Here is a 286,201-nt window from a genome sequence, read left to right as displayed (position 1 = left end):
AAACAGATGGACCATGAGATGACTTCAAAACCCTTGAAGTGTGAGTCCTGGCTGGTGTGGCTCAGTAGACTGAGTGCTGGTCTGCAACCAAAAGGTCACCAGGTCAATCCCCAGTCAGGGCACATGCCTGGATTGTGGGCCAGGTCCCCAGTTGGCGGTGCACAAGAGGCAACCACATGTTGATGTTTCTCTCCCTCTTTCTCCCTCCCTTCCCTTCATTCTAGAAATAAATAATATCTTTTTTAATTTTTATTTTTATTTAATTCTTTTAAAAAATATTTTCTTTATTTATCTTTAGAGAGCAAGGGAAGGAGAGAAGGAGAGAAACATCAATGTATGGTTGCCTCTCATGAGTCCCCTGCTGGGAACTGGCCTGCAACCCAGGCACGTGCCTTGACTGGGAATCGAACCGCGATTGTATGGTTTGCAGACCCGCGCTCAATCCACTGACCTACACCAGCCAGGGCTTTTATTTAATTCTTGTTCAAGTACAGTTTTCTGTCTTATATTCCCAGCCCTGCCCCTCCCCCCAGAAATAAATATCTTTTTTTTAAAAGAGAAAAACTATTGAAGCTTGGTTTCACAGTGATTATTATACTATTCTCTCTACTTTTATGCACATCTGTAATTTTCTACAACGAAAAGTTTTTTAAATAACACTTAGACCCCACGATCGATCGGCATTTGGTGACACGGCACAGGGCGTGATGCTCCTCTGAGCTGCCCAGGCCTCTGGCTCTGGCCTCTGGGGCTTCCGTGCCTTGAGAACATGATGGGGGAGCCCCCGGCTGCTTCCTCCTTTCCAACAGCTCCCTGCCACAAGTCAGACCTCACTTTCTACAGCTACGTCCCCTTGGGGACTTGGACAGAGGCAGAGCCGGCACAACAGCAGGAAGAGCAGCCCTCTCTGGATCCCAGCACAAGGCAGTAGTGGAGACGCACTCAGTCTTCTGAGGCAGAACCCCCACTGTCCTTCCTCCCCGGACCACCCTGGCTCAGAGCTGGAAACTAAGAGCTTTCCCACCCCCTGCTGAATTTCACCTCTCACCATGCTAGGGCTTGGAAAGAACTCTATGACCACAAAGCAGCATCCGCTGTAGCCGGAGGGAGTGCCTATTGCCTTTCTGTCTCCATTAGGTGCCAGAATGGGAAAGGGGATGAGGGGAGAAGGAGGAAGTTGTGAGAAGGACAGGCCATACAAGAACCAACCACCCAAGCCCACACTCCAGCCCAGCCCAGCCAGGGGCCTAGGCCTTGCCCACCCCACCTTGAGCAAACAGCTGGCACCTCCCAGGCCAGTCCCTCCCTTAGCACTTCCTGGTGCTCCTGACAACAGAGCTCATGGGAGAGGGAGCAGACTGAGGGTGAATGGGATGGAGAGTTCAGAAGGGAAAGGAGAGGATTACGGGGTATCTGGAGAAGTCCCTGGGAAATGAGGAACAGATGGGGAGAGTGCCCGGCCTTGCACATTCCCGAGCTAAGGCTATAACTGAGTAAAGGAAAGAGAGGAGAGAGAGCAAGGGAGAAAGAAAGCAACAGTAAGGTGTGAGGAGAGATAGATGGAGCAGGAGGGTAGAGGCCCCCAGGAACATGTAACCCGAGTGACTGCCCACCCTGCTCAGCAGCCCATGCCCCCAGGGTCCCCCAGCCCTTCCCAGCACAGTTGCTCAGAGGGAGTTCCCTGCCCCTGTGGGCCCAGGACGGGTATCAGGCACCAGCTCGCAGACCGGCCTCCTGGCCCAGCGGGTCCCTTTCCTACCTCCTAGCAGCCTGCTCCTGGAAGAGAAACTAGCAGACCGATCCACCTGCCACCCAAGGGGCTGAGTGCCAGAAAGGAGGCTCCGCCTCAGACCAAGTGGCCAATCAAGGGAGCCAGCAGGAGCCTGCCCAGAGCCCACCCTTTTGGGGGCACAGTGCTGAAGGGGACACAAGGTTAACTTAGTATTCATACCAGGTGCCTGTTCCACATTCATGAACATGCTGGGTGGCCACAAGGTGACAGCCTCCCACCTCTTAATACTCACTGACCTTCAGGGGCCACAGGGCCAGGCCCAGATTCCCTCATAGCCAACCTACACCAAACCCAGGGCGGGCAGGCATCACCCTCCCCCGTAGGCATGGAGCAAGCGGGCCAAGAAGTGCCTTGCTAACAGTAGAGGAGCCTCGTGACTGATCCCAGGGCCCTTCCGACTCTGAAACTCAAATCCTGGCTCTGCCACTGGCTGTGTGACCTAAGGTAAGCCACTACCTCATGGCCTCTGCTATCAAGTGGCCAGGATCCTGTCCCCCTCGGCCTGCACCCCCAGAGCCATGGGAGCGAGCACAGAAGGAAAAATGCTCAGGGCGCGCAGGAGAAGTGACACCCTATAAATGTGAGGTGTTACTGTAAATGAGAAGAGTGCCACACCTGGGAAGGAGGAGGCAGGTTTCTGTCAGGCTTGGCAAGGCCATCTGAATAAGGAAAAGGCAAAGGAAAACCAAGCCAGAGAACAAGGCGCCCAGGCCCTGCGCACCCTGCCCAGGAGCTCCATGGTTCCTGACTGCAGGGTGGGGGTGGGGAGATGAAAAATGCTTCGAGAGTGCTCACTTCTGCAGCTCGTATACCAAAACTGGGACGACACAGGGAAGATCTGCATGGCCCCTGAGCAAGGACGACAGGCAAATTTGTGAAAAACGCTTCAAGAAAGAGCAAAGAAGAAGGGGACAGAGGGATGAGCAGGGAGGAATGCTCTGGCCTAGGACTTGTCTGGTGTGGGTCCGTGGGGTCTCTCCAACCACCCAGGGCTTGGCCCAAAGTGGGTGGCTATGAGGGGCAGGCAAGTCACACCCGGAGGCTCCTTCTCCTCACCCCCCCACCCTGGGAGGAAGCTGTAGCTGCAGGAACTTCATGAGGAATTAGGCCTGCAACCTAGGACTATAAGGCCTCCTCTCAGAATAATAATATTCATAACAATCTCTGCATAACTTTTTATACACACTCACTATTTTCACTGTAGCTTCACAAATCCACAGGAGGGAAGCCTCGTGTTCGATCCCAGGTCCTCAGCTGATTCACAGCTGGCGCTCTGAGGGGGACTCTCCATCAGAAGTGATGCATCTCAGGGAAGCGGCTCACACCCTGGCACAGCCCAGGCCTTGCTTGGTGCTTAGGGAGGCGGTGAGCCTGAATGCCCAGGCCTATCCCATTCTCCAGGAGGAATCTCCTTGGTGCTGCTCTCCTGTGCTCTGTGGAGTGCACCCTGCCCAGCCACCTTGACCAGGAGTCAGCGACCATTTACAGACCAAGCAAATTCAGGGGCCTCAAGGGTCAAAGGCAGGTTGTTCTATGGCAAGCCCAGGGTTTTACCGGCAATCCATTCCCTTAAAAAATCAAGTGTCTTACTCCTGCTAGACAAGGACATCTTGATCAGCCTATTTAAAATCATAAGGTTCCTCTGAGGAGGTCCAGCCTTGGGCTATTTATCCCCAGGCCTTGAACACAAAAGGCCAAGAGTAATATGATGTTGACTATGGCAGGGATGGGGAAGGAAGATAATCCTCATCTCCAGAACCTTCCCTGGGGACAGGCCTAGGCTGGGGTGAAGCCTGCGGTGTGGACTAGACGTGCCTTAGTCCAGGTGCCCCAAGAAGCTCCCCTGAGGCAAACCATTGCACAGGGCAATGAGGCAAAGGCCACAGCTAATACAACCCCCATCTCAGGGGAAGGAGCCAGGTAGGGCCAGCGGCAACAAGGTGAAGTCGAAGCAAAGCCCTCTTTCGGCATGTTCAGTGAAATCTTAAATTTTTGTGACTCAAAGTCCCTGACCATCCAAACAACTTTTCTAACAAGATCGCGACAGGAGGAAGGCTCTGGGCCTGCCATTCTGGGCTTGACCAGACCGCCGTCTGGGAAATGGGCAGACACTTTGCCACTGGACTTTCTCCTTCCCTTTGGCCTCCCAAGGGTTAACCTGCAGACAACCACCCACTCCAGCCCCCATCCCCAGCCAGGCCAGTAAAGCAGGATGGATGGGACAGTTGGTGGGGAGGTGTTTAGCTTGGCCCCAGACCAACACTACAGACAGCTCCACTCAGGGCACAGACACCCCACCTGGACCCCTTGGACCAGGCCACTACCTCCCTCCCCCACCGGTGAAAGGTTGTAGAGAAGACCTCCCTTGGGTGAGGGGAGGCAGAGGCTGTCTTCCGGGATTACAGAGCAATCTGAAGGAGGACCTCTGTCTCCCGTTCGTCTTCGAAGCGGCAGCAGGCGGCTCCATCCTCCTCTGCCCTCTGCCGGAGCAGCAGAAGGAAGGCAAGGAGACACCCGGACAACAGCAGGCAGCCTGCAGCTGCAGGGACAGCCGTGTAGAGACAAAAGTAACCTTGGGAGATGGCTGACAGACAAGGAGTCTGTCATTTCTTCCCCCCCCTTTTCTGTCTGGGTGGTCGGGGCTTCATCCCCAGGGGGAACAGGGAAGGGCCAGCTGTTCTGCGCCATGAAATGGGGATGAAGGTGCCTATGTGACAGGGGCCTATCTGTACCCCCCTTTCAACCCCTCCCCCCATAGCCACTGTTCTACCACAGTCCTCTGTCACCTTGTCTCAACTACTTTGAGCCAGTAAATAGTTCTGCCAGGTCACCTTTAAGAGGTGCCTCTAACGTGTTCCAGAGCAAAAGCCCCTGCATGTGGGAGTGGCCCATGTGAACCCTTCTAGAGGCAAGAGGCTTTTTACGGGGTGCTATACCCCTTAGATCTGATATTCTATGCTCTGATCCTAAACCTCCTGCCTCCAGTCACCCACTTAACTTTATCCTAAGACTTGGATTCCCAACCTCACCCCCTGAGCCCCCAAAATAGCTCTAACTGTGTCACCAGAAGCCCCTCCCCCCGCCATTACCAGAAAATCTCTCCTGTCTGATGTAGATGTTAGACCATAAATTAAATGTGAGACAGCAACCCCAGTCCCACTGCCCTGGAGGTGAAAGGGCACCTCTGAAAGTGGTCTCCCTGTTCTCTGCAGATGGCAATTCGCTCCTGCCCTGGCTCACAGACCCTTGGGGCATCTCCACTGCCTGCAGGATACAGGCTAAATTTCTTAGTTCAAAATGCAAGACCTTATATAACCTAGCCCCGATTTGTGGATCCAATACAATCTTCTCTTACCATCCTACAACTAAAAGCATGAATATCCTGTAAATGTGACAAGTCTCTGGGATTCAGTGAAAGGAGTGATCACTTCTGGCTGAGGCTATCAGGCCAGACTCCATGGAAGCTGTGGGGGCAGGGGAGGGGGAGGAGTATTATCCCCAATCATGCACTGGTCAGCTTGCATGCTACTCTGCCCTCCTCCTCCCTCCATCACCCCACCACAAGCTTGTCAACATTAAAAACATATACAGTGGTGGGAAACGTGGGTTTACAGTTAGCTGTTCACATGGAAAAAGACATGCGGGTTATGACAATTACCATAGCTTGAGTAGCTCTGTTTTACATACTCACAACTGTAAACCTACTTCAGCCCACTCCTGTATTTGCAAATCCACATGGACACTAGAAATGCTTTAACGCAATTGAAGATCTGTCAAAATCCAGAATCACAAAAGCCAGTCGCTGCCTGTGGGGAGCCCCCTGCACATGCTGGGATGGCTTTCGTCTGGCCTGGCCAGAGCCCTGCACTTTACCAACAACCCTCACTGAAAGAAAAGAAGGGCCTGAAGGCATGGAGAAAAGAATTTTAAGAAACTCTGGTCTGTCTGGATTCCTAGACTTCTCTCTTTGGACCTTTGGAGGGAAGGGTATGAGAAGAGTTAAGGAAAAAAATGTCCAATCGCCTCTGCCTTCCGTGACTCTGGCAACTCAATGCTATTTATCAGTGGCCAGGCAAGGGAGTAGGAGATGGAGCTGAGCTTGGAATGAAGGGACAGAGACCAGACCAGACTAGTGGACGCCTAGACTAGCTCGCTCCTCCCTTCCTGGGCAGAGTCTTGAGCCAGAAAATGATGTGGCCAGAGCCAGAGCATTAAGAGGGAAGGACCTCAGGGAAGGAAAGACATAAATCATCACCATTCCCAGCTCCACCAAGGACCCTCCCTCACAATACTGCAGTCTCCTTTCTGGTCCACATCGTAACTCACCCAGCAAGGCGTCACCACTGCAGAATCATCCCCAAATGGGGGTCCTTGTATGTGACGAGACAGAGAGACCAAAATGAATTAGAGCCAAGGGGTAAAGAGGGCACACGAATGTGAAGATGAGGAAAAGAAAGAGAACGCATGAGCTCTTGTTGACATTAATTTTCAAAGAGCAAACAAAAGCAGTGCCTGTGGGAGGGCAGACTCCTGAGGCTCAGCTTCAGGGGAAGTGCCTGGGTGACTGGAGACCCAGCTGTCTGCACTGTGATTACGAAGAAGGTGGGAGGTCGCATGGGAAATGACTGCCCATGTGCCCCAAGGGGAGGGGCAAGGGACTCGGAAGCACAGTGCCAGAGTAATTATGTGTGTGTCAGTGAACAACGCACACACTACAAGACAGTGACAACTACAACTACTTTATGCCAACTACATCAGTAGCCATAAAGCCATCCCAAGGCATAGAGTGCTTGTCAGACCCCGGAGAACAAGAAGTCATGTCATCACAGACAACATGACATGAGTGCATCCTCTACACCAATACTGGACATTTGGCATGTCTTATTTCCCTTCATCCAAACAACCCTATGAGCTAAGTGTTATCCTCCCCATTTTACAGAGGAAGAAACTGAGGTTCCAGGAGGTTAAGTGTATAGAAGGAGACATTCACCCTAGGTTCCCAAAGACCCAAGTTTAAATCATGACTCTACAATTTTCTGTGTGATCCAACAATGTCACCCTGAACACAGCACTTCACATCTCTGAACCTCAGCTTCAACATCTGTAAAACAGAGATACAACTAAGCACTTCCCAGGTTATTGTGAAAAGTAAATAAGATTGTTTCTATAAAGCTCCTAGCTAGTGCTGGTAAGTGCACACAGTAAATGTCCAGTAAATGTCAGTCCTCTTCTCTGCCCCCAACTCATTGAGATGACTTATTCATTCATTCATTCAATAGACAGTGGCATGTCCAATGTATGAAAGGGGGGCAGGGAATGGGACTGATGGAAGTCCTTTTCCATGCCAGGCACCTTACGCGGTCTTTAGGGTAGAGCATGGAGATTAACAAGAGGGACAGGACAGAATCCCTGCCTTCAAGCAGGAGTTGACAGCACAGTGAGCCAAACCCATTAAACAACTGGGTGCTGTGATGTGTGATAAGAGCTGTGTAAGACAAGGGCAAAGATATAGGGCCTTGGGAGTTTAGGAGGGTGAAGGAGGGAGGTTGTAAGAAGAAGATGACTCCTGTGGGCCCATCAGGGAAGCTTCTGAGAAGAGATCTCATGACTTCTGAGCTGTGGGAATGGGCAGGATTTGGAGTGGAAATGGAGGGACAGAGTCTCTTATATGGTTTTTCCTAAGGAGATGCTGATAGGATTCATAGGCTACAAATCAACACAGACTTTCTGCCCTGGCTGGTGTGGCTCAGTGGATTGAGTGCTGGCCTGTGAACCAAAAGGTTGCTAGTTCAAATTCCAGTCAGGTTACCTGCTTGGGTTGTGGGCCAGGTCCCCATCCCCAATAGGGGGCACATGAGAGGCAACCACACCTTGATGTCTCTTTCCCTCTCTTTCTCCCTCCCTTCCCCTCTCTCGAAAAATAAATTAATTAAATTTTAAAAAATACAGACTTCTTATCTTCAAGAGTGAAGGATCAAACATGCCTGCAAGTTCTTTGCAACTTCTACCATTGAGAGGTGGAGTCTATTCTCCATCTCCTCTGTATCTGGGTGGACCTATGATTCCGTTTGACCAATGGAACGTAAAAGAATGATGTCATATGACTTCTGTGGCTAGGATATAAGAAACCGTGAAGTTTCCACTTGGGTCTCTTGGCCTACTCTCTCGAGACACCCCCTATAGGAACGAACCGCCACCCTGAGTGGGATCCAGGTCATATGGAGAGGCCACAGGGAGGTGCTCGAGTTGACAGCCCGGCTGAACTTCTAGATGACAGCCATGTGAGGACCCACCTTGGCCATCTGGCCCAGTACAGCCTGCAGATAACTGCAAGGGCAGGGGACAGCCAAGCCAGCACCCAGCTGAGCTCAGGTAACCCAGAGAACCCTGAAAGATAGAAGCACATTTTTAAGAAGATTTTATTTGTTTATTTTTACAGAGAGGAAAGGGGAGGGAGAAAGAGAAGGGAAGAAACATCAGTGTGATACCTCCAACTAGGGACCTGGCCTGCAACACAGCCATGTGCCCTAACCAGGAATCAAACTGGCAGTCTCTCAGTTGGCAGGCCAGCACTCAATCCACTGAGCCACACCAGCTGGGCAACAACACATTTTTTTCCTAAGTCTCTACATCTTGAGGTGATCTACATGTAGCAAGGTAACCAGAGTACCAAGACTCCACGTCACTAACTTGGCGTGTTTCTAGGGAAGTTGGAGCAAGGATCATACTATTATAGAAATGGACAGGCAAAGAGGTGCAACGAGAAGAAATTATATATTGGGAGAGGCAGAGGGAACCAGTTAAATCCTCCCAGGAGCCTCCAGGCCCCCACTCCCCTCACCTCTTTCCAACATGATGCCAAATCAATACAACTTATCATTCAACTCACCCCCTGGGAAATAACGGGGAGAAAATCAGTAACATGTAAAGATGTTTAAAGCAGAGCTATTCATAATAGCAACAAACTGGAAACAACCCAAATTCCCAGTCATAATAGAAAAGCAATACAGTCATGGAGTAACATGACGGAATTATTTACAGCTATTAAAATGACAAATTTATGGGCCATTGTCATACCTGGAAGTATTTATATAAAATGACATTAAACAAAAAAAAATCATGGCACAGAACAACAGCTACACACTAATTACAACTACACAGAAATACTAACAAAGAAGAGCCCAGGGAATAAGGTACAGAGTACAGTATTTACTTACGCTTTTTTAAAGCAAAGTTAGCCAAGTACTACTTTTTAATAAGGCACAAATTCAAACTCACAAATATTAAAAAGGGGACATGTCTGCCTGCAGATTAGGAGACAATATTTTGGGGAGATGGGAACATACTCAAGGTTGGGGGCGGGAATGGGTTGGGCTGGATGACAGGTACAAGTGAGCAGAAGGGGGCTAGGGCATCTCCTCGGGAGAGTAGCTGAATGTTAGGAAACAAACCCTCGGTGTTTGCTGACACAGTGCAAGAAGGACTCACACAAAAGCCACCCATTATCTTGTAATTATTGTCTCCCTCGTGCCTGCAATTAACGGCTGTCTGAGAGGCGGCTGCCGGGTAACTAAATGTGTGCCAGCATTAGAGTCAATCAGCCAGCTGAAGCGCCAATTAACAAGCCCACTGCAGAGACACTCCCAGCACCCAGCAGCAACGGGGAGGGGTGGGGGAGGGGACAGGACAAGATAATGCAGATCTTGAGTACACTCCTACTCCAAAAGCAGAAAGAGATGCTCAAAGCAACATCCATCCTAAGCCAGAAGCCAATCATGCCCGAAATGAGCCAGCAGGGCATACAGGTGCTTTGACCCCCCAGCGCCAAGCCAGAGGGCTCCATAGTCACTCACGGGTTGGCCAACAAGGTTCCTGGAGTTCCTGCAGCCGGGCCTGAAGCAGCCCTCAACCAATGGGAGCTGATGAAGGCAAAGACAAGGCCCAGAGGTGCTGTCGCCTCCTGAGACACAGGGGAAAGAAACAGAGGGCAGAGAGGAACCAGGCAGGGAGCCATCTCTGCTGACCTACACTGAAACCGACTTATGCTGGCCTTGGGCTGTTTTTCTTAGGCAGCAAGCTCAGACACACAGAAAGGAGCCAGTGTCAGAGAATCCAAGATGGTTATTCAGTCCTGAGGAAAAGGGTAGGAGAGCAAGCAGCTGACAGGAGGCATCCACAAGGGCGCCCTGTGGTCCTGCGTGGCCCGCCCAGTGTACGCCACTGTGCTACACCAGTCAGCCAGGCACTCCCTCTGACTCGGAGAGGGCCAGTCAGCCCGCAGGGGTCAGGGGCCCAGACACACTCATTTCTTTAATGTCCCCCAGGGGATGCCAATGACTACTCCACGTCCTCAGTTACAGATGAGGAAACAGGAGTCCAGCGGGGTGGTGACACCTTGCCAAAGGTGACAAAGGCAGCAGGCAGCAGAGCCAAGCTCCCACCAGCCCATCTGATTATGTTTACAGGGCTGCATGAACCAACGAGTGAGCCTCCCGTGGTGCCCGGCGGGGGTCTGTTCTTGATCCCGCTGTGTCCGTGTCTTCATCCATGATTTTCATAAGGACTCAAAAGACAAGGCCACCAGATTTGCTGCTGACAGAGCCAGAGCTGGGAGAGATGGCTACATACACACAGAATCAGGACCAAATTCTGAAATAGTAGCCTAACGTTAACAAGATGAAATACGCCATAAACGTAAAACCCTGCATTTAACATTTAAAAGATTCCAGTTGTACATATATTCCCAAAGTTTGAGATACGCTCGAAAGCCTGTTACTAATAAAATAGGAAAACACAATCTAGACTTTTTTAGATGTACGAATGTTTTATAAAAACCTCTCCGGTGGCATTCCAAGAGGCACATGGGGAGTGCAGGGAGTTTGCGGTCAGCTAACCCGGAAATAGTGCTACGTCTGTCCCAGGGGCCTGTTTGGTGGGACTGATTTCAGGATCTTGGAAGATGGGGTCCCTCCCCCACAACCTCATTCCTACCCCAAGGTGAACAATGGAGAGTGGCACATCTCACGTGGTAATGTGTATGTGAGCATCCCGGGGGGCCCTTGGTCAAACACAGACTCTGATTTGGTGGTTGTGTAACAGGGCGCAGTCAGGAGGGGGGAGGGCATAAAAAGAGATTTGGAATGGTGTCCAGAACTCAAGGTTTCCAGGAAATATTAAGATGTCCTCCCCCCCCAATACCCCCCCCCACACACACACACACAAGGGACACATGGAGCAGGGCCATTGAGGGCTGTTTTGCATAGCAACAGTTTCACAGCTAACCTCTGGAATGGTCATTTAACCTATCTATGACCTTTAACTGGTGTCATAGATATGTTAAATAGCTGTGGGCATGCTTTGAGCCAAGGAGAAGGGAGTGGCTTCCACCCAGGATGTAACTGGGGGCTGGTCTCCTGAGTTACAGCCCCTGTGTGGGAGCTCGGAGTTGATTCGCTCCACACCATGGGGCCACACCTGCCCAGACTCACTGTGGCAGCCCAGTAAAGCTGGGAGGGTATGGGAGTCCTGGCAGGTGTAACTGATTGTAGGAGGAGTTGGAAATGAGGCTGCAAAGGAGGACTGGCATGGGGATTTAAACGCAGATGCAGCAGCCATTGGGGGAGAGCCATGTGGTTTGGGCAGAGTTAGGACCCCCACTCTTGCCCAGGTAAAAGAGAGCCATGCGGCTTTGCCATAGCAGGGACCCCTGCAGCCAGGTGAAGAGAAAGCCATGAGCTTTTGGCAGAGTGTGGACCCCTGCAGCTCTGGTAGAAGAGGCCCACACGGCTTTGGGATGCTCCCTTTGGCCGCGTGGCCTGGGAAGCAGGAGAGACTTTGACTGAAAAAATGGGTATGAAGAACTCTTGCCAGTGGACCATGAGAAGGTGCCACGCGGCTGTGGAGTAATTAGAGATCCTGCCTGGACGGCGATCCACCGGATGATGGCAGCAACCTGAAACATGGATGTGTGCTTCTTTTCCTGAGATACAGTACCCCGAATTAGGGCAGGGGGAGAAGGAAGCACTGTGGGCATCTGTGGTTATCCTGAAGGACTTTGATAGATTAATGGGGACATGGGGTCACTGCTTTAAGTCTGTATAGCTTTGAATAAACCTTTCCTTTCCTTTTCACAAATCTCTGGCATTGAGAGATGTCTTTCCTCTGGCAGCGGACAGATGAGCCCAGTAGGTATTAGTATACCATTTTGGGGAGGGGCTCCTGTTGTTCTGTAGCAGTTTTTGGCATCCCTTGGTGGGTCAAATATTGCCCCCCTTGGACCTCTGTTCGGTAACAGTTGGGGGTAAGTCCTGAGATTCTGCGTTTCTAACAGGCTCCTTGGTGGTGTGGATGCTGTTGGCCCATGAAAATCAAGGATTGAAAGGCTCTCAAAGGTTTCCCAGTGGAGTTGGAAATTAGGAAGGTCACAGCAGTACTTTCCCAGCTCACTTGATAAACAAGTGCGGAGAAAAGTGAAAGAGATCCCCTGAAGAAGGAAAAAACCCACGGAGCAGGGAATTTTATTTCAGGCCACTGTAGGTCAAGGGATTTTCCAAATAGAACACCAGTCACAAAGCAGCATTATAAAAAGGGCCAGACTGCTTCCACGAACGTACAGGTCTGTTTGGAACCAATGCGAAGGCCTACTCTGGGCCCCCTTAACACTGACCTTCCCTCTGAAGCAGATCACACCTTCTGTGTAAGATACAGGAAATCCAAACCTACTGGCTGTCCATGGGAAAGTGACCTGAGGACTTCAGTACAATGAAAGTGTGATTTGCACACCAGTACACCAGTGATTTGCACACATGGTCTGACATAATAGAAATAGACTGTCACGTAGAGGGCTCCATAGTGCCCCTGAAGAGACCACATCTGGAGTACCGCATTCCTGTCTACACAGCTCAATTGAAGAGGAGATGAGAAGTTAGCATGCCCTGAGTAGGCTTACAGTTGCCAGGCACTGTCCTTAGATTTTTACATGTGTTAATTCATTTCACCCTCTCAACAATCCTATGAGGTAATTACCACCATAACTCATGGTTTAGGATGGGTAAACTGAGGCTTAGAGAGGTTAACCTCTCTAAGGTTAGAGAGGATTATAACCAGAGGCTCAGAGAGGAGCAAGGTGGTGAATGTGAAGGCGGATGCAAACTCGGACAGACGGGCGCCAGAGCCTATATTTTTCCCACTGTGTCATATTGTCTCTTGACACTTGTCAGACTCTTGAAAGGATGACAAACAAGTGAGACCAGGAAGGAACAGCCAGGGTGTCAAACTGGAACCAAAGAGTAAATGGTAGAAGAAGAAAGTGTAAGATCCACGTTGAGGAAAGACAGGAATCCGCATTGTCCACTGATGGTAAAGGCCGCTGACAGAGCTCTGCTCCCAGCCATGGAGGGGTCAGTGGTGCCATCAGGCATGGGTCCAGGACTCTGGAACGGCATCTGCTATAGGAGGGGGGTTGGAAGGAATGAAAGGTTGCTGTCGAGGCTGAGACTCTAGGTCCCTCTCCTGTCTGGGTCTGTCCATCTAGAAACACAAACTCTGACACCAGTACAGAGTTCATGACAAGCCACATTTAGCCTGACTTGCCCACCAGTTCTGGAGTGTGTGGTAGGAAGCGGCAGCAGTGCCCAGACGACAGTTACCCAGGACAGACGCAAACTGAGCCCAAGGAAGGACTGGGGAACTATGCAAATGGGTTTCTGCTGACACCCTTCCCTAACCTGTTATCTCATGAGGTTCTTGTGGGAGGGATAAACTCCTCTAAGCTGGCTGAAACCAGCTCACTTCTCAAAGAAATATGAATAAATACAGTCATCATGACAAATACGTAAGAGATTGTGTCTCCTGTCCCAAACTGCTCAGTGAGCCAGTACCTCGTCAACATTCTCAGAGTGCCCCAGGAGTGAGTGACAAGGCTGCATCTCCAGGGAGAAAGGCATAGATGGGTGGACAAGATGTGATCCAACTCCGCCTTGCAAACCCACCAGCCGGTGCCTGGGAGACAGTGGCCCCAGCTTGAGCTAGGTGGAGAAATACAGCTGACCCTTGAACAACACGGGTTTGAACTGCTCCGGCCAACTATACGCAGATTTGTGTCAGTTGACCCATGTTGGTTAAGGGTCAGCTCCTTCGTCGGGAATCCACAAATGCAGAGGGTACACTGTAGTTATAAGTGGATTTTCAACTGTGCAGGAGTTCAGAGCCCTTAACCTCCACATGGTCAAGAGTCCACTGTAATCTGAAATCTCAGTCCACGAAAGGATCTGGGCTGAGAGCAGCTTCCTATTTTACCCTCTTGTGGGTTGCTCCACCCCCAAGCAGAGTGCCCAGAGAGGGTGGGAAGGTAGGTGTCAAGCACCAGTGATTTTAAGGCATTATGCTATTTACTGTGGGGATACACAAACTAATCATAGAGAAGGACATATGTGCATAAAAATATTTTGCAACTATTTCCAGCTGGCTGTTTCAGCCAATCAAAGGACATTTTAAAAATATAACTTAATAAGCCCTGACTAGTGTGCTTCAGTGGGTTGGGTGTCATCCCACAAACCAAAAGGTCACCAGTTCGATTCCAATCAGGGCACGTGCCTGGTGTGTGGCTGAGTTCCTGGTTGGGGTGGGTCTGAGGGCAACCAATCAGATGTTTCTCTCCCACATTGATGTTTCTCTCCCTCTCTTTCTCCCCCACTTTCCTTCTCTCTAAAAATAAATAAATAAAACATTAAAATATATATATATATATATGTATATATGTATACGTGTGTGTGTGTGTAACTGAATCAGTATAAATGTTGACGACTCGGCCTTGCTCTGACAACACCAGATTTGGAAGATGCTGACCCAGGCCCTGGGTCACCCTCCCTTCAGGGTTTCCCTGCACTAGGAGCCCTCTCTGTGCTCCCCACCCCCGCCTGGTCTGTTTCTCCCCCTCCTCCTGCTTTTGTCACATCTGGGGCCTGCTGCCATGAGGCAGGTCTGCAGGATTTCCACCTTTATTCCCACACAGAACCCACATGCACTCTGCCTTGGGCATAGCCTCACCCACTGCACAGCCCTGAAGAGATGAGGGAGCTGGCTGGGTCACCACACACTAACAGGGACACTCTAGAATCACAGCAGGATAGACATGACTCTTCCTGTCCCTCTCCTCCCACCAGTGTGCTGCTCCCTCCCTTCCCGCAGGTCCCCCCACAAAAGCCACTGGAGCAAACCGTTCCTTCTCCGCTGAGTCCTTTGACCTTAATAGTAAGGGACCAGAGGCACTGGGCAAAGGGCTCCCCCAACTTGCCTGTCACTATGCACACTCACATCTACACACACACACACACTCAGAAAGGAACCATAGTGATAGGGACATCAGGGAAGAGCAAAACACAGGGAAAAGAAGAGACTCAGTTGAGCCCACCCTGCTGGCTGCCACCAGAGGGTCATCTGGGTTAAATGAGGCCATTGGGTTTCTGGACTCACAGAAGACCTGGACTTCAAAAGGAAACCGGGGCTTCCAGAAGATCTACTGCTTTGTTACATAATCCCACGCTGCCCCCTCCTGTGTTGGTGGGCAGAAGGGAGCTATAAGGACTAGAGAGGATTTCTGATTCTCTCCCCCGCCCAGCTCTGCCTCCAAGCCTCTGCCTCAGTGTCTTCGTGGATTTCCTTCTGCATGGCCTGAAGGGACCCCCTGATGAGACCAAGTACAGCTGTGGGCCCTCCCTATGTGCACATGGACATGCAAGTAACACGTGCACACACTCTCACCCCTGCAGAGGAGACTGACTGCATCTACCCACCACCTCTCCCAGGACTCAGGGTCTGAGCATCTGGGGAGAAGAGTCCAGCTGGACAGTCATGATGGACTGCAAATAAGCTGCGACTATTGAGGATGTCAGGAGAAAGCGGAGCCAAATAAACTACCATGTCTTCGTCTTTCCCCCAGCCCCATTTCCATGATCTGCATTCAAATGTGGGCCACATAAGGGGTGAGGAGAGAGCTGGGCAGGAAGCATGAAAACGTCCGTAAATTCTAATTCTGACTCTTCCTCCACCTCCCAATGTGCTCTTGAGTCCATCATCTCAGAAATAGATTCTGCATAGGGAAAAGGGGGTCACCAAAGGTCACCCTGCAGAAGCTGGGGACACGCAGAATACACAGATGTAGAGATATGAGTCCCTACAAAGAGATACTCATCCACTTTCCCCATGTGATCAGTTCTTATTCAAGCATTAGGCACAACCTCCTTGTAGTATCCAAGGGTACCGAACCTCCCTATCAGAAACCCATATTGCCCCATCCTCTGTTCACCCTGCTTCAGATGGAAGCCTACACCCCACTAGATTTCCAGCAGATCTCCATATCACCCACCCACCATCCTGGCCTGATGCACTACAAAGGCACCCAGAGCCTAAAGTCGGGAGCCTGGATGAGATACCTCTAATTGCTCTCATTTTTATGGTTGGAATTGATGTTCAATCGGTGGGTGCTGAGTAAATTAACAGGAAGCCTAGATAGACAAGGAACAGCTGGGCTTGATGGACTGCTCGCCCCACACCCCACCCCCTCCAGGACCACAGGCACGCAAGGCTGCTGGGCAGTGGGGCCCTGTGAACCGAGAGGCGAATACACCCAAACGGAATGGAGCTGCCAGTCAGCTCTAAACACCCCCTTGCTTACTCATGCTTCCGTTTGCCAAGGGCAAAGTCCTTGGTGGGAAGGAAGGGAACTGGCACCAGCCACTGAGCACCCTCACACACGGGAAAGCCAGGTCCTGGGAGACGGAGAAACAGGGTAATTCTCACAGCATGGCTGAAAATGGCACCGGGCAGTATGAACTCCTCCTCATGCTCCTGACTCCAATTCTGGGCCTTATCTTCAATTTATCCCAATAAATATTTATAAGACAGGGATTCTGTGCCCTCCCAATCTTGCCACTCCTCACCTCGCTGCCGCCACCACCACCACCAGTGCGAAGCTCTCCCCCGACTGAACCTTGGCAGGCCTCCTGCTGACTGTCATGTCCAAGCTGGAGGTAGACAGTTAGAAACTGGCCTCTCTGGGGACTGGCTTAAGGCTTTCCTTCAGAAAATCTCCCAGAAGCCTGAGGCACAAGGCACGGCCCCAGGACCCTGACACAGACTCTTCCTTTCCTCACAGCTGTACCCGCCAAGGCTCAGCAACCAGAAAAGCCAGACCATGCTCCCCTTTTATTCCCAGACTTGCGTCTCACAAGGGACCCCCGAGACTGCTTCAGGCCGGGCCCACCTCCCTCAGCTCTCCCTGGCACCCAGCCTCTCTCATCCCTGCAACAATAGTCAGGAGGCGCCAGCTTCGAGGCTCAGCTCCAGGCCCTTGGATTTAGATCCCTGTGGTCCTTCTATAAGAAGAGTCCTTCCATTCCTCTTGCAGCAAGGAAAGACTGGGCAACAGCATCAGCAACAGAGACCCTGGGCAAAGCATGTGACCTGTGAGACTCAGTAACCTCACAGATCGCAGTTGTGAGGGTCCAACCAAGTAACACCACGTGTGGAAGGTGAGAGAAGCCTGAGGAGTTTAGGCTTGGATTTTCTCCCAGTGTCTCTCAAACTGAAGGCTGTGACCCTGCTGGTGGGTGTGAAACCGCGCTGAAGGGTGAAGACTATCTATTTTTTTTAAACAAAAGAGACCAGACTAGTCTGAATGTAACCAGAAGCTGGCAGTAAAGGTAACACACATGTGTTTTCTGGGTTGTGATGGAAAATTTATTCCTACTGGTTGCCGCCAAAAATTTCAGTCAGGCCTTACTATGAACACTTTCTTGCAGATGTTCCTGCCTGACAGACTTGCTTCCCATCCCCGGTAGGCTGGCACGGACATCTCTTGGAATGCTCCCACGGTGTTTTCTACCCCTCCCACCTCCATCCTGCTACAGGGTTGCGCTCAGACCAGGCGGCTCTCCTAGACAGGAGCTGTGCACAGGCTGGGAGGCATCCCCGCAGGAGGAAGCCTGCATGGAGGTGAGAAGGGACCTCCACTGACAGTATCAGGCACTGTCCCAGACGACGCTCTTGGACGTCCATGTTAGCACCTGCAGTTTACAGATGAGGAAACTAGAGCTCTTAAAGAAGGGGCGGGGAACCAGGACTGAGAGCTAGGTTTGGAAGCCCATGGCTTCCCTCCGCTCTGGACCATGCTGCCGGGAGAGAGCCTTCCTGTAGCCCCGGCTCATCTACCAGCATCCCGCGCTGGCCGAGATGACTCACACCACACCAGCACACACGCGTGCGCAGTGGAAACCACGCGGCATCCTTTCCTACCTGCCTTTCTCAGGCCGCCCCAGTCCCGTGAGAGTGAGAGGAGAGGGCTGTGCTGGGGGCATCTGGGATTTGTCTTCCTCTTGGTTCCCCCTGTCCTCCTCTGCCTCTTTTGAGGCTGATTTTTCCCCTCCTTACCACCCCCTCCTCCAATGTCAGCTAACTGGTTACCCAGGCAACCCAGCTGGGAGGCTGCCAGTTACCATGGCAACCCAGCATGGCTGCCAGGCTGTCTTGCCTAGGGAAGGTCAGGGGACCAGCCAGGCAATGGAGCTGCTGCGAAGTTGCCAGCAGGACTGGCCCGGGTGGGGGGAAGGGTGGCCTATGTGCCTGAGGGAATGAAGTTCCTGCTGTCAGGGGGCCACCTCTCAGTTTCGCCTGAGGCAGCCTGGGGCATGAGCCACAAGATGACTTCCCCAGTTTTCTTGTTCAGGCCTGGTCCTTCCAACCTGTTCTAGAATTCCAGTGAGCTCGCCTCAGGTAAATTTTCTCAGCCTAACCCTGAGCCCCCCTCACCCTCCTCCTTCTCTGAGCATATCTGAGAGTTAACACACATGCAGCATGTGTGTGTCTGTGTATGGTGTAGTCTCTTCATGAAATATGTTGGTAATGATAACAAAGAAGAGCTATTATTTTCTAGCTCATATTTCTTACTATGTGCCAAGCACGGTCTAGGTACCTTGTGCGAAGCTCCTCCACTGATCCACACAGTAGACTTATTACCACCAATTTGCAGAGATAGAAACTGGGAATTTGGGAAGTTAAGGCACTCGTTAAGGTCATGTGGGCATTAATTAGCAGAGCTGAGATGAACAGTGGATCAGCTTCTAAAATTCCTTGAGCTCTTGGCTCCTTTCCATCCCCCACCAACCTGGCCTGACTTCAAGGAAACATTGTTAAGCTTTATTGAAAGATTATTCAGTGCCAGATGTTTTATTCATGTTATTTTACTTACCTCTGTGAAGGAGGCTTTAAACTCCTCACGTGGTAGCTTAGGAAACCAACACCCCCCAAAACTCGGCAACCTTTCCGAGCTAATGAGACCCACCTTAAGTAAGGTCTCTTCCTTTGGGAACCCTTTCCTGACTCGGCTGGGAGAGCCTATCACTCTCTTTCCTTGCCCACCAACATATATAGCACAGGTATGTCTCTGTCACAGACAGGACAACTGTTTGCTCGCATGTCTGCTCCCTTACTAGACTGTGAATTTTAAAATTCATTTTTGCAAACGAGTTCCTGCCTGGTATGAGCATACAGTAAATATCTGCCAAAGGAAAGTGGAGGGGCCAGGATTCCAAGTCCCAGTCATCTGATTCTTGATTTCATGTGCTCTCTACCACATTACCCTGACTCATTCATTCATTCACTCATTCATTCAAGTAGCAGTTATCATACAGTTGCTACATGCCTGACTCTGTGCAAAACATCACAAACACAAAGACAAATGGGATCATCTCTTGCCTTGAAGCAGCTCAGTCTCATGAAGGAACAGGCAAGGCTGAGCAGGGTGGGAAATAAACGCACCCCTGCCACTGCCGTCAAAAGCTTCCTCCTGACTGTTTCCCCTGGCCTATTCCCTGCGCCAAACTCTCATTCAGTCAAAGCTGCATATATCCAACCAACATTTATTGAGTACCTCCTACTATGTGCTAATGCCCTCCAATCACCCATGGTTTGGGGGAGGGGGGAAGCATGAGAAGGCAGTGGAAATGAGAATTACTGGACAGTGTGGGAAGTGACTAACAAGGTACAGGGGTCTAGGAACTAGTGCCCAGGGACACTGAGACTATCTGTGTAACTTTAAAGAGCTTTCACATTTGATATAATAAAGCCATCCCATATTGCACTGCTTTATATTCAGACCCACTTCCTACATGACCTCATTTGAACCTCAGTGATGCAGGCAGGGCAGGAATTTTTGCCCTCACTCTAGAGCTGGGGAAACTGAGGCTCAAAAGAGGAAGAACATTGGATTAGAAGGAGGGACCTGGGTTCTAGGGCTCGCTTGTGATTCTAACAAGTCTAACGATCCCCTCATCAGCATACTCCCACCCCACCATCCCACCTCACTGAAAGCCGGTTTTCCTTCCTAGCTATGACCTCTTCAGTGCCCCAGCTGGGCAGCCAAAGCTTCAGCTGAGGCAAGCAGGCTTGCCTACAATTCTTTGGATAGCCCATTGATACTAATGAGAACCCAGGAACCAAGCAATCAGAAAAATAACCTCACCACCAGAGGCTAGGTTGATTTTAATGGGCTAATTGCAATGATTAGACTAATTGAAAAAGCAGATTGGCACCTGCAATCATAGACCCAGGTTCTCAGGTAACGAGGAGTCAGACTGGGTGGACTGGGCACCATCAGCGCTGAGGAGGGACCTCACCTTGGCCGCGGAGGGGCTTCCTAGGCTCTGTAGGAGCACAGCCTCGGCATTGCCACATGTTGATGAGATCAGCACTGACACACCCAGCCCAGCTTCCCGACTTCACACAGCCCTCTACGGAGACTGAATACGTGACCTGGGAGCGTTTAACAGTCACCCTGAATACCATCTGCCCTAAACACATTTCCCCCTAACCCACCGCAGCACCTGTCTGATCTTTGAGTGAAAGTATTGCCTTCTGATATGCCCCGTTCAAATAATAATAACCAACAAACACTTTCTACAAATCACACAGCTGCTAATCTGGACCAGGATTTGAATCCATGTCTTCAAATTCCAGATGAGCAGTCTTTCCACAACCCTGGCAGGCAGCGCGCCACTCTCCGTCGGTAACACCTGCATGCTTGGCACCCTGGAAGGTGCAAAGAGGGCTCACCCAGCCTATTCTCAACTCCTTTTCCTCTCTGCTCTGCATGTGTTCTAAATGTTCCCCAAACAAAGCATGGTCTCTCCTCTCTAAATGTTTTTTTGAGAGGTTGGAGACTGGCCTGCCGATGTCCCCTCACTGAGGTGCTGGCTTCCAGACCTCCTCAGGCCAGAGCTCAGAGCCCGTGCAACCCAGTTCCAACCTTCTTCCTCCTGACCATCCCCTGGGGGATGCCCACGCCCAGTGCCAGTGTCCTCAGGGAACATCCCAACAGGCCAGGAAGGAAGACAGAGAGGAAATGGCTCAGAGAGACCCATCAGAACTGGCTGTCGCAGTGCTTCTTCACCCTGGGCTGGCCCCACTCTCAGCTCAGTTCCTCCTAGTCCAGGGCCCTGGGCCCACCAGCTCCCTCCCTTGAGCCCATGGACACAGGCTGGTCCTGGCTGGGTGGGGGCACCTCAGGCCCACCAGCCATGATGTCAGCCTGGGAGCCAGAGCTGGCTGCCCGGCTCACTGACTTCCTCTGTAATTACTTCATTTACACAGAGCAGGAAGAATCCAACTCAATCCAGGCAGACGTGTTAAAAGTAATTATCTGTGTAATGCGTCCTGCACCATCACCTTCCTGTAAAGAAGGAAAAGAACCCAACCGAGCAAGAGAAAAAAAAGAAAGAAAGAAAAACCCATATTGTCTAGAGCCTGTGCAGCTGCCCAGGATTAATTACACTCTGAGCTAACTCATTTATCACCTTGCCACTGATTGGAAAACCAAGGGCTTTTAATAATTCCTAACGTAGCCCCGCACTCCCTGAGGTGAGGAGACACAGAGCTGCTTGTTTCCTGTAGGAAAGCCCAGGGCAGTGCCAGGCAGCCACCTCAGCCCACCTGCCACCCCCATCTAGAGGTGGCTGGAGCCTCAGGCCTGAGTCTCTGTGGGACCTGCCTCCCACCTCCTCTCCAGCAGCAAGAACTGCTCGCGTGCTGCCCACGCTGAGAGGTAGCTGCAGTGAGGCAGAAGTAATGCTCCTCTAGGGGAACCCGGAAGCCAGGGTTTGGGGGGTCTTAGGACATCTAGAGCACAGACTCGGGTGGAGACAGGCCCACCAGGGCTCCCACCCCACATGTACTGGAGTCTCAGTGGGGTGCACCACCCACACCATCAGACTGAGGGCGAGGCGTCTGTGGGGATGGGGAAGAACTGCCATCCCTGAAGGCTGCAACCCCTTTGGACTTGGACTCTGAGCCAGTTCCCTCCCACCACCTTCCCCACTGCAGCTCAGCCTCCCTGTCCCTGCAACCCCAGATTGGCTCCCTCCATCCTGGCTCTCCCCTCTTACCTTTCCTGGCTTGCCTGTGGTCACAAAGAGCATCTCAAGTAGCCTCTTCTCCCTTTTGGTCCCCAGCCTTTCCTGTCCAACCCCCCTTCTTGCCTCCTATCCCTCTCTGCCAACTCTCCAACCTCACTCCTTCACCCAGGACCTCACACAGGAAGCCTGAGGCCCTTATCCAGCTGCAGCCTGGTCCCACCATTATAAACCTGCTCCCTCAGGCCCCCAGTGCCCACACCAGGCTCCAGCTTCTTCAGGTGCCCCGGACCTGATCTTACACTCCAGAGATCCAACGCCCCCTAGGAGTCCAAGAGGCTCAGGAGATCTGGGCCCCAACCTCTGACCCATAAAACACACACACCCTGAGCCCTACCCACCTAAGTCTGACCCCAGGCCCTCCCTCCATCTTTCCTTCCTTATTGCCATCAACATAGTCCTTCCGGCAAGAATAGAGGCAGGGTGGGGCTGGTCTCTTTGCTCTAGACAGGTTGGGGTCCCCAGCTGGAACCTTGTTAGCTGATGGCCCCGAACTGGCCTCACCTAGGAGGTGCAATTCAATATAATAAATTCAAACCACATCAGCCCTTCCTGGGGATTCTGAGGGTATTGGGGGGCTGGGGAAGGGGACACACAGAGGACTATAATTAGCATCCTCAGAATCCATGATCCCCAAGTAACGCTGCCAAAAATAAAGAAGGGGGAAGGCAGTGGCACCGCGGTGCCAGCAGCCCAGGCTCACAGGGCAGGCGGCTGCCAACCCGACCAGAGCCCAACCTCCCTCCTCCCACCTCGTCTACATGATGCATCAAAACAGACTCACCGGCTTCTGAGGTGCGAGCCCCACGCTGAAAAGCGATTAACTCTCTGGGTCCCAAAGCGCCCCTCCCCCCAGCTCAGGCCAGCTGGGGTCCTCCTCCCCCGCCTCTCAGGGCCCCCTTTGGAAAAGCGGGGCTCTGGATCCTATCTGGTCTAATTAGTCATCTCTCCAGCTGGCGGGGCCCTGATGCGGGGAGAGGATGCTGTCGTGGTGACTGCAGGATCCAGCATCTTTCCCAGGCAGAGGCAGCTGGGCATGCTCCGTGGGCTCCCGAGGGGATTTCAGGGCCACGTGACTCTCCCTCCCCAAGCTGTCACTTAGGATCAGGAGTAAATAGTCCCCCGGAAAGGTTTAACTCCATCGACACCAGCGACAAGCTCCTAACCACCCAGGCTGCCACCCCGGAGAGGATGGGGTACTTCAGCACAGCCCACCCAGCCTTCCACCACGGGGTTGAGGCTGCCCCCAAAGGGAATCTGGGCCACCTTCTGTGCAAGCAGCATTTTCCAGTTCTCCCCAGAGTGCAGGGAGCCAGAAGGTGCCCAGGGGTCTGGCCTCACCAGGCCTGTCTGTGGTAGCCTTCACCTCTGTGGCTGTTCACTCAAGAGATAGGCACATCTCTGGGTGTCAAGGAGACTTGGCCAGGGCCCCAGCGCCCTCACAGCCCTACCCCCACTCCAGCACAATGAATTTAAAGAAATAACATTCAAAGCAGGCAGGAGTCCATTACAAGGTGCTAGACCTTCTAGGTCTTTAACCCAAGTTGGTTTCCAATGACCTTGGGCAAGGATGCTGGTGGAGCTAGGGAGTGTCTGTATTTTGCATTATTGAGGGTCAGGGGCAGAAGGGAGGGTTTCGGACAATAGGATGGCAGCCCTGTTTCTGCTGTAGCCAAGGCCATACCATTAAGAGATTCCCTCTCTCTCTGTGTCTCTCCCACCCTGTTTCCTTTTCTTCACATTTCTGTACATACTAGAAAAGTACCAGGTTCTCTGTGGCAATGGGTAAGACTGAGTTTCATAACCAAATCAGAAAGATGGAAAGAAAACAGAGTTTTCCCTCAGTTCCACCCTGAGACCCAGAAGCTGCAGCCTGAAACACGGGAGCTCCTGGGGTCCCTTCTGAATATAGAGACATTTCACAAAGCAGTGGCTGGAGGAAGGGTATCTACAAGAACCCACCCACATGATTATTCTGTCTTTTAAAAAATATTTATTAGTAGTACAACTTAATTTTTTAATTAAGCCTCTCTTGACGCAAACACAAATACTTATCCTTCTCTGTGGGTCTTTTTTTCAATAGACTGCAAGAGAAACATCGATGTGCTGTTCCACTAACTTCTACCTTCATTGATTGCTCCTCACATGTGCCCCGACTGGGTATCAAAACTGTAACCTTAGGGTATCAGGATGATGATCAACCAACTGAGCTGCCCGGCCAGGGCTCTGCGTGTCTTTTTAGAGTATAAGCATCATTTTTACCAACTGATGATTCTCTTTACAAAAAAACTCTATGATATAACCAGAAATGCAGAATTCTCTTGAAGTCTGAGGTGTGAGGTCTGCCTCTTGAAGTCGAGGCTCCTCCTCAGGAGGAGCCCTGCTTGGGGGGATGTTAAGAGGATCTGCTCTAAACCCCATTCCCCATACCACAGAGAGCTATGAGAAGGACTGTCCTTCCCTCTCTGTGCAGAGAGGGCCAGGCTGGGGTGGGTCCCCTCAGATTACAGCATCATATACCTGCCTGAAGCTGTGGCGGGCAGTGCAATCCCTAGGTACCCCACCCCCAAACACTCCCCCAGCCCAGCTGAGATGCTGGGCTCATCGGCTATAGGAAGGCCACTCAGCAGTAGTGGCAGAGAAGTCCTGGGTGCAGGCCCAGTGCCAGGCAGGGCGGGTTAAGCCCAACCCACCTGCCCTGGCTCTCCAGGATTTGGCAAGGCCACTCTGCACAGGCTGGGGAAGAGCTGGCTTCCGACTGGCAAAGATGGGGGAGGGACTCTGGGGGCGTCTCTGCCTTGAGAAGCCAATGGAGCAAAGCAAGGCAGGGACCAGAGATTACGGCACCCAGGAAGAGAGAGAGAGGGTGGGGAAGGAGTCAAGGACCTCAGCCCCCATCCCACAAAACCCTCAGGCAGCTGGAAAAGCCAGGAGACAGACAGATGGGCCTGCTGGGAGGGTTTCCTCTCTGGCAGACAGCGGGCACAGGCTGCAGACGAGCCCCATGGATCCTCTGAGAGGCCTGAGCCAGAACCATCAAGGCTTCTGGGAGATCTGGGTGGCTCTGGGGACCTGAGAGGCCAAAGGGAGGACTGCAGTGGGGGCCAGTGCCTTCATTCTGAGGAGCAAGGCTGGGGACGCAGCAAGCAGGTCTCAGAGTTCTCACAAGGACGGGTGAAGTGGAGCAGAGAAAGTAGATGCCCACTTTGGCCAGATCTAAATTCTCTCTGTCCTGAGCAGCTGAGCTGGGAAGGGTGTGAAGACTCAGACAAGGAACAAGCATTCCTAAAAACCTACCTCTGTGGTTCTATTTTCTGCCCCAGAATCCACAGCCCCGGTGCTCAGAGGGGGGGGTCCACAACCCCCTCAACACCCCAGTCCTCCTTGCCTCCCAGGCGTCATTGACACTCGCATCATGTGCAGTTGCAGAGGCTGCCACCATGAAGGACCTGTTGCCTGTCGCACATGCCTTGCCCACTCCTCATCCAGGCCATGTGCACATGGATCTCTCCCTCCCAGAACGTGCCGAGTGGGGAGCAGAAAAGGGAGCCCTATGTGATGAATTATCTTTGAGGACCTACCCAGTCCCATCTCCTTCCCGTTGAGGGACTTTGAACGAGTTACTTGACTACTGAGCCTCACTCAGTTTTCATCTGCCAATGAATCCTGTGTCACTCACAGCATTCTCTCCTCATCTGTCTCATTCTTTGTTGGTCATGGTTGTTATCTACCTTTCTGAGGGCAGAGCACGGGCACCGACTGCAGCTTTGCTGTCCTGTGACCTCCCTTCTTTGTCCCATCTGCCCTCTGGAGGCAACAGAACAGCTCTTGGCATCTCCACTGCACTTCCTGGGCACCGCTGCCATGGGGCCCCACAGGTCAGGGTGTCCCACAAGCACCTGGGGAGAGAGCCCTGGCTTTTGCACCCCTGCCTCCTGCAGCCCCCAGGCGGCCACGAGCAAGCAGCTAGGGTGAGCCAGAGGCACTGGTGGAGCAGCTGCCTGTGTTGGCACCTTCTTGGACAAAGCACTCAGACCAGAACAAGGATGAAGTGATAACAGCTGGGGAGGGGGGGCGGTCCTTGGGCTAGAGGAAGTTCGGGGCCAGGTTGGCATGGCCCAAGGAGGCCCTGCACCCACACGGCTGGAGCAGCAGGGGCCCAGGCGCTGCAGAAAGCACCCCTGCCACATCTCCTGCTCCACCAACTTAGGAAAGGCGCCACTGGAGACAGAATTGGCAAGCTCCACCCTGGCTGCTTCCGCAGGAAGAGTGGAAGGAGTCAGGGGCCGGAGACCAGGAATGGGTGTTACGCAGCCAGATGCTTAAGTTTTGAAAGACCCACCGTGGCTGAGATGTGGCAGAGGATGGTCAAGATGGTTTATCAGGTCCGGGAGGGCCCTCCCCATGAAACTGAGGAGAGAAGCCTCGCCACCCCGTCACCTTAGCTGGGCCAATCATGTGTGCTTTGGTGCCCTCTTCTGGATTTATTTGGTACACGCATAAGGCTTGCAATGGGTTTTGCCCACATTTTAACCCTCTGTTTTTTCTCTTCTCCCTGCGCCACCCATTCCTGGTAAATGACAACTTCAAAACCGCAGGCACACTCAGGGAATGACATCAATTGTGGTACCATGAGAATCATCTCCCAAGCAGCATGCAGGAAAGGGCTTATTGACACACAGTTATATTTGTCTGATCCTGGGCAAATGTTAATATTTGTCAATGAAATCTGACTTACTCACACTAGAAGAAAAAATGGCTTTCTGCCCCCGGCTGGTGTGGCTCAGTACATTGAGTGCCAACCAAAGGGTCACTGGTTCAATTAACAGTCAGGGCACATGCCTGGGTTGCAGGCCAGGTCCCCAGTAGGGGGCATGTAAGAAGCAATCATACATTGATGTTTCTCTACCATTTCTCCCTCCCTTCCCCTCTCTCTCCAAAAATAAATCAATACAATTTTTAAAGAAAAATATAGCTTCCCATATGACCTGTATTTCTCACTTTTATTATTATGTTTTGGGATGCATGTCTTGGGTCCTCAGAGTTTGTAACTCACCCACCAACCAAATGCCATAAACCTTTTTAGGGGTTGGTTGTTCAGGGAACTGTGAAAATGAGGAGTGGGCCGTTCACTCATTCAGTCCATCAGTTGGTCAGGGTTTATTGAGCACTGTCCTGCCGGGGCCCAGGACCAGGGATGCTGGAGACAGCCAGGCTGTCTGTGTGAGCACAGCCTGTGAAATTAGGCAGACATGGGGCTAGGTCCCAGCTCTGCTTTCTACAAGCTTTGTGACACTAAACAAGTTATTTACCAAGTCTCAGTTCACTTGCTTAAATAGTTAGGGATGAGAGCGTCTCCCTCATAACGTTGGAGAGAGGATGAAAGGAAATGGTGCAGGAAGGCACTCAGCTCTCAGCGGGTCGACCGCGGCTCTCGGTGTGGGCAGTGACCACCACACGTGGGGACAGACAAGAATGCATAATAGATGGCTGGCTGACATTTTGTCACAACACATGACAACACAACATCATCTCTGCTTCCAGGCTTTACGACCACCCTGTGCTCACCCCTGCCTTTGATGAGTGTTCAGTCTATAACAGTGGGTCTCTACGTGTGGTCCTCGGACCAGCGGCATCAGCATAACCCGAGGACCTGTCATGAAATTCAAATTCTCCGACTCTGAATCAGAAACTCGAGGGGTGCGGCCATGCGATCTGTCCGAACAAGCCCTCCAGGAGATTCTGATGCACACTCAAGTTTGTGAGCCACTGATCTAGGGAAAATGACAGCATGTAAACAAGCAATTACAATACAGGTGGGCTTCCCTGAAGAAGTGGTGTAATGAGCAGAGTCTTGAAGGAAGAGCAAGTGTTCGCAGGTGGACACAAGTCAAGCTAGAGAAGGGATTAGCACTAGCAAAGGCTGGGAGGCACAGAAGGGAGGCAAGTGTTGAGGGGACCATGGCAATTTGGTCTGGCAAACTGGGGAGTGGCGGCGGGGGCACGAGGCTGGAGAAGGAAGGCAGGAGTGCTTTAGTTTACCCTATAACTGAAAGCATGAAAGGTTTTCAATGGAGAACATATGACCAAAGTTGCATTGTAGAAAAGGGCATTCTTGCAGCAGTGTGGCCTGGAGGCAGGAAGGTCAGTCCGGAAGCTGCTGGAATGATCCAGGTGAGAGCCTGGGGGGCATGAGCGCAGGGAGAGGTCAGAGGATGATGAGAAGGGGGTGCACTGAGGGGTATCTAGGAGAACTGACGGACCTTGAGGAGGAGGACCTGAGGCTGTCTCTTGGGGTTCTGCCTTGGGTGGCCCCTCTGATAAAAATGGGACAGGTGTCAGTGATGGGCAGGCCATGAGTTCAGAACTAGACATGCTCTGGACTGGTCACTGAAGCGGTAGTTTTAATTATGCCATGACTCTTTATCTCCCAACAGTTTTCAATACTTTATCCCAGCAAATATTGATTCCCTATCACATGCCAGGAAGGTTCTAGGACAGAGGGGAACACAAAATAGCCAGAATCCGCTCTCAGGGCTGATGTGGCAGTGGTGGGGAACACCAGCAATAAATACATGAACAAAACACTTTCAAGCCGTAGCAGGGGCAGTGAGGGAAAGTAAGAGGCCGTGAGGAGGAGTTGGGGTGATCTTCAGACGAGGTGGTTGGGAAAGGTTCCTCTGAGAAGGTAACACTGAGCTCAATAATAATAAGTAAGAGCCAGATGGGCCGAAATAGGAGGAAAGTGCTCCCTGGCAGAGGGAACAGCAAGTGCGAAGGCCCTGAGGTGGGAATGAACTTGGTGTGATGGAGAAAAAGAAAGGTGAAAATCACCATAACTGGACAGCTTAAGGAAAGGGCCAGGCCATAGCAGGTAGAAGGTGTTTTGTGACCAATGAGGAGAGATGGGACATGTGAAAACACTCAGTCGATGACCTTGAGAACCAAATGCACGTAACTGGATGCTGAGACGGTGTCTTCAAAGAGCAAAGGAGAAATGTTTTAACTGCAGCAGGAAGGATTTGCGCTCAGTTTCAGGGGAAGCTTAGGCCGTGAGAGCCATGTCATATCAGAACAATTTCCAAAACATAATTTGTCACATTTTGTTTCTGTTTTAACCTCAATGGTTAACAGTCAGGCTCATGTAAGTGCTGGCTGGTCTCGAAGTGGGAATGGAAAAGTGACCTCTCATGGTATAGATGGATGAAGATTTCAAAAAAGAGAGGGAGGGGAAGGAAGGGAGAGGGTCCTCCTTCCCCTAGCTGGGAAGGGGCTCCCTCTGGGCAGCCGTCTTCTCTGCCAGCCCTGCAGGATCTGAGGCCAGACCACGTGGGGAGGCCCACAGGCCTGAGCACGCGGAGCCTCACCCACGGAAACAAAGCCAGGATCCAGCCTGGCTGGGAGATGGAGAGACCCAGGCCAAGACATGGGGAAATGAGTCCAATCAGGTAGGTGTGTGACACCCCGGCCCAAAGAGCTGCTTCCGTGGTGACATCGATGGTGGCACCTTTAGCTGCTGAGAGCATGCGCTATCCCAGTCCACAAAGGGGCTTGACCAAACCGCTGAGAAAATCAGAGCATTGGACCCACACCTGCCCCCGTCAGGAGGGCAGTGTCCCCACCCAGAAGAGCAGCAGTAATGGAGCCTGTCACCACCCAACCTGCCTGATGTACACCTGATTCACACCTTCCCTCCAGCTGGCTCACTTCCTGTTGCTCACGGCACCCAGTGCTCTGTCTCCTCCTCTGAACGTTCCTCCTGTGTGTCTAGAACAGCCTCTCTCCTCTGTTCGCCCTCTCCCTCCCACCTCTGCAGCCAAGCCCAATGCTCCACCCACCCCACCCTGCTTTAGAAAACTTCCCACGATCAACACTGGCTCTCCCGGGCCAACAGAAACACACGCAGAGACACACACCTCACATACACACCCAGCTTTATCTGCTGCCGGCTCGGAAGGCTTGACACCTCCTGGCCAGAGACCCCAGCAAGGCCTTCAGAGAAAAACTGGGTGCTCAAACGTCTCCCCTCTCAAGAAGGCATCAGTGACAAGCACAAAAGCAGAACCAATGGGGAGACCAGAAGCAAACTGCACCATACTCACTTAATGAAATACACAGCTCCTTCCTGGGTGGAATCCATCTCCCAGCCCATGGGCAAATCTGTGGGAAAGCAAAGTCATAAAGTCACCCTCTCTCCCTGCTCAGCCCCACAAGCCCAATCTGAACTCAGGAGGGGTGGGAGCCGGGAGAACTAGGAGAATTCAGAGAAGCCAATAGCATTCAAACCCAACATTTTACTCTTTTGGTCTATTATTCTTATCAGGCTCTCTTACTGTTTGTTTCCAGCAAACAGTAAGAGAGATGGTAGTAAATGAAACATGTGCCGTCGATGAGTAGTGACCCAATGAATCTCCACCTCACAGGATTCATTCATTCATTCAACGACTTTGATGAGCAGCTACTCTGGGTGGGGCCCTGCCCCAGCCCCCGGAACGCAGCAGCGAATGCACAGAGGGCGGCCCTGGAGGGTTTCCGGGGCTACCCCTCAGCCTGCTTACATCACAGCCGCAGCAGCTGGAGCCAAAGGTGGGTTGCTTGGCCCAGGCCTCACAGGTCATTAGCTCCAAATTCTGCTGCTGAAGACAAGACACCAGTCCCAGGAAGTCAGACTTTTTAACCAATTTTTAATAGCACTTCTGAAAAAAATTATCCATAGAAATGCTCAGAGCAGAGAATCACAGACCCGCCAAGTGAGCAGGGACCAAATAGCTGAGGAACCCATGGGAGGCTAGGCCCTGCTGGGCAACTCCAGAGCGGAGCGCCTCCACCTTCGAGAGCGCCCTGAGGCCTCTGTCTCATCCTGCCTGCCCTTCCACAACAGCCCCTTACAGCACCCTGTCTCTCCAGCAGACAGGGCTCCTTCACCCTACAGAGGCAAAGGAGAGACCAGAGGGAATCCACTGTAAGAGGTGGGGACAGGCAGGACTCGGGGGGGGATCATTCATTTTGGGGTGCAAGAGGTCCCTGGCTGACATATTAAAAAACAGGTGTGTGGTCTCTTGAAAATCACTGCCACATTTCCAGTCAATCCAAATGCCCACCTTGTGTATGAGGTTTTATAAAATAAAGGTCTGGATCTCTCCAGCTATAGTACCAGCTGGGTTCTGCAAAGTGGAGAGCCCAGTTTTGATATATTCCTTTTACTCAACCCTATTTTTCAAGGTTTATTTCCATAGTTGCTGCTGATGGTAATGCTGCTGCTTCAACACAGGAGAGCAGTCAGCAGGCCCCCCTGCCCCTCCGGAACTTGGTCCATAGAAATAGCAGCACCAGCTACCACTTAACAGGGGTTCCCTTCCTCTAAGCTGCACATCTCACCACTACAAGCACATTCATCTGCACAGCAACATTACTTAATAGGCATCATTCCAAACATTTTTACAGATAAGAAAACTGAGGCCCAGAGAGGTCAATCAACTTGTTTAAGGTCACAGAGGAAGGGTCTGAGCCTGAATGTAAGTCTGGTGCCGGCTCGGAAGGATTGACACCTCCTGGCCAGAGACCCCAGCAAGGCCTTCGGAGGCCTCCAGAGGCTGCCTCCAGAACTCACATTCTTTCCTCTGTGCTGCTCCATGAATGCTACTTGTTCCCCTCTGTCCCTGTGGGAGGACATTCCCATTCAGAAGGGTGTGGGTTGGCAGCCTCCCCAAGTAGAGGGACCCCCATTGGGTCAGAATCATAAAAAATCCTGCTACTGTGATGTGCCTGGGAAGGAGGCCAGTATGGATTATGTGCCCTGCCTTTTCTAGCAACTTCCCTCCACACTGCCCTCTCCGCCTGGGCAACACCAAGGGTACTTATATCCTTGCCCAGGCGGAGTGCCCGCTGAGACAGCTGCCCTCCCAGCAAGCTTCAGGGGCATTTAACCCCTTCCAAGCCTTGGACAACCAGTTGGCTGCAGCCAAAAATGAAGGAATTGGCTCAAGGGCTTTTATTCCTCTTCCAGCCCCACCTAGAGCCCTGATAAGGTGGAGGGACTCAGACAGCAGACAACCGAAACACAAAACACGGAAGAAGGAGACAGCCGTGTCTGGGGTCAGGAGGCCTGCTGTCTGTCAGAAAGACACCTCTGGCTATAGCAGCAGCAGTGGCCTCTGCTGAGAGTGACTCACTCACGTACTTTGTGCCACAGCCTTTTGAGGCCTGTCATCCTACCCCCATTCTACAGAGGAAGAAGCCGAGTCCTGCAAAAATGATTGCTCAAGGCCACACTAACAGAAAGTCGAGTCAGTCTCTCTGCCCCTACGGGCATCTGCACTTAGCTCTGATTCTGCTTCTCTCACTGAGTGGCCCCAAGCCAGGGACTGCCCCTCTGCTCTCCAACTTCCCTACTTTAAAATGAAGGCCTTGGACTCCAGGATCCCTGCCCCCCCCTCTAAAAACACAACGATTCCAGCCTGGAATCCAGAAGAAAGTAGGCTGGGGGCAAGTCAGCAGCTTACCCCAGTGTGCCCAGCAGAGCCGTGGCACCCAGGGGTGACCTGGCCTCTCTGCACCAGGTGCCTGCCCTGCCCTGAGGTAGGTGAAGGGCTGGGAGGCCCATGGGGGAGGGTCTACGGTGGCCTGAAGAGGACAATGGGTTGTTCACTCGAAGTACCCTTCTGATTCTTTGTATCTCCACCCTTCTGTCTGGACTGAAATCCTTGCCTGCACCTGTCCCCCGTTTGCCCCTAGCCTGGGTACTCCCTGAGAGCGAGGAATGGGTCTTCTGCAGAGTAAGCAATCCTTGTGGCCCTGTCCCCTTTCCTTTCGTGTTCCCCTATGTGAAGGAGTTCCTACTTACTTTACATTTAAAATTTTTAATTTTAAAAATTTTTAAATTTTAAATTTTTAAAAATTTTTTAAAATTTTAATTAAATTTTAAAATTCAGTTCCTCAGTCACAGCAACCACACTCCGACTGCTCAGCAGCTACTCGTGGCCGGTGGCGACCGCATTGGAGGCACAGAGTGAGATCGTCCAGTGGCAGCAGTTCTCGTCCCGGGCTGATAAGATGGAGGGGATTTGCTGACTGAGCAGGGGGCGAGACAGGAGTAAAATCCTTGTTCTCAAAGGTCTTTCCCATATACTAATCATAAAGCTGGAGGCTCCGAAAGACCCGACGGTGAGCAATCAGCCCTCCTGTAATATCCCCAGACGGTGGATGTAACGTTCAGCTGAGTCCATCGGTGGAGAAAGAAGAAGCCGCCCTAGTGCTGCCTCAACCCACTGCTTCCTTTTCCACTGAAAGGCGGGGGCAGATGAGCTTCTTACCTGGGCCAGAGCAGTGTCCGCTCTGGATGGGCGATTTCACACCGGGGTGCACCCAGCTGGTTGACTTTTCCTCGTCACTGTAGAAAACCAACGAGCAAGCGTCAGATTCAAGAGAGGCTTCCCTGAGCGGGACCATCTCCAAATTCGCGTCACCACCGACTGTTGGATCCCAGACACAGGAGGCGGGGGCACCCGCATTTCATTCATTCATTCATTCATTCATTCATTCATTCACTCTCACAAAGTGTTTATTGAGCAGGTTCCGAGGATTCAGAGAGGAATAATATCTGATCCCTGACCTCAAAGAAACAAACGTAAAAAGATAGTTGAAAAATACAATGTTGCATGTCAACTGTACCTCCATTTTTAAAAATAAAATAAAAAGGTAGTTACAATATGATATTGCGGGATGTACACTCGCTGTTATATCTGTGCACAGAGAGTGTATACCTCACAGGGGTGAAGCTGAGGAAGGGAGCAACGCGATGGCTTCACGAGAGAGGCAACATCTGAGGTGATGGTGAAGTCACGTGGGTAGGACAGGCAAGGTCCCTTCTTAAGTGGCCGCTACTCAGTGGATCAGAACGGAGGAGGCCGGGGAAACCGGCATTCTAGGGTATCTACAATACTATATTTTTCATTCACAACATTCCCGCACATTAGGAACTTACAGATGACGAACATGAGGTTCAGAGGGGTGAAGTAATTGGCCCAAAGTCACACTGTTGATAGGTGAAGACGCCAGGATTCAGACGCAGATGCATACCTCTAAGACCCGAGTTTTTCTAATGTCTACTCCCAACAGTGCACACTCCCCAGCCGTGCAGGTTTTCTGGGCTCCAGCCTCCAAGGGTAGATGGTCCACTGGTATTGCTCAGCCCTCACCAACGAAGTGACATGGACTTTTCTAGAGCCCTGAAGTACCCAACCTTCTCGGCCAGTCCAAGAAAGAAAGGACTCTCAGATCCCCTGTGTCATCCAGGCTTTGTGGGGTGGGCGGTGGGTAGTCCTTGGGGCCCAGGACAGGACTACACTCCTTGCTTTTAAGATATAATTAATACTTTAATGGATACAACAAACTCCACTAAGAAGGACTCACAAAAATTTTAGTAAAGCAAGATATCTAATAAACTGCACATATTTAAAATGTGCAATTTAAAGTTTTTTTATTTAATTCTTATTCAAGTACAGTTTTCTGTTTTATATTCCCTGCCCTGCCCCCGCAGTGCTCCCCACCTCCCTCCCATTTCCGCCCCCCCACCTTAATTATTGTCCATGTGCCCTTTATACTTGTTCATGTGAGTCCCTCCCCTTTTCCCCTATGATTCTCTCCCCTCTCCCCTCTGGACCCTGTCAGCCTGTTCCGTATTTGAGTGTCATTGGTATATCTCACCTTTAACAGGAATCTAAACAACAAAACAAACAAGCAAGCAAAATTTAAAGTTTTAACATAGTATTTACCCACGAAACTATCACACAAATCCAGAGGTGAATTCCCCTAAACTCTCTTTGCACCCTTTGTAATTCCTCTCTACTCCCCCACCACCACAGCCTTTGCTACCCTCCCCCTCCCCCAACAACAACTAATCTGCTTCCTGTTACTACTGATTAGTCGGCATTTTCCAGAGTTTCGAGAGTGCTGTGTAGTGACTCACACAGACTAGACCTCTTCCCTTCCTCCCGTGTGGTAGCACATGTTAGTAGTTCATCCCATCTCATTACTAAGCCAAAGTCTACTGTGGGAGATACCACGGTGTGTTCATCCACTTGCTTGTTGATAAACATCATGGTTGCTTTCAGTTTGGGGCCATTCCAAATGGAGCTGCTATGAAGACTTGTGTCTGAGTCTTTGTGTGGACACCGCCTTTCTTTTCTCCTGACTGCACTGATTTTTCTCTAGTTGGACACACGCTGCAGGAGGAGGCTTCCCAGCTGAACCTCCCCTCTAATGGGGAGAGCAGAGAAGAAACAAGGTCCCTACTCTGGTGTCCTTGGGGCCCTGGAGACACTGTGTGCCCTGGGAGAGGACCTCTGGGCTGGGCTTTTGTCTGGGAGGCCATGGGAGAGGCACCTGAGGTGGGGGGGAACCCAGCCAGCACAGAACTGTAACGGTAAGTGTGAGGGGGACATTGGTCCTCACACCTCTCCTCATGCCCTAAGACTTTCTGGCCTGATTCCTGTCCTGCTCTCACACCCACAGCTCCCTCAGAGGATGGGCCTATCTCCAGTTTGCCTGGATATCACGAACAATCATGAGGTCACATGTGTGGGCATAGCCCCCCCCCTCTATTTCCTCTTCTCCTTCTCCCTCCCCATGTCAGCCCCTGGTCTAGAACACTGCAGTTGCAGGCTGTCTCCACTCCAGCTTCGGGCTGATGGGGAAACTGTGGAACTGGGAAGACTGATGTCACTGCAAATCCACAGTCCCCAAGCTTGGCTGGGCCCTAAGCACCACCTAGAATCTTCTTCAGGGGCCTCGGTCAGTTGCCATTTGCAGATTGTTCTAAGTTTTCCCACCAACCTCATGTCTCACACCTGCTTCTCCTCCTCAACCCTGCCCCTTCTCAATGAATATCTTGTCTCTTAATTCAAGAAAAAAAGAACACCCCGACTGGTGTTGCTCAGTGGATTTGGCATTGCTTTGTGGACTGAAGGTTGCTGGTTCGATTCCCAGTCAGGGCACACGCCTGGGCTGCAGGCCAGGTTCCTGGTTAGAAGGTGTGCGACAGGCAACCGTGCTCCCTCTGAATGCTGCCTCCCCTCCTGCCTCCTCCGGTCTCGTGCTTCTCTTCCTATTGACCAAAAATCCTTCTAGGAAACCAGTGCCTTCTAGTTGTCCCCAGTTCTTGGCCTCCCACTCCGCAATCCTTGTAACCTGGTTTCTGTTTGTAGCCCTCTCCTAAAACTACTTTCCTAAATGTCATTAAAGAACCTTGCCCGCACCCCCGCCCCAGTTCCTAAATCCAGTAGACACTTTGGACTTTTCCACTGTTGACCCTTGACCCTTCCTTCCTTCCTAACATCCTTCCTCTTCACAGTCTGGGACGGCTCCCTTCGCTGGCCCTGGTGCTGTCGCCCTCTGTGACCCCTGGCCTTCTTCTCCGCCCTCTCTTCCTCTACCCCTTCCTTACAAGCTGGTGCTGCCTGGGTGCCCTCCTGTCTTCCCTCTCCCATACTTCCAGGCGGTCCCACTTCTACACAATGACGCTCAGCATGCTCCAGCCCAGGCCTTCCTCTTCAAACTCTATCCTATTAGACATCAACTCCTGAATATCCTGCAAGGCCCTCAAATTCTATTGTCCTCCCTCTCCGAGCCTGTCTCTCCCTAAAATCTGTTCCTCCTCCCACGCTCCAGATCGCTGTCAGACTGAGTGAGCAGTTCTGAGATGTACCCTCCATTCTTCCTCTTGCCGCTCTTCCCCAGCGTCCAAGCAGTACGTGAATGCTCTCAGTTCCACTCCTAAAGGTTTCTCCCGTCTCTCCCTTCCCTTCTCTTCTGTTCTCGCCACTGAAATTCAGGTCCCCACACCCGTCTCCTGGACTTTGGCAGTTGCTTCCTAACTGCTCTCCACCCCTCAAGTTCCTCCCCTGCCTCCCTCTGGAGCCCTCACATCACCTCCCCTCCTGCAGCTGCTGGGGAGCCTTCCAAAAGGCGGCTCTGTGTCCTTTCTGTTTGCAATCTCCTTTGGGTTCCCTCCACCTACAGAATCAGGTCCAGACCCTCAGCCTGCCACACAAGGCCTCTCCAAAGCCGCCCCCTTCCTACTTCTGTCTCATCTTCTGCAGCCTCCACTCCATCTGCAGAGACCCCCTTGGCATGTCCTGCATAACCTGTGCCCTGGCACCCCTCAGTGCCATCCTTCCCACAAGCCTCTGCTTCAAGGCCCCCTTTACTCTGGTCACTATCCTACAAAAGCAGCCCAAATATTTCCTCCTGGGGAGGCCCTCCCTCAACTTCCCAGGAAACATTAGTTCTCCTTATATTTCTGGAGCACATGCAAATACCTCTAAAATGTATCCTATTTTTTCCTAAGTATTTATTTACATGTTCTTTCTACTCCCTTCAAGGAAAAACCTGTCTTTTTTTAAAGATTTTATTTATTTCTCTTTCGAAGGGAAGGGAAGGAGAGGGAGAGAAATACCAATGTATGGTTGCCTCTTGTGCGTCCCATGCTGGGAACTGGCCTGCAACCTAGGCATGTGCCCTGACTGGGAATTGAACCACGATCCTGTGGTTCGCCGGCCCATATTCAATCCACTGAGCTACACCAGCCAGGCTTTTTTTCTTTTTTTATCTCTAATGACTAGCCCTACGGTAGGCAAACAGTGGATACTCAATAAATGTTTGTGGAATGAATAAGGAAAAGAAGCTGGAAGGCAAAAAAAAGATGGAAAAAAAAAGATGAAAAGAGTCAAATTAATATTTCATTACAATAACTGAGGAACTTGTAGGAATTCAGATTCTAAGGCTTCTGAACCAGAACCCCTGCAGGTAGGGTCAAGATTGGCCTTTTTCATAAATTCCTTGGGTGATTCTTATGGGCAATAAAATCTCACACCATTGACAGAAGGAACTCCAGTTTCAATACTGGGGATGTTCTGTTATTTAAGAATCTAACCCGGGGTCAAGCACTTCAGCGACGTTAATTTCTAAGATGATCTAATTACAGCCTCAATTATGATAATAGTGATAGTTACAGAAGTCACATTTGCCTGCAGCAAATGTGGAAACTGAGAAACACCAAAGAGAAACCATCTGCAAAGGGAGTTGAGCACGGGGAAGGCAATGCACTGCGGTCCGCACCTACTGGGCTCATCTGAGCTCCGATTAACAAGTGGCCTCCTCTCAAATGGGGACGCTCAAGCTCTGAGGCCCTAGCTCTCCCATCTGAAAAGGAGGCCGCTGTGGCCGAGACCCCTTCAGCCCCAGGGCTCTGTGAGTGGCTGTCTGGAGGAAGGAGCACTCATCGCATGTGGGTAACAGTTCCAAGTGCTGTGCTTGTAGACTTGCTCTATATCGGGAGATTTCTCTCCTGGCAAAAGACAACTACAGTAGGAGTGGGCCAAAACAGTGCCAGCAGGGCCACTCTGTTATAACGAGACTATGCCAAGGCCATTTTGGCTTATGAAATTAATATAACAGTGCTAATATATTACTGAGAGCAGCAAAGGCTCCATCTCTCTAAAAAATGCTGAATGTGCTGTGGGTGTTTCTCCTTCCCCTTGACCACAGCCCCATAAGGAAGCAGGAGAGTCCGTGGGCTTGGGAACAGCGGGAACTGGGTGGTAGAGGCAGGGTCTCCTGGAATTTTGTCACTTAGTCCAGGTCGCCCCTTAGGAAGCGGGGGAGTGGGCAAGAAAGAAAGAACTCACTCCTGGCCTTGTGGGTGGACTGCACAGAGCTGCAAGGAAAGAACTGCGGGCTGGGCCCTGGGTCCAGTCATCCTCCTCAGAGCCCCACTTCCCATCTGTGACTGGCAGGGAGGCGGAAGGCCACCACCTACCCTGCCTGGCCCTGCCCTTCAAGACTTCAGGAAGCTGAACCTGTACTGGACTTTGATCCACTGAGGAAAAGGCGGGAGACCCATTCCAACAGGCATGGAGATAAACTTATTAGTCATGCCTGTGGTTCCAGCCACCACTTCCCACTCTCACTGCAGCCAGCCCCCAGCCCCGCCACCTTTCAAGTTGGACAACTTTAAAGAAATGCAAAATAAAAAAACAAACACGACAGACAACATACTTGATGAAGAAGACTCTCCCACCGCGGTCAACTCCATAGGTCCACCGGCCCGGCAAGTCCAGCCAGTCAACATCATCGGCCATCTCGGTGTCCCGCTGCCCCTCGGGCTCTCCAGGCACCCGGGTGCTGAGCTGGCAGGGGCTTCCCACCCGCAGCCCCCACTTTCTGCTCCTCCGAGAAGCAGTGATGGGGCAGGGAGCTGGGTCTGTTGTAGGTGCAGCCCCAGCTGGCGGCGTCCCTCCGGGTCCCTGGTAGTGGCTCCGGCCTCTCCCTGAAGGCAGCTGGCCGACAGCCGTGCAGCAGGGAGCCGGCAAGACTTAACCCTAGCGGGGCCGTGCGTGCTCAGCGCCGCCCAGGCGGAGCCCCGGTGCTATCTACCTCCTGCTCGAGCCGGACTCCTCTTCCGACGCCTGTGAACTTGGGGACTGGAGATCCGCGCGGTTCGAGTTCGGTCGCTGCCGGCCTGGACCGCTCAGGGTAGCGCGCCAGGTCTCCGTCCCTCCAGCTCCCAGCGGCCAGCAGCCTGGCGGCGGAGCGGGGAGCAGGTTGCTGTGTGAGCGAAGAGTATTTCCTCACCGCCCCAGCTCCCAACCCACACTTGAACCTGCGGGGGGTGGGGAGGCGGAGCCAGGGCACCGCCTACAAAGGTAATTCACAGTAAGAATGACCGCAGCCCTCAGGTCTCCAAGTCCAGATGCGGGGCGCGGGGAAACCAGTTTGGCTGAAGCTTTGAACCACGAACTTGACGGACATGTCCAACCACTAAACGGAAAGGGGGACGTGGTCAAACCTGGTTATACTCGGCGGGAGTTTAGTAGAGGAACAAAGGTCAAATTCAGGGAAGGGTGGTGGCAGGGGTGTGAGCAGCGGGAGGCCCTAGGAGACTCCTCTTGCTAAGATGCCAGCCTCGTTAGTCAAGTCAATCCTTACCTTTCTTTCTGAGCACTTCCTCCAAGAAGCCCGCCATGACTGAGTAGAATCAGAGGACTCCTTAGAAAAACACTCAGAAACCAACAGCTTTTATGTGCCTTTCCCCAAACTTTCAGGAGAAGAGGAAAAGGGAAAGAAATAAGCAAACAAAACCAGAGGGAGGCGTGTGTTCTGTGCACAGGACACAGGGTGCAGGCTGCAGTGCTGGTATATCAGAGATGGTGGGGCTGCAGCTCGCAGCTGTCCAGTCACCGGGTCTGTGTCAAAGCTGGGCTCCAGTCGGCTTTCCCAGCTCACACAGGATCTTCCCCTGGGGCTGCAGTTAGGCGCACACTCTTCCGATCTGTGCGTCAGACCCGATGGAATAGACAAGGGGAGAGACACCTGCATTTAGAGGAAACAACGTGTCCCATGGCAGGTGGCAAGTCTCTGCTGAGTGAGCATCGTTACTGGGAGCACCATAAGAGATTGGATCCCTGTTCTACCTGGATAATTCCTACTCACCCCTTCAGGTGTCTGCCCATGTGTAACCTCCTCCAGGAAGCCATTCTTGACTCCACCAAAGACAGATTAATATGTCCATCCTCTATGTGTCAGGCAGCCTTATTAATAACCCTACAGTGGAACTTACCGCCCTGTAAAGCAAACCTTGATTTATTCATCTGTCTCTTTCGCTGAGCTGTGTGCTCCTCCGGGCAGGGCCTCCATCTCATTCACTGGTCTAACACCTACCTGGAGCTCCCAATTCATGTCGGATGAATGACTGGTACTGGCATAGCTGGGTTCAACTCAGTTCCAACCAGTCCTGCACTTTGGGACCTCATTTAGGGTCCTGGTAAATTTCACCATCAACAACATCAGGGTGTGTAGGAAGAGAGCTTTCTGGAAAAAGCAGCAGCCAATGAGCCTTACAGGTATCCCAAATGCTGAACGTTGAGGGTATAATGTGTGCGCATCTGATAGTGAAGCTAGAAGCTGCCTCAGAGAACATCTGGTCCCATCCTCTTATTTAAATATGGGGAATTAAGGAGCAAATAAGAAAAGGTGCTGATTAAGGTCACCGAGCAAGGGTGTGGCAGAGAAGGGTCGGCTCACCAGCGTGCCAGACCAGAGTTCTTTCTATTACATTCTTCTGCCTACAACACTGGAAATTTACTCTGCCAATGGGTAAACAGGCTGATTCCCCCATGGCAGGTGCAAGCTGAGTATGTTCTCCAGATGCAGAAGAGGATCAGAAATTGTAACACCCAACTCTTGTTGCCCTTCCCAGGTCCTTCAGGTTTCTAGTAGAGAAAGCAGAGCCACACCTGAGAATCACGGATGAGTATCTATTCCCTCTAGTTCCTGAACTGGCAAGAGTGAGAGGGCTAAGAGATGACTCCTCACCAGTCTCTTGTCCCTCGTCCCCAGCCTTGTGAAACACCTGTAGGACTAACCCTGCTGATAAAACACAGAGCCACCTGCCCAGCCCCTGTGATATCGGAGGATCTGAATCCAGAATTGCTGCCAAGATGCCTCCAGGGAAAATACCAGCAACCAGTGTGCTCCCAGTCCAACCTGAGCAACCAGTAAGGGCGGCTGCTTGGGCTGAATGTGGGTGGAAATAGGGGACAGACTGACATATATTTGAAAACATGTATTTGACTGCTGTCTTCTTTAAGGAGTAGGAGCTCCTGTTGATTTCTTCACAAGATTTGTGTCTTGTTTACCTCTGATGTAGGCTCGGGTTCCTGCAAACATTGACCTAGTCAAGAAAAAGCCAGTGGTTGAGATTTTGAATGTTTTTACTCATTTGATTAGGAAAAGAAATCAGATTTGAAACTAGCTTTCCGTGGTGTATTCTTGCCGGTAGTTTTTTCCATTCAAGTTCTTGTTTATAAATTATCGCCAATAGTAATACAGTTGGCCCTTGAACAACACAGGGCATAGGGGCACCAGCCTCCTGTGCAGTTGGAAATCCACATATAACTTTTCAATTACAGTTTATATTCAATATTATTTTGTATTAGTTTCAGGTATATGGCATAGAGGTTGGACAATCATATACTTTACTGCATATAACTTTTGACTCCCCAAAACTTAACTATTAATAGCCTACTGTTGACCAGAAGGCTTGCTGATAACATAAACAGTCAATTAACATTTATTTTGTATGCTATAGACATTGTTTTTTTTTCCTGCAGTAAATTTTATTTACCTCTTTAAAAAGCAACTAATCATGTGGATAAAATACATCAGTAGCATTTAGAAATGATTCTCATTCTCTCATACCTTTGAGACCTCGGTCTAGTCACTTAAATGTTACTATGCTTCCAGTTTCGTACCTGTGGTAGGTTGAAACACGGCCTCCCAGAAACTGTCCACATCAAACTCTGAAACCTAAGTATGTGACCTTACTTGGGAAAATGGCTGCAGATGTAACGAAGATAAGGATCTTAATCAGACGATTCAGGATTATTTGGATGGGCCCTAAATTCATTGATAACTATCCCCATAAGAGAAAGGCAGAGGAGTAGTTGAAAGGACAGAGGGGAGGAGGTAATGCAACCACAGAGACAGAGATGAGATTGATGTGGCTACAAGTCAAGGAGTGTTGACAGCCACTAGAAGCTGGAAGAGGCAAAGAAGGAATTCTACCCTGGAGCCCCCAGAGGGAGTATGGCCCTGTCAGCACCTTGAATTCAGACTTCTGGCCTCTAGAATTGTGAGAGAGTAAATGTGCACTGTTTTAGGCCACCCAGTTTGTTGTAAGTTGTTATAGCAGCCATGGGAAATTAATAGAGTACTTATAAGAAAATCAAATTTAATGAGGACTGAAATTAGTATCTGTTATTTTCATTTGTCCGGTATCCAGTCTCCCTTCTTCTGTTATAGCCCCTGGGCTTCCTTCGGACGTCTCTCCTTCTGCCACTGTCAGCCTGTGTGGATTGGACGGGCTGGCTCCATGCCCACCCGAGCTCCACTGGAGAACGGGTCACAGATGAGGCTCATCTGACTCTAGACATAGTGATTGGTTCAGGAAAGGCCATGCGACTCACACCAAATCAATGAGATTCAGTTTTAAGAAGATCCCAGAATTCTTGGGAAGCCTTTTCTCCCCTTGGATGTGAAGTTGGCATGTGTCATTGTGGTGCCGCTGGAGTCTTCGTGTGAGGAGAGCCTACTGGAAGTGAAGCCAGTACAGGAAAAAGTGGCGCCAGAAGATGACATGAGACTGGGTCCGCCTTTTAACTCATGAGCCCTAGGACCCAGCTTGCCAGGAAAGGCTGTATCCCTGGAATTTTAACTTGTAGGTGCTAATAAATACCCTTATTCACTTCAGACAGTTTGACTTGGGTTTCCACCCCTAATAACGGAAAAGTCCTGACCAATAGTGACCAAAGTCAGGTCACATTGTCTTGTGTCCCTGACTGTTTCCTTGGCATAACCAATGCTTCTTTGGGAAAGCCCTTGAGATAACCACCTGCATTTCTAATGACTTGAGAACAGGAACTTGTCTCTTCCAAGGAGACCAAAATTTTAGATCAAGAAAGGGTCTTAGTTCATCTTAGTTCAAAGCCTATATTCTCTTCCTAGAGAATTCTGGGGAACTCAGGCGAAGTACCCAGAGTTTTGGCAATTCCATGGTAGAAAGCTGTATTTCAAGCCATTTGCTTCACTATTTCAATACATTTGGTGAAGGCCTGGCTGGTGTGGCTCAGTGGATTGAGCACTGGCCTGTGAACTGAGGGGTTGCTGGTTCAATTCCTGGTCAAGGCACATGCCTGGGTTGTAGGCCAGGTCCTCAGTTGAAGGTGTGGAAGAGGCAGCTGGTCAATGTTTCACTCCCTCTCTTTCTCATTTCCTTTCCCTCTCTCTAAAAATAAATAAATAAGATCTTTTAAAAAAACTAAAATTTAAATATGTATGTGTGTATATACATATATATGTGTGTGTGCATGTGTGTATTTGATGAAGACACTCACATAGTTACTAGAAGATTAAAACAACAGATTTCTCTAGTCCTTAAAAGAATAACCACAACAGTAATTTTTTGCATGCCAGTGTTTAATAGTTGTGCTCACCTGCAGGCCAGGTCACCAGTCACTGGTGATTTTCTTACAGGAACTAGGAAGCAAAGGAAGAAAAGGCAAGGGACACATCTGATGGGAATAGATATATATAAATATGCAAGAGCCCAGACAAACTAGTTGCTTTATTAAAGTTATGTTTCTAGAAGGGCTAGAGAGAAAAGGTGTTTGTTACAAAAAGTTCTGTACTGGTTCTGATCATTGTTCTTACCAAACCAATTCATACTGTAGAATATGGGGGGGTTCCCTACATCCAGTTGGGTTGAATTGCATTTGTTCCTTGAATTCCATGAGTAACTTCTGTGAGCCAGGTACTCTTCTAGGTATAGGGGATCTGGGAACGAACAAAACAGAAAGCACCTGCTCTAACTGAGTTTACATTTAGTAATACGGGGTCTTAGAGGATGATGACTTTATGGAGTACAATGGAAAGAAGAGAAGGGATAGGATGCTGCCGTGTTGTATTCCATATATTTATATAGGGTGGGCAGAAAAGGCCTCACTGAGAAAAATGACATTTGAATAAAGGCTCTAAGGAAGTAAGAGAGCAAACCATATGGACATTGGGGAAACATGTTTCAGGCAGAGGAAGTAACAAGCACAAAGGCCCTGAGGTAGGAACACTCTTGAGGTGTTTGAGAAACAACAAGGAGACCAGTGTGGCTGAAGCAGAGTGAATGAGGAGAGAACAGTAGGGGATGAGGACAGAGGAAGTGAGGGGGCAGGTCAGTCCAGGTCGTTGTAAGCAGATTTGCTGTCATTCTGAGTGAGATGGGAAACTACTGGAGGGCTGAGGGTAAGAGTGACCTGATCTTCACGACAGCTTTTTCAGAAGCTCATTCTGGCTGCTGTTCAGAATAGGGCAGAAGCAGATTCCCGTTAGAAGGTTATTGCAATAATTCAAGCAAGACGTGATGATGGCTTCATTCATGGTGTTGGGGATTAGAAGCAGTGAGGAGAAATGGTCAAATTATGGGTATCTTTGGAAAGTGTGACTGACAGGATTTACTGACAGATTGCAATTGGGTTGTGAGAGGAAGAGAGGAGTTAGGTTGGTTCGGAGGCATCTGGCCTAAGCCGTGGGAAGGATGGGTTGTCATTGACTGAGATGGGCATAGGCTACAGGGAGAGAAGGCATGTCAGGGGAGAATGGGAAAACACAAGTTCAATTCTGAGCATGTTAAGTTGAGGATGCTTGTGAGACACCCAATTAGGACACAATTGGGAGATAGCTGCATATATAAGACTAGAGTCTATTTCAGGAGTACAGGTATACACACTTGGTGCTTTTCACTGATTAGACAGTATTAAAGCCATGAGACTGGTTGAGATCATAAAGCAAATGAGTGTAGGTAGGGAGGAGGCGGAGATCAAGGGCTGAGAACTAGGACACTCCAACTTTTAGAGGTCAAGTTAATGAGAAGGAACCTGCACAGGAGGCTGAATAATAAGCAGCTAGTGAAGCAGGAGAACAAGAGAAAGTAGTGTCCTGGAAGTAAGCCTCGAGAGTATTCACATCGCGCACAAGGAGCAGGAAAGTGCCAATGGTGCTTGCGCTCTAGAAGGGCTGAGGTTAGGGTGGGTTCGGTCTGAGCAGGAAGCAACTTGTGCTCCCGTGTGAGAGGGTGGGGAGACAGCTCAGGTTATTTTTAAGCTGGTCTGAGACTGAGCCTAGGAAGATGATCATTTTGGCTAATGAGCCCTTGCTCACTGGAGAGAAGTGTGCCTGAAATGTGCTTCCTTCAGCTTCACCTCTCAAAGTCTCTGCTCTGGTTTCTCCTGGGAATGATGCCAGCCCAAGATGGCTGGATGATTTTTCCTGCCAAGACTGTGTCATGGAGCAGGGAACCGGCACTGGCAACTTTCCAGAGGGGGAGGGGAGGAATGAAATTGTCCGTCACCAGCTCAGGGCAAGATGTGGGCTGGGTGGGGCCCAGAGGAATAGCCCGGTAGTCAACCTGGTGATATTTCTCCTCTGGGTCTCTTCTTGAATCTACAACTTGAACAACACTCTTTCTGTGCTGACTTTAATATCCGACCTGGGTTTTTTCTAGAAAATGGCAGCTCATGCTCACTTTGGCATTTCCTGGAACTAACACAGCAAGCACTTTGGTTCAGCTTAGTCCAATACCCTTACATGGCACCGTTAGGCCATCGTATGTAAAAACTCTTTCAGCCTTCAGTTTCTTCCTTCTCATCTTTGTTATCCACCAGCCTACTGATCAGTCTCCTATATTCATCCAAGGCCTGGGCTCCTGGTTTAGCCTTTTCTCTCCATCCCTCAACTCCCTCATTTTGGGTGATTTCAGTGCTAATGTTAATGAACTTAACCGTTATCCTAACCACACAATTCCTTATTATCTTCACCTCCTGGGATATTAACTTCCAATTCAATAAGCTACTTACACCCTCCCTGGCCAGTGGCTTGGTTGATTGGAGCATCATCCCAAACACAAAAATGTTGTGGGTTTGATCCCTAGTCAGGGCACATACCTAGGTTGTGAGTTCAATACTCTGTATGGCAAACATGGGAGGCAACTGATCGATGTGTCTCTCTCCCTCTCTCACTCTCCCTTTCTCTCTCTCTCGCTCTCTCTAATCAATAAAAATATCCTAGGGTGAGGATTAAAAAAAAAGTTACTCACAACCAAGGCCATGCTGTAGACTTTCTCACCACTTAGATTTACTCCAACTTGAGAAACACAAACTCTAATGTCCTTCTTTCTGACCAGTTTTGTCTCTCCAACACCCTCATTCCTCTCTTCCCTCTATGCCTGCTCCTTGCCTTCCTGTAGTACATTTGGCCTTTCCATTTTTTTCTTACTGTAGCAACTAAAGCCTGTTTCATTCCTGCACTATTCGTCCCAAATTCCTAGCCTCTTGTTTCATGCCCTCTCCAGACGATATTCTTGTTCATTTGTCTTCACCTTTATCCACACTGTAAAACTCTATCCAGGATTCATCTCTCCACCTTTTCTGCTCATATGCCCAGAAAAACATCACACAAAGCCACTGGAGGAATTAATCACATCAGTGCTCCATTATTCACACTCTTCTACCTTTCACATGCCTCTCACTGGGTCTATGTTCACTCTTGGCAGCAGACCCCAACAGGATTCCAAAAGAAAGTAAAGGTAGTCAGAAAGGCACGGCTTCAACCTAGAACAACTTCACTTCAATCTCTTTGTGGCCACTGTTGCAACCATCTATATTTCTACCCATCTGTCTCTCTGTTCCTACCCAAAGCTAAATTTTCTACATGTTTCCGCTCTTACAAGTACCCATTCCTTACCAGCTCTTCAGGAAAATTTCTCTGTCAACTATCTCCTCTTCCCTATATTTTTAAGCTTTCTCTCTCCTTTACTTCTTCCCTTCAAGCATATAACTAAGCTCAAGATTTCTACCATAAAGAGGGTAAATGGGGCATAAATGATAATGGAAGAAGGCTTGATTTTGGGTAGTGAACACACAACAAAACATACAGATAATATATTATAGAATTGCACACTAAAAACCTATACTTTTATTAACCAATGTCACCCCAATAAATAAAATAATTTTTAAAGACTTCTACCATAAAAAAAAACATAGCAAAACTCAATCCCATGCTCACCCCCATCCCAACCAACTTATTACCACTCTCTCCTTTCAAGTTTATTTTTTAAATATATTTTATTGATTATGCTATCGCAGTTGTCCCATTTCTCCCCCTTCATTTCCCTCTACCCTGCACACCCTCTCCAACCCACATTCCGCCCTTTAGTTCATGTCCATGGATCATAAGTTCTTTCTACATTTCCCACACTATTCTTGCCCTCCCCCTGTCTACGTTCTACCTACCATCTATGCTACGTATTCTCTGTGCCATTTCCCCCTCTCCCCTCCTCCCACTCCCCTGCTGCTAACCCTCCATGTGATCTTCATTTCTGTGGTTCTCTTCCTGTTCTAGTTGTTTGCTTAGTTTGTTTTTGTCTTTGTTTTAGGTGTGGCTGTTAATAATTATGAGTTTGCTGCCACTTTACTGTTCATGTTTTTTATCTTCTTTTTCTTAGATAAGTCCCTTTAACATTTTATATAATAAGGCCTTGGTGATGATGAACTTCTTTAGTTTGACCTTACCTGAGAAGCACTTTATCTGCCCTTCCATTCTCAATGAAAGCTTTGCAGGATAGAGCAATCTTGGATGTAGGTCCTTGCCTTTCATAACTTGGAATACTTCTCTCCAGCCCCTTCTTGCCTGTAAGGTCTCTTTTGAGAAATCAGCTGACAGTCTGATGGGCACTCCTTTGTAGGTGACTGTCCCTTATCTCTTGCTGCTTCTAGGATTCTCTCCTTCATTTTCATCTTGGCTAATGTAATGATGATGTGCCTTGGTGTGTTCCTTCTTGGGTCCAACTTCTTTGGGACACCCTGAGCTTCCTGGATTTCCTGGAAGTCTATTTCTTTTGCCAGACTGGGGGAGTTCTCCTTTATTATTTGTTCAAATATGTTTTCCACTCATGGCTGTTCCTCTTCTCCTTCTGGTACCCCTATAATTCGGATGTTGGAATGTTTAAAGATATCCTGGAGGTTCCTAAGCCTCTCCTCATTTTTTGGAATTCTTGTTCCTTTATTCTTTTCTGTTTGGCTGTTTCTTTCTTCCTTCCTTCTAGTCCACTCCCTTGATTTGAGTCCCAGTTTTCTTCCCATCACTATTGGTTCCCTGTGCATTTTCCTTTATCTCACTTAGTGTAGCCTTCATTTATTCATCTAATTTGTGACTAAAATCAACCAGTTCAGTGAGCATCCTGATCGCCAGTGCTTTGAACTGTGCATCTGATAGGCTGGCTATCTCTTGGTCACTTAGAAGTATTGGCTCTGGAGCTTTGCACTGTTCTTCTGCTTGAGCCATAATATTTTGGTCTGTTCACACCTGTTACGTATGAGGGGTGAAAGCTTAGGTGTTCACCAGGATGGGTCAACCCAGTCTCTGGCTTGTGACTGGGGGCAGGGTCAGAGAGGGAGCTATGGCGTTTTTTCCACTCTCTTGGATTTTGGTCCTTTCTGCCACTTCCCACAAGCAAATTGGGCCCTTTTTGTTCTGGTTCACGCATGGGTCAGCTTGTGTTTATTCTAGGACCCTGTGAGTCTCCCCAACAAACTCTCCTGTGTGGCTAGAAGCCTCTCCCTTCACCTCAGCCCCCGAAAGTTTGTCTAATCTGTGCTTTTAGGCTTTATTTCCCATCGCTGGAGCCCTGGGTTGTGCAGTCTGTCTCACTGACAGCTTTTAAACCTGCCTAGTTTCTCTGTGCACAATTGTGTGTGTCTGTGGTCAGCCAGCCAGCCGCCTTGCGAGCCCTACTGGGTTTTCGTCTGTGCCTGCTCAGGTCACCAATCACTGCCTCCTCCTGCCAGGACCCCCCTCTGCTGCTGCTGACTCTGCCCCTCTTTCCAGTTCGGATGAATGGCTCATTGTTGTTGGACTTAGGTACAGTTTAGTTTTCTGTCTGTTTGGTTGCATTTTTGTTTCTAAATCTTTGTTGTCTTTAAAATTGGTTGTTCGGGGAGGCACAGTGTTTCCACCTATGCCTCCATCTTGGCTGGAAGTCGAGAAATCTCGTATTAGGTGAACTTTCTGATGCAGTTAATAGTTCTAGCCCTTCCTGCATTGTGTGCCCTCATTTATTTCACCGCTCTATGCCCCCACCATCCTGAAACCCCTATAGCTGACTATGCTGTTGACTGTCCCCTATCAGAACCCTTATCTGTCTGCTTCTTGTTTTTCACTCCTCCTTCCAAGTGTGTCCCAGGAAGGATCCTCATGCTCCTTCCTGGCATCCTGTGCATATGACTGTGTTAGCACCCATTATTGTATGGAATTCACTCTCCTGTCTCCCTGTAGATTGAAACTCCTTAGGACCAGGGAATGCCTTTTAAATCTACTTTTTTGTCTTCATTTTACTCAGCAACATTTGACACAGTTGGATGCTACTCCTTCACGAAGCATTTTTTTCTCTCTAAGCCTTCAGGACACCACATTCCCCCATTTTGTTTTGTTTTTCCCCTCTTCTCTGACTATCCTTCTTGATCTCTAGCGTAACCACTTCTCCTCTGCTTACCCTCAAAATATCAGCATCCCCAGGCTCCACCCTCAGCCTGCTCTGTACTCTACTTGTATAATCTCCCTGGGCCATCTCCCCATCATCTCAAATACCATCTACATGCTGCTGGCTCCCAAATTTCTATCTGAATCTGACCTTTCCCTTGGGCTTCAGATGTGTAATCTAATCGCCTACTCCTTTTCCACACGGGTGTTTAATAGCATCTCAAACTTAATGTGGCCAAAATAGACTGTTTGATTTACACCTTTCTGAGTCCTCCCTATCTCAGCACATAGCATGATCAACAATCACCCCATTGCTTGCCCCAAATCCTAGCAGCAGTGCCACCGACTATCTTTGTTTACCTGGGGCTTGTCCTGGTTCACCTGGGGCTTGTTCTGGTTTTGGCTCTGAAAGCCCATGTCCCAGGAAACTTCTCAGTCTCAGGCAAACTGGAATAGGAGCCACCCTAGATTTCTTTCTATTCCTCATACTACACATCCAATCAGTTGGCTCTCCCTCAAGACATACTCTCTTTCCATCTCCTATGCCACCTTGTCTAAGCCTCCATCATGTCCCACCTAGACCATCTCAATAGCCTCTTCACATGGTTCCCTGCATCCTTGGTTGGCTCACTACATTTTTCACACAATAGCCAGAGGATCTTTTCAAAGAGAAATATGACTATAGCACCCCACATGCCGACCAGTCCAAACCCTCCAAGTACATTTTGAATAAATCCAAATTTCATTCCTGCAGGCTCTGCATGATCTGGCCCTTGCTTCTTCATCCACTGTCTTCCAATAATCTGCTCCCCCTCTTCCTGTCCCCATTTCCCACATCATTTCATGATTCACTCCATCCAGCCATTCAGGTATGAAGTCAAATGCCCCCTCCTCAGTAATGCCCTCCCTAATTGCTGTATCCAAAGTCATTCCCCAAGTTTCTCTCTCTGTTTATTGACTCCCCTATCCAAGATATAATCTCCTTGACAGCCGAGACCTTGGCAGTCTTGTTCATATCTGTGTTCTCAGTGCTTGTCCTGGTGCACCGTAAGTGCTCAGTAAATATTTGCTAAATAAGTGCATACTCAGCGTGCAGTACAGGGCCTCCCACCGCACTCATAAATGATACCGAGTAAACCAATTACTGAGAGTCAGCCCAGCTCTATGCTAGGTACTGGGCTCACCTTCATAACATATGTTTCTTTAGAAGTTTACAGTTTACTGAGAAAGAGATGCATAAATCAAATCTTTAAACTAAATAATCATAATAGTTACAAATATGCCAGGAAGTAAGAAATGTCATATTCTGTTATTTTCTTAAATAAAATGTAATCTGCTCTAGGTCCCCATCCCACTGGGGTGGCAAGAGATTGAATCTCAATTAACTGAGCTCCTCCCTCAACCTCTAGAGTTGTAAGGAGTTCCTGGGAGTCCAAAAGATCCTGGAAGGGCCTTTTACTCTTCAGTTAACCCTGGCCACCTCCTATATGGTCTTGTCTCAAGCCTTCATAGTTCCTTGAAGGGTCAGCTGCTTCTTGGCCAAGCTTGAACTTGAGGTAAAGGATAGCTAGGAAGTTGAGATAGGAATTTTGTAGAGCAAAGTACTGATTCAGGTGACTCATAAGACCTTTCCAAACCTCCATGCCATCTTCAACTCATGCCAAATCTGCTTGTGTTCTGTGAATTCCACGTCCCCTCCCCCTTGGAGCTATCCTGCAAAACCTCCCTTAGGTGGCCCATGTTGCTGCTTCCTGCAGATGGAGAAGATACTAAAATTGTAAGTTATCTGCATAAAGCAGAGTTTTTGTATCTCCCCTCACCAACCTGCTCCTCTTTTAGAATTCCTTGTCTCAATTAATGACATCACCTTCCTTCTTCTCATCAAGGATAGTGAATCTGACTCATTTGTAATATTTTCCTTCATCTAATAAGCCCCTGAGTCCTGCTAACTATTATACCTCCATGATTTCCCCTTTATAGTCTAACCCCCTCTGGTGAGCTCATTACTTCATACCTGCAATTGTACAAGAACGTTCTACTTGACCTCTCTATTCTACTTTCTCCTCAGTTCAATCCACCCTCCAAATGACCCAAGAGCTATTCCAAAAGAACCCATCTGACCATGTTACTCCCTCGATGGCTTGCCACTTTATGTGAATGAAATGGGGCAAATTTCTTTTGCATGGTCTTCAAAGGACTCTATCATTTAGAGTCTACACAGCAAACCTTACCCTCCACTATACTTCTCCGTCCCATAGAATGCATACCCAGCTTGACCAGCCTGTTGGCCCTTTCACCAACACGCTTCCTACATTCTTCCATTTCAACCTTTTCTCTACAGCTATTTTTCTACACTAAATGTCTCTTGTATCCCTACCTTTAACTCCTTTCCTCAACATCCACCCAATTAAGAGTACTTATTTGTCAAAGTCCAATCCTATTGCCATCACATCCATCAATATTTACTGAAAGAAGGAGAGAAGTATTGTAGTTGGAGGCATGGACTCTAGAGCCAGGCAGGGTCCAACTCCCAGTTCCCTGCCAGTCTCCCTGGTTGTGTAATCTCGAGTAGGTTGCGATGCCTTAGGTCCCTTCTCTATAAATTGGGAGATTTATATCACACACATATATCACACAATACACACCATGTGAGTGTTTGATATGATTATGTGCCTAAGACTTTTCAAACATTATCTAATTAAGTCCTCCCAACTACTCTGAGATTATTATTCAAATTTTATATAGATTACTGCTAGGGTTCAAGTAATTTTTGGAGCTTTGATGTGTTCTTTCATTGGGGCCATATTTCTTTGTCTCGGTGTATCTGTTACACAGTAAGGAATAGACCTTAGGTATTTACAAGGGTGGGGCGACCGAGGTCACTGTTGTGGGACTGTATGTGGGGGAGGGATCCAAGAGGGAACAATGCCACTTGCTTGGCTCTCAGCAGGCTTTCAGTCACTTCCTCTGCTACCCACAAGCAAATTGGGCCCTTCTGGTGCTGATTCCTAAGTGGGTGGGTTTGTGTACATTCTAGGACCCGGTGGGTCTCTCCAATGAACTCTCCTGAGAGGCTGGCAGTTTTTCCCACCACAGCAACCCCCACATATTTTTATAGCCAGAGGTTTTGAGGGTTTCTTTTCCCATGCTAGAACCCAGGGTTGTGAGCTCTGTCTCATTCCCCAATTGTTCCTCCCAGTTTATCCAGACACAAATGTGGGACCACTCAGTCTGCCAGCCACTGCCTTGCCACACATCCTCTCTGACCCTGGCTACCCATCTCTGCCCCTCCTACCAATCTGAATGAATGGTTCTTCTTTAACTCCTTGGTTGTCAGACTTCTATACGGTTTGGTTTTCTGGCAGTTCTTATTATTTTGTGTTTTTAAATTTGTTGTTGTCCTTCTTTTGGTTGTGCAAGGAAGTAAAGTGTATCTATCTCTGCCTCTATCTTTGCCAGAAGTCAAGAAAACTATTTTAAATATAAATACAGATATATTAAAAGTAAAATGATGGTCAGACCTCCAGCTATGGTGGCATGAAGAGATCAACAAAAACAAATATAAAACTGGGTAAAAAAATGCAGAAAAGAACCCCACATTTTGGGGCTCTGGAAGTGAACAAAAGGTAGGTGAAAAGAAAATCAGAAGTGTTTATTCCTTTTTATTGTTGTTGATCCTCACCTTAGGATATGTTTATCGACTTTAGGGAAAGAGGAAGGGAGACAGAGAGAAACAGTGGCATGAAAGAGAAACATGGATCAGATGCCTCCCACATGCAGCCTGGCCTAGGATCGAACCCACAACCCAGGTATGTGTCCTGACCAGGAACCAAACCCACAACCTTTTGGCTCCAACTGACTGAGCGACACAGCCAGGGTTTTAGACAAAATTTTGATGAATATAAAGGGAGAGATCAACAATAATACAGTCACAGTAGGGGATTTTAACACCCAACTGACATCAGTGAATAGATCTTCCAGACAGAAAATCAAGAAGAAAACAGAAGTGTTAAATGACACATTAGACCAGATGGATATACTTGGTATTTTGAAAGTATTTCACCCCAAAGTAGCAAAATATATTCTTTTCAAGTGCACATGGAACATTTTCCAGGACAGACCACATTTCAGGCCACAAAACAAGTCTCAATAAATTTAAGAAGATTGAGTCTCTTGGCCCTAGTGCCATCTTCTTAAAAACCTCTGTGCCATAAGAGCCAAGTAGAGGAAGAAGCTAACATGCAGGCTGAAGCACAAAAGGAGAAAATTATACAGAGATCCAAGTAAACTGCTAACTTGTGTAACCATGGAAGCCACAGGAGCAGAAGTAAGGGAAGCCAGAGGACAGGGTCACTGATACAAATGGATGGACTGCATGCTTGCTATCTACAACTTCTTGATGGATCTAAAACATACATTGCCATCTGATCGCCACAGCCACCTCCTTTTGAGAGACCAACCCTGCTCATATGTCTCTTTAGGTCCTTTGTCCTGGACCTTTGACATTCTACTCACAACCCAGCGACTGGGTCGCCCCACCCTGGTGAAAAGCTAAGGCTCTGCCCGTCATATATAACAGGTGCAAACAGACCAAACATTATGACTCCAAAACAGCTCAAAGCCCCAGAGCCTATAATTCTAAGTGACCAAGAAATAGCTAACCTTTCAGATGCACAGTTCAAAACACTAGTGATCAGGATACTCACAGAATTGGTTGGTTTTTGTCACAAATTAGAGGAACATATGAAGGCTAAACTGATTGAAATGAAGGGAAATGCACAGGAAACCAATAGTGATGAAAAGGAAACTGGGACTCAAATCAAGGGAGTGGACCAGAAGGAAGAAAGAAACAGCCAAACAGAAAAGAATAAAGAAACAAGAATTTAAAAAAATGAGGAGAGGCTTAGGAACCTCCAGGACATCTTTAAATGTTCCAACATCTGTNGGGGAAGAGGAACAGCCACGAGTGGAAAACTTATTTGAACAAATAATAAAGGAGAACTTCCCCAGTCTGGCAAAAGAAATAGACTTCCAGGAAATCCAGGAAGCTCAGGAAGTCCCCAAAGAAGTTGGACCCAAGAAGGAACACACCAAGGCACATCATAATTACATTAACCAAGATGAAAATGAAGGAGAGAATTCCAGAAGCAGCAAGAGATAAGGGGTCAGTTACCTACAAAGGAGTGCCCATCAGACTGTCAGCTGATTTCTCAAAAGAGACCTTACAGGCAAGAAGGAGCTGGAAAGAAGTATTCCAAGTCATGAAATCCAAAGACCTACAGCCAAGATTGCTCTATCCAGCAAAGCTTTCCTTTAGAATGGAAGGGCAGATAAAGTGCTTCTCAGATAAGGTCAAGTGCAAGGAGTTCATCATCTCCAAGCCCTTATTACATGAAATGTTAAAGGGACTTATCTAAGAAAAAGAAGATAAAAAATATGAACAGTGAAAGGACAGCAAACTCACAGTTATTAACCACACCTAAAACAAAAGCAAACCAAGAGGACAGCTAGATCAGGAGCAGAACCACAGAAATGGAGAACACATGGAGGGTTAGCAACAGGGCAGTGGGAGGAGGAGAAGGGGGGAGAAGATACAGAAAGTAATTAGCATAGATGGTAGGTAAAAAATAGATAGGGGGGAGGACAAGAATAGTAGGGGGAAAATAGAATCTAAAGAATTTGAGACACGTGGCCATAAACTAAAGGGGGGGGAATGGTGGGGGAGGGGGTGTGCAGGGTGGAGGGGATTGAAGGGGGGGTATAGAACAACTCTAATGGTATAACCAATAAAATATATTTTTAAAAATCCTAATGGCCAGGATACAAATTCAATATGTAAAAATAATTGGAAATTGAATTGAAAAAGTACAATTTACAACAGCATTAAAATTAGGAAATATTTAGCCTTGACTGGCATGGCTCAGTTGGTTGGGCATTATCCCACAAAGTGGGAAGGTCACAAGTTCCATTTCCAGTGAGGGCACATGCCTGAGTTTCAGGCCTGGTCCCCGCTTGGGGTGCATGTGAGAAGCACCTGATTGATGTTTCTATCACATATCATTATTTCTCTCCCTCTTTTTCTTAAAAAATATTCTATTTATCNTGCAAAAATAATTGGAAATTGAATTGAGAAAGTACAATTTACAATAGCATTAAAAATAGGAAATATTTAGCCTTGACTGGCATGGCTCAGTTGGTTGGGCATTATCCCACAAAGTGGGAAGGTCACAAGTTCCATTTCCAGTGAGGGCACATGCCTGAGTTTCAGGCCTGGTCCCCGCTTGGGGTGCATGTGAGAAGCACCTGATTGATGTTTCTATCACATATCATTATTTCTCTCCCTCTTTTTCTTAAAAAATATTCTATTTATCTATTTTTATAGAAAGGGAAGGAAAAAGACAGGGAGAGAATGTGTGGTTGCCTCTCACGTGCCCCCAGCTGGGGACCTGGCCTGCAACCCAGGCACGTGCCCTGACTGGGAATCAAACCAGTGACCCTTTGGTTTGCAGGCCCAGGACTCAGTCCACTAAGCCACATCAGCCAGGGCTCTCTCCCTCTCTTTCTCTCTATATTCCCCCTCTCTAAAATAAATTAATAAAATATTTTTTAAAACTCCAATTATATTTGGATTATAAAAAGTAGCAAATATTTAGGGATAAAGGTAATAAAATATGTGCAAGATTAGTATATTGAAAACTACAAACAATGCTGAGAGAAATTTTAAAAGACCCAAATAAGTAGAGGGATATACTAGATTTATGAATAAGAATACTCAATATTGTTATCATCTTGTCCTAAATCCATCTATGAAGTCAATGTAATCTCATTCAGTAGCTCAGCAGCACTTTTTATTTTTTGTGAAATTAATAAGATGGCTCTAAAATTCAATAGCCCTGACCAGTGTTGTCATTTACATTCTGGGTCAGGACACACGTCTAGGTTGCCACTTTAGTTCCTGGTAAGAGTGAGTACAAATGGCAACCAATAAATATTTCTCTCCCACAATGACGTTTCTTGCCCTCTCTTTCTCCCTCCCTTCCCCACTCTCTAGAAATAAACAAATTCTTTAAAAAATAAATTAACTAAAATTCAAATATCAATGCAAATGCCTAGAATAGCCAAAATAATTTTGAAAAAAAAAGTGACTTCAAGACTTACTATAGTTACAGTAATCAAGTAAATGACTGTGGAATTTATGAAGGACAAAGATACAGAACATGAGGTAGAACAAAGGGTCCAGAAACAGACCCAAATATATGGTCAATTAATTTTTAACAAAGATATCAAGGTTACTATCATAGACTTAAATGTCAATAATTCCTCCAGAAAGAAACAGCAAAAATATCCATGGCCTTGCATTAGGGAAAGGTTTCTGTGATAGGATACAAAAATCATTGATCATAGTAGAAAAAAATTGATAAATTGGGCTTCTGAAAAGTTTTTGAATTTTGCTCTTCAAATGACATTACGAAAACAAAAAGGCAAGTCATAGACTGGGAGAAAATATTTACAAATATATAATATTATCATTTGTATGATAAGGGACCTATATCTATCATATGTTGAAAACCACACACACATGCAAACAATCAACTTGGTTTTAAAAACAGACAAAAAGACTTCCGGCTAAGATGAAGGCATAGCTAGACACACTGTGCCTCCTCACACAACTAAAAGGACAACAACAAATTTAAAAACAAAAAACAAACATAACTGACAGAAAATTGAACTGTATGGAAGTCCGACAACCAAGGAGTTAAAGAAGAAACATTCAGCCCTGGATGGTGTAGCTCAGTGGATTGAGTGCAGGCCTGCGAACCACACGATCACGGTTCGATTCCCAGCCAGGGCACATGCCTGGGTTGCAGGCCAGTTCCCAGCAGGGGACTCATGAGAGGCAACCATACATTGATATTTCTCTCCCTCTCTCCTTCCCTTCCCTTCTAAAGATAAATAAATATTTTTAAAAATTTGGATAAAAAAATAAAGAAGAAACATTCATCCAGACAAGTAAGAGGGGCGGAGATGGGCAGCCTGGTGGAGAGGACTAGCAGCAAGGCAGTGGCTAGAGGATTGGGGAGGGCAAGGCGGTGGCTTGCAGACTGGGCAGTCCCATATTCATATGCAGATAAACCGGGAGAAACCACTGGGGAGGGAGACAGACCACAAAACCCAGGGTTCCAGCAAGGGGAAATAAAGCCTCAAAGCCTTCGACTGAAATACAACTGTGGGAGTTGTGGTGGTGGGAGTTGTGGTGGTGGGAGAAGGCTCACGGGAGAGTTCATTGGGGAGACCCACAGAGTCCTAGAACATACACAAACTCACCCACTGAGGAATCAGTACCAGAAGAGCCCAGTTGATTGTGAGTAGCAGGGGAAGTGACTGAAAACCAGCAGAGAGTGGAGCAAGCAACACTGTTCCCTCTTGGACCCCTCTCCCACATACAGCATCACAACCTGGTGACCTGAGTTGCCCCACCCTGGTGAACACCTAAGGCTCTGCCCCTTGCTATGTAACAGGTGTGCCAAGACAAAAAAAAATGGCCCAAATGAAAGAAGAGATCAAAGCTTCAGAAAAATACAACTAAGCAATGAAGAGATAGCCGACCTGTCAGATGCACAGTTCAAAACTGTGGTAATCAGGATGCTCACAGAATTGGTTGAATATGGTCGCAAATTAGAGGGAAAAATGAAAACTATGCTAAGTGAAACAAAGGAAAATATACAGGGAACCAACAGTGATGGGAAGGAAAACTAGGACTCAAATCAACAGTTTGGAGCAGAAGAAAGAAAGAAACATTCAATCAGAACAGAATGAAGAAACAAGAATTCAAATAAATGAGGAGAAGCTTAGGAACTCCCAGGACATCTTTAAATATTCCAACATCTGAATCACAGGAGTGCCAGAAGGAGAAAAAGGAAGAGCAAGAAATTGAAAACTTATTTGAAAAAATAACAGAGAACATCCCCAATCTGGGAAAGGAAATAGACTTCCAGGAAGTCCAGGAAGCTCAGAGTCCCAAAGAAATTGGACCCAAGTAGGAACACACCAAGGCACATCATAATTACATTAGCCAAGATTGAAGATAAGGAGAGAATCTTAAAAGCAGCATGAGAAAAGACAAAGGAATTCCCATAAGGCTATAAGCTGATTTCTCAAAAGAAACCTCCTGGCTGGCTCGATGGGACAGTAAATTTCTACAGGAGCAAGTATGAAAGACACATGGACGAAAACTAGGGCAGGGTGGAAATGGGAGGGAGGTGGGGAAGGTGGGGTGGGGGGCTGGGCTGGGATGGGAGTAAAAGAGAGAAAACTGTACTTGAACAACAATTAAAATAAATTTTAAAAAATGGGGGGTGGGGGGTGGGGGAGAAACATTGCAGGCCAGAAGGGCCTGGAAAGAAGTATTTCAAGTCATGAAAGGCAAGGACCTACACCCAAGATGACTCTGTCCAGCAAAGCTTTCATTTAGAATGGAAGGGCAGATAAAATGCTTCTCATATAAGGCCAAGTTAAAGGAGTTCATCATTACCAAGGCCTTAGCATATGAAATGTTAAAGGGACTTATCTAAGAAAAAGAAGATCAAAAACATGAACAGCAAAATGACAACAAACTCACAGCTATTAACAAACGAACCTAAAAAACAAAACAAGCCCTGGCTGGTGTGGCTCAGTGGATTGAGTGCCAGTCTGTGAACCAAAAGGTACAGTTCAATTCCCAGTCAGGACACATGCCTGGGTTGCAGGCCAGGTCCCCAGTTGGAGGCATGTGAGAGGCAACCACACATTGATGTTTCTCTCCCTCTCTTTCTCCTTCCCTTCCCCTCTGTCTGAAAATAAACAAATAAAATCTTTAAAAACAAAACTAAGCAAACAACTAGAACAGGAACAGAATCACAGAAATGGAGATCAAGTGGACAATTATCAGCAGGGAGGGGGAGGGCAGGAATAAGGGAAAGGTACAGAGAATAAGTAGCATAAATGGTAAGTAGAAAACAGACAGGGAGAGTTTAAGAATAATATAGGAAAAGGAGAAGCCAAAGAAGTTATATATACGACCCATGGACATGAACTAAAGGCAGGGAATACAGATGGGAGCGGTGTACAGGGTGGAGGGGACAAATGGGGGGAAATGGGACAACTATGATACCATAATCAATAAAATATATATATTTTTAAAAAGACAAAAATCTAAACACATACTATACCAAAATAGGTATTTGCCATTGCAAGTAAGCATACAAAAAGATACTCCATGTCATTAAACATCAAAGAAATGTGAATTTACACCAAAATAAGGTGTCATTACAAACCCACTAGAAAAGCTAAGACTTACAAAACCAAGTGCTGGTAAGGATGTGAGACAGCTGGACCTCTCACACTGCTGCCAACTGGAAGGTCTCTTATGAAGTTAACCATACACTTACCATATGATCCAGCAATCTCACTCCTAAATTTATCCCAAAGTAATGAAAATGTATGTCCACAGAACACTTGTATGCAAATGCTTATAGCAGCTTTCCTCATAACAACCACAAATTGCAAATAAACCAGCTGTCCCTCAACTAGTAAATGGATCAACTGTAGTATAATCATATTTTGGAACACTACTCAGCTGTAAAGAGGGATGGACTACTGACATGCTTAACAGCATCAGTGAATTTCAAAAGCATCACACTAGATTAAAGAAGCCAGACACGAAACAGGTGTCTGTGTATTAGTGTTTGTGTATTTAATGTATGGCCCAGGACAACTCTTCTTCCAGTGTGGCCCTGAGACACCAAAAGGTGGGATACCCTTGAGAGGGAAGATGAACCTGACTGACCAAGGAAGGTGAATATTCCCCAATGACCCTGAGGGATTCTTTGCTGAATGGGAGGGATAAGAAGGGACACTGATTTAATGTAACTTGTCATCCCATTTGACACAACCTGGGAAGTTGATTGCCAGAACATGTACTTGTTTCAACACTTTGACTGCCCAGCAGGACTTTTCTTCTGTAATTCAGTGTTCCTCAAAAAAGATGGCCATCTCTCAGGCAGTACTGGTTTACACCCTTGTAGACCAATACAGCTGTGACTTTTGGTAAGTTGCTCTGGGAAAAAGACTCTTTTCCAAGGTGGATGTCTAGAAAATACAGCAATCAGTAGTAAAATAAAAAATAAATAAATAAACCTCCTCTGTAAATTCCTGAAGGTATTAAAAAAAAGAAAACCCACCTGTTAACCACTGTCATCCTCCCTACTCAGTTAAATCAAGCTGAAATAAAAGGAAAAGTAGCACAATAATGCAGTTGCAAGGTGCCTTGGTCACTGCAGGCACAGGGGGACTGCAGTGTACTCGAACACACAACGGCTTCCATTCTGCTCCCCGGCAAGTGTGTCCAGAACCACCCCTTGGAGCCAATACCAACCGACTGGAGGGCAGTCCCGGTTATCCACCTGGCCTTGGCCACTAGCTCCAAGGGAAAGAGAGAACACCAGCATGAAAACCCAGCCCAATAGTTTTTGAGGCTCTTTATTTCCTTCCAGGCCAGTTACATGTACAGCTGACCATAACCAGACACAGTGATTCTCCACGCCCTGCGTGGTGTGGCACCGTCTCTCTCCTCTCACTGAGAATGACTGCCCTAATGCACAGAAATGCAATACAAAGCTGAATGCTGAGCCAACAGTCCAGTAAAAATAAAGCCCTAACTGGAAAACTTCCAATACACAAAACCCAGCAAATATCCCCATGCCAGACTCTCAGATGTCACCTCCAGTCTCCTAAATCACTATATTCATTGTATTCACTGTTCGAGTTCAAATACAAATATAAATCTTGGTTTTCATATAAGAAACAGCCCCCAATTCTAGGTAGTTAACTATAAGCTAGGATGTTTTCCATCTTGATCATTTATACTGAGAAATGACCTCCAAGCTAAGAACAGCCATTAGGTTAGTAATAGGGATCCACCAGGCGCTCCAAGGTGGTAACACCATCTGGTGGAATTAACAGAGGATCTCTAGAGATCTAAAGCCAATCTTTTATCAAAAGGGAGTGGGACTGAAACCTCTGGTGCAGTGGGAAGAATACTTTTATACTCCAATACAGATTATTAATTACAGGAGAAAAAGTCTCAGCTGATTTGATTACATATTAAATTCATAAATTAACCTGTGCCTTATTAATGACATTCAAATTAATTGATGTGGTATCCCTAGCCAAACTAAAATTTGTAATTACATTCTACAAATTTAGAGCTTATGCAGCTTCTCTCCAAGGACCTTTCAATTCTGTGATTCTACATCATCTATGATAGCGGAACATTTGTTTCTAATCAGACATGGCTGTGTTGATGAAACCTCGGTAAATACCTGTTGACTATCTATGATGTCCCGAGCACAGTTCTAGGCTTTGGGCTCAGAGTAAATAAGACATACAATAAGACACACTCCTGCTCCCTCGGAGTTTGGAGACTGGTGAGAGTGGCAGCAGACAAGAAACAAGTAAAAATGTTAACAAAATGAGGTGAGTGACCATAATTTTAAAAGGAAAATAAAGGGAACTGTGGGGTTGGTGGTTTGGCGGTGAGAGGTCTCTTGGAAGGAATATTTGAGATCCAAAGAGGAGCTAGTCTTCTCATGATGAAAAAATTTTTAAACAACCACTTCAGAACATACATCCAGATGAGCTTTTTTCAAAATTCTTTTGGGACTCCTCTCCGGTTTTTGCTTTCAGAGCCAATGCATGGACTCTGTTAAGAAAAGCAAGTGTGACTCGAAGCAGCATAATTCAGCTTTACTTGGACCCTGAACACCTTTAAAATCTTTCTGATAGTCATTCCAGTCTCAAAGTGTATACATTAACCTAACGTTCTGGCTGGGAAATGTGGGATAAGCTCTGAAGAGATTTAAGAACTCTGCGAGGTCCTTTCTTCTTGATGGAAAGGATCTCTAAGAAACACAAACCTTGGTAACTGGGCTGTTCTTATATTGTGAAGGGCCTCTTCCTTCTTCTAGGTAAGGATCTATAAAATAAAACAGCATTTTATTTTTAATAAAATAAAAAAGAATTCTGCAAAGGCAGGAGGAGACAGTAGGAAAAAGATAATACCGAAATGAGGGGAAGGGTAAAATAAAAGATTAAAAGAACAAAATCTGAAAAATAGCTCCGAAACGTCTTCCCTCATAGCTCAGCTTCCTAGACTTTAGGTTCTCATTAGATCTCTTAGGTACCCTCCCATGGGTCCAGCCACCTACTTTCCTTCCCTCCTTAGATGTAGGCGTCTGCCAATGGTAAAACACTGATGTAACTCAGATGTTACATAGTAACACATACCCCCACCTCTGGGTGTTCTCATTCCACGTGTGAAATTATTTCTCTGAATTCCTTAAGTCAGACCTGTCACTGAAACATTTTAATTGAAAGCTTGTTTGATATACCCTCAAAGTGAACAAGGTTAAAAAGAGATCTCTATTTATCCTATTACACCTACTATAGATCTTGATATCATGCTGCCTCTGTATTTTAAAGCCATAACTGACCCACACAAACTTAGTCTTGCTGGAGCAAATCCAAGGAGAAAAAGTCTGTTTTGTATTGATCACAGAGCATTCAGCTAAGTCTGTAAGTAAAGAATCCTAATTTCCAATGTAGGAAAATTCTAAACACCTCAAAGTTTTTATTTCATATTCAGTTAAATGACAGTATGTCAAAAAACCTTTTTATACATTTAAAAAGAAATTAAGTCTCTTACCTCAAAATGGCACCCTGGGCAGCATAGTAACTTTTAGACAGTACTAAGAATACCTCTATACAACTCTGTATTAGGTACTTTTATAAATGATACTTTTTATGAGAAAAAATTATGTCCATTATTTGCAAAAGGTACACAGAGGATCCAAAGGAAGTGTGAATGAGACCAAATTCTACATGTAACTATTGAAACTTCTTGGGTCAACAATTAAATATTTCCTTTAACTTTCTGTTAAAGTACAAAAAGCACACAGCACAATTTATACATCAGGACAGTCATGTGATAAATCTGGCTTGGTGTGAATATAGCTATTTGCATATATCTCCCTGGTCAGACATCCAAAAATGCTCAAATTAACCCCAAGATGGTAATAAAAGCATAACCTAGGGCTGCCAATTCAATGTGTGCTAAGCGCTAATTATCTGCAACTGTCAGTTTCTTTCCTTCTGGTTCAGAAATATACCTTTAAATTTTCTTCATTAGGAGGAAGATCCACATGCCTTAATCTATTAACAGGCTTGTATGATTCAAATGTCGCTTTTTTTTTCAGGACAAAAAGTGCTTGTTATGATGTTACCATAATTCAAAATTATACAGGGGAGATCATCATAATTTACAAAACCATGGTTATCATTAATAATCACAAAATAAGAGATTTCCCCGCTACTTAGGAAAAACACTATGCTAACACCAGCATGTGAATTTTACTGCTCCTGTAATTACTTTTAATTTTACTGTTTTCTTTGCAGCAGAAGTAGATGGTTGGAATCAATTTTAGAGTCTAATCCCCAGTCTCTGGGGCTTTTCATACTCAAGGAACCAAATTCTCCTTCCTATTACTAAAACATTGTTTGCAATTGTAATATTTACCCCATGGCCATTCCTGCCCTCCAGTCAGTTGAGGTGCACTTTACATGTCACATAGCCTCTGTAAACCACAGAAATATGGCCAGCCCCTCCAAGCTTCCACAAAAATACCTGATTTAAACCTGAAAATCCTGCTCAGTAATTCCAAAACCAATGTAAAGTATTATGAAAATGAAATACAAAGATAAAACAAAATCATATATTTAATAATTGCAAATATATTTATTACATTTTACAGATTAGTTAAGTTATATACAAACAGTTTCACTATAAAATCCCAACAACAACAAATGTTATATTTTACTCACTGGATCTGTAGAAGCCAATTTAGAAGTCTTCTAGTCCGCTAAGTTTACCTTCCTTAAATTATAAAAAAATAAAATCTGATAGTATTGATTTCAAGTTAAAGATGAAGAGGTGCTATTATTAGATTTCAACACTCAAAAAGAGAAATTTTACCTGTCTGTACAAAGGTTTTCATATGCTTCTTTGACACTTAAAGCACCATTGCAAGACTTTAAATGTGTAAATTGTTTGATTAAAATTTACAAGGATTTTCTTTTTAAGATGGTGGAGGTTTAACTTTGTTCTAACAACTAGGATTGGGATAAAACAAAACAAGAGTTGTTCTCCTTCAATCCAACTTACAAATGGTCCCTTCTGTCTCTCTCATCACCCTCTGATCAATTCTTTTAAAGGAGGGTAGTACATGGGAGAATCATTAAACAAGCTGCTGTTCATTTGGTAGCGAGGTTAAGGCTGGAATCCCAAGAGAACAGTTTCCCACAATCCAATTAATGTCAAGATATCCTTAAATAGGGCAGAGGTGCCAGATTTCAGAAACACAAAACACAACCTAAATTTCTGACATAAAATAGTATACTTCATTCTGTTTTTAAAAGAATGCCTTTGCATTTTCAAAAAGCCTTTTCCAAGGCAAATGATGCCTTCGTCCCACCTGACACAGCTGGGGCCTGGAACCAGCCTGCTTCCTAGTGTTTATGCTTTCTCTCTGATTACCTAAAGTGGAGGGCACAAAACACCTTGACTAAGGGCTCTGAAAAAAACGTGACCAACTTCCCTGTTGTTGCACTCTCACTCTGTCTATGTATGTGTGTGCATACACATATAGACACCAGAAGCAGTTCTTAGAGCAAACCAGACAGAAATAATAATCAGGTAGATTACTGAGGTAGTAACTCTGGAAGCCCTTCTGATGAAAAATCGTCCCCACAATGAAACAGCTTAAAAATTAAGAGGTCATTTATTCTACTCATGTTTTCCATTACCTGTGACAGGAGACACATGGACTAAAAGCAGACCACTAAAGGAGCCTAACAGATGCACACCATGTAGAGCTACCTAAATAAGCCAAGCAGTCACTGCAAAAACTTAGATTCAAAAGCCAACTCTGGGCTATAGATACTAAGACTTTATAGTTGTTAAATCTATAGTTCATCCTTTCCTGAAAGTATAGGCCTTGCTTCTCTCATTATTCCTTCTCTCTTTATTGAAATAGAACACAATAAACTTGGATACTTGCTCAAGTCTCTATTTTACATTTCAAACTGGAAAATTCAGAACTGCCCATTTCCAAGTCTATGGTGTCACCCAGACAGGTTTGAAAAGTGACAGTGCTCAGGCTGGACACTAGTAACACTGATTTTCTGCTGAGAGCATATGTAACAAAACCAAATTGCTCTGATGTTCCCTATCTTCTTCCTAGGAAAAGTCTAGGCTTTTAGTTTAAAAAAAAATGCCTATGACATAATTATGACTTTCTGATGTCTTTTACAATTTCCATCTGTTAAGGTACAAAAAAACCCCCCAAAAAACCAGTTAACCAGAAACTACAATAACATACACAGAACCCTCTCCAAAAAAGTCTGTACAGAAATTAAATATATTAGATGTTAAAATGTGGCAAAAAGATACAGCTTTCCCAAAGTAACAGAGTACCACACACAGTTTTGTGGCAACCCTTGGAAGTATCTTAGGTAGAACTTAATCTAAAAATAAAAACCCACCACATATTTTTCAGCCCAAGTTATTCTTCAAAGAAAAATAAAAGTGACACAAGATATATCTTTTATGCTGAGTGAAATAAGCCAGGTGTTGAAGGACAAATACCATATGATCTCACCTTTAACAGGAAGCTAAACAAAACAAACAAGCAAGCAAAATATAACCAAAGACACTGAAATAGAGACCAGGTTGACAGTGACCAGAGGGAAGAGGGGAGGGAATTTCAGGGGAAATAGGGGAGGGATGTAGAGAAACATATATAAAGGATACATGGACAACAACTGAGAAGGGTGGAAATGGAGGGAGGGGGGAGCACAGGGGGTGGGATGGGATGGGAGTAATAGACAGAAAACTGTACTTGAAAAATAATTAAATAAAAAAATATATATAAAATAATAATTAAAAAAGGAAAAAAGATATATCTTAAATTGGTAGCATATATAAGATTATTTTCGGAGCCTTCAGGTAGAAGGGCCAAATCACTGAACTAAGAAAATACAGAGAAAACATAAAAGCTCATTAATCTCAGAATGTTAGAGAGCCAAAAACGAGCCCAAAGTTTTTAAACAGGTACACATAATTTAAATGGAAAATGGGCTTTGAACTCTATATTGTTTCCCAAGGAAGTAAGTTTTGAAAGTGCAAAATTACACCTTAAAAGTTTCCCTCTTCACTTCAATAAACAAACGACATCCAAAAACACATTCAACTAAACAAAACAGGGGAGGATTATAAATCACACTATCTTATCCTTCATTATCAGGGCTCGGCTTCAACCCTGGATGTTTCTGAGTGGGATATGTTGCAAAACAATATTAAACAAGGTTGCTGGATCCAAGATGCCTATCCTCTTAAATAAAGTCGAAGGACAGCTTCCAATTTTTGTTTTAAAAGAAACCTCTAAAGTAGGAGTTAGTGTACGCTAGGGCCAGAGCCTATCAAACCATCTGAACACGGCTGCAAAACATCGAGTCCTTTGAAGCATGTTTTCTGGAGTCTATGAAACATTCTTTCTCTGTGCTCAAATGTCAAGCAATATCCAATAGCGTCTTCTGTTTCTTGAATTCGTTTCTGGAACCTGCATCCATCCCGTGCAAATTCCTCCCATGGTCCTTTTCGATCCTCGTCACCACTTACATAATACTCAGTAACTTCTTCAAGGAATGTTACCTATGAAGACAAAGACTAGTCACTCTTTAAGATCTTACAGTCATCATTGAGGTAATTAACCCTTTCTGCTACTAACTCTTTAGAATATCAGGTCTCAACTATAAAAGGAAGTTAAAAAAAGAATGAATATTGACTAGATGGCATCTGAGTAATAAGCAATGGGCATCTTGTCATCTACTCTCCTCCTTTTTGGTCTTTGATGTCAATAAAATGAATACAGATGAGGAACTGTGATTTTCTTAGTGCTATTAATCCTTACTTTTTAAAAATCCTTAGTGAAATATAATTCTGTGATACTCTTCTTCCAACATAACAAATATTTCCAAACAAAAGACTTCAGAAATATACACCTGGAAGGCAATGCTTTTATTAGGAGACATCAATCAGTTGCCTCTCGCAGGCCCCCAACTGGGTACCTGGTCCACAACCCAGGCGTGTGCCCTTACTGGGAAACTGAACCTAACCTTTCCATCTTTCTGGTTTGCAAGACAACGCCCAACCCATTGAGCCACACCAGTCAAGGCAATATTATTCTTATATTACTTTTGTAATCAGAATACACAAGAGAAATTTACCTGACAAACGAAGTACAGCAAAATTAACATATCTTCAAGGCTACAATACTGTAAGAGACTTGATAGTTAAGCTAAAAATCCTCCTTGTATTCCTCCTCAATATGCTATAACCATGTATGTATTCATGAGAGTGAATATTATCTATACATGATCACATATAATGAGTGACAGTCCCTGTTGTTACTTAATTTCTAACATAGAAGTTTCTTTGTAAGATATTAAATTCAAGAGTAAATAGGTACTTGCTTTTAAACTATGTTCAATAGTTACATCAGCTAATCCCACTGTGGCCTACCATTTTCATTCCCTTTACATCAGGCCAACAAATGCCCCCGAGGACAATTAGTAGGTATGTAAACCTTTACTAGGTATTGCATTCTAGTTGTCACTTATTCATGGTCACTAAAATAAATAATAACAACATTTACATAGTGTTCACCATATCCCAGGCTCTTTTCAAAGCACTTTATAATTTTTATCTCATTTAATCCTGATATCAGCCCTATGGGTACTATCATCATCTCCATTGTAGATAAGGAAACAAATGGAGAAGTTAAATGCCTTCCTCAAAGTACACAGCTTCTATATAGTATAATCAGGATTCAAATCCTGAGTCTGGCTCCACAATCTGTACTATGACTATGTTACGCATTTTAACCTCAGATCTGAGAGCTTCATTATAAGAATTTGGCAGTACGAATTATTCCCAAACACCTACAGAATCGCAAGTAGTCAAAGGCTGTCAAATAATTTGACCATATTTGAGACATGATTTTTTACACAGGTTGCTTCTAGTTCAGTCAATAACCTAGTTGACTCATCCCATTTTTACTCAATGAGTAAGCTAAAATGAGACATACAGCTGGCCTGATGTCCCTGAACAGTAAGAACTACTATTTAAAGGTAAAGGCAACGGATTATAAGTTTTATTTACTCATCTCATTTGATTTATGCAATAACTCATATGGTATTATTATTATTCCCATCAGATAAATGAGTGACTCAAGGCCATGAGAGGTCAGGTTACTCCCCAGGTTTGACTGTAATCCCAAATCTCTTGGACCTGACCACTCAGAGTAGGGAACACAGGTCTCCAGATGTCAAGTGCTCATTCCATTTCCAGATAATTTCTTAGCTATTCATTATGTATGTCATTGTGTTAGTGGTCCCTTACAAAGATAGAGAGAAAGCTCTTTTATGATGATATTTAGATAACTGTAAACTAAAACTTAATTTTTAATATGACTTATTTTGTGTCCACAGGTAAGACATAAGATTACCACATTTAAAGGTATTTTCTACTCCAAGAATAGTTTCACAGCATTAAATCAGACATCTGGAACCAATAGATGAGGGTACTGTCCTCTGGAAACTCCGATATTGCAGAATCTGAGGTCAATAATAATTCATCCACTCCCTCCTCTGTCCAAATAAAGGTACAGAGAACTAAAGAAACTTTGCCTCTATTAATAAGAGATATCCTGTGTGTTTGGGGAGGATTTCTCTCCAATTAATAACTTTAGCTGAATAAACAATGGAGAAAACAAAAAAGCAACTCAAAAGACTGCCAAAACAAAGTTAACCTAAAAATGTGTTGAAAATACTCAATAAAGTTTTAAGATTAGCTTGGAAATTGGAAGCAATTACTTAAGATAAACCATATAAGTTGATCATCATTGTTTTACACGATTATTAAACTGTAGCTGGCTAATGATAACTAGTATTGAATTCTTTTCTTTTGTTCTTTATTCCCCTCCACCCTGTACTCCCCCCACCAAAATTCCCCCACCTTTGTTCATGCCCATGGGTTGTGGTACATCATTCATAAAGAGGCAGTATCTCCTGTATTGTTTTGACCAGCAATTGAAACCATGTACCTGTCACAGAGTTTTTAATACTCAAATTGTTTCCTTTCATGGCAAAAACCAAGTAAATCTGACTTGCTTCCAGGTGCCATCACCCCTCTAGGTTCAAATGGACAGGAATGAAGACACTTACTACGACACCACATTTAACAACATTTTAAGAACCTGTGGCTATACCAGGACCTTCCCAACCTCCAGAGAAAAATTGTATCATGTATACACAGGTTTAATTTTTCTGTTCCTTAAAACTGAGTGAAAAGTTGAAGCTTGTAGACATAGAGCTCAGAGTTGCCAACTCAAACAAAAATGGCACTTTCCTGCTAACATGTGTACACTGGCAATTTCTATTTGGACAGGGACAACACTCTACTTGAGGGGGAAACAGAGGGTCATTTCTCAATCCAAGGATAAGCACTTAAGAAGCTTAGAGGTCTTCTTCAAACATATGCCTCCAGAAAAGCCATGCCACCATATTTAACTGTATCAAACCAGTCTGTACAAATTATCAGGCAAGTTAAAAAACACAAACATAAAAATATACATATACAAAAAAAAAGGAGAAACAAACCTTTTTCCTCTTGATACGTGTGTGTCTTTCTCCAGAAAAAGCCCCTCCCTGTACCACGTCTGGAAATTCACTGTCTCGGCTCCCTAACAGTTGCAACTCACAGGAAAGTAAGGTGTGACACTCAGACATGGCTACAACAGGCTCAGATGGCCTCTTTGAGTCTTGAAAGCCTTTCAGATTTTTCCCTGATGTTTGAAAGGGAGCCTTAAAATTTAAAAGGTTGTAGGGGTCATCCGAATTACAGAAAGAGTTCCACAGTTTGAGACTTTCTGCTTCATCTGCACTAGATTCCCAGTCATCTTCCTCCCCAGAATTATGGTCAGGAGACTCAGGAAGTCGTCCAGTCTGGAGAGAATTCTCTAGGTCAGACCCCTCAGACAAATCCTTCTCTGATTCGGAAGGGTCTGGAGGGACAATTCTGGCAGCAGTCTGAATCGCTGCTGTAAAGTTTTGGGGATTATAAGGATCTACACTGTAGAAAGAGTTCCAAAGGTGAAGCCCTTCAGAGTCTTGTTCAAGGTCTGATTCTGAGAGTGAGCTATCACTATCAAAACCATCATCCTCAGCTTCCTCATTCCAGTCCTCACCTCCTGAATCAGAACTTGTTTCGAGGTCACTGGATGCACCTCCTAAAATGTAATCTATCAGTTTGTTACCACACGCTGGTCTGGCAGAAATGGGAAGATCATTTTCTATGTCTGAAGAGTCAACTACACTTATTTGGTCCTCCCCACGCTCTCCTTCCATAGGTACCTCACAAGATGGACAGCTTTCCAAAGGGCCCTGTTTTTCCAAAGCAAAAGGAACCTCTTGAATCAGGTCTATTTTTTCTTCTGTGGATTCCTGGGCAGTTCCTGGAATGGCTCCAGCTGGGGGAATGCACAATGTCGGACTACCGCTGCAGGGCTTCGGATCCATCCGGAGAAGGTTGTGTTCCTCTTCCAGGCTGTAGTAACCATGATCTTGGTCGGGGGTGGGTAACGCTTGCCCCTTGTTAGCCTGCTGAAGGAATTCGAGCCGTTTCATGCGAATGTGGTGAATTTCTGGCAGGCCTTCTCTAGAAAGAGATGGGCATTCGTGCCAGGAGGAGCTAGTGATCTCTGCATTCAGTGGCTGGGGTTGAGAATGGTCCTCAGGCAGACAGCTGCTTTGTGGGCTTACCGTCTGGAGATCAACTAGCTCGCCACCTCTGATGCCCTTCTGAGAGCTAAGGTCTACCGGAGGATGGCAGTCCTGATAAGAGGGGTTCAGCAAATAGGAGACAGCGCTGAAATTGCTTAAATGCTGAACATTTCGAGGCCAGGAGGAAAGGCTAAGTTTCCGGTCGGAGAACAGCTGGGTGTGAAGGCCACTCGGCAACAGCTCCACTCCTAACAGCTGCTGCTCCAAGAAAAAGGTATGGGCCGCAGAGACCGAGGCCCTTCCCTGGGCTTTCAGTTCCAATTCTGGATCGGAGGATGAGCATTGCCAGTGGAAACTCTCCTCTACCCAGCCCAGAAGACTGGCAGCTGAGTCGGCTGAGGGGTCCAGCGGCAGCGAACTCAGAGGTTTCTGTACCGCGGGGGAGGCCAGTTCCTCCTGAGCCCTCAGGGCTCTCAGGGCGCTGTAGCCTCCAGTGAAATCCAGCCATCTGGTCGGAATTATGCCACCCAAAAGCTGGCTCCAAATCAGCAGTTTCTGAAGAAGGCTGGGAAGCGGCGCGATGAGCTGGGAAAGCAGCTGCATCCAGTAGCTGGTCCTAGCCTCAGGCCGGGTAGAGCAAACTGGTTTGGGGTCCTGGGGTTGCTCTGCAGCAGGAGGTGTGGGGAACCTGCCAGTGCCCGGCGGCGTGGGCCGAAGGAAGAAGAGGAGCCGGAACACAGGACTGGCTCGGGTTGCCGGCCTTCCTCGCGACAGGTCCGCTCCCGACTCCATTGCCCCTGTTCTTGGCAGACTATGGCGTGGTGCACAGACTAGGCAGCTGGACCTCCTACAGGAGCCTGAGGGACCTACACGGTCCCAGCCTCGCCTTGCGGAGGAAGTGGCGCTCCAAGTCGGTGTCCGGGCCAGCAGAAGAGCCAAAGAAGGCAGCGGCTTCGGCTTCGGTCAGCAAAACACAGTCCGGAAAGGCAGGCGGAGAACGTGGCGGCAGCAACGACACCCATCCCGGTGGGGAAGAGGCGCCCTAATCCGCTCGAGGCCTCTCCAACATACAGAGGAGATTTCTCACGGCAGCTGCGTGACTTTCCACCAGAAACAGAACGTTAAAAAGCCCCTCGCTGTGCGCCCAGGAAGAGCTGGAAGGCCGGGCGGGCAACAGGGGCGGACACAAACCCAGTTCAAAATGGCTGCAGGGCCAGCGCCGATGCCGGACAGCGGGCAACCGGATGAGGAACTAGGACACCCCCCGCAACACCACCAGCTAAGCACCACTGAACAGCCTTAACAGAGGCCAGTGGGCGGGCCTTTCCGTCCTCTTCCGGGCGGGCGGTGGCTTCTTGCCTCTGACAGGGTCCCTGTCGGCTTCCTTACTCTCGGTAGACAGGGCTTGCGCGAGGGAGGTTGCATCAGCCAGGCCTGCGTTTTGCGCACGCGTACTCGCTTATCGGTGGACGTCTAGGAGACCCCCCCCAAGGCGGAAGTGAGTGTTTCAGATAACTCCAGAGGTTCTCGGAATCCTTTTAAGGGCACGATACACACCCAAGTGTACACACTTATCTTAGACTTTCATATATCGGGGTTCAGTGCTAAATAGATTATCATCGGAGATGTGAGTTTAATAAGCATTGGACAATGCTGTGTAAATATACCTCTAACTGTTAAAACGTGAATAATCCGGAGTGAATAGTAATAGAAGTGAAAAAAAACAAGTGAAAAATAATCACTTATGTGTGTATTCCTGCCCCCTCGACTTTAGGATTTCTTAATCACTCTTTATCTTTGCCTGGAATGTAGCTTTGAGGCTCTTCAGCGTCCAATCCACATATACCAACCCCTCACCCCCAAGGAAGTGTGAATTTTTGTTTCTCAGGTGGGTCTCTATTCTTCAATGGTGCAAACTGAAATCACAGAGGAGGATAAATAGTCCCCAGAATTGTTTAATCTCTTTAATGCTTCCCAGGAGGCAATGCCTACAAATTATATTTATATCCTGAGCCTCCAGAACTATAGGATACAACATCCAAAGAAGAAACCACAGACGATTATCCTTTGAAAAAAAACTTTGTCTAATAATTTAAGCTGCTATATTTGATTCTCTTGGGAGTTTGGTCTTAGTTAATTTCCTTATTCCTACTAAAACGTTTTAATCAACACCCTTAAAGTCAAGTGACTATTACAGAAGGAGGGTAGCAGTAATGGGCACTAGAGACAGCAGGAAGAGCTTCTAGAAGCCAGGAGAAGCCCTGTTTCTCTTGCTTCATTGGGACTGCTCAGCGAACCACCACTTCTTTCTAGAAAACTAAGAGGTCCTCAATTTCTATGGTTTTACCCATTATACTATTCATATTTCTGAATAATAGTATATTATATTGAAAATATCTCGTTTTCAGTCCTAAGAACTTCAGAAAGATTAGTAGGGATTAGTAGTAGGGGTCAGTTTAGAAATAGAAAAAAAAAAGAAATCCAAATATATACATTAACAACTCAGAAACCTCAGTTTCTTTGATTGAGAAGTGAGGCTAATAATTCCTCCTTCAATGGGTTGGTGATAGAACTAACTTCCTAATACAGAGCCTAGCCTAAATACAGTAGGGGAACAAACGTCAGTTAATATTTGTTATTTATCAGCTAATAATTGTTTTCCATTGCCTACAGCATAAAGACTATGCAGACTCCTACTGTACTCTTCCAGCCTTTTCTCAAGTAACTTCCCTTTATGCATGTTGTATTCTAGGAACATTGAACCTGCTTTATGCCTTACTCATGTTGTTTCTCAGCCAAGAAAGACCTCACCTCCCCTGTTATATACCTATTTGTATTTCATGGTTGAACTCAAATATCGACTCCTTGAAGTCTTTGCTAACCTCCTCAATCAGAATTGTATTATACTCTTTAAAAAAAATTTTTTTAAGATTTTATTTCTTTACCTTTGGAGGGGAAGGGAAGGAGAGAGGGAGAGAGATATCAATATACAGTTGCCTCTCGTGCGTCCCCCGCTGAGAACTGGCCTGCAACCTAGGCATGTGCCCTGACTGGGAATTGATCCAGGATCATCTGGTTTGCAGGCCCACACTCAATCCACTGAGCTACACCAGCCAGGGCTGTATTATACTCTTTTAAAGCATTTAACTCATTATATTATATACTGCATGCTTATTCTCTCCTGCTGGTCTCAGTTCCATAAGGGCTGTGTTCCAATACCTAGCACAGTGGTTCCCAAAGTATAGTCTGGGCACCCTTGAGGATCTAATTTTAAGACCGTTTCAAAGGATTCTCAAGGTCAGAAATATTTTTTTAATAAAAATATTACTTCTGTTAATGTGTTTTGGGTTTATTCTTTTTAAATAAATATTTTTCAGTTCCTCAATTTTGAGTTCTAAAACAGTAGCTACCAGTAGATGTAGTCTACATAAATAAAAATATCTTGGGATTCTCCATAATTTCTAAGAATGTAAAAAGGTCCTAAGATCAAAAAGTTTAGGAACTGTTGACCTAACATGTTGACTGGCACATAATAGGTGCCCAGTAAATGTTGAATAGAAGACTAATAATGCTTTAACATGCTAGCATCTTCCTTATGACCAAGCATTTAGCATTCCATTCTCAACTTTGTCGCTAACACTATTTACATGATCCTGAACAAATTTTATAAAAATTTCTTAAATGGAATTCCCCTTCCTCCAAAACATCTAATTATTGGATACATAATTTTATTTTTTTAAAGGGGAAAAAATCAATGGCTAACACTGTTTGACCTGCCTTAGAGATCCCTAGAGACTCTACCCCACCAAACATACTGGTCCACCCAAACTGCTTTTTCCATATGAATGGCTGGTCTTGCTTGGCTCAAGCTGCACAACTTCCTAAATCCTCTACAACACATAACAGCTGGCCTCAGTGAGCCCCAGGCCTGACACTGGCAGCGTCAGCCTATATTCACAGCTTGGCTTCACCTAGGAATCTCCAAGCCAAGCACAAGTAGCAGCTATCTCAGATTCCTTTAAGGTTCAAAGCAGGGTGGCCCTGGGCAAAACAGGTGGGGACTGACCTTGGCCTGCATAACCAGGGAAACCCCAAGGCCAGTGCACCCAGTGGACAGCTATAGACCACATCAGAGCACCAGCACCCTTCCCCTACACCGCTTATCCTCCACAGAGGGCAGAGGTTGGTGGTAAATGGTCACAGCCAATCCTTGCCCCTGACTGGCCTAAGTAAATCCCTCCCACTGATCTACCAAAAACAACCAAGGCTCAACTACAAGAGGAGGGTGTTCTCAGCCCACATGAAGGGCTCACCTCGAGTACCTAGCTTGAGTGATAACGGAGGCTGTGCCATTGGACCCTACAGGACACCTACTATATTAGGCCACACTATCAAGACCTGGAGTCAAAGCAGCCCTACCTAATACATAGAAACAAACACAAGGAGGCTGCCAAAACAAGGAGACAAAGAAACATGGCCCAAGAAAAAACTCCAGAAAAAAACTAAACAAAATGAGGATAAGCTATCTATTAGATGCAAAGTTCAAAATACTGATTGATTATAAGAATGCTTAGGAACTTAGTGAGGACCTCAACAGCATAAAACAGATCCAGTCAGAAACGAAGGATACACTAATTGAAGTTAAGAACAATTTACAGGGAAACAACCGTAGAGTGGATGAAGCTGAGAATCAAATCAATGATTTGGAACATAAGGAAACAGCCAATCAGAACAAGAATAAAAAAGAATCCAAAAAAATAAGGATATTATAAGCAGCCTCTGGGGCAACTTCAAGTGTTTCAACATTCACATCACAGGGGTGCCAGAAGGAGAAGAGAAAGAGCAAGACACTGGAACCCTATCTGAAAAAAAAAATAGTTTAAGAAAACTTCCCTAATTTGGTGAGGGAAATAGGCATGCAAGTCCAGAAAGCACAGAGAATCCCAATTATGATAGATGCAAAGAGGTCCACTTCAAGACACATCATAATTAAGACACCAAGAGTTAAAGATAAAGAGAGGATTTTTTAAAAACATTTCTTTCTTTTAAATTACTTTTATTTCTCTTTAGAGGGTAAGGGAAGGAGAGAGGGAAAGAAATATCAATGCATGGTTGCCTCTCCTGCGTCGCCTGCTGGGAACTGGCCTGCAACCCAGGCATGTTCCCTGACTGGGAATTGAACCTTGATCCTTTGGTTCACAGACCCACATTCAATACACTGAGCTACACCAGCCAGGGCAAGAGAGAATTTTAAAAGCAGCAAGAGAAGAGAAGTTAGTTACCAGATGCTTGCCAGATAGGAGGGGGTAGTGGGGGAATGGGTGAAGAGGAAAGGAGATTAAGAAGTATAAATAGGTAGTTACAGAATAGGCAAGAGAATGTAAAGTACAGTATAAGAAATGGAGTAACCAAAGGACACACAACCCATGGACAGGAACAAAGGCGGGGGGTGGATTTCCTGAGAGAGTAGGGAGTGCTGGGTGGAGGGGGACAAAGGGGAAAATTCAGGATAACTGTAATAGCCTACTCAATAAAATATAATTTAAAAAATAAAAGGGAAAAATGCAATCAGAAAGTATCGAAAAGCTATAAAAATATGTGACTGCCTTGTCAATCTTGAAATGTAAATAAAGTGTGAGTCAGCCTCCTCTAGCCTGCTATCAACTAGAGGGCAGAGAGGCAGGGCAGCTCTGTACACAAAGATAACATGTTGCTGTGTCTGTGTTCATGCTGGTGAAGCCAAGAAGTCTTTGGACTGGCAAATTGACTGGCACTTTAGCAGATCATTTCAATTTCAGTTACTTACGTTTATTTTTAAAGATTTTAAAAATAAAATCTGGGCTGGGCCTGAGGTAAAAGGTGTATAGTTTTTTACTTCATTTTTCAGCATTAGTACCACCTCCAAAATCTTATTTCCAAGCATTCCATACTCTGGACACCACCTCCTTTCTAACTCACTGCCCTGGTATTGCTTATTCAGTGACTTATTGACCCCAGAAATCTCAAAAACATTACAATCTCAAAACATTACAATCACTGTGATTTGTGATTCATCCTCCTTCACTTCCTTCCTGACTGTAAATTCCATGATCCAGCATTAAAACTACCCCTTTGCAAAGACTCTTCATTCTTTTGCCTTGCTCCTACTCCAACATTCTTCTTTGGCAAGATTCCCACCTTAGTTACACCCAACTATGCAGTTGTCCAGAGCCTATACCCTTGTAGCTACTCAGTGCTGGAGGAAAGCACTCAACTATGCTGACTGACGCACTTCCTGTTTGTGATCACAAATTTCATCAATGCCAGACACTGCTACAGATATCCATATCCACAGTAGCTTTGCTTCTCCTACACTGGGACTGTTTCACATGTTTCTTTTTTCATATTTCCAGTATACTCATAAACACTCTCAACTTATGATCACCCCACATACTTCATTGAGAAAATAAATACAATTGGACTTGAATAACCTCATCTTTCCATCACCAAATTCACCAATTTACCCACACCTGGATCCACACACTCTGTCTTCAATCCCATTACAAGCAAAGAAGCTTCCTGAATCCTATCCCTTCATGTCTATTCATGGAATTCTGCCTTCCCTTATCACTTCTTTCCTGTAACATATAATTTTCTCTCTCAAGTCACTAGAGCACTCACATTAACATAGATTAATGTCACCTGTCTTAAAAATAAACTTTCTCGATACATGTCCCTCCAAGTTTTTGCACCACTACAGCAAAATATCTCGAGAATTACCCATGTTGGAGTTCTGGCCAAGATGGAGGTGTAGGTAGATACACTTTGTTTCCTTGCACAACCAAGGGAAAGACAACAACCAATTAAAAAACATAAAACAATGAGAATTGCCAGAAAATCAAACTGTATGGAAGTCCAACAACCAAGGAGTTATAGAAGAAACATTCATCCAGATTGGTAGGAAAGGTAGAGATAGGAAGCCGAGGCAGAGAGGATGTGCAACAAGGTGGCGGCTGGCCAACTGGGATGGGCAAGGTGGCAGCTGGTAAACCAGCCGGTCCCACATTCACATGGGGATAAGCTGGGAGGAACATTGGGAAGTGCGACAAACCTCGCGACCCAGGGATCCAGCACCGGAAAGTAAAGCCTCAAAACCTCTGGTTGGAAAAACCTGTGAAGAGGCCGAAGAGACAACTCCATGTGGGAGAAACTCCATCTCACAGGATTGTCCGTTGGAGAGGCTCATGGGATCCTAGAACGTACACAAGCCTACCCACAGAGGACTCAGCACCTGAAAGGGCACAATTTGCTTGTGGGAAGCAAAGGAAATGACGGAAAGTGGGGTGAGAACTCGGCAAGCAAGCAAGCAAGCGATGTTACTCCCTCTCTGACTCCTCCCCCACATATAGCGCCACAGCGAAGCAACGCAGGTTGCTCCTCCTTGACTAATACCGAAGGCTCCGCCCCTTACAATATGACAGGAACACCAAGACAAAGAACTATAGTTCAAATGAAAGAACAGTTCAAAACTTCAGAAAGAGAACTAAGCGACAAGGAAATAGACAACCTATCAGATGCAGAGTTCAAAACACTGGTAATCAGAATGCTCACAGAAATTATTGAGTATGGTCACAAAATAGAGGAAAAAGTGAAGGCTATGCAAAGTGAAATAAAGGAAAATGTACAGGGAAGGAAACTGGGACTCAAATCAATTATTTGGAATGAAAGTAAGAAATAAACATTCAACTGGAACAGAATGAAGAAACGAGAATTCAAAAAAATAAGGAGAGGCTTAGGAACCTCTGGGACAACTTTAAATGTTCCAACATCCAAATCATAGGGGTGCCAGAAGGGGAAGAGGAAGAGCAAGAAATTGAAAACTTCTTTGAACAAATAATGAAGGAAAACTTCCCCAATCTGGCAAAGGGAATAGACTTCCGAGAAGTCCAGGATGCTCAGAGAGTCCCCAAAAAGTTGGATCCAAGAAGAAACATGCCAAGACACATCATAATTAAATTATACATGATTAAAAATAAGGAGAGAATCTTGAAAGCAACAAGAGAAAAGGAAACAGTCACCTACAAAGGAGTTCCCATAAGGCTATCAGCTGATTTCTCAAAAGAAACCTTGCAGGCAAGAAGGGACTGAAAAGAAGTATTCAAAGGCATGAAAGGCAAGGACCTACACCCAAGATTGCTCTATCCAGCAAAGCTATCATTTAGAATGGAAGGGCAGACAAAGTGCTTCCCAGGTAAGGTCAAGTTAAAGGAGTTCATTACCACCAAGGCATATGAAATGTTAAAGGGACTTATCTAAGAAAAAGAAGGTAAAAAATGTGTACATTAAAATGACAACAAACTCACAACTATCAACCAGTGAACCTAAAAAACAAAGCAAAAAACTAAGCAAACAACTAGAACAGGAAAATAATCACAGAAATGGAAATCACATGGAAGGTTATCAGTGCAGAGCAGGAGGGGAAAATGGTGAAAAAAGGTACAGGGAATAAGAAGTACAATTGGTAAGCACAAAATAGACAGGGGGAGGTTAAGAATAGTGTGGAAAACGGAGAAGCCAAAGAACTTACATGTACAGGCCATGGACATGAAATAGAGATTGGGGGGATGATAGTGGGAAGGGGGATACAGAGTCGAGGGGGATCAAAGGGAGAAAAAAATGGAACAGCTGTAATAGCATAATTTATAAAATATACCTAAAAATACAAAAAAATTATCCATGTTGATGGTCTCCACTTTCTCATTCCCTATTCTCTTTAAGCTACTCCAGTGTGGCTTTCATTCCCTCCATTCATTCAAACAGATCTTATCAAAGTCACCAAGAGCATTTTTGCCAAATCATTTTATCATAGGTTGAACTGCACTACCCTAGAAAATATTGAACTCCTAATTCCCTAATTACAGTATCTTTGAATATGTCCCTATTTGGAAAAGTTTTTTGCAAGTTAAAATGAGGTCATTTGGTACACTCTAATCCAGTATAACTATATTCCTATACAAAGGGAAAATTCGGACATAGACAAACATGCATACACACTGGGAGAACACCACGTGAACAGGAGGCAGACACTGGGGTGATGCATCTACAAGCTGGGAATGCGCAGACTGCCAGTAAGCCACTAGAACCTATGAGGAGGCATGGAACAGATTCTTCTCAACCCTCAGAAGGAATCAACCCCGACAATACCTTGATCTTGGACGTCCATACTCCAGAACTGTGAGAAAAGAAACTTCTGTTGTTTAAGCCACCTAGTTTGGGTCACTTTGTTATGGTAGCCCTATGATATCAACAGTACTTGTCTTTAGCTCCCATGACACCAGTTTCTTGGTTTCCATGCAATTTTGGTGGCTCCTCCTCTACATGTCGACCTGCATTAGAGCTCAGTCCACCCCTGTGTTTTCTAGCCTCTCTAATCTAAGTGATCTCATCCAGTTCCATGGCATTCAATGCCACTTAAGTGCTGAGGACTTCCATATCTGAACTCCAGACTGACCTTTCCCATTTCCACTTTGGCCCTGAGACACTGCCCTGCAATTACCTGTGTCCATGTCCACCTCCCTAGCTGTGCTGAAATTGAGGACAGGACCCACACCTTTATCATCTTAGTCGCCACAGAGCCCGGTGCCTCACCTGACCCCAAGGAGGCTGTCAGTGTTGCTTGTTGACTAGACACCTCACACAAGTCCCAGTCACTACAATTACCTCACAGCTTAAAATGCTGCCTCACTTTTAACCTTTCAAATCCAATCTAATTTTTGCCTCCCAAAAATTCCCAACAAGTTGGGTTACTTTGTTTTTGCCACCTCTCTTTGAGCTCAGAGAACCTGAGCTCCTGTGCTTCTTTTCTGTCCTCCTCAGACAACCCCATTCCCCACTCCATGACTCTCTCACTCCGTCAGGTGGTTCAGATTTCTGCCCCATCTGGCCAAGAAATTTCCTTTAACTAAGACTCTTGCCAGACCCACGTTCTAGATTTTTTAAAAATATTTTATTTATTTATATTTAGAGAGAGGGGAAGGGAAGGGGAGAGAGGGAGAGAAACATCAATATGTGGTTACCTCTTGTGTGCTCCCTACTGGGGACCTGGCTCACAACCCAGGCATGTGCTCTGACTGGGAATCAAACTGGCCACCCTTTGGTTCGCTGGCTGGCACTCAATCCACTGAGCCACACCAGCCAGGGTCCCACATTCTAACTTTTAAAAGGTCCCTTGGGACTTGTCCAGCACTGCATGTAGTTACCCCTCAAAACCACTTAGAAATATAGCAGGTGACACTTCCTCCTGTTTACTACTAAAAATCCCTTGGAAGCTGCACAAAATTTCTCAGCATGAAATATGACTCCCCCTGGAGAGTTCTGAAAACTTCTGGGTAAAATGCTTGAACAAAGATCACATTGCCTTCATCTTCCATTTGGGGTATTCAACTCTGGGCTATGGCTCTGCTTTCTCATAAAATGGGGTTGGGTAAATATAATTAGGCAGTGACTTTTTAAAACATACAGGACTGCCTTTTAAAATTTTTTTATTTATTGACTCTTTTTTTGAGAGAGAGGAAAGAAGAGAGAGGGAGAAAAAGAAATAACATCAGTTTGTTGTTCCACTTATTTGTGCATTCATTGGTTGATTCTCGTATGTACCCTGACTGGGGATCGAACTTGCAACCTTGGTGTATCAGGACTCTATAACCAATTGAGCTACCATGTCAAGGTGAGGATTGTCCTAATTTACCTTTTAAACCTCAACCTGGTACCTGGTACAGGACCCAGCATACAACTAAAGGCCTGTATACCCTGTGAATGGAGGCATGCTAGGTGAACTAGGCAGTCTTGGGAAGAACAGTAAATGGTAACAGAATTAATAAATGAGCCATATCTACTTTCCAGGATAGTTGTAACAAGACATGACATCGTATATATTAAAACACTCTGAAAACTAACATATTATAGCATTTTTAAGGAACTGTATTTAACATGGCCTAGAAGGAATTAAATAAACTTGCACTCAAATTCCATATCCAAGCTGAGTGGCTATTTTCTTAGTAAAATTCTTAATCCCAATGAGCTTCAGTCTCTTCGTCTGTAAAGTGGGGATGATAATACCTGTTGTATCAAGTTGTGAGGCTCTGTTTAGTGACAAATGTAAAACATCAAGTGAAGTGCACCAGTATATATAAAAGTTACCATTGTCAGCCATTAGGTATTTTCTCTTGTACACCAGATGTTTACTCTAAACATGTAAACATCAACCAATCATGAAAATGATAGTTTTGTTTTTCTTAAATGTCATTTATTAAAAAATACAATTCCAGAGAAAGTAGGAGCTACAAGGACATCTGGAAAGTGGGTACAATACATAGACCTCTTTAAACCAGGGACATAGAGGGTCCAAATAAAATGAGCTACAGGCACAAAGCCAGTAACGCATCTATGGTCCATTCATCTGGAGAAGTCCACTCCTGTTCCCCACTTCCCTAGCCTCTCCCCACAACAGCCAGCTTTATACTTGCCATTTTTAATTTAAAGGAAAAGTGTAAACTTCCTTGCTGCCCTATGGCTTCAATGAGTGGAGCTTCTTTCTCCAGTTATGGAATGAGTCAGAAAAGGGGGGGATTTCTGATCCTCAGAGCTGGAGAAGAAGCTGAGGAGGGACAGACAGTTTGCAAAGTATCCCCCATCATCTCCGCTCCCCAATCACAGGGCACATCAGGCCAATGCTAGTTTAAAACATTAATATCAAACTAAAAGTCCTCCCTCTTTTTTTTTCAAGGAAGATACGTTTTGAAGGAAAGCGCAAGAGTGAATTTCAAATGCAAGTGATAGTAAATTCGGGGTATTAAGAGATAAGAGACCCAGTCTCTCCCTCTCAGCTCCAGGGAGATCACTGCTCCAATCCAGTCTCCTTGAGAGCAAAGAAAACCACTGGAAGAAACAAGTTTTGCTGGGACCCCAGCCCCTTTTCTTTTGGCTCCAGACTAAGTAGGTGTATGGCCCCATAGAATGAGGGAAATTCTTATTAAAAATGTGACAGAATGGAGTTTGGGAAAGAAGCAGCACAAAAGTAGTGGTGGGTTATGAAGTCTTCCCAGAATTAACCAGCAAGCGGCCACATTGGCATCTGAAGCCTAGGGCCCCTTCCCAGAGTCTGGATGCCCACGGGTGAAACGAAATCAAGGGCCAAGGCAGCATTTTCATCCCACAGAGAAATATGAAGAGAGAGACCTATGGGGGAGCAGCCCCAGTGTACTCACTGGGACCAGAGGGCCCCAGAAGGGCGAAAGAATGGAGGTGTAGAAGACATATTCAGGGTGAGTCCTGGCAAAGTAGAGGAAGAATTCCCCCCAAAAGAGCATGGGTCCCTGAATACAGCTCCTTTGCGGAACCCCAAAGGAAAGCCCCATAAGAGAGGCCCTTCCTTTGACACATAGGTATCACATTGCTCTCCTTTGGAGGCAAAATCAGATGGGCCCAGCAGCACAGGCCTCAGCCCAGCACATGCAGCCCTCCCTGTCTCTCCCCAGCCTGCCCTTAGAGAGGGGGGCTCTCACCAAGGACCCACTGGGCCCCTCTCCAAATAATTCCTATTGAGAGAAAAACAAAACAAACCCTAGAGAAAAGTCCAATAAGAACCTTAGTCATACAAAAAGTCCAAATAGTCTTCCTCTTTTTGCCTTCTGAGGCATATGTAAGTCCCTTCTCACAAGGCTTCCTGTCCAGTTAGGACAACATTACTATTTCATTTTTTAAAAATAAAAATAAAGATATCCACCCACCCTCCCCCCAAACTCTACTCCATACAGCCCACCCCACACACCCCAAACCAGGCATTGCTCCCTTGACACAAGGTAAACTTAAAACTGTGCTGCAACCTCACAGCCTCCAAGGGGCTGCTCATTACAACCAACTCAAATTCAGTGTGCAGAGTGGGGGGACGGCAGAGAGCCTCCCTCTCCCTGCCTGCCACCACAGAGGCCCCCTCCACCTGGACAGCAGCGAGGCCTGCCGAGGGCCCTGCCTGTGCATACGAAGTCAAGCAGCGAGAGTCCTCTCCCCTAGCTCCGCCACCAGTCTGGGGCCCTGGGTGGGGGCTCTGCTGGGCTCATGAGGTCTCATGACTTCGAGATCCTAGTTCGAACCAGCCAGTCTTCTCCTGGGCCAGGTCCAGCTCTCGCAGGCGGATGTGCACCTCTCCGAGGAGAATGTTCTCCCAGAATCCTTGCTCACTCAGCACACTCAGCTGTAGCTCCCGCTGCTGCAGGTCTCCCTTGGGGATCCCATCATACACCAGCTGCAAATGCAGAGATTGGGAAGATCAAAGTTGTAAGAGAGGGAACCTTGGAAGAGGGAGATGCTTACGTCTGTAGTCCCTTGGTCTGCTGAGGGGAACACCACTGTATCTCCCTAATGAGAGCCCAAGGGAATACAGAAGGCACACAGAAGCCAAAGGAAGCTTTAAACAACTTTGTTCTTTGCTCAGAGTTCAAGCAAATGAGGGGCTTTTTTTAAAAAAAATTATTAGAGACACTACTCTTATCAGCAAAGGATCAGGAGACTCCTTTTCCCATAGGACAGGGGCCAGGCCACGCCCAGCTCTGGAACCCCAACCCTGAGGGTCCACAGAATTCCCATCTCAAGGGCAAGAATAAACATGGCTTTCTAGGTCATCTAGTCTGGTCTGTGTCACAACTACACAACCCTGCCCCTGCAACATCAGCAGCCATAGAGGATACTGAAAATAGTCGTGGCCCTATTCTAACACAACTTTATTTACAAACCCCTGCCCAACCCCAGCACCTTTCCCACACACCATTTCGTTGTAGGTAGGGTTGCAGGTTTTCCGGGCCACTTTGGTTTTCTTCTTAGTGGTTTTCTGAGGGTCAGGAAGGAGATAAATCTTCACATAGGGGTCAGGGTCATTCCCATCCTGGAGCAGTTGCTACAGAAGGAATGAAAACCAAAAAAAAATGAAGATTCTTCTGCCTGTCTTTTTATCACCATTCCTGTGATGACACCCTGATCCAGACTCTCATCTCACACCTGGCTTCTCGCAATGCATATAATTTACTTGGCTGCTTCCCAGCTCCCTCCATTCTGATAAAAATATCTACCATGATGTTAGGTGCCCTACTAAAATATCAGTCAGATTGCCTATTATATCCAGTCTATACTGTTTACACAAATGCTCCGGGCAGGAATGAATGATCATATCCCCAGGCATCTCTCTGCCTCGCCCAGTGTCTTTGTCTACTTTGTTACTTGATGCAAGTAACCCTGTAAGATGTAGAGAAATGAGTCAGAGAAATTAAGTTCCTTGCTCAAGGTCAACCAATTAGTGATTCACCCAGCCTGATCCTTTTAAATCTCAAATTAGATCTTACGCCTATAGACCCCCGAGAAGAAAGATTCATTTGATGTGAAACACAAGAAGGAGTTTACCTGCTGAGATGGACTCTCCTTGATCAACCGAGGGCCCAAATCTCATGACTAACAGCCTAAGGGCCATTTGCTGACAGGGGCTTCTCACGTACTCCAAGTACCAGGAAGAACCTCAGACTGAACTTTCAGGTTCCTGCACTATGTCTTGCTTAGTCAATGACTATGCAGCTGAGCCAACTACTGTAAGGGAGCTCCTGGTCTTGTCTTTTGACCAAGGGACTGAGACCAGCCAGGTCCCACTCAGAACCGCTCCATAATAACCAATTAGAACAGAACAACTTGGAAATTTCATCTGCATGAAACTGGGAACTTGGGCAGGAACTTTCTACAGAAAGGTGACCTCTCCTTGTCTCAGCAGAGAACAATTCAGACTGCTACCTGAATCTGTGTCTGCCTGGTGGCAGTTCTTGTTGCTCAAATAACTTTTATTACAGTCTAAAATTAATTTTTGCTTACATGGCTCTGCTCAAAAGCCCCCAGTGGTTCCCATATCATTCAGGGTGAAAGCCCTGTCCTGACTATGCCCTCCAGTTAGCTGTGCTCTCCCCCAACTCATCAGCCCCCGCAATCCCGTTTTCCACAGGCTCCTGCCACAGGGGCCCCTTGCAGTTCCTCATGCACCCCAGGTGGGCCCTGGCTTTTGGCTTTAACTGGACCCTCTGTTTGGAACAGTGTCCCCTCAGATATATATGCATGGCCTGCCTCTCGCCTCCTCCGTCTTTGCTCACATACGTCCTTCATCAACAAGAGCTTCCCTGATCACTCTGTGCAAAACCACCACTATTCCAGCCCTGTATCATTTCTCTGCCTTATTTCTCACCACAGCACTTGCCATGTATTTGTCTGTGTCTTCCTACTGTTATATAAACTCCCCGAGGGGAAGGATTTTGTTTTCCTCACCCTGTATCCAGAGCTAATGTAGCAGTGCCTGACTCCTAGTAAGCACTAGATGAACATTTGTTGAATGAATGAATGAATGAATGAATGAATGAATGAATGATGTTGCAAGAGTGAAACTCAGGTTTTTCTGATTCCAAAGCTCATCTCATGGTCCTTCTGCCACATACCAATGTCCCAGTTTACAAAAGTCCAGCACATTACAAGAATGCAATAAAAGTTCCCTCCCCTGTCCACTCACAATGTTCTTAGAATTGTACCAAAAATTTTAGTAATTATATACTGCCTTGATTATTCTCCAGGGTGGTCATGTGGCTGCCTTACCTGTACAATCAGGTAAAAAACCCTTGGGCTTCTCCCTCATTACAATCACCACAATTACTATAACAATACCAAATACTATGTTAAGTGTTCTACAGGCATTATCTCATTTAATGCCCACAACAACCCTATGAGGTGAATACTAACATGATCTTCATTCTAATGAGGCTCAGAGTACTGAGGCTACTTGCCGAAGACCACAGGTTGTAAGAAGCTGTGTCTAGTACTGCCTGGTCATATTCTAGGCTGCTTTTTACCTAATGTGACCTGGCGTAGTAGCAGGCCCAGCATTGGGTACCCAGCAAACTTGTGGTTACTCTCATGAGAAAGGGGCAGTATAGGTCTCACCAGTCAGGAGTACCAGGAGAAAGACAAACAATCAAATGACAACTACGCATGCACTTACCAAACCCCGAATATGCATCACCATGATGAAGAGTTTATTGTTTTTGTAGGAGATGGACAGCTTCACCTCCCCTCCCACTTTCCCAACAGGACGGGCCCAAGAGCCATCTGTAGGGACAAAGAAAACCGAGAAAGGTCATGAGGCCAGCCCTGTTTCCATCTGGTGCCAGGCAGATGTTTATTTTCCTCTGACCCTCCTCCACCAACATCTTCATGGCAGGTTCCTGATACCCCCTGGGGGATCTGCCAGGTGGCGTCTGTGAACATGGTTTAGAGTTGGGTTGGGGTGGTCTATCCTATTGTATAACCCAGCAACTGAATACCCAGTCCCTGGGGAACCCACACAAGGAGCAATGGGTCCCACAGCCTGAGTGGGAAACCAGATTCTATAGCTAACAAGCAAAGAAACAGAGACAAGTGAAGAAAAGAAAACTGGGAAGAGGCCGGGGCAGGAGAAGTTACCCTTGAGAATGGTTCAGAGGAATTGGCAGAAGCGTCACAAAGGCACTGTACCTGAGGACTTGGGAGCTGGGCTGGTATTCGCAGCCTTCTCATCCCGGGGCAGGGGGTGGAAGAAGGTACACACCAAATCACACTGGAATAAAATCAGTAAACAGGGTCCCTCTTCAATAAGGCAATGGCCCAATAAGAAAGGGAAGAGACTGTTCCAGATTAAAACAGACTTATAAAACATAACAACCAAGTGTAATACACAGTTCTTGCTTGGATCATGACTCAAACAAGCCAAGTATAAAAAAGTTTGGGGGATGAGAGGACAATTTTGAACGATGGCCATGTACTGGATGGTATGACACAACAACCACGTAAGAACACGTCCTTATGCTTTAGAGGTGCAGAGAGTTTAGAGGCAGAGTGGCTTATGTCTGGGATTTACTTTAAAGTACTTCATACAAAAATAGATGAATATGGCCCTGGCTGGTGTAGCTCAGTGGATTGAGCGCAGGCCTGTGAACCAGAGGATCGCGGTTCGATTCCCAGTCAGGGCACATGCCTGGGTTGCAGGCAGGTTCCCTGCAGGCCAGTTCCCAGCAGGGGATGCACGAAAGGCAACCATACATTGATGTTTCTCTCCCTCTCTCCTTTCCCTCTAAAGATAAATAAATAAAATCTTAAAAAAAATAGATGAATATGGCAGAATATTAACTGCTTAGATTAATAAATATATGTGTGTGTTCATGCACACTAATTATACTGTCTCTCTAAAGTTCTCCTAATAGAAAGGTTTTTAAAAAGAAAAAAAAAACACAAGTAAAACTAGGTCACATTAGGTCAAAAGCAGCGTGTTCTTGCCTACCACTCCCTCCCCTGCAGACACACACCCTCCCTTAAGCACAGAAATGCCTGAGCCAGCCTTGTTCAAAGACCATGAATCCTACTCTGAAGAATGGTTCCTAAATAACTAGGAAATAACCCCCCAAAATGTGTGGAAAATATCCATTCTAACATTAATAGTAGGGAAAAAAGGACATAATCTAAATATTTTTCAAGAGGCAGACAGTTAAGGAGAAAATGGTATTCCAAGTCAGTGTATTAAAGTTATGTTTACTCTTAAAGTAAAAATAAATAAAATTATGTTTCCTCTAAACACTAAGTGAAAAGAAACAGAGTACAGAATTATATTTAAGTTATGACCACTATAAAACTGTGAGAGTCACATTTGCATGTGGACAAATAGGAAGGAAACAAGGAAATGGCTTGCTGATTTGTTAGGGTGATGGATCTGATGGCTGTTTATTTATTTATATAAATATTTATTATAAAAACAAATTAAACCGAATTATAATACAATTTGTTTTTAAAAATCTAAGTGGTGGTAAGAAAGAGCAGATCCAAGGACAGAATAAAAAACAAGACTCAATTGCATTTTTTTTTAATAAAAAGCTTCAACCTTGGCACGCTCTCCCTAAGAGACCACACAAGACTTGCAACCAGGGGAGCAGTGGGCAGTGGCAGCTTGACTCAGGCTGATCCCCTGACCCTGTCTCCAGGGCCCCCTTTTCTCTGACTTCCCAGTGAACTGAGGCAGCTCTGCCTTGGTTCATTTCTATCCCATAACATTTCTGGAGAGTCAAAGTCACCCTGCTTAGCCTCTCTCCTGTCGCTTCTTCTATCCTGGGTCCTTCCTTGTCTCACCGTCCCCAACTTTAATAAATGTACTCTCAAAAAAAAAAATGAAAACAATAACAAAAACCCAGCTTTAGCCTTTATGAAGTAAAAAAGGAAGCTCAGGAATGTGAACCAATCAACTTGTAATTTCCTGATCAACACTAGGGAGGTAATTAGTCAAGTAAGACCCCTGTGGTGCCCACCTCCCACCAAGTGGCCCTTACCTGAAACAATCCTTTCCATTTGCTAACAGCTTTTCCTGTCCCAGTTTCTACCTAGAAAAACCTTCCATCCTGTACAACTTCTTAAAGCCCCTATTTATTAGATGAAATAGTGCAAGGGTCCATGAACGTTTAGTAACCAATTTACTTGGTTGAATTTGTTTTTTAACATTGGATACATAACCTAACCTACATATGCAGCCTAGCAGGTAACCTAGCACAGATTAACTTTTGTGTAGTTTATAACTTTGCCTCAATTAACCTGTGACTTCACCTAAAACACTAAAAAATGTGTAAGATTTGTCTGATGCTTTCTTGTGATCTGCTGAAAGTTTCTCAACTAGAACTGGTTTTCAGAACAAGCCGGGCCTGTTTTGCAGGATCAGGAGGTCAACCAGCTGAAATCACCTGGGAGGGCTGGAGCAGGCTGAAGGACCTCCACTGACCTCCTGTAAACTTTCCTCATTGTATTCTCCTTAAAATTCTAAAATCTTTCCTGGGGGGGGGGGTGGGGGTGGAGATTTTCTGCCATGTCGGAATCTGTGATGCATGAATAAACATGTTTCCTGACTGTGCGTGCCCTGAAATATTCCCTCCTATATACATGCGACGATGAGGTCTACCTCAATGTTTATGCATGATTTCCCCTAATAAAGTCGGATGAGATGCTTTGCTCTTAGATATGTGTGTCCTCGCTTGTAGGCTTGTAATCAAGTTTCTTCTCATCAAATTATCAAGTTGTCTTCTGGGTGGCAACTGCAGAGCATTCGGACCCGGACCACTTCGGTCCAGGGACAGACACACCCTCTATCTGCTCAAAACACTACTCCTCGGGAACCCGTTCCCTTATCAGGTTCTGAGATCCCCAAGCCCTCTGGGACCGCACGTAACTCCACACACGCCCGCAGCAGAAGCCACGGCCAGATTTTCCCCGCCTGACCCCGAGGGCGAGCTCGACCTCTCCCCTTCTTCCGCCAACTCTGCAGCGGAAGCCGAGGGCTGCGGAGCCCAAGGCCCACCTGATTGGCAGCGGGCGCCCCACCCGTCCGCCGAGCCCCGCCCCCGCAGCAGCACCCGGAAGGCCAAGACCTGGAGCCTCCCACCCACCTCGGCCACCTCCGGGACGGCGTGGATCAGGTGCCTGATGTAGCCATTCAACTCCTCCCGCCGTCTCTCGGCCCCCGCCTCTCCCCGCGGGCGGCCAATCGTGAAGCGACTGGGGAAGCTGGTGAGGCCGGAGGGAGGGGCAGACAAAAGAGAAAGGTAAGAGGCAACAGGATTTGTCACATTTCATTTGCTGTTTCAGCCACCCGACCCACATCTCTCAGCACTCTCCCTTCCTAGGGACCCCACCCACTCCGTTCCTCCCGCAACTTCCCAGGTCTGTGCCCAGGGCGCCCCCGGCAGTTCTGAGGACACCAGATGAGAAAGCCAAACTGCTGGGCATAGTCCTATGGGTCCCCAGAAGTGCCGCAGGGGCTGTGGAGTCCCCAGTTTTCCCCATTAACGTAAAAATCATTTGAAAAATCATTTTGTAAAAATTTGTGGTAAAGTACACTTAAGAAAATTCACTGTCGTAACCATCGTTACGTGTAAAGTTCAGTGACACAAAGTTCGTAAGTGCAACCATCATTACTGTCTCCAGAACTCTTTTCATTTGGCAAAACTGAAATTCTACCCATTAAACAACTCTTCATGTTCCTCCTCCCTCCCAGGCCTTGGCCACGACCATTTTACTTTTTGTCTTTATGAGTTTTACTACTATAGTGCTTGATATAAATGGAATATCACACGGTATTTGTTTTTCTGTTACTGGCTTATTTCACTTAGCATAATGTCCTCAAGGTTCATCCATGTTGTAGCATGTGCTAGCATTTATTTGTTTTTAAGTCTTCATATTGTATAGCATTTGAAAAATTGTTTTACTCTTTAAAAGATTAGAAACCTTCAAACATCTTCACATTTAGTAAATCCCCTACGTTTAGATCAGTTTGCTCTCCTTCCAGTTTATTTTCAAGTCTGGAGAGCTTGACCAGCAGGGGGAGCACTTGTTATCAAACTCATTACCAGGCCAAGAAAATCAAGTACCTTCTGTTGATCTATAGCTCCCGCAGTCCGGCACACCACCCATCCATTCTCCCTCTCCAGTATCCCTCTAGCAGAGAGTAAAGAGGCCAGCTACCTGGGCAACAGAGAAGAAGGGAAGAGCAGCCGCAGCTTATTGTGTAACTCCTGGAACTCCTCAAATGTCCTCTGGATGTAAGTGGCCTCGTGAGCATTCTCTCGCATCACCTTTACCACATAAATCTGCAAAGGTTCCAGTCTTAGAGAACACCTGCCACAGCCTCCACAACCAATGAGGAGGGTAGGTAAGGGAACTTAAATGTGTGCTTGCGTGTGTGTGTGTGTGTTGGGGGGTATACGCTTTCCAGAAGGAAGAAGGCAAAAGTATCTCCAATGGAGATAAAGGTGATGTGTCCCTGTACATATGCAGGGATTTGAAAGCAAATATTTCCTGCACATGTTTCCCAAGACCCTTGACTCAGAGGAAGTAACCATCCAATTCAGCTCCTTGATTCCAGGCAGGCCAGGCAGGCCACTCAGGCAAGGGAGAGGGACATGGTCGATGACTGCTCCCAGCACAAAGTGCCAGGTGACTCCAGTGCCCACAGTGTGGATGTGAAGAAACAGAATCCAGTAATCTGGGGACATTGGGGAGCAAGAGAGGATCAGACTGGAGAAGACGCTTACATAGGTCTTGTTGGGGTGGAAGACCTTCTCCTGACGGCAGAGGAAGACATCACTGAGGCGGCCAGAGCGTTGAAGAGTGTATGTGCGGGGGGCAAAGGAAAGGGTCAACCGGTCGTCTGAGCCTGTGAACTTCATCTGAGCCAGGTTATGTATGAAAAAATTGAGCTTTGTGGCTACACTGCCCAGGCTGGACTCAATCAACCTGTTGGTGTAAGAGGATAGAAAGAGGATGTCACCACGGACCCATGTCCCCACTGCCTGGACAGAGCTATCTCAAGGAATATCCCCTGACACCTGAGACAACACTTCACTCCCATCAAATCATTTTCCCTGTGTCATATCCTCCTAGAGCACATGAGTGGCACACAATGATCTACATGCAATTTACTCATTTGAATCCAGGGGTCTTATCTCCCCTCACTGCCCTCCTAAGCTGACGAGTGTTGAACCAAGGTGGAAAGGAATTAAGGATTCTACCTAAACTCACCGGGTGAGTATCTAAATATTGCATCAAACTGAATTTCAAGGTTCAGTACCATGTAACCTCACCAAGCACTATTCCACCTAGAGATTTCAGTCCAAAAGGAGAGGTTCTGTGTTAGACCAACAGATAAAAAATTAGTTGGCAAAGTCCCAAAAGAGTGTATACTAAAATGGGAGACGTCATCTGTACAAAACTGTAGGCATTCGTACATAGACAGCTCCGTGTCATACGTAGTGCACCTAGAAACATTGTGAAATCTGGGAAAATGAAACCGTGAAATTCATGTTTTGATAAGGGAGGAGGAAGGTTTTGATCAGAGGGCTAAAAACTACTAAAAATTCATACTTGCTCCATAAACAAATTCTTTGACCAAGACTTGGTGAGGATGTAAGTAAGAGCAAATTGTAATACCTCTATAAACGAAGATTAGCGCGAAAATGCAGATGGGTCTGAGAGATGTGAAGTAATTTGCCTAAGTGAGAGGCAGAATTGAGACAGCACACCTGCATTGTCAACTCTTGGCTCCGCTGCTGGTGCTAAGCCTTTCCCATTTCCCTAGCCCTGCTCCTCCCAAGCAGGCCGCCTGGAAATCAATGAATTAGGGTGGGCAGCATGTTTTGTATGCAGAGTGTTACCTAGTAAAGTAGGTAGTGGCATTGGCCTCTGTGTCCTGAGGCCTCAGGGCATCATACACATACTTGAGGTCCTCCAAGTCTGAGAGCTCAGGGATCCCACAGGACAACATCTACAAGGAGAGTAAAGGAGAGGAGACGGTGCCTAAAACAACCAGGAATCTCACTTCTTCCCCACCGTAAGGCAAGATTTTCTACAGCAAGGCTCCCTAGCCCTCCTAGAGGGTGGCGGATGGATGCCGTGGACAGTGGCTAGAGGGCCATGAGAATGGAGGGGCTGGAGCAGGAGCCAGACACCCGCATGGACACCATTGTCCCGGGGTGTCTAAGCCCTGCCTTTATCTAGAGCCCCAAAATGTAGATCTCCAGGGATCCCTTAAAGCAAGACAGGGAAGTCTTAAAGAAGTGCCAGAAGCTAAAAAGGAGGGGTTCAGAAAGGATGGAACTCCTCACCAGGCCCAGCAGGTTGAGGAAGAGGTGGGTGTGCTTGCGAATGAGGTTGTAGGCTTGGCAGCAAAGGTCAACAAAATCATGGAAGCGGCTGGAAGGCTTGTCGCCCCCGTTGATGACATATGCCATGTCCGAGGTGAAGACAAAGGGGGCACGGTCCCTGGGCCAAGGGGGAACATACAGGTAAAAGGTCAACATGGAGGAGGAAGCCCACCCTGGGGACTTATTGGGGATGGTTCCCCTCACCCCTTGTTACCTATGCAAACCTGGATAGATGGGGCTCTCTGTTTTTTGGTTGTTTTTTTTAACTTTAATCCTAAAATGTCCTCACAAACATCCTTCATTGATTTCTTGTCCGTGAACTAGCAGGACTTTACCCCTGGATATCTAATTGTATTCCCCTTTGCTGTGGTCTGGGCTTTTTTCCTTTTGCTTAGTCCTCAGCAGGGAGAGCGAGCGCAGTTGGTCCCTGCCTTCTGCAAGACCCTGTAAGGACCTGACGTCTTTCTCAGTCTTCTCCAAAGCTGCTCAGCCTGAAGCACGCTCTGAAGTGCAGCCCCTTCCATCATGGGCTTGTGTCGCAGCTCTGGTCCCAGCAGTGGAACCATTTCCACTGACCAACCCCCCCACCCCACCCCTACATACACATCCCTGCTTCAGAAGACCACCAAGGACCACTGACCGCTTAATGTTGCCAAACATCTGGGCATGTCCCAGGAAGCGGCCAAAATCAATGTGAAACATGTGGCCAGTCGTCTTCAGCATGATGTTGTCATTGTGTCGGTCACATATGCCCAAGACATACGTGGCCACACAGCAGCCGGCACAGGAATAGATGAAGTTCTCCACGGCCTGGAAGGAGGAAAGGGAGATGGGAGAGGACATAAAGCTGGCTTGGCAGGACTCCATGGGCATAGCCAGACTGAATTCCACCAGGTGTGGCCTCTCTCTCGTGAGTCCCAACTGTATCTCACATCTGCTTCTTCAGCCTTCATCATGGACCAGTGTACACACTGATATACACAGATTCATCACTTGTATCTTATGGAGTATGAGAAGGTGGAAGACTTCTATGTGTATCTCCACCACTTTATCTGAAATTCACCTTCCTCTGTACCTTTATTTCTCCCAGGGAGCATGGTTGGAAAGACAATGAACTCATCCAGAGCCCAAATTGGACCAGCCCAGGTAGAAGACACCTTGAGAGAGAGAAAGACTGACATACACAACTTTCCCAACCAGTTGTGACCATCTTAACTCAAGTGCACACCGAGGCAGCCAACTTAAGGGCCCCTTCTTGACTCTGCTCTGAATTCTTCCATCCCCCTCCCTGCCCCCCAAACAACAATTATTCCCCGTGTTCTTAGTAACAGCTAAATGTTAATTTCACTGAAGTCACTTCACTCCGAAGAAAAGCTGAGGCAGCTTAACAGTTCTGGGTGTGTTTTACACTTGAAAATCAGATATCTCTAGTTCATAAAGAATGTTACATATATTTTTGTGTTTAAAGCAGGAGGGGAATGGGAAGGGGTTGGATCTACCTTATTTTATTTGGTCAATACCTGTCCCTTATCTCTTTCTTTTTTTTAAGATTTTATTTATTTATCTTTAGAGGGGAAGGGAAGGAGAGAAGGAGAGAAGTATCAATGTATGGTTGCCTCTTGTGTGTTCCCTGCTGGGAACTGGCCTGCAACCCAGGCATGTGCCCTGACTGGGAATCGAACCGCAATCATGTGGTTTGCAGGCCCACGCTCAATCCACTGAGCTACGCCAGCCAGGGCCCTTATCTCTTTCTAGAAAGTAAAAATACGTGGAATTATTGAATGGACACTTTCGCTCTCTAAATCCTCTTTGTGCCAATTATAGAATTCCCAAGAACTCCAGAAAGGCACATCAGCAGAGGACAACAACCATCACAGCCAACCAGGAATGTACAAAGTTGGGAATGGATGAAAGCTTCCCAGACAGAGAATGCACACCCTCCCTGCATCCCTCTACAGAGTTCCGCCATCCTTCATGGACCCTCCTTGAGTCCCATACCTCCGCGACCTGCCCAGCTCACACTGACTGCTCCGCATTGATCTGCAGCCGCTCTTCGACCACCGCTCACTAAGGGTTGAGTCTTTTTACTCCCCCAGGACTTAGGGATCTCGTTTCTCAGCAGCTTTTTGGCTCTTCCACAAGGCCTGTTTCAAAACTAGCTATACACAGAAACCTCCCAGATACTTGTTGAATTAAACCAATGACTAACCTATAGGAAACTCAGAATAGAAAGTCTGTAAAGAAATCACAGTAAAATAGTAATAATAAACACCCCCCCCCCAAAAAAAAAGAAAGAAATCACACAGAATGTGCCTTCTGGAAGCAAGACTATTTCCATGGAAGGGAAGCATAGGAATAAAAGGAAACCAATCAATAAGGGATGTAACACATCAGCTCCCAGTCTCGACTTTCACTTCCATCAACTTGCCTTCTTGACACAGATGTTCTTTCTACCTGAAATGCATCCTCTTTTGACTTGCACGATAGCTGTGTGCCCGTGGGCAGATGAGTAAGTCCCATCACCTACGTTTGTAAGGTGTTAGCTGCTTACAGGCAGGAAGTCTCACTGAACAAGGGGAGCCCTCCCGATGTAAGAGCTTTCACTTGCAGGGGGTAGGGAGCTCTCTTTGCTGAGTAAGTGGCCAAGAACCAAACCTCTCTAGTTCTTTCCTACCGGAAGCCATAATGAAGACTTTGGAAGGCATCAGCACACGGGTGGTAAAGTAAGACCAGATGATGGGCTGGCACAAGAAGAATGCAGAGAGACAGGCAGGTCAGGAATTAAACCCTGAGGAACGTCAATGTTTAAGGCCATTTATGATTATCTAAATAGATGTTCATGAAACAACATCCTGATTATAATTTGTCCACTAGGTTTTCCCTCAGGGATAAGATGCATTGATCAATATAAATTAGTAATTGGGTCCCCTTGGAAGTTCAACGGAATCAAGCATCTCTGGCTTATAGTCAGTCTCTTACGAGTGTTGTTATTGTGATTTGTTACCTCCCCTAAACTCAGTTATCCTGGAGACTAGAGCCGTGAAACACTGGCCCAGCCATGGACCACACACAGCAGGCCACCAAGGCCCTCAACCAGGTAAAGCTCCACCTGAGGGACAGGTCAGTCCCTTTTCTGCCACCTCCATCTCCTACTTAACCTTAATCCTGGCTTCCAGCTACAGCCTTGCCACAAACCAGCTCCCAAACTAGGAACTAGCCAATTTTAATTCACTTCTATGTAAAGAGGAGCTGGGTTAAAATGATCTTTAAAGTCTCTTCTAACTAACATCTTCTATAAAGTCCTGAACCCCTCAGAGGACACAGAACTGAATAGGATCCATGATTAGGAAAGACACAGGCAGGTTCTCAAAGGCTGGCCCCCCTCCTCCAAAACTCAGTCTGACAGGGGAATGTGGTGAAGTCTTCCCAGTTGGCTACCAGGAGATTTTCTGTCTACTTACGAGTCACTGGACCCACCCCCAGACATCTGGATATGCCAGCCAGCCAAGAAAGGGCGTGTCTTTCCTCCCAACAGAGCCAAGCTGTCTCCTCTGAGCAGGTGCAGGCCTCATGGTACCACTGTGATGTGCCAGACTCGGGCACACCCTGCCCAGCCCCGCCTGCCACTCCCAGCCCTACCTTCTCGTACTCGTCCTCTCCAGGGTTGTGCTTCTGCAGCCAGTCGGCCAGGGGCCGGTCCTTGAAGGAGCCGGTCACCCCGTGCTCCACCTGGATCTTGCGCAGGGTCTCAGCATTGGGAATCACCTCCACCATCCCTGTGAGGGGAACGCTGGGTCACTCTCCAGAGCAGAGGGAAGGGACTGTCGGGAGAGCCCTACAAGCGCTTGCCAGATGCTTCTCCATAACTAAACTCTAGGGCACTTGGACCAAGTCTCATGACGAGGGGCGCGGATCATGATGGAAAGGATGTCACTTCCCAGGTTTCACATTCAGCGACTCTGGTCTCTCCTATTCACAGCTGCTGCTCCTTTTGTTTTTCATTTTTACTCTGGGAATTTTCAAATGCATATAAGGATGAAGAAATGATCATGTACTCACACATATCCCCTGCCCGGTTTCAAAAACCGTCAACACTTTGCTAATCTTGTCTCATCTATTTCACTCACCCAATACTGCTGCCTCCCCCCGCCCTGGCTGGAGTATTTTAAAGCAAATCCCAGACTTGTCGTTTCACTTGTAAATATTTCAAGTACAAATAATAAGGACAAAACTACGATGCCATTATCACATCCAAAAATTAACAATCATTCTTTAGTCTCATTTAAACTAATCTCACCCAACCCAGTCCCTGTTCATACTTTCTTTTCACAGTTGATTCAGCTGAATTAGGATCCAAAGTCTACAGAGAACGTTTGGCTGTTCTCTTTTATAACAGAGTCTCTCTTTCCTCCCTTCTTTTTTCATGCTGCTCCACAGCTTCTGATGAAATCATCCCGCCCTTTCGATGTTTCCGGAGAAGCACAAGGGTGGTGTTGGGAATAGGCAAAAGGGCAGAAAGCAGAGGGCACCCCCCATCCTGCCCTCAGCCCCGTTCACAGCCCTGCCACTGCCAACTGACCTCTGCCCCTGCCGGTGGAGAAGCAGCGGAAAATCACCATGCGCATGTCCAGCCCCTCCTGGACCCAGATCTTGCTCATGATGCGGATCATCTGCAGGGTGAGCATGTCCTGGCGAAGGTCATCCCCACACTGGAGGGAGGAAGAGTGATGACCAGACCAGTGATGACCGTCTCTTCTGCCTTCCTTGGCTCCCAGACCTCCCAGGAGGATCCAAACTATAGTGGCAGGGACTGCCCAGTTGTCCACCTCTGACCTACCTACTCAGCTCACACCAGGTCAAGCCACCAGAGATGGGCTATGCAGTATTCCGGCTCTTCCCAAACCCCACATCCCCACCAGAATTGAAGGCAGTTTCCCCTTCTTCATGCAGCCCTCCTGATCATCAAGCTTTTTAAAATCTTAAATGTTTACACCTTGGATTCAGAACTGACACACTACAAATGCTCACACACACACATATAAAACCAAATCGTGTGCATCTCATGTCCCCCGCTAGTTTCACGTGCCTTGAAACTACCATTCACTTACCCAAAACATGGATGTATCGGTTAGAGGGCCTTAGGGTTCAACTAGTCCGATCTCTATCCGATATATTAATTTCCTCTCTGACATCATTGCCACACAGTCATTCAGCCTCTGCTTGAATACTCCCAGGGACAAGCAGATCACCACCCTACCTATTCCATTGTGGGGGTAGCTCTGCCTCCCAGAAAGAGGTTCAGTATATCGAGCTGTCAGTTGCCTCCCTGAATGTCCCAACCCCCGGGGCCATGCAGAATCAGTTTATTTCCTTTTTCATATGATGGTCTTTCATATATTAAGATGACAACATGGAATAGCAGAAAGAGAACTAGCCCGGGGCTGCTTCTTTCACCTCAGGCTCCTCCCCTTCTCTCTACCACCTCCATCCCACCAGGCGCAAGGGCAATGTCCTCACCTTGAAGATGACTCTGATGTTCTCACCCAGCGGATCCACATTCTGGAAGGTGAGCTTGAGGGGGACTGCGTTGGAATTGAAGTAGGAGCAGTCCTGCCACAGTTGAGAGGGCAGTGAGGAGGAGCGGGTGGTCTGCGCCCGGGAAGGAGAATGGCCTGTCTACTCGGGTCAGGCCGCTTCCCTCCACCTGCTTGTGGTTTCTTCCAGGTTTTCTGAGGAGCCCTAGTCCTTCCTGAGCGTCATCGTCTATTCAGCTCAAGCACCCACTCTCATCCCTTCAGTCCATTCTCCACACAACGTATGGGTTGTGTGGCTTCTGGTAAGTCAGGTGTCCCATCCAGTAAGTCACGTGTCCCGTCTACACCTCAGTTTACTCTGCTGTGAAACAGGGCTCCCAATAGTTGTGACTTTTAAGTCATGAGGATGAAATGCGATAACCAGCTTGAAGTGCTCAGCAGTGCCGGGAGCCAAGAGCGCTCATAAATAACACACGACAGTTTCTCCAGCCCGGCTTCAACCCAACACGGTCACGAGACACTTCCCTAGCACTCCACCCTGTCACCCCACAGCTGCTGGGGAAAAATCCCTGTGTGCCAGCGTTGTGGGAAGACCCCAAACATGCCTTTCTTCCTCATCTTTTTCAATAAATGGGTGTGCAAAGACCTCACCTCCACTGAGTCCTCCCCACTCCAAGAGCCCCAAACCCACCAGTCACTTACCCTGGGCACGATGCCCTTAACCAGAAGACTGGGGCTGAGTGGCAGGCGACAGGAGCCATTGAGGGCAAAGAACTGTTTTACCTCCTCCAGGCCATTGCGGAGGATCCCCTGAGAGCATGGGAGGAGGCGAAGGAAAAGGGGTGAGGTAAGGGGCCCATAGCTGCACTCAGCACCAGGCCTCTCCCCAGGGCAGGCGTCCAACAGGGACTAGTCTGAAAATAGCCCCCTGGGAATATGGACAGCCTCCAGGAGACCATGAGGAAGAAAGACCAGCCCTCCCACACTGCAGCCTGGGACAGTGTGCCGGCAGCCAGCCCAGCACCTCAAGAGGCTAGATGATGACAGATCAGCGTAAGGCAGGCCCCATGAACCAAGAGAACAGGCTGTGAGTCAAGGGGAAGAGGCTGCTCAGACTGCTGCCAAGAAAAGCTAACAATTTGGACTTTACAATCTCAATTTTTAAATGTTAGCCACAGGCACACTGCTGGCCTAACTCAGCCCGTCTGTGCAAACAAGGAAAGGTGCCCTCTGTTGGTTGGCCACAGCACGCAGCATGGTGAACAGAGTCTCACTGCATTTCAGCCCTCACTGGCCCCCTCTGCCTGGGTGCTCTTGTGCAGTGAACAACTTATACAACTCTGCTCAGCCTTTAAGGCAAAAAGTTAAATAAAAATTTTAATACTTTGATGGCCAAACAAAACATATCCATGGGCTTTACCCAGCTTGCAGACTGTCAGTTTGTGACCTGGGGGTTAGAGAGTCACATCCGTCCAGCCCCGAAACTGGAGATGGTTGAGTGTCAGCCTGCTGGTTAAGATGCCTAGGAAGTTCATGACTGGCTGTAGAAGCCCAGGACCAGAAATGGGTAGAAGCAGCCTCACGCACTCACCTGCCGTGCAGATGGGGTGGCCTCCCGAACCTGTTGGGCCAGCTTGGCCAGGGTGTTGACAAGCCAGCACTGGCGGTTAAACTCCTCCCTCAGCCCCTTGCCACAGCAGCACAGCAAGGCCGCCAGCAGGTACTGGTATCGGATGCTGAACTGGGAGTCCTTGAGGCCATCCTTCAGCAACCTGCAAGGCAAACGACGTGGGGAGTCGGGCAACTCAAAGGATCACAGGCAAAGGAGTGTAGGGGGAGAGGGATCAGACCCAGCTCCAAACCCAGACTTGGGAGGGAAAACAGCGCTGCACACATGGCTCATACAGAGGTGTTCTTCCGTATCCCAGTCTGTGCCCACTCTGCCTTTACGTAGAGCTCAAAGCCCCTTGGCATCCATTTCTTCTTTCTTTCCACCATGGGTGGGTGGGTAGGAGGGCCAGGGAAGATCCTCTCTGTGCTACCTAGGGGTGGACTTAGACTCCCTGAGCATAAGGGGCTGACCCAAAGCCACATGGTAAGTGAGCAGCATACTAAAAACCCACCCCGCACACCTAGGAGTCAAACACTCTCAAGTAAAGGACCCACGTCTCCCCCACCTTTTTCGCGCAGTTTTACCAGAAGAAGTAGTGAGTCACTCTCAAGTCAGAGATTGCCCGTTTCAGGAGGAAGCGCACCAAGGGGCTATCCAGGTAGCACTCATACTTTAGGGCCTGTTTAGGAGAGAGGGAAAATGAGGCTATATTGACTGCCTGCAGTCCATATCTACCACTACCTCCACCCTAGGTTCTAAGGGAGAGAATGCAGACCAAGCTGGGGTTTGGGAGTGGGACTGTCAGAATTGGGGGGCAAGCCATTCCACCCACCTGCACGAGCTGGGGCAGGTAGTCAAGGAGCTCAGCATCCGACAAGGAGCCGATCCACTGGACAGCCATACGCCGCACCTCCTGGTCCGGGAAGCTGTGAAACAGAGCCCAGCACTCTGACCACCCAGCCACAGGCACGGGAGCGAGCCAGCACCTCACACCTGAGCTTTGGAGGCACGAGTGGAGAAAAGACAGTCTCCCAGACTCTGCCAAAGCTACTAGAAGAATCCTTAGCACCTTCTCTGGAGAGCAGCCTCGAAAATGGCCCTGTCCTCCGGTCAAAGCTGAACTCAAGCCAAGCAGATGAGCAGGAGGGTCATCATGTTCCTTCCTTGCATGACTTAAAGAGAACAGGACAGAACCCTCAATCCCACCCACAAAGACCTCTTTCTTAGCTCCCACTGTGCCAGAAGCTATAATCACCAAAGAGCCCTCATGAGGGTCAAAGCATTTTGTCTTGGTACCACCCTTTAATGCAAATCTTGCCAAGTGAATAACAGAGAGTTGTGGAATTTTATATAAGACTGGCTCCAAAAGTCCTGAAGGCAAGACAGGATAGAGTACATTTGAATTTCTGAAAAGGTGAGAAAGAAGCCAACAATGCCAGGTACTGTCTGGGAAAGGCAGCCCAGTGGTCTGAGACTGGGAGCCTTGTGTCCCCCAAGAACTCTTCAGAGGAGAGGGGGAAGAGGGGACTGTTAGAGTAGAACTAAATGAGAAGGTCTGGGCTCAGCAACTGTGCAGCTAAGGTTGGGTCGTTTCCTTACATGTAAGTTCTGACTCAAAAGAAAAAAAAAACATTCAGCTATAGCCAATGATATTCATGCTAGAGTACTTAGGGGTGGAGTTATGATGCCGGTAATTTACATCAAAATGCATTAAAAACTAAGATGGACTGAAGGAAGAATGGATGGAAGAATAGATGGATGGATGGATAGATATACATACAATAAAGGAAACAGAGCAAATGCTAATGGTTAGAGTCCAGGTGGTGGGTAGACAGATGTTCACTGTAAAATGTTCAGTTTTGTTATTGCATGTTTGAGAAGTGTTCATAATATAATGTTGTGGGAGGGAATGAAACAAAAACAGAAAAGGAGAAGAGGAAAAGCCCTGAATTTCCAGCCCCACTTTATCACTTTGCCCAGGGCTGGCTCAGGCCACTGGCTTTTCCCAGTAGACAATGTGAAGCCTTGGCTTCTGGAAGGACACCTGGTCAGTAAAGGGGAGTGTTACAACTCACGTGGCATGTAGGAGCCCCAGGGCATCCTGGTGGTTCATGTGGGTCCACTGCTTCAGGAGAACATAGATGTCGGGCAGGCAAGCCCACTCCCAGCTGGGGGCGCTGGCAAGCACCAGTGGAAGTGAGCTCACCTCAGAGTGGCAATAATATCGCTTCTCCCACAGGCGCTTCTTGTCAGCATCAGTGAGCCTGGGATGAGGGTAGTAGGGGAGGTGAGAGAACAGAGTCAGCCAGAGGACAGGGTATTTATTCTCCAACAGAATGCTACACACTCTCCAACTCTGGTTCCTCAACTGTGCGGCATTACAATCACCCGAGGAGCTCTGTAAAATTCTCATGCCCAAGCCGCAGCCCATACTAATTAACTCATAATGTCTGGGGAAGTGACATTGGTATTTTCAAAGGATGCCTAGGTGACTGCAATGTGGAAAGGGAACCAGGGCCCAAATCTCATCTTCGATGCTGACTCTGGGATGTCTCAGACCTGAGGCAGAATGCAGGCCCAAAGGCACAGAATTTGCTCCTCCTCCTAAGGATGCCCTTTTGGGGCACCACTCCCATGTACAACCACCAGAGGGCAGTGGTCCCCACAGGGCAGGGTTTAGGGAGCTCAGAGACATCCTGGGGCTTCCTGGGGCCAGCTGGAGGATTCGTAGGACCTACAGCTAATTAGGCCTTGCCTGAGAGCAGGTGTCTAATGGGAGAAGGGAGCTGAGGGACTAATGAAGCCAGAGGTCCAGCAGAGGAGTGGGAGCAAAGTGGGGGCAGAGGTCTTCAGTCACTCAGCTACTCGGGCTGCACTGGTTGGGCCAGGAAGGGGAGACGAGCCCTGTCTCTGTTTCCCCCACCCACAACAGGCACAGGGCTGTGCAGGAGCCAGAGCTGTGCACGGAGACAGCGGGCATCCCATCAGCTCCTCCGGGTCCTGATTCCTCCGCCCCCGTCTCTAATCCTGGTGAGAGAAGCAGCCCCAGGGATGACATCAGCCTGGACTCCCTTACCCCTGAGAGCTGCCAGCTTGCCTTGACACCTGATCCCTTTTGAAAAGCGACAGGGCCAGAGAAACGCAAAGGCTGTGGGTATGGAAGGAACAGGAGATGGGGGCAGGGTGGTGCAGTCAGCAGCCCGCTGCCCTAGTGGACAGCAAGTAGTGGGTGGCGTATCTGCAGTGTGGGGCAAAGCTCTGGTCCTCCTGGCAAGCTGAGTCTGGGCCAAGTTTCCAGCATGGGGGTGAGCATTCCCAGATCTAGTTTCCTAACCCATGTGGCTCCACCTGCCTAGCATCAGCTCATGAGAAAAGGCCCGGGGCCTCCCCTCAGTAGAACCCTTGCTCTACCACTTCCTGCCCAGGTGACAAGGCCCACCCCATCCCACCTCTACTCCCAAAGCAAGAGGACAAGGTCATGAAGCTGGGAGGTGAGAGAGGTCAGACAGAACGTGATAGACTTAGTGGGGGCTGAGCCACACGTGGGGGATGCGTGGGCCTCACCAGTACAGGGACTCCTTCTGCATGATGTTCTTAAGCACACGTTGGTCTTCCTCCTGGAGGCTGCCAAACTCATAGCAGGGGCTGAACTTGTCTCCAGAGGGGCTGGTGAACTTGACATCGAAGGCTGAGGCGGGGAAGTCAATCTGAGGGGTGGCATCAGGGAAACAAGGAGAGAGAACAGGAAGTGAGAGGGGGCTGCCACCTACGTGGGTCTCCAGCTTCTCCCTCTCATGCCAGCGTTCCTGCCTCCCTCCCTTACCCTCAGGCCCCTGGTCGACAAAATAACCCCGTTAAACCTGGTGTTCCCTAAAGTCCCTTTCAGCTGTAACACTGAGCAAAATAAAAGGAAATGAAGAGAAATAAAAATGGGCAAGTGAGGGAGAGGTTGGCCTGAGGTGCATCTAGGTGAGAGAGGGACAGTCTTCAGCCAGAGCTGAAATAAAGTGTCGCCAGGCTGAGCCACTGGGCCCTCTGAGCCGAGGTAGGGGAGCCTTCAGCGCTGTGCCGGAGGGCACTGCTGCCTGACTGGAGTCGGGCCACACACCGGGTAAGGACCCTGCCAACTCTAAAGCCTGAGACCCTGGGTTCCCTCCTCCATTCCGTCAAGTATCTGTCCTAAAAGGGATACCGAAACTGAGCGGCTCAGTTCCCAGAGGAGTTCTGTGGTCCCTCATTCAGTAAATGTTTACTGAACCCTAGTATGTGCCAAGCACTGTTCTATGCCCTCCACGTAGAATGGAAAACAAGACACGAATGCTTTCTGAAGCTTTCATTCTGTGTCACTCTATCTTTTTTCGTGTCCACTTTGACGTTGCATGTTCCACACCAAATGCATCTGATGACAACAGAATGTGGAGCCAGAAACAGGCAGCCAGACCTGGGTGCCGACCGGCTCCTCCTCCCCTCCCAGGAGTCTCTGCACCCACTAGAGCTCTGAGTGACTGCTTCGGGGAGCGCTTCCCCTCAGGCCCCAAGACAGGACAGCTATGATTTTATCACACTCGTAATAGGAGGGTTCAACACGAGGGACTCCAAGGAGTTGAATCGTGGATGCGGAGGATCTTAGCCCCTGTCTTGAGGCCCCTTAACATCTACATTAACCTCCAGGATGTGGGCATGAATTCCACAGAACTGGGCCTCCCACCCCGCGTCTAACTACACTCACCTAGTTGCTCAGCCACATCATCATCCCATGCCCAAAGTTCCAGCATTTTCTCCTCTGTCCCAGCCCAACCTAAGGCAAGGCCTGGCACTGACTCTGCTGTGGACTGATGAGTGGGTGGGAGGAGGGGCTGGGGCTAGGCTCTCACCTGCAGGATTACGCTGTCCGGCTGGTGGAAATTAGGGGTGCTCCAACGGGCGCTGGAGTTTTCCTGTGTTGCTGGCCATAAGCCCAGAAGCTTCCGGCCACAGGTCAGGATGCTAAGGAGGATGGGGGCAGGGGGGGCAGATAAGCTGACAAAGCCAGTGGCTAAGGACATGGTTTTCCTTCTGCTCGAAACCGTCACTCAAACGTCTCTCACTCCCCCAGGACCACAGCCCTTTTCTCTTCTAAGTCCTAGAAAAGCACCGCCTTCCAGGAAGCTTCTGGAGTTTACCACACCTTGGTCTGGATGACCTGGTGGCAGGGATGCCTTCCTGATATATAGAGCCAAAGTCGATGACCTTTAAGGTCCTTCTAATGACAAGGCCAGATGACATGTTACCTAAGCATTGCTTTTCCATGCCTCTCCCCAACAGTCCTGTGCCACCAGTCCTTCCCAGTAGCCCTTGGTTACATCCATCATCCTGGTCACTAGACCTGTGCCTTGGTCCCTTCCACTGGAGCTGGACCCTCTGGACTCTGGCAAGTGAGTCCTCGTGGCCGACCCTCCCCATAGGCAGTGGCCAGAGCAACGGCCAGACCCTTCTCTATCCCCTTCCTTCCCTTCCAAGGCCAAGAAGCTACTGCCCTGGGGTTCACGTACTGCCTGAAGTTGAACAGCGGGGTGGTGACCCAGCCCAGGGCTTCAGGGGCCCGCCGCTGCTTAATGGCCTCCGAGGAGCTCCCGGGAGGGAGGATGGGCAGGGCATAGAGAGTGGCACACAGCAGTGTCTCCCGGGGCAGCCAGTTCACCTGCACGGGGAAGCAGATCCTAGGGAGAACAGGAAACAGCATCAGGGGGTGCTCACCCTGGGCTTTCAAGGGACAGGTGGGTGGCCCAGGAAGTGAGGCTGAGGCTGAGAACTTGGCCCTCCTCGGGATATGGGACATGCTCCGTAGGGAGGCCTTCCTGTTGGGCAGGGACAGGCCCACACCATAGGTGAGACCTCACTGGATGCGCCCACAGGCACAGTGCAGTGCCTTTGCAGCCTCTCAGTGAGATGAGGCAGACCTCCCCTAATCTGGGGACCGTCCACGGTGACCAGACAGAACTGCCTGGGCCAGAGCCATCTTACAGTTCCCAGGGGCTGCATGTCCCACACTGTGAGCCTCACGCCCTCCCGTGTTAGGGTTTCTGCAGAGAACCACTGAGAAGCTGCTCCTCGGACAGTCCTTTTCCACTGAACAATCCCTTCCCTCCCCCACATCCTGCTGCCGAGAACCAGGAAGCAGCAACATGCTCTCTGCCCTCAGTTCACCCTCCCCCACAGTCCTCCACCTGTCTGTCTTCTCCCTGTCCCCTTCTCCTAACCCCACAGGGGCACAACATGGTTTGTTCTCATCCTAAACATTTTCAAGGCTAAAAGGATAGAGAAGGGACTTCTCAAAGTGAGGGGGGTGGGGCAAAAGAGCTGAGAGCCCAGCCCTCAAGTGACCCAGGCCCAGCTGTCCCCTCCCAGGCTCCTCTGCCGGAACCTCCAGGCTACTCCCTCAGAGCTCAGGGTGAGGAGGGAGGGTGGGGTGGGGTACTGCTGTGGAAAGAGGAAAGGCCCACATTACCTTTCCAGGAAGCTGTCCCTGGGCCAAAGTCCACACTGTCACACCCTTCTGGCAGTCCAGAACCTCAGCTTCTATGCCAGAGGGCACGGAGGCAGAGCTGCCACCCCAAGGTCAGCAGCTGCACGACAGCAGCCCCCCTCCAGGCTGCCCCTCACCCCTCCAGGGGACTCTCCTCTCCACTCAAGTGAGGCCCTCCCTCCCACCAGAGACTGGCAAAGCCCTGTTCTGTCCCAGCTGCCTGGGGGTTGGGGGGGAGCTATAATTAGGGCCCCTCCAGCAGCCATCAGACAGGCCAGGGGCCTGGCTGGGGTGGCAGAGCGTGGCTGCTGGGCCTATTTTGAGAGGCAGTCAGCTGACCCCATAGCAAAGAGCAGAAGGATCTGGGCCTGGTCCCTTTCTTTTCACCCTGAAAGAGGCTCCCAGCCTCCTGTCAAAGGGAGAGGGGAGTGAAGAAACTTTCTCCTGGAAATCATAACTGAAATCATAACCCCTGGAATCAGTCAGGGCCCCCTCTCTTCAGTCCTTGTATTGTGTGCCTGGTATTCCACCATCTCCCCATGGACCTTCCCCAAGGGACAGTCAGAATAATCAGCAGGTTAGCTGCAGCCCCTGAACCTCCTCCCTGCCCAAGAAACCCCTTCTTCCCTCTGCAACCCATTCTTCAACATCACATCACTTATAAAAAGGATGCCTCCTCCAGGAAGGGTTCCCGGGATGTGCTGGTTCCAGTTCTGTGTCAGCCACTTACACCCTTGGGCAACTACTCCCACCTCTGCACCTCGGTTTTCTCACCGCTGCAAAGGGTCACACAGCTTCCCTTGAGTGGTGTGTATACGTAGTCTGTGTGCTTTTTGCTGTGTGACACTGTGGCTACTGCACTAGAAATGGGCTATGCAGATAATATTTTCATGCACAAAAATCCCCTCGTATCACAAGTCAGTGTCAAGTCACTTGGAACAGGACCTGAGAGGTCTCCCTCAGCATTTATCACGTGCTAGGTATTGCCATGTCCCAACGCTCTCGAACAATCCTACAGGTAGGTCCTATTACCATGCCCACTGGGGTTGGATGCGCCGCCCAAGGCTGCACCTGCAGCAAGGACGGGAGGATAACCACACTCAGAGCCTGTGCTCTGACCCTTCACTGCAGCGTGTTCTCCCCAGTGCCTCTGTCTACCAGGAAGGTGCCCAAAGGTCTCCAGATGCCCCAGGGGCATCTGGATGGGCAGTGCTGAGAGGACACCTTCTGCAAGACTCCAGGCGGGGCACCGGCCCTTTAGGATTCCGGGCAGAAATCTCGGGCAGGGAGTGGAATGAGACCCAGAGAATAGGCAGACTGGGGGAGGACAGGCCTGGCTGCTTCTTTACCTCTGACCCTCTATGGGGAAAGGGTCCAAGGCCAATTTTGTGGGGTCTGCCCAGCCTGGAGCACTGTAGAGCATCCCTCCCTTGGCAGTGGAGGTAACTGAGGCCAGAGAGCACCACGGGAGTGGGGGGACTCACCGGAAGCCTCCAGGGAGGCTCTCCTTCCTGGGATTGTTTCATGAAAGGACTTTATTCACCCCTTTGTTGCACTAAGAATCACACAAGTGTGAAGACAGGAGAAAGGGCCTGCCTCCCCAGTTGTCCAGCTATAAAGCGACAGCCCCATCGACCTATTTCAGCAACCTTGGCCTCTCCAGGGACCCTCTCAGTTTCTCTAACATGCCCTCCAAACACTGAAGCAGTAGCTCTGCTCTGCACACGAAGACTCAGATGTCGTCAGTGTGGGGAAGTGAACCTGGGGCAGCAGACAAAGGCCTTTCTGACTCTCTGGAGTGAGGACAGGGCATGGTACACAGGAGGCCAGGGCAGGCAAACACCTGCGGCTGCTTGAGGCCTCCTCACCTCCATTTCCTTCCTGCTTTGCGGGTGGCTCACGCCTACCTTCCTGGCAGCATATTATTGTTAATAAATGCTAATTAATACTATCTTGGGCTTATGGTTTTCACATTCATAACTGATCTGCCTCATGTCAGTGCCACAACTGTCTCTAAGTTAAGCAAATGTCCCCACTTTACAGTTTGACAGACTGAGGCATAGAGAGGCCAGAACAAGATTAAATACAGCCTGGTTTCTGTGGCTCCAAGCCACAGAAGAGTTTTCTTTCCTCTAGAAAACTCTTTCCTCTAGACAACTTTGTCTTCTCCAGTTATAAGTCCCCTCTCTATTCTGTGGAAACTTGAAGAAGAAAAGTCAGGGAAATCTTTTAAGGGAGACAAGATCGAAACAACGAGTTATCGGTGGTGAAACTAACAATGAACGTTGTACGTGACCCTTTGTGGTTCACCAAGAGCCTGCATGGACACTTCTCTTTGGAGTCCTGTGACAGCTTGAGGGGTAGGGTTATACTTGTTCTCATTTATGAGTTAGGGAATTGGAGACTCAAGATGCTGAAAGACTTGTTTGGTTAGGGTTAGTGACCATGCCTGGTTCCTGCCGGAGCCTGGAGGGAGGGCTTACCGCTGGTCCCAGATGATGAGGTGAAAGAGGTACTTGGAGAAGTGAGCCCTTCGGGTCTGCAGGGGGCTGCACAGCTCCTTGCCACCGTGGCTGAGGGAGCAGGAGAGGTAGAAGTCTTCATAGCTACAAGACACAGGGGGCAGGTCAGGCCACTCATCTCCCAACCTCCTCTCAGTCACCTCAACTCTGCTAACACTATTTCCCTTGGAAAACCCCTCTGGCTCTATGGAGACTGTAACAGGGGTCATGGACAGGACGGCCAGATTGGAGTTGCAGAAGTGTGCTCCGGGACAAGCAACTCAATCTGGATCCCTCTGCCCAGTTTCAGGCTCCATGCTAGGTCATGGTTTTTCTTCCTTCACAGGGAACCAGCCATGCAGCCTCCTCCTTGCAGTCAGCTCCAGCCCACTGGGGTCGGGTGTGTGTGTGTGCACATGCGCAGGTGAGAAGGGTGGGGGATGAAAATGACATCTGCCTACTTGAATGCCAGCACATGGGGGTCCCTGTGGCTTGTGACAGGTGCCTGACAGAAGAGGTCAGAGAAGGCCCTGGTTTCCCAGGCTGCCTCCTTTGTTCTCTGTCAATTGCCTAGAGGAATACATTAAGTGAGGAACAAAGAGAGAAGATGAGGGAGGGGCAGGAGGGGTCCGGAAGGGGGAGGTGGAGCCCAATGCCTATTCCCCCAGGCCTTGGATGCTGGGGAAGGGGACCCTGCCGAGGAGCTGGGGATTACCCAATGAAGGAGCCTCTCTACACGCACCCCTTCAGTCCAGAAGGAGGGTCATCTTCCACCTCCCCACCCCTCCCCTTGTGCATCTTCGGAGGAGCGCAGTCATTGGCTGTGGGGCGGGCACTGGATCTGGGAAGCAGCCATCTGTCACCATCAGCTGGCCTTGGAAGGGAGGGGGGCAGGGATGCCTGTGCAGCCAGCTCTGAGCCAACACTAAGAGGGAATGGCAGGATCTGCCCCAGGCAGCCTCTTCACCATCTCCTAGGAGACCTTTTCTCTCCTCTGGGACGTTCTAGCCCATGTGCCCCTCAGGCACCTGGCTCTCCCCCTCAGCCACTGTGTACCATGATGCCAGAGATCTAAATGTAGGACAGTGGGAGAAGCCATCTGGAAATCAAACTCTGCTCCCCTCTGCAAGCCAGCAGCCCTGGGCTCACCTGGCAGCCCAGGTGATAGGGATGCGGTGAGTGGCATAGACAGTGAAGGCCAGGGGCCTGGGGAAATGGCAGGCCTCCTGGACCAGGTCATGCTTGTGGCTCCCGTGAACTGCTGTCTGGAAGTCTGCATTGAACGTGCTGCAGTACAGTTCCACCAGGTCCAAGATGGCAGCTGTCAGGGCTTCCACGACCTTCTCTGTGAAAGGAAGGGGTCAGAAGGAAAAGTCATGAGGCCTCAACAAGCCCCATCTTGTTGCCATGGTGCTGACTAGGATGGAATACCCTAGGAAATAGTCCCCAAATGCCAGTCAGATTTCTAAGTAGCCATGACAAAGTGCACCCATCGTGGTGAAATGAGAAAAAAGCAGGAGTATGTCATAAGCTGCTCATCAAGTGACAGATATTAAATTTTAAACACTGTCCTTTTATTCATTGTAACTTATTTAATGTGAAATGTCCTTTCTTTTAGGTAATAGTGGGAATCACAATTGTCAGTTACTTTTGTGATGTAACTTGTAACTGTGATGACAGTTACAAGTCATGGCTTGGCAAAATAAAAGATGACAATTTCTAATGTTGATCCCCAAAATAATCTTTTGGAACAATTTATTGGTCCATGAAACCCAAGACTGGGAATCACTCACCAAAAATCCCAGAACATGGGCTTTGTAGGGCAAAGTTCTGCTTGAAAGACTCGAGGAACCTTAGTGAAAAATTCCTTATCACCGGCTCCCAGGCCCACCCTAACTTGGAAACGCGGGGCTGATGAGGCACTTGGAGAATAATCACAGTAACCCTTAAGGGAGAGTTTTCACACCTGGAACCCAGGGTAACTTTGCATCACCACCCCACCCTACCCTCACACTCACATCGCTCACTGCCACCTCCCAGGGACACCACAGAAGTAACCAGTAAACACAATAAGAAAACACAGTGTGGAAAGAAATGTGATCTCCAGATGTGTCCAAGCCTCTGATAAGGAAACACAGACAACACCCCGGCAGTTGGGAGGGCCGGGAGGAAAGGAATCTGGGCAGAGTCGGCAGTGTCTGCCTGCCCCTATTGGATAAAGATGGAGCGGGTCCCTTACCTCGGTACTCCCTCACAGCCAAGACACTGGGGTCCTATTGGGGAAAAAGAAGAAGGAGGGGAACTTCAGGGCCAAGGCCTTTTCCATCCCAGCTGGAAGAAGGGCTTTTCACAGTTGTGCTCCTCTGGACCACACTGGACTCAAGTGTGAGGAGCAGAGATTCCCCCGGGAGGACAAAGTAATACTTTGAACCAGACCAAGGATTAAATCACCATGTCCACCCAGATGAGACACGCTAACCCTCAGGCCACTCTACTACAGACCAGGTGCCCATCTGCCCAGCACACAGTCCCCACTGGGGAGTCGGGAAGCCCCTGGCTCAGGGAGGTTTGGGTTTTGCACCCTGATCCTGATGCAAACTGCCAGGCAGTGCCTCAATGACAGTGAGTAATGTGTTTGCTGGTTCAAGCTCCCACCAATCGGTCCCAGACGGTGAACCCTAGCCTGCCCTCATCCTCAGGAGGAGGGGACACATTTGGCATCCTCTTCCCAAGAACTCTTGTGGTTATTCAAACATAAAAGATAGAGGTGCAGAGAAGAGTCTGGACAGCTAATTACCCAACTGCCTGTGAATATTCATCTCCTCCTCCCCCATGCTAGTGCTCTGGGCCCCATTACCTTCTGAATTTTAGGCTGTATGCGGGAGGGACAGGGGGGCAGCTGGTTGAGAGCATTGGTGATCTCGGGGGTTTCCACAGCAGCCAGGGCATTGCAGATGGCCTTAACAGACTGGACCACCCTGTCAGCCTTCAGTAGGAAGTCCCCCTGTGAGAGGAGGCACAGTGAGGCTGGTAGGCTGGCACTCTTAGCCTCCAGTGCCCCGTGTGGGAGGAAAGGGCTGGGAGGAGTGTGAGCTCATGACCCTCAGGAGAAACTAGTGGAATCCATGCTTCATTTTCAAACACCCAACATTGGCAAATAGCCGCTCCTACTGAATGAAATGGGCCATGCCCATGTTCCCCAGCCACCCTCCCCAAGCTTCCTCTGCCCCCAGCTACAGCCTACTTATGCTACACAAACACACGGCGTCTCCCACAGAGACATCCACAGGGTATAGCAAGGAGGCCAAAGAGACCACACTGAGGCACCACTCGTCCATGCAGCCTTATTGCTCCACCACCTCCTAGAATTTTTAGACAGATCTCATCTCAGTACCCCAGGCCTGCCACACCCACTCCTTGCCCTCTGCACTTTGGCTCCTGCAGTCTCTGCAGTCTTCAAGTTTGGAATTCCCTCACTTGTCCTGCCCTGATTACCACTATACATTCAAATCATGGACCAGCTAAAATCCAACTTCCTTCCCAAAGCCAGTTCCCCTCTCTCTGCCTCTCCATGAGGCCTTGATGAACTCATTACCACCCTGTTCTGTCAACTAATAGCTTTACTATTGCATTTGTACTCGTCCGGAGCAGCCTCTAACATAGGGCCAGACCAGTGCAGAAAAGGGGTTCAGAGGATTAGCCCCTCATCATAGGAAATGTTCAAGCAGAGACTGCTAGAGCAGGGATTCTGGCATTGGTGAGAGCTCTGAACTAGACATAATGCCAAACTCCCCAAAAGGGAAGGGTCTATGACCACTGCTGACTGAATCAATGAGACAAAGATTGTTTTGAAGATCCTATCTGAATTTCTTTAGTTTCACGACATTTGGGGCACATGTTTATTATCATGGTTTTGAGGCTTAAAAGCCCCTGGGATTCCAAGTAAGGAGAGCCATGGCCCTTCCCTGCCTCTAAGACCCTTCACCTCCTCATGGTATTCCATCTGAGATGCCAGAACCTCAGAACTTCTCAAAGCAGTTTCCTGGGCATTCATGACTCAGGACATGCTCCAGTGCACATTCAAGTACAGCAGCTGGAGTGACAAGTCAATGTCCCTTAGCTTTGGAGATGCCCTGCTGCAGAGACAGGGATCAGGACACAGTTCCTGACCTACTTCTACAGAGGAGCAGAACCCCTCCCCACACACGTGCCAGCTACCCAACAGCCAGCAGTCTTGGTTTGCCCATGAGCTAGGGGAATGAAAAGAAGTACTCTCCCGACAAATTGTCAATAGCTACTCCAGGTCCCTTCTAGGGCAGCTGGCCCCAGGAGGACCGGGGGAGAGGTGGGGAGGAGCTTCGGGCAGCTGGACCAGCCCAGGGTCTGTACGCACATCAGCCAGGAGGAAGGCATCCACCTCATTGTGGTAAGTGTCGAACAGAAGACTCAGGGCCTGCCTAGGAAGTGGGGGACAGGGAAAAGTCAAGTTGTAGAAGTCAGGACAGACCCCCGCCCCACGTACTGGCCAACCCATCCTCTCCCTCTTCCCATGTCTCAGGGAACTGGCTCTGGTTTAAAGGAGTTGCCACTCCTTCCATATGTCCCATGAAGACTGAAAGAGAGCAAGTCTTCTACTCCACCACCTCTCACCTGAAGAATGACAGCGAAGTACTAGAGGGAAGAGATATAACACACCTGGAATGGGCACTGTCCCCTTAAGACTCCTGGACTCCACCCCCAATACCTGTGCGAAGCCCTGGCCAAAAGGTAACCAAGGTGTCTGCTGGGGTCCCCTTAGAGTTCCTGCTTGGCCCAAATCCAAGATGGCACCCACTCTCACCTGCTGATGGTCTGTTTCACTGGCCTCTCTTGCAGGTGGATGAGGTAGTTCAAAGTGGAGGGGCTCTGGTCATCGTTCGCCTGTGTAACAAGTGCCCTATTCAGGGAGGGGCGGTGCCTTCATCTCAGCCCAGCACTCCTACACTACTCCCACTAAATGTGCTTGTTCCGTATCACCCTCTGCTACCCCACGAACCGTCCGGGCCAGGTCGCTGCGTACAGATTTCTGCTCCATCAGCTGTAGCCGAATGTCAATGTCAAACTTGCGGCAGTATTGAATGTACTCATGGCTTCCCAGGGCGTGCTTGCTGGTGGGATAGAGGAACAAGACTGTTAGCATCCTGGGGACTTGGTGGGAAAGGAGGTTTAGGCCTGAGCCTTAGGAAGAAACAGGAGAACCAGGAGGTGACCAGGGGGGCCTTTTGTGTTGTGCCCCCACCTTGGCTCCTAGAAATGTCATTGTAGAGCCCGTCTAAAGAAAAGCCACCTAATACACTAAGCCCTTAGTCTGTACAAACACTGACTTTCCCAGATATTTATTACCTGTATTGTTATCAGTGGTTCACTCCAGGGTGGGAACTTCTGGTGGGGTGGGGAACAGAGTTTAAACCCCATTCTTGGCTTTGGTATATGAGCCATGTTGGAAGTCAGCCTGTACTCAGACTTGGGTGTGGAGCTCCGTGAGTGACGCTGTCCCCCTGCTGAGGTCCTAGGCGTCCCACCCTCTACTGTTACCAACTGGGGTGCTGAGGTCAGCCAAGCACACCCAGCAAGATTCCAGGTCTGCTATCCCAACGCCCATCAAAGGTCTGCTTCTCCCCTTCCTCCATGGGTCCTGCCTGATTGTGAATAGCTATATAAATCTCTACAGACTTCCTGGCAGACACCTGCCTGCTTGCCATTCCCTCTGCTCAGTGACAAGTGAGACCCCACCTCCACCCCAAGCTCAGAGGAGACGGCCTAGGAAGTCCCTCCATGATGTAGCTTCTTCCTTCCTCCCAAATCACACCTCAGTCAGAAAGGAAACGAGAAGAGAGGCAGAGCGAGTCTCACCTGCAGGCCAGCACTGCAGGCCTGGACTGGGTTCCAGCAGCTGGGGAACAGAAGCCGGAAAGGGACTTCCTTCCTCAGCACAGCTGGGAGCCTAGGCCAGCAATGTGGGAGAGAGTGGAGGAGCAAAGGGGAGGGGTGTGTGTGGAGCCAACAGAGGTGCCCTGGCCCGAAGCCAGCCAGGGCTAAGACTGAAGGGAGTTCTCCACATCCTGAGGAGCCAAGCCTCTGAACTAGGCCCCAACCTGCTAAGTATGAACTGCAGCCAAAATCCAGGGCTGGAGAGACTGGGCTCTGGGGCAGGCCTGGTGGGAGTGCCCTGGAAGGAAGAGTGTGGTTCATTCGGTGGGGGAGGAGGCAGGAAACCCAGCCCTCCCCTGGGACTGTCTGAGGGCTCTTATCTGAGAGCAGCGGGCATCCTGGCCCCGCCATGCCCCCTGGCATCAGCCGCCCCTGCCAGGCACAGTGGGGAGCCACGGGGCTTCCTTGGGAGCCAGCGGCTTTCTGGAACCCCCAGAGGGACCTTTCCACCCCACCCAAGGCAGCTGTCTCGTGCTCAGGGGTCTGGATTTTTCTGTTGGTGGGAAGGAAGAAAAGAGACTGGATAGAGCAGGGGAGGGCTCTTGGACACAGGTCCCCTGGGGACTTGCTTGCTCTTCTCTATAGAAGGCCTTCCTATGTGTGCATTTTAGTTGGAGTGAGGGAGGCATGACCCCAGGACCATCGTCCTGTCCCAGCTCACCCCGCACAGCCCCCCGGGCCTTGGCAAGCAGGTAGAGCCAGACAGCTCATCTACCACCCGTGGACCATGGACTGGGGGCCCACCAGGCAGATCAGACAGTACCCACCTAATCAGATCCCCACGGGTTCCTCCCTTTGGGTTGGTCCTTCCCTGGGAGATTTACTGATTGCTCACTGGGCCATCCTCACATTTAATCCTCACTACATTTATGGAAGAAACTGAGGGTCAGGGTTTTACAACTAGTAAGTGGCAAGCTAGAACCCGAACCAGCCGTGGTGATGTGCCCCACTCTGCCCCTTGTCTCCTTACAACAGTGACAGGCTACCAAGGGTGCTTTCTGCCAGAAGACACTGACTCTAGGGGCCCCCTCAGTCCTCCAGGGGAAACTGCAGACACGTGGGAACATCTTGTCGCCACTCCCCAGAGTTCTGCCATGTGAGGTTCTAGCCCTTTCCTTTTCCAGGTGAGGGCACAGAGGCCACAAAGGCTCCATGACATCCCTCAGGTTAAAGAAACCAGCCGAGAACTGCTCTACCTGTAGATCAACTATCCTTCATCTACACCTGGACATGGGAGAAAGATCAAGCAGTGCTACTTATAGGCTCTCCTGAGAACCAGACACAGGCCTCTCCTATCCCCACTCCAAGGCCTGCTTTCATGGGCAACAGGCAACTGGAAGTGTGGGGAGGAGAGCAGATCTCTGTTTCCTGATCTGCTGCCGTCTGTCTGATTCCACTTGCCACCTGAAGGGTGTAACCAGCAGCACGTGCCAGAGGGGACAGGCTTGCTGGCATGGGGAAAGGGGAAGAGAGAACAACTGTGATTTCTCCCCTAGGTTCCACTGGGCACTTCTGCCTAGTCCTCCTCCTGCCCCTCCCTATAGGCTACCTCACATAATCTAGGGCAGGAGGAAATCCCCAGACAGTCCCCCGCCACCCCTCTCTCCACCTCTCCACATCTCTCCACATGCAGAAGTCCGCAAGCAAATACGACCTAGCCTTTGCCTGATCCCTGCTCCAAACTCTTTCCACATATTTGGCTCAGGAAGCCAGCCAGCACTGCTGGAAGACAGAGCTCCTGGGAAAGTGCAACGTGGCTGAGAGTGTGCCTGGAAAGTAGGAGTCCTGCCTATGGGACTGTGGGGCAGCCCGCAGCCCCAGGCCTGGAACCCGGTACCTCCCCTAGGAAGGCCCTGGCAAAGCTACTACCCAGAAGGCAGGTGCTGCATCCCATCCCACCCTGCTTGTCTCCCAGTTCACTCACTTCTGCAGGAACTCCTCCAGCCCACAGGGCTTCAGCACAAAGTCACCCACATCCACATCCCTCAGTTCATCATGGGTGTAGCACAGGGTCTGGTAGATGAGCAAGTCCACAGTGGAGGAACCTGTAAGGGGTGGGGCAGGAGAGCAATGAAGGGAGTATTGGGGCAGGAGGGGCTCAGCCTCTACCCTGATCCCCCATTCCCGGCTAAGGGTGCTCCAGCACTATCACCAACCAGATAAAGTAGTTTGGGGTTAAAGGAAGTGACCTAAAAAGCTCACCCCAGAGCCAGTCTCCCAAAGGAGCTTCCTGACTCCATCACAAAGACCACTCGGTGGGGTGGGAACTGAGGCCAAAGGATCCCACCCCACCTCCGGGGAGGCTCACCCTCCTCCCCTCAACTTACAGTTGCAGGTAAAAGTGAGTGGCTCCCGCAGGTTGTCACACAGCACTGTCACCTTCAGGTTGACCTCATCCCCAAGGTGCTCTGGGCTTGGGGTGACAGCACTCCAGACATATCCAGTGAGGAAGTAGTCTCGGATATTGGAGCCAGACCGGAGGCTGTGCAGGAAGAGAGGGAGAAGGACCCTCACTCTGCCTTCAGAAGAGAGCAGCCGAGAAGAAGCCTGCTGGGACCCACCCACCCTGAGGCCCAGGGCCCCTCTGTGTCCACTCAGCCCAGCCCTCCAGGTCTGCAGTCCAGGGTGAAGGTGGTGGGGAAGCAACTCTGGGAAACCGTGTCCTTGACACATTTGCTACAGACGCAAAATGTTCCCCAAGTGGAGCTGAGCAGTAGGGGTGGTGCTAAGATGACAAAGCGCCCCTGGCTAAGTGTAACAGAAAGGTTTTCTGAATCCATTTCCTTTCTGTTTTAGCTCCAGATAACACTCTCATCTCCGTCTGGGGGATACCTGCTCCTAAGGGCCGCTAAGCCTGAAGGGGTTGGAGTGATTTGACTGTTAATCGAGGCTTTATAACTTTTGTCAAATCTGTGAAACATCTAAGGTGCCTCGTTAGCGCAGTAAGTAGCACATCAGCCTCACAACCTGAAACTTCTAAGATTTCAAAAAGCCTACAAACACCTTATGCAGGAAGCATCCCATAGCTCTGAATTGAGGTTTATCGTGTGTGCTGCTCCTTTCTTTCTAGAAAGAGGGGGCCTCCTCCCCAGCCCCCACAACCCCGCTCTTCAACTCTTACATATCCAGCATGTGGCAAAATGCAGCGACTTCCTCATCTCTCTCCTCTGAGACCTCAAACAGCTCGTGGCCATTGGTGACGGCGTGGGGCCGAGAGACCGCCTTTAAAAGGGGAACAGCTGGCTCAGTGCCTTTGCCCTCAGGACGCCCCTTCCCCCTGCCCTCCGCCCTGCACTGTTCAACTGTAGGTGTGAAGACTTTCAAGGCAATGGACATTCAGTGAAAGGGACACAAAAAATATGGAAAATCCTGGAATATCTTTATCTGTCATCCTAGGAGACCGAGAGCCAAGTTGAAACAGAGAACCTGAAGCTTTGGCTGAGTCCAGAAGCCTGGGCAGGATGAACAAGAGTGTGGACAAACCTCCTTCCCAAGGGGGCAGTTTCTAACGAGCTCAGTGCAGCAGGTTAGGCAGTTAGGTGGGGTTAGGTTAGGTGGACACTTTCTCAGACAAGACCTCAGACTGTCTCCTGCAGTCACAGCTCACCCACAGGGAGTGCTAAAAATGCCCTCTGGCTAGGCCTGCCACCAGCCCCCAGAGCAGGAAGTCGGAGAGCTGGTGCATGGTGCAAGGTGGGGCGGTGTCTGCCTGATGGGCCTGCCCACGGCCACCAGGCAAGGCCACCCCAAGGCAGTGAAGCTGCGGCGGAGTGCCCACAGCTGGTGCCAACACCTGCCTCTGGGGAGCCAGAGATGGGGTCTGGACCCACAGCCACGCCTCACCTCCCACCCACCTCCCTCTATTCTCATGTCCTCCCCACCCCTTGGGCAGATGGCAGCACAGAGCTCCTGATTTGAATATCCAGAGTTTCTGCTGAGTGGCCCTCTCCTGTGAGCCTTGCTCCCATGGGTGAGCAGGGAGGGGGTGCAGCAAGGGGAGGGCAGCAGTGGGGGCAACTGGCATGGGAGGCCCTGGCTCTGCCAAGTTCATGCCTGTGTCCCAGTCAAAACAATAGTACCACTGTCAGCAATTAACCCACAAAAGGGAGAGGGAAGAGTGACAGAGCAACAGAACGAGACAAAGAAGCAGAAACAGAGAGACAGAGAGAGGAGGGGAAGGCAACGGGCAGAGAACAGAATAGCTTCTGAAGGCCATTTTCATGCCCTTCCAGTGCCACTCCCTGGCTCCATAGGAAAACAAAGCCACTTACGTTCACCCTGCTGGCAGGCCCTGGTGGCATCGCCTGGTGCTGGCTGGGAGAGTCTGCCAGGCAGAGGCTGGCAGCGGGGGTACCAAGCTGACACTTGGAGCCACCCATTTCCAGAGCTGGCTCCGCAGGCCGGGGGTAAGGAGGGTCCCTCTGGCTGGAAGCCCGGTGAAGGCGGGGTGGCGGTACAGGCCGAGGGCCTGAGGGGTCCCTCCGCCCAGTAGGATGGGTCCCTGCATGAAGTTGAGGTGGGGAAGACCAAGGCCGCATATCCCCACTAAGAACGGGCAAGAGTTCTATGCTTTGCCCTTGATTCTTCAAGGAGACTCTGGAGTGAACTCCCTCTTGGAGCTCTGATGACACACAGGGGAAGAGGGAAGGGTGGGGGAGTGGAGGGAGCAGGAGAGGGAGGGACAGAAGTGACCACCTACCAGGGTGGCTGGACCCGGTGAGCAGGCCCAACTCAGCGGAGGAGCTCGGGACTGGGAACAGGACTCTCCCGCCCTATAAATAGCAGGAGCAGCCCCACCTCTCAGAGCAGGGCCTTTCAAAAGCCCTGAGCCCCATCCAGAGCTCTGACCTCTCTGAGGAGCTGATGCTGCGCAGGGGGCTCCTTAGTAGCAGCACAGGAAGGAAGGACCACGTGGCTTTTTCAGTCGTGAAGGGTCCCGATTGCTAGGACACCAGGTGGGAAAGCCCTGGAGTCCCTTAGACAATTATAAGAAGACAGGGAAGGAATGAGGTGGAACGCTGTCCCTACAGAAGTCATCAGCTATGAGGGTGCCTCTTGACCCTTCTAGGGCCAGAGCTTCCAGTGTCCAGGGGGAAACACAAAGTAGTCTTCAAGTCCCGCCTGAGGGCATGTTGCTGGCACTTTTTTTTTTAAGTTGTTTTTTTTTTTAAGATTTTATTTATTTATTTATCTTTAGAGGGGAAGGAGAGAAACATCAATGTATGGTTGCCTTACATTGTGCGTCCCCTGCGTCCCCTGCTGGGAGTTGGCCTGCAGGGAACCAGCCTGCAACCCAGGCATGTGCCCTGACTGGGAATCGAACCGCGATTCTCTGGTTCGCAGGCCCGCGCTCAATCCACTGAGCTACACCAGCCAGGGCTTGCTGGCACTTTTTTAAACCAGAAAAAAATATCAAAACTACCCTGGAACCCACTCTGTGCTTTTTTGTAAATACTTTTCTATTTTATATTATGTGCTGATAAAAGCAAAATTACTGTTGTCATACTACATGTTTTCCCCAAACATTTGAAGGTGAAAGCAATGAGTGGTGATGATGGTCTCAGAGCATCAGGGATGGACTCCATGCCACTGCGCTGTATGCTCACAACTGGGTAAGACAGTGCATTTAATGCAATTTTACTGTGATTAAAGACAGACAGAGAGAGAAAAAGGTGGGGAGAAAGAGAACACAGAAGCAGACACAGGAAAACAGAGATAAAGAGGAAAAAAGAGAGACAGAGGGAGACAGAAGGAAAGAGACAGAAACAGAGACAGAAAAAGACACACACATGGAGAAAGAAACACCGAAGGAGACAGAGACAGAGAGAGTGCGGACAAGCTGGCTTTGAAGTGAGAGAGACCAGGCTTTGTGCCCTGGACCCCCAGGAAGGACTGCCGAGGGGTTCGGACCAGGGTCTGATATTCAGTGAGCACTAAACAATGGTTACCATGAGGATTGAGCCTCATCACCACGTGGCATTTCTGGCAGAGCTAAAAGCAAAAGCAACTCACTCCTGTCCACAAGGCCATTGGGCCACAGAGCCAACAGTGAGTCCCAGAAGCCCAGTTCTGTCCTCACATCGTAAAGCAGGCACACACTAGGGACTGGGATTCTGAAATACCTGCACCCAGGAGACATATAAAGCTCGGCCCTCAAAAGGACCCACGTCTCTAGGTGCCCCTTCTCCTCTCCTTCACCAGGACCCAAGGGCCCGATGGCAGACGCAGAAGCAGGAGAGGACTAAAGGGATGAGTACATAGCAGATCTGGAAGAGCAAAGAACTATTCTGTTTCTGAATGACGTGAGGGAAAGAAGACAGAAGAAGCACAGTAAGGTCCTCACCGAAGCAGCAGAAATCCGGTGGTTCTTGCCAGATGTTGAATTTTTTCGGTTGGTATAGTGAGAGACATAGGTGCGTGGGGGCACCTGAGGGGGCATGGTCTTGCTCCGGGCCACGGGTTTTCCGGGAGTGTCCCTGCCGAAGTCCAGAGGCCCCTGGCCCTCCTTCCAACCCTTGGTGGCATCCCGCAACATCTCTGCATCATAGGTTGACTTCAAGTTGAGTCGTGTGATCGCATCATTGATGCCGTCATAGTCCACAGACCCCCAGAGGGGTCCCATGCTCCCACCTCTTGGCTCTTCTTCTTCTAGGATCTGATGCCCTAGCAATTTGCCCGGAGGTTGCTCAACCAAAGAAAAAGTGTTGATGTCACTGGGCTGGGAGATCTTGGAGGGAGACGGGGATCCCTTTCTGGGAGGCAGGGGAGGGGTGTTCCAGATAGAGACTCGAGGAGGCAGAGGAGGTGGGGACAGTTTCTTAGAAGAGCCATCTATGTCCCCAGGTGTTGGAGACAAAGAGAGCCCCCCATCTGAACCATCGAAAATGTAGAGATAGTCTCTAGCCAGGGAGCCTGTGGGCCAGGGAACTGGGCCAGGCGGGGAGCCCTGGGAGGTAGAGTGGTTGGGCAGCACTTCCTGTGGGGAGAGTGCATTGTAATTGAGGGTAGGATCGGAGCCAGAGAGACCGCGTAAGAGCTTGAGGTCCTTCTGCCTTCCTGCCGGCTTGCTGTAGAAGTCCAGGACGGGCTCATCCCAGTCGATGAGACAGGGGTCTGGGTTCTGCTTGGTTCTGTTTTCCTCCTTGTCATGCCGGAGCCGGGACAGAGCATCATATTCCATCTGCAGGGCTTCAGCCATGGCCAGCTCTTTGCGGCTGATGCCCACCGACTCCAGAGACTTCCAGTGTTCCCCACTGCCCTGAGCTGACGACATGGTGAGGGTGGGGATGGAAGAGACAAGGAAGTCTACTTTCTGCCAATGTCAGGTCTGCAGGGTTGTGGCATGGTGTCTGACAGGCACCTGCAGGTGAAGGGTAAAAATATCAATGATTGAGTCACAAAAAGAGATGTATCTGAGTTAAGTGACATCACCTGGGCCAGTGCCTATTTCTTGATTGCCTACAACAGATGGAAACAAACATCACCCTGACCTCAGTGGGTTGGGTGTCATTCCACAAAATGAAGGGCCGAGAGTTTGATTCCTGGTCAGGGAACATGCCTGGGTTGCAGGTTCAGTCCCTAGCTGGGGCATATACAAGAGGCAGCCAATTGATGTCTCTCTCTCCCATATTGATGTTTCTCTCCCTTTCTCCTTCCCTTCTCCTCTCCCTAATAAATAAATAAATACAATTTTAAAGAGAAAGATGAGAGAAAAAAAGAGATACCAAGACAACCTTATCTATCGCAGACATCCACCCTCCCATTCATCTGTACATGTTTCCACCTCCAGTCTCTAACGCCCATTCTCATCTCTCTCACATGTTCCCAGAGGAAATAAAGATGTATCAGCCAAGAGGAAAAGACAGAAACGAGGGCTCATTGGTCAGTTTAGAGAGGCAGCTCTCAGATGCTGCTGGTGGAGAATGTGAAATGGTATGACCTCTTTAAAGCAGAGGCAGCTTCTTGGAAAGGTTAACAGTCACCTACTATATGACTCAGCTACCTCGCCCAAGAAAATGAAAGCACGTATCCACACAAAGATTTATACATGCATATTCATAGCAGACATATATGTAATATCTTAGAACCGAAATAACCCAAATGCCCACCAACAGGTATATGGATTTAAAAAAATGTGATCTGTCCACATAGTTGACTGTTAATCAGCAACAAAAAGGAATGAATTATTGACACACACAGTATCATAGATAAAGATCAAAATACACTAAGTAAAACAAAGCAGACAAAACAGCATGAGTATGTAGGACTCCATTTATATAAAATTCTGGAAAATGAAAACTAATCTACAGTAACAGAGAGCAGACCAGAGGTTATCTGGAGGGGTGGGGGGGGGGTGGGAAAGGAGATGAAACTTGGGGCATGAAATATGTTCACTGTCCAGACTGTGGCAAAGGTTTCACCTACGTCAAGGCTTCTCAAACTGTATACTTTAAGTATGTACCGTTTACTGTATGTCGGTCCTACCTCAGTAAAGCTGTAGAAGGAAAGTGCAGTGCAGCACAACACGGCACAGGCTGCACGAGGAGCCTCCCTAAATACACCGACGTGAGCGATGAAGCAAGCTTTCCAAAGGGTGCGACCAGGCGCCCGGCAGATTGCAGTTCTGCCGAAATACTGATTTCCCCGAGGCCCTCAGGAAGCCAGGCAGGAAGGCAGGGCCCGGGGGCCAGCTGTCTCTAGATGCAGGCAGCCCCCTCCACTCACTCGTGTCGGCACCCTTTCTTTTAGAAGCCGTGACACGAAAAACACACGGAGCAAATGGTTGTAATAACAACGGCAGCCTGACTCACCGGTTCTCAACCCTGCTGCACACTAGAAACTGGGGGAACTTTTAAAGGCACAGTCCTGATACCCACGCTCTCCCAAGGGACTGTGATTTCATTGGTCTGCGGTGGGGCAGTTGTGTTTTTAAGCTGCACTCCCTCACCCCCGCCCTGGGGATTCTAGTCTGTAGCTGAAGTGAGAACCAACAGGCCTACGTGTGCACAGTGACTCTTCAGCGTTACTGACAGGTTTTGAAACTGCGACTGTAAACGAAACATAGAATAGAACCAATTTCACCACAGGCCAATGATACAAACAAGAGTTAAGTTCCTAGGGCATATTTCTGGTCACAGAAACATCACCAAACTTCAAAATAAAGACCCAAATCATTTCTAATATTAAACATTGAAAGAAATGTGTGCTATTCATACATTTAAGAAAGATGAATAAAAACAAGTGAGATGCTTATTCTCAAACTCACGTATTCTAGTTCAGGGTCATGGGTGATTGGAGCCTCTTCCAGAAGCTCAGGGAGCAAGGCAGGACCCCACCCTAGACAGGACGCCCTTCCACTGCAGGGCCACTCACAGCCACACTCACTCAGAGTGGGACAATTCAGACACACCAGTCCATCTAAGGGTCACATCTCTGGGATGTGGGAGGAAACCAGAGCACGGAGAAAACCCACGGAGACATGGGGAGAGCACGCAAACTCCACACCGACAGTGGCCCTGGAGGGGATCAATTTTATTTTTTCATCAATGTTATAACAAAATGATGTTATTCAAGAGCCTGCTATACATGTGTTTCAGATGAGCTTGGGGAGGCTAAGTGTGAAGCAGTCACATCTGAGCCTTAGCACCAGCAGCAAAGAAGTTCATGATTTCATAAAATTATCAAAAATTATACATTCTATTGTACTGCTTATCCAGCAGATAATAAATATATGAAGCATGTTCTTCCTCCAGATTAGAAAGCTGAAAACATCAACAGGAAAAAGGTTCAGACAGATTCTTAGGTGGCAAGTTCCATTGATCCAAAAGGAGTTAGCAAACAAATAAAAGAAGATAGAGGAATCAGAATGAAGTAGGACAAGGGTATCCCTTAACTGAGGTCCCTCACACCACTCCAGCACCCCATGCATGTGTCAGGCACAGGCACAGGACCCTTCAGGGCCCAGGCTGGCTCAGTGAATTTTAAGAAGTAGTTTCCCAAAGACAAATTAGCCCAAGCCCACAGAGAACTCTGCCAATTTCTCCGCCTGTTTGAGTCTCTCCACCCTTCAAAAGCTTCTTATAAATTACTTTTTATCTACAGAGAGTAAGAGGCAGTCTTTCTATTTGAAATTCAAAGGAATCAGATGGCCAGATGAGGATACTGGGAATTTAGCTGCCCAGAGCTGGAAAGCTGATCCCAGGAAAAGGAGGTCCCCGTGCTTTAGATGAGAGCCACTAAGTAAATGCTCAGAGTTGGACTGAGTTTAAGCCTTTTGGTCCCCACTGTGGATTCTGAGCCCTGAGCTGGGCCAAGCAGAATAATAAGAGGTGTCTCAGCCAGGCACCTCTGTGAAGAGGAAACTTGAAGTCATTGGAAAGAGTCTCTCCCAGCACCCTGCCTCTCCCTCCCACTGAGTCATCCATATAAGCATCTGGCCTCTCTCCCACCCCTCATGCTCCTGTCACCCTCTCCACAGGATCTCATCGGGAGGTGCTCTACAAATTGCCCCTCCCCGCCCCCCCACGATCTCCATCTCTTCTCCTTAACTCAGTCTGTCTCTTCAGCATGTCAACATGTTCGAGCTTCTCCTAACTTTAAAAAGAAAGGGGGAAAAAACCCACAACTCCCCAAGCACCTTCCCTAGGCTTTTTTTTTATCCTCACCTGAGAACATGCTTATTGATTTTAGAGCAAGGAGAAGGAAGAGAGAAGGAAAGAAACATTGATAAGTTGCCTCTTGCAGTGCCCCCACCCCTCATAGGCCAGAACTGAAACCTACAACTTAGGTGTGTGCCCTGACCTGGAATCGAACCCACAACCTTTCAGTTATGGGATGATGTTCTAACCAACTTAACCACACTAGCCAGGGCCCCTTGCCATGTTGTCCTCCAGCTAGTGTCCTTTCTGTTCTTCCTTCCCTTCCCAGCCAGTTTCTCAGTTCTCCCTTTTCATTTACTCTTCAACTTCATCTGGCTTCTGCCCCTAATGCTCCTCTAAAGCTGGCCCAGCAACCAGACCCAGGCCATGCGATTCCGAAGGCATGACCATCTGCCTGCATATGGCTGTTGCACTGGGCTCAAAGACCATTCCCTTCCTCCTTAAACACTCCGCCCCTGGCTCCCATGACACCGTTTTTTTTTCTTCTCCACATGCCTCTTTGTCCTCCTCCTCTGTGCCCCCCTGATGCACTGGTGTTGGCCCAGGGTTCCATCCTCAGCCATTGTTCACTCAACACCCTCTACTTGGGCAGCTATCTAGTCTATCTCCTATTTGCCCCACTTACGCGTTGGTGATTCCAAATGTGTAGCTCCCCTCAGGTTTATATGCCCACCCATTGCTCATGTTCCAAATGTCCCAAACTGAATGATCACCTTTCCCCCCCTCCCCGCCCCCCGACACCTTCTCCTTGCTCTGGTTCCCCACTGTGGGATGGCACCACCCATCACCCACACTAGAAACCTGCAGCCTTTCTGGAGTTCTACTCCCTTTCATCCCAAGTCCAATGCCAAGGTCTACCAACCTTTCCTCTTCATTGATAATACTTCCCAAATCTAGTCCTTCTTTCTATCCCAACGGCTGCTGTCCTAATTAAACCCTCATCTTCTCTCACCTGGGCTATTACAATAGCCTCTTAGAGCGTTTCCTCCTACTAATCTTTCCCTCTACAAGACTTTCTTCACAGAGCAACCAGAGGGCTCTTTCTAGAGTATAAATCTGATCTGCTCACTCCCAGGTTAAACCCCTTCTAAGGCTCTCTATTTGGTTCCTTTACAAGGTCTTTATCATGGCCACCATCTCCCTCCGATCTGCAACCATTCATTACCAAGTATTTGATACCTCCGGAATTTTGTTTGCTTCTACTCCTAGGCAAGTCCTTCCTGACACTTGTTGCCGGACTCCAACGTACTCTTAGACACCCTGTTCTTCAGAACGCCTCCTCTGAACCGGAAGACTGAAGGAAGGGCCCCTTCTTCATGCTCCCAAATAGCAACGTGTACTTATCTCAAACACAGTCTTAAAATATTTTATTCAAAATTAAAGGTGTATGGATCCGTCACCCTCACTAAGCTCCTCAAATTCCAAATTCACTTCATTCCCACTGAGAAAAATATACGGGAACTGGGATATAAGGGCAGAGCATTCTGGCGGTAAGGATTTTTAGACATGGAGATAGGTGGTGAGAATGCAGGGGGCTTCCTTCTTTGGGGTCCTTCAAGCACAGGACTGGGTTTCAACTAAGTAGGCCAGGTCTGGCATCCAAAGGCAGGTGAGTGGGTGGATAGCACCACCACGTGAAGTGCCTTCTGCTTCTGGGAGTCTTGGTTCTGACCTGTTGAGTTCCTTTAAGCAAATTTCTCAGAGGACTCCAACCCAAGCTAAGGCTCCTTAAGCCTGGGGGAAAGAGAAGAAAAGTCCAAGGAAGATCCAGCAGGCCTAGCTCCTGAGGTTCTTCCCAGACTGGAGTGCAGATGAGGGAAGCTGAGCTACCCCTCTCTAACCACTGCCCATCCCCGGCCTCCTGGCCAGGACCCCACCAGCCTGTCTGTCAGCTGTGCAGGGAAGGAGGCGCAGCCTGCTGACGCTCACACCTGGGCCGCACTGAGAGTCCCTTTTCGCAAAAGGCTCGGGCTCAGCTCACCCTGTTGCTGAGGGATTCACAGTGAGGAGGTGGGCAGGCAGCAACTCAGCACTAGGAGAGCCACCCCTAAAGTGAAGAGCAGGTTCAGAGCAGAGCGCAGCCAGGCGCAGGGGAAATCCAGAGAGGGTAAGAGGGACAGCAGGAGCTACCGGTCCCAACAACCTGGAGCTACGGTGAGACTCACGCTCCGAAATGCATTTTCCAGGAGGAGGGGCAATGCACAAAGTATTTTAGGAATCAGTCCCATCCCATTTCCTGCCTCCCTCTTCCCTAATTCACTTCATTCTCGGCCAGACTCTGCTGCACTGGTAACTTAGAAACTGCTCTATTTCCTTAGTCCTCAAGGGCTACTAGAAATTCTGTGAAAAAGCAAACATCCCTGTAGGTCCTAGGAGAGAGGTGGGGCGGATCCATCCACAGAGAGAAGGCTGGGGTCAGTACTGCTGTGCCACACAAGCCCAGGGGGCACCCACACACTATGTTCTAAATGAATGACACCCCTGACCACAACACAGAAAACCATGTGAATGGTGCTCCCTGGAACTGTGCACCTTGGTGGCCCTGGCCTGTGTTCTTGTCTAATAACCATCTCTCAGAGAACAGATGAAAATCGTCTAAAAGGTCATTGTAGCCAGTTTCCTTTCACCATCTGCATGCACTGCTTGTTAACATTCATCACCCCACACGTGCGTTCTCTCTGTCTCTGCTTACTCATCTGAAAGAAAGACAAAAGCATTTCACCCCTAAATACTTCAGTCTGAACCACTTAAGAACTAGGATGGTCTCTATACACAATGCCACCCACAAAACTGAACATTGGCACAATAACATTATTGAATACAGAGTCCACATTTGTCACTTGGAAGTTTTTCAAACATACGAATTCCTAGTCCCTGTCCCAGAGGGTCTGATTCAGTAGAGTGAGTCCCTGGACTCTGAAAGTTGCTAAGCGCCTGAAGAGATTCAAATGTGCAGCCAGGTATGACTCACAAACTAGGGTTTCAACTTCCAGGAAGAAACTGTGGGAACTGTGAAAAGGGACCCCAAAAAGCTCTGGTTAGCTAGCGAAGGAAGTGGACGTGCATTGGGCCAACCAGGTCAGTGCGAGGTTCTATGCAGCACCAGGCACCAAACTCAGTTCCACACAGGCTGCCAACAGATGGCTGAAGGCTGGCAAGGGGGTCAGGGCCCAGACACACAGTGGTTCAGAGTCAGAGGGTGGAGAGTAAAGAAAAGGCACTTCCTCCAGTGAGCTGCCAGAGGGGAGGGCCCAGTGGCCAGCACTGACAGCAGCTACGGTGGACAGGGCTTCCTTGCTTGGGACACCACATCAAAGCTGCTCTGCTTGGGATGGCCTAATGGGTCTAGGTCATCTTCTTCTCACTTCCTGAGCCACAGAATTGGATCCCAACGGGCGCTGAGTATTGGTCACATGTCCAGAGCCATGCTAGACCTGTAAGTATTCAGGTGACTATGCCATAATTCCAGAGAGCTTACAACGTAGCAAAGACGATAGACATATCCATAAATACATCAACCCCCTTCCCAGGGCACGAAGCAGGGAAGACGTCTTGGCCCGTCTTCACTAGGTGGGGAAAGTAGAAAGCTGTCAACAAGGTAATGAAAGATACAGAGGGTTTCAAGGCCCCAGCCTTGGGCATCTCACTTTTTAGTAGTTCTTACTAAGGAAAGTGGACTCAGTTTTAGGACTTCCCTAGGGAGCACCTCCTCTCAAGGACAGAGTGGGTCAGGGGCTGGAGGCCTTAAGGACTTGATCCCTTTGGCTTCCAGAGTTTTCTCTTCAGAGAGGACCCCTGACCCTAACCAACCCTCAAGAGCCGCACTCACCCATACCCAAAATTCCACTGGCTTTGCAGCCAGGGACCCACCCCCCACACCTCAGTCCACAACCCTGCAGCCCTGCTCCACCTCTCCCTCCCAGAGCCCCAGCTCAAACACAGAAGCTCAAAATGTGCTATGCTAGGAATCCAGTTCCTCCAGCAGGAAGGTATACAAGAAGGTTAAACAGGCCAACTCCTTGTCTCAAACAGATACGCATCTGATCCCTGCTCGCATACTGAAAACCTACAGGTTTTACAAAGCTTCTTTGCCGTCAGGCCCATCACTGAATCCCATGCACTGGCAGAGTCTTCCTCTTAGCTAACCTATACCACCTCGGTGTGGTTCTCAGTTCCAGACGTGGGGAGACAGAAAACAACTGCCTATGTTTTCTTCCCACCCATATAGCCCCTTTCTAGAGTCCTCTTGGCCAAATTAAGGCAACCCCACATGATTCAGTCTCTCCTACTGGAATTTACTTTCCATCTCTGCCTTCCCTAGGCCTACCCTGGACTTTCCACTAATTTGAAGTCAAAGTGGATAAAAGAGTTAGTGGAGAGAGAGTTCTCTGGGTCCTAGGAGAGCAGAGGGACAGGTGCTAGGATCCAGTGTGACAGGATTTGTATTTAGAGCCCTGGAGTCCCTCATCCTGGCGTCCCTCATCCTGGCTCAGAAACCATTTGCAATTGGTTCTGTTCACACACACATGCACACACAGAATCCACAAGATCACAGCTTTCACCACATACCCTGCAGACTTGGGATCTGAGTATCAAGTCTGAGGTGGAAGAGGTGAGGCAGCTCGTGGCTCCTCTCAAAACTGTCCTTCCTAGAGCCGACGATTTAGATGGGAGGACCAGGGATCAGGAGCTGGCAACCAGCTGAATGGAGCCTTTTGCAAAGAGGAAAGAAAGGTCTTGGCAGAGTGTGGATCTTCAACCCAGGAATCATCCCATGAGCCAGGGCAGCCACATCTCTGGTCCACACTTCCTGCTTTCTCCCCACCGCCTGGCCTCAGTCACTGCAGCCTCAAGAACCAGCCTTTCTAGTTCAGATCCACTGGGTCGAAACGTAAACTGGTGCAGCCAGTAGGGAAAACAGTATGGAAGTTCCTCAAAAAATTAAGAATAGAGCTACTGTATGATACAGCAATTCCTCTTCTGAGTATTTATCTGAAGAAATCCAAAACAGTAATTTACAGAGATATATGCAGCCCCTATGTTGACTGCAGTGTTATTTATAATAGCTAAGATACGTAAGCAATGTAAGTGTCCAACCATGAATGAGTGAATAAAGATGTGCTAGACCCCAGCCCAGTAGCTCAGTTGCTTAGAGCATCATCCTGATGCACCAAGGTTGTAGGTTCGATCCTTGGTCAGGGCATATACAAGAATCAATGAATAAATGCATCAATAAACAAACAACAAATCTATGTGTCTCTTTTCCTCTCTCTTTCTCTAAAATCAATTTTAAAAAAGGTGTGGTGCATATATACAATGGACTATTATTTAGCCTTAAGAAGGACGGACACAGAGGACAGACCATGTGAGGACACAAAGCGAAGGTGGCCATCTACATGCCAGAAAGGCCTCAGGAGAAACCAACCCCACCGACATGCTGATCTTGGATTTCCAGCTCCAAAACTGCACTGGACTCTGAATGCTGGCTTCTGCTGACGAACCACTGTCCCATAAGCAGCTGTCATTGTTGGGCTGGTCAAAAAGTTCATTTTTCCTCCTGCAGTAAGACAGCTCTAGCAGTGCTTAGTCCTCTTTAACTTCATTTGAAACACTTTTGTTAGATTGTATTGTGACAGCTGTCATATCAGCGTGCATCTTAAAAAAACTTATCAAAATTGATGGATTTTTGTGCAGCTATTTTAATATTGAAGATGGAAGAAAATATACATTTTGGCATAATATGCTTTATTATTTCAAGAAAGGTAAAAATGCAACTGAAACCCCCCAAAAGATTTGTGCAGTGTATGTATGGAGACGGTACTGTGACTGATCGAATGTGTCAAAAGTAGTTTGTGAAGTTTCTTGGTACTATTGTCATTTTGGCCAAATAATTCTTGGCTGTGGGGCTGTCTTATGCATTGGAAGATGCATGGCAGAACCCATGGCCTCTACCCACTAGAGGCAAATAGCGAGAGATAGATGGCATACTCAAAATATCCAAATCAATAAAGTTATTGGTGAAAATGAAAATGTGTCTTTTATTTTATGGAAAAACTAAATGGACTTTTTGGCCAACCCACTAGAATAGCAACAAGTCTGCAAAGAACACAGACCCTCTGCCCACCTGACTGTTCGCATATTTGGAAAATGAAACACACTCTTTATTCTGCCCTGCATCCTAACACAAGCTGGTCAGGAGGCAGACCTTGCTAGGTTTGATCAAGTCCCAACTCCCAACTACACAATTATTTTAAAGCCTCCATCAGGGATTGTGTCACCAGAGGAGGTGGCCCTTGCAAAATAACTCCATGAAGGTACAACCGCTGGCACCAGAGACAGGACCATGAGATTCCTCGTTATCTCATTCCTTGCATACCACCTCTGTGTGCTGTAAATGTTAACGACACTGCGCCCACCAGTGTGTCTCTCCATTTTGTTCTTTATCCCATCTTTGAGATTTCCTCATTTTGCTTTCTCCTACCTCCTTAATCTATCACCAACAGATTTCATGTAACTCTCCTCACGTCTTCTCTGATTCTAAATGCACAAGAAGAGCCCTGACCGGTGGCTCAGGTAGTTGGAGAGTCATCTCGGTACAATGAAAGTTATCAGTTTAGTGCCCGATCAGGGCAAGTGTAAGAATTGAGTGAATATATGAAATCGGTGTTTCTCTCTCTCTCTAAGAGTTTTTTTACAGTTGAAAAAATGTGGACAAAACCAAGGGGGGGGGAGGTAGAAGTAAGAGAGGCAGGTGGGTTTGGCTGGTGGGGGGAGGGAGAGAGGAAGGAAGTACCAAATATTGCCATTTGTGACAACAGTGACAGAACTAGACTCAATCCCCTGCAAGACTCAACCAATGGATGCACAAATAAGTGGAACAAGAAATCAATGTTTCTCTCTCTCCCTTCCTCTCTCTCTCTCTAAAATTAATTTTTAAAAATTTTTTAAAAGAAAAGAGAAAGAACCCCAACATTTCCAAACAGCAATATCCAGGATCCAGGGAACCCTACGTCTCTGAAGGTACTGCAGGCCCCATGAAGCCCTGCAGACGCCCCTCGGGGAGGAGGATGTGAGAACGCGGGTGTGTGAGGGTGGGCACATGGCAGCCCTTTCCAGGCTCTGCCTGTCCATCTGCTCTCCCTTCCTCAGTGCCTCAGCTTCACTTCACAGAACCATTCGCTTCCTGCAAAACAAGGGCTCCTGGCAAGGCCCAGACTGCCGCCTCTGTCACCTCCAGCTGAACCATCTTACCCAGCTCATGCCCTGCGGAATCCAGTTCTCCGGGATTCCTTCCTGGGGCTGGAAAAACTCCCTGGAGGAGACCAGCCCATTAAGCAGAATCCAGAAAGTAGGTCACAGCTGCTTCTATCCAGCTGAGGCACCAAAGCCAGGACAGAACATGCCTGGGGAGAAGAGATGAGAAGCAGTGCGGATCCACCTCACACTCAGGTTCAGTCTCGACACCCCATGTCCTCATGTTCAGAGTCAGGCTAACCTATCAGTGTCTGCATGGAGCAAGGATGCACTTTAAACGTGGTCTTACCCCACAGCAAGGAAACAGGATGTATCTCAGGGTAACTGCAAAGAACTGGACTAACCAGAGTGCACCGAACAATGCTAGTGACACCATCCTCCAGAGAACGTCAGTGCTGGGGAATCAATGCTCTGATTTTTAGGGAGTGGCTCCAGTTCATTTAATTATAACATTTCTCTGGCGGTTTTCTGGTAGCGCCTTTCTGATACCTCTAAAAGGTTTTCTCCCTTCTCCATGACAGAGTCCTCTTGTCTTTCAGTGATGAGGAGAGTGAGGACCACTAAGGGTCACAACTTCCACTGGGTATCACACTGGAAAAGGGTCCAGACAGCTGACACTCAAGAATAATCTTGGCCCCAGCCCTACGCCCCACCTACAAGTGCTCACTTGGCACTGATGTGCCAAAGCCTTGGGACAAGAACTCAGGAATCAGTCCACAGAGCAATCCTACATGCAGAGGAGAGAAGGTGGGGCCAGCATCCCAGTGTGAAGTGTGATGGTTCTGTCTGTGGGAAGAGAGGGTCAGCGGCCTATCAGCCCAGGTTGGGGGGCCAGTGGGCAGGGGCACACTGTGTGGGAGGTGGACTACTGGCAGTTGGCAGTCACCTGCTTGGCTCAGAGGAGTGTGAAAGGAAGTTGAGTGAAAAAGGTAAGTTAGCCATCCTTGTGAACCTCCAAGGAGGTGAAGACCTGCTCCCGCGCCAAGCCCAGGGCAAGCTCCTGCCCTCCCTCTGGGCAAGGAAGTTCTACACCACTGTCCAGAGCCCTGCCCACTGTCCCTCTGCCATCACAGTTCCTGAACTAGCCATCCAGACGTGTGGTCTGAAACAGGGAATATCTTCCGTCAGCGCTAACTCTCCAAACCAAGACAATCCCTGACAGGGATCCAAAGCCATGGTAACCACACAAATGGCACAGCCACCCACACCTCCCCCCACACACACACCCACACTCTCACGCTCACTCACTCCCTCATTGGCTCCCTGAGGATGGGAAGCTGGCCTAGACACCATGAAGTCGAGATCTTAGCATCATTGGCAAAAGAGTCTGAGAAAAGCAGATGGAAGGTAGAACCCAGAAGAGAAAGGAAACAGGACCGTCAGCCCCAGGGGACTGCTCTGGGCCTTCCCAAGCAGGTTCTTCCCAAGCAGGGCCTTCCCAGTTCACAAGCCAACACACTGTGGGCAGACCCAGGGAGCACCAGGGAGTGAGGACACCAGGGAAGGAGACCCCAGACAAGACAGCCCAGGGGGCCCTTGCCCAAGGCCACCGGGCTCTGGCAGGGCTCAGGAGTGGTTATTTCCTAAACCAGGGCTGAGTGGAGAAGGCCTGGGTACCCACACAGCAGGGTGGGAAAAGAAAGGGGTGCTAGTTCTCAAGCAGCCCCCATCTTTCAGCCCAGAAAACACACACACACACAAACAGAACGCTACCAAACACCTGACACTAATTTACACAGGGTGTTAGAGGCCTAGGTGTTAGTGCCCCCAGGGACACTTGCACCTACAAAGTGGAGTCTGGGGGGAAGAGCCCCCAGCCCAACTACTCTGGCAGCTGTAAGGGAAATGTCTGGTGGCTCTGGGAAGAACGACCCACATACACAGGCAGTCAGATCCCTGGTATAGGCTGGGACTCTCCATGGCCTCCCCTGGTCTCAGCTACTGAACCTCAGGAATCTGCCGCCTCTCTCCAGAACACAAGTCTTCCAGTGCTTCGCACCAGGCTGCCTGTCCTTTTCAGTCACTGCCCCTCCAATCCCTGGCCTTGGCTACTGTTAACCCAGCCTGACCCAGGCAGCCACCAGGCCTTCCCCAGTAGCCACGCACTTCCACTCCACTATTCCCGGTAGCCTGCTGGAAGGATATCCTACTCAAGGCAGTCAAGGACACTGAATTGGCGGCAGGGATTCTATTTACCAAGGTCAAAGGAGAAACCCCACTGGGGAAGCAGGGCCCAACAGGGAACTGAGAGATGAGGTCCCCTCCGAGATGGCCTCTCAGTGTCCAGAGTCCCCAGACTGTAGGCAGTGGTCTTGATGGTGCCAGACCATAGGGGACTCCAGCCACAACTCCCCACACCAGCCTGGTCACCCCCAACCTGTCCTAGTGGTAGGCCCAGTGCCTCTAGCCTGGCTTGTCTGTTCATACGGGCAGGTATACACCCATGCCCTATCTCCCAGGCCACCTGACTCAGAGCCTTGAGAAGGCCATGGGTGCGTCTGGAGGGTCCTTCTCTACCCCCTGCTTTCTCTCTCCTCTTTCTGCCCCAACTCAAGGTCCTTAGATGCCTTCCTGGCCAACCCTTTCGAACTCTCCTTACTTCTTTTATTCTCAATGTCTCCTTAACACTGTGATGCTGTGTTCGTGACATGACTGATTAAAATGTCTGGGGCCAAGAACAACTCACCTGCCTTATATGGCATAAAACCCATTTTTGCATCTCTGTGCATGAAGGGGTCAGGGAGATGTATTTTCTACGTAGGAGGTTACTCGGGGGTGGAGAAGTAGAGCAAGGAACCATGTCGGTTCGTCTTATTGTTGCTCTGCACGAGCCCTGATGCCTTTCTCCCATCTTCTGTGCCCCACTCTGCACAGGAAGGCCCCGAGAGACACAGAGGTCTCACTAAGAGAGAGCCCAAGTCTCCACTAGGCAAAGTGGACACTCAGCAGAGGGGTGAACCACCACCTACCCGCACAGAGCTGCACACTCACAGTCCCCCAGCCCCATCTTCACGGGGCCATCACTCATAGTGACTCTCAAGGGCTACTGGGATGGCAACAGCCAGAAGCCATTCTCAGCAGGCAGTAGCTGACATGCTTGGCAGCTGGACACGTGGCCAGGGTGTGACTTCATGTGTAGGCCTACAGGAGCTGACAATCCACAGGCACCTTGCTGAAATACCGTTACAAGTAACAATCACCATCACAAAGTCTGTCAGTCAGTACCTCCAGGGCTTTGTCCACGACTGGAGTGTGTTGATGGGAAGGAGAGGAGCTAGCATAGAGGAAGGCTAAGCGTACATGAGCATCACAGAAATAGAAGGGAGGAAGCAGATCTATTGTTGCCTCCGGTACGCTGTGCCAGACATTGTCTTGTTTAATCCTCGCAACAATCTTAAGTGTGGATACTATTACCCTTACTTTATGAATGAAGAAACTAGAAAACAGGAAAGGGATCGAATGAATTGCTCAAGGTCACACAACCAGTAAATGACAAGATCAGGAATTAAACTGAAACTTAAGGTTAAAATTCAGTATTTTTCCCATCCTGCCACAGATCCAGACACATCACATTTTACTAAGTGTTCAAGCGGATACCAAAGGTTATCCTGATGCATCCCCGCATTCTCCCCCCACACCCCAAAACACTTCTTCACCTTCACCAGCTGCTCAAAACATAAGCGAATAAACAAGAAAAAAAAACAATCCAGTTTTGCAAACAAGAGAATCAGTGATCAGAGGAGGGAAATGACCGTCTGAGTCACAAGACTCGTCAGGGGCCGCAGTGGGACTAGAAGCAGGCCTTGGACTCTCACTCCAGTGCTCTTCCCAGACTGAGCCACCCATTCTCAGAATCTTCCAGGGAAGGGGCTCCCCCGGCCTTCTTGTTTCAGTCCTCTTTCAGACTGGTCCATTCCTTTCCAAGATACTGATTACTTTCATTAAGTGAACTCTTAGGCACTGGAAAGTTATTCCTTCCTGGTACCTGTATGATTTAAACAGCCTTCTAGTCTGTCTCCCCTGCTCTCCACTGCCAGGATAACCCTCCTGCAGTACAGCTCTGGTCATGTCATTCTCCCGATGAAAGGGTTTCTGCCTCTCCCTTCCTTGTCAGACACTCACGACTCCACGCAATGCCCTGGCTGGGCAGTTCAGTTGGTTAGCGCATCATCCATCCCTGCCAAGAATGAAGGTTGGTACCCGGTCACAGCACATGCGAGAGTCAACCAATGAACACATAAGTAAGTGGAACAACAAATGAATGTTTCTCTCTCTCCCCCTCTGTTTGTCTCTAAAATCACTTAAAAAAAATAAAAGACACTGTACACTGAGCCCCAGCCCAGTCTCCTGCAGACCTCGCAAACGCTGATGGTTCTTAACCATTCTCCAGGGCCCCAAGTTTCCCCGCAGACTTTGACTCTGTGAGCACCTTTGGGGCCCCGCTCGCCCCCGACAGAGCACTTTCTCTTGCACGGCCGCCTGCTCCCATGTCCTCTGACTACGGCTTTGCTCTCTCCCAAACGTCTCTAAAAAGTTTAGTGCGTCCTGCTGCATTTGTATTGTTCTGTATTATCTCTACTAGTCATCAGGATAAAAACCTCTGTCATCTGTGTAGGTACGTTATAGTTCCAAAAGCACTTTCATAGTCACTAGGCCATTAATCCTATAAATAAAAATAGCCTCTTATTTATCTTGTCTTCCCCACGCTGCTCAGTGCAGTACTTGACACAGGCTCCAAAGCGGTTAAAGACTGTTCTGAGGGCGCTGTGACCAGCCCCGAGAAGAGTCACATCCCTGTGTGGCAGAAGCTGAGGCGCTGAGGCTGAATGAGGAAGGCCAAGTTGCAATGTGCTTTTCCAGGTACATACCTTCCCAATAGCATTTATTAGATTCTCAGAGTTTAAAATATTAAGCACTTCGGTAAACTTCTATACTTCTATGAAATGCTACCCCAAGATCACACCAAACCCGGGGCAGCCATGTGGCAAGCGACTCATTCCGAGCTTATAGGGTTACCCCATGCCACTGAGAAACTCATCCACTCACTTGGATTTTCTGGAGCACAGTGTGGTTACCTCAGGGTCAGGGTCCACACTGAATTCCAGTCTGTATGCCTAGGGCTCAGCTCAAACCTGCAGTTGAAGGGTGACAGAGTCACTGTAACCACCACCATCTCCTGGGCCCTTGCTGTTTATGGGGCACTGTTCTGGGCAGTTCATGAATGACCTCGTTTCATTCTCACAACAGCCTTTCTCCTCCTGGTGCTATTATTTCTCCCGTCTTCTGTATGAGGAAACAGAAGCCCAGGTACATTAAGTAACTTCCCCAAGGTCAATCCACTAGCCTATGGGGAAACCAAATTTTGAACCCAAGGAATCTGACCCAGAGCCATGCTCTTAACCTTATGCTGAATTTATCCCATCTCTCCACTGATGAATTTGAGAATGAAGGAGCAGAGGCAATGCAGATGTTTTTGTTGGAGGGACAATTAACCAACCATTAACGAATCCACTCTATTATCCATAGCTACCACCAGAGTCCTTCTCAAACCGACCTCAAGTTCAGTCAGAGTACATCCACAAGTAATTTCCTGATCTACCAGGAGAAAATCCTAGTGAATAAAATGCAGAAGATTGGCTTAATTCTTTCTTAGCCAAATAAGCGATCCCAAACATCAACACTGGGAACAGGGATTTTGTCTGTCTTCTTCGCTGCTGTGCACTTAGGAGAGTGTCGGGTACATGGTGTACATTCTATGCACAACCAGTGAGTGAGAAAATTAATGAATGAAAGGTAAAATGAAAATTCCTTCAATGGCTCTGGCCAGCTTAAACTACTTTCAGTTCACATCTTTCACCTTTCACTTCATCCCCCGCCCCAGTTCCCACTCATTGTTCAGATCTCACCTAACATTTCATTTCTTCCAGGAGTCTGATCACCCCAAGATCCCCACATAGGAATTGTCAAGGCATCCCACCTCTCCCACCCCTGCCACAGCTATGTACGTGTCTGCATCCCCACTCAACAGTAAGTTCTGCCCTGGATGGTGTGGTTCAGCAGACTGAGTGCCAGCCTGTGAACCAAAGGGTTGCTGGTTCAATTCCCAGTTGGGCGTGTGCCTGGGTTGCAGGCCAGGTTGAGGTACATGAGAGGCAACCACACATTGATATTTTTCTGCCTCTTTTTCTCTCTTCCTTTCTCTCTCTCTAAAAAAAAAAAAAATTAAATCTAAAAAAAAACACACAAAAAACCAGTAAGTTCTGGAAGGCTATCTATCCTAGGCATTGAAAGTACCCAAAGGCCTTAGTAAACACTCAACCCCCACTTGCTGAATGAATGAATGAGCTCTTTTTAAACATTACCTGACAGATTAATACCCCTTTGTGATCACGTCTTCTTCCACAGGGGACTTTCAGAAGAACACCTGCTGCCGTCCTCTGGTTCTTGGGGAAGCCCTGTCTCATTCAGAGCTTGGGCCTCAGTGACTTTCTTCTGACAGTCCCTCCTGTGCAGCACAGGGGAAATCCTGGCCTAGACTCAAACTTCAGCTTTTCTCTAATTCGTTGTATGATCTTAGGCATGTTTCTTACTTTTTTTTAAGAATTTATTTATTTATCTTTAGAGGGGAAGGGAAGGAGAGAAGGAGAGAAACATCAATGTATGGTTCCCTACTGGGAGCTGGCCTGCAACCCAGGTATGTGCCCTGACTGGGAATCGAACCGTGATCGTGTGGTTCACAGGCCCGCGCTCAATCCACTGAGCTATACCAGCCAGGGCTACTTTTTAGTTGGAATATAAACCAATATAAAACTCACCTCTCCCGAATGTAGAGGAGGAAAGAGATAATTTTATCATTACCAATTTTCTCCAGGGACAGGAAGAGAAGAAAGTAAAGATAATGTTTTACAAGCTACAGGTGGACGCACTCACTGCCAGCAGCCATCCCCTTGCCTTTCTCGGGACTCGAATCTTTGCTCAGGCAGCCCCTCTCCCCCTTCCTTGGCGTAATCATCTGTGACAGCACAGTCAAAATTGCACTTCAGAAAATTTGCCAGTCCCTGGAACCACTCTGTCTTTCAAAGTCTCTTGTCAGGGAACTGTATCTATCTTTTCGCATAATTTAAAAAAAATCTGCCTTCCTGAAGTCTACATTGGAAATCTGACATCCCTGGTTATGTTTTTTTTTTGGGGGGGCGGGGAATACAGTTGCCTTCTCTTAGGTCCTTCTAATATCCAATTTGCAAGCAACCCCTCTGTTCTTGGTCCCAGTGGTCCAGGTCAGAAATGGGACAGACACTTTGCGTTCAGAAAAGCAGGGCTCTCAGCAGAGGTCTCCGTAGTTGAAGGGCTCCGTGGTTACTCTTATCTCACTCAGTTCAGGGTTAGTTTGTGACCTGAGATGAGAAGAGTGCACATCTATTTCTTCTAACTGGCAAAGTAAGTGTAGGGTTTCCCCCAAATGGAAACTCCTTGATTCTTTCCTTCTTTCCCCTCACCCTTATGACCTCTGGTTTGCTGCCAAGAAGCACAACCAGACTTAGAAAAAGACTTGGCTGGAGAGGGTGCCTCCACAGAAGCTTATTCCCTGTGGGCATGAGCAGCTCACATTCCTGGAACCCACCTCCACTGTGGTGAGGACAGAGAAAGAGGAGATAAAGTCAAAACCTAACATCTATATTTCTAACCTCTACCCCACAGGGCCAGAAACTTAGAATAAGGCACAAAACATAGTTAGGAACTGCTAAGAAGAAACTACTGCTCAGGAGGTTAGTCTTGCAATGACTAGGGTTGGCTAGGGTTGAGAAAGAAAAGTCCAGAAAGTAAAAAGTTGAGCAATGTTTTCAAGGAATGGGGGCAGGCATAATCGAGTTAAGGTTCAAGGAGAGCAGTTTCTAAAGAGGTAAATGAGCTTTGTCTTCTCTTTGAAATACTATGGGGACTCTGCCAGGTAAGACTTTCTATAGGAAGTTCTCAGGAAGAGGAAGGAGTAATTGTTAAAGATTCCTTCAGCCTCGGGTTCTCTATTCTGCCTCAGGACTATTGAAAATCTCTCTCTCTTCTTCTCTGTACCTTGAGGGTCTCTGTCCCAAAGCTTTCTCAACTACTTATCTTTTAAGTACAAATGATGCCTTCTCTGTCCTTAATCTCTTTAACCAGGAGATTTGGGGAGTGAATTCCATCACCAATGTTCTGAGAACAGAATTTACCAACAATAAAACCACTGAGAGGGTCGACACACATGCATGATACTAAAGTGCCAAAGGACAGGTCCTTCCACCACTAATCTTGGGATCTGTAGGGCAAACATAAAGTTTCAGCAGTGCTAACAACTGTGTGATTTCTTATGGAAATGACCTCCAAGGTCCTTTCCAGTTGTGACACTATGTGATCATAGGAAATGCAAGAATAGTCTTTTATTTTATAAAACAGATACGGAAATTCCAAAACAAAAGATTTGCCTTGATTCTCCCAGGGCCCCCGGGGCCCAAATTTGCCCAGAAGGTGGCAAAATTACTTGTTTGATTATCCCCAGTCTTCTTAAGCCAAAGGCAAGGAAATGACGGAGAAAGCAGAGAAAGGCCATTAAGGCAGGAGCCCGAGGAATTCACACACAAGTGCCTCAACTCTCATACAACTGGAAACAAAGGAGATGCTGTGCTGGGCTGGGGCTGGGCCCCTGTCCTTCAGAAGTTTATCATGAGGTATGTCCAGTCTGGTGACATCTCATGGGCATTCCAGCCAAGGAATCCAGTGTGAATGAATTCTGCACCTCTGCTTCCCCTTCTGCTCCCCCAAGTCCCAATGCCCACCTGATAGCACCATCAAAGTTACAAGGAGAGGGTGAGACGGCTTGCTTCAAAGCACTCCTGTCGTTTACCCGCTGGCTGACGTGAGCACTGGCTATGGCATTCGTTGCCACTTTCACACCACCCTGTCTATAGAGAGCAGCCAGTCTTTGAGGAGTGTATGTTTCTCCCCAGGTCCCTACGAATACCATTGAGCAACCCTTTCTTCTCTCTCAATTCCCATCTAGCCAATCCTATTCAAAGAGAAATACGCAAAGAACACTTACCTCAGTATTCTTACATTGTTCTTCCCTTGGCCAGAAAGGAAAGGTTCTGGAACATTCTCTGTTCCATGTTCTTTTCCTCCCACCCCTCCCCCCGGCTCTACCAGCTCTCCTTCACTTGTCACCAAGGTAAACTCAGGATGAATAACTGACATTTGTAGTTTTTATAGTACATGCTTTTTCATGCATGTTTTTGCAGATGTGATTTTATTTAGTTCATGGAAAGCAGTACATTTCACCCATAAAACAATCCCGTGAGCCAAGAGCACTATTTTTTTCCTACTTTATAAATATGCAAACTAAGGTGTAGACAGGTTCACAAGTTGTCCATGCTCATGCAGCACGTAAGTCACACCAGGACTCAAAGCCAGCCAGGCCTTTTGACACTGAATTTACCCACTGTTTGCTCTGCTACTCCACATTATCATGTCCAAGTTCACATCCTGGAAGCATGAGGAGCCTGAAGTATATGGCCAGTTACAAGCCCTCAAAGGAAACAGAGACCCTTTGTCTTTCTCCCTGCTGGCCTGAGTAGAGATGTCCAGACTGAAAGACCACAGACATGAGACACCCGCAAAGTGGCAGGTGGGCTAAGGGAGCCGCACAGTGGGAACCAAAGGCCCACAGGGTGTGGGAGATCTGCCACAGCACCACTAGGTCACAGCAAACACGTAGGACGTCCAGGCCATGGGGCAACCCCAAAGGAGCACCTCAGGGAGAGGCCGGAGAGGCCTCCCTCATCCATGCTTCCAGAGAGAGGGCATTGGACACACTCCCTCTGGCCAGGGCTGAGAGCTTGAGCAGATGCAGGCACACACACCCATGCACACTCAGCAGCAAATTCAGAGCCATGGAAATTAAACCTTGGGCTCACCCAAAGACCCAAGGAGTGGCAACCACCAGCTTCTCAGACGCTGGCTGCCAGGCGGAGCTATAAAATGTGCCTCGACTTAATTTTTCCATGGACACAACCCACATGGGCCTGCCAGGCTCCAGAGGAGCTGCAAATTCTGAGGCCTCGGAACTGCTCTGCTCTGGGATCCACAGCTAGAGCCGGGGAGGGAGTATCTGGGAGTCAGAGTCACCACCTCTGGGGCTACTTCTCCTCCAGTACCTTTCCAAGGTCCAATTGGGCAATAGAGTAAGTTTTCATTCAGCAAACTGCTACAGGGTTGGAATTCAATGCAAACTGCTTACGTCTGTTTGGCCAGGTCCCAGTCAGGTAGTTTAGAGACAGGAGGGGCGGTGTTGGCCCACTTTTTGGAGCAGGAGTAGCTGTGTGCTAAAGAATTTGGTGCCATGCTGGGACCAGCCAGACTAGGGGACAAAAATTCCCCAATAGAATAGAAAAAAAACCATCAGGGCAGACAGAGACAATAGATTCCATTCCAGTCTGGTTGGAGAGGGATGAGGGGGTGGAGGTGCAGAGAGAGAAGGTTGGCCTGAAGGAGCAAGGGCAATGGCAGATCCACCGCACACAACACAGCCCTCAGCCAAGGAGGGTGTGTGCACTCACGAATCTCATACATTTATAACCTCTTCTCCCGACCCAGGACCCCCTGCTCGGCCGCTGCACTCCCCACCATACCCCACCCCACCCCACCCACTCCAGCTGGCCAGCCTCCCTTGCGCTTCCTGCTACTGCGTGGCTCTCTAGTATCAAAGCCACCGCTGTCGCTGTCGGGAAGCTGAAAATGAGAGACAAGTACAGGCCAGAAGATCAGCGCTTCTCCGGAGGGCAGGGACCTAGGGCCTTGAAGGGTCCCTCTCCCAGGCTTTCTCCTTTTGCTGCAGTACCCTTATAAGGGAGAAACCAAGTCTACCATCGTCTGGATTTTTAAAAAATGTATATATTCACCAGGCTAGATAATGACTTTTTACCCGTTGCAGGAGAAAGCACCATCTCCACTACCCCACGCCAGGGCAGGTTTTGCATTTTGTTTCTCCTCTTAAATAAATAAACAAACAAACAAACAAACCATTGGTTGGTTCAGATCTTCTAACAGCTGGGAGCCAGGAAGTGTGTTTAAGAGGGAAAGGGGTGGGGAAGGGCGGCCGCGGGCTCCAGATGCCCCAAAACTGCTGGAGCGGGGTTGGCGGGGGTGGTGAGCAGACAACCTGCTCCGCGCTGCGTACTGGAGCTGTCGCCCCCACGGCATCTGCGGCTCAGCACGCGCGGGCACCCTTGGCTCTTGCTATTGTTGTGCCTCGGCTGTTGCCATGTTAGAGGGACAGCCCTTGACCTCCGTCCCCTCCGTGCCGGGCCGTGCCCCTGGGCGGTTGCTCTCAACCGTGTGTGCGTCCTACCTGTGCTCCCCGCCGGTTCTCCTCCGAGAACAAGTCGCGACGGCAGCAGCTCGCCCCGCAGTTCCCGGCAGCCTCGGCTCTGGCCCCGCGCTGGCGACAGCCCCTCCGCGCCACCCGTCTCCCGGCTCAGCGCTCCCGAGCAGCTGGGAAGCAGGAAGGGACGCCGGGACCAGCTCTAGGGGAAGAAAGTCCTCTTGGCCCGGAGCGTGCGCAGCCGGCAGTCAAGCAACCCCGCGGGAGACAATAGCGGGAGCAGCGGACGAGAGCACAGAGGCCATCTCCCGGGGACCCAGGGCACTGCACGGCGACGCGAGGTTCGGCCACACAGCCCGGCCAGCGCAGGACAGCATTGGACCCGCGGCCCCCACGCGCCTGCTCTAGCCCCGGCCCCCGGGGCGAACTCGCGGAATCCCAGCGGCAGGCGGGGCGGGCCCGCAGCTCTGACTGCTTTCCACCCCTTCCCCTGCTCTCCCCTCCCGCCCCCAGTCTCTCTCCTCCACCCCTTCTCCTCCCCCACTCTCCTGTCTCCTCCCCTTCCCTTCTCTCTTCCCTCCACCTCATCCTCTCGTCGACCTCTCCTCCCCTTCCCCCCTTACCTCTCCCCTCCCCTCCCCCCGTCTTCCCTCCCCTCTTCTCCTCTCCTCTCTGCTCCTCATTCTCCCACCCCTCCCCTAGTATCCCCTCCCAACTCTCCCCTCCCCTTCTCCTCTACCTCCCCTCCCCTCCCTTAGTCTCCTTTTTCCCACTCTACCCTCCCTTCCAACTCCCTCCCTACCCGCCAGTGCGCCTGGAGGAGAAACGCGCCAGCGGCAAGTTTTGCTTGGAAAACCCAAGAGCCACGATTTCCCCTTCCCACTCGGGTGAGGGTTTTTGCAGATGGTTGTGACTTTTTCCCTTTGCACAGTGTCAAATGAACGCCAAGTCGTTCTGCTGGAAATGATAGGACAGAGTTTTGAGGTTCCGTTATCCTTTTGAGGAATTTCCCCAATCTTTAAGATAGCGATGCCCGAAAGAGCCCCTACTTGAGGCCTGAGGTCAAGTTGAAGAGCAGCTGCATCGTCGTTGTCACATTCAGGCTCCTCGGTTTTTCTTTTTGCCCAAGTGGGTCGTCGGCCCTGAGCCTCAGAATAGGAATCAACAACCTGAGAGGGAAGGCTCGTGGCAGATCCTCCAAGCCACTTATGGTTTAAAAAAAAAAAAAAAAACCTCTTTCGTGCAATATGTCATACCCTCATATTTAACATTTTTTGGCTCTAAGTACCTTTCTTTGAATGTTGGTCTATAGAATTTAACAAGAGGCTCTACCCAAAAGAAACCAATAGGTGACCAGCGCCTCCTCTGCATTTGGTTTGCATAATAACTGTGATCTATGATCTCAAAGTACGTTTTCCTCAAAGCATGAAATTTGTTTTCCCCCAGGATCCTCCTCCTTTCTTTCCAGGCTGAGGAGATCAGCACCGGTTCTCAACCTTTCTCCACTGCAATCCCCTCAAGGTACTCAGGGTCTCAAGAATCCTAGGCTCCTTCAGATGCCCCCGACTCCCCAGCCAGCATTCCTATGAGAACATCTGCCAACCAACCTTCCTCTTCCCTGGCCTCAAGGAAATATTTGTTATGGTGCTACTGTTACAGTCTATTTTGGGTTTGCTAGAGTGTTAAAAAAAAAAAGACAAAGGTGTCAGAAAGGCCTTTAAAAAATTTCCTCTTTATTATGAAACTGCAACTCAACACAGGTCTTGGAGTCAGAGTAGCACAGTTGCTAGAGCCTCCAGAACTCAGTAAGAGGGTAACTGTGGGGAAGGGAATTGGAATGCCCAAAGGAAGACCTACAGAAGGAGAAAGCATTTAAAAAGTGACTTCAGGATTCAGAATGATTTCTTGGGAAATGCTTCATTCTCATAAAAGACGAAATCTGGGCAAATGGAAAGGACTGTTAATCACAGGCAACCCTGAGTGAAGCAAGGGGAGAGGTGCATGCAGGGGACCAAGGCCTGTAGCGCTCTCTACTCATGGGGACGTGAGCTCGGGTAGACCGCTTGGCCCCTGAGTGTCGGTAAAATATCAGCCTCACCTCCCACTCAGGCTGTCGCGAAGATCAAGTGAGAGAATGAATGTAGGTGAACCACTTTGATGTGGACAGGCAGCGTGCTCTGCACCTATGTCATAATGTACATATGATCCTATTCCGGATCCTCAAGAACCACAGGGGATAAACACGCATTTACTCACTCGCTCACTCTTTTACCACTTACTCAGAATACGAACATTCACGCCAGCTTCCTCTGTGCCTGTTATCAGGCTAAGCTCAGAAGCCTGGGAGAACAGAGCAGCGCAGGGGCCATCAGTGCTTCAGTGTCGCTGGAGTGAGAAGTCTGAGAGGGAGTAGGTCTTGGCTGTTGGATCACATCGAAGGGTTTCTGATATGTTTCATCAGGGAGAAAATTTTGTTATAAGGGAAACCAGGGCAGGCCAATAAGTTTAGATTTTGTCCTGTAGGTGTCGGAGAACCCAGCGTGTAGACAAGTGGAGCCTGGAGTGATGTGATTAGAAAAAAACTCCTGGTGTATTACCCAGAAAGATTTGGAAGATGTGCTGTGTGTCTTCCCTTAGCCCCTCAGATCCAGCCTGGGCCCTCTCGCTTTCTTGTAGGGGTGGGCCAACGGAAGCCTTGAGAGGAGACTGGGAGGAGGGAGGCCAGGAAGGCATGAATATTTATCCCCCAGGATCTCTCTCTTTGGGGTCACTGCGCTCTGGCTGCCATCCTCAACTCAAAATCACAGCTCCTTCCAGGTGGTTGTGGGTATGATCCCTGGTCGGGGCACATAAAGGAATTGAGAGCACATACAAGCATCTAAGTGGAATAGTAGGTTGATGTCTCTCTCTCTCTCTCTCTCTGATCAATGCATAAAAATTTTTAAAGCTCTATAAACAAAAATAAAAAATAAGAAAGGAATCAACCAATGAATGCATAAGTAAGTGGAACTGATGTTTCTCTGTCTCCCTTCTTCTCTCTCTCTCTCAAACCAATAAAAAAAAATTGAAAACAAAATAGAATTACTCCCACTGCCCCCAGCAGACACCTTATAGACACCTTGGGAAATGGGGCAGGTGGTGACGTTCACTAGGTGAGGGGCAGAGCCCAGGTTTTGGGAAGCAAGCATGAGTGTAATTTTGGGTGTGTTGGACTTGCAGTGTCTATAGATTGTTTAGGTGAAGACGTCTTATAGGCAGTGGGTTTCTGAAATGAAACTCAGAGTAAAGGTGTGGTCAAGGAATATCAATTTTGTGCTCTTCACATTATAGGTGGCCAACAAAGTTATGGGCATGGATGAGGTCACCTAAATGAGTATAGAGAGGAAGAAAGAGACTTGCAAAAGAAATCAAGAAAAAACAACCAAGTCGATAGAAAAACTGAGACCACAGAGTTTCAGAAAGGAGGTTGAGAGAAAGTATTAGGAAAGAGTGATGGGAACACGAGTGTAGCAGGGACATTCAGGGGAACAAGGCTAAAAATTGCCCTTTGGCCCTGATCAGTGTGACTTGGTTGGGCGCTGGCCTGCAAAGTGAAAGGTCACCTGTTCAAAGGTCAGGGCACATGCCTGGGTTTTGGAGGTTCAGTCCCCGGTCAGGGTGCATATGAGAGGCAACCAATCGCTGTTTCTCTCTCACATCGATGTTCCTTACCCTTTCCCTTCCCCTCTCTCTAAAAATAAATAAATAAAATCTTAAAAAATACTAAGAAGGCCACCAGCACCAGTGGTATGAGAACAGTCATAGTTTAACCAGGCCCCAGCGGGTGAATGAGCAAAGGAGACACATGAATACAGATCACTCTTCCTAGAAGCTCGGCAGTTAATTGCAGAGCAGTGAACAGGGGGAATGCAGAATCAAGGGGAAGATTTTTGTTATGTCTTTTCTTTTTCAGATGGGAAAGCCTTAAACATGCTCATATGTTGAGGGGGAAGATAAAGGAGATGGGGAGGTGATACTGAAAAATGCCCCAGACAAGACTGGACCTGGGCACAGGAGGGTGGAGCTGCCTGGGTTGTCTTTGGGAGAAAGAGTGCACAAGCCGATGCGTAGTGTAAACCTAGCAGAAGTTGAGAGAAGGGTTTGCTACCTGACAGTCTCTGAGAGAGGAGGGGTCAGGGTGGGGTCTGGGTGGGGTTGAGGATTAAGGAGAATGGTTAGGGTTCAAAAGCCACTGAAAGAAATGAGAGTGGTAGCTTGTTAGAGAAATAGAATTGTCAGCAGAGTTGAGGATGTGGCTGGGATCAGATATTCCAACATGCAGTGGCTTCGATATGAATATTTTTATCATTTTCTCCTGCAGCTCCGGGAAGCTCAGATGTGGAATGTTGAATCAGGGTTGGGGGTTGTAGAACAGGTACAGCTGAAGGGTAAAGGGGAAAGAGGGTCCCTGACAAAAGAGGAGGTGCCCAAGGAGGAACATGAAACTGGGGAAAGGCTGTAAATCTTTTTCTTTAATTTTGTTTATTTATTTTTAGACAGAGGGGAGGGGAAGGAGAAAGAAAAGGAGAGAAACGTTGATGTGACTCTCACACACACCCAGACCGGTGGACTAACCCACATCCCAGGACCAGGAATGGAATCAGTGACTTTTTGCCTTGTGGAACAAGGCTCAGCCAGTTGAGCCATAGCAGTCAGGCCAAGGCTGTGAAACTTGAAGGAGGGGGAGTTAGAAGATTGGGCTACCTCACATACCGTTCCCCTCCAGACTTTTCTCCAACACCCCAGCAAAAGTGATCTTTCTAAAGCAAACATCTGCTTCTCTTGCTAAAAATCTACTAACATATAAGCTCCATAAAGGCAGGCACTTTTTACTTTGATTTTTAAACTTCTGTATTCCTAGAGCCTAGTACATTTCCTGGCACATAACACATGCTCAATAAAATTTATTGAATGGAAGGCTCCATGGAGCTCTCAGCTACAGTTCAGACTCCTTGAGAAAGTTAACAAAGCCTCTCACAATCTGGCCCTTGTTTTTTAAAAATTAATTAATTAATCTTTAGAGGGGAAGGGAAGGAGAGAGGGAGAGAAGTATCAATGTATGGTTGCCTCTCGTGAGTTCCCTGCTGGGAACTGGCCTGCAACCCAGACATATGCCCTGACTGGGAATCGAACCACGATCCTCTGGTTCACAGGCCCACGCTCAATCCACTGAGCTACACCAGCCAGGGCTGGCCCTTGCTTTTAACTGTAGCCTTGGAGGAGAGGAATTTTGTCTTGTTTGCCTTTGTCTCCTCAAAACAGCATCTGCCACGCAGTAGGCACTCAATAAATGTGGGTTGAATAAATAACTCTCTCCTGCATTTAAGCACCTACTTCAGGCTTTGCTCTTACCAAACTCCTCACAGTTCCAAGAATAGGGACTGTTCTCACCAAGGACTTTTCTACAAGCTTTTCCCACTGCCTGGAAAGGGCCTCCTACCCGCCAGCCCTCCTTCTACCACCCCGCGTGGTTGTTTTTCTACAGGGTACGCAGAATAGTAGCTTCCCAAAGGAGGAATGTCCAAAATGTCTGCTTCCCAATCCCTGGAACCTGTGAACAGGTCATCCTAAATGGTGAAAAGATCGTGCAGATGTGATTAAGTTAAAGGTCCTGAGATGAAGAGAGTATCCAGGATTACCCAAGTGAGCCCAATTTAATCACGAGAGTCCTTAAAAGTAGAATAGCTTTCTCAGTTAAGTCAGAGGGAGATGTGACGATAGAAGAATAGTAAGAAGGATACAACATTGCTCACTTTAATGTCGGAGAATGAAGATCCTGAGTCAAGTAATGTGAGCTGTTTCTAGAAACTGAAAAAGGTAAGGAAACAAATTCTTCTGTAGAGCCTTTAGAAAGGAACAAAGTCTGTGGAAATTTCAATTTTAGCCCAGTGGGGTCCATGTTGGGCTTCTGATCTAAACTGTGTTATAGACTCCTGTTATTTTAATCCACTAAATTTGTGGCAATTTATTACAGCAGCAATAGCAAACTAATACAACTACAACTAGTTTTCCAGGAAGCTTCCCCAGAGTGCCTTCTAAGGCTCTCTAGACATACCCAATAACTGCCTGGATTGCAGCACTAATCACAGTGTTGGATTATTTGTTTGCGTTTGTCTGAATTGGAGAGGGAATGGAAGAAAAGGGTAACTAGACTATAAGCTTCTTAAGGACAAGGAAATCTCTGTTGGGTTTACCTTTCAATTTCTAGGCCTAATTTATTGCCTGATCCAAAGCTGGTGCTCAATAAAGACGTGGTGAATGAGTGAATGAATGAAGACCTGGATTTAGTTCACAGGAAGGGAGTGACCAAGCTCAACAATGGAGCACTTGAGAATTTAAGGCTTCAGTAGTAATAACAAGAAGGAGGTTATCAGTCAGGGAGCAAGTGGGTGAAATGAATGGGAGGAGAAGGTGATTGAATCTATTTACCTGTGTTATGTTCTCTCAGGGTACTGCTGTGTGTAGCTAATCTATAAAACAAATTCGAGCTAAAATTGAAAAAGGCAATGTTTGGCCCTGCCCTAGCTCAGAGGATTGAGTGAGGGCCTGTGAACCAATCGCCACTGGTTTGATTCCCAGTCAGAATCAAACCCACGTGCCTGGGTTGCAGGCCAGTAAGGGGCACGTCAGAGGCAACCACACATTGATGTTTCTCTCCCTCTTTCCCTTACCCTCCCTCTAAAAATAAACAAAATCTTTATTTTAAAAAAAAGGCAATGTTTGTACCATTTTCACTTTAAAACTCTTCAGTATACTTTCTTCAAAAAGATTCAAGTATCTTTGAAAGATGAATGGATATTGGAGATGGGGTAAGGGTGCTCTGTAAATATTTGGTCGTTAGATTGATTTACTCTTACTGGCGTTGAAATTAGTCCCTCTTCTCCCCAAGTCTTTTCACCCAGAACATTTGAGGGCTTTTGCCAGTATCTGAGCTTTTGATTCTGCTAAGATTCTTGGTCTGTACTGTTAGAGGACAGTGGTGGAAGAGAGGTTGAAGGGCTCATCAGAAACCCAGATTGCTCACACAACACACACACACACACACACACACACACACACACACACTTCTGTACCACACGTTTTCCCAGTGCCTTGTAATGGCCTCTGTCAGGATGGCCGGGGTAGGACAAAATGGCAGGTGAACTACAACCTGGAAAAGACGCTGACATCAAACCAGAGAGCCGAAAGGGCGGGCTCTGCCAAAACAGACATCCGCATAGCAACCTGAGCCCGAGGAGAACCACCAATGATACACTGCGGCTTTGTTCAAAGGGGACCAATCCCCAGCTCCCACGAAGACAGCCAACCAAGATAAAACACCGCCACATTCCCTGCTTGGGCGTGACTTTCCCCGGCCCCGCTCTGCGGAAGGGGAACCTTGCCCAGGTGCGCAAACTCCAATAAAGTTCTATACTGCCTAACTTTGTGGCTGATTTGACATTTCTTCCTCAGCGGAGCCTAAGAAAACCTTTCAGTCTCAATTCTGAAGACTATACAGTGATAATAGACATCTTGGTCTCTGAGTAGGCAGCTATACTTGATGTTGGTTTGGGGAGCCCTGGAAAAGCCTCTTGAAATTAAACTTTTCCCGCTGGCCTAAAATTCCACCATTGGATGTGTGCTTTCTGACTGTTCAGTGTCATTATATTCAACTCACAACTATGCCTGTGCTAGATACACCACTGTGGGACTCTCAGGGAGAGGGAGACAAGACCTTACCATCCAAGTAGGTGCCCCCAAGTCCCTGTGAAAACAGAGTTGCAGCTCCAAGGTGCAACTACGTGAACCAAGGCTTGCTGGCTGGAGGAAGAGTCCAACTAAGAAATAGGGCCACTGAGAGCACAAGGTATGAAAATTACAAGGATAAGCCCCATAATTTTTTCTTGCTCCACAAATTTTCCCAGCTCCAATAAGGGATTGATGGTGATTTGTCAAAGACATATGAGTCTGATGAGTAGGAGGATAAAAAGAATCTCTTCAAAAATTAGTGAGGGAGCCCTGGCTGGTGTGGCTCAGTGGACTGAGTGCCAGCCTGGGAACCAAAGGGTTGCCTGTTCCATTCTCAGTCAGGGCACATGCGTGGTTTGCAGCCCAGGTCCCCAGTCAGGGGCGCATGAGAGGCAACCACACATTGAGAGGCAACCTCACATTGAAGTTTCTTTCTTCCTCCTTTCCCTAAAGAGGAAGGAAATTAAGCAGGAGAAATAGAAGCAGAGAAAGAGTGGTGGGCCTTAAATTTGTCAGTTCAGACTGCCCTCTACTGGGAGAATTAAGTCCAATACTCTAAATAAAGTAATGTAACAGAAAAAGCTGATTTTGGTTCATGTGAATTCAGATGGGACTTTGCAACGTTAACGAATGCAAAATTATTCTCCTTAGTCTGAAGTTAACTTGTCAACTGTCTCCAATCAGGGCCTCCTCCCTCCAGTCCAGCCAGATTAATTTATTCATGCCCCCTCCACCCCCAAATTATTCACTCCCCCCCGCCCCCAAACAAAGCTTGCACTCCTCAATTTCCTTCCAGTCTTATCATTTTTTCCTGTTGTGCTTAGCTCACTGCTGTGGAAATAGTAGGTACTCAATAAGCAACTTGATGGACTAATCTGTTTGATTTTAAACAGCTGGTTTATTATCTGGAAGGAAAGAGAATATGATGTAACAAAGTCAGTGGACAGGAAAAAATACTCGAAGTCCTCATTATTCTTGCTGCTTTAACTACCTTCCTTTTTTAAAAAGTTAGGTATAATTCTTCTTATTCATAAAAAGAGAGCAAAGAGTTTTTCCTTATCTAACACAGTGTGTGTTCAAGAAATGTCTGAGTAAGTAAATGAATATCCGTCTGGCTCATTACAATTTCTTTTGTATACAACTCTGATCCTGGTTTTTTCCCCTTTCTATGAAGTTTATTGTGATGACACCGGTTAACAAAATTGTAGAGGTTTCAGATGTCTGATCATGCGTTTTTCTTGCTGAAAACTCAAAGACCACCTCCTCTCATTTTATAACCCCTGCCTTTCTGTCCATTCTCATCTTTTGCCACTCGTACTTGAATTTTCATTACTGCATTTATTACTTTATTAAAATTGTTTGCTCAATTGCCTGCCTTCTTTCCTAGTGTCATGTACCGGCGACTCTAGAGCTAGCACAGAACCTAAAGAAATAATAGATGATTGATAAATGTTTGTTCAATTAAGTCATTCCCTCCCTTTGCATTTTGGTCTGTCACTTTTAATTGTATTCACAGTGGGAAAAAGAACAGCGGTAAAATTTTAAATTTAGAAGGCATCTTACAGATCATCTAATCAGTTTCCCACATTTTGTAAATGTGGAAACCCAGGCCTGTTCAGGACCACACAATTTGTTGGTGTTTGTTCTAAAAGAATTAGACAATTATAGGAAAGAAATACCTCCACACGAGGCTGAGCTATTTTGTTGTCCATTGTGTTCAGAAGCCTCGATTTCCCAGAAAAAAAAATGAATTACCTAATCAGTCTTTGAAATGTCATAATGTTGTGTTCCACACCCTATGCATTAGGGTTGATAAAACTGATTGTAGGAAAAACTGGGCTAATTGGAAATTTTTATTCTTAATACTGCATGTTGTTCCCTCTGGTGTACACTTAGTACAAGTATTATACTAAGAAGTATTAGAAGCTTTAGAAGTATTCATCTTGTGAATCTGAGTCAAAAACTACAACTTGTCTGGAAGAGCAGGGAAAGCAAAAAATTAATACAAATCTGAATTAAAGGTGGAAAACTCCCTTTCTCTCCATGTAAATTCAGACCCACATTTCCACAGTCACTTCTATTGTCCTATATTCATGAGTCGAATGTGTTTTTCCTTCTTTAGTGCTAAGGAATGCTTATCTAACACCTACATCATTTAGTAAATGGAATAAAGTTTTCATTAAAGGGAAAGATACTGTAATCTGGTTTAGTAGAATAACCAAAGTTAAGAGGTCCTATTAGGAAGGTGATAGATGGAAGACAGAAGAATTATAACAAAAAGAGGTTGCATTTCTACATCTGAATGTTCAATGTTCAGTTTGGTTGCCCATTTTTCTGTCCTTTATTTAGTGCCATTGAGTTTTAGCGAGTTCAGTTGATACTGACAATTCATCAAACATGAAATATGAACTATGAAAGAATTTGCCCTGGTTAGTGTAGCTCAGTGGATTGAGCGCCCGCCTGTGAACTGAGGGATTGTGGTTTGATTCCCAGTCAGGGCACATGCCGGGGTTGCAGGCCAGTTCCCGGCAGGGGACGATCGAGAGGCAATCATACATTGATATTTCTCTCCCTCTCTCCTTCCCTTCCCCTCTAAAGATAAATGAATAAAATAAAATAAAATAAAATAAAAGAATTTGAAGGACACATGCTTTAAATAAATGGAGAAAAATGGAAAAGCGAACTTTGTTTTTAGCTCCCTCAAAAAGATACTTTAAACATAATTAAAACCTAAATTTAGTTTTTTTAGAAAAACAATTTATTAGAGTTATACCAAGTAAAAAAAAAAAAACAGAAGGTTGTATGTAAATGCCCGGATAGCTCAGTCGGTAGAGCATCAGACTTTTAATCTGAGGGTCCAGGGTTCAAGTCCCTGTTCGGGCGTTCTCTTTTCGCCCGCCCCTTTCTGCAGTTACCAGCTGAGTGTGTATTTATTTTAAGTTGAAGTCATTTCAGATAAATTGTTGGGTGGGGGAGAAGTGATTATGTAAAATTACTTAATTTCCTGGTGAGTGTGGAGGTTTTGCAGGGCGGTTTCTCAGCAAAAAGTAATCTTTTTTTTTTCAGATTACTAATAATCGAGAAGGGCAAAAGATATGAAAATGCAACGAACTTGCTTGCTTGAAACAAAAAAATAAGCCGAAAAACAGAGCGCCCGAACAGGGACTTGAACCCTGGACCCTCAGATTAAAAGTCTGATGCTCTGCCGACTGAGCTATCCGGGCTCTTGCAGAAACCCTGCACTCTTGTAAACCCTTACATAAAAATAAGGAATCTTGCATGATAGACTCCTCCCACCTGTATTTTTGTGACACTTGTTTTAAACTCCAAAAAGTTCGGGATTCATTTGCCAGAGGAAAATACGAGATGAGTTACGATTGTGTTTTTCGAGCTCCCGTGTCCTTGCCTGCGCTGCCGCGATGGCCTCCTGAACTGCGCGACCCAGCCGCCACCGGTCGGGCCACCGCTGGTAATACAGTAGCGAGCCCCGTGGGGGCGCCGCACCGGACCCGCTGCGTCAGGCCGAGGGCGGGAGCTAACGATCCACACAGTGTCCAGAGACAAAGGAATTTCTGCCTTTCTTGAATCAATCTTTTTAAATGTGTGGGGACTATCCACGGAGCAGCTGGCACGGCATATAAATATCTGAGGTATAAACTGTCCCCTGAATTCCCCCAACAGTGTGGCTACCCACACAACGCCCCCACAGTGAAGCTCCTCGCGCCCTGCCACCACCCCAGCGTGGACGCCCAGGTTAACCTCTGCCTGGACATCGTCAAGGACAAGTGGCCTGCCCAGCATGACGTCAGGACGATCCTGCTGTCCATCCAGAGCCTGTTACGTACGAGAAGCCATCTTCGACAGTCGCGGTTGAACACACGTGCTGCCCAACTCTGGCAAATCCCCATGCGTTTGAAAAGTACCTACAAGAAACCTATGCAAAGCAGGTCTCCAGCCAAGCGCCCTGACCCAGCCTATCCCGCCTCTCTCTTTGTGCTTTTTATTTTTTCCTTAAATGATTTTATCCTTGCCTTGATTTCTGTACAGCACTCTGTATCTTCAGCTGTGTTGTGGTATTTGTTTTGTTTGTTAAATTAAGTCCCTGGTTGAGACCCTGTGATGAATGTATTAAATAAATACACTTTTGGTTTAAAACATACACACACGACCTAAATCATGCACCTCTCACCAGCATTACCAGCTAATTCATAATTGTGAGATATTTATGTGCCCACTAACTATTATTAGGTAGGCTTCTTTGATTTGTAATCTCTCTAATAAGTACAGGATTAAGAGAATGACACTGTATATACCACTTCTGAAGTGCTGCATTGATGTCTGGCCTATTATACTATTGACAGTAGGATGGATATGAGTTCTCTAACCTACCCTACAACAGGTAAAAAAAAATAATGAGTCTAAGAGAATACAAATATACTGTTCTGAAACTATAGTGTTCAACTGTGTAGTATAAAGTAGGAGAAAGGACCCTGCAGCCTGACAGTGAGATTGTCTTGTAAGTAATTCTAAGTGAAGCAAACCCTAGAGGAGTTCACCAGCAGTGACCTAGGGGGTAAAAACCCTATTAAGCCAGAGGCTGGAAAGCCAACCACCAATAGAGAGAGATGTTTTTGATTTTGGCATCTGAAAGCTGTTCTCTTGTCCACAGCCTCTAGTATCTGAGCACTCCTGCTTTGGGGCTGGGGTTGAGAAATACCCACCATGGAGCTGGGAGTAAGACAAGAAGGGTTTTTGTTAGCTGATGTTGCTTTCCTTTAATTCCATCTGCTTAATTCCAACCGCTTTTGCAGTGATTGCTCTGGTCCAGCAATTCTGCTTTTGGAAATCTGTCCTAAAGAAATAAATAATCAACAATCGAAGTTCGATTCCCAGTCAGGGCACATTCCTGGGTTGCAGGCTAGTTCCCAGCAGGTGATGCACAAGAAGCAACCATACATTGATGTTTCTCTTCCTCTCTCCTTCCCTTCCCCTCTAAAGATAAATAAATAAAATATTTTTTTAAAAAAAGAAATAATCAGAGATGTACAAAAAGACCTGATTATGGGAGATATTGTCACAGCATTTTGATTGGAAAAAATTGGAAAAGACATAAATGGCTATAAAAATTATGGTACAGCTTTAATATAAAATGTTATACAGCCATTAATAATTGTGTTATAGAAGAATACAATTTGGGGAAAATTCAAAATATTGTTAAGTTAGGAAATATTTCAAATCATTTTTTAAAGAGGTGCATTGAAAAGCTAAAAGGATAAATACTTCTACATAAAGCCTGGGTTCTGAAGGTAGGTGCCCCTGTTTGAATCCTTACTATCACTATGTGATCTTGAACAAGCTACTTGTCTGTTTCAGGATGACAGGATGATTGTGAGAATTATATGAGATAGTTACATAAATTATTTAGAACAGTGACTGATAACATAATAAGCATTGATACAGTCAAAGATTTACTGGCAAAACATTATTTACAATAGCCAAGATATGGGAGCAATCTAAGTGTCCATCAATACATGATTAGGTAAGGAAGATGTGGTACATATACATAATGGAATATTACTCAGCCATAAAAAGAATGAAATTTTAGCATTTGTGACAACATGGGTGGATCTAGATGCTATTATGCCAAGTGAAATAAGTCAGGCAGAGATAGACAAATACCTTATTATTTCACTTACATTTGGAATCTAAAGAACAAAATAAGTGAGCAAATGAAACAGAAACAGACTCATAGATACAGAGAACAAACTGTGGGTTCCCAGACAGTAGGGGGTTGGGAGGCTAGGTAAAAAAGTTGAAGTGATTAAGAAGTACTAATCGGTAGTTGCAAAATAGTCCCATGAATGTAAAATATACCACAGGGAATATAGTCAATAATACTGTCCTAAGTCTGTATGAGTACTAAACTTATTGTGTGGAATCACTTGGTAAGTTATATGAATGTCTAACCACACCTGAAACTCATATAAAATAATATTGAATGACAACTGTATTTGATAAATAAAAAAATAAAGATGCAAAGAAGGGAAAAAAGTCTTACTGGCAAAGATGTAACAGTAACAGACTCTATGACTTCTCCTATTTCTATTACTCTCTGACACTATCCACCCTTCAACAAATGCTTAACATATTTTTTAAAAATTAATTGTTTTTATTGAGGTATAATTGACATATAATATTAGTTTTAGATGTACAAATAGTAATTCAATATTTGTATTTATTGTAAAATGATCACTACAATAGGTCTAGTTAACATGTCACCAGTTACAATTTCCCCTTTGAAAGCATTTAAGATTTTCTTTCAGCAATCTTCAAATATGCAATACAGTGTTATTACCTATAGCCATCATTCTATATATGAGGCTTGACTTATTTCACTGCAGGGAGATACAGAGAATTTAGAAAGCTGGCAATATTGGGTTAATTCTAGGCAAAAGGAATAACTTTATCCCTTAAACATTGGGTGACTATTAAAAGTTGGCTCATTAATGTTCCAATTTCCCACTCAAAGGAGCTCACATTAGATTTGTTCTACTCATGATACATTAAAAATAACAAAGACTACTACATTAAGTGTTGTCTATAAGAATCACATCAACAGACCTAATCATCTACTCAGAGCTAATGGTAGAATGGTTTCCATGATAAAATTGGCTGTGTGCAGATGGGATATTAGGGATATTAAACTGCCTTTTCTTTCTTCAAAACCTTTGATTCTTTCCTACTACTTATTGAATAACATGTGAAACATTTTTCCCTCCCTCACCTGAGGACATGCTTTAAGCGAGAGAGGAAGGGAGAGAAACATTGATGTGAGAGAGAAACACTGATTGTTTGCCTCTTGTACCAGGGGTTGAAACACAACTTAGGTATGTGCTCTAACCAGGAATCCAACCCACAACCCTTTGGTTACAGGACAATGCTTCAACTAATTGAGCCACACTGGCCAGGGCACACATCGAACTTTCTGTAACAGTTTGTAAATCCTCTCCAACCTGGCCCCAGCCTAATATACTAGCATTCCAAACCAGTGCCATTGAATAGAAATACAATGCAAACTACATGTGTCATTTAAAATTTTCTAGTAGCCACATTTTAAAAAGTAAAAAGAAATAGGTGAAATTAATTTAAATATATTTTATTTGACCCAATATATCAAAATATTATTTTGATATATAATCAATATGGAACATTATTAATCAATATGGAACATTATTAATATTGATATATAATCAATAAGGAACATTATTAATGAGATATTTTGTATTATTATTTTTTCTACAGTTTGTTGATCTGATGTGTATTTTACACTTCCAGCACATCTCAATTCAGACTACCACATTTCAAGCCACATATATTGTTAAAAATATTTCATATAGCATATTGTTATATATGGCTTGAAATATTGGACTGTGTTGTTATATTGGACTGTGTGATTCAACACAATGTCAATCTTCTACACAACATTCAACACTTCAAGCAAAGCAGACTCTTCTCAGTTTCAAGACTGTGTCTTCTAATTCTTCATCCCTCTTCTCTCCTCATTATTTATGCTGTGCTTCTTCAAACTACATCTCTTGAAATCCTATTCATTTTTTAAGGCCCAACTCAAATGATACCTCTGCCACAAAACTTTCGATGATGACGTTAATAGGAAGGAAAGTTAAATCAAGAGACTATAGACACATTCAGTTTATAGATTCAGTAATAGAGTCATACATTTATTATTCACATTGAAAGAAATAAAACTGAGCCCTGGCCAGTTATCCCAGTTGGTTAGAGCATCATCCCCGCACAATACACCAAGGTTGTGGGTTCTATCCCTGGTCAGGGCCTGTATCCACGTTTCTCTCTCCCTTTTTCTCTTTCTACAAAAATTTAAAATAAAATTGAATCTTACATGTACAAATGTCAGTTCAAGTGAATTAAAGGCTGAAGTGTGAAAAGCAAATGTTAGAATTTACTTAGCTGAATTTTGTTATTTAATAGTCACATTGTTAGAAAATCAAAAGTTATAGGCAGACTGCGGCGAGGGGTGGGGGGTGGTGGTGGTGGTGGTGGTCAGAGACCCTAACCCTGCACTGTTGTTTAAGGGTCAACTGTAGTTGAAGTCTCTAAGGGGATTTTTTTGCCTGCAGAAAATCAAAGGAGAGAGTCAGGGACGGGAGGTGGCAGCTGTCTTCAAATAACTGAGTAGTATTCATATTGGAAAGAATGAAGCCTTACTCTTTTCTAAAGTGCGGAACTGAAACAAATAGAAATTTGTTCAGAAAATCCTCTAACATGTATAATCATTCTAAAGTAAAATGAGATATTTGGGGGAGGTAATGGCCTTCGGCAGCAGCAGAGGTTGAAGATGACCCATTTGAGGGGTTTGTTGAAGCTACTTTTATATTGGAAGAGATCGCTACAACCTGGGTGTGTGAGCGCAATAAGCCCCATTTCGTTGTTCTTTGCCTTTAGCATTTACCACCTATCTGGAAGTGGTTCGAGTCCATTTGTCTTATCTCCCCCAATTAGCTACAACACTAGGCGCCGTTTCCCTCTTTCGGGATTAAGAATGAAGAACGCCGAGGAACACAGAGAGGAGCGTTTTTCTCAGGAGCTGAAGCCGGCTTTTGAGGACGCCATTACGTCTCTTCCCTTTCAGTTTTTTGATCTCCTGGGACACGGCTGCAGATGTCACAAGACCTCGCAATCTCCTGAAACGTCCGCTCTCGGGCCCTCGCAAGTCTCAGTCACCCAGGCTCGGGCTCGTCCTCCTGACCGGGCCCTGCCTACTCTGTGGTGGGGAGCGGCCCTCCTCTCTAGCCCCCAGTTCACCATCTATGGTTGCCGGAGGCCTCCCCGGAAGCTCCCCTGTGAGACAGATTCTGGCGGCCGGAAATTGCGCTCTCAGTGCTGGCAGTTTCGAGTTGCCGCCGATCCCGCCGGACCTTTGACATCCTCTTCCCCACGGGCTCGGCGTGAGAGCGGCTCGTGGAGCGCTAAGGTGTGGTTCTTGGGTCAGGAAGAGGGGAGCGGGCGGGGGAGGGCGGCGTGGCAGCGCGGCCGTGTGGCCGGTTGTTCGCGCCCCAGAGCTGGGGGAGCGGGCGGGAGCAGCCTGCGGCGTGGGTGGCGGCCTTGGGACAGTCACCCATGGCGGAAACAGGGCTGGTGGGGAAACGGTTGAGAGGTCGGGACCCACCGAAGATGAAAATGGAGGTGCGTGACCTAGTGTCTCTCCCCCAAGAGGTTACAAACCTAATGAAATAGCCGGATTGGCGATGTTCAACAGGATGCAGAATTTGAGGAATAGTGAGGCACTTTGGAGAGAAAAAAGTACGCGAGAGGAAGCAGGGAAGGGAAGGGAGGACGAGGAAGATTTAAGGTAGCAATTTTCGGAAGGGCTATGGGTCATGTGTGGCAGAGGCACGTGGTGCTTGTTTGAAGAATGCTCATTTTGGGGACACATCCAGACATCCTCAAGCAATATCAGGGAGCTTGTATTGCTTGGGAATATGTATTTTAATCAGCGCAGCTCACTCTCCCCTCGGTTGAAGTATGAAAGCCATTTTTTTTTTTTACTTTATCTTTAGAGGGGAAGGAAAGGAGAGAAGTATCAATGCCTCTAGTGCGTCTCCCGCTGGGGAACTGGCCTGCAACCCAGGCATGTGTCCTGACTGGGAATCGAACTGCGATACTCTGGTTCGCAGGCCCGCACTCAGTCCTACGCCAGCCAGGGCTGAAAGTCACTGTTTTAAAGCGACATCCGAAGAAAATGCTGCTGTTGTTTTCCTCATCTGTGCTGGGCAGATCACAACTTTTTATAGTCTTAAAACTGCAAATAGTGTGTGCCTAATTAAAAAGAAATGCACACAATACAGAAGTGTGTGGCGTTAATCCACCGTCCCTGTTTTCCTCCTCAAGCTAGCTACTGTTAACTGCCTGGTGTTATATCCCTCTGAACTTTTCTACACACACATTTTAAACAGTAGTGGGACCATTTTGTATGTATGCACCTTAAGTTTTTCAGATAATGTCAGGGGCAGCTTTACATAAAATATACATGGAATATTGTCTGTTGGGTTGTACAACAGTTTCTTTAAACAATTCCCCATTGATGGGTTTTTAGATTGTTTCCTGGCGTGTTATTGGTTTTGCAAACTGCTAGAGGATATACTCTTATACACTTCATCTTTGTACGTGTGTAGGCAGACTTAGTAAGAACTAAAAAGTTGGAATAGTGTTTTTTTTTTAACAAGAAAAAGTTGTTTTTGTTAACTTTTGTTAAAAAAATTCAAGTAAATTTGAAGCTCTAATTGGCTTTAAGTGATTCATGAATTGGGCAACATCCCATCTAGCTACTAGAAGGGAGCTCTTGGGGTTGTGCAAAAATAGGAAGAAGGGTGTAGCAAGGGAAAGGAAGAATTAGTTTGTAAATATATTTTTTTTTTACAGTTGGCATACAGGCAGGATTGGTTTTGAGCCAAGACACCTTTTCTTTTGGGGAAGAAAATGGAAGGGTTTTTATCATGCAGATTACCTCTTTCCATGGAGGAATGGAGAGGGTCCACATTGACTAGTATTTGACCAGAAAATTTGAGGTTGATTAAGATTACATTTCTGGGCCCTGGCTAGGATAGCTCGGTGGATTGAGCGCGGGCCTGCGAACCACATGATCGAGGTTCGGTTCCCAATCAGGAGTTCCCAGCAGGGGACGCACAAGAGGCAACCATGCATTGATATTTCTCTCCTTCTCTCCTTCCCTTCCCCTCTAAAGATAAATAAATAAAATCTTTAGTAAAAAAAAAGATTACATTTCTGGAGAGGCAGAAACTGAAGTTTGATCTGGTATTAAATCTATTGACAGGTTTGGTATCATGGACTTGTAGCACAGGCCCATTTTGGGCCCGTTATTTATTTGTTTATTTTAACACTCGTGTATTTAAGTGAAAGAATCCAGCCAACAGTGTTTAATAGAGATCCTGAGGGTTTTAAAGAATTGGTAAGAATGCTTAGTTCTCCTAATTTCTGACAAGTTTTTATTTTAATTCTTAAAGTCACAGTTGTCTTCGGAGGTAGAGATTTGAAGATGGGGTGTAGGAGTTTCTTGAACTAAGTAACAAAAAAACCCACTCTTTCATCATCCTGATGAATAGGACTGTTCTTGCTCTCCATGATTTCAGTGTAGTAGGAGACACACATAAAAATATAAATGTAATGTAGTCTTTTATGAGATTTGCTCTGGTGTTATCAGCCTCCCTTGGGTCAGGAAGCCTTCACCAAGGAGGTGACTTTTGACCTGGGTGTGATAATTTTTGAGAACAGAAAATAGGCATAGAAGAGGAGAAAAGACTGGTGCTAAGGCAGTGGCTTTCAAACATTTCAACCACGACTGCCACTCGAAAATACTTTTTATATTGTGACTCAGTATACATTGGAAGGGTGATGGCTAAGAGCTCTGGCTCTGCAGACCATGATTTTTGGCAAGTTATTTTCTTCTTCTGCTTCAGTTCCTTTTCTGAAAAAGAAGAAATAATGTATCTACCTCTTAGGATCTCTATAAGGGTTAAGTTATTGTATATAAAGTGTTTTAAAATGTGCCTGACACAAAGGTGATTAATTGTTAGGTATCTACTGTTTTCAATTAATAGGAACAGGTTCCAAAGAGCAAACTTACCATTGTTACTCACTTTTCTTTTTTTTTAAGACTTTATTTATTTCTAGAGAAAGGGGAAGGGAGGGAGAGAGGGAGAGAAATATCAATCAGTTGCCTCTCATGTGCCCCCTACTGGGGACCTGGCCCACAACCCAGGCATATGCCGTGCCTGGGAATCGAACTGGTGACTCTTCGGTTTGCAGGCCAACACTCAACCCACTGAACCACAGCAGTTAGGGCGCACTTATGATTTCTTTAATGGAGGGGAGGTGTTAAGACCAGTGGGGTGGTTACAATTTATAGTTTGAAAACAATATAAAAACACTGAGAGGCTAGTGGGATAAGAGTTAGAAAACTTAAAGAAGTTGAGTTCATTGTTCATTATGGTACATGTTGAGTGGTGAGGTGGAGACTTGGAGCAGAGTACCAAGATGAAATGAAGAGTAAGTTGGAGACATAGTAAAAGCTTATGTACACATCCCTGGTGCGGTGGCTGAGTTTTAGGAAATGGGAGTGCCTGCTGCCTTAGCTCTACATTTAGAATAGTCCTGTACTCTTCAACTGCCCTGAAAAACCAAGGTACTTTGGTCAGCCGTTGGTTATTTTGGGTTCTGCTGTGTTGTGGAATGATGAGGGAGAGTCCTTTTGAAAGCAGGCAGACAAAACTGCACCCCTAGCCTGGTAGCTCAGTTGGTTGGAGCCTTGTCCCAATAAGCCAAGGATGTGGGTCAGGGCACATACAAGAAGCAACCAATGAATTTGTAAGTAAGTGGAACAATAAATCTATGTTTCTCTCTTTAAAAAAAATTTTTGAAAAAACCTGCAAAGAGAACTTTCTTTCCTCATTTCTTTTAAAAGCAGGCATATTCTTTTCAGCTGTCTAGATTCATTCCTAGCTTTATTATTAAATGGAGAGAAACACATCCCCACAGAGCCAAGGCAGTATAAGTTAGGGATGCTGATTATTTTAGTGTAACTGGAATATTTTCCAAGAGTACCAGTTTTTCCAGATAAATACAGAGAATTTTTGTTATTGTTTTCCCTGCATTGGTGTGTACCATTCAATAAGGTAATTTATTTAAAACAATAACCTATTAAGCAAATTATAGATGTGTTATTTTACCTTTAAACATACAGGGATGTTATCTCTTAATTGGATCAGGAGTTTTACAAAAATTACCACAGTGCCTTTCTACTACAATCAACAGTTTCTTAATAGTATTGCATACCTAGTAAATAACTAAAAATTTACTGATTTTTAGGGGGAAAAGACAGTTTATAGATGACACATTGTATTAGGTTTATGTTTTTGTAATGTCCATACCCTCAACCATACCCTCTAGCCCAGGTCCTGTGGAATTTCTTACATTTTTGATTTGGCAAATTGCCTGCTTTTAGTATTTACTCATTCCTCTACCTTCCATTTTTCCTTCGAACAGGTAGTTAGCAGTTAGATTTAGTGTTGGGAACTGCCCTGCCTGGTTTCAGAAGCTGTAACCCCCCCCATGGCTAAGGCTGAGTGAGAGGCCTTGGGACCCTAAGCTACTAAGGAGATAAAGCTCATATTCCTGGCAGGAGCACCACTGCCTTTGCCCCCTTTACTTCACCCTGCCGGCCCCTAGTGCGTGACTGGTTAGCCAGTGATGGGTAAGATTCCTCAAGGGAGGGACGGCCTAAGACAGGCATGGTCATGAGGGGGCCTCAGGGAAGGATTTGGGGGGCTGTGGAGAAAGTGGGTGATGGACCCTCATCCCTCAGCTTGACATAGCCAGAGTCCTCGTTCTGTCTGCAAGAAGTCTCCTAATATCTTGGCTGCTTTACTTCCCCTACCTGACTTAAGCCTGAAACAATGCTGGAGGTGGGTGCGGCCCTGTGCTGGAAATGGCTGTTCCCAGGGGCAATGAGGTTTAAGAAAGAATGCATAAAATCCTGTGAAACCTGCTTTGTTAATACGCTCAGTTTAAATGATAAGGGTCCAAGCCTGAAATGAGTCTGTTTCCCCAAAGTTTTATGGCCCTTTAGCTATTTGACCCTGACTCAAAATAGGTCCTCAGAGTCCTTTGAAGGGTATATACTTGATCATTACTGCCTGACAATGACTGATGAGCTTTCCATATATGCCCTGTATTCGTATGCAGATTAAAGCCAATAAAAGCCTGTCAAGGCAAGGGTTGGGGTGCTCTCCTCTTCAAATAGTGGCTGAGGCACTCTGAGGTGCTCTCCTCTTGAGAGAGTGGCCTGTCCCTTTTCCTCCATAGGGCTCAGTGGTCCATGTAAATTTGTCTCATCTTAGCCTAAACACTGCGGACACTGGGCTGGAGTCTGTGTCAGTGTAGAAGCTTGATTAAATTTGGACTGGGGGGCAAGAATACTTAATAGGAGGTAGGGGGTGCTTCCTATTGCTTCATATCAGGAAGTAAGGAATCTGTGAATAACCTTTTTTATTTTTATGTGTGTGGTTTTTAAAAGAATCTTTACCCGAGGACATGCTCATTGATTTTAGAAAAAGAGGAAGGAGGGAGAGAGAGTGATGAAAAAAACACTGATATGATGGAACTTCAACTTAGTCATGTGCCCTGAGCAGGAATCGAACCTGTGACCTTTTGGTTAGAGGACTCTGCTCTAAACAGGTCACAGTGGCCCAGAGCTAAATGAGATAAATTTGATCAGTGGGTTAAATACTAAATGCTAAGCTTGCTCCATGTGTTTTAAAATTCCTCTTCCCCTAGCTTTCACATCAGTGGCTTTAGTATCTATTAATGATTGTTGAGGTGGTGACATTTGACCTGAGATTTGAAGAGTTTAAGATGAGTCAGTCTTGTACAGAACTCACAGTTCTCAAATGAAGGAACTTCATTAAAGCAGGAAGCAAAGTTCTGCTTGAGAAGCCAAAAGGTCAGTGTGGCTGGGACGCAGGGAACATGGGAAAGAACAGTGTAAGTGGAAAGACTGGCAAGGTGCTGAGGGGCTAGACTCAGCTGTTTATTTTATTTTATTTTTATAATATTTTATTTATTTATCTTTTTAGAGGGGAAGGGAAGGAGAGAGGAAAGAAACATCAATGTATGGTTGCTTCTCGTGCACCCCCTGCAGGGAACTGGCTCCTGCCGGAAACTGGCCTGCAACCCAAGCATGTGCCCTGACTGGGAATCGAACCGCGATCATCTGGTTTGCAGGCCCGTGCTCAATCCACTGAGCTACACCAGCCAGGGCTCAGCTGTTTATTTTTAAAGGAGTAGCAAGCTATGGAGCTTGCAGTGTAGGATTGGTCCACCCCACCCCCGCCCCACTTTGTTTTGGTTTTTAATCTTGGCTATAATGTGGAGTTTGGATTGAAGTGGGGTTAGAGGGACCATTTACAAGTCTGTTGCAGTGATGTAGGCAAAAAATAACTCTTTTTGCTTTGGGGACATTGTCATGAAGTTGAAGAGAAGATGGTGGTTTTGACAGATTTAGGAGTTGACATCTGTAAGGTTTGATGATGTGATAATGGTGGGGGAGGGAGAGATCAAGATAACAGAACTTTCTAGTTTGCACAAATGAATGAAAGGACACTTGACCCTTGAATAATGTTAGTGGAGGTCAGGGGTACTGACCTCCCACCCAGTTAAAAATCCACATATAACTTTGACTCCCCCAAACTTAACTGCTAATACATACTGTTGGCTGGAAGCCTTACGGTAACTTAAATAGTTAACATAATTTGTGTGTTATATGTATTATACACTATAATCTTACAGTAAAGTAAGCTAGAGAAAAGAAAGTGTTATTAGGAAAATTATAAGGAAGAGGAAATGCATTTACAGTGATTTATTTATTGTGGGGTAAGCAGAACCATTCAATCAAACCTGTAATGAAAAAAGATAAGCTTTTTGACTTGGGCAAGTTTTTTTACTTTTTTAAGCCTGTTTTCTTTTTTAGGGAATAAGTAACAATATCTAACCATGCTGTACTCAAAAGAGATTCCAGGCCCTGGCCTGGTAGCTCAGTTCACTAGAGTGTGGTCCGGATGCACTGGGGTTGCTCGTTAGATCCCCATTCAGGACACACAAGAACCAACCAATGAATGCATGAATAAGTGGAACAATAGCTTGATGTTTCTCTCTCTTAAATGAAGATAAATTAAAGAAATAAGTAAGTGGAAAGAGATTCCAAGTGGAAAAGGAACAAGATCTTGCTTGGGATTCAGAGTCCATCAACTGACTTTGTTTTCTCATGTATGTCCTTGAACAGTATCTTTGCTCATGTTGTTTTTCCCCCCATTTTTTCCAGTGTTGTTCCATTTGAAAATCTACTCCTGTCTCCATTCCTTCTTATTTGTCCTCTGCCTTGCAGTCAAAAGTAATTTGTTCTGCTCTGAAATTCCATGGCTCTTAAATCAGTGTTTTTTTAATGGTACAGCACTTTCTGCTGGTGTTAAAGCCAGTAAGCATGAGGAGAGTAGGACAAACTGGAATGTTAAATACATTCATATATTTCAATTACAATAAATGGACTAAATTAACCAGTTAAAGATATGATTTGACAATTTGGATTTAAAAATCCTAAGTCCAGATATATGCTTCTTATAAGGTGTTCACCAGAAGATTAAAGGCATGCAAAAATTGAAAGTAAAAAAATTAGGAAAATACAAACCTGGAAATACTAACTAAAAGAAAGCTGTCCTGACTATACTAATAAAAGTTAAAATATACTTTAGTACAGAATATCTTAACTGGGATGAAAAATATCACTATATAATAATAATCACTATATAATGAGTTTACCAAAAAGAATCAAGCAATTTAAAGCATGTATGTGTCTGATTAAAAGAAATTTAAATAAAGGAAACACAATTGGTTAGAACTACACTGGGATAAATGGACAAGTCACCAACATAGTAGGAGATTTCATTACATCTCTCTTCATAATTATTTGTAGGTTGAGCTGACAAATTAGGAGATATATAAGATTGTAGAAAAACAATAAGTTTAACCTAATGAACATAGAGTTTTTTGCAAGCATACATTACAGGTTACAGAATTGATCAACTAGATCAGTGATTTTCAACTGATGTGCTACAAGAATTTTTAAAGCATCCAGTAGATAACTATTCAGTCAGGGACACTGACCTCTTTTACTGACCTCTATAGATTGTCACATTAAAAAATTATGCCTTTTTTTGTTAGGTTGGCAAAAACTATATTTTTTGGTGTGCTGCTTGCTACAGAATTTTAGAAACTCATTTATGTGTGCCATGAGATGATAAAGGGTGAAAATCACTGAACTAGACAGACCATGGTGAAAGCCATGAGTGATCTATTGTGGTACGACTTTACAAAGGCCATGGTGTTACTAGGAGAGAATGTTTTTCAGCTTCATTATAAATTTTTTTTCAAAAAGGTTCTATTTACTTATTTTTTAGAGAGAGGGAAAGGATGAGAGAAAGGGAGAGAAACATCAGTGTGTGGTTGGTTGCCTCTCATGTGCCCCTCCGCCAAGGGGCCTGGCCCGCAACCCAGGCATGTGCCCCTGCTGGGAATCAAACCAGCAACCCTTTGGTTCACAGGCCGGCACTTTGTCCACTGAGCCACACCAGCCAGGGCTCAGCTTCATTATAATCTTATGAAACCATCATTGTACATTTGATCCATTGTTTACCAAAACATCCTTATGTGGCACATGAAACAACTCATGGAATATTATACAAGTCAAAATAAATGAAAAAGTGTGCTCCAGCATGGATGAGCTTTGAAAACATTATGCTAAGTGAAATAAGTCAGACACAAAAAGAAAAATATTGCATGATTTTACTTATATGAACTACCTAGAATAGGCATATTCATAGAGACAAAATAGGATTGTGGTTAGCAGGGTCAAAGGGAGAGGAATATTGGGGAGGTGATTGTTTAATGAATGGAGTTTCAGTTTGGGGTGATGAAAAAGTTCTGGAGATGGATGGATAGTGGTATTGGTGTACAACATTGTTAATGTTCTTAATGTCACTGAATTGTACACCTAAAAACGGTAAATTTTATGTTTTATATATGTGTGTATATATACATAGTTTACCACAATAAATATTTTTAAAGGACTGAAGTGACAGTACAGTAAAAATTATTTTAGTGAAACAATTGTTAAAGTTACATGTAACGTACCTACTTTAAAAAAATTAAAGACAACCAAACCACTCACACACAGATACTTTTTAGGATTCCATTTTGATGCACTAAAATTCACAAAAAGAAAAGGAAGTAAAGCAAAACTTAGGATTCAGGATGATTGTTGGTGGGAGTCTGGGGAAGTGGGGTGAGAAATATTGTGGTTGTAGCCCTAGTTTGTGGGTGCTTATTGACTTTAAAAAGAATCAAAAGCAGGTCAGGTTAGACTGACCTGCTTCAGGTTAGATGAACAGTTAGACTATGTCTTGAAGGAAAGGATTGTGGTTAATTCTATGCACTTGAGGTGTAAAGGGAAACGCTAAGTGTAAGAGTTCTGAGTTTGAAATCTTGACTCTAGCAATTTAGGAATTGTGTGTTCTTTGACAGATAACAACCTTATGCTTCTCTTGCCTTATGTAAAATAAAATATTACCTACGTCATAGGGTTATTTGAATATTAAATGGGTTTATATATGTGCCTGGTACAGAGTAATCTCTAAGTTTTTCCATTTGTTTTGATTATCTAATGCTATGTAATAAGCCATCCAACAATTTAGTTAGTTAAAGTAGCAGCTGTTGTGTTTATTTCTTATGATTCTGTGGGCTGTGTGGTTTTTCTGCTGGTTTCATTTATGGTCTGTCATTGAGCTGGAGACTGGTGTCCAGCAAGGGCTGACATGTCCAAAGATGTGTGTTGCTTTTTGAGGGTAGGTATGCCTGGAAGGCTGGGGCTCTCAGATGGACAAATGACCTCTCCACATATCCTTTCTTTCTTTATTTTTTAAAATTAAAAAAATTGGGGTAATATCCACATGTCCTTTTTGTGGGGTAGAGTAGGCAGATTTTAGGGGCTTCCATAAGCATGGAAATGAAGCTATCAGGCCTGGAATGTGGACATGATCGTTTTGCTGTGACTAGAAGAAAAATTCTGAGATGTTCTAAATCAGAGCTGCCTAGCCTTTTGGTGTATCTAGGCCACACTGCAAGAAGACTTGCCTTGGGCCACACATTAAATACACAAACACTAATGAAAACTGATGAGCCAAAAAAAGGTTTTATGTAAATTTACAAATTTGTGTTGAGCCACATTCGTTGCCATCCTGGGCCACATGTGGCCCACAGGTTGGACACATTAAATTACAGCTGCAGGAGAATGAGAGAGAACAGTTAACTTGTTAATAGATGTGGACCAGCTCTGAGAACAGACTGCTCACATTCCTGTGTATCTGTTGGAATTTAGGATTACTTTCTAGGTGGCTATGTCTGTGATTATCCAAAAGGGAATAGCGAGGCACCATAGAACCCCTCCTCATTTTATTTACATGTGAATTTTTCAGTCCATTGCCCACAGCTAATCCATAGGAGCTGACGCTCTTGCTGACTCTGAGCCTATCCCAGAAATACCTCTGCTTCATCTTCTCCCACCTCCCTTGTCTGTAACTAAAGTAAATTTTTTTAGAATGGCTTGTATCTCTTTTCCCGCCACTTGGTCCATTTGATGTATAAAAACACTCAACAACACCAGGACAGTAGAAATGTTGTCTTTCACCTAGTCATACTGCTGATGGTTCAGGCTTCATGCCTCAAGGGCCTGGTCTTTCTTGCTGTCCATGGCCTAATCCTTTTTTTTACAAAGTACTTTCTTGAAAGTTAAAAAACAATTTTTTTAACACTTGCATTCTATTGATTAACTTATGTCACAGAGCCAGTTGGGAGATGTGGTTTATTGGGGACCATTTTTGGAAATCATCCACAGTATTATTAATATTTGTATCCACCATGTTGCTGTACCATGTATATTGTTATTTTAGACACTGGGTATATTAATGAATAAATAAGTACAAATCCCTCCCCGCTTGTAGCTTGTATCTTAAGTGATTAAATAATTAAAATGTGTAATGTGTTGGTTGGTAACAAGGTCACTGAAGAAAAAAAATGCAGGAAGAGATAGACACTGGGTGCTGGGAGTTGCAGTTTGAAAAATGAGTGGTCATAGAAGAAGCCTTTATTGATAAATTGACAGTTGAACAAAAACAAGAGGAGGTTAGGTGCTAGAGGGACAAGGGTGGAAGTAATTTAGGAGAGAAGCATGGGAACTATGTAGATTAAAGTCAGGAGTCTGCCACGTGCTACCTGACACAAGTAGGCAGGAAGACCGCAGGGGGCCCCCAGAATGAAGAAAATTCCTGCAAAGATTGATTAATACCTTATTGGTTACCCATACCATAAAAGGAAAACAGACTGCAAATATACCTTGTAAAGGTTAACATTAATCCTACTCTTTCTTTCCACCCTCTGTTTCTGTCTACTGGTTAGTAATTTTCCATAGAATCTACAAATAGCTCAACTTCTAGAGATGGCTGTGGGTCTTTTTTCCTTCTCTTTTTTTTGGAGAATCCACTCTAAGTGGCTTTTCTTGCTTATCCTGTCTGTTCAGTAAACTTGCTTCTGATTTAACCTCTTGTCTGGTTCAAGTCTTGAATTCTTTCCAGCTTCTGTGTGAAGCTGAGAACACTCGTGGCTCCCTGTTGGGTTTTCCCTAGGGACTTGTGATGCGGACCTGGGCAGCAGGGTCTGTGTGTTGTAGCTGCGATGAACAAATTCACAGGGACTGCAGAAGTCCTGTGGAGAAAAGGGGACAGCATGTGCACTCTCTGAGTGAGAGGGCCCTGAGCCTTGCCTGGACAGGCTTTAAATTGCTCTTCTGGGTATATTACATTTACTATGTAATAGTAAGCTGTGCTTTACTAAGCACAGGTTTGCTTTAGGTGGTTACCTTTCTTTTACAGATAACAAAGGAAAGAATGTTGCTAATGACTTCAAAGAAAAGGGTGTTTCAGATGCAAGGGGGGAGGTGGTTGAACTGGTTACACTCCATACTTGGGAGGTTTAGCACAAAGACTTTAGGAAGTTACTTTAAAGATATGCAGTAAATATTTTCTGCTTCAATTCAGGGTGAGGGAGTTTTAACAAAAAGCAAGCCTCAAAGCAGCCTAGGTACAATGCAGGCCTGATTCCCCATGGGAAAACAGATCAGTGGGCTCAGTTCCTGTGTGCCACTCGCTCCCCGCTGGTTTTCCAAATCAGGCTGGGCTACATTTGCCATGTTATTCGGATAGGTTTCCTATAGTTCCTATAGACTTGCCCCTCCAGTGTCAGAAGCAAGAGAACTTTTAAAATGCCAGTGCAGTTAAGAGATGGGTTAGTTTAGTGACAATACAAGTAGGGAGAAGTGCTTAGATTTGAATTCATTGTGCAGGCACAGCTTCAGAATTTACTTACGGACTGGGTATGGAGTGTGAGAGAAAGGAAATTGAGGACGGTTTAAGCCACTGACCTGAGCTACTGAAGGATAGGGTTGCCATTTACTGGAATGGGGAAGACTACAGGACCAGCAGGTTTTGAGGGGAGGATTGGTTTTGAAGGGGACCAGAGTTTTACCCACCTCAAGTTGCTTTTTGGGATATTGATTTTAAATTGCTCATTAAGAAACAAGACTCAGAAAGAAACTTTGACCCTCCCTCCTTTACTGCGTGAGAATTCCAGATGGAAAAAACTTGTTCCAGGAAGAAAATCTTAACATATTTAGCCTAATTTCAGTTGAGTGTGGTAGATTGGAGGTTGTCAAACCCAGCCCTGTTAACGAGGCACCCCTAGCAGCATCTCATTGTTTCCTGGCTGCTTAGCAAAAACTTACCTGCCTTTTATATTCAGCTCTTCCAGTTATCTGTAAATGGCCAACTCTCACTTTTGAAATCTAAGATCTCATCCCCCACCATTTCTCCTTTGTCTAAAATATCATATACCCAGTTTTGCTTCACTGTCTTTGGAATTTTCATCCTTGTGAAAATGTATCAAAAATTTGACTTTCTTCTGTTCACTGTTGATTATTAGCCCAGTAGAAGAACCTAGAAGGTAGGAGGAAAGGTAGTTTTTTTTTTTAGCCCCTAGTTTATTTGTGATGGTTTGAAATGTCAGTAAAAGCTAACTGTTTTAAAATGTGAGTTATGCTTGTATCCTATTAGACGTCCCTTTTCGTAGCAAGGGAAGCTGATAGGAAGGAGGAATTGATACTTTGTAATAAGAGTGAGGGATCTTGTTAGCTTTAGCCAGACTATTGGTTTTTCTATGCTGATTTTACCCTTTCCCTGGTACACCTTGTTCATAAATTTCACTGTCACCTTTCTACTAGAAAAAGGCCTGAGGTAAAGTCAAGCAAATTTATTTTAAAAATTTATTTTCCTTTTCTAAGGAGAAAAGGTAGAAGTTGAGACTTTTTAATTAAACCTTATTCTGTATTTGAGTTCATGCTAGATCTTTATTTGATCATATATGTTCACCTTGGTTTAACCCAATTTATAGATATTTAGTTGCTTTTGACAAGAGAAAAATTCTGGTCTAAATTAAATTACAGCCGCTGGAGAGTGAGAAACACAGGAATAATTAATCATTTAATAACCGTGGGCCGATTAACAGAAGATTGCTTGCATCCCCTGAGTGCACGTACGTTGGAACTTTGAACCAACCTTTCGGCCTCGGGATCCTGCTATGCACGAACTTTCCGGGACTGTTGCCATAACCAGTCAAAAGTAGTAAACGTCTCTTCCTTACAAACTGTGCCTCTATGAAAGAACTGCCTGCTCGTCACCATTTTTCTTCCCCTTTTTATGTGTAGAGAAAGAGCAACAAGTGATAAGTTTCTACTGGGCCAGCCACTGAAAGGTTTTCTTAGGCTCCGCGGAGGAAGAAATGGCAATCAGCCACAAAGTGAGGCGGCATAGAGCTTTATTGGGGGGTGCACCCCCCGGGTGAGGTTCCAGGGAAGTCGCGCCCAAGCAGCGAATGTGGCGGGGTTTTATCTTGGTTGGCTGTCTTCGTGGGAGCTGGGGATTGGTCCCCTTTGAACAAAGCCGCAGGGTATCATTGGTGGTTCTCCTCGGGCTCAGGTTGCTATGCGGATGTCTGTTTTGGCAGAGCCCGCCCTTTCGGCTCTCTGGTTTGACGTGGGCGGTCTTTTCCGGGTTGTAGTTCAGCCGCCATTTTGTCGTTCAGCCGCCATTTTGTCCTACCCCGCCGATCCAGACACCGACGAGTAATGGGACTGAGGGAAACAGGCCTTGCTAGATTTCTCCCTGATACATTTAGTTTCTATTATGATACTAATGTTCCTTTCCTTTGAGCTGGTTTTTCTGTCTGAATTCTTTTAGGCAGTCCTTTAGGCAAGAGGGCAGCGGGAGGTGAAAGGTTCTTTCTGGGTCTTTTGTTTCTTAATAACCGGTTTAAACTCAATATACCAAAAGGCTTATTTTGGGGTGGCAAAATTTTGGTCCCTTCAGTCCCATCTTTGAAACTAAAGTTTCATATTTCAGAAGCTAAGTTGGTAGGTTGCATGAATGGTTCTTACTCTTAATTACGCTCCAGGTTTTTTTTTGGCAGAATCTGGACTAGAATGGGGTGGTGTATCAAGATCTCAGCATGGGTATATTGCATTTGTGTAGGGTGTTCTGACGTATGTGTCTTTTTTACTTCTGCTGGCTGCTTTTTTTGTAAATTCTAAAGAGAGAATTTTCCACTTTAGAAAAGATTTTATAATTTTTTCTCCTTTTAGATTTATCAACAGACGAATTTCTTCACTGCCAGAATGGCATCACTGACTACCTCCGCCCAGTGTTCGGCATCTGACAGTGCTTGCAGGAGCCCTCCGAGGCAAGTCAAGCAGGTAAATCACTTTTAGGCATTCCTTTTTTTTTTTTTGAGTTTTTAAAAAATTGAGCTGGGGGATGTAGCTGACTTCATTGATGTTAGCAGAAGTATTTTAAAAATGTCATCATGGAAGCTAGTAAACAGTATTTACACTAACACTTGTAAACTTGAACTGATCATTGATTAAATGTCTGGAAGTTACTGATTGCTCAGTGGTACATTTTGAAAACTAGCATGTTTTAGGGTATAGGTGTCTAGTTGGGAATTTGGGATCAAGTTACATAAGTTTGCATTTTATCTCTCACTTCATTCTGATTTTTAAACTGTAGATAAAGCAAATGTATTCTTATAAAAGAGTAAAACTTTATAATATATTTGTCTTTAAAATATTTATAGGGACTTTTGACTCATCTCTTCCCCCAGAGTCCCTTTCTCGTAAGATAATACTACTAATCAATTTGTTGTGTCTTGTTCCAGATCTTTTCCCTAATATATCAATGTACATCATTTTTGTTTTGTGTTTTCACAAAAAGTACACACTGTTAATGTAGTACGATTTGTTAAAAAAGTGGAATATGGACTTGATGGGAAAGTGTGGCTTATATAATAAATGATTTTGACATAAATGGCCATTTCTGGAAGGAAACATATTAAGACCTCAAACCTTGAATAAAAACAAATTGCAGATAGATAAAGACTTAAATGTAAAAAATGAAATGATTAAAAACATTGAAGAATATGTAAGAAATATTTGTGAAACTTCAGAATGAGGGAAGCCTTAGGACAAAACTATGTTAGGGTTAAGAGGAAGAGAGAAACAAATTTGACTACATAAAATTTAGAAAATAAAATTGTGTGGCTACAGACAGGCTTTCACAGTCAGGAGTCAAGAGATGGTAAACAATATGATCTCATCTTTAACAGGAACCTAAATAACAAAACAAACAAGCAAAATATAAAATATAACCAATGACTCTGAAATAGAGAACACGCAGACAGTGTCCAGAGGGGAGGGGGGAGGAAATTTCAGGAGAAAAGGGGAAGGGTTTACGAGAATAAGTATAAAGGACACATGGACAAAAACCAAGGGGGGTGGAAATGGGAGGGAGGGAGGGAGCACTGGGGGGGATGGGTTGGGATGGGAGTAAAAGAAAACTACTTAAACAACAATTAAAAATTTAAAAAAGATAGTAAGTAAAGTCATTGTCCCTTATGGATATACATCTTGTTTATCTGTTTATCTGCCAGTGGTATTTGGGTTGTTTCCATCATTTGGCTGTTGTAAATGATGCTGCTGTGAATACTGATGTACAAATACGTGCTTGAGTCCCTGTTTTTATTTATTTTGGGTGTGTACCTAGGAGTGGAACTGCTGGATAATATGCAAATTCTATGTTTAACTTTTTGAGGAACTGCCCAACTGTTTCCCACTGTATCTGCACCATTTCACGTTCCCACCAGCAGTGCATGAGGGTTCCAGTTACTCCATATTCTCACCAATACCATTTTCTTTTTCCCCCTTATTGTAGCCATCTTAGTTATGTGAATGTGCTCTCTTTTGAGAGTGTGATTTTTAAGGAAAAAAACCATTTGTAGTTATCTTACGCATTGCAAGATTGTACAGTGTTAGATAAGTGACTACCAGTGTTAAAAAGTTGAAGGTTTTCTTGTTTCCTGGGTTATCAGAAACCAATCTAATTGAAATGTAAATATCAGGTTTATCTTATGTTTATCCCAGGTACGACCAAAACTGCCACTTTTGAAGATTTTGCAGACAGCAGGTGCACAAGGTGAAATCTTCACGGTTACCCAGGTAAACTATCAAGATTCTGTTAAAGAATAATGGAGAAGTAGAAGCCAATGAATATGTAGTTCTGAACTCAGGCCTAAGACAGAAAGGTCTTCTGAGGTACTGGGGAGGCAACTTTCACTCTGTTTTAATGGCCATCAGTCAAATTAAGTTGAATTTCATATTTCCTTTAAATTTCCTTTTAAAGTGTGTTATCAGCTAAACATAATCATGAGGCTGTTGATCTCAGAATTAAAATGCAAAACATGTATAAGATTTTAAATAATGACTCTTGTCTATGATTTACAGGATATGCTGCCAGGCAGGAATTAAAATGCTGTAGTTTTGCATTATAAATGTGTCAGATACTCTCTGGAGCACTGTGAGTTATTTTAAACACTTAGGCATTTAAATAACCTATTTAGCTTCTCAAGCTTTTTAAAAAACAAAAACAAACTGAATTTTTGAAGTAGAAAAGACACAGTATTAAAATGTTAACTCTTTCCACTATGCTTGCTTTTAGTAAGGCAAACTCTTCCAAAACAGAAGAAAACAAAATTACTAAGCTTTTTATGAGTTCTGTTAAAAAGCCTAACACCTGTCTGCAGTGCTGCACCCCTGAGCCATGACAGCTCATAAGGAAACAAGTCTCGGGGCATTTCAGATTCTCTAGAATACTCATATTTTCTTTATTATTTTAAATTAAGTACACTATTTTGGACTATATCTCTAAAATCCTGATAAGTGACTATTTTCAAACTTATTAAAAGTGTGGATTTTACTATCAAAACTATGAATTACGCTGTTTCTAATCATATGGCAGAATTTACCTGGATGAAGAAATGAAGTACGTAATGTTCAGGAGAAATGTTTTACTGGGGAAGAAGTTGGACAGAGGCAGTTTACGTGTTAGGCCCTAAGTTATGAATCTTGACCCTACCTGTGTATAAAGAGGAATTTCCTAAATACTTTTAAATATTGGTCCTCAGTATGTGCATTGAGGCAGTATGGTATAAGGAGAATATACAGATTTAGAGTGGTGTATATTTTTCTGAAAGTTGGGTAGACATAAATACAATGTTCCCCCTTTTTTGCCCCCCTTTTTTTCTAGTAGATGTTCTCTCCATCTTCTTTTCCCCTGGGTATTTGATTAGCTATGAGAACTTCGTTAATACTGGGATGTGCTGCCTGGGATAGCAGTTGGCCTCAGAGCATCATTGCTCCTAATATGATGGGAACAGTGTCAGATAGATCAGCAGATATCCAATAATTTCTGAGAAGGTGGGGTCCAAAGACAAAGATAGCTGCTTTGGTGTGATTGTAATCTGAGATAACAAGATTCTTACTGTCAGTAAGTGAACTTGATTTGTAAGCAATTTTTAAAAATCTGTTACCTATAGAAAACAGACAAAATTTGATCATTTTTAAGTATTGAATTATGAACTTGTCTGTGTTCCCTTCCATTTTGTGAACCTGGGAAAAAAGACTAAATTTTTGATAGACATTTAAATTCTGTTTTATGCACTGATAGAGCTGATGGTTTATTAACCGTTAAGTAATTAAGTGAACATATATCAAAGGACTATCATTGTTATGTGCCCCTGGACTTGTAAAATATTTTTAAGAGCCAGGCAAATTTAAAATTTTATTCCCTCTTATAATATAAGAGACCCCTTTATTTGGATTGGTGAGGAAAACTTAAAGGGGTACTAGGTAAATTCACCACTTTTTCTCATTGCCAGTCATTTCTGTTATAAAACATAAGGGTCTTTTAAAATCCAGAATGATAATAAGTGGAGGAACCTAGTAGTTGGGGTCCACTATACTGTTGTATGATCCTGGACCCCTTATGTTCTACCTCTTTCTCTAGCAAAACTAACTTACCTTACCTCCTTATAATTCATTTGTATGTTTTTGACAAGCAGCTGGGTAGAACTCTAATGGTATTTTGGTCCCATGCAGGTCATGCACTATCTCGGCCAGTATATAACAATGAAGCAGCTGTATGATCCGCAGGAACAGCATATGGTTTATTGTAATGGAGATCTTTTGGGAGAACTCCTAGGATGTCAGAGCTTCTCTGTGAAAGATCCAAGGTAAAAGAGTGAGGGTTTACTTTTGGGGGTGCTTATACCGTACGTTATTAGTGGTTATATGTTCCTTTATTCCAGAAACATTTAAGAGCCTACGTAAGTCAGGTAGCTGATGAGTCACTAAGGACATAGTAGTGACCAACAGTCTCTGATTTTATGGAGCTTAAAGTGTGGTGAGACAGGAGCTCTTCCCCATGTTAATCAAATCATCACACTAACACATGGTAAAATTATACTATGATAAACATTACAGAAAAGAAGTACATGAAGTTGTGATGTGTGGGGTTTAGGATCTTTTTAAACATTTTCTGTTACTTTATTGATTATGCTGTTACAGTTTGCTTGATTTTACCCTTTGACCCCATCTATCAAGCATCCCCCACTCCCTCAGGCAAGTCCCCCACCATTGTTCATGTCCATGGGTCAGATATATAAGTTCTTTGGCTACTCCATTCCCTATACTGTAGTTTACATCCCCATGGATATTCTATACTACCTATTGGTACTTCTTAATCCCCTCATCTCTTCAGCCATCCCTCCATGCCTACCCTCCCATCTGGCAACCATCAAAACGCTCTCCTTATCCATGATTCTGTTTCTGTTCTTGTTTGTTTAGTTTGATTTTTAGATTCAATTATTGATAGATATATATTTTTTTGCCACTTTATTGTTTATAGCTTGGATCTTTTTCTTGAATGAGTCGCTTTGGTGACAGTGAACTCCTTTAGTTTTTTTTCTTGTCTGGGAAGCACTTTATCTGTCCTTTGATTCTAAATGATAGCTTTGCTGGGTAGAGAGCAGTGTTGGCTGTAAGTCCCTGCTTTTCATGACTTTGAATATTTCTTGCCTGTCCCTTCTTGCTTACAAAGTTTGTTGTGAGAAATCAGTCGACAGTCTTATGGGAACTCCTCTGTAGGTAACTAATTTCTCTTGCTGCTTTTACAATTCTATCTTTATCTTTAACCTTTGACATTTTAATTCTGATGTGTCTTGGAGTGGGTCTCTTTCCATCTATCTTGTTTGGGACTCTCTGTGCTTCCTGGGTTTGCATGTCTATTTCCTTCACCAAATTAGGGAGGTTTTCTTTCATTATTTTTTCAAACAGATTTCCAGCTTCTTGCCCTTTTCTCCTTCTGGCACCCTTATGATGCGAATGTGAAACCTCTTGAAGTTGTCCCAGAGGCTGTTTATACTATCCTGGGTTTTTTTTTGTTTGTTTGTTTTTTGTTTTTGCATTGTTTTTCCTTCTCTTTGTTCTGATTGGTTATGTTTTTCTTCCTTTATATTCTAAATCATTGTTTCGAATTTTCGGCTTCATTCACTCTACTGTTGTTTTCCTGTAAATTGTTCTTTATTTCAATTAGTGTGTCCTTTGATTCTGACTGGATCTGTTTTATGCTGTTGAGGTCCTCACTAAGTTCCTTGAGCATCCTTATAACCAGTTTTTGGAACTCTCATCTGATAGTTTGCTAATCTCCATTTTGTTTAGCTCTTTTTCTGGAGTTTTGATCTGTTCTTTCATTTGAGCCATGTTCTTTGTTTCCTCCTTTTGGCAGCCTCCCTGTGTTTGTTTCTATGTATTAGGTACAGCTGCCTTGACTCATGTCTTGGTAGTGTGGCCTGATACATAGTAGGTGTCCTGTAGGGTGCAGAGGCACAGCCTCCCCTATCACCCAAGCTGGGTATTCGAGGTGTGCCCTTCATGTGCTGAGTACACCCTCCCCTTGTAGTTGAGCCTTGGTAGCTGTTGACAGTTCAGTGGGAGGGATTTACCCAGGCTAGTCAGGGGCAAGGACTGCCTGTGACTACTGACCACTAATCTTTGCCTAACCTCCGTGGAGGATCAGTGGTGCAGGGGCAGGGTGGTGGTGCTCCATCATCATCTGTAGCTGTCTACTGGGTGTGCTGGCTCTGGGGTTTCCTGGGTGGCATAACCCAAGGTCAGCCCCCACCTATGTTTTGCCTGTGGCCACCCTGCCTGAGCTATAAAGCAGTCTGGGCTGGCTTCTACTTGTGCTTGGCTTGGAGATTCCAAGGTGAAGCCAAGCTTTGAATGTAGGCTGGTGCTGATAGTGCTAGGCCTGGGGCTACTGAGGCCAGCTGTCGCTTGTTTGAGAGGGGTTATTAAATTGTGCAGCTTGAGTCAAAACCAGCCATTCATATGGAAAAGCAGCTTTGGTGGGCCAGTACATTGAGTGGGGATCTCTAAGGCGGTTCAAACAGTGTTAGCCATGTTTATGGAGTCTCAGAGTAGGCACCAGCCCTCAGGCTCTGTGGTGGGAGGGTGTAGAAAAGGGACAATGGCCTCTCCTTGCTTTGATGTCAGACACTAGTTTCTCCCCATATGCCACTGGTGCCTTTTAAGCTGCTACTCTGCTGCTGGAGCTTGGAGGGAGTCTGAGTAGGTGAGTCTGTGTATGTGTTCTTTAAGAGGAACTGTTTGGTGCTCCAGCAGTTTCTTGCATTGACTCAATCTCCACTTGTTTTTGCAGCCAGAAGTTGGGGGTACTTACCTTCCTGGCACCAGAACTCTGGGCTAGGGGGCCTGGTGTAGGGCTGATACTCCTTGCTCCCTAGATATTCCTCCCAAATATTTATCCACCACATGTGGAGGGAGAGACTAGCCTGTTCTGAATCTGTACCCCTCCTACCAGTCTGGATGAATGTGGTTTCTTTAATTCCATAGTTTTCAGATTTCTACTCAACTCAATTTCTGACAGTTCTAAGTGATGGTTGTTTTTTATTTTATTTGTAATTTTGATATGGTTGTGCAAAGAGGCGAGCCATGTCTGCCTGCTGCCATCTTGACTGGTAGTCTGGGGCTTAGGATCTTAAGTGTCAAGGAAGTGTTCCTTGAGAAACTGATATTTGAGCAGAGAGGCAAAGGATAATTAAAGAGTCAGTTAGAAGTTGCTGGTTGAAGTAGTGCTTAACGCAGATTGAATATCATGTGTAAAGACCTGGATGTTAGGGAGCTTGATGTGACTAGGTTAGAATTTTGTGAACCGGTTGTAGAGAAAGGAAAAGTGAGATGATGAGAGAAAAGTAGAATTGCTGGGTAATCTGAGGTTGATAATGGGGTTCATAAAAATCACAGTAGCACTTCTCTGATCTGTTGTGTGACTTTCTTCATTTGCATGGGGTGTTTGGTTATTTGTACAATCAAAAGCTAATTAGTAATTGAGAAGCCAGTATTCTCGTTCTCTCTGTATAGCTTTGTGATGACTTTCTTCTGAGTCATTTTGTCTTCTGGTCAAAGACTTCCTTCTACTTTCACTCCCTGATTAAAATGTGCATTTTAACTCTTATAAGGAAGTAGTAGTCTGCAAAGGAAATCTCCCCACTTTGGTTCCTCAGCTAATTAAGTAAAACGTAAATTAGGCCCTGGCTGGCATAGCTCAGTGGATTGAGCGTGGGCCTGCGAACCAGATGATCACGGTTCAATTCCCAGTCAGGGCACATGCCTGGGTTGCAGGCCAGTTCCCAACAGGAGACTCATGAGAGGCAACCATACATTGCTGTTTCTCTCTTTTTCTCCTTCCCTTCCCCTCTAAAGATAAATAAATAAAATCTTTTAAAAAAACCAAAACGTAAATTAATCAGTTTTTAATGGGGACAAGTAATACAAGTAATAGGATTTGGGCATTAACATCTTGATATTTTATTTAAGATTTTTATTTATTTTTATTTAAAATTTTAAATTTAAAAAATATTTATTTTTAGAAACGGGAAGGGAAGGAGAAAGACAGGAAGTAAAACATCAATGTGTGGTTGGCTCTCACGCACCCCCTACTGGGGACCTGGCCTGCAATCCAGGCATGTGCCCTGACTGGGAATCGAACCGAAGACACATTGGTTCTCAGGCCTGTGCTCAATCCACTGATCAATACCAGCCAGAGCATGTTTTTATTTATTTATATATTTTTAGACAAAGGGGAAGGGAGGAAGAAAGGGGGGGAGAGAAACATCAGTGTGTGGTTGCCTCTTGCGCGCCCCTCTTCTGGGGATCTGGCCCACAACCCACGCATGTGCGCTAAGAATTGGCGACCCTTCGGTTTACAGGCTGGCACTCAATCCACCGAGCCATACCAGCCAGGGTAACATCTTGATATTTTAATAATTTAAAAAGGTCTATTCTGGGGGAAAAATTGTCTTTCCACATGTTACAAAGTTGGGAGATAGGGCATATCAGAAATACACTTAACATTTTAATGGAAAACCATGGGGTTATTAATTTTTTATTTCTCTCTCTTTGACAGTCCTCTCTATGCTATGCTAAGAAGGAATCTTGTTGCGTTAACCACTACTACTGCAGGTATGATCTCATTATATTTTTTAGTCTATCACAGCTTTGAATTCGGAGGGGGGCAAATGATGGGAAGGGAAAACAAGAAGGATCAAGGTGGAGATGGAATGCTGTCTTGGCAGGACTTGGAGGGACACCATTACACATAATGTGGTTACTGTGCTATTTATCTTTTCATTGTGAAAATTTTTCAATGTATTCAAGATAGATTGTTATAATTAATGTGTGTTCCTCTTAGGCTTAGTAATTGTTAATATTTGACTATGTTTGCTTCAAGTGGATATACTTTTATTATTATTTTTTTTTAGATTTTATTTATTTATATTTAGAGAGAAAGGGAAAGAGAGAAATATCAGTGTATGGTTGCCTCTCGTGAGTCCCCTGCTGGGAACTGGCCTGCAACCCAGGCATGGCCCTGACTTGGAATCGAACCGCGATCCTCTGGTTCGCAGGCCCACGCTCAATCCACTGAGCTACACCAGCCAGGCCATGTGGATATACTTTTAAAAGTTCTAACAGATTAGGATTTTTTAAAAACATAACTACAATGTCATTATTATACCCAACAGTATAATAATAAACTAAGTAACTCCGTAATACTACCCAATAGCCAGTTTATGTATAGTTACCCCCTGTTATCTCAGAAATATCTTTTACATTTGGCTTGTTCAAAGGCCATATTTGATGCAAAGCCCACACATTGCATTTGTTGCTAACACTCTTTGTTAATGTCATTTATTTGGTGAAGAATTGGATCACTTGTCCTGTCGCATTTTTTGCATTTTAGAGTTAGTAGAATGTATCCTTGTGATGTTAATTAACATGTTTCTCTGCTCTATTTTTGGTAAACTAGTAGTTCTTGAATAGATTCAAGTTTAAAATTTTTGCTGATAAGGTTTCATAGGTGGTGCTTTGTACATCTATTACATTACATCCGAGTCATGTAAGGTCTTGTGTCCCTCTTTCAGTGGTAAGGTTTTTGTGTGCTCACATAGTATCAGCCTGATCCATCTATTATAAAGGCCCCCCAAGAACCTTTGACCTAATGGTTTTAGTTTTCTGTTTGCTGAACTTTAATTTGTCTAACACTTTGCTTGATTCCATACCTTTTAAGTACTGCCATTTGAGTTTACTTTACTAGGTGTGTACAGGTATGCTTTGGGTCTGAAGTGTGGTGTGTTAAGAGATAAGTGAGTTAAACTGGAGACAGCTGAAATGTAACTCTGTCTCTCATTCATTTCCAAGTAATGCAACTTTTCCCCTTCAAGATAGCACTTTAGGTTGGCTATCTTTCAGTAGTTTATTGAAACAAATACCTTGGAAAAGAATCTGTTCCTAATAAAGATTTGCATTTTAAAGTGAGAGCAAATTTTGAAGCCTGTTGGTTTCATTGAGCCTTTACCCACTTCACCCATCTGTAAATTTCTGTTTGGGGGGAAGGCCTTGCAAATGATAGCTTGATTTGAAATTCAATCACTTGAGAAATAATATGGCTTGTCTGTAATACTTACTACATGCTTAAATACACAGAATTTTATATTTGCTGCTGTACATTTCAGTAAAATTTGTTCTCTGAATATCTAGAGTAGGTATAATTCTCACTTTTTGATTCTCATTTTCTTTCTCATACTCCCTTTGCAGAATTTAACATGCTGTTTCAATAATCAACATTTCTATAACAAACTTTTCAATAGATCCTCACAACAGTCTCATGAGGAAGGTCTAGAGATGAAGAAACTAAGATTTTCTAAGTAGGAGTAATTTGGATGCCACTGCTTAAGTGGTACAGGAGACGATTCTGATTGGCAAGCCCTTGACTTTTTTTTTATTGTGCCACACATGGCCTAACTCCTGCTTGTAACAGAATTTGCTCCAATTAGTTTTTTTAAACATATTACCCTCTAAACATTAAATTCTTAAAATGTTTTAATCTTTTCTTTGAACATTTTGAACATTAAATTTTTAAAACGTTTTATTTTTCAGCTTGTCACTTTGAAATAATTTCACCTGAAAAAAATTACAAAAGTATTATAAAGAGTTCCTTATATTCTTTATCTGCATTGCCCAAATGGTAACATCTTACATAACCATTGTAGAAGTAACTGTCTGCTCTGACTTGCATTTGAATTAGTACTTGTGGTTGATTTTTGTAAGATGGGTTACCTGCTCTGAAAGGACACATGAGATAAGTGTTTTCCGTATCACCTATTTTACACCTTTGCAACTGAGCCAAATCTTTTATTTTGGTAGTTGAAGAAAATATTATTTAAACTGAAGGTTTTTGTTTTCAATCTTCATCCAAGGATATGTTTATTGATTTTAGAGAGAGGGAGCAAGAAGCATCGATATGAAAGAGAAATATTGATTGGTTGTCTCCTATATGTGCCCCAACTGGGGATTGAACCTGCCACCTAGGTGTGTGTCCTGACTGGGATTTTAGTCCCCAGCCTTTTTGGTGTATGGGACGACACTCCAACTAACTGAGCTGCCTGGCCAGGGAGACAGTGGTTCTTTTTCCTCCAAATTTCCACATTCATCCTAATAAAATGAAATATATAGGACAAACTTTGGATTTATTTTTAAAATTCCTTAGTGCACTGTAGTTTTCTCAGAAAACTTTTTTTTTTGCTGACTGTTGTAATCTACGTAAGGTGGTAGGTTTTCGAATATAAATGACAATCAAATGACAGTAAAAAAAGTGCTTCATCTACATTATGTTGACTGAGCTTGGAGACCACTGTGGTCAGAAAATGCAAGTAGCTTCTCAGTATTTCCGTTTATCTCTAACAATGCTTCTAGAAATAACGTCCTTTATAATTACAATTTTGAAAATGTTTGCTTTGTGCAAAACAACTGAATTATGAAACCAGTTATAGGATCTGTATTCTCTGCCAGTCTATTTAGATGAGGATATTTTAAAAAAATTTTATTTATTTTCGGAGTGAAAGAGGGTAAGGCCAGGCTGGGGCAGAGGGGTGGTGGTGGTGGCAGTGAGGGGTGGGGAGAAACATTGATTTGATGTTCCACTTACTTACGCATTCATTGGTTGATTCTTTTTTTTTTTAAGTTTTATTTATTTTTAGAGATTGGGGAAGGGAGGACAAAAGAGAGAGAAACATTGATCAGTTGCCTCTCGAATACCCCGAACTGGGGACCTGACCTGCCACCCACGCATGTGCCCTGACCAGGAATCAAACCTGCGACCTTCCAGTTTGCTGGCTGGTGCTCAATCCATTGACCCACACCAACCAGAGCCTGGGGTTGATTGTTGTATGTGCCCTGACTAGGATTGAACCTGCAACTTTGGCGTATTGGGATGATGCTCTAACTAACTGAGCTGCTTGGCCAGGGCCTAGATGAGGATATTTTCCATAATATCTCTGGACCTGATTGACAGTAGTCAGTGAACCCAGTCCATGATAGACTGACTTATTAGCATCTTAAGTTATGTATAGTCTGGTACAATGAGTGGTCCAGATTATTAAACTCTCAGAAGCTAAGTTTTCACTTCCTGTTTTGTTTGAAAATTTCCAGGTCCTTGAATACATTTCTTTGAGACTATATAAGAATTTCTCTCAGGTTATTGTTTCCTGTGCATCTTTTTACTTGCCTTGAAAAAAACTTTCTCTGCTTCTTCTTCCTTCTTAGGAAATGTTTATAGTAGCTGGGGAAAATAAGACTTGTTGATTAAAAAAACTAATCTATATTCAGGTTGATGGGGATTTAAACTGAAATTATCATTGACATTAGAATGTAAGTTTACATGAAGATGCTGTTGTGTTATGAAACAAGTGAGAAATTTTATATTCAGATTTCATAACCTTTTATAATTTCTTAACATTTGAAATTAAATTAAAAAGCCAAACCTTTTTTTTTTTTGTTATTTACAGTTAGGCAAATTTGGTAATAAAATACCTATAGGAAGAGATGGTAAAAATATGCCCCATTATTTCCTCTTGCAATCACTTTTCATATTAAAGTTTGAAAGCTTGCTGTGGAAGAACATTTTTTGGTCACTTTTTCATTTTCCCCCACATTATATTTTGGTAATATATTTTGATTATAGCCTGTTTTGGTTTTTGCGCTTTTTACCAGTTTTGATTTTTCTGTTCCTTTTGGATGAGAGCCTTGTTCAACCAACATGGAGAAGTTCATCTCTAGGGACCAAACCTGGGCTGTTTGCTGAGGTCCTTTTTGTGTGGAAAGAATGGTTATTACCAGGGAAGGTTTTTCTTTTGTTTTACTTGCTATCCAGATGCTGCTCAGACTCTCGCTATCGCACAGGATCAAAATCTGGATATTCCAAGTCAAGACCAACTGAAGGTAAAATCACCACATGGTGACTTCTTTTGTTGTACAGAGTGGCCCCTTCTCTGTACCTATGGATCTTGGCCTCCCAAGACCTTTTGCTTAATGTGGTAAGAATTTAATAAGAAAGGTTCTTGGGAGTTCACAGACCAGGGACAGAGTGAAAATTCTCTGTTCTATCCATAACAGAGCTCCAGGCTCTGAATCTTTCTTTGGGATGTAGCACTTCTGATCTTCAGTTTTTCCAGTTGCATTTTCTTGGTGTGCGCACCTGTGTGTGTGTGTGTGTGATGGTATATGTTCATAGGTGTGTGAAGAAATGGATTAGATTTTAACAGACTTATCACAAATAAGTTTAAGTTTATATCAGGTTGTTTCTTTTTCATTTTTCTTTTTTATATTTTTTATATTTTATTCCTGCTAAATAACACTTCAGTTAGTCATAAGACTCATCAAGAGAGAGGAAAATCAGAATTTTGTGCTTATTCTTATGTTTGTACCTGCAACCAACAGTTCAGTGGCAAAGTTAGATTTTGCTAATCAATTACAAATATGATCCCAGTCTGCTGCTGTGCTTCTTTCTGCCGTAATAAGTAGATTATGCTGAAAAAGAATCACCGTCTTCATAGTTGGAGGCTATTTCTTAAAGCTTCCCGAAACCTGGGAAAACTTTATGATCATCTTGGTATATGGTGAGGATATTTCATGTTTCCTGAATTATACCTAATTTTGTAGTAGACTAAAGGATTTATATTGATGGCCTATTTTTAACAGTAGATTTTGTTCTTTTGTGCAGAGATTCCCCTCCCACCCCCAGGTTTGGGATTCTCCTAGCTGTGTTCACAGTGGGTTGAGATGTTGCCTTTATTTGATGACTCCTGTGAACCTCAAGTTCTCCTTGTGTGTAACCCATTGTGTCGCACACTAGCTGTTGAGCCAGAACGGAACTGCTACATCCCCTGGTCTCAGTTGTTTCTGCTGCACTGACACACACCTTTCCCTTCTTTTCAGCAAAGTGCAGAGGAAAGTTCCAGTTCCAGGAAAGGGCCTGAAGGAGGCAGTATTCCCGCACTGCCTACCTTACAGTGCAAACAACTTTCTAGAGAAAGTAAGTTTGGGATTAAGGCTGTGTAGACTTTTCTTTCTGGTTGATGACTTCTAGAAATGGCATCTCTCCATATTAAGCACTAGCTGTAATTAATGCTGTTATATAGACAACTAAAAAAATAGTAATGCTATCTCTTCACATGTAAAGCGGGAGGGGCATATGTCATACTTCTCATTCTTTTCTGAAAAATCTTTTTTTTTCTGTCCTTGTTACTATTGTTCACTTTGAAGAAGATGGTAGTGCTCTTTTAGCAGCCAATGATTACTGGGATGGTGCAGGCACTTCTTTAGCTAGCAAGCCTAATAGAAGATGGGTACACATTGATCAGTTTGGCAAGTGGTAACTTAGCTGCCTTGGCCTTTTAAACCTTGGCACCCCTGTACATAATTTAGTTTGGTTAGAATTTTTATTTTGATTCATTTGTTGGATGCAAATTTTCATAGGTTTTGAAGTTTGAAAAATGATAAAATATACTTAGGATCTCACAGTCAAGAATGAGATAGAGGTGGCCTTGTAGTTCTTTTGCCCTTGGGTGGTAGTTATTAGATCTTTGCCATCTACACTAGATATAGTATGGTTAGGTTAAATGAGTTCATTGAAGTTTCCCCTGAGCCCTACTTTATGAAATATATCCTAAAAACTTTTCTGCAAAAATGTATAAAGTCAAAAATTCCCCAAGGGTATTTTATGCCATGATGGCCTAGGCTCACATTTTGAGCAGTGGCAGGAAAGTTATACTGTAGAAATTGTTTTAAATGTTTAAATTAAAATTGTATCAATTTATCAGCTGGGTTGTTTTTCTCAAGTTGCATTTGGTTGCAAACTGAATATTGGGCTAATTGTCTTGGGGCTTATTCCAGTCTTATGGCATTAAATGTATAATTTTGTTTGTTTAAATGCAGTGTTTTGCTTATTTTCTACTTAGAAGGCTGTTTAAAATATAAGAACAGCCAATTCAAGAAACTATATGTATTTTATGATGTAACTTTTGAGAATAAATAGCTTAATATTGTCAGGAAGGTATATAGGTAGAAAGGACAGAATTTTTATATGTGGAAAGAGTGGTCTATTTCCATTCCCTGCATGAGAAGTTACAGAGCTTGACTAGGAGAAGATACTTTAATACTTATCTTAGGAGCTTGGTTTCTGATAACTTCAGCAATGAGTGAGTAAAAAGGGAGTAGACATTTCCCTGAGCACGGATCAGCCTTTTAATAGAATCAACATAATTTGTAAGTAGGTGAAATAAATTATTGTTCTAGCAGGGACCCATCATTGCAAATTTTTTTCAAACATGTACTTCGGCACATTTAAACACCCGTGGTTGCCATTGATCTGTCTAGTGCATTGGGAGAAGAGGTAGAGGAGAGGGAGAAAGGAAAAGAGTAAAACACAACAAAAAAGATTGCACAATAGGAAAGAAAAAATTTTATGTGGTAGCAACAGACACGTTAGTAACTACCTTGAATGTCATTTAGATATAGGACAGAGGATCTTTTACATGGAATATGTTGGGGCCTTAATGTGTTTTGGATTTTCAATACTTTTGGATTTTAGATGTCTTAGCTTGGAAAGAGCCCACTGATCCAGAAGGGACATATGTATGATTTATTTGGATACCCTAGAGTCTGGCATTTTACAGTGGTTATTTACTTGTCAAACATATGAATTATTGAGAAATGTCCCAAAATGTGTGGTACCAATGAGACTGCCTTGACAACCCTTGACTGCCTGTTTTGTCCTATATCACCTCCTATCTCAAGGGTTTGGCTACTGTACTATTACCACGTGCAGTCCAGTAGATTGGCTATTGTTAGATACCATGTACTAGAGCAAGAAATTCTTTAGTTACTGCAGTGGTAGGAATGTTTAAAATTCCAGCAAGGGACCCTTAGGAACCATTTTAGAACAATGTCATTGTTTGGATGCTTTCAGAGTATAGATTTCTTGATAAATGATTTATGTATTTCTAGTGTTGTTACTTTCTAATGAAGTCTAAACAAGGGAGGAGATTTGGGCTCTGCTACTAAGGCATTTGGTTTCTGAGTCTTTATTACTGGGAGTAGGAATTACTTTTTACTTATAAAGAGATTATAAGAATTATAGTCTTGATGCTTAAGGGTTGTGTACATAGTTGTTATCATCCTTTTCATTTGACTTCTGTAGATGAAGACTTGATAGAAAATTTAACCCAAGATGAGACATCTAGGCTGGACCTCGGGCTTGAGGAGTGGGATGTAGCCGGCCTGCCTTGGTGGTTTTTAGGAAATTTGAGAAACAATTATACACCTAGAAGTAATGCCTCAACTGATTTACAGACAAATCGGGTAAATTTCTGTTTGAAGAGGAACTTTTTTTTCCTTTTGAGAAGAGTAACATTCTTAGTTACTCTTGTCCGCACCTGACATTCTCTAAGAATTCTCATACAGTGCTGTGACTTGTGCCGTCTGTATGCAGACAATGCTCAGATCTGTGTCTTGACCTCTCCCCTAAATGCCCAACTTCCGTACCTAGATGCCTACTTACACAACACCTCTGCTTAGATGATCTGACATTTAACATGTTGAAAACAGAACTTTTTTACCTTTTTTTGTAACTAAACACTCCTATCCAGCCTGTCTTTTGTAAGTCTACCTTCTACCAGTTATTCCAGCCAAATATCAAGGAATATGATGGATTTCTTTCTCTGTCACATGCCACGTTCAGGTTATCCAAAATGTCCAAAATCTAACCAACCACTTTTTATTACTTCTACTGCCATACCCCAATTTAAGCCATCATTATTCTGTTCCTTTATCTTATTTTATATTCTCCATTGTACTTCTTGCTTTGTAAAATGATTATTTTATTGTGTTTATGTATGCCTTGATTGTTTATCCCTACTGAAATGTAAGTCCAGGGCTTTTGTATTATTAACCACTCTATTCTGTTGCCTATAACCTAAAACAGTATCTGACACATACTAATCATTCACTGAGTATTTGTTCAGTGAATGAATGGGCATATTATGGCAAAATAATAAGTTGTCTCTTATGAATATTGTAGAAAAGCATGTCATAAAATGTCCATAGTTGAATGCAGAAAGAAAGTTATATTTAAAGTTGTTTAAGATCAGAAAGTGGAAAGAAGGTTTGAGTTACTGTCAGTATTTCTCATATTTCTTTAATAAACTTTGGCCATTAAAGGAAGGAATAACTCACAATTAATAGACTGTTTTCTAGGTTCTCAGAGTGCCACTTGTGGACATGAATGTAGGGAATGGATTCTGTAAGCTCGTTAGTACTGCTTCTCAGGTGTTAACACTGATGTACTATTAAATCAGAAAACTCCTCACCAGGCACCTGTACATCCATTAGCTTTTACGTAGTAGGTGCCGGGTAGATATTTGCTGCATGAGTAGATGTCCATTGGAGAAAGGCTAAGTGTTTGCGGACATGTGAGAACACTGAGTTTTGGATTCATTTATGTTGGTTCAACATCTCTGATAAGCCTCCCACTACAAAAACTCATGTTTGTTTTTTTCTGTTAGGATGTAGGAACTGCCATTGTTTCAGATACAACTGATGACGTGTGGTTTTTGAATGAGTCAGTATCAGAGCAGTTTGGTGTTGGACTAAGAGTTGAAGCTGCTGGTACTGAACAAACAAGTGAAGAAGTAGGGAAAGTGAGAGACAAAATGGTATGTTGTGGAAATATTTCACATTGATTGTATTTATGTGTGTATAGAATCTATTCAGATCTGGTGATGTGACCTATATTATACTGCTTTGTACAACAAATAACTCCCATAATCCCCCCTTTTTCTTCTTAATATTTTGCTATATTAATTTTCATATTCATACCAAGTTAATCAAGGGTGTCTTAAAAATAGGCTAGGAGTCCATGGATAAAGCTCCTTCTTTGTTAGAAGCAATAATCTACCCTTTTCCTGTTTGCCTGGTTTCTCATGAGAGAGCTTTTTCTTTTGGAGACCTTGCTTTGCTAATAAGGCAAAGTTCTAAATGGCTGCGAAAGCCTGCCTGTAGGAAATAAAAAATCCTTATTTCTTTTTTTTTTTTTAAAGATTTTATTTATTTATCTTCAGAGAGGAAGGAGAGAGGGAGAGAAATATCAATGTATGGTTGCCTTTCATGTGTCCCCTGCAGGGAACCAGCCTGCAACCCAGGCATGTGCCCTGGCTGGGAATCGAACCGCGATCCTCTGGTTCGCAGGCCCGCGCTCAATCCACTGAGCTACACCAGCCAGGAAATCCTTATTTCTTAGACATCTCAATGGCTTTCATAACAGAAATAGATGAGTTTTTCCTAAATATCATAGATGTTAAATGGGGGGGGGGGTTAGAATTCTGCGTGCACATGGTGTGACTATACCAAGATGGAGAGTCAGACAAGCATGTGCTCAAGTCTCCAAAATAACTGGGCAGCAGACCCCAGCGCCTGACATGGTTAAGAATCTCAGTAAATAGCCACTGAATAAATAGTGAAAAACAGACCTAAATTGGATACTTCTTTTAATTTAAGGAATTTTCATAGTAATTTGTGTTCCTAAGGGGGATATCCTCTGTGTGGTAGACAGATAGATGCTTGGGTTCTCTTAGATGAGTTATATGGGTAGCATTAGGAGGGAATGTAAGTGGCCAGAATGGAGACAAAGGTGGCATTTGGAAACTTCTATAAAGAGATGGGACTTAAAGTACTTGAACTTTTGTGAGAAATTTTCTATACAGAGAGTCATAATTGTATTATAATTGGTTTTATTCCATTTAATATTTCATAATGGATTTTAATTTTTAGAATTTTATATTCCAAATTTTAAAATTCAGAAAACACTTTCCATATTTCTTTTGTTTCCTGGTTCGTGGGCTTTTTTTTTTTTTAAGATTTTATTTACTCCTAGAAAGGAGGGGAGAAAGGGAGGGAGAAACATCGATGTCTGGTTTCCTCTCACGCTCCCCCTACTGGAGGCCTGGCCTGTAACCCAGGCATGTGCTCTGGAAATTGAACCAGCTATGGGCCCCCCCCACCCCTGCCCACACCCCATTTTGCAGGCTGCACTTAGTCCACTGAACCACATCAGCCAGGGCTGCAAGCATGTTTTTTGTGGGACAACCAGAGCATCACATATCTAGTTGTACTTTTGAATATGAAGAATAAAATTTTAAATACTTTGTTTTCATTCTTTACATTTAAGTTACTTATTTTATACAGTCTTAAAATGCCTACATAGAGTTCCAAGATAAATTTCCACATTTAGCCCTGGCGGGTGTAGCTCAGTGGATTGAGCACAGGCCTGCGAACCAGAGGATCACAGTTCGATTCCCAGTCAGGGCACATGTCTGGGTTGCAGGCTGGTTCCCTGCAGGCCAACTCCCAGCAGGGGACGCACGAAAGGCAACCATACATTGATGTTTCTCTCCCTCTCTCCTTCCCCTCCAAAGATAGATTTTTAAAAAATTCCACATTTAATTGTAGCTTTTTCTACTCAAATACTGTTTTGTTTTTTTAAGTTGTACATTTGGGCACCCTCTTCCTTCTGAATGCAGAAGATACTTGGTAACCCTCTAGGTGCTAGATGTGCACAGAACCATGTTCTGGGTCTCATACGTAAGCTGTCTCTTTTGAAAGTGGTAGTGATGGACACAGCATGTGAGCTTTCAATGGAAGCTCTTTTGTCTTTTCTGCTCTCTGGTAATAACCTCATGTGAAATAGGTAAACCTTACTAATAAGATGTCTTTGCCATCACAGGTGATTGAAGCAGGAAACGGTGATGACCTTGAGGACACTCAATCCCTATGTGATGATACTGATGTAGAGGTTGCCTCTGAGGTATGAGTCTCTGGGAAAAGAGCCATTTTGCACCCTTCATGTCTTAAGATGGTGATATTCCAGCAGTTTGCTGTGAAGAAAGCCATTTACCCCCATATTTATCTGCTTTTCCTGGGTGATAAGAGATGTTGTTTTTTTTACATTTTGTTAAGAGATTTTTATTGAAATTTGAGAAGAGATGACTTGATCTATCTTCTTTCTGCCTTGAAAAGAGATGACTTAAATGCTTCTTTGTGTGCCTTTCTCCCTGCCATAGAAACTCTTTGTACACAGTGTAGTGGGTACACAGTTACTCAGAACAGTCCTGCACTACTTTTCCCGCTAACATCTCTAATGCCAAAGCTAGACTTATAAGCTGTCTATAATTCTTTGTCAAGTATAAAAATTACATTTTCAATGCTTTCTTAAAAAGAAATGGAAAATGGCTTAGTTTCCACACAGATTTATATTAATGGAGGGCTAATAAGTAAAGATTTAGTATTAAGGTTTCAGGTAATAGGTGTGTGTTTGTCAGCAATTTGTAACTCAAGCATAGACACATGTGTTCCTTATTTTTCTATTTTCATACTAGCTCCCCATTTTCCTTTAAGTACTCTCCTGAGCTAACTCACTGAATAAAGGGGGTGATGAGGGAAAGATAAGGAGGGGGTTTTACTTTTTGCTGCTTGGGGATAGAGAAATTTTAGGTTGTCTCTGGTGTTGATACCTCCCCTACTCCCATCCCACTACTATTGACCATTATGGTAATAATTTATTGCAAATTACCTGTGCATAACTAAGTAATAAAGTGGAATATATTGGTCCATTAAGTGTTCTTGACCATAATAAAAATAGCAGAGTAAAGTGTTTATATCCTCATTGGACTTCTGTGGCTACTTGGACCCAGAAAACCTATTAAGGAAGTAGACTGTTTTCATCTAATCAAAGATGCCATTGAATTAAACAAGCTTTGTTATTTTTATGTACTACTAGAAAAGTTGATGCCAATTAGACTGTGACACACCACTGATTTTGAACTCCAGGTATTTATGAAGTTCCTTTGAGTATTTGTATAGTATTTGTATGGAATCTGAGGATCTTCAACAGGCACGAGAGTGTTTTGAGGCTCTCTGGAGCACATCCCACTTTAACAAATGGTGGTGCCCCTGTCTCTCTTGGTCTGGGCAATTGAGTTATGTATGACTTCCAAACTTGCTCTTTTGAAAGCAGTCAGTTCAGCCTGTGTCAAAGCCAGGCAGTTAGTTATCTTCATTAAATACTCTTGACTTGTTCCAGGTAGCAACCTTTGAATTAAGCAAGGCATGTAAAATGTATTGAGCCCCAGGATCTCCTAATTTGAATATGGTGAAGTAGGAAAAATTTGCTTGGCATTCAAGGATAAGAACATTCATTTTCAGAGGGTGTAAGTTGGGCATACAATTAGCTATCTATGATTTTGAGAGCAGTGAGAAAGCATGAATACAGTTAGTAGTTTTTAAATCTCAGAATTGTAGCTCTTTTTTGCCAGATGTTGTAACATTTCTTAAATAGTAGGAAAGAATGAGAATAGTATCTCTTCTTCATTCTGTGTCTCTGATAAGAGTTAGTTGTACAAAAGGAAATGATCTAAAAAGAAGGCAGTGGGGAAAAGTAAATAGTGTAAATTCCACTCAGACTAAAATACCAAAATAATTTAACTTTTTAAAGATTGCTATATCAAATTTTGGCTTGAATTGGCAATTGCGTAACTATCAAAGTGGCTGTACAGTTTATTTTAATTCTAGGCTAGACCTGGGGCTTAGGGAGATGAAGAGAATTTGTCCTACCTTCCCTTTCTCTCAGCATCCAGTTCCCTACCAAGTGATTGTTAATTGGCTGCACTTATCTTTGTAGGATGAATGGCAATGTACTGAGTGCAAGAAATTTAACTCTCCAAGCAAGAGGTACTGTTTCCGGTGCTGGGCCTTGAGGAAGGACTGGTATTCAGATTGTTCTAAGTTAGCCCACTCTCTCTCCACGTCTGACATTACTGCCATACCTGAAGAGAAGGAAAATGAAGGAATTGATGTCCCTGATTGTCGGAGAACCATATCAGCCCCAGTTGTTATACCTAAAGATAGATATAGAAAAGAAGAAAACCCCAGACTCTTTGATTCCTGCACCTCGGTGGAATTTTTGGATTTGGTTCATAGATCTGAAAGCCAAGAGACCGTGTCGAGCATGGGAGACCAATCGGCTGATCTTTTTAAACGGAGAACGGCTGTAGGAAACATGGAGGATTGCGGTAATCTTTTGAAGCCATGTAGTGTATGTGAGAAAAGACCACGAGATGGGAACATTATTCATGGGAAGACAAGCCACCTTGTCACTTGTTTTCACTGTGCCAGAAGGTTAAAGAAGGTTGGGGCTTCATGCCCTATTTGCAAGAAAGAGATTCAGTTGGTTATTAGGGTTTTTATAGCATAGCTGAATCAATGAATTACAAAAATATTAGCAGAGCCAGAGCATGTAGCAAAACACCAGTATTGAGGATTTCCACTTGTGTGACCCATCATGTCCATTTATTTATTTGTGTTTTTCAGGACATTTTTGCTTCCAAACATGGAAATTGAGAATGAATTCTTTAAAACTAGATCGTTAATTTGGGGGCCCAATTAAACAATGGGTTCTTTCCAGATATAGGAAGTAGAACAAGATTCTTTTATTAAGTATCGTATTTAATTTCTAGAGGATAAGGGTTGTTAAAATCCAAGAACTTTAAAACTAGAACACACTCATACTCAACCCCTTTTATCAACCCCTTTTATTTTGCACATGAGGCTAAAGGTCGAGTGACTGCAGAAAGTCAGCTAATACTAGAATCCAGAGCTATATTTTTTAAACTGTATTTTCAGTAAATCTTTAAGCCATACTTGCTTTCTTCTTACTAGTTGTTAAATATTTAAATGGTGGTGCTTGTTGAATTTGGAACAACCCATAACCTTATTAAAATACTGGAGAATATGATTTGGCAGCCAGAGTTGGCCTTTAGATAGAACAGTATTTTTAACAGTTTTTCCCAAAAGAGAGAAGGCCCAGTAAAGGTCAGGCTTTTTTATATAATCAGGTAAGTGATTCCTCTTACTGGGAGGAGAAGTAAAGGTGGCAAAGGGCCCTGAAGCATTTTTTTCCAGTATGGTCCCTTCTGGGGGAGTGCTGCTCGCAGATCTCCCTCTAGGGACAGGGACAGGGACAGGGCCTTCCCCCGGTAAATGGGACTACTCCTTTGAGTTGAATATTTTGTTAGGCTATTTAAAACTTCAGAAACTTAAATTACTTCCTTCCCTGTTACTCCCCCAATACTCCTTTCTTTATGGTAGTTTGACAGCCCTCAATTTTATTTTTTCCGGTCAAGTGTTTTTGCAAGTGATACCTTATGAGAGGCAGGGAGAATTGGGGATCTGCACTAGGATCCTGTGATTTCCCCTTATATGAAGTTGCAGTTTTTTAGAAAACTTCTAAAAAAAGTTTTATTTGTATTTGTGGATAGTTGATTTTGGTGCATCCTTGTACAGAATACTTTTATGGTATTCAGCTTTCCTTCTTCTTTGTTCACCTGGGGTTTTCACTCTTCCCATTAGTACTAAGTACTTTGCTTAGAAGGTCCTTGATCTGAGTGAGCTGAAAATATAATCAACCTACATGAGTTTGCTGTACCTCCGTAGAGCCTTGTGAATGACTGACACTGTTCTAGAGAAACGTATCTGCAGAAAGAGGTAGTCAGTATTTCTTGGTGTTTGATATAAATCTAAGATGCTGCTTTAGCAAAATGTTTTCCTTCATCCAGAATCCTTATTTAATGTCTTCTGGGAGTATAGCTCAGGAACGTAGAACTCATAATTTCTTGGAGGTAGAATGAAATGGGTCAGGAATCCTTAAGAGCCAAATACTGCTATTAGAGTAGTTTTTTACATATTGATCTGTGTCAGATTTTGTTTGTTTTTCAATGCCTCTTCGTTACAGATTTATTTTATACTCACTGCCACTAAAGCAAGACATTTGTATGTGAAGTCTTCATAGTTCGCTACTGTAAGATAAACTGTTGACTTTCAAACACTACCATTTATCTTCAGTTGTGTTTAGGGTAACCATATGCTCTGGTTTGCTAGAAACAGTGGCAGTTCATCCCTGGTTTTCAGCATCCTGTCTGGTTTGTCTTGTCTCTTCCCTTTCACTCACATGATTTCACTGAGATGTTAAATTCCATTGTCTCCCTAGTCAACCACCCTGAGTTGAGATCTGGCTGAGAGGAAAGGGTCTGTTAAAGTAGGTGTCAGTGGAGTTTATCTTTTCTGCTGTATTGTGCCACAGAATTGTGATTGATCAAATCATCCCACATTAGCATCAGGTTTCTTATTTTGTTTAAATTAGTATTTGTGATTATATTATCCTAGACAGAAAATTCAGAACATCAGTGATAAATCCTTACAAAAACATTTATAGATTATAGCTGAAACTCTGCTTTCTTTTAATAACTTAACTGTACTTGCACTCCACTTAATATTTGGTATATTTTTGTATTTGATACTTTAATCAGACTTTATGCAAATTTAAATATGACCAATGACACTCAAATACGGAACAGGCTGACAGGGTCCAGAGGGGAGAGGGGAGAGAATCATAGGGGAAAGGGGGATGGACTCACATGAACAAGTATAGAGGACACATGGACAATAACTAAGGTTGGGGGGCGGAAATGGGAGGGAGGTGGGGAGCACTGGGGGGGGGCAGGGCTGGGAATATAAGACAGAAAACTGTACTTGAACAAGAATAAAAAAATTAAAAAAAAACAAAAAACAAATTTAAGACCAAGACTTTAAAGTGATAAAACCATTTCTGTAAAGCCAATATGTGGAATATCATAGGTTCTCAATTCTAGGCTTGAATAGTGTGTGAGCATCCAGCCAGGCCAGCTTCCAACCTGCCATGAACTTCTGAAATAGAAAATTGAATCACTGCCAAGCATTTGAAATATGCAGTTGTTTTAATAATTTATATATATTTAGATGTATATAATGCTTTGTAGGACATTATTTTTTGGTAAGAATTTATTTTTAAAGGTTAGGATCATTGGTAGCTTTTAAAATGCCAGTTCAATGCAATGTCGCCTCCTTTGAAAAGTTGTTAATGAGAAGTTGGTGATTGTTAGGTCTCGGGTTTTGTAGTGCTGTTGTAGTGTTGCCTCTTGGTTCTCTTTAGAAAGGAGGAAACTTATTAACTAGCTGTTTGGTTTTATCTCCCACAGAGAGCTGTGTAATCTGAAAGTATATGGCGTTAGGTACTGTGAATCTTGTTTTCTGTTTAGCCAAGTGTCTGCTTAAATTGTGGAGACCCATGTCCTAAAAAAGGACTTGTGCTGCTGGTTCTCCCGTTCATGGATATACATGTGTGCATGCACAGAATCAAGACTGGTAATTCTTTTGCTAAAAGTGGATATAGATTAGAAACTAGCTGTGTTTAGAATCTACACTTCAAAGATAAAGGAACCTGCACATTCTTTCCTGTGCCAAAACTAAAAGGTACACTGTTTACAAATGCCTGGGATTTGCACTGACGCATGGTATGTGGAGGTTATTTTGCTGGAATTTCCCAGATTTGTGATTAGTAGAGTTGCAATTTGTCATCTGAGGGGAAATACTAAGAACCCTAAACTGGAAATGAGTATCTGAGGTGTAGTGGCTCAAGTGGCTCCCCAGAGCCTGATTTGGGGACAGTTTTTCTAGATTGCTTTGACCTGTCCTTTCTGTTAACAGTTTTCTTTGTTTGCCATTGCTGTATTGTTCCTTCGTAGGAGCCACCATGTCTTTTTTCTGCTGTGGGAGAATGTCCCAGTAGTGCTTTAAGATCTTTTGATACAATGAACAAGCAGTCCCAGCTAATGCTGTTTTCGGTGAGTGTGATGTTAAAGAAAACATAATAAATCTGTACTTGGGTTTACCTCTATCAAGAGCTTTCTGAATGACTGAAAATGTTACAGAGAAAGAGGTGTATCTGCAGAAAAGGTAGTCAGTATTTCTTGGTGGCTTATCTGAAATGCAAGGTGTTGCTTCTGCAGATGGTGTTCCTTATCCAGGATCCTTACTGAATCTGCGAGTGTAGCACAGGAAGTAGTAGAACTGAGCATTTCTTGGGGGTAGAATGAATCAGGGATATAAAAAGGGCAAGTACTGGTATCAGCAATTTTTTTGTCAGAGCAGTTGTGGAATTAGGCAAATGCTTTATTGAAAATTGGCATTATCATTCTAACAGCCTGAGTTTATCAGTGCACCTATTTTGTTATCCCAAGGTGTTCTTATCCCAGGGTGTTTTTTGATGTCAGACAGTTCCCCCTCCTTCCTTCTTTACTGTTGCTCTTTTTCTTTTTCCCTTGGAGTTCAAAGTCATTCTCTACTCTTGGGTATTGCTTGTATACCAGAGGCCTTCCATATACCATGCCTTTAGGTAAGAGTCCTCTTTCCAGTCGGTCCTGGGAAATGTTTCTGTTGCAGAGTTAGTTGGTGGATTGTAGCAATAAGGAAGAGAAGCTTTGACATCAGAGTGACTGATGTCACAACAACTTGTAATTGAAGCTTTTTTAGTGTCTATCATGGGGGAACAAGGCAATTAGCTCCCCTATGTCTCAGCATTAAGAAATTGAGGTCAGCCTTCCATCTTCCTGCAGGAGGATTATGTCTTTCTCCTTATAGTTGGCATTGGCCCTCCCTTTTAAAAGTAGTAGAGAATGTTTTCAAAGAGGAATGACATGTTTCTGCCCCCTTGGCACTTGGCAAAATATAGGGGTCTTAAGCAGCCTGTGAATGGGAGTCTCCTTAGTTTATAGCTGGATGCTCATAAGAGCTTCTTAGAGATAAGTAAGGTGATTGCATTGCCTTGAGTCCCAGTCCTAATCTTCCTACACCTCAGTGTTTCTCGTTTGTAAAGTGATAAACATAACTACCCTCTGTACCTCATGGTTTGTTGTGAGGATTAAGTATTTGGGAACATTTAAACTTGTAATAGCCTTGAATAAGATAGTACAAGTTGTTATGCTTTTGCTAGACCAAGCTCTGGGGTTTTCATAAAGTGGGAAGAAAACGGCAATTTAAAAGAACTCTGAATAGTTGCCTGCTCACTAAAATAAGCACCACTAAATAGCTGTGTATCTTTTTGGTGTTCGCACTTTGTAATGCTTTTAAAATAACTGTTGATTCTATTGTGCTTTTTTGTGTAATAAATATTTTTAATTTTGCCATTTTGTGGTGTCATTATTGCAGAAATATGTAAGTTTGTTATATACAGCAAAATCTCATTTTCTGTTTTGACATTTGAACTTTGGTTTCATTTGGGAACGAAGAGAATAGAATGAATAGCTTTTGCTTGGAGAAGTGAGTGTACTTAGCTGTGGCTGGTGTGGCTTGGTGGATTGGGCCCGTTTCACACTCTTCCTGCCTTCCCCATGCTCTAAAAGTAAAGCAATAAAATCTTTTTTTTTTAATTTTTATTTTATTTATTTATCTTTAGAGGGGAAGGAAAGGAGAGAGGAAGAGAAACCTCAATGCATGGTTGCCTCTCCCGCATCCCCCGCTGGGAACTGGCCCCCGCCAGGAACCGGTCCGCAACTCAGGCATGCACCCCGACCGGGAATCGAACCGCGAACCAGAGGATCGCGGTTCGATTCCCAGTCAGGGCACATGCCTGGGTTGCAGGTTGGTTCCCTGCAGGCCAACTCCCAGCAGGGGATGCACAAAGGCAACCATACATTGATGTTTCTCTCTCTCTCTCCTTCCCCTCTAAAGATAAATACATAAATTAAATTTTAAAAAAAAGTGTACTCAAACAGCAACTTTTAGTATTTTCCCTTAGCTACTGTAGAGTAATTATATTTCAGTTCTAGGTACCCAATCCTGAATGAAACCTCAAATTTTGGCAGAGTATTTTTAAACAGTGAATTGTGGAGTTTTTTCCCCACTAGAGATTTGAGAATTAGAAACTATGGAGTCCGGGGCCTGCATGTCTGGAGTGATTTTAGGCAAGCCCTCTTTAGGCACAAGTGTGTACATAATCCTAACCCACCAGTCCGTGCTCTTTGTTACTGGAGAGATTTCAAATGGTGAGATGATGGGTTTGTCTGTTGAGTTTACAAAGAGTACCTGGTGAATTGTGGCTAGTCCAAAGAGATACTGAGGGCTTCTCACAAAAGTGCACATTAATTATATGCTTAGCATCTGGTACATTCTCTAGCAGTGGTTCTTAAACTTTGGGAATTATAGCCCTTTTTGAAAAGCAAATGAAATTTAAGAAATTTCATTTAAAAAATGCAGAACATTTCACATTCACTTTCAGGAGCTACATTGAAGCTCCTGGTCTTCAGGTTCTGTTCCTGGGGGATATTAAGGGTCGGTGAGACTGCCCACAAGAACCTTGCCAGCTCATGTGCTTTTCAAAGCGTTATTCCCTTATCACTAAGGCCTTTAAGGTGAGTGGAACGTCTGTTCAGTTGTCCTGAGCTATGGCCAACACATAGTTGCAGATGGGTGTGCACTGTACAACTTTGGGAGGTACCCGTCTTAGGTGCCTTAGGAATGTTAAAACCTAAGGCTTCTTTCTGGTGCTGCTTGTATTGGCATTTAGTGTGTGCTGGGTACCACACTTTACTCTTGTAAAGCCACAGCTTGAGGAGACTCTGGTACCTACCATGGCAGAAACGCCTAGGAAAGGAGTCCCTACGAAACGGATCATTCTGATTTGAAGGTGTTGGGGCAGGCTGGTTCTGTGGTGAAGTGTGAGATTAAGAGGCGTATACCACATAGTAGTAAACTAATGAAAGTCTGTTGTGAAGGACAGGGTTTGTCAATGAGGCAGATCAGATCTCTATTTGAAGGACAGCCAATCAGTGAAACACAGCCGCACAGCTGGAAGTGGAGGATGAAGATACAATTGATGTGTTCCAGCGGCCGGCGGGAGGTGTCTGCTGAAGAGGGAAGCTGCTTCGGAACTCTTCCTGCAGACCAAGAAGACCTTTTCACTTGGAAAACTGCAGCTGAGCTCCTCCACACCCTGACTACGGCTTCTTTCACTCTCCCCTTCTCCATTTCTTTATTGTATGTAAAGTGACTTATGTAGGTGCACAAATGTTTGTGTTTTTTGTTTGTTTTTTTAAAATTGTATTTTTATTTTTCAGTAGATTTTATTATAGTTGTCCCATTTCCCCCCCTTCACTCCTGTCTGCCCTGCACATCCCTTCCCACCTATGTTCCCCCCCTTTAGTTCGTGTTCATGTGTCATACAAGTTCTTGGCTTCTCCATTCCTATACTATTCTTTCTGTCCCCCAGTCTATTTTCTACCTACCATCTATGCTACTTATTCTATGTACCTTCCCCCCTCTCCCCCTCCCACTCCCCTGTTGCTAAGCTTCCATGTGATCTCCATTTCTGTTTCTGTTCCTGTTCTAGTTGTTTGCTTAGTTTGCTTTTGTTTTTATTTTAGGTGTGGTTAATGATTGTGAGTTTGTTGTCATTTTACTGTTCATAATTTCTTTTTTTAAAAAAGATTTTATTTATTTATCTATAGAGGGGAAGGGAAGGAGAGAAGGAGAGAAACATCAATGTATGGTTGCCTCTCGTGAGTCTCCTGCTGGGAACTGGCCTGCAACCCAGGCATGTGCCCTGACTGGGAAAGCGTCTCCTCATTTTTATGAATTCTTGTTTCTTCATTCTTTTCTGGTTGGATGTTTTTTTTCCTTCTCGTCCACACCATTGATTTGCATCCCAGTTTCCTTTCCATCACTGTTGATTCCCTGTACATTTTCCTTTATTTCACTTAGCATAGCCTTCATTGTTTTCATCTAATTTGTTACCAAATTCAAGCAATTCTGTGAGCATCCTGATCACTAGTGCTTTGAACTGTGCATCTGATACTTTGGCTATATCACTTAGTTGTATTATTTCTGGAGCTTTGATCTGTTCTTTCATTTGGGCAATTTTTTTAAATCTTGACACTCCTGTTATATAGTGGGGGCGAAGCCTTAGGTGTTCACCAGGGCAGGGTGACCCATGCCGCTGTGTTGCGATGCTGTTTGAGGGGGGAGGGGTCTGAGAGAGAACAATGGTGCTTGCTCGACTCTGCTGGTTTTCACTCACTTCCCCCGCTTCCTACCAGGGTCCTCTCTGCCCAGCTGCCCCTCCCCTCCTACTGGTCTGGATGAATGTGTCTAACTCCTTGGTTGTCAGACCTCCATACAGTTCGATTTTCTGTCAGTTCTGGTTGGTTTTTTTTGTTTGTTTTTAAATTGTTGTCCTTCCTTTGGTTATGCAAGGAGGCACAGTGTGTCTGCCTATGCCTCCATCTTGGCCAGCAATCTGCATTTTTTAAACTAATTGGCTGCTCTGGTAGGTGTGGCTCAGTGGGGTGGGTGTTGTGCCACAAAGCAGAAAGTTGCTGGTTCAATTCCTGGTCAGGGTGTGTGTAAGAGGCAACCAATTGATGTTTGTCTCGTACATCGATGTTTCTCTTCCTCTCTCCTTCCCTCCCCCTCTCTCTAAAAATAAGTAAAATCTAAAAAATAAAATAAACAAATTGGCCAATAGCATGTTTTGATCTACATCAAATAGAGATGGAATGGGGGACAATACTGGTTCTGTGAATGTACCCCCTTTCTCCATGAATGGAATGCTCATTCAGCTCTTATATTCCAGTGAGTTATTTTGCTCAAAAGAACAACATAAAAAGCCTTGCATACCTTGTTCAGTTGGAGAATTTTAATTTTTTCCCTTCACTTGAACCCTTGAGAATTACAGAATATACAATACTTAACATGTCTAGAGTGGTTTAAGACAAGCCCTGTCCAGGTGCAGGTGTTTATGTAATTTACCACTGTAACCAAAGACAATTTCGTAACTGTATGAAGCTGCTATATGTAGGGCAACCTGTAAGTAGAGATAAAAAGAAATGAATCCTAGATAGTTTTCCCTTCAAGTCAAGTGTCTTGATGGTTAGATAATTTTTTTGTTTGAAATGAAATAATCAAAAGAAATGATACGCCCTAGAGATGGGTTGCCTATCCCTGAATGAGGAGGCCCTGGGGGTGTGGTGGTGGATGTGATACTGAAAATGCCAAGGGTAACATTTCAAAAATAGAAAATGAGGAGCACTAGAGACTAGAATGAGACCAGCTTTTTGTTACATGACACTTTCCATGCCTGTAACCTCTTAAAGTAAGGTACTTAGTGATTCCAACTGCATAGACTGTTTCCTGGGGTTTTGCATTCTGTTGTGGTCTAGCATGGAGTTAGGGGCAAAAGACCTTCCACGTGGGCTGAGGAAGCAGCAAATGAAAGAACTGCAGGAGAGAGTGGCCTGTTTGGAGGAGAAGTTCCCTGTAATGAGTTAAGGATGTGATTGGAGAAGTAATGAGAAGATGGGGTTGGGGTGTTGAAGGGGCTGGTGATGAAGGTGTGATATGCCAAGCTAATTAATTTGAACCTTATCTTGAAGGCAGTGGAGAGCCATTAAAGGGTTTTAACCAGGGGTGTGATATGACCTCATTTGCATTTTTGAAAGATCATTCTGGGTGCACTGTTAAGGACAGACTGGAGTGCTGGCTGGAACGATTAGGCTGTGGCAGCAATCTGAGCTATAAAGGATAGTACGCCTATGCAGTGTCAGTGGGCCTGGAAACAGCAATAGTAGATAACATTTACTGAGCACTTAGTAGATGCTGACTTGTCATTTCTTATCCCCTGAGGTATTTAAGACTTAGAGAAATTAACAACCTGTCCAAGGCAATTAAGAATCTCAGAGTCAGTCAGTGGTTAAAACCGTTGTGTCTGAGTCAAAAGCCCAAAAGAGGTACGTGGATTTGAGAGTAATTGAGGTGGAAGTGACAGACTTCATGAATGTGGGAGTGAGGAAAAGGGAGGAGTCAGGGATGGGCTTGGGCAGGTGGTGGATGGCAGTGCCTTTCATTGTGGTAAAGAATATAGGTAAAAGAATAGGTGTTTGGATGGTGGTGGTGATGTAGGAAAAAACGATTTTAATTGTGGATGCGTGGACTTTGTGCATACGGGAAGGTCCAAATGGAAATGGAGCTCAGGAAAGATGTGGGCTGTAAATACTAAGTACCTCTTACATATGTTGTGCGTTTCTAGGTACTGGGGACACCATTGGGAAGGTGATGAATGTGGCCTCCATGCTCAGGGCTTAGGAAACCTAGTTAACACCTACTGTCAGTGTGGCGAGTGTTGTGTTGGGGGAACTCTTGCTGCTATGATGAACAGAGGAGGGACCTCATTTAGTCGGGGGCCTAGGAGCAAATGAGAAGCCTCTTTGAACAAATGAGAAGCAGAGATTTGAAGGAGGGATAGGAGCTAATGAGGAGGGAAAGAGTGCCGTAGATAAGCAGGGATATACAAAGGCCTCAGGGTGAGGAAACAGTGATGTCTGTGTAGACTGAAGTTCAGATGAGGAGTTCCGGCCAAGATGGAGGCCGGAAACTCCTTCGTTTCCTTGCACACACAACCAACAGGAGGATAACAAACAATCTAAAACCAATAAACAACCAAAAGCGCCAGAAAATCAAACTTCATGGAACTCCAACAAACAAGGAATTAAAGAGAAAATCAACCAGAAGAACCAGATCGGGAAGGTGGTGGACCATGCTGGCTGACTCAGAAAAACTGTGCTGACTTGGCAGACCCAGCAGGGGGCCTGGCTGAACGGGGAAACTGAGACTCAGAGCTGACTGTTGGCTACAGCTGGGGCTGCTGCGGTGGGAAAAACTCCCAGTCTCACACGAGAGTTCTTTGGAAAGTGCTCTAGAATCAAGCAGGCAAGCTGCGCTCTTCTCTCTGATCCCCTTCCCACAGGCAGCACTGAAGCAGAGCAAGGATGGTTGCTTTACCTGGGTGAATACCTAAGGCCCCGCCCCTTACAACCTATCTGCTGCTCAGAGACAAAGAAATACAGCCCAAATGAAAGAACAGAGCAAAACCTCAGAAAGAGAGCTAAGCAACACGGAGACAGTCAACCTATCTGTTGGAGAATTTAAAGCCCTGGTAGTCAAAATGCTCACAGAACTGATTGAGCTTGGTCAAAAAATGAAAAAACAAATGAAGGATACCCAAAGTGAAATAAAACAAAATACTCAGGGGAACAATAGTGACAGGAAGGAAACCAAGAGTCAAGGCAACAGTTTGGAACAAAAGGAAGAAATACCCAACCAGAACAAAATGAGGAAACAAGCATCCAAAAATGTAAAGAGAATCTTACCAACCTCTGGGACAGCCTGTAGTGTTTCAGTATCCGAATTACAGGGGTGCCATTATGCAAATTACAGGAGAATAACAATAGCAAGAAATTGAAAACTTATTTGAACAAATAATGAAGGAAAACTTCCCCAGTCTGGTGAAGGAAATAGACTTCTAGAAAGTCCAGGAAGCCCAGAGATCCTAAAGAAGTTGGACCCAAAGAGAAACACACCAAGGCACATCATCTTTAAGTTACCCAAGATTAAATATAAAGAGAATCCTAAAAGCAGCAAGGGGAAAGGAGAGTTACCTGCAAGATAGCCAGTTTCTCAAAACTTGCAGGCAAGAAGGGGCTGGAAAGAAGTGTTCCAAGTCATGAAAGGCAAGCACCTACATCCAAGATTAGTCTATCCAGCAAAGCTTTCATTTAGAATGGAAAGGCAGATAAAGTGCTTCCCAGATAAGGCCAAGTTAAAGGAGTTCATCATCACCAAGCCCTTATTATATGAAATGTTAAAGGGACTTATCTAAGAAAAGGAAGATCAAACATATGAACAGTAAAATGACAACAAACTCAAAACTGTCAACAAATGAACCGAAAAGAAAAACAATGAAAACAAAAACTAAGCAAACAGGAACAGAATCAGAGAAATGGACATCACGCAGAAGGAGTTCAGTGGAGAGAGAGAAGGGAGGAATAGGGGGGAAAGGTACCTGGAAAAAGAAGCATAATTAGTAGTCATAAAATAGATGGGGAGAGATAAAAATGGTATAGGAAACAGGACACAACCCATGGACATGAACTAAGGTGGGGGGATGGATGCTGGAAGGTTGGAGAGGCAAGGCAGGGAGGGGGTAGGTAAAGGGGGAAAACTTGGGAGGACGATAATAGCATAATCAATAAAAATACTTTTTAAAAAAGACTGAAGTTTAGTGTGGTTGAAAGTATAGAAGGAGAGAGGCAGGAGCTGAGTTAAGAATTTGGAAAGAATGGAAGTCTGAAAGGTATTCTGGAGAATAGGGGAGAGAACAGACTAGGAAAATTGTGCAAGATGAATGCCTGAGACTATCCTATCTTTAGACTAAGGCTTCACAACCTCGCCACCATTGACACCCCAGGTTGGAAACTTCTTTGTTGTGGGAGGGTAGCCTGTGCCTTGTAGGATGTTCAACAGCCTTGGTGGGCTCTGTCCACTAATGAGGAGCAGCTTTGGCAAATATCGCATGAGAAAATCAGCCCTGGTTGTAGGCCCAGCTGCTGAGTGCTTCAGGAGACAAGTCACACAGTTTGCAGATCCAGGTCTGTGTTCCGGTCTCTCAGTTCCACCCGGTTCTTCTCTTTGCCTTGCCAGCCTGGAGAGGGTTGTGCTTCCCGCCCTACTGGCAGCAGGTTGTCGATGAGCAGTGAGTGGAAATGAGGTGTGCGACTTCTGAGCAGAGGTGCAGGGACTGTTGCCAGGGTCAGTCAATGCTCTTTTCCCTCCGCATAAGGCTAATGCACCCCAGGATGGGGCTGCTCTTCACCTTGGCCCCAGGGCTGACGAGGTCGAGGAGCAGAGCAGCGGCTGTCCCGAAGAGGGCAGAGAAACAAACATTTTATTGGAAGTCACTGCAATTTTGGGATTTGTTACCACACTGTAACTTAGGCTAAGCTGACAGGTACAGAGAGGGAGGGACCCCAGGTGAGGGCAAGAATCAGGCATGGCATCAAGCGAGTAGTGGCTGAAGCCAAGGAAGTGAAATTCCTTGTGGAGGCTGTCAATGGCGGTCCTGTGAGGCTAGGGTTGGATGAGTCCTTCATGTGATGTGACATCACCAGGGTGGCAGGGCTGTAGGGACCCAGAGTCTAGAATGAATTAGGGAAAGTAGCTGGAAGGGATGACATGGTGAAGGAGGAGTAGGGAGAAGCCTCGGTCTTGGTGTCACAAACTCAGATTTATGTGCAGAGGGATGGTGTGTGGGCGCAGCACCGGGGCCCATCGCCTATGCTGAGGGTCCAGGAGGTGTGGGAAATGACGGCCAAGATTCTCGGGGGAAAGCCAGGCATCCTTTCAGGCAGAGAAGTGGAGGAAAGAGGGTTGTGGATGCAGGCGAGGGACATTGACCCTGAAGCAGACCAAAAGGAGTACTTCCTAACTTGCGTGGGTCAGGGGTGGCTGCCGTGATCCTCTCTCCACAGAAAGAGTATATAGAGCACACACACATGTAAGTTTTATATCCAAACCCAGAAAAGTTGTACACCCACGGAGACCCTCCGCGAACCCTAGTTAAGGCCCCTGTTGCTGGTGGAACCTTGGCAAGTCAAGCATCAGGATCGCCTGGAGAGCTCTGCCCGCGTATCGGATCGCTAGGCCCCGTTTCCACAGGCTACTCTCAGCAGGCGTGCGTTTCTGTCGGGGTCCCAGGTGACACTCAGGGTTGCCGGCTGTGGAGCCACACTCAGAGCCACTCTGCAGCGAAAGTATGAGCGAGTTTTGGGAGGGAGAGGAACAGTAGGAAATTAGGTCATTGCTGGGGATAAGGATGGATTTTTCTGTTCTGCTGGACTCCAAGCAATGTTTTTACTTCAGCGAGGCAAAAATTTCTGACTTCAGCTAAGCTTCAAATATTCCAGTGTTTGTGCCACACGCACAGAAAAGCTTTCAATGTGGAGAAAAGGGAGAGGAGTGAACACTCGTTTCAGGTTTAGGGCAAGGCGTACGGAACAAAATCTGTGCCTTCCATGTCCTTACAGATTGTTCTCCTTGGCACTCTCACTTTGCGAGGGGGGGAAGTGATACTCACTGCTTGACTGATGAGCTATCTTGCCTATTCTCACTCTGGGGCTCTTCCCTCTTCATCAGTAACCCTTTAGAAAAGATCACTAGTGGGAAATAAGCCTGCATTTGAATGTAGTTAAAGATATGCGACACTTCCAGTGCACTGAATTGGGAAATCTTAACTCAAACTCCAGCAAGGTGCACTGGGTAAAACTGAGTGAAGCCGCCACCTAAACATGGGACACGCTTTGGGGGTGATTGCATCTGCTTTCTCCTCCTCTTCCTCCCCCCTTCCTCTAACGCTCATAATCAGGGTTTCTGGTATCCTCAGCACTGACTTAGAATTGCCTATTAGCTCTTGATGGGTGACCATGATGTTGCTTAGTATCTCTAAGCCTCAGCTCCCCCATCCGGAAAATGAAGGGTGAAGGACAAACGAGGTAACGCATGTGAGGTGCCTAGCCCCTGACCTCTTTCCTCTTGCTTCCCTCAGAGCCGGGGGTTGCAGCTTCCTCGAACGTGAATGACCAAATTTCTGGCATCTAAACAGCAGGTTAACCTTTACTTCCACCAGAGGGCACCAGTAACCTATGCAATAGCAGAAGGTCCCTTTGCCCGGACAACAGCGTGGTTGAATCTGCCCTAGGATAACCCCCCAGGTCCGCGATTTTCAACTTGTTTCATCTCGTGGCACACATAAACTAATTACTAATATTCTGTGGCACACAAAAAATATGTTATTTTAAAAATATTTTTTGCCAATCTGACAAAAAAGGTATGATTTTGATTCACTCATACCAGACGGCTATTGCTGTGTTGGCAGTTGTCTTTCTTTGGTTTGACAGTCTAAGGGGAGAGTGGTCAGTGTTCCTGACTAAATAGGAAGGTATTGCATGTTTTAAAAATTCTTGTGGAAAAAAAACTCTTGTGGCACTCCAGTTGAAAATCTCTGCCCTAGGTTCAAGTCTTTATGTGAATATTCTTACCTGCTGGAGCTTGGAGGGATCATGTGTGAGACTGCTCGCAAGTCCAGGAGGGGAATCTGAGGTGAGAAGGTTGGTGTAAATGGTACTGTAACTCCAAGGCAGCCACCAAGAGAATCACATTTCCATTTTTGATTCTATCTATTTTTACCGTCCATTCTCAGTCTCCTCCGACTGTCTGTAACCTACTTACAAATTATTCTCTAATAAGCCATGGCAGTTCCTTTCTACCCGGTTTATTCAAATGAACTGGATCGCGGGTTTGTCCCTTGATGCACAGCCTCCCCTTCGTGCCCCAATCACGGCCAGCCTTCCTCCCCAAGGGGTGGGTGCAGGAGGGTCTATTTCTGAGCTCCTGCCTCTGCTGAGCCTCAGAAGCTGTTTCCCTGAATCCCATTGTGGTGGTGAGTCTACTCATTGATGGGTGCCTATCGCTAGAGGCTGTGTCTTGGGAGAAAGCTCTTTCTGCATCTGAGGAACAGGGACAACTAGGAAGAGCGTAGGCCACCAGGCACTGCAGCCTCCCTCAAAACATCACAGGCTTGCCCTGGCCAGGTAGCTCAGTTGGTTAGTGTCATCCCAATACACCAAGGTCGTGAGTTCGATCCTCGGTCAGAGCACATATAAGAATCAAGGAGTGAATGCATAAAAAAAGTAGAACAACCAATCAGTGTTTCTCTCTTTCTCTCTCCCTCTCTCTTTCTAAACTCAGTAGTAAAAAATACCCCCAAGAAACTTTAGGGGAGCAATGATATTAGTGTCTATCTCTTATACACACTTTATTCTTTACCTGTCTTCTTTGTTTTTAATCTAATGGGGGAAGAAATACAGCCTCAGGTCAGCTTTCAGCACTGTTCCTGGGAGTGCTGGCCCAGACAAGAAAGGCCTGGACGAAAACCCAAAGGGTATGTTGTGTACCCTATTAAGGCCACAGAGCCATAGAATACTTGGGATGGACTGAACTCTGGAAATGTAGAACCACCCTCCTTGTTCAGGGAGGAGAAACGCCATGGTCAGGGTTACACGGCTGGTTGACGGCACGCTAGCTCTTCCAGCAGAACTAGAGTCCAGTTCTGTGGGTAGGCGCACTCACTCTTGTCTCGCTGTTTTATAATCGGTCATCATCACTTACATTCACTGTGTGCTTAGTATGTATCAAGTACCTGTTTTATTTTATGTCGTGTACTCGTCACAGCACCCGTACGAGAGAAACATAGTGTTATATGAGTGAGACGTGTTATCCCTGTTTTACAGACGTGTGGAAGAGTTAGGTTAAAATCGTAGGAAAAAATCAGCCAGTATTCCGTTTCAGCGTTTCTCCATGAGGTTTTTTTTTTCGTTTGTTTTTCTGGCTATCCCTTGCACAGCAGGCTATTTAGCATCTCTGGCTCTAAGCATGAATGGGCCCAGCCAGTCATTGTAACATCAAAAATGCCCAACTCCCCCCTCCCTCCTGAAGTAGACTAGAGGTGGTCCTCTTGTTCAGGACTGCTGACTTAAATGCACAAGCACAGGAAAAGAAGTATTAAACAAAACCGCTTCACTGGCTTGGTTATTTTTATATTAATGAAGGTCATAAGGTAGAGATAGGAGCAGGACAAGAGAAAGGAGATCCCAGGAGGAGGGCACAGTTCAGGAAGGCAGGAGGAGGCCAAAGTATAAAGGAAGGAAGTGAACCCTAGACAGAGGAGCTTTGTATGTGGTTCTGCTAGACCCTGGAGTGTGGGCAAGGTCTTGCCTCACAAATCATACCTCTAGAGACCAGCTGGGTCAGGGGACAATAGGGAGGATGGGGCTGGAGAGCCGCACCCACATCTGGGGGGAGGGGGGACTGCCAGTTCCCAAGTCCAGCCTGGCGTTTTCAGGTGGTAATGTGGGGTCATGGCTGCCAGCTTTTAAAAATATTTCAATAAAAATCCGCCGGGCCAGATTTTTATAGGAAATCTTTACTGTGAATACAGGGTTAAAAAACCAGTTTGAAACGTTAGGCAGGCTGAGGAAAAAAGCCTATAGGTGAATGTGGGTAGTCTGTGACCTGCGGGCCAGCTCCTCTGTGAGGGCCATTCTCATCTAAGGTGCCACAAGATAATGCCCACCACGCCGGGGGACAGACGGGGTGCCAGTTCCGGCACACACAGACATTTACCACCTGTCTGAGCTGGCAAGTGGTGCGGCAGGCTGGCAGCGGCCTCTGGAGCCTCCCCTGGGGCGCTGGGCTGCGAGGGCCCGTGGACCCTGTCGGGGGAACTCCGGTCCCTTCTGGATCAGAGATTCTGGAATTCTGGGGCCGTCCTTCCCTGAAAGCAGGGCTGGGGACATGAAAACTCTGGAGCCCATGGACTACTCCCAGCTCAGGCCCCTGGCAGTGGCTTTGTCACTTGTCCCTGTCCTGTCCCCTGACGTGTAGGAGTCAGGGAAAGAACTTGCAGAGCCCCCGCTCCCTAGAGGCCCCGCTCCCTAGAGGCCCCCGCTGTTTACAACCCAAGCTGCTTTTGTTTTCTCTCAGCTAGTGGGTCCCCGATACCCGCTGCAGAACTAAACGACCAATTTTCCAACCCAGCTGTTCAGCTCCTCTGTGAGTTAGGTTTAAATTCACTTTTCTTTAAAACCGGTTGGGAACTATCTCCTTCTCCCATGCTCTTTCTCTCCCACTAATGGGGGGCGTACGGTGGCGGGAGGGCCGGTTCTCAGGAAAGCGGTTCTAAGCATGTGGAACACTGAAGATCCTCTACGGGGCTCCAGCCACCGTCTGCCCTGGGGCCCTGGTGAGATGGATGTTCAACTTATTTAGAGTGGAACCCAAACCCCAGGGCACTTGCTCTCCTGTGGCTGGGGAGGGGCCTGCCAGGGCCTCTTGCTCTCTGGGAGGGTAGCAGCACTTTCCAAGCAGCGCCTTCGTTGTTTTCTGACTCCTGGCAGTGGGAGAGTTCAGATGGAGGGTAGCAGGGTTTCTCCACCCCAACTCTTGACGTGGAGGAGTTGAAAAACCAGGCCACCAAGTTAAAATCGACATCTCTGTTGATCATCTCTGTTGATTGACATCTCTGCTAGGAAATCTCTGTTCAGTTCTCCAGATTGAGCTGAAGTCAGTATCTTCTAATATCTGCTCTCTTTCCTGGCTTTGCCTACGCCCCCAGGCCTGGGCACGGGGGCAGCTTGCAGGACGGGGGAGGTCCCAACCCGCTGCGCGTCCTTCCTGACCCATGTGCCCACACGTGGGGAGGGTGATGCAGGTAAAGGCTGCTGACCAGCGGGCAGCCTGATGCACAGAGTGGAGCCTGAGGCCAGCACCAGGAAAGCGATGAAAAATCTGCCTCCATCTCACCTCCGACTTCTCCCAGTGTCCTCGGGAGTCAGTCCAAAGTCATCGTTTTCTTCTTCCTTCTCTGTTCAGCCTTGTACCTGGGCACCCTCCCTGTCCAAGTCAGCTTCCCCTCCTCCACTAGGGCAGGAGGACCCCGATGGGCTGGGGGACCTAGGCAGTATTGCTGAGGAAGCGGCCTTTAACCAGCTTACCTATAACACAGATTTCCAGAGTTGTGAACAGGGGCAGTGTTTCCAGACTTGGCTATCACACATGAATAAAAATAATGAAACAAAACAACAGTGAAGACCATATATGTGTGTGCACGTGTGTGTATATGTGTGTGTGAGGATATATATTTTTAAGATGAGGACTTTCATAGGGTTGCCAGCTTTTATTTCATCAAACAAGCACATCATAAAGACAGCAACGACTGTACCACATCTCGCCACATCCTTTCCTAAAGGAAGAACATATGATGCCGCAAATGTATGAAGGACGTGATGTCTAATAAACAAAAGTCCTCCGAATCATAAAGCTCTGTGGAGAAACTTGCCTCATTCTTATGTTCCTTGTCTCATCCCAGATGTAACATCTGAACCATGAACCTCACAGCCCTCAGGAGGATCGACCAGTGCCCAGGGCCCCTGGACTGAGTGGCTTCCCTCCGCTCCGCGCCCTTCCCGGTCTTTTCTGCTTGGGACCTGCCCATGGAAGGTGCATGATTGCGCATGAGGAGAGTTGTGAGAGACTTGGAAATGGGCGAAAAAAGATTACTGGGTGTCCTGTCTAGTTTCTGCTTGAATTATCTTTGCTTTTCATTTGTTGTCTTTGGCCTGTTTTACAAATCTGTACATTGTAGAAAGCTGAGAATAATGCAAACAAGTTAGCCCTTGGAAATGTGAATTGTTCCCAGTAGAGATTCAGTTGATCACTGCAGCGTGGATAGTGACCAGCCCTTAGCGAGGTACGTGCTGCATTCCTGACGGCTTCTATGTGTGTCTGCCCTTGGACTACGTTTTGAGCAATTGTGACACCTTACTGGTTCCCCCCGTATCAGATATGTTCAATTAAGTCATTAGCATGTGTTAGTTTTATATTTGTACAAGGGTCTTGATTTTGCCTTTCAAAAACATCCTTTCACGAGCGCTGTGGTGAGGATGGAACGAGGTCATAGGAAGGCCGAGTGCCTGGCGCAGGGCCTGGCGACAACATGCCTTTCATAGCTGGACAGTCCTTGCTTTTCCCTGGCTTCTGAGCACCAGGGGACTCTGTATGTTCACGAACAAGCAAACAAAAATGTTTAAATTTATTTTTTTATTTGAGAGGGAGAAACATTAATTTGTTGTTCCATTTATTTATGCATTCATCGGTTGCTTCTGGTCTGTGGGAATCCAACCCACAGCCTTGACGTTTCAGGACAATGCTCTTAGCCAACTTAGCTACGCAGCCAGGGCCCACCAAAAAAATCTTCTGATGAAACTTTTCACATCACAGTTTTGGTGACTTTGACTTCCCCGTTTTCACATTGTAAAGTGGACTCTCAGGAAAAAATAATGCTTTCCCAGAGGAACAACTGTAGTGGTGAAACCCAGAGAGGTGCAGGACATGGGTGCTGGAGATGTCTGGGGCCATGTGCCTTTAAAATAACCTGCTCTGCTGGTATTTAGCTGTAAGCACCGTGTGAGTCCCCTCCCCTCCCAGCTTTCCCTGGTGCTTCCGGGCTTATCATGTTGAGGAGAGGAGTTTCAACCTTGTACCAGGATCTTAAAATACATACTTGTTAAATCTGCTCTCCCGATCTGGGAGCAGGATATGTTTATCTGTTACTGACGAGGAACTAACTAGGAGAGGTTGAATGGCTTGCCCAAGGTCACACAGTGGGCGAGTTGTCTGAACCCAGCGTCTGAATCTGGGATTGTGGGTTTGAGCCATGAGATAGCCCTTCTGCTCAAGACTCTTCTCCCTCCCCAGACTCATCAGCAGCGCTGAGATCCACTGCCAAGTGTTTTATACCTGTGCAAAGATATTCATTCCCCTAAAATGGAAATGACCTGGGAGGCATAATACACTTGCAGTGAAAATAATATCAGAAACAAATTCATCTGAACTGGGAAAGAGGTTTTGAGCCCAGGCTTAGGGCCCAGCCAGCGAGGAGCAGGGGAAGGTGAGAGCGAAGCTCCCTGCAGTCGGGGCCTCTGTGCTCTGTGGTCTCAGGGGTGGGGGCAGCGGAGAATTGACATGCGCAGGAAGAAGTTGGGGAGGGTCACAGAACTAAATTGAGTAGGTCAGGGGAGAGAAACAAGCACTTATGGACTCTGTCCTCGGACCCTGAACAACCAGGCAACAGGAGTTTGCAGGCCTCACAGGCTGTAAGTGGACTAAAGGCTTTCTAAAGGTCGACCAGCCACAGCCATGCCCTCCTTTCTCACTGTCTGGGCCAAGCAGTCACCACGTCTGCTTGGACCAGGTGTGACAGGGCACCCGGATGCTGGGATGGCCTGGAGGATGGAGGACAACGGGCCAGGCCAGTACAACATCTGCTCAGCTGGAATACAGGGGGCTGGGCACATGGAACTCAGGTAAGTGGGTGTCTTGGTGATGGATGGAAGTTTCCTGGCAAGTGTGACCTGTCCCTCTGTTGACCCAGTGACTCTAGGACCTCTTGTCATCCACTGATTGCTTTGTGATTAATGCATAAATCACTTATTCCCACCTTCTGTCCCTGCTCCATGCTCCGCCATCTCCCATGGTAGACCCTTCTGCATACAGGCAATTTACTCAGAAATTACTGTCCCTAGAATCTCTGTAGGCAGTGACCAGCGTCTGCGTGGGATTCCCCTGCGGAGCTCTCACCGAGGACAGGCGGGTGAGTCACGCACTCGGGAGAGATGAAGTGCCTGCCACGAGTAAAGCAGGGCCCGGCGGAGGCCAGAATCTGTCCTGCAGGACCCTCTCCTTCTTTGCTGCCCACTTTGGGGCTCAGCAGTAGGACCATGAGTGCCCACAGGGTAGCCATATGTAAACTAGATTGGATGCTGATTTGGCTACATGGACTTTGTAACTTACCAGAGCAGAAAAGACAGGATGACATGCTGTTAAAACTCGTTCATTCAACAAATGTTTACTGAGTACCAGACAGGAGAGAGGGGTTGTTTGTGCTAATTCATCAGGAAGAGCGTGCCATTAATAATGCGTTGTGCTGTGCGTTCCTTGGTGCTGCAGCAGAATTTAATGAGCCCCCAGCCCACTGCCTCCCCCACTGCCGCCCTGCCTTCCTCTACAGGATAGATGACAGGTTTGCTCAGTCTGGGGAAGCCTTGAAGAGTGAGGGTGGGGGATGAGTGCTCTCTGCAGAGGAAGGCCCAGGTTCTGAGTTCCTGAGAGAGAATGCCGTGACGGCGGGGGGGGGGACGTGAGCTCCCCCAGCAGGCCAGATGGGGGCTTCCAGTGGAAACGGAGCTTCTGGTGGCAAAGACCTGACCCTTCCCAGGAGGGAGCCAGCTGCTGTGAGGTTGGGGAGCCTGCACTCAAAGGGCTGGGAGTCTCCTGAGAGGAGCAGGTGGACTAGAGCTCAGCCCTGCCGTTCCTGGCACCACGCAAGGACACAGGCTGCTGAGGGTGCCCCACCTGGGGGCTCCCTCATTCCCCAGGTCTCCACCCTCCACCTCCACTCCTCCCCTCCCCCATTCAGGGTCTAATCCTCTCACTCTCAGATATGGCTTGGAGGACAACACACAGGGCACGCTCTGGGTGGCAAAGCCAGGTGGGACCCATCTGGCTGCATGGGGAACCCTCACCTTTGCTGTGGAAAGGGGCCCTCCCCAGCTGGTCCAGTGGCACGTGGGCATGGCAGAGATCATGGCCTGAACGTACATAGTGCGTTCTTCTAGTCAGATATTTACAGAGAATCACTCTCCAACAGCAACCCTGTGACATAGACACTGTTACGACCCAATTTGGCGAATGAGTAAACTGGCTTACAGAGAAGTTCAATGACTTGCCCTGCGTCCTACAGCTCACAAACGTGGTATGGGGACTTGAATCTGGGCAATTTGCCTCCAGAGTCCATATAGTGAGCAGTATCTTTTCTGCCCTCCTCACTGACCATTCTCATATGTCAGACTCTTTCGACTCCAAGTGACAGAAACCCAGTCCAAGAGTACTGCAGCCAGAGGCAGCGGCAAAGGCTTGGAGGCCCAGAAGGGAAGGTGTGTGGTTAGTGAGGGTCTGGAGTCACCAGGGACAGGGATGGAGGGAAGTCACGGGAGGGCTCCTCAGTCGGGCCAGGCGCGTGAGGGCAGGGGCTCACTGCAGTGGCACCAGGTGTCTGTCCCTGAGGCTGCAGGCGAGGGAGACGTGGGCGCCACGCAGGGCCTGCCGCCCGTGCTCTCCTCAGCCTGCAGTCTGTAGGTGCCCCCTGACCCGCAGTGCTCTGCTCTTTCCCCATCTGTTCTTGTGTGGTTTCCCAAATCTTCTGCTTCCACAGAGGGAGCTTTGATCTGTCTGGGTTCTCTGGGAGGGGCGGTCTCTGGTGCAGATGGAGTGTGTAGCTTGACACCTGTGCCCTCACAAGACTGATTCTTTGATTAAAGTTTCACTAGGAGGGGGTGCTGTGCCAGGCACTGGGGGCTGGTGGGGGCTGCGGGGGCGGACCATCTTCAGGGGGTGTAGTCTCTGATTTGTCTTTCTCCTCTGGGCCACTCCTCACTCCCACCCCTGCCAGCCTTGAAGTCTGAGTTCTGGCCCTGTCTGGGTAGCTCAAGTTGGATAGAGCATCATCCCAGTATGCCAAGGTTGCAGGTTCGATCCCCAGTCTGGGCACATACAAGAATCAACCAATGAATGCATAAATAGGTGGAAAAACAAATCGATGTTTCTCTCTCTCCCTCTCTTCCTCTCTCTCTAAAAATTTAATAAGTAAAAATTTTTTAAAAGTTTGAATTCTCCCCGAGTTCACACAGTGAACTGGCTTAGAAGACAAAGCTACTGTTCCCCACCTTTACCCAACCACTACACTGGAAGGAACTGGGGGTGAGAGGGGAAAAGGGCAGCCTGGGGACCTGGCCAAGCTCCTGCCAGTGAGTGGCTTTCTTCGGCTGCTCCTGGTGTGAACTTGAGCAAGCCATTCAACCTTCATGGGCTTCTGCATCATCCTCGGTGTGTCAGCCAAGTGACTTGTGACTGCTCCTCCCAACCTTGTATGCAGGAAGCAGCTAAAGGACAGGAGGAACAGACCAGTAAGCAGAAGCCCCAGTCGTCTTCTTCCTGAGATGCCCTGGTCCCAGGGCTCCCATCCCCTTCCCCTCCAGCAAAGGGTTAAGCTGCAAGGAACTTCCCCTGTTTGCCTTGGAATCTGCTGGGTTACTGCATTTGGGGCAAGGGTTGTAGGGAGGAGAGGAGAGACTAGAGATGACACAGTGACAGAGGGAGTGGAGTGGGTGGGGGTGAGTGTTATAGTGCGGACACCAGGGGTGTATGGAGGGGGACAAGTCAATGTTGAGAACTAGGAAGCAGAGGGGATGGGGGCGGTGCAGGGAATAGCTGGACCAGCCAGACACCCGTGGAACCTGGGTCCTATGAAGGACAATGAGGTCCTGGCTTGAGATTTCTCCTCACAGCCCCTCTGCTGATGCGTGGCAGCCCTGAGAATCAGGGGAGATGGGGTCTGGGAGGCTGCAAGGACAACTGCTTTGCTCCCCAGTGAGGAAGGGGAGACCAGGGGACGGGAAAGGACGTGCTCAGGCTTCAGAAGTTGTAAGTTGCAGGTCTAAGAACTAGATCTGCGTGCTGAGGGTTTCAGATTCTGGTCACCTCCCGAAAGTGTTTCCCCTAAACCTAACAAATGCCTGAATAAACTAAGGCGGCTCTAGCGCGACTTCTGGTCACGGGGGCCTTCAACCCTGGCAACAGCTCTGCATGGTGCAGGCCAGAGCAGACTCCCTGTTTGCCTTTGGCCAAATCTTTTTCCTTCTCCAGGCCAGGTTTCCTCACCGGGGGTCATTCATTCCACCTGCCTTGCGCTTTACAGGGTCAGAGGCTGAAATGGGGCCATACTGTCTTTTCAGACATCTACAATTTAATAGCATGCTAATTCTTGAGTCAGCCTGACAGGAGAGATTCTTAAATGTGCCTGTGAAATATAGGGGACTTGGGCTTCACTGAGCCACATTATTTTTCTGGGATCCCAGGAGGGACCCCCAGACCAGAGGGTGGGGGTGGGGCTGCGAAGTGTCCGAGTGACACACTGTGGGGCCCAAGTGGCCACGCCTGGCTGAGAAGTACTGCAGCTTTGTGGATCTGAGAGGTAAAAGAGTTCACTTTTGTTTTTTTATGTTCTACTTTCTCCACATGTATTCTTCCACTTAGGCGTCACCACCTCACCTGTTACCATTGTTGCCTTTGGTTTACGCATGAGGAAGTTGAGGCTTGGGGACAGGAAATATGTCCAGTCACCCAGCAGGTAAGTGGCAGCCAGGACTCAAACCAGGTTTGGTGGGTACCACAGCCTTACTCCACCACACTGCCTCTGCAGGCCCTGACCAGAGGGGGCACTGTGGTGGTCCCGAGATGCACCCTCAGGGAGGCAGGGCAGGGTGGCCGGGGCTTCCTTCCCAGAAGGAAGAGATTAGACTGAGTGAGCGGGGGTTGGGTCCTGCCACAGGCTGCCCCTCCTGCACTTCCTCAGCGTGGGCGCCTAGACCTCTTCTGTAGAACATCTTTATGTTAATAGGTTTATATTATTGTCATTAACAGTGAATGCAGTTATCCTAGGACATCTCCTTTATTCCCCTGCACAGTCTGGAGGGCGGGGGCTCCCTTACTCGCTGCCTAAGGCACCCGGTAGAGCCTTGCAAAGACTAGCAGGTGACCCAGGAGTATTTGCAGAATGGACTGTTGATGATGATCATTGCTGAAGACTGTCAAAGGTGATTTCATATGTATTATCTTATTTGCCCACCGACTCGAATTCATACACATTTATGGGGCTGACAGCAACAGGCCGAGACTTCATTAGACAAATCACACACCCTGTCCGTGCACTAGGAGCTCAGAGTTGGGGAGATGAAACAAAACAAACACTGTGGACACAGAAAACTGCGGTATGTGTAGCTGGGTGTCAGCACAGGTGCTGGTGAAGCTCCAGGAGGAGCCCCGGCCCCATCTGGGGGGTCAGGGAAGGCTGCAGGGTGGGCGGGGCTTCGTGGGGCAGGCAGAGCCAGTCAGCCAGGCGAGGCAGAGTCAGACCGGTGGGCCTGTGGGAGAGCGGGGTCTGGAGGCAGGTTTTTGGGGTGAACATGGTCAGTAGGTCAGTACTGCAGCTGCTGGGGTGGGGGGGGGTTGGAAGAACAGCAAGGGAGGAGGAGGAAGCACAGACATCTTTGATTTGAACACGGAGTGCTTTGTATTTCTCAGTAATGTGGATTATCTCAAGTCAGCCTAAATTCAGCGACAGTCGCAGCACTGAGCGTTCAGTCTGCGCCGGGCTTTCTCTCGGGGGTTTGTGTGTATCTGGTTGCACTGTCACGGCAGCCTGAGAAGCAGGCACTGTTACTCCCTCCGCTGTGTGGCAGGGGACACTGAGGCACTGAGAGGGGTTGGGGGCTCTGTCGCCCTCACCCTACAGTTGAGGACATGGAAGCTTGGGGGTTACGTGACATGTGTCTAGTCCTGTGAAATATAGTAGACCTGATACTCGAACTCAGGCCTCTGGACTTCCGGCCTGGTGCTTTCCCCTAGAAGTCTCTCTGCCCTTCAGGACAAAATGTCTGAAGCAGAGCAAACGACCCAATTGTGAGTGGAAATCGGTTTGGGTTGCCCTGGTATTTCTGAATACCACTGAAGGGGCCAGCGCAGTAACCCACCGGGAGCAGTAACCCGGGCTGTGAGTGGAGCGTTCTACTTGGTCAGCCAGCTGCTGAAAGTGCAGAGTCCATCCCTGTTTCCCGGGCACAAGCCGCCCACTCCAGGCATCCAGTCCTGCTATCTCACTCAGTTTGCACAGTCAGGCAGCTATTCTGAGTCCCTAACAGGTTCCAGTGTCCCTATGGGGGATGCCCTTTCCTCCACACCCCCTGCTCCCAGTTTCTCCGTCATCCAGGAAGCAGGGGCCTTTCTGTTGGTCTCCTCTGGCCAGGCCCTGCTTAAGCCCCGAAGTCCCTGATCTCCCGGCCCTCCCTGGGCTGTGGTCTGCAGCACAAACAGTCTCCTCCGTCCTTACCCCTGGCTTTTTGAACCTCCTCTAATGGACTTACCCTTGGGGAGGCCCGTGTTCCTTTCTGGCCAAAGCTGCAGCTGTTCCAACCTGCATCAAAGCACTCTCCAGTCTAATCCCCAGTTTCTGAAACGGTTTTATCTTTTCCTCTCTGCCTCACCTGTCTGGTCCTTCCTTCGGGGAGCTCGGAGCACTGCCCCTGGCGTGGCCACCTTCCCTGACACCACAAACAGCTTCACCTAGGCCCTCCAGCCAGATGCCCAGTCTGTCTACTCTGCCTCCAGCATGTTCCCGTCTACTGTCTGGCTCCCTCAACCCTAAAATATTCCTTGGTGGCCTGTTTGCCACCTCACAGGGTTCTGCAATGACCCCTGTCTACCTGCTGCTCATGCTCACAAATCCTCAATCACTGAAGCAGGGAGCAGAGCAGACGGGCAGCTGGTCTGAGGGTTAGGAGATCTGGTTTGTACCCTGGACACTGCCAGCAGCCATGTGACTCTGACCATATTTTTGGGGGTGTTGTGTGGGTTATGACATCCAAATTATAAGACATTTAGTGCTTGTGCAATAAGCTTTCAGCAAATGGTAGCTATTTAACTATTAATAATAAAGACTTTTCAAAAGATTTCTGTGATAATGAATTTGAAAGTGGTTGCACAGGTTTTCCCTTCCATGACTGGAGGCGCTCTGGGGGCAGGAAAGGAAATTTTTTGTTCACGATGTCCGGTGCAGGGGGGCTCTTGATACGTGCTAGTATATTCACTTTTGGATGAATGACTAAACCTACAGTGTCCTCAATTCTGATTTTAGGATTACTTTTTAGTGTGAACATCTTCTAATTATAAAAGTAATATATGTTTCATTGTAGAAAAATTAGAAAAAACTTTTAAAAACTAGGGAAAAAACTAGCTGTCATCTTGCTGCCTAGAGATAGCCATGGTTAACATTTTATTTATTTATTTATTTGGGAGAGGGGAAGGGAGGGAGAGAAGCATCTATGCGAGAGAGAAACATCAGTTGGTTGCCTCCTGTATGCACCCTGACTGACTGAGGACTGAGCCCGCAACCTAGGCATGTGTCCTGAACGGGAATCGAACTGGTGACCTTTCACTTTTGGGGATGAGATCCAACCAACCAAGCCACACCGATCAGGGCCACATTTAAGCTTTGAAATGTTTCCCTGCAGCCTTTTTTCTGTACTTATATATATATTTCACATTTTTATACTCTTATCTTTCAGTTAACAAAATGAGCATTTTCCTGTGTTATTAAATAATCTTCACAGACAAAATTTTAAGTGCTGTGTATATTATTCTATAGTATGAACATATTCTAACTTACGTAACCAATAGACAATGAGTGATTGGATATTTAAGTTGTTTCCATTTTTCACCATATAAATAAAGCTCCAATGAACAACATGTATGTCTCTCAATTAAGATTTGCTACCGGGAATAAATTCTACAAAGTCAATTACTAGATCTCAGAGTGAACATTTGAAGGCCTTTGTTATGGTTAACTGATCCTTCAGAGAGGTTGTGCTGAGTGACCCTCCTCCCACTACCAAGGTATAAAAATTCTCATCACCAGAATATTATCATTTAACATAGAACGATCTTTGCTAAACGGAGAACACAGACCCTGCTTTTGTCTGATGCTGTGCCTGCCGTAGGCATGCGTGGTACACTCAGTTACGCCAGGGCTTCTCTACTCTGGAACTGCCTGCCTTCGGGCCGGGTGGTTCCGGGCTGGGGGCTGTCCTGTGCATTGCAGGGCGGTTAGCACATCCCTGGGCTCCGGCCACTGAATGCCGCCAGCAGCCTTCCCCGCCCCTCAGCTATAACCAAAAATGTCTCCAGACAGTGCCAAATATCCCCTGGGGACAAAATGTCCCCTGGTTGAGAACAGCTCAGGTACACTGTATTAACTCTTCATCGGTTGCAAGTAACAGAAACCAATTCTACGCACAAATAGAAACTTTTTAAAAAGGATTGTATTTATTTAGTTTTAGAGAGAGGGGAAGGGAGAGAAAGAAACATCTATAGGTTGCCTCTGCCACACTCTCAACTGGGGACCTGGCCCACAACTCAGGTATGTGCCCTGACTGGGGATTGAACCAGCGACCTTTCAGTTTGCAGATGCTCTGTCCACTGAGCCATACCAGCCAGAGCACAAATGGACACTTTATTAGAAGAATCCTGGGTGTCATGAAACCCAAGGGCTGAGATGCCACTGGCCTTTTCAGGTCTGACCATTCTCTTCTCTTGCTGCAGACTGGCTTCCTCTATATCCTTGTCTTTATGGAAGAAATGGCCACCACTAACATTTCTGAAGTTTCCATTCATCTTGCTTATGAGAAAGCCAGACCTCACTGGAATCTCTTGATTTCAAATCCATGTTCTGAGGGGAGAAATATGATGGGCCCAGCTTGGGTTGCTGCTGGTCCAACTGTGTGGCTGTGTGGGGAGGAGAAAGCCCCTGGGAGTCTGGCTTGTAGCACGTGGCCTGCAGTTTCTGGAGAAAGGGCTGTTGGGAAGTGGATGCTCTCAGAGTCCCCTACATGGCCTTGTACCTGGGAGAGGGTTATCAAGTGTGTGTGCACAGCCATGGATATCCTCGAAGCACACTTCGACTGAGGGGCAGGGAGAGCCAACTGGTGTCCCTACCCCGCCCAGCCTGGACTTACAGGTACGGTAGGGGAACTGCTGGGCCACCCAGGCTTTGGTTCAGGGGACTTGCTGGGTGGAGGAGCCAGCTTCTCTGTGACTGACCGACGGGCTCCCTCAGGCAGGTTCAACTCAGCGAGCCCACGCTAGGACCTCGCGTTTGCGTTTGCAAATCCCCAAAGCTGTGTCATGTGGGAAACAACTGCTGGGCCACCCTCATAAAACCGGCTTTGGAGAGTGCAGCCACTGCGGCAGAGGGCCCTGCGCACCAAGTGCTAGCCGTTCAGCCCTGCTGCGTGGGAGGGAGGGGGCTGGTGTGGGGGCAGCCCCTGAGCACAGAGGCCTGTCCACCCACGGACTTGGCTTCTGGGAGGTGCAGAGGAAAGCTCTCCCCAAACACGCAGGAAAGACAAGCTCCCTCCTGTTCTGCCCTCACCGTGTGGTGACCTTGGACGAGTCACCTCCCTCGGGATGTCGGCTTCTTTATCAGAAATAGGAATGATACTTGCCCTAAAAGGTATTTGCTAGGAAAGTGCTTTCAAAACTTTATGTATAAGCAGCCCAAGTCTAATGGTGATACAGGTATTTATGATCATTATTTCACCTCCGGGGGAGAAATCTCTGAATCCTGTGAGGTCTCCTATTGCTGACAGAACGGAGCCAGGGGTGATGTCTCTTCTGAGTCATCCCTCCCAGGCCTAGAGCTGCTTCCAGGTTTCCGCTGCTGTAGGAGCACTTCACAGACGTTTCCTCTAGAAGGAGACCCAGGAGCCTGGAAGTGAGTTGAGTCTCTCTAACCTGTGTGACCACGGGCACATTCCTCAACCTCTCTGGGCTTCAGGCTCAGCACCTGTAACACGGGAATACTTGTGGCATTGACCCTTTAGGTTATTAATACGCGTAAAGCACTGTGCCTGGCAGAGGGCCTGTGCTCCCTCATTGTTTGCTCTGCTTATCCACGCCACAACGTGCCAGGTGCTGTGCCAGGTGCTGGCGGGGAAAGGTGACAAGAGTATGACCCAGCCCTTAGGATACTTGTGGGTTACCAGGGGTGGGGTAGGTGCCCAAGGTGGGTTATAAAGCAGTGTGGCAAATCCAACGACAGCGACCCATCTGCCCTGGCATTGGGGCCCTCTCTACGCCTCCCCGGCTATAGGGAGGTGGGGCAGGTAAGGCAGGGTCCAGGAAACACCACGGTCCCAGGCTACCCACAGAGCAGACTTAACTGCCCAAGGGTCTGGAGGCATGTACTCCTCAGGCTCATAGGAGCACTTTCAGGTGGGAGGGCCCCCTTCCTCCTGTTAAAGTAATTGCCCCACAGTTTCAACCCTAGGCAATGATTAGGTAGCGGACATCTTGTGGGTGGGGGTTTATAATACAGTCAGACAGACTGATACCTCACAGACATGGAAAAGCACTCACGTGCTACATGGTGGGGATGCTGGCCCCCAGCTCCCCCAACCCCTCAGATCGTATGGGAACAGCAGAGAGGCTTGGGGACTGTCAGCTGTGTGGGGACCTGCCAGCCACCTCAAACCATGGAGAGAGCTGAGGATACTGTGTCCTGGGAGGAGGCTGTACCCAGAGCCCAGGAGTCAGTGACTAGACCAGAGAGGGACAGTGAGGCTCTCAGAGGACCAGGATCAGGAAACTCAAAGTAGATGTAAGGACAGGCGCGAAGAACTTGGTGGGGCCCTAGTGGGAGGTGTAGTGGGGCCAGGACGGGAAGGGTGGAGAGGGGGACTGTGAAAGGCCAGGGACTGCCAGGAGGAGAGGACTAGTAAGGCGTTTGCCGTCTGTGGTCTGGGACTCGGCTGCCGAGGCAAGGGCTGCAGAGCGGCCGTCTCCCGAGTACGTGTGGGGCGGTGGGTGGGGGAGGTGGGTTCGGACCTCCATCGTCATTAAGATGATAGGTAAAACTGTGTGCACATGTGCATATGAATAAGGACAACATACAAGAAAGTGAGAACAAACATCCATTTGTCTACAGAAAAACATCTTGTTTGCCTCCAAGTTTTGGCAAATACGAATAAAGCTGCTATAACCATTCACACCCAGGTTGTTGTGTAAACGTAGGTTTTTACTCCTTTGAGTAAATACCAAGTAGTGCGATTGATTGTGTGGTAGAGTGTGCTTGGTTTTGTAAGGAACCTCCAAGCTGTGGTCCAAATGGCTGTATATTCTGCATTGTCACCAGCAATGAATGGGCGTTTCTGTCCATCCACATCCTTGACACCGTTTGTTGTCAGAGCCCGGGTTCTGGCCAGTCTAATAGGTGTGTAGCGGTGTCTTCTGTTGTTTTAATTTGCATTTGCCTGGCAGCCTGTAATGTAAAGCATCTTTCCATATGCTTATTTGCTATCTGTGTATCTTATTTTGAATTTTAAGAGTTATTGACATATTTCCTATAACAGTGCTTTAACAGATATGTCTTTTGCCAGTATTCTCTCCCAGTCTGTGGCTTGTCTTCTCATTCTCATGAATTGTCTCTCACAGAGCAGACATTTTTAATGAACTCCAGCTTACCAATTATTTCTTTCATGGACTGTGCCTTTGGTGTTGTATCTACTTTTATGTGGACCACACCAAAAGCCTCCTGACCAGGCCACCTCCCGCCCTCCTTGGCTTCACATTGAGGATATCTGTGAACTCCGTTAACAACGGTCTCACCTGACGTCCCTTCTCCCCCAGCTGTTTGCCCATCCATCTCCCACCCGTCCATTGGAACTCAGCTCAAAGCTGCTTCCTGAAGGGAGCCTTCCCTGGTGCCTCTCACCCAAGCCCAGGCGCCCCTCACCCCATTACATCTCTCCCAGGCCCTGTGCTTTTACTTTTTTCCACTCGTCGTGATTGTGAGACGTGGTCTCCTGCTAATATGTAAGGTCCATGAAGACAAGTGGAATTCCTACATTGGTCACTGTTTATCTTTAGAGTCTGGCACTGTGCTTTGCACATAGTAATTATTTTAATAGCAAATACACACATCTACAGTGCTCTGTGCCAGAACCCTCCAAAGCAGGTGACATATTTAACTCATCTGCTCTCTGCAGTCACTCTGTATTTGATTATTTCCAGTTTGCAGATGAAGTGTCAGAGGTACAGTTTGCCCAAGACCACGGAGCTAGTAAGTGGGGTGACTGGGGTGCAAACCTAGAAAGCCTGGCTCCAGAGTCAGTGGTTTTTATGATACTGAACTACCTCTCAAGCTCATTACATCTTTGTTGAATGAGCGACTGCATTAGAGGAAAGATGGAGATAGAGACAATTAGGAAATAGTATGAGAGAGCAGGTTGTTAAAGATCAGAGTGGATCACATAGGCTTTTGACTTGGAAGGGCTCCTTAGTTGTTGTTGACTGACTAAGGGACAGACTCTGGAACAGGGACACTATCCTGTGCCAGCCCCTCCTTCCTTCTGGGATGAGCAGCATAGGTAGATAATTAGTGGGACAAAGCCCAAGTTCATTTTGAGGGGCATATTGGAAGGATGCCCAGGGCACATTAGTACTGAGCCGCCTTGGGCAGAGACAGGCTGAGTCACAGATAATTACTGCCGAGATGGCCAGGACATCAGTTTAAAAATTCAGCCAGTCATCCCTGCAGCTCTGGCCCAGCCACAGGCCTTTTTAGGGGAGACGTGGAGTATCCAGAGAGTCCCAAGGTCATGGCTCCATTCCTGCATCTGACCCCATCCCTGGCCACACCGGGGGCCTCTGTTGTGGATTCAGGAAATTTTGCTCTCCAGTTTTCGTGTATGAGTAATTTTCCTAGATGGCGAAAATATAGTTGAGCAGCACTGGGGAGTGTTCTGTCCTCCCTGGGGAACACCTGGATGTCGCATCCTCAGTCAGCAGGCTGGCACCCTGAGCTAACTTGTTCGTCCGGGGAGCCAAGCCATTTCTGTGGTGCCCGCTCTTTACAGGAGACGAGAGGCACTTTTCATGTGACAAACAGGGACTTGGTGGGCCTCCAGAAGGGAACATGGCTTTGACAGAGATGGGAGGCATGAAGCACAGAGAGGCTGACATGAAGCTAGAAAGCCCCTGAAGTGACCGCATACACCGCAGAGGCTGTGGACTCCTAGAAGACCAGACCAAGATGGCGGCCAGGGCCTTGACGGAGAAGACAGGCCTTCTTAAGCCAGTCTTCCTGCTTCTGAAGACCCAAGAAAGGTGTGCCAGGCAAGTACAGGGCAGCAAGAAAGGCAGGGGTGCATCTGGAAGCCAGAAAGGAATGAGACTTCCTTACCCAGGAGGCTGGGGTGACTTAAGAGGCCTGGGGCAAAGGAAGAATGCGTGGCTACCATGGTCCAAGCACATGCATGTGCTCACACCATGGGGAAAGGCAAGGGGACAGGCTGGAGAGGGCCAAAGGCTCCCCAGACCCAAGATGCTGGGGCCTGAGCCTGAAGCCCCTATGGTTGACACCTACCTCCCAGAGGGTGGGTGGCCTGGGCAGTGCTGACCAATCTACTCCTGCCTAGAGTTCAGTCAGAACCTGGTGATGTGCCACTTCATTACGTTAGACGTTTCTGAAGGGTTGCCCTTGTTGTTTTACAAAGTTCCTTCTTAAAACCTTTTCCTACTCTGTTAAGGGAAAGAAGCCATTTGTATGTGTAAGTCCATTTACATGGAGTTCAAAAGCTGGCAAAACCAACCTATGGTGATAGAAATGAGAACAGTGATGGCCGCTGGTGGGACCTGTCTGGGGCAAAGGGAATATTCTAGATCCTGATTTACATGTTGATTACATTGGTGTATATATTTGTCTAAGCTTATTGAATTATGCACTTAAGGTCTGTGCATTTTACTGAAGGTAAATTATATCTCATAAATGGTGTTACTGTTCTGACGGGAAGAAATTTTGCTGCTGTTCTTCACTGTGGAGAGGTAGCTGGCTGGGCTCCTCGGAAGCAGTGAGCAGCTTTGGAGCCGGACAGTCTCTGGTTCTAATTCTATTCTGCTGCTCTCACTGTGACCTTGGACAAGCTGATCTCTTACTTTCTACTGTTTAAAATGGACTTGGTAAATGAGTTATACAATATATTGCCTGGCGAATAGGTGGTGCTCAAATATCACCTCCTACAGGAAGCTTTCCTGCTTTTCCAGACCACGTCAGGTGCCCTTTTCTCTTGCACATACCAGCTGCGGTTTGTGTGCAATTCAAATCTGTGTTTCAGCCATGGCGCACATCTCTGATAGTCACAGACTTTTGCTTGTTTATTGAATAACTGCAAACAGGAAATCTGTAAATGCCAAGAGTCTACTGCATTGTAGCATTTTTATCTCTGTGGTCTGTACCCTATGATCGCCCACCTTAGCCTCTCAGATCATGAAGGGGAGGGCCGGGTATTGCTCAGTTTTGTATCTCCCCAGCTATAAAGAGTACTTGCTAGCCCTGGCTGGTGTGCCTCAGCCAATTGAGTGCCGGCCTGCGAACCAAAAGGTCGCCAGTTTGATCCCCAGTCAGGGCACATGCCTGAGTTGTGGGCCAGGTCCCCCGTGGGGGCCACGTGAGAGGCAACCAGACGATGATGTTTCTCTTTTTCTCTTCCCTCCCAACCCCTCTGTCTAAAAATAAATAAATAAAATCTTTAAAAGAAGTGCTTGCTAATTTTTATTTCGCCAGTGAGTCACTAATAAGTAAATTAGTGCGTGTATAAGTAATTGAGTGAATAAGTGCGTGAAAGAGTGCATTAACTGACGAATATGTGAATAAATGGATGAGTAGAGCTAGAGAATCGAATGAATGAGGAGTGCCAGTTTCCTCCCTTTCAAAGGGTTATATGGTGGTGACAGCCCAAATGACTCAGTTGCAGGGACCTGGGAAGAGTCACCGCTGGGACAGCTAGAGGGAATGTTCAGCTGTCACAGGCCTCTGAATACAACCTTTCTGGGGACTTCCCTCTCCTTCCTTCTGGCCACTGTTCACTGTTCGTCCGCGGTGGTGCCGAGGCAGCGTGAGGCAGGGCATGCCTCTGGGACGAGAACGCTCGTCGATGGCTGTCCCCTCTCCTGACATGCCTGCTGCAGACGGCGAGGGCCCGCTCCCCCCACCAGTGCCATGTCCCGGAGCAGATGTCTCTCTTGTCTTGTCAGCAACAGAGCGGCTGTCAGGAGTTTGCATTATTTATCTGCTCTGTAACATTTACTGGGATTTAGTGTTTAATAACTGTCACTCCAATATATCTTTTCTTAATCCCTTCAGATCTGCTGCTGTAGCAATTTTAAATATTTATCAACACTGTTCATGTATTTGCTGGTTGGGTTGCAATTTTTTTTGTAATTAAAGATTTACAAGACACTACTTGAAATTTAGGAAGGTTTGGTAGAGATCAAAAGGGGAGGAGAGGAGAGATCTGTTCTTTCAAACCCATGTCTGGAATCCAAATCTGGCGTTCGCCCTCCCCCCGGGAAAGGTGGATGCTCACCCACCGGTTCCTGCGGCTGTCTCCCTCCCCCCTTTCACGCAGTTCCCAGTAAGCCAGATACAGGCAGAGCCTGGGCCTTCTGCGGGACCCCCACTGCCTGCCAGCCTCGGTCTGTGAGCTGGGGAATGTCACGGAGCAAGATGGAAAAGGCCCCTGCTGACGTAAAGCTTACATTTTAGTGGTGGAGACAGACAATAAGCATGTCAACATATTTTAAAAAATAATTTTGGATTTTGAAAAATGCTACAAAGGGAGTAAACAGATAATGACTGAATGTGGGATATCAGTATCAGTGTTCTTCATCAAAAACAATAGAAACTGACTCAGGGGGGAAACTTAACCAAGAAGAAATTTCTAGAAGGATAAGGGAAGTTCACAGGTGAAAGGAAAGAATAGAAGAGAGAAAGAATGTGAGAAGGCACAGTAAGGATTATTTCGTAACAGAAGGTGTGGCCTTTGGGACAAGTGTCTCCCGACAGTGTTCTGTTTTTGTGACACTGTCCCAGAGTCACAACCCAGGGACAAAAGGTTCTCACTCTTTGGCTGGGGAAGGCCAGGGGAGACCAGGGCACCTTGACTGGTGGTTTTACCAGAACTGGATCTATTGGGGGAAGGGAAGTTAACCAAAGCAAACCGAGTGTTGATACCAGAAGGGCTCTGGGTAGTGGGCATGCTGAAACATCAGGCGAAGAGGACGCAGAAGGCCTTTCTGAGCCTATCTGAGCTGCAAACAAACGCTAAGAAGGAGCCAGACGCGTGAAGAGCTGCAGGAGAAGTAACGGAAAGTGCAAATCTAGGTGGCTGGCTCTGTCTAGCCTCAGAGATTGGACCGCGTGTGAGCCCAGATTTTTTTTTATTACAAATAGAGTAAAATGGAAGGCCCAGGCTCTGAGAGCATACTTCTAGCTCCTGGGACAGGAAAACCAGTGAGGGTGGAATTCGAGTTAACTTAAGTCATGTTCCTAGAGGCCTGTGGTGGCCCCGGCCTTGTGTTCTGTTTGGCAGACTCAAGATGGATGAGATATGCAGGCGCTGTTGAGAGCACTGATGCTCTTTTTCTGTTAATTTTATTTTAATTGCTGTTCAAGTACAGTTTTCTGCCTTTTACTCCCATCCCAGCCCATCTCCCCAGCCCTCCCTACCTCCCTCCCGTTTCCACCCTCCCCCTTGTTATTGTCCATGTGTCCTTTATACTTGTTCCTGCAAACCTTTCCCCCTTTCCCCTGAAATCCCCTTCCCTCTCCCCTCTGGTCACTGTCAGCCTGTTCTCAATTTCACAAATACCATATGATCTCACCTTTAACAGGAACCTAATCAACAAAACAGACACACAAGCAAAATGTAACCAAAGACCCTGAACTATAACCATCACTGATGCTCTCGGTGGGAGAGGCACACAGATCGTGGTGGCAGGGAGGTGGCAGACGCTGGGAGTGTTGACTGGGAACGGTTCTTCCTTCCTGACTCTGTGGTGAGTGTTGTAAATCCCCGAAAGTGACTGTTTTAGTCCCACTCAATGATCTTGATTTGTGTTTTTACTTTTATTCAACTCACAGTATTTCCTAACTTCTCTTTGGCCCATGGATTATTTAGAAGTGTTTAGTTCCAAACATTTAGGGATTTCCTAGCTGTCTTTTTGTATTGATTTCTAATTTTATTCCCATTGTGGTCAGAGAAGACACTTGGTAGGACTTTAAATAACTTTAAATTTATTGAGTTTTATTTATGTCTCAGAGGTGATCTCTCTTGATAAAAGTTTCATGTTTACTTGAAAAAAATGTGTCCTTGGCTGTTGGTGGGTAAAGTTCTGTAAATGTTGACTCAATCAAGTTGGCTGATAGTGTTGTTCAAATATTCTGTATCAAAATATTCTAACAACTTGTTCTATCAGTTATTGAGAGATGGTATTACAATCTCTGACTCTAATTGTGGATTTGTCAATTTCTTCCTGCAATTATGTCAGCTTTTGCTTCATGTATTCAATGTCCCACGAATGGTGGGCTTTTCCAGCCTGGCGTGTAGGGACAGGTACTATTCCCAGCTTGTGTGAGTGCTGACCACTGTATCCTTTGCTCTTTAACCTATTCAAATTATTCCTGCTCTAGCCTCACGGATTCCTCTTGTGTACGTGCTGACCATTTCTCAGTTGAATCTTGAGGGGGATACACTTTGGATTTCCACAGTTCTCTGTCTGTGTAACTCTCTTCTCTCCACTTTTCTTTCCTGTAAATTCTTCCTTGCTTTACTCTCAACATTAACTCCTTAATTCAGGGAATCGAACAGGCCTCACCTGGGATTCCCTTCCTACATGTAACTTGGAAACTTCTTACCGTAGTAAGCTGGGGTAATCAGAAGGATGACCTTATTTATTTCCCATTTCAAAGGGATCATTGCCCTCATTGCTTGTTCTTATAAATGTCTTATAAATAGTCATTGTCTTATAAATAGTTCATATATTTGGAGTGGTTTTTGGTTGTTTAAGGTGGAAAGGTAAATCCTGTTTCTTTTATACTCCATTTTGGCTGAAAACCAGTCTCTTTGGATTTTGGAGACCAGTCTTATTGAGATGCTACTTGGAACCTGTGGCAAACTTAGTGGGAGAATCCCAGGAAGTCCTCCGACTTTGGGAGCAAACAGATGCTGTCTTTGTCAGGTTACTGCTCTTTTGGGAAATAGTTTGGCTTGTTGCTGGCCTGATAGACTAAATCCATGACCACTCAACACCACATGAGCATGCAGCCAAAGCTACTCATCATGACTGACTGACTCATAAATTCAGGCATGTCCAAGCAGGACTCCATAATCAAGAGTGAGTGACATCAGTGGGTCTGTACCCAGCAAATGCCAATGGCTCCTCTAAGATGTAAAAGCAAGTCAGTCACTTTCTCCGTGTACTCATTTCTGCTGCTTTCCACCTCCTCCTCAACCTACACCCATGGTCTCATGAAGAGTTGATTGAGGAGGAAAAAAAACAAGACTGCTTTGCAAAACAATTTATGATATATTGGTATCTACCCGAAGTAAACTATCTTAGCATTATACTTCTATTCGGGAGTGCACTGGAAGTAGAAGACAGATGTTCTCCAGTGGAGTACTTGGAGCATTACAACAGTGACTATTTTGCTTGAAAGGAGAGACAGCTTGATATAAGGTTCTCTCTAGTTCATATGCTTTGCTAATGATTTGGCTGGATGGTCAAGAATTTGGAAGGGGTAAGATTGAAGAACTTGTGACAAGAAAGTTTAGAAAAAAGATATATGCCCTGACCAGTGTGGCTCAGCTGGTTGTGGATAGTCCTATAAAGCAAAAGGTCACCAATTGATTACTGGTCAGGCCACATGCCTAGGTTGCAGGTTTGGTCCCTAGTTGGGACACATGCAAGAAGCAACTGATTGATGTTTCTCTGTCACATCTATGTTTTTCTCCCTGTCTTTTGACCTCTCAGCCCCACTCTGTCTCTCAAAAAAAAAAAAAGACATGTGATGGGCCTTTTGGAATGGGTATAGAACACGTGAATATTTGTCTTCTGTGGTTGACTAGATGGTCCACTTTGTGGATGCTCATTACAATTCTCCCTCAGGAACCCCAGGGTTTCTCAGTGAGCTGATGAACAGCGTGGCCATGATGGCCATGTTGAAGGCTTGGCATAGACTCAATCATGTATTCCCAGCAAGAGTAACCCGATTACTGCCATTATTAAATGTTCGACATCCCCAAAGTGGAAACCAATCCTGAGCTCCTGACTTGGTGCCACAACCTCAGGGGACCACCAGGCAGCTGCTTTGGGCCGGGTTGGTTATTTCAGATCCCATCCGTGGAGGGGTTATGATTCATTCTCCGGGAATATACCCCTATTCTAGTAGAATGATGATCCTTGCCAACAGGGTCCTTCTGTGACAGTGGAGGTCTGTTTATTTTTTTGCCCAAGTAATAGATACCAGAAAAGAACCTGTCAGCAGCAGACAGAGCTGTCTGCCATGAATGGATCATTAAGAGGGTCTGGAGAGAGCTGTGAGGTGGTACAAGAGCCAGAGATGGCCACAGAGATGAATAAATAGCCACATCTTGAAACATCCCTGTATAACTCAGGGCTCAGTAATTGTCAGGTTGATGAGGGCACGGTGGCATGGCAGTGTGTATGTGTGTGTGTTGCATGTGGCATCTCATCTTTCTGATCAGCTGGGAGGGCTTTAAGGCAAGGGATGATTAAAGAGGTCTCAGACAGAAGGCAAGAGTGTGAGGCAGTCTCTGATCCCTTGTTTATTCAGGGTCTAGCATGGTGTCTGTCACAGAGTAGCTTCATTTGTTGAATAAGAAAAAAGAAAAAGAAAACAAATGAATGAATGGGTCTGCAGATCCTTGGCATTGGACGGGATTGCAGAGATGATCTGGTCCCATCCCCAACCACTGTGAGACTTTGTTGTTACGTAGAATAATGGTTCTATCTAAAATGCATCCTGGGCTTACCATTCTACTTTCTATTCATTGACCTCTTACAAGCCTCTAAACCTAAGGAGGTAATTATTATGCTTATGTACCAATGAAAAGATAGCTTCAAGTAACTTCTTCAAAGTCATACAATTAGTAGACGACAGAGTCAGGAATGGAAGCCAGATGCGTCTGACTCCCCAGCCTAAGCCTGTGAACACTGTGATGCACTCTTGGAATACATATTATGGCAAAGTTCTCAGCACCTCACAAGATAATTTGTGCTCTCATTAGCCAGCTTTAGTTGTTGGAAAGTTTTTTACACCAAGATGAAACCTGCCTCCTCATGACTCCATGCACACTGTCTGAGTGCCATTTCTGAAACTTCTGAGAGCCACACAAGTGACCCACAGCTCTGTGAGCTGGCTCTCATTTGCTGCGAGTGGGGAAAGGTCTCATTTAGCCCCCCAATTGGTGTCCTTCCTGACCGGGCCCAAGTTTCCCAAGGCTCTTAGCATTGGCTCTCAGGTTGAGCAAGGTGCAGTCTGACCAGTACAGAGGGTTTCAGGACCATTGCCTCCTGTCTAGACACTGTACGTTATTAATGGCATCTCACCTCACATTAACTTCTTTGGCAAGAGACATTCTTCCCCAGCTCTGGCCTGCTTGGTTGAATTAGCATGGGACTTAACTCAAAGCAGGAAATAATATGAGAGGGCAAGAACAGCAAGCTCCCTGGGTCTGGCCTGAGTCGTCTGTGGTTCTGGCTTCTGGGTCTAAGTGCTGACTGGAGAGGGAGGGCGGCTGCACAGGGGCTGGAGGGAGCGCTCCTGGTTTGTGGGGTGATGCTTGACAACTACCTCGACTGGAGTGGAGCTGTGTGTGGGGGGTGTGTCCACATGTGTGCACATCCGTGTGTGGGTGATGTAGCAGGGAATCTTCTAAAGCGGCTGCTGAGTGTCTGCCTCAGCCTCATCTATCTGAGCTTTTCCTTCTCACTTTGGGTATAACTGAATCTTGTTTCACTGGGAAGATAGTTTTCCGGACTGAGCTGAGCTCTGCCAGTGAGCTGGCTTCTGGACCTTCCCCTCATCCCTCCAGCCCTGGTGCAGAGATAACTAAGGAGACTGTGCTTGCGTGGACACCCAGGAGGTCCAAAAGCCCACTTATGGTAACCTGTGCCAAGGCTGTAAGGAACTGATGTGTGAACTCCATCTGAGCCCAGGTAGAGTCCTCCCAGGCCTCTGCATGTGTGGGTTGGTTGTTGCTCACCTTGCACGTGACCCCTACCTTGGACTTCCTCTTAATTAAGATGTAGCCTGGCTTCTGATGCATGGAAGGTGAGGACAGTAGGAAGTCTTGGAGGACCTTCTGGAGTCCCCAAATGTGCGAGAGGAGAAAGAAGGCTGGCGGGGCTCTGCTCTCCTTCCCCCGCTACATCATGGCTTCCATCCTGACATTGCCCTTGGCCAGCTGTGTGAGGAAGGGCCACACTTCACCTGCCTGCCACACTGGATGAGGCAGGCACTGGAGAGCAGGGAGGGTGTGGGCTCTGGAATCCAGCAGACTCTTGGTTTGGCTTCTGGGCATGGTTTTGGATAAATCACATCAACTTTATAGACTTTAGTTTCTCCATATTTTAAATAAGGTCAATACTCGCCACCCTCTGGGATTGCTGAGAAGGTTGAAGGTCATGTGTACAAAACACCTGTCTCACAGGGGACACTAATAAAAAACAGTAGTGACTACTGTAACAAGACCCTGACTGCCCCTTGCACCCTCCATGGATGGCACGGGGAGACAGGGCTGGTTGACGTGGCAGTTCCTTGGGAGTTCTGCAGGCTGTTATTAGCCAGAGTGATAACAGCAGCAGTATTTACACAAAATTCCCTAATACTTTGTGTTTCCAGAGTGTGTAGCTCTGAGGGCTCCGGGGAGCATCCTGGCAGTCGGGTGCATTTCTTTCTGTACTCCTGCCCTGAGACATTGTTCTTCTCAATGTCCCTAGGTCAGGGACTCGCTGTTCAACAGCTGCAGGAAAAAGATTCAGGAAGCTGTAGGGGAGATTTTTGTCTCTCTGAGTCTCTACGCTCCAAGGGGAATGGCCAAGCACAGCCCAGCTCCTGGAGATGCATCACTGTTGCACGTGGCTCCTGGGGCCCTCACCCTGTCTGGCTCCCGGGTAGAGGCCCTGGATCACAGCCGTCTCCTAGCCAAGGCTGGGAGGTCTGTAAGGGGTAGTTGGGTCATTGGATAGAAACTAGGAAGCCAGGGAGGGATGGAAGAAACCATAAACCCTTCACCACTCAGTGTAACAGGGCAGGGGACAGCCAGATAAATTCAAATATGCTGATAATCCAGGGTTTTGGAACAACTCCCGAAGAAAGGGCAGGGATTGGGTCTCATTTGCACAGCCTTGCCCCTTTCCCCCTTCCTCATTTTTCTTTATTGGGGAGACACTGAAGATAAGAAGACAAGAAAGAAGCTGACTTCTTTGAGCTTTTGGCTGGGAGGAGGCCTGAGTGCAACTTCCGTCTGAACCCAGATGCATCTGACACCAGCTGCCTGAACCATGCTGCCAGTGGGATAGGCCTTGAAACATCTGCCCAGGCCCCCCAGATCAGCCCCCTGGGTCTGTCTCCAAAAACAATGGTGATGACATTGCTAAAGCAACTGGTGGTTGGAAGGGTCTGAGGATCACAGTGAAATTGACTGTGCAGAACAGACAGGCCCAGATTGAGGTAATACCTTCTGTCTCTGCCCTGATGGTCAAAGCTCTTAAAGAACAGTGAAGGCAGAAAGAAGCAGACTTCCGGCCAAGACAGAGGTGCAGGTGGGAACACTGTGCCTCCTCACACAACCAAGTTTAAAAACAACAAAGTTTTAGTAAATGCAACCAAACACAGAAGATTGAACTGTATGGAAGTTCTACAACAACAAACCGTTCAGCCAGACCAGTAAGAGGGGTAGAGCCAGCGACTGGTGGAGTAGGGTTGCGCAGGAAAACTCGTCCAGACCGACCCAGGGACCCAGGTGTGAGGGTGGTGGTTGGCAGATCCCAGGCATGGGGTTGTGAAGGGCAGACCTGGTGAGAACGTAAGGTGGCAGGCTGACCGTGGTCGTACATTTCTGTGCAGATAAACCAGGCGGAGGAGCGAGCAGTGAGATGGAGTGAGCAGTGACACGGGACCACACAGGCCCCAGGGGTGGGAAGCAGCAGAGGGGACCGCCATTCCCCCTCTTTGACTCCGCCCCCACATACAGAGTCACAACCCAGCAACTGGGACGCCCGGCCCTGGTGAACACCTAAAGCTCCGCCCCTCAAACGTAACATGTGCAAACAGACCAAATATTATGACTCAAGAACAGCTCAAAGCCCCAGAGCCAATAATTCTAAGGGACCAAGAGATAGCCAACCTATCAGACGCACAGTTCAAAACACTGTTTATCAGGATGCTCACAGAACTGGTTGATTATAGTCACAAATTAGAGGAACATATGAAGGCTAAACTAATTGAAATGAAGGGAGATGCACAGGAAACCAATAGTGATGGAAAGGAAACTGGGACTCAAATCAATGGAATGAACCAGAAGGAAGAATGAAACATCCAACTAGAAAAGAATGAAGAAACAAGAATGCAAAAAATGAGGAGAGCCTTAGGAACCTCCAGGACATCTTTAAACGTTCCAACATCCGAATTATAGGGGTACCAGAAAGGGAAGAAGAAGAGTGACAAGTGGAAAACTTATTTGAACAAATAATAAAGGAGAACTTCCCCAATCTGGCAAAGGAAATAGACTTCCAGGAAGTCCAGGAAACTCAGAAAGCCCCAAAGAAGGTGGACCCAAGAAGGAACACACCAAGGCACATCATCATTACATTACCCAAGATTAAAATGAAGGAGAGAATTCTAGAAGCAGCAAGAGATAAGGGGACAGTCACTTACAAAGGAGTACCCATCAGACTGTCAGCGGATTTCTCAAAAGAGACCTTACAGGCAAGAAGGAGTTGGAAAGAAATATTCCAAGTCATGAAATGCAAGGACCTCCATCCAAGATTGCTCTATCCAGCAAAGCTTTCATTTAGAATGGGAGGGCAGATAGAGTGCTTCCCAGATAAGGTCAAATTCGAGGAGTTCATCATCACCAAGCCCTTATTATATGAAATGTTAAAGGGACTTATCTAAGAAAAAGAAGATGAAAAATATGAACAGTGAAAGGACAGCAAACTCACAGTTATTAACAACCACACCTTCAACAAAAGCAAACCAAGAGGACAGCTAGATTGGGAGTGGAACCATAGAAATGGAGATCACATGGAGGGTTAGCAACAGGGGAGTGGGAGGAGGAGAAGAGGGGAGAAGTTACAGAGAATAAGTAGCATAGATGGTGGGTAGAAAATAGACAGGGGGAGGGCAAGAATAGTAGGGGAAATATAGAATCTAAAGAACTTGAGATACGTGGTCATAAACTAAAGGGGGGAATGGTGTGGGAGGGGGTGTGCAGGGTAGAGGGGAATGAAGGGGAGAAATAGGACAACTGTAATGGCATAATCAATAAAATATATTTTAAAAAAGGCAGAAAGAAGCAGGAAACCATTAAGCACAGTGGAAACCTCACTTTTGATGAGACTGAGAGATGCAGTGCCGATCTTTAGCTAGGGAAGTCTTTGGAACCATTAAAGAGATCCTGGGGATGGCACAGTTCGTGGGCTGTGGTGTCGATAGCCGCCACCCTCATGACATCGTAGATGACATCTGCAGCGAGCACTGGGATGCCTGGCTGGTTAAGAACTGCAAAGATCATCTGACAACAAAGAATCAACAACAACAACAGCAAAAAACCCCCAAAAAGTAAAAAGAAGAAAAGAAAAAGAAGGAAGGGAGGAAGGAAATCTGAAAGGTCTGGCTAGTTTTTTTATTTTTTAAAGATTTATTTATTTATTTTAGACAGAGGGGAAGGGAGGGGAGAAAGGGAGAGAAACATCAGTGTGTGGTTGCCTCTTGTGTGCCCCTACTGGGGACCTGGCCCAAGACCCAGGCCCGTGCCCTACGCTGGGAATAGGACCAGATGACCCTGTGATTCACAGGCTGGCACTCAACTACTGAGCCACACCAGCCAGGGCTGGCTAGTTTTTTAACTTGACATTTGTGGTTGCCCATTAGAGTACTTGATGGTTGTGTGGGGGGAGGGGGAGAAGGTGGGAGTCAGCTGGCCCCTCCACTCCTCCTGTGTCTCCCCAGCCCCCTGATTCAGATCTTCACACATTCACTTACACATTCCTTCATCACAAAACATGTAATGAACACCCCATGGAACCTGGCTGTGTTGTAGGTACTGGGGATAAAAAGTGAAGACTGCTCTGCTGACAAAACGTAGTGTGAAAGAAGGGGAAAGGTCGTCAGGAACATGTATAAAGGACCCATGGACAAAGCCAGAGGTGGGTAGGATTGAGGGTGGGAGGTGGGGGTGGGAGGGGTTGGGGAAAGGGTGGCAGGAAAATGGAGAGAACTACACTTGAACAACAATAAAAAATAAAATAAAATAAAAAGAAGCACAGATGAGTCACTAGGGACACACCCAGAGTGAGAGTCCCGTGATGCTTTCATGATAGTACTGAGAAGACGCCCTGACTCAGAACTGGGGAGGTCATGGAAGGTTTCCTGGAAGAAGTGATATCTAGGATGAGCCCCAAAGGTTGACTAGAGCTAGTTAGTTGAAGAGAGGAAGGTGGGTGGTGTGGGGGAGCATGTTCCAAGCTAAGAGAACATTGTCTACAAAGGCCCAACAGAGATGGCCAGTATGTGGTACGTCCTAGCAACTGAAACACAGTGGTGTGGCTGGACCTCAGAGTGGGAGGGCAGAGTCCGAGGGCAGTGGGGAGCCGTGAAACATTTTCAGCAGGGAAGAGGCAGGACCCAGTTTGAATTTTAGAGTGAGTGCTCTGGCTGTTGATCCCCCCCGCAGAGAAGGAGGGAGGCAGGGAGACCAGGTTGGAGGCTGCCATGGTGACAGGTGAGGGGGTTTGGACTTTCACACCTGCTTCCCAAGCTTCCCTGGCCTCCTGCCCCCTTGCCCAGTGTTCTGAACACTTGCCCACATGACGAAGTCAGGAGGGGATGTAGCCTACTGTTCTCCTTGCCCCAAATCTGTCTCACTGCTGAGTGCCCTGCAGTGGGAGGAGCACCATGGCCCTTGAGTGTTTGTTTGCTTTACTCCTGCCTGGGAAGTCCTTGTGTTTTTTGTTCCTCCTGGGCCTGCTGGAGGCCAGGATTCCTCAGGGGCTGAGTAACTGCCATGACATTCCACCTGAAATGGATGCGGGAGAGGAAGGCAGGACAGGGCAGGACTGTAGTCATTCTAACCTGGAGAGAGGTCATGGATTCTCATTTCAAGCCCAGAGGTGCTGGAAAAGCCCCGATTCTCAATGACTCCTTAAAAGCAAAGCAGGGGAGAGAAACAAGCTCTTTTTTAAAAAAATATATGTATTTTATTGATTATACCATTACAGTTGTTCTATCCCCCCCTTCATTCTCCTCCACCCTGCACACCCCCTCCCCCACCATTCCCCCCTTTAGTTTATGACCACGTGTCTCAAGTTCTTTCGATTCTATATTTCCCCTACTATTCTTGCCCTCCCCTCTATCTATTTTCTACCCACCGTCTATGCTACTTATTCTCTGTACCTTCTCTCCCCTTCTCCTCCTCCCACTCCCCTGTTGCTAACCCTCCATGTGTTCTTCATTTCTATGGTCCGCTCCTGATCTAGCTGTCCTCTTGGTTTGCTTTTGTTGTAGGTGTGGTTGTTAATAACTGTGAGTTTGCTGTCCTTTCACTGTTCATATTTTTCATCTTCTTTTTCTTAGATAAGTCCCTTTAACATTTCATATAATAAGGGCTTGGTGATGATGAACTCCCTGAATTTGACCTTATCTGGGAAGCACTCTATCTGCCCTTCCATTCTAAATGAAAGTTTTGCTGGATAAAGCAATCTTGGCTGTAGGTCTTTGGATTTCATGACTTGGAATACTTCTTTCCAGCCCCTTCTTGCCTGTAAGGTCTCTTTTGAGAAATCCGCTGACAGTCTGATGGGTACTCCTTTGTAGGTGACTGTCCCCTTATCCCTTGCTGCTTCTAGGATTCTCTCCTTCATTTTAGTCTTGGCTAATGTAATGATGATGTGCCTTGGTGTGTTCCTTCTTGGGTCCAACTTCTTTGGGACTCTCTGAGCTTCCTGGATTTCCTGGAAGTCTATTTCCTTTGCCAGACTGGGGAAGTTCTCCTTTATTATTTGTTCAAATACGTTTTCCACTCGTGGCTGTTTCTTTCCCCCTTCTGGTACCCCTATAATTCGGATGTTGGAATGTTTAAAGATGTCCTGGAGGTTCCTAAGCCTCTCCTCATTTTTTTGAATTCTTGTTTCTTCATTCTTTTCTGGTTGGATGTTTCATTCTTCCTTCTGGTCTATTCCATTGATTTGAGTCCCAGTTTCCTTTCCATCACTATTGGTTTCCTGTGCATTTCCCTTCATTTCAATCAGTTTAGCCTTCATATGTTCCTCTAATTTGTGACTATAATCAACCAGTTCTGTGAGCATCCTGATCACCAGTATTTTGAACTGTGCATCTGAGAGGTTCACTATTTCTTGGTCACTTAGAGTTATCGGCTCTGGGGTTTTGAGTTCTTCTTGAGCCATATTTTGGACTGTTCGTGCTTGTTATATGTGAGGAGTGGAGCCCTAGGTGTTCACCAGAGCGGGGCAACTCAGTCGCTGGGTTGTGACAGTGTATGTGGGGGCAGGGTCAAAGAGGAGCAGTGGTGGTCCCACCTGCCGCCTCCTGCTGCCACCGCAGCTGCAGCTGCCACGGTCGCTGGGGCCCGCGTGTTCAGTCCCACTGTGCCTGAATGTGTGACCTCGGTCAGCCCTCCACCGCTGGGTTCGCCCACTGGGGCCTGCGCGGGTTTGTCTTACTGCTCACTCTGCTGGTTTATCTGCGCAGTCAGTCTGCCCCGCACCCTCACTGGGTCCGTGCTGTTACTCCAGCTGCCCGTGCGCTGCTACCCCAGCTGCCTGTGCGCCTGGGTCAGGGGATCTTTCTTGCCCAACCCTGCTCTGCTGCTGGCTCCTCCCCTCTTACCGGTCCGGTTGAACGGTTCTTTGTTGTCGGACTTCCGTGTAGTTCAATTTTCTGTTCTTTGGCTGTGTCTTTGTTTACTAAACCTTTGTTGTATTCAAACTTGGTTGTGGGAGAAGACACAGTGTTTCCACCTACGCCTCCATCTTGGCGGAAGTCCCAAGAAATGAGCTCTTGTTCACCACTTGTCGGAATGTCAAGTGGAGCAGCTGCTGTGGAAACAGCATGGCGATTCCTCAAAAAGTTAAACGTAGAATCACCACACAATCCAGTAATTCAACTTGTGGGTTCATATCCAAAAGAACTGAAAGCAGGGTCTCAAACAGATACTTGCACACCCATGTTCATGGCAGCATTATTCACAATAACCAAGAGGTGGAAGCAATGTGAGTGTCCATCAGCAGGTGAATGGGTTAACTAATGTGCTACACATACAATGGAAAATTACTCAGCCTTAAAAAGGAAATAAGTTGCAGCATACACTACAGCCTGGAGGAATCTTGAGGACATTGTGTTAAGTGAAATAAGCCAGACACAAGAAGCAACTACTGTATCACTCCACTTTTTTGAAGTATCTTAAGTAGTCAAATTCATAGAAGCAGAAAGTAGAACGGTGGTGGCCAGGGGCTGCAGGAGGAAGGGCTATTGCCTAAGGAGTACAGAGTTTCAACGTTGCAAAATAAAAATAAAATTCTGCAGACTGGTTGCACAACAATGTGCATATACTAAACACAAATGGGCCGTACACTTAGAGATGGTTAAGATGGTACATTTTTTTGTTATGTGTGTTTAACTACAATGAAAAAATTTAAAAACCTGCCCTGGCTGGTTTGAGCACCGACCTGCAAAGCTAAGGGTCGCCAGTTCGATTCTCAGTCAGGGCACATGCCTGAGTTGCAGGCCGGGTCCCCAGTGTGGGGTGTACAAGAGGCAACCACACACTGATGTCTCCCTCCTTCTCTTTCTCTTTCCCTTCCCCTCTCTCTAAAAATAAATAAATAAAATCTTTTAAAAAATTTAAAAAACCATATGACTTAACCTTAAAAAAGAAAATAAAACCAACCAGCAAAGCAGGGTCAAGGGGTGGTGGGGGAGCATATTAGCATTTCTTTATTTCTGAGGGCAGGGGAAATGAGAGGTCAACACAAGTTCCAACTCCCCTCACGTGAGCTGCTCCAGGTAAGGACATCCCTGCGCCCTTACTGGGGGCTAGTGAGGACCAAGAGGCAGCTGGAGTGGCAGAAGGAGGAGAAACCCTGAACATTTAGCTGGAACCCAAATGGCCAAGGATCACAGATGCCATTTCCCCTGACGGCACTGTCCCCTCTGAGCATGTATTCACAACTTCCTTTCTCCTCAATATGAGTCTTAGCCTATTTTTTTCTCTATAAATGTAGAGGGTAGGCTGAGAGGTGAGAAACATGGTGTAGACAGTCATCTAGGGGTGTCTCTGCCATCCTGTTTATCCTACCTGCGTCCTCTCTCCAGAAAACCATAGCTGAGGTTCAGCTGGAGGCAGGGGTGGGTGAGGTGATAGGTGGGAAGCCCCTTTTGCTTCTAAGAGGAGAAGTCAGCCTGGAGGGAAAGGCCACCATGGCTTTCCCTTTGCTCAAATGTGATATTGCCCTTTCTCATTCCCCTTCTATCTAAAGCAGCCAGAGCCACTGGGGGTCCTAGGCATGGGCACACCCAGCTGTCCTGACCGAGGTCAGACATACCCTTCTGTATACCTCAGGGGGTTCCTCCAGCCCTCGGCCTTCTTGCACCATTTGGCATGGTCCACTGTTTGTCTGTGTTCCCAGGACCTTGACCATGAACACTGCAGTTGAATTCCTGTGTGTTGGGTAGGTTTTCCTAAGCTTTTAGGTCTCTCTCTCTTACTCATCTTAAATCCTCACCTGAGGATATGTTTATTGATTTTAGAGAGAGAAGAAGAGAGAAACATTGATGTGAAAGAAACATTGATCGGTTGCCTCCTGTATACCGTGGCTGGGAATCGAACCTGCAGCATTTTTGGTGTACTGCATCCAGTACACCAAACCAACTGAGCCACCCAACCAGGGGTAGGCCTCTCTTGCTAGGGTGTGGTTAGTTCCATAGGTGAGACAGGAAGGAAGACAAGTGGCAGTAATGGTATGTGTACATCTGTCAAAAAAACAATGAGATTTTCTTGACAAAGCCTTCATTGTCCTTTCTTGTCTTCTATTGCTTCTCCTCTTCTGAACTCTTAATCTGTGTTCCCCATAATCTAACTCTCAATCATTGCTATTTTGTATTAATGGCATAACATAGAAATTCTTCTGTTGGGTAAGACTTTACCCCTTAGACAAGTAGACTCCTTGGGGAAGATCTCCATTTCTTGTTGGTCTTTTCTGGCAGCATCTTAGAGAGGGTCTTTGTTTGACAAAAATATGGTGGTGCTCTGTCCATTTCCCGTGGGCCTCTCTTAAATTTTTGATATCCAAATCATTTACTTTTTCTTATTAATTTTGATATTCATATCATTTTTCTTGTTGTTACTTATTTTCTTGTTGGCTTTGACATTCAAATCATTTGTTTTTGAGGTGACTACTGTGTTTTCTTATTAATTTCCTGCTCTTCAGCTGTTAATAGGTCTTCCCCAGAGCCTTTTTAATTTATATTTTATTGATTATGCTATTACAATTGTCCTGATTTCCCCCCCTTTGACCCCACCACCCAGCACCCCCCACTCCCTCAGGCACTCCCCCCACCATTGTTCATGTCCATGGGTCTGTGTATAAGTTCTCTGGCTGCTCCATTCCCTATACTGGACCTTATATCCCGTGGCTGCTCTGTAACTACCTGTTTGTAACTACCTGTCTTAATCCCCTCACCTTTTCACCCATCTTCCACACCCCCTCCTCATCAGACAGCTATCAAAATGCTCTCTTTATCCGTGATCCTGTCTCTGTTCTTATTTGCTTAGGTGTTGTTTTTTTTTTAGATTCGGTTGTTGGTAGATATGTATTTATTGCCATTTTATTGTTCATAGTTTTGATCTTTTTCTTTTTCTTAAATAAATTTCTTTAACATTTCATATAATAATGGTTTGGTGATAATGAACTCTTAGTTTTTTCTTGTCTGGGAAGCTCTTTATCTGCCCTTCAATTCTAAATTATAGCTTTGCTGGGTAGAGCAGTCTTGGCTGCAGCTCTCTGCTTTTCATGACTTTGAACATTTCTTGCCAATCCCTTCAGCTTGCAAAGTTTGTTTTGAGAAATCAGCTGACAGTCTTACCGGAAGTCCCCTGTAGGTAACTAATTTTTTTTCTTTTGCTGCTTTTAAGATTCTCTTTTTATCTTTAACCCTTGGCATTTTAATTATGATGTGTCTTGGAGTAGATCTCTTTGCATCCATCATGTTTGGGACTCTCTGTGCTTCCTGGGTTTGTATGTCTATTTCCTTCACCAAATTAGGAAGTTTTCTTTCATTACTTTTTCAATCAGATTTTCAATTTCTTCTCTTTTCCTGCTCCTTCTGGCACCCCTATGATGCAAATATTTAGCATTTGAAGTTGGCCCAGAGGCTCCTTACAGTATCCTCATTTTTTTTGGATTTTTTTCTTCTTTTTGTTCTGCTTTGTTGTTTTTTTTCTTATGTTCCAAATCATTGATTTGATTCTAGGCTTTATTCACTCTACTATTGTTTCCCTATAAATTGTTCTTCATTTCAATTAGTGTATCCTTTGTTTCTGATTGGGTGGATTTTTAAAAAATTTATTTATTTATCTTTAGAGGGGAAGGAGAGAGGGAGAGAAACATCAATGTATGGTTGCCTTTCATGCATACCCTGCTGGGATTTGGCCTGCAGGGAACCGGCCTGCAACCCAGGCATGTGCCCTGACTGGGAATTGAACCGCGATCCTCTGGTTCACAGGCCTGTGCTCAATCCACTGAGCTACACCAGCCAGGTGGGTGGACTTTTTTTTATGCTGTTGAGGTCCTCATTAAGTTCCTTGATTATCTTTATAACCAGTGTTTTGAACTCTGCATCTGATAGATTGCTTATCTCCATTTCGTTTTGCTTTTTTTCTGGAGTTTTGATCTGTTCTTTCATTTGGACCATGTTCTTTGTTTCCTTCTTTTGGCAGCCTCCCTGTGTTTGTTTCTAAGTTATTAGGTAGAGCTACTTTGACTCTGTGTCTTAGTAGAGTGGGCTAATGTAGTAGGTGTGCCTTGGTGTAGTGGCACAGCCTCCCCTATCACCCAAGCTGGGTACTTGAGGTACATCCTTCATGTGGGCTGAGAATACCCTCCTCTTGTAGTTGAGCCTTGGTTGCTGTTGGCACATCAATGGGAGGGATTTACCCAGGCCAGTCATGGGCAAAGTTTGGCTGTGACTACTTACCACAAATCTCCGCCCTCTGTGGAGAATCAGCTATGCAGGGACAGGGGGGTAATGCTCCAACATGGTCTGTACCCTTCCACTGGGTGCATTGGCCCTAGGGTTTCCCTGGATGATGCAGGCCAAGGTCAGTCCCTACCTGCATTTTTCTGGGGCCACCCTGCCTGAGCTATAGCAGCAATCTGATGGCTGCTACTTATGCTTGGCTTGGAGATTCCCAGGTGAGGCCAAGCTATGAATGTAAGTTGGCTGTTGCTAGTGCTGGGCCTGGTGCTCACTGAAGCCTGCTGTTGCTTGATTGAGAGGATTTAGAAATTGTGCAGCTTGAGCCAAGACAAACCATTCACATGAAAAAGCAGTTTGGGTGGGCCAGTAAGTTGGGTGGGGCAGAGTCTCTGGGAATCTCCAAGGTGGGTCAACAGTGTTAGCCATGTTGATGGAGTCTCACATATGGCATCAGCTTGCTGGCTCTGTGGCTCTGTGTGGGGAGGGTTCAGAAAAGGGACAATGGCCTCCATTTACCTTGATGGCCGACACTTTAGTTCCTTCTTGTGTGCAACTTGTGCCTTTCAAGCTGCTACTCTGCTGCTGGAGCTCAGAGGGAGGGAGTCTGAGTAGGTGAGTCCACATGTGGGTTCTATAAAGGGAACTGCTTGGGGCTCCAGCAGTTTCTTCCACTGACTCAATCCCCACTGGTTTTTGTAGCCAGAAGTTGTGGGGACTTATCTTCCTGGCACTGGAACACTGGGTTGGGGGGCCTGGTATGGGGTTAGCACTCCTCGTCCCAAGATATTCTTCCCACATTTTTATCTACCACACATGGGTGAGGGACCTGCCCATTCTACATCTGTGCCCCTCCTGCCAGTCTGGATGGATGTGGTTTATTTAATTCTGTAGTTGTCAGACTTCCATTCAACTCGATTTCTGACAGTTCTGAGTGATGGTGGTTCTATATTTCAGTTCTAATTTTGATGTGGTTGTACAGAGAAGTGAACCATGTCTGCCTATGCCGCCATCTTGACTGGAAGTTCCTAGTATGAGCCTTATTTTCTTCAGTGGCTTTGTGGATGATTTATATACTTTTCGAATGTTGATTTCATCAACTCACTAAAATCTGAATTTTGGGGGATAAGATATTAATTTCATTTTGCAGTGGGTTCATATCATATTTGTTTGTGTCCTGGTAACCACCTATAATCATCAGCAGATCCTGACAAAGACCTTTGACCTATGGGCCGGGCCAGGCTGAGGTTGCAGTTAAGTGGGAAAGAACCATTGAGTGAGGGGTTAGGATCAGAGTGTGGTCAGCTCACTAGTGAATGCTTTTGTGTTATGTTGACTTCTGAGTCCTGGAAAAACCTGTGAGAGCTGAAGAATTCATACTCAGAAAGCAAAAACTTCCGTATTGCCCTCTGACACTTTGATGGCAGTTAAGAATGTCCTCTTGATTTGCAAGTTTTGATTTTCTCCTGTGGCGGAAGGACTATGTGAGTGCAGAGCTGCAGTCCTGTCATGGGGAGGGGGAGCCTGGCTGAGTCGTTTCCAGAGTTTAGAGGTAGTGAGTGGGAGTCACAAGGCCATGGTTTCACTTCAGTCTGAGGAAGAACTTTTTAAAAAAGACTTAATTTTCTTCAATAGTCCTTCTATGTACCATTCCACATTGTGGAAAAAGTGAAATACACAGTCAAGACACAACAGTGAGATTTCAGAACACTGGCACAAATACTTCCATTTCTATCTTCCATAATACGTTAAAACAATGCGTCCCATTTTGGAGACTGTGACAGGTGATGATAGGCCAGAACTGCAAGAGGTTTACAGATGAAACTTTAAATTTAGAAGTGGTAGCTGTGCCAGACTTCCAAACTGCTTTGAAGAGAGCATTTAGAAATAGGTCTGAAAGTAACTCTATCCCAGTTCTTTGTCTGGTCACTGCAGCTGCATTCAGCATGCGATTGTTAGCAACTTAACCCTAGCAGAGGGTGCTTCCAGCAACCTTATAAAGAGTTTATTGAGGCCTGCAACAGGGCTGAATGAGTACGAAATGACCACCCACAAAGTTTCAACTTCCTGGTTTTCAGGAAGAACTTTTAACAAGTAGAATTGTTGAACTGGCTAGGCTGCCTCCTGAGGTAAAGAGCTCTCTCTCCCAGAATGAAAGCTGGGAGGAGGTGATGGGGCAGTTCTAGAGAGAAGGTCCATGGTGGGTGGGAATGGAGCTAGAGGACTCTTCTGAATCCTAGTGTCGATTATTTTACACCTTTTGTGTTGCGGTACAAACTTCTGAGGACAGGACTAGATTTTTCTCATCGCCCAAGTACCTCCTAAATCCAGTGATAGCAGCCTGGTTGATGATTAATGAGTGAATGAGTGTCTGACGGGGTGAATGAGCTGTGGGATGAACGAACCAGCTCTCATCTTCCACGTGGTCTTCGGCGCCTGGCCACTCGAGAAGCCAAATCCAAGGTTAAGCTGCCCGACAGCCCTTCCCATGGGAACCAGAGTGAGAGGTGGGACCCGTGGGAAAGAAAGGAGACAGGTCTGAAAAGAGGGGCAGCTGGGTAGCTCATAAAGGGTGCTTTAACCGTCTTGAGCTTCTAATACAGTGGCTGTTGACCTTGACTGTACATTTAAGTCACTGGGGACCTTTTTAAAAAAGTTGTAATGTCTGTATCAGCCTCTGATTTAATTGGCCTGTGATGCTGGGCATCAGTTGTTGTTAAAGCTCCCCAGGTGATTCTAATGAACAGCCAAGTTTGCGAACCACCGTCTTACTAAGTACCAGGTGCTTTACATACATTTTCTCACTTAATGCTCCCAAGAAATCATGAGTTAGATCACAGCTTCTCAGAGCATCATCCTGAACCAGAGGCATCACTTTGGGAACTTGTGTGAGAAATGCAAATTTTCAAGCCCCATTCCTGGGTTGAGCCAGGAATCTGTGCTTTGTCCCCTTCCCCCACCCGCCCAGGTGATTCTGGTGCATGCTCCAGTTTGAGAACCATGGAGTTCAGTAGCAGCAGCCCTTGTTCACAGGTGAGGTGGACAGGTATGGTACTGCCCACCGACTTAGAAACAACAAGAATCTCAGCAGGGATTTGAATGCAGGTCTATGCCTCTGCCCAGACTGGAATGTCCTTCCTTCTTCCTTATGGCTCCCGTCAAAGCTGAGGGGAACCACATTGCTTGTGGGAGGCGAACGGGGGCTCTTGCTAGTCCTGGGTTCATTCTTTCTCCTTCTCTTCACTTGGTGCCAACATGCAGCTTTATCTGGAGCCCACATGCTCTTGCCCTGGGGAAGCAAAGGGCAGAACACCCTAGAATTCATTCTAAAACTGTTTTATTAGGTGCTTAAAATAGCTTCTGGCAGATGGTGTGTCGAATTGGGACTGGAGCTGAGCTGCAAATGACATTTACAAAATTGTGCGTGTTTGTGCAAGCACATGTACAAGCACATGTGAACACAGCATGTGTGTGTGTTTGGGGGGGTGTCAGGAAAGTAGAGGAACTGGGGAAGGGGTGTAAAGGAGAATGAGAACAGGATGGGTGATTCAAATCCACCCAGAATTTAAAAGGAGGGCTTCCAACTTGGGCAGAGCCTGTGCCCCTCTTGGGCACAGGGCTGTCAGACGTTGTTGACTGACTGAGCTCTAATGTGGCTCTCAGGGTTGGGAGCCCCACAGAGCTCACAAGGAGTGGGTGCAGTGGGGTTCCGGAAAGCTCGTGTGTTTTGATGGGCTGAAAGCTTGAAGCTTTGGTTGAAAGTTAGGGGCGGACATAGGAGCCCTTACTTTGTCAATGAAAACACTGGGAATTCACTTCACTTTCCTTCTTTTAAAGGAATAGTCTACATACATAAATCTGAGTCCCATTTAGGTGCAGAGGTGGTGGGTGTTCGTCAATCTAATCCTCCCTGACAGACCACCAGGCTGTGGGCGGCTGTTTCCCCGGGCGAGTCCCAACTGTAGGCTGGCATCCTTTGGTCATGGGTGTGACTCTCAGACCCTCTAAAGTAGAAATTGTTGATTTTTCTGGGTTTTGGACCCATTTCAGAATCTCATCAGATCCAGGGTGGCCTATCTCCAGTAAATTTTATATGTGTATATAAGCAGAAAAATTGGTCAGCAATTCCCAGAGGTCCATTCATTCGCTAAGTCCATTTTGAGCCACTGAGGAGTATGGCCAGGGACCATCTGTCCAGCGCCCAGAGACCAGGATGTAAAATGAATGGAGACAATGATATGGAGGCTATTAGGGGGCAGGGCTGAACGAGATGATTCCTCATGGCTGGCAAGCTTCGGCTGTGAGGGCTTTTACCAAGTAGTGGCCCTCGAGCTGGGGAGCCATGCACTTGTCCCCTGAGGGCTCCGTGGCCGCCATCAGCTCTGCCCTCACGAATCCTGGGACCCACCCACCATACACCCAGGTCCTATGATTCTTGCGGTGCAAGCGATAACTATCTTCTCTTGATCCTCTGTAGTTAGTGGTACCTGATTGTCTGCCTAGCACTGCACATCCCTGAGAGAAGCGCACTGCCCTCACGCCCTTGTCTTTAGGCAGAAGGTGTTTTACTGTGGGCAGGTGAACAGAGTGTGGGGGTTCGGGATTAGGAGTTTGAACCTCCAGTTATGCCCTTACTGGTTGTGTGACCTTGAGTAAATTGTATAAAATTTCTAAGCCTCAGCCTCCTTGCCTGTAAAATGGGGATTACAACCATATCTCTGTGGCTTAACTTGCTGTGTTATTACTGAGAGCAAATGATAAAGTAGGTATCAGTGAGCTTAGTCATGAGCCACAATGCACCGCATGTTCTTATCATCATGTAAGTTGAGCCTGGGCTCCTTCCCTCCTCATAGACTGACAGCCTGGCCCTTCTAGACCCCTGGGGTGGTGACGAGGGGATGAGCAATAGCTCTCCAGTACTCCTTCAACCTACCGCGTTCTCTTGTTGCCAAGAGAGCTGCTGTTTCCCAAACGTGGCTCCTCCGAGGTCTCAGACATCCAGGAGCAAGACCAGTAGGCCCCTTTGCATACGGTGGTGCTGCAGATGGGGGTGAGGGACTGTGGTGACTGGAAATTTCTACAAACAAGGCAGAGGAGAGTTCTAGGCTCCTTGCTGGGGACTGTAGAAAAGGAAACCTGGAGGGGCACAAAGATTTGGGTGTGAGGAGGCCAAGGGTGGGATGCTGATTCCTGACAGTGGCTGGGCAATGGAAGGTCACAAGAAGTGGAACCAGCTTTGGGTGAGGACAAAGGAGAATGGCTTAGGAGGCCACTGGGACATGAAAATGACAGGCTGCTTGGCCAGAAGGAGGCCATAGGGATTGTGTTTCCTAATCAATGCTAAGAAATGGGCACGGAGGCCAGAGAGAGCAGTGGTGGGGACTCCTGCCACCTAGGCACTTGCTTGGTGCATTGCTTAGCTCAATGTCAAGCTCTGATGAGCTCCTGACTTGCCAGCTGATGTCTGAGCTCAGGGTCAAAGGGAACCCACGGGCAAAGGCTGCTCAGGACACAATTCTGACCAATAGGAAAAGAGCTGATTGGTGAGGCAAGAGATCAGAACCTCCTTAGGAAGCCACTGTGGAATTTGAGTTCATAGTATATCTGAGGCAGGAAAGGATGAGGGGGCAAAATGAGGTGTACCCAGACTTCTAAAAAGCACATTTCAAAAATTCAGAGAAAAGGATCAGAAGCTGTGATTCTCAAGACAATATAGTTCAAGAGGTTTTAAAACCTAGTCCTGACAATAAAGTCATAAATTATCCTGAATAAAAAAAAGAGGGCAGCATCTAAAAATAGAAGTGTCCACTCAGGGAGCTCTCTAAAATCTGCACACAGATTTTAGAAGTTCTCATGTTCTTAAAAAACTATTGACATACTTTTAAAGAATCTGAATCTGAATCTAGTGGAGCAGGGTGGTTAGGACACAGCCTTTGGAGCATTTGAATCCTGACTCTGCTGTGTGACCTTGGGTAACTCATTGAGCCTTTCTGAGCTCTGTTAGCCCATTTGTAAAATGGGGGTCGTAGTATCTACTTTATAAGGTGGCTATTGAGGAAAATAAACAGTATGTGAAATCTGTGCTAGAATGTTTAGCATAAGTAAGTGCTCAATGTTAGCCATTCTTACTATTCCATAAAAATACAAGGATCCCTGGCCAATGTGGCTCTGTTGCTTGGAGCATCACACCAAAAGGTCTCAGGTTCCATCCCTGGTCCAGGGTACATGCCTGGGTTGCAGGTTTGATCCCCGGTTGGAGAGCCTATCAGAGGCAACCAGTCGATGTTTTTCTCTCACATTGGTGCTGCTCTCTCTTTCTGCCCCTTTCTCTCTTTCTAAAAGCAACGAAAATGTCCCCGGGTGAGGATAAAACAAATTAAAAAGAACATACGTGGAGAGAGTGTTGATCAAAGGGCAAATGCAAAAGGAAAGCACAAACGGGGAAGAACCACATGGGGAAGGTTAAAGACAGGCGACCTGACACCTGTGAAATGCATGAGGAATGCACAGGGGTCCTTTTGGTAAAATCATCAAGAAGGAAGGTAGACATCAGGCCCGGCACAGCCAAAGTATTGTCAGTGGTGACAGAGGAAGGGCAGCACAGGGACTCCTCCTGTCACTGCTGTCTCTCCCTTGGAATGATGTGCTTGAGTGACAAACACAACTGAGATGGAGCTGAAGGCCAGAGAAGCTCATTCCTCCCTCCCTTGAATGAGTTCCAGTCGCTCTGTCACGGGGCAGGGCACTGACAGGCCTTGATCTAAGTGAGTGACTCTTGAAGATTCGCTGGGGGAAAGGCAGAGAGGTCAGGAGCCTGTGAAAGAGTAAATGAGGCTTTTTCAAAAATAGGGGAAAGGATAGCTTTAGAAAATAGAGAGATGTACTTGGTATCCATCCCCGGCAAAGTTCCAGAAGCAATGTTTTAACTGAGTTGATTATTGCAGGGGACTCCTAACTGGCCTCTCTGCTTCTGGCCTGCCCACTCCACACCCCCATGCTATTCTCGGTCCAGCATCCAGAGGGGTCCCCCTAAGTCAAGTCACACCATGTCTGCTCAGCACCCTTCAGTGGCTCTTCCTCTTAATGGAAAGAAAAGCCCAAGTCCTTCCAATGGCCCACAAAGCTCAATGCAATTGCCCAGCTATTTCTCTGACCTCAGGTCTCATGGTTACTCTTCCCCCTCCCTCTCTTGCTCCGACCACACTAGCCTCTTGCTCTTGGCTTTCACCCATGCTACTCTCTTTGCCTTGATCACTCTTCCCCCAAATGTGACCTTTTCAACAAGGTGCTGAGCACCCTGTGTAAGCCCTCACAACTGCTCTCATCCTCTTCCCGCCTTGACATAGGTTTTTCTCCCTAGCACTCATTACTGTCCAACATACTATGTATTCTTACTTATTGATTCTGTTCAACTTTCTCCCTTCACGGAAATGCAAGGCCCGGCTCAGAGAATTTCGCCTGCATACCCAGTTCCTGGAACCATGCCTACCACATAGTCACGTTCACGAAATATGTGTCACTGGGAGGGAGCGAGGAGGTAGGGAGGAAGATGGCTTGCTATGCTTAGAAAGAGTTCAGAAGACTAGGGTGACCAGCCCTCCCGGTCTGCCTAGTGCTCAGACCAGGAACATCCCGATTAGCCAACCTACAATGGATCAGCCAACCTCATTTACTTCTGTGATACAGGGACGAGACCGATCGCTCCCAGGGATGCCACGAACTCACTGTTACCTCGCTTTGACACTGACTCCCACAGAGTCAGTCTCGTGGGAGAACGCAGAAATGTTAGCTGTATATTTAAGTGGTTTGCAGTCGTCTGAGTGGCCACACCAGATGCGTTGATTGATGGACCCATGTCAGGCTGGTGGGAAGGCTGTTGCTATGAGCCACACAATGTGTCCGCCCAGGTCTGCTCTGCAGCCTGTCTGAGCTGAGGATGATGACGCACAAGGCAGGAGAGCCCAGCAGGGACATGCACCAGGGAGGGAAGCTAATCCACTCATCAGTTAGGCTGGGTTGGGAAGCCGTCTTGATAGATTGACATGGTAGGTCTTACATAACAACTTAAAAATTTAAACAGAAATAAATATTGCTTTCTATTTAGGATTTAAAAAAGCAATCTTTGATGTACAGAAGAGACCAGATAAATAGCGATTTTGTTTTACACCCAGCGCGTTTAGTTGCCTACACACTTGGTCTGGTGTGAAAGCTGACTTCAGATGCCATGTGGGCCTGTTAATAGCCACATGGGGCGTGGTCCCCCTGTCCTCCCGCCTGGCCGGACCGCATCTGAGATCCACGCCCAGCTCTGTACCAGGCAGAGGCTGCTCACTGGCATTGGCTCCGTTTCTAGTTATTCTAGGACACAGCAACCCACAAGGTGCCTTTTCCCCTTCTCCCTAACTCACCCTGTCCCTGCAATGTCATCCCCTTCCAGGAGAAATAAGGCTACTCGTTGGCATCCTCCCTCCAGCTCACCTAACTTCTCAGGGTGGCCGAGGTGCTGAGGACGTGGGGACGCAGTTAAGAGCCAGTTAAATCAAAAGTAGAACTGCTACTTCTCCCCAGAAGAAGGGACTCATTTTCAAGGCCTCAAGCAGCTGAAAGCTCCAGTGCCACCAGAACGGCATCCCTTCTCCCAGGGCCTCCCTCACACGCACCCAGGGCTTCCTGTGTCTAGCTGGGGAGTCTGAGGGAAAGGAAGGGAGCAAAGGGGCCTCCGACCTTCCGAGCCCAGGCGCATTCCGAGTCTTCTGAGCTAGTGGGTCTGAGGCCCTGGGCCTCTAGCTGTGCTGCTGCTCACTGTCAGGGTTCCTCCCACGGGCCCAGGCTCCTAGGGGGCTGTGGGGGTGGCAATGGAGACGCTTGTGGGAGAGGGCCACAGGGCTCCACAGGCTTTCTACGACTCTGGGCGCTTATTTAAGGGAACAGCACCTCGAATCTCTGTGCCATGTGGGCCCATCAGAAAGGCAGCAGCTGCCTATCTATAGTCCTGGAGGAAAGGAGAGCCATTGACCTCTGGCTCCAGTTTTTCACAGTCCAGAAGGGCCCTGCCTGCCTCTTCTCCACAGACCTCCTGGACCATGGAGGGTGGATCCAACCATCACAGATGGCCAGTGGGCCAGATCCCCTGGCCAGCTCTGGTCAGTTGGCGGAGCTGCCCAGCATGTAGCTGTGGTGGTCCCAAAGTTCACCAAGAAAGAGCACTGGAGGCGTTTGGAGTGTCATCCATGGTGCTGGAAGGAGAGGGGAGCGTCTCTGCTTGGCCAGCCCCGTCCACCAAAGAACATGTCACGTGCCCATGGGGAAGACTGCACACGAACGGTGCCTGCTGACCTGAGCAGCTGCCAGTGAAGTGGGGAGGAGGGCAGGGACCATCCTCCAGCCCCTCCCCCAGCTCTCCCCTGGGGACCTGAAGCAGGAGTGAAACATTCTGGCCGCCACAGTCTGCAGCTCAGAGGTTCTCAGAGTGTGGTCCCCAGGCCAGCAGCAACAGTATCACCTGAAGACAAGTTAGAAATGCAAATTCTCAGGTCCTGCCTGGATCTAGATCAGAAACTCTGGGGCGGGGCCCAGCCACCAATGTGTAGCAAGCCGTGGGGTGGTCCTGAGGCAGGCTGAGCTGCCTAAGTGGAAGAAGGCTTCTAAACCGGCGTGCGGGGAGAACCCTGCTCTCCTGTGTTCATGAGAGCAGAGCACTGCCTCTGCCTTGGGTGAGTATGTGCTTTCTAGGTCCTGTGGAGCCTCATGCTCTGTCTCCTAGCCTGGCTTCTACCAGTGTATACATTTGACTCTTGAAGGCAGCTTTCAGTCTGCTGAGTGTGTGCAACACAGGGGTCCTCAGGCTCACTTGTTGTTTCTTTTCGATTTCAGGAGCCTATGACTTCCCCCAGCCTGCCTCGGAAACAAGCCCTGTGGCCAGGGGCCTCTTGCTTTGGGGCCACCCCACTTGCTGGCCACAGCAGCCGCCCCCCACCCCCACCCCACCGACCTCTGTTGCCTTTCCAACAGATATCCTCTATACACTTGGGCCTCGGAAGTCAATCTGTTTTTTTTTTTTTTAAACAAAACAACAACAACAAAAACACTGTAAAAGCAAACCAGGCTTATTGTAAATTATACTGAAATAGACTGGAAAGATAAATTCAGTAATTTCTTTGTCCCACAGTCTTCCCCCTCCCCAAATCCTCTATCACCCCACACTCCTCCTGCCCCAGTGAGCCCAAGTTCTTGCTGTCTTGATGATTTGCAATCCTCTGCATGACTCTGCCTCTTGGGTTTGTTTAATTAGAAATAGGCCTGGAAAGTGCTTCTTATGCACTGGCATGTTAATTGCTTATCAGAGAATGAGAAGGGGTGACAATGTTTGGTGATGGAAATTTCCACTCCCTTCCTCTCTGGCTTTTTCTCCCCCACCCTTCTCCTTGCCTCCTGTGCTTTTTCTCTGTCTTTTTAGCCTCTCCTGCTCTTTGTCTCCCTTCCCCTGGCTCACAGTTCCAGGGACTGTCTGGGATAGGCCAGAATTCAAACCTACAGCAAAAACCTGTGCCTTCCTTCGCCATTTCCCCCTCCTTCTTTCTCCTCTTCCATCCAGCCCCTCTCTCTGTCCCCCTCTCTAGGTTTTAAAGGGATCCCAGAGCAGAGAGCTGACTTGATACTCAGTACTCAAAGGACAATTTTCCTTTTGTTTCCTTTCCCCCTTATTATGTTTTTCTTATTTAGTTTTATTTTTTAGAAAACAGGAGAAAAGAGTGAACTGGGTTGGGGGGAGGGGAGACACATTTCTCCACAAAGGTACAAAATGGCCTATGGAAAGTCCACCTCAGAGTGCCAGCTGGGCAGCCTCTTCCTGAGAGTCCTTCGGAGCGGGCTGGGGTCCGCTCTGGGAGGGGTCCCCACGATGGGAGGGTAGGCCTCCTTCAGCCCTTGCCCAGGAGGGGAAAGAGCAAGCAACTGAGACTGTACAGAGGAACAGAAGAGGAGGGGGCATATCCCGCGGGCCAAGGGCCTGGGGACACAGGCAGGGGACATCCAGGTGGCAGCCCAGGAGCCTCAGGGCATGTCGACCCCTGGGAGGTGGAAGGCTCTAGGTTGAGTCCTTCTGTTCCTTGCAGATACTCCTCAAAAAGGCAGCGGAGGAGTCCCCCCAAGGTAAGGGCCACATCTTGGTGGGTGCAGGAGCAGCCCCTGGGGCCACAAAGCTCCATCTGTCTTGGTCCAGTTGTCAGGCCTCAAGCACGTGGGTCCATGTCACTTTCCAACGGCCCAGATCACTTCCCTTTTTTAAAAAAGTAGTCCTACCTTTTTCTCTACTGCTGAGAACAGGCTGAGCTCCAGGAATTTTGAGACAATGATGGTGACAGTTTCTCCCCTTCTAAGGACTTGGACAGCTTCTTTCCCAGATTCCAGGGCAGAACAAGGGGTGCAGACACTACTCGGACTGAGGGGGGACCCCAGCCCCAGAAAGCCCAGGCTGGAAGAAGGGGCCGCCCACCCACCCCCTTCCTGGGCTGGCCAGAGCCAAAATGGGCTGCTAGCCCAGCTGCCAGCAGGAGGGCAGCCAGAGCCAGGGTAGCGATGAGCCCGGGTCGGTCCCCTAAGGCTCTGTGGCAAGGAGTGGCCTCTTTAGTCCTGGCCCGTACACAAGCCAGTCGGGTGTGGGCGTCAGCAAAGGCCACCTGCAGGCAGGCCCAGTACTCCGTGGCCTGGAGCAGGCGGGTGATGTTGTAGCTGTGGGTGCCCCGAGGCAGGCGGGCCAGAGCGGTGGCCCCTTGTCCCCGGAGGGAGGAGGTGCTGGACCAGGTGAGGTTGGTGGAGACGGTGTTGGGTGGAGGGACCCAAGACAGCAGGATGTGATAGGGGTGGGTCTCCTGTACCCGGAGCTCTAGCCCCCACCCCTTATTCCTGCCTCGCTGCAGGGGAGCCCGGCCAACCACCACACTAATGGTCTTAGTATCGGCCCCCACCAGGTTCTGGGCCACACAGGTGTAGAGCCCCGCCTCTTCCACTGCCACCCTCCGCAGCTCCAGGGTCCCTTCGGGGTACACCCGGTAACGCCTGCCTGCACGGGCGGCTGTCAGTCGAACCCCGGCTGGAGTGACCCAGTAGATCTCAGGTTCCGGTTCAGCCAGTGCCCGGCAATGCAGCACCAGGCTCTCTCCACTGGCCACATGGAGGACAGAGGGGAAGCTTCGGGGAGAGATGAGGGGCAGGCAGTGGTCTGTCATCTCTCGGAAGGGTACCTCTCGGACTGGGCGGCGCTGGAGGTCTGGTGGCTCGGCGCACAGGGTGGACTGAGGCTCAATGAAGCGGACATGGGTGCTGGTGGCATTGGCCCAGCGGATGACACAGTCACAGCGGATGGGATTGCCATGAAGACCCACCTCCTGTAGGCTGGGCAGGGACTCCACCGTCTGTCGGTGCAAGGCACTGAGCGCATTGTTGTTGAGCATGAGGGTCTCCATCTGGGGCAGGTGGTGGAAGGCGCGGGGGTGGATGAAGGACAGCCGGGGGTTGTTGGTGATGTCCAGCTTGGTCAGCTCGGGGAGGTTTACCAGGGCAAATTTGTCAATGGAGACCAGCTCCTCCATGTTGTTCAGCCCCAGCTCCTTGAGGTGTAGCATGTTGGCAAAGTCTCCCGGCCCCACCTGCTGGAGTGGGTTCTTGTTCAGGTCCAGGAACTTGAGGCCAGGCACCTGCTCCAGTGCCCGCCTGGGCACCCGGACCAGCTGGTTGTCATAGAAGGAGAGGCTCTCCAGGTTTTGTAGCCCCTCCAGGGCGTAGTCGGAGATGTCCCGAAGGTTCATGCCTGCCAGCACCAGGCTGCGCAGGTTGGCCAGAGGCCGGAAGTTCATGTCCAGGATGGCATCCACCTTGTTGCCCCCAATCATGAGGATCTCCAGGTTGGGCAGCATCTCGAACCAGCGGCTGTCCACGGCCCTGAGCAGGTTGGAGTTGAGGTGCAGCCGCAGCAGGTTGCCAAGGCCGGCGAAGGCCCGGGGGGCGATGCGGTGCAGCTGGTTGTGGTTGAGATATAGCTCCTGCAGGCTGGCCAGCCCTGCAAAACTGTGGTCCTCCAGCTGGGTCAGCTGGTTTTCCTCCAGGTGCAAGCTCAGAAGCTGGGGCAGGGCATGGAAATCACAGTCTCGGGTGTCTGAGAAGCTGTTCTGGGACAGGTCCAGCTCGGTAAGGTTGGCCAGATAGCCAAGCTCACTCCGGTCCACGCGAACGATGCCATTGCTCTGCAGTAGCAGGGTTTGCGTGCCCACGGGCAGCGCTGGGGGCACAGCTGTCAGGAACAAGTCATTGCAGTCCACGGTGGTGGCCTCTCGGTAGGATGAGCGGGGTGTGTACCAGGGCCGGATCTGGCAGGCACATTGAGGGGGGCAGGGAACGCGCCAGGGGACCACGGGCACAGTGGCAGTGGCACCAGCCACCCATGCTAGCAAGAGTGGGGCCACGAGGAGCCTCATGGTGGAGCCACGGGGGAGGGGACCGTCCACAGGAAAAGTCTGAAGTCCTGCCCTTAGCGGTTTGCAGGCTGAGGGTCAGCAGCCTGCCGGGGCCTGGGGACCCTCGCTCCTAGGGCAGTCATGGGAGCTAGGTGGGCATCACTTCTTGCCTTCCTGGGTGTGGCGGTCCATCCTTGTCCACTGCACCTGCTCACTCATCGCCATGCCCCAGCGGGGCAGCCCTGAGGAAGAGAAGGCAGAGTTAAGCAGGTGGCAGAGAAGCTGAACCTAGTCCCTCCTCCTGTTTCCCCTGTCTGACTCAAGAGGCGAAATGAGCTGAACGTGGAGGGTCTCCTGGTTCTGTCCTACAGTCCCTGGGCTTCAGTGTCCTTTTCCAGGCCCTGACACGGGAAGTGAGCGACTCTGAGTCTCCATAGAAGGAGGAAGAGATTGGCCTGAGAAGCTTCCAGAATACTCAGAAAAGGAGTGTGTGTGGAGAAGAGGGGCGGGGTGGCTGTGATTACTGTCATTTTTTGAGTCCTTCTGAGCCTAGAGAGATACAGAGTAGATTTTCCAAGCCTTCTACATCTCTCCTCCCTCGCTCCTTGATTCCCTCAGTAACAGGAAAATAAAGTGAGTTTCCAGACACCTCTGTGCGTGGTGTGGGCAGGGAATGGTGAAAACAAGCGCAGCTTCTAAACTCCAGGGTGGGCTCAAGGACTCTGGAAGTTGAAAGGCAGTCTGGGGAAGGGCATGGCCCTCCCTGGGGTCTGCTTAAGTTCTCCTGGGGTGGGGCACAGCTTGGGTTTTTGCCAACTTCCCTACAGGGTTTCCCTTTCTCAACAGCCTGGCCAAACTGCCTGTTGCTAAGATTAAGAAGTCTGGGTCTGAGCTCCTTAGTCCTGCAGATAAGACCTTCTGTCACCTGGCCCCAGCCACTTCTGGCTTCTCTTGCTGCCATCCCCCTTGCCCACTGTGCACAGTGCTTTCAGGTTGAAGTCACCCTGACACGTCCCCCTTCTCATTGTCTCCCAAGCAACTTCTAGTTGTTCTTCAACACACAACTTAAGGTCAGTCACCTCCTACAGAAAATTCCTCCCAAGCCTCCCTCACCTGGCTGGATAAGGGGCCTGCTTTACAATCTCATAGAGCCTCATGCTTCCTCCCATCACAGTCCTGACCCCAGTCCTACCACGTTACGTTGGAATTCCTCCCCATCCAGGGGAGACTATGTCATCATTGGTCTCGCTCAAAGAACCTCCCCCCAGTCCAGGGGACCAACCCAGATTCTCTCAGACCCGGTAGCTGGGCTGTATCAGCCTGGAGGCAAGTGCAGCCTTGGCCCAAAACCAAGATGGGGAAAGACAGGGAGTTTCCTGGGCTTGGTCTAAGTCCTCTGTGGAGGTCCGGTTTGGGTAGCTTTCCACCTGCCCACATCAGGGAAGCGCACGCACACTTGCTGAATATCTGCGATCTGCCAGGACTCTTCCAAGACTCTAAATGTCTTCTTCTGAGTTAACCTTCAGAACTAGTCTGCAAGATAGACACAAATACCTCCAGTTTGCAGATGAAGAAATTGAGGTCTGGAAGAGATGAAAGAATTTGGCTCAAGACACATAGCTGGAAAGTGACAGAAGACGGGAATCTACCCAAGTCCAGAGCTTGTGCCAGTCACACCATGCTTCTTGGTCCCCAGGTCTGGCCAGAGCCACCCTGGCACACTGGGGTACACTGGTGGCTACAGTGGCAGAGTGGGTACCCATTCTTGTTTCCTGGGGCAATGACTCCTTCTTAGGGAGCTTTGGGAAGCTGCAGGCATGTCTCCTATCATCTTATAGGCAGGTACCTCTCAGCTGGCCCGAGGAGCCCTTGCCCACTCCATCCTGCTTCCAGGACCCTGGGGCCGGGGAGGGCAGCAGCGGGAGGGGTAGTGCCCCCCTGAGCAGCAGAGCGGCATGCCTGTCTACATCTGACTACCTCCCACCTTCTTTTGTAGCTATTTCTGAAGGTGGGAGAAACAACCGTGATCTAAAACGCACAGAGGTCTTGGGTAGGAGGACTGCATGGGCACTGGCACAAAACTCAGGGCAAACAAACCCATGCACACACATGTGCACCCGTGCACGCCTGGCCGCCCAAGCCCATGACTGGTGGTCAGGAACAGGGAAGGGAATTCTGTTGTGTGATATCTGGGTGGAGAGGCAGCAGGGACAAGCTGAGTTCCTGAAGGGCCAGTGGTCCTGCTTCTTGCCTAGACCTGGCACAAAAGAGCAGAACCCATCAGCAGGGAGATCTTACTATTATGTACTTGCAGCTTCCTACCAGAGCACCCTGGGAACAGCCATTGACTTCTCTGAGCATCTGTTCCTTATGCAGAGATGAAGCTGTCATTAGAATGAAAGGAACTGAGTATGTTGCACACAGAAAAAGCTCAGTACATGTTACTTTCCTCCCAGCCCCATTCATCCCCTGGGGTTGGGAGGCCCTTCAACTAGGACTTCTGAGAGGGAACAGAAGCTGGATCCTGGAGCTTGACGAGCCTCTGGGAAGCTTGCCCACCGTGGACTCAGTGTTGCCCCCAAGTTATGGGGTGGGAAGCTGTGTGCAGAAATGCACAATACATATGTCTCACCTTTGAAGAGGGCCTCTCTGGCAGGACACAAAAGGCAAAGTGCTTAGGAGAGCCCGAGGCCATTCGTAAGCAGAGACAAGGCTGCAGTGAGTGGAGAGGGGTCCTCAGCCCAGCCCCAGCCATATCAGACCCTGCCTGAGTCCCAGGCACCTCCCCTCCAACACCTTTGCTCTAACATGTTTTTGATGAAGAAACCCTTTAAAACTTAATAAAACCCTCCAGAGACTGGACTTTCCCTGCACCCCAGGCAGCACTCTTCTTGCTACCTCTGGCTAGAACGGGTGACTGAGGCAATGCTCCTACCCCTCGCCAGGAGGCCAGGCTTGGGGTTCAGCACCCAGAGAGAGGCAGTGGCTTGATGACTCATGTTCATGCACCTTTGATCCCAAGACTTGGCAAAGGCCCAGACTAGTCCTCCCCCTCACTGCCGAGCGGCAGCCCCTCCCAGGGTGGAACTCAGATCTGCCCACTCACCTGCCATCACCATTTAAGGTTGTCTTGCGCACGGCCCACTCATGCAGGCTGATTAGCAATTTCTGTTGGGAGCTCAGGGAAAGCTAATTGTCTTTCATCCACAATCTCCTGGGTGAGCGGGAGTTCAGACTATCACGTGTGCATGATCCCTAGCAGCGGGGCATGTCGTATGTGCCTTTTGTGTCACCACAGGGTGGTGTGTAGGACTGAGCACGAGAGGGTACTTATGAAGGGATACAAATAGTGAAATGGGTAGTCTTCCCACAGCCCTGCATGTGGGCAGAGGAGGGATTTCATCTTTTGCAGGGAAGCAACTGAGGTTCTGAGAGGTTCAGTGACTTGTCAGAAGTTGCACAGCTTCTGTGTGGTGGGGTCAGGATTCAAACCCAGGTCTTTGACTCCATAACCAGAGCCTCCAGCCCAGCCAATGCTCACTACCAGGAAGATCAAGGCCTGCCTTATAGGAGCAAAGCGCAGGGCTGGCTCAGTGTGCCAGGCTCCTGTGCAAATCCCTTCAGAGATGGCCTGGGTCCTCAGCTCCTCCTCCCTGGCTACCTGCCAGGCCCCTAAGACACTATTTCTAAACTGTAGTGTGACTAACTGGCGGGACAGCATAGGGGAGACACTGTTCCTGTGTGAGTGTGGCCAGGCCTTACACAGACCCCAGCCCGCCTTCTGACTAGGAGCTGGGGGTGGCTTTCTTTGCCAGCACTGCTGGCCACAGCCTTCAGTGACAGGAATCAGAAAGCCCAGAGGGGGTTTTCAGGGGCCACGGTCAGGGCAGCAAGGTTGCCCACTCTGGGGGTAAGTTTTCTCTTGGACGGTTTTCTCTTGCAAGCCCCATTGGACTCACCTCCTCCAGCAAGCTGCTCTGGATTTAGCAGAAAATGTGGAGTTGATTACTCAACCAAGACCCTCGGCAAAGCTCTAAATGAAGAGATTTGGAGCTGTTGTCAGGAGTCGGCCCTGCCCCCAGCACAGTCACAGTGCTCTGCCACATCTAAATTGCTGCTCCTCCAGCCTCCGCTGTCCTCCTCCACCCTCCTCTCCCCTCTCTGGTGCCTCCACCTCACCCCTGGGAACTGGGGTCTGTAGGGAGGAGCGGGCAGGCAGTGATGGATTGCCTGGCCTCGCAGCTTCAGTGCCAGGTCCCCCAGAGCTGCGGAGATAGATGGGCAGCATAATTGAGTGTAGCGTTGATAAACTCTGGCCTCCTCACCAGCAGATAAGCGCTGGGTGGAAGAGATGCAGAGGGGGGGAGGCCAGCCCTCCATCTGTACACCTGGCCTCTGCTCCTCCTGGGAGGCGAGCCTGGCCCCTCAGACCCACCTCTCATTTAATCACACACAACTAGGACCTCAATGCTGAGGAGACCTCCGACAGGCTGTGCGACAGGCTGTGCATTTATCTCGTCTTCCAGAGCCTGAGTTCCATACATAACTTATGCAAAGGTAGAGGGCAAAGGAGCCTGGGCTTTGCAATCAGTTTGAGCCTGGCTCTACCTCTCCCTGCATGACCTTGGGCACAGCGGGTAGCCTTCTGAACCACAAATGTCCATGCTGGGAAGCGGAATCAGACACTGCTGCTCGCAGAACAGCTGTGGGCGGAAGGGTTAGGCAGTGCTTTCAGTCCCCTTCATTCGCCCCTTTATGCTATGCTGCCTCTCATTCCATCTTACCGCCTACTTCTCATCTCTCACCTTTTGTAATAAACTTTAAAAAATATTATTGAGGTATAGAATTTTACAGGAGAGTGCATAAATAGCCCTAATTCTAAGTACACAGCTGGAGGAATTTCTACGTTTGTGGATACCAGTATAACACTACTCAGATCAAGATGTAAACATTTCCAGCATTCTGGAGGGTTCTCAGGAGGGCGCCTTCCCAGTCAATATCCAGGCCCATCTGGAGTTAGCCACTGTCCTGAATTCTATCACCGTCAGTCAGTTTCATCTTGTTAACACAGACCTCCCATTCCTTTTCCATCACAACTTGGGACCACGGTATTTGGAAACTGTAGGGAACGCCGGCACTTCAGACTTGAAATTCACTTAATTCATCCTATTTCCTGAGGGCTATGGCTTCTCAGGGTCTCAAACTTAATCAGCCATCTCCAGAAAGGGAGACTGAGTCCTCTTCCTCGTGCCATAAACCCCACTTCTAGAGATTGCTCTGGGCTTTAGGGCTCTGCTCTGGCTGGAATCCTATGGCCAGGCCGCCTCAGGAGATGGCAGGAGGACCTCCTGGCCCAAGCACCCCTGGCTGCCCTGTGGCTCCCAGCCAGCCTCTCTTCTCCGAAGCTCTGCAGGGTCCTGGCCACCGCCCGAGGACCCCGCCCTTTTTGCCCCAGACCCTGAGGTCTTCTCATCACACAGTTCTGGGGCACTAGGCAGGAGGACAAATGGACAGGTAGTCAGGTTGGAGGGACCCAGACTTCTAACTGTCCCAACATCTCTACCTGCCTGTCTCAAAGGCTCTCACACTCGACTTGCCCTAAACTCAACACCTTCATCTTCTCCCACCAAGCCTGCTCTAGCTTCATCAGTCCCATGTCAGGCAAACCCCTCTCCGAGACTGAAAACCTCTGCCGTCCTGATCTGTCCCTCCTCTACCTCACCCTCCAACCCGTGCTCTTTGGTCCCTCTTCCCCACCCTTAAGTGCCCCTCTCATTCCCAGACTTGCTACACCTGGGGCATCTCTTGCTGCCTGAGAAGGAGCCTCAACTACCAAACTCCTCTTTAGCCATAAATACCATCCCAAATGCCACCTCTGTGAGTCTTTCCCCGAGTCCTTCGAGAAGGACAGTTACTCCCCCTCCCATTGTGGTCCCAGAGACTTTGAACGGATCTCCATCTTACTGTCAGGCTGCAGGTCTGTCTTCCCAGCCAGGCTGGGGGCTCCCTGAGGGCAGGACGATTTGTTATTGATTTCTCTATCCCCAGAGCCTAGTGCAGTGCAGGTTTCCCTTGCAGGGCGGGAGGCATTGTACTGCAGTAAACTGTGAAGGGCAACCCATTAGTGGGTCATGAAAACAATTTAAAGTGGGTCACAAACCCTGGCTAGTAGCTCAGTTGGTTAAAGCTTTGTCCCAATACATCAGGTTGCAGGTTCCATCCCCGGTCAGGGCGCATACAAGAATCAACCATGGAATGCATAAATATGTGGAACCACAAATTGATGTTTCTTTTTCTGTCCCCCCACTCTCTCCCTTCTGCCTTCTTCTCTCTAAATCAATAAATAAATTTAAAAGTGGATCACAATCCACATTTTCAAAAAAGAAAGAAAATAGAAAGTGTCGGAGTGCATAGTATATAGCTAGACTAAACCTTTGGGGATGTTGTTTTTCCCTTATTTTACACACACATTCACACCCAGTGCACAGGGACATGAGGAGAGTCATGCATTTTTGGCCTTGGTTGTAGATATAAAAACTCTGAAAACCACCCTTCTGCTCAGTCTCTCTCAGTGAGGTGGGCCCCTTCCGCTCCTGCTGACACCACTGGAAAGATGACATAGACTTCCAGCCAAGATGGAGGCATAGGTGGAAACACTGTGCCTCCTCGCACAACCAAAGTTAAGGACAACAAAGATTTAAAAACAAAAACACAACCAAAACAGACAGAAAATTGAAGTGTACAGAAGTCCATCACCAGTCAACCAGACTGGTAAAAGGGGCGAAGTCAGCGGCCAGCAGAGGGGCATCGTGGCAGGAAAAGGTGGTGGCTGCCAGACCTGGGAGCACAGGTGGCGTGGGGCTGACTGCAGTCACACATTCCAGAGCAGATAAACTAGGCAAAAACGGGCAACAAGACAGACTGCACAGCCCAGCGCCCCAGTGCTGGGAAATAAAGCCTAAAAGTACCAATTGAAAAGGTGCCAGGAGAGACTCCCAGGCTCACAGAGAGTTTGTTGAAGAGACCCACAGCGTCCTAGAACGTACACAGCCCACCCACCCAAGAACCAGCACCAGAAGGGCCCAATTTGCTTGTGGGAAGCAGCAGAGGGGACCAAGATCTGAGAGAAAGCAGAACAAATGCCATTGTTCCCTCTCTGACCCCGCCCCCACATACAGAGTCACAACCCAGTGATGTGTGTTGCCCTGCCCTGGTGAACACCTAAGCTTTCACCCCTCACTACGTAACAGGTGAGACCTGACCAAAAATGGCTTAAACAGAAGAACAAATCAAAGCCCCAGAGCCAATACTTTTAAGTGACCAAGATATAGCCAACCTATCAGATGCACAGTTCAAAATACTGGTGATCAGGATGCTCACAGAACTGGTTAATTTTGGTCGCAAATTAGATGAACAAATGAAGCCTACATTAAGTGAAATGAAGGAAAATGCACAGGGAACCAATAGTGATGGGAAGGAAACTGGGACTCAAATCAATGAAATGGACCAGAAGGAAGAAAGAAACAACTAAACAGAAAAGAATGAAGAAACAAGAATTTTAAAAAATGAGGAGAGGCTTAGGAACCTCCAGGACATCTTTAAATGTTCCAACATCGAATTATAGAGGTACCAGAAAGGGAAGCGGAAGAGCAACAAGTGGAAAAGTGATTTGAACAAATAATAAAGGAAAACTTCCCCAGTCTGGCAAAGGAAATAGACTTCCAGGAAATCCAGGAAGCTCAGAGGGTCTCAAAGAAGGTGGACCCAAGGAGGAACACACCATATTTACATTAGCACATCATATTTACACCAAGGCACATCATATTTACATTAGCCAAAATGAAAATGAAGGAGAGAATCCTAGAAGCAGCAAGAGATAAGGGGACGGTCTGGGAACAAAGGAGTTCTCATCAGACTGTCAGCTGATTTCTCAAAAGAGACCTTACAGGCAAGAAGGGGCTGGAAAGAAGTATTCCAAGTCATGAAAGGCAAGGACCCACATCAAGATTGCTCTATCCAGCAAAGCTTTCATTTAGAATGGAAGGGCAGATAAAGTGCTTCTCAGGTAAGGTCAAGTTCAAGGAGTTCATCATCACCAAGCCCTTGTTATATGAAATGTTAAAGGGACTTATCTAAGAAAAAGAAGATGAAAAATACGAACAGTGAAAGGACAGCAAACTCACAGTTATTAACAACCACACCTAAAACAAAAGCAAACTAAGAGGACAGCTAGATCGGGAGTGGAACCATAGAAATGGAGATCACATGGAGGGTTAGCAACAGGGGAGTGGGAGGAGGAGAATGGGGGAGAAGGTACAGGGAATAAGTAGCATAGACGGTAGGTAGAAAATAGACAGGGGGGAGGGCAAGAATAGTAGGGGAAATATAGAATCTAAAGAACTTGTGACACATGGACATAAACTAAAGGTTGGGGAGTGGTGGGTGGGAGGGAGTGTGCAGGGTGGAGGGGAATGAAGTAGGGGAAATGGAATAACTGTAATGGCATAATCAATAAAATATATTTTAAAAATGACATAAATCAAAATCCCAGAGGAAAGTTGTGACGTTCCTTCTCTGTGCCAGGATCTCTATTTTGCTGGCTGCACTGGATACCTCATCCCATCCTCCTGACAACCTTGGAAGGGGGTACTTTCTACTTGAGAAACCCCGAGTTCAGGGGAGCCAAGTGATCAGGTGAAGGTCCCACAGCAAAATGCGGCTGGGCCAGGATTTGAGCCCAGGTGTGTTTCATTTGGGAGCCTTTTCCATTTCCGTGACTCTGGTGCCAGAAGCTGACACCCAAAAGTGGATGACTGAGGGGTCCTGGAGGAGAGCAGGGAAGGAAACTGGAGGGCACCCCTTGGGGAAAGGTGAGGCGTCCCGTGTCCACCCTTCCCTTCCCCTTCTCTCTGGAGTGAGAGGTGCCAGTGTTCCGGTACAAACCCCTTCCTGGCTTGGGGAGAAAGGGACTTGTCCCCAGGTCCTCTACCTGGCCCAGGCACAGGGTGTGGGCTCTGTTGTCTTGAAGGAACACTCAAGGTCATTTCTGTCTAATTGTGGCACCAAAAGGACCGCAGGGGAGTGGAGCCAGCCTGCCAAGCACAGAGAGCAGTGCCAGGCTGAGTCCCACGGCACACGCTGCCTGCCCCCCTCCACCCTTTCCTCTCCCGGGCTCCTCCCCGGCATCCCTCCGTCAGAAACTGTTCACTGGTTTGTCTGTCTCTCTCATCAGACTGTGAGCCCCTCAGGGGAAGGAACTATGCTCCAAGGTGCAAGTTTCTCCAACTGTGTGGTACATAGTAGGAGCTCAGAAGACATCTGTGGGAGGAAGGGAAGAAAAGCAAAAGGCAGAGCAGGGAGAGAGGAAGGGGGCTGATATTTCAGAACTCCAGAAGACCAGGTGGATCAGAGTCTGGGCTCAGGCCCCTGGTACCACCTCTTCAGGCACATGCCCTGACTCCCCTGTCCCTGGCCACTGCACGGCCACTTTAACCCTTCCCTTGGGTGGAGAAGGCACTCTTGTCTGGTTCAGGTTTCTGCCTCTGGATTCGATATGATCCAATAATGATCCTGACCCTGCTGGGGCTCTCTCTGGCTCCCGCTCTGGAAATCCTGGGGACTCCACTGAGCTCTCTGAGGGCTTAGTCTCAGGGCTCACGAGAGGCAGCTTTGTACCTAAATCTTGGGTGACCTTGAGCATCCCCTCTTAGGTCCTCTTACCTCATGGGAGAATATACGGACATACCTGGTGCTCTAGAAGAAGACTTTCCTTCCCTTTCTGTCCCCCTCAATTTATCGGAGGCACAATTCCTGGCTTCTAGGCCTCCTTTGCCTCAGGTCAGCACCAGAGGGCCACGTGGCCTCTAAGGCAGGCAGCCTCTCCTAGGACCCCTTCCGCCACAGCTGACACTCCTTCCTGACACAGCTGCCCTCTCCTGGGTTAACTATAAGCACTCCAGATGGGGGCTAATTTCTAGTCTACAAGACAGCTCAGTTCATTTATGGATCATGGACGTCTGACACAACCCTCACTCAGTACACAACCCAGCTCCTCCTGGCTTAGCTCGGTAGCTCCTCATTTCCCCAGGGGCTTGCTCCCTGGAAGGGTGAAGAGGCCCTCTCCCGCAGAGTTCCAAATGTACCAGCTTGATGGCAGCCCAGTCATTCCGCATTGGCCACAGCCACAAGTCTGAGGGGCAGCCAAGCCCACCTGCTGATCCATGAGCCTCTCCAGCCTCCCTCCCTGTACTGATAATACCCCCTGTTCTTTCTAGAATCAAGTACAGGTGCTGGGCAGGCCCTAGAGCATTCTTGAAAGGATCCCTCCTGAAGCCAGGACCCCAGGATATCCCTTTAGACACAGTGGATCCTTGGGAACAAGGCACAAGGGCAGGAGGAGGAGGGGGAAGACTTCAGAGGGATGCAAGCAACACTCTTTACTGCCCCAGTGCCTTTGCACACGAAGGGTCCTTGCCTAGAAATTCCTTTCCTCATTTGTGTATCTCAGGAATGTCTTCCCATCTCTGAAGTCTCAGTTCAAACTGCACCTCTCTGAAGTTGTCCCTTATCACAGCCACCCCCCCCCACCTCAATTAATCAACCCCTTGCCCTGTCTGGTGTCCTCTAAGAGTCCACATCCAGCATGAGGGCCATCTCTTTTCTCAGCCCGTCAGCCGCTCCTCTGGGACTCTGTGGTCCCAGAACTAAAGGGAAGCACCAGTAGGTCTTCCAGTCTTGTTTGAGGTGAATGGGGGAGTGTTGGTGCACAGAGGTGGGGGATCCCCGGGACATGGGGCTGAGGATGAGGGGAGGGGCTGGGGTCTGGATGGCTGAAGAGAAAGAGCGGTGGATCCAATGGGAAGACCAGTTAAACAAGGAGAAAGGCCAAACTTCTAACGGAAAAGGAAAATGAAATGGGAATGAAAATTGATGAGGCGGAGAGAAAAGGAGACTCGTTTCATCAGCAGGTTTGCCAGATGAAGCTGAGAGATAAATCACTCGGCGGAAGGAGCCTGGGTCTCTGGCGGGGCTCGCTGCCGGCTGCCTCTGTCAGCCGTCTCAGGCAGGCCTGTGAGATAAATGGCTGCAGCTGAGCCTGCAGCAGGTCCGCCCCCCCAACTGCAGTGAGAATAGCCTGTCAGTCCTCACCACCTCCTGCAGGCCTGCCCTGGCCATTCCTTCACCTGGTCCCCTCCCTTCGATCCCTCTCCCATTCCGCTCTCCTCTCCCTCAGCAGCCCCTCCTCAGCTGGGAGCCAGGCCTGTGGAGAAGCTCTGACCTTCTGCACCCCTCATCTTGTTTCTCTGAAGCCAGAGGGGGAAACAGACAGAGGTCAGGGCACAGGAACCAGTGGTGGAGGATACAGGGCTGGGATTTACCTCCTGCTTGGGGACAGACCCTGGAACATGGCCTCTCATTTCTCTAGGCCTTGGGCTCCTCATCTGTGGAATGAGGGGGTTGGCCAGAGCAGGGAGCAGTTCTAAGACTGTGGTGCCTGGACCAGCCGTATCAGCACCACCTGGAAATTTATCAGAAATGCAGATTCTCATGCCTAACCCAGCCCTCCCACTCAGAATCTCTGTGGGTGGGGCAGAGTTGCCCATGTCTGCAGAAGCCCTACAGTTGCTTCTGATGAACAGTCCTATTTTGGAATTGCTGGGCTAGATAATAGGTAAGGTCCCTCCCACAGATATTAGAAATATATATGCATATATATATATATATGTATATGCATATGATGGAGCTTCTTACCATTATCCTGACAGATAAGAGTTTCCAGAATGCTCCTCACCTTCTTGTCTTGGCCACAGGGAAACTCTCTACCCAATCAGCATTCACGGAGCCCTGACTGTATGTTGGTGCTGTGAGACGGTGGAGTACAGGGTTATGGGCACTCTACTATCTTATGGTAAAAGGTCGCAGAAGCATTTACCAAGGGCAATAGGGGCACAGCCTGGAGGAGAGGACACAATTCTGCTCCATGTGGGAAGCTGGGCAAAAAGTATCAGAGTCCCTTTACTAAAAGTCATTGAATTGTACACTGAAGAAGAGTGAATTTGATGGAATACAAATTCACAACTTCAATAAAGTCGTTTTAAAAAATCACAAGGGAAAGGACTTCCAGTCAAGTTGGCAGATTAAGTAAAAATGGCTCGCCTCCTCGCACAACCACAACAAAATTATAACTAAAATATAGAACAACCATCACTCAGAACCATCAGAAATTGAGTTGAATAGAAGAAGTATGACAACTATGGAATTAAAGAAACCATATCCATTCAGATTAGTAGGAGGGGCAGAGAAGTGGAACACGTTGGTCCCACACCCATGTGTGGTGGATAAAAATTTGGGAGGGATATCTCTGGAGTGAGGAGTCCTAGCTTCACACCAGGCCCCCAGCCAAGGGTTCCAGTGCCAGGAAGGTAAGTTCCCATAATTTCTGGCTGCAAAAGCCTACAGGGATTGAGTCGGTGGAAGAAACTCCTGGAGTCCCAAGCAGTTCCCTTTAAAGAACACACATACAGACTTATTCAGACTCACCCTCTTTGAGCTCCAGCACCAGGGCAGTGGCTTGAGAGGCATCAGTGGCATAAAGGGAGGAACTGAAGTGTCTGGTATCAAGGCAGGAGCTGGAGGACAGCTTTCTTTCAGAAAGGCATGCAGAGGCCATTATCACTTTGCTGAGCCTTACCCCCACAGAGCCACAGAGTTGGCAGGCTGGTGCTACACCTGAGGCTCCATTAACCTGGCTAACACTGTTTGCCCTGCCCTGGAGATAATCTGAGACTCTGTCCCACCCAAGTTATGGGCCCACCCAACTGTTAGTCGTGACTTTTTCATATGAATGGCTGGTCTCGGCTCATGTTTCACAACTTCCTAAATCCTATCAAACAAGCAACAGCTGGCCTCAGCAAGACCCCAGCCCCTGCACCTCTTGCTAAGTGACTCAGGCCTGGCACTAAGCAGCACCAGCCTACATTCACAGCTTGGCTTCACCTGGGAGTCTCCAAGCCCACCACAAGTAGCAGCCATCTCAGATGGCTTTATAGCTCATACAGGATGGCTCCAGGCAAAACACAGGTGGGAGCTGACCTTGGCCTGCACCACCCAGGAAACCCCAGAGCCAACACACCCAGTGGGCAGCTAATGACCATGTCAGAGAACCACCACCCTGCTCCTGCACAGCTGATTCTCCACAATGGGTGGAGGTTGGTGGTTAGTGGTCACAGCCAGTCTTTTCAGCTAACTTGCCTGAGCTGATGCCTCCCATTGAGCTGCCAATAGCAATCAAGGTTGAACTACAAGAGGGGGGTGTACATGAAGGGCATACCTTGAATACTCAGCTTGGGTGATAGGGGAGGCTGTGCCACTGCACCCTACAGGACACCTAGTATATCAGGCCACACTACCAAGACATGGAGTCAAAGCAGCTCTATCTAATATATAGAAATAAACACAGGGAGGCTGCCAAAAGGAAACAAAGAACATGGCCCAAATGAAAGAACAGATCAAAACTCCAGAAAAAGAGCTAAACAAAATGGAGATAAGCAATCTATCAGATGAGAGTTCCAAAAACTGGTTATAAGGATGCTCAAGGAACTTAGTGAGGACCTCAACAGCATAAAACAGATCCAGTCAGAAACAAAGGATACACTAATTGAAATAAAAGAACAATTTACAGGGAAACAACAGTAGAGTGAATGAAACTGAGAATTAAATCAATGATTTGGAACGTAAGGAAGTAAAAAATAACCTAAGAACAAGAAGAAGAAAAAAGAATCCAAAAAAAAAAAAAAAAACAAGGATAGTGTAAGAAACCTCTAGAATTCCAGCATATGCATCATGGGAGTGCCAGAAGGGGAAGAGAAAGAGAGAGAAATTGAAAATCTATTTGAAAAAATAATGAAAGAAAACTTCCCAATTTGGTGAAGGAAATAGACATACAAACCCAGGAAGCACAGAGAGTCCCAAACATGATGGATGCAAAGAGATCTACTCCAAGACACATCATAATTAAAATGCCAAAGTTTGAAGATAACGAGAGAATCTTAAAAGTGGCAAGAGAAAAGAAGTTAGTTACCTACAGGGGAGTTCCAATAAGACTGTCAGCTGATTTCTCAGAAGAAACTGCAGACTAGAAGGGACTGGCAACAAGTATTCAAAGTGATGAAAAGCAAGGGCCTACAGCCTGATTGCTCTACCCAGCAAAGATATCATTTAGAATCAAAGGGCAGATAAAGAGCTTCGTAGACAAGAAAAACTAAAGGAGTGTATCATCACCAAACAATTATTATATGAAATTGTATAGGAACTTATTTAAGAAAAAGATCAAAACTGAATAATAAAATGGCAATACATATCTATCAACAATTGAATCTAACAAACAAGAATAATGGATAAGATATTATTCTGTTTTATCCAGACAGAATAATGGATAAGGTGAGCATTTTGATGGTTGCCATATGGGGGAATGTGGGGGAATATGTGAAGGGGTCAGGGGATTAAGAAGTACAAATATGTAGTTACAGAATAGTCATGGGGATGTAGAGTATTGTATAGGAAATAGATTAGCCAAAGAACTATATGCATGACCCGTGGACATGAATAATGGTGTGAAGATGGCCTGAGGGAGTGGGGGTGCTTGGTGGAGGGGGGCAAAAGGGGATAAGTTGGGATAACTGAAAGAGCATAATCAATAAAATATAATTTAAAAAGTTGCCTTGGGCCCTGGCTGGTGTAGTTCAGTGGATTGAGCATGGGCCTGTGAAGCAAAGGGTCGCCAGTTCGATTCCCAGTCAAGGCACATGCCTGAGTTGCAGGCCAGGTCCCCAGTAGAGGACACATGAGAGGCAACTACACATTGATGTTTCTCTCCCACTCTTTCTCCTTCCTGTGCCCTCTCTCTAAAATAAATAAATAAAATAAATAAATAAAAATATTTTTAAAAAGTTGCCTTGGCTGATGTAGCTCAGTGGGTTGAGTGCCAGCCTGTGAACCAAAGGGTTGCCAGTTTGATTCCCAGTCAGGGCATATGCCTGGGTTTCAGGCTGGGTCCCCAGTGGTGAGCATATGAGAGGCAACCACACACTGATGTTTCTCTCCTTTTCTTTCTCCCTCCATTCCCCTTTCACTAAAAATAAATAAGTTTAAAAAATCATAAGGTACGTGTTGCCTAAATCAGTTGGTCAGCAGGTGCACAGACGGTGGAAGGCATTGTGCCCATACTGGGGACAGCAGGAGCATAGGTCCTGGGATAAAAATGTATGAAATGTATTCTAAGGAGTGGCTCCCCCAAGGTCCCAAGAGTGTGGGTGATGTGTGGAAGAGCCTGGAGCAGCTCACCAGAGTCAGAGTGGTCTGGACATGATAGTGCGGCAGAGGGCTGCCAAAGGGGGCATGTAAGGCAGTTACCACTATAGCTATCAACGACCATAGTTCAGTAGGAGTGGATGTACCTCGCAATTTTAGTTTCCATATCCACCATTCTATATGATTCTCACTACAGTCCTGCAAGGTCATAGTGCCATTATTCCTATTTTGATGGAAAAGATATTAAGTGACTTGCCCAAGATCATACAACAAATGAGTAATAGAGGCGTGGCTAGAAGACACAGTGTGCTGCCACGTCTAAGCCTTCTTTTCCCAGTGGGACATCAACAGTGATCATGTAGTCATTGACTGAGGACTGCTTATGAGCCCGGCCTTGGGCTAGGGGCCTGACATGAGTGGCCACTTTGAATGCTCTTAATGACACTGTCATATGAGATGACTATCCCATTTCTCAGATGTGAAATGCTCAAGAATGCTCAGCTGGTCAAGCCAGGACTTGAACTTGGTGGTGGCTGGTGCCAGAGCCTGTGCTCTCAATCTTGACCACTCATCACCCTCCTCCAGACCCCACCACCCAGCTCTTCTTGAGCTCGGCATGGTATTGGGAAATTTCCAGTTGACTTCCCCTTATTCAAACTTCCTTGAGCCAGGGCCAACTCAAGAGAAAGAAACTGGCCCCTGGCTTAATCTGAGTAGCCTTTCTGTAAGGGAAGGCTCTTCCCAGTCTAGCTGAGGCTCTCTCTCCCCACCAGCTGGTCTGGGCCCTTCTGAGGATGGAGCACCCCTTTGGAGGATCAGCAGCTCCCAGGGCCCCAGAGCCCGGAGGCTGGAAACGCTTCCACCCATGATCAATAACAGGCATAATTCAGGAACTGCAGCAAGTACGAAGGAGTGGAGGTTAAATCAATATTTAGAAGCTTCAAAATTAAACTAATTAAGAGCGAGCTTTAATGATTTTTTACTGTCTGGCAATAAAAAGACAAAAGGCCCACCCATATTTCATGATTCTACCTTAGTAGCTTGCAGCGATTTGGGAAGAGCAACAGCAGAAAAGTGCTCCCAGCTCCCTGCCTTGCAGAGACGGAGCACCTCGTCCTTAACAGTCGAAGATGGGGAGGAGAGAGTGCGTGGGATGGAGCGCAGGGTGCAAAGTGTATGTGTGGAAGGCCACTGGCTTGGGTCAGGGACCGTCATGGGTTGAACTGTGACTCCCCCCTCCTACAGGTATATTGAAGTCCTACTCCCAGCACATGTGAATGTGACCTTTATTGGGAAATAGGGTCTTTGCAGATGTGGTCAACTGAAGATGAAGTCCTACTAGGTTATGGTGAGCCCTAATCCAGCGACTGGTGTCCATATAAGAAGAGAGAAGTTTGGATGCAGACACAGAGGCACCGGGAGATTTCCACGTGATGATGGAGATGGAGACTGGAGTGCTTCGGCAGCGAACTGAGAAAGGACCGCAATGGAAGGCCCCCACCAGGAGCTAGGAGAGGCAAGGAAGGGTTCTTCCCTGCAGGTTTCAGAGGGAGCATGTCCTGCAGACACCTCAGCTTCAGACTCCTGACTTCCTGAATTGTGGGACAATAGATTTCTGTCGTTTAAGCCACATGGTCTGTGGTGCTTTGATATGACAAACCCAGGAAACTAACACAGGGATCCTGGGTTCTAGTTCCCACCTGCACAGTCAAACCGTGCAAACTGGACAAGATGCTTAACCCCTAGGACCCTCAGTCTTTTGTACAGAGATGTGGCACAGATCACACGAAAACACAAGTGTGAAATATGCACTATGAGCTGCACACGCTACAAAAACATCACCTGGGCTCATTGCTAGTGGGAAGAATCTGGGGAAGGACTCAGGAGCCATCTGTCAGGTGGGCAGAAAGTTCCCACCAGTTTGCAGGTTAAAATGCAATCAGATCGTAGGTGTGAGGTGTGTTTGCATCATTAAAGATATATTCACAGAGGGGATTTTATCGTTGTCCTCAACAGGGATTTTATTTCCTGCCCACTTCACCCAAGTTTTCTCATCTATAAAATGAAAGGGTTGGACAACATTATTTTAAATGTATTTTTTCAGCATCATTCTCTGGGAATATTTATATACTAAAAAAAACTGTGTCTTAGCAACCCAACCTCATTCTCATCCTTACACCGCTCTCCTCAGCCAGAACAATCCAGAGGGACACCAGCTGAGCGCTGACTTTGCTCCCCTCTGTCCCCCATTGGCCGGGGTCAAGGGAGGTGGGGACCAGAGCACTTTTCCTCTGTTCTCCCTCCAGAGGACACCAGGCACGGAAGGAACAGGAAACCACACAGGCAGCAAATAAAATCTCTATCGATCTGGAGATGGCTGGCATCCTGAGTCCAGCTGGCTTTCAGAACTGTTCATTTTATTTTATTTTATTTTTTAAAATATATTTTATTGATTATACCATTACAGTTGTTCCATTTCCCCCACTTCATTCCCCTCCACCCGCACACTCCCTCCCCCACCATTCTCCCCCCCTTAGTTTATGACCACGTGTCTCAAGTTCTTTAAATTCTATATTTCCCCTACTATTCTTGCCCTCCTCTCTATCTATTTTCTACCTCCTGTCTATGCTATTTTCTGTACCTTCTCCCCCCTTCTCCTTCTCCCACTCCCCTGTTGCTAACCCTCCATGTGTTCTTCATTTCTATGGTTCCACTCCTGATCTAGCTGTCCTCTTAGTTTGCTTTTGTTTTAGGTGTGATTGTTAATAACTGTGAGTTTGCTGTCCTTTCACTGTTCATATTTTTCATCTTCTTTTTCTTAGATAAGTCCCTTTAACATTTCATATAATAAGGGCTTGGTGATGATGAACTCCTTGAACTTGACCTTATCTGAGAAGCACTTTATCTGTCCTTCCATTCTAAATGAAAGCTTTGCTGGATAAAGCAATCTTGGCTGTAGGTCTTTGGATTTCATGACTTGGAATACTTCTTTCCAGCCCCTTCTTGCCTGTAAGGTCTCTTTTGAGAAATCCGCTGACAGTCTGATGGGTACTCCTTTGTAGGTGACTGTCCCCTTATCCCTTGCTGCTTCTAGGATTCTCTCCTTCATTTTAGTCTTGGCTAATGTAATTATGATGTGCCTTGGTGTGTTCCTTCTTGGGTCCAACTTCTTTGGGACTCTCTGAGCTTCCTGGATTTCCTGGAAGTCTATTTCCTTTGCCAGACTGGGGAAGTTCTCCTTTATTATTTGTTCAAATAAGTTTTCCACTCGTGGCTGTTTCTTTCCCCCTTCTGGTACCCCTATAATCCGGATGTTGGAACGTTTAAAGATGTCCTGGAGGTTCCTAAGCCTCTCCTCATTTTTTTGAATTCTCATTTCTTCATTCCTTTCTGGTGGGATGTTTTGTTCTTCCTTCTGGTCCATTCCATTGATTTGAGTCCCAGTTTCCTTTCCATCACTATTGGTTTCCTGTGCATCTCCCTTCATTTCAATTAGTTTAGCCTTCATATGTTCCTCTAATTTGTGACTATGTTCCTCTAATTTGTGACTATAATCTACCAGTTCTGTGAGCATCCTGATAAATAGTGTCTTGAATTGTGCTTCTGAGAGGCTGGCAATTTCTTGGTCACTGAGAGTTATCGGCTCTGGGACTTTGAGTTCTTCTTGCGCCATCTTTTGGGCTGTTCATTCCTGTTATGTAGCAGGATCAGAGCCCTAGGTGTTCACCAGAGCAGGGCAACTCAGTCACTGGGTTGTGATGCTGTACTTGGGGACGGGGTCAAAGAGGAGCAATAGCGTCCCGTCTGCTGCCTCCCGCCGGGGCCCCCACAGGTGCGGCAGCTGCCACCGTCACCAGGGCCCGCGCGTTTCGTCCCACTGCACGTGAGTGTGCCACCGCCGTCAGCCCTCCACCACTGGGTTTGCCCCCTGGGGCCTGCGCGGTCCGTCTCACTGTGTGCAAATGTGCAACCGCGGTCAGTCTGCCCCACACCCTGACTGGGTCCGGCTACTTGTGCGCCTGGGTCTGGGGATCTTTCCTGCCCGACCCTGCTCTGCTGCTGGCTCCGCCCCTCTTACTGTCCCGGTTGAACGGTTCATTGTTGTTGGACTTCCGTATAATTCAATTTTCTGTTCTTTGGCTGTGTCTTTGTTCTCCAAACCTTTGTTGTATTCAAACTTGGTTGTGGGAGAAGGCACAGTGTTTCCACCTATGCCTCCATCTTGGCGGAAGTCCCAGAACTGTTCATTTTAAATAAACGTTCCTAATGATCCACTCGTACTTAATACTGGAGCCATGTCTTGTTAAAGTGCAGTGAAACAGGGCGGCTGAGCACGGGGCTGCTGCTGCTCAGTCTGGGCCTCTTCCAGGTCTCTGGGAGGGGTGGCTGAAGAAGGCGCTCAGGCAGTCTCAGAATTTCAGAAGGAGGTGCACCTTGCAGCAGTGAGGTTCTCTGGGGGAGGACTGGCCTTCCTGCAATGTGACAGTCAACAGTCTTCCCAGATGGGTATCAGTGAGCAAATGACCATCTGTCTGCATGTCACCCTAGCTCATTGCCCTCACAGGGTGACACCAGCTGTGTCGCCACAACAACCACCTGCACAATGCCATCACCTGGTGGCCCCACCTGCAGCCCATGAGCTCTATTACTGGACTCATCATTGCTACTCTCCTCAGCCGTGGCCACCAGGACCCCAGTCACTGCCATCGCCACTTGCCACTCTGAGTACCCTCCCCTAGGATCATCATCGTCCCCACCCACTGCCACAGTCCAAGTCATCACAACTACCCTGAGAGCCAAAATGAAATTAATATGGCTTCATTGCTGCAACACGTACAGAATCTGGAACAGATATGGTTTCTGCCCTTAAGAAATACATGCAACACAGTGAGACCTTCTCAAATGCTAACATGAGAGCCAGTGGATTGGCATGTGCACAGAGGGCCACACGAAACAAAGCATGAACTGGAGGTGAGAGGTGCACGTGGCAAGCACCTGGAGGTAGGGGTGGGGTTGAAAGGGCACATGGGGGTGGGCCTTGGTGTGGCCAGGAGAGCTCCCCATTCTGCTCGAAGGTAATAAAAACAAGGATCCCTTGTCTCTGGTCCCACTCCAGACTGATTAAGTCACTCTCTGGGGACTTGGAATTGGAAAAAACTCTGCAGGATTTCTTTATATGTAAATTTTATATTAAAAGAAAACAATCTATAAAACAAAATTAAAGTCCATAGTTGTTCACACTGAAGAATTTAGGGAAAAGTGCACTGATGTCTGCAATTTACTTTGAAATGCATCCAAAATAAGATGGATTGAGGGACAGATGGAGGGAGAAGTGATAAAGCAAGTCTAGGAAAAGGTTAATGGTAGAATCTGGTAGATGGTGGGTGTATCGTTGCTCACTGTAAAATTCCTTCAACTTTGCTGTATATTTGAAATTTTCGTAAAATATTGGCAAAAAATTCCCAACTGGTTTTAACGTGAAGCCTGGACTGAGAGTTACTGCATCTGAAGGAAAAATCCATAAGCAAGTGAATTTCTCTTTCTTCCATCCTCCATGTGTAAAAGAACAACCCCCTCTCGACAAAACCAGCTGGACTCCCGTCCAGTGCTCTCCACCCTTCTCAAGTGCTGGCACACGCAGTGTATCTGTAGGGTGCACCCGAGGAAGCGGAAGGGCTGCTTGCAGCAGGAGCCTGGCTGGGGAGATGAGAGACACACGGCTGCTCCGGGCCCCACAGGGCTG

The 286,201-nt window shown here is 46.8% G+C and overlaps 5 protein-coding genes, 3 non-coding genes and 2 pseudogenes across 27 annotated transcripts in view; 5 read left to right on the top strand and 5 right to left on the bottom strand.

The window, feature by feature from the left end:
* The window catches only part of PLEKHA6 (pleckstrin homology domain containing A6), a 138,973-nt gene extending 99,091 nt beyond the window's left edge, over nucleotides 1-39,882 (bottom strand). For 3 of the 8 annotated variants that reach the window (XM_037067177.1, XM_037067181.1, XM_037067182.1), the window contains exons 1-3: nucleotides 39,310-39,879; nucleotides 33,567-33,643; nucleotides 30,357-30,414 (exon numbers count right to left, since the gene is read on the bottom strand). In XM_037067177.1, the coding sequence (XP_036923072.1) occupies nucleotides 30,357-30,414; nucleotides 33,567-33,643; nucleotides 39,310-39,392 (218 nt within the window). In that variant the 5' untranslated portion in view covers nucleotides 39,393-39,879. Of the gene's footprint in view, nucleotides 1-30,356; nucleotides 30,415-33,566; nucleotides 33,644-39,309 lie in introns of all 8 variants that reach the window. The other 5 variants (XM_037067178.1, XM_037067179.1, XM_037067175.1 and 2 more) reach the window with 4 other exon arrangements.
* On the top strand, nucleotides 2,580-2,686 carry LOC119001731 (U6 spliceosomal RNA). Its single transcript, XR_005069623.1, has one exon. It is a non-coding gene; the product is annotated as a U6 spliceosomal RNA (small nuclear RNA).
* A 27,567-nt stretch (nucleotides 39,883-67,449) lies between the features above and the next one.
* PPP1R15B (protein phosphatase 1 regulatory subunit 15B) lies at nucleotides 67,450-73,729 on the bottom strand. 3 transcript variants are annotated; one of them, XM_037067071.1, is made up of 2 exons: nucleotides 71,959-73,728; nucleotides 67,450-68,197 (listed from the first exon to the last, which is right to left on the bottom strand). In XM_037067071.1, the coding sequence occupies exons 1-2, from the start codon at nucleotides 73,117-73,119 to the stop codon at nucleotides 67,940-67,942; spliced, it is 1,419 nt and encodes a 472-aa protein (XP_036922966.1). In that variant the 5' UTR covers nucleotides 73,120-73,728; the 3' UTR covers nucleotides 67,450-67,939. The 3 variants fall into 3 exon arrangements, with proteins under 3 accessions (XP_036922966.1, XP_036922965.1, XP_036922968.1); XM_037067070.1 differs by having other exon boundaries at nucleotides 71,206-73,723; XM_037067073.1 differs by having other exon boundaries at nucleotides 68,114-68,197; nucleotides 71,793-73,729.
* Nucleotides 73,730-83,592: 9,863 nt separating this feature from the next.
* On the bottom strand, nucleotides 83,593-146,943 carry PIK3C2B (phosphatidylinositol-4-phosphate 3-kinase catalytic subunit type 2 beta). Of its 6 annotated transcripts, none has more exons than XM_037067214.1 (33): nucleotides 145,799-146,943; nucleotides 123,553-124,569; nucleotides 120,331-120,431; nucleotides 119,537-119,691; nucleotides 119,134-119,254; nucleotides 116,275-116,386; nucleotides 116,080-116,159; nucleotides 115,633-115,696; nucleotides 114,097-114,243; nucleotides 113,479-113,512; nucleotides 112,389-112,584; nucleotides 111,222-111,344; nucleotides 107,765-107,932; nucleotides 107,108-107,219; nucleotides 105,798-105,940; nucleotides 104,309-104,497; nucleotides 103,066-103,159; nucleotides 102,818-102,912; nucleotides 102,213-102,393; nucleotides 101,324-101,431; nucleotides 100,605-100,697; nucleotides 99,667-99,796; nucleotides 98,727-98,863; nucleotides 95,728-95,897; nucleotides 95,049-95,205; nucleotides 94,599-94,708; nucleotides 93,480-93,681; nucleotides 92,911-93,035; nucleotides 91,836-91,953; nucleotides 88,894-88,975; nucleotides 88,382-88,488; nucleotides 86,129-86,257; nucleotides 83,593-85,609 (listed from the first exon to the last, which is right to left on the bottom strand). In XM_037067214.1, exons 2-33 carry the CDS (start codon nucleotides 124,480-124,482, stop codon nucleotides 85,421-85,423), a joined length of 4,902 nt encoding a protein of 1,633 aa, XP_036923109.1. In that variant the 5' UTR covers nucleotides 124,483-124,569; nucleotides 145,799-146,943; the 3' UTR covers nucleotides 83,593-85,420. The 6 variants fall into 6 exon arrangements, with proteins under 6 accessions (XP_036923109.1, XP_036923107.1, XP_036923112.1 ...); XM_037067212.1 differs by having other exon boundaries at nucleotides 146,499-146,943; XM_037067217.1 differs by having other exon boundaries at nucleotides 116,299-116,386; nucleotides 146,499-146,943.
* A 7,508-nt stretch (nucleotides 146,944-154,451) lies between these two features.
* Nucleotides 154,452-158,206, top strand: LOC119001724 (ubiquitin-conjugating enzyme E2 C-like; annotated as a pseudogene).
* Nucleotides 157,049-157,121, top strand: TRNAK-UUU (transfer RNA lysine (anticodon UUU)). The gene has a single exon. It is a non-coding gene; the product is annotated as a tRNA-Lys (tRNA).
* Nucleotides 157,390-157,462, bottom strand: TRNAK-UUU (transfer RNA lysine (anticodon UUU)). The gene has a single exon. It is a non-coding gene; the product is annotated as a tRNA-Lys (tRNA).
* A 4,908-nt stretch (nucleotides 158,207-163,114) lies between the features above and the next one.
* MDM4 (MDM4 regulator of p53) lies at nucleotides 163,115-201,638 on the top strand. 6 transcript variants are annotated; one of them, XM_037067226.1, is made up of 11 exons: nucleotides 163,115-163,248; nucleotides 177,658-177,756; nucleotides 179,479-179,553; nucleotides 181,492-181,625; nucleotides 185,882-185,937; nucleotides 190,184-190,251; nucleotides 191,248-191,344; nucleotides 193,511-193,671; nucleotides 194,874-195,023; nucleotides 197,090-197,170; nucleotides 199,043-201,638. In XM_037067226.1, exons 2-11 carry the CDS (start codon nucleotides 177,679-177,681, stop codon nucleotides 199,613-199,615), a joined length of 1,473 nt encoding a protein of 490 aa, XP_036923121.1. In that variant the 5' UTR covers nucleotides 163,115-163,248; nucleotides 177,658-177,678; the 3' UTR covers nucleotides 199,616-201,638. The 6 variants fall into 6 exon arrangements, 4 of the variants coding, with proteins under 4 accessions (XP_036923121.1, XP_036923120.1, XP_036923122.1 ...); XM_037067225.1 differs by having other exon boundaries at nucleotides 177,646-177,756; XM_037067224.1 differs by lacking the exon at nucleotides 163,115-163,248 and adding an exon at nucleotides 172,730-172,744.
* Nucleotides 201,639-205,743: 4,105 nt separating this feature from the next.
* On the top strand, nucleotides 205,744-206,142 carry LOC119001678 (small ubiquitin-related modifier 3-like; annotated as a pseudogene).
* Nucleotides 206,143-261,834: 55,692 nt separating this feature from the next.
* Nucleotides 261,835-267,394, bottom strand: LRRN2 (leucine rich repeat neuronal 2). Its single transcript, XM_037067142.1, has 2 exons — nucleotides 267,259-267,394; nucleotides 261,835-265,391 (listed from the first exon to the last, which is right to left on the bottom strand). Exon 2 carries the CDS (start codon nucleotides 265,168-265,170, stop codon nucleotides 263,008-263,010), a length of 2,163 nt encoding a protein of 720 aa, XP_036923037.1. The 5' UTR covers nucleotides 265,171-265,391; nucleotides 267,259-267,394; the 3' UTR covers nucleotides 261,835-263,007.
* Nucleotides 267,395-286,201: the final 18,807 nt, after the last annotated feature.

The sequence above is a fragment of the Sturnira hondurensis genome, unplaced genomic scaffold (genome assembly GCF_014824575.4).
Source record: "Sturnira hondurensis isolate 20B ecotype Veracruz unplaced genomic scaffold, ASM1482457v3 Scaffold0017082, whole genome shotgun sequence".
Classification (NCBI taxonomy): Eukaryota; Metazoa; Chordata; class Mammalia; order Chiroptera; family Phyllostomidae; genus Sturnira; species Sturnira hondurensis.
The sequence above is the reverse complement of the archived record's forward strand: the minus strand, read 5'-3'. Positions and strand labels throughout refer to the sequence as shown.

What these genes read in the sequence shown, in the direction of transcription:
- MDM4 (XM_037067226.1), top strand. Translation starts at nt 177,679, where the DNA reads ATGGCATCACTGACTACCTCCGCCCAGTGTTCGGCATCTGACAGTGCT. An exon ending in GTTAACCACTACTACTGCAG is followed by an intron (nt 185,938 to 190,183) that starts GTATGATCTCAT and finishes CTTGCTATCCAG; the next exon opens with ATGCTGCTCAGACTCTCGCT. An exon ending in CTGATTTACAGACAAATCGG is followed by an intron (nt 193,672 to 194,873) that starts GTAAATTTCTGT and finishes TTTTTCTGTTAG; the next exon opens with GATGTAGGAACTGCCATTGT.
- LRRN2 (XM_037067142.1), bottom strand. Translation starts at nt 265,170, where the DNA reads ATGAGGCTCCTCGTGGCCCCACTCTTGCTAGCATGGGTGGCTGGTGCC.
- PPP1R15B (XM_037067070.1), bottom strand. Translation starts at nt 73,119, where the DNA reads ATGGAGTCGGGAGCGGACCTGTCGCGAGGAAGGCCGGCAACCCGAGCC. An exon ending in CACGTATCAAGAGGAAAAAG is followed by an intron (nt 68,198 to 71,205) that starts GTTTGTTTCTCC and finishes TTGTCTTCATAG; the next exon opens with GTAACATTCCTTGAAGAAGT.
- PIK3C2B (XM_037067214.1), bottom strand. Translation starts at nt 124,482, where the DNA reads ATGTCGTCAGCTCAGGGCAGTGGGGAACACTGGAAGTCTCTGGAGTCG. An exon ending in CTCCACCGGCAGGGGCAGAG is followed by an intron (nt 98,864 to 99,666) that starts GTCAGTTGGCAG and finishes TTCCCCTCACAG; the next exon opens with GGATGGTGGAGGTGATTCCC. An exon ending in ATGTTTGGCAACATTAAGCG is followed by an intron (nt 95,206 to 95,727) that starts GTCAGTGGTCCT and finishes CCCTTGGCCCAG; the next exon opens with GGACCGTGCCCCCTTTGTCT.